The sequence below is a fragment of the Sceloporus occidentalis genome, unplaced genomic scaffold (assembly GCF_023333645.1).
Source record: "Sceloporus occidentalis isolate IW3139 unplaced genomic scaffold, rSceOcc1.0.p SCAF_2, whole genome shotgun sequence".
Lineage (NCBI taxonomy): Eukaryota > Metazoa > Chordata > Lepidosauria > Squamata > Phrynosomatidae > Sceloporus > Sceloporus occidentalis.
The window spans coordinates 88,042,996-88,331,353 of NW_028316982.1; the positions used below are offsets into that span (position 1 = coordinate 88,042,996).

The 288,358-nt window shown below is 40.2% G+C and overlaps 3 protein-coding genes across 4 annotated transcripts; 2 read left to right on the forward strand and 1 right to left on the reverse strand.

The window, feature by feature from the left end:
• Positions 1-217: 217 nt before the first annotated feature.
• On the reverse strand, positions 218-132,081 carry CFAP46 (cilia and flagella associated protein 46). Of its 2 annotated transcripts, none has more exons than XM_089510221.1 (61): positions 132,032-132,081; positions 129,965-130,056; positions 128,479-128,603; positions 128,261-128,392; positions 126,842-126,906; positions 125,075-125,239; positions 116,108-116,231; positions 110,196-110,290; positions 109,372-109,473; positions 103,103-103,202; positions 102,318-102,416; positions 101,412-101,602; positions 99,216-99,444; positions 96,225-96,345; positions 86,101-86,224; positions 85,715-85,845; positions 84,215-84,357; positions 83,029-83,162; positions 75,938-76,150; positions 72,662-72,881; positions 68,891-69,040; positions 66,174-66,281; positions 64,290-64,471; positions 60,151-60,282; positions 57,317-57,485; positions 55,345-55,429; positions 55,107-55,245; positions 52,532-52,715; positions 52,164-52,323; positions 51,394-51,554; positions 49,192-49,290; positions 47,457-47,528; positions 46,626-46,826; positions 45,835-45,983; positions 42,781-42,879; positions 40,731-40,860; positions 40,294-40,440; positions 39,213-39,413; positions 38,309-38,415; positions 36,325-36,507; positions 35,753-35,888; positions 34,367-34,555; positions 31,515-31,703; positions 29,873-30,013; positions 28,894-29,073; positions 27,093-27,263; positions 26,300-26,397; positions 25,245-25,420; positions 22,962-23,131; positions 22,311-22,423; positions 20,277-20,347; positions 18,411-18,575; positions 15,880-15,956; positions 12,589-12,649; positions 10,242-10,277; positions 8,975-9,074; positions 7,719-7,831; positions 4,997-5,078; positions 4,211-4,347; positions 3,493-3,576; positions 218-520 (listed from the first exon to the last, which is right to left on the reverse strand). In XM_089510221.1, the coding sequence occupies exons 2-61, from the start codon at positions 130,011-130,013 to the stop codon at positions 384-386; spliced, it is 8,046 nt and encodes a 2,681-aa protein (XP_089366347.1). In that variant the 5' UTR covers positions 130,014-130,056; positions 132,032-132,081; the 3' UTR covers positions 218-383. The 2 variants fall into 2 exon arrangements, with proteins under 2 accessions (XP_089366347.1, XP_089366346.1); XM_089510220.1 differs by having other exon boundaries at positions 20,151-20,347.
• Positions 132,082-150,343: 18,262 nt separating this feature from the next.
• LOC149318653 (uncharacterized protein F54H12.2-like) lies at positions 150,344-151,654 on the forward strand. Its single transcript, XM_089508344.1, has one exon. The coding sequence runs from the start codon at positions 150,344-150,346 to the stop codon at positions 151,652-151,654; it is 1,311 nt and encodes a 436-aa protein (XP_089364470.1).
• A 39,762-nt stretch (positions 151,655-191,416) lies between these two features.
• On the forward strand, positions 191,417-243,389 carry LOC149318654 (gamma-aminobutyric acid receptor subunit pi-like). Its single transcript, XM_089507844.1, has 9 exons — positions 191,417-191,499; positions 196,678-196,781; positions 206,359-206,426; positions 208,402-208,619; positions 210,821-210,903; positions 219,129-219,266; positions 229,377-229,529; positions 236,403-236,596; positions 242,542-243,389. Exons 1-9 carry the CDS (start codon positions 191,444-191,446, stop codon positions 242,848-242,850), a joined length of 1,323 nt encoding a protein of 440 aa, XP_089363970.1. The 5' UTR covers positions 191,417-191,443; the 3' UTR covers positions 242,851-243,389.
• Positions 243,390-288,358: the final 44,969 nt, after the last annotated feature.

A 288,358-nucleotide genomic window follows, 5' to 3' on the forward strand; every position in this document is an offset into this window, starting at 1 on the left:
TTCCTGGATGTTATTTCTTACAAGGGAATAGACAGGAGTGAGACTATAGGGTTTACTGCTGAGGGAACCAGCAATAACCTTAACAAATGGATCTACGCTACATGGAGGTCTGACAAATACATTTAGGCCACAGTGGAACGTGTAATACAAATAAACATAGGAGAACAAAAAACTCTTAAATTTATGAAGAAAAAACTCAGGAAGAAATTAGAGCAAGAGAAACATTTAATAACAAAACTCCTGATATTTATCTGAATGCCAGTGTTCAAACTAAAAAGAAAAACATTTGTGAAAAGTTATTTTTAACAAATTCAAGCATAAACATTTTCACTTCACGCTCGATTAAATTTACTTGTTACATAAAGATTCCCCCCCTCCCCCAATCACATAAACATCATGTTGGGCAGTCCATATAAAACTGCATTGAGGGCTGATAGATGAATTGCAGGATGGCTTAACTCTCCAGGGCTTTCCTTCTGGTCTTTGGTGTCTTCAGCAGAATCCATAAGATCTGGGTCCACTAGAAATACAGTTCAGAACCAACAATTAAATCAGGCCTACATGATATGATATTTTAAAAGAACAGAGGGCATGATCCAACCAAAGATATGCGTTCTAAAGATATATCTTGCAGTGGATGTTAACATGTGAACAATGTTTCTATTGTAATCTCTAAATCTAAAGCTTTTAGCTTCTGTTTGCTTCGCTATCCATCTCTTCAAGCCTGTTCTGATGCTACATATCAGAGAGAACTGTTTCACATTGTATTACTCCTAAATTCCAGTGTGTCTATTTCTGTCACCATATAATAAATGATTGTTTGTCAGTGATTTAAATATATAGCTCTTTCATCACATTGTCTAACTGTAAATCACTGCCAAATCTGATGTTAATACCAACCACATGGGGCATATCCATACTGATTTAAAAGGCCACAACATCCTAGATTCTGTTCCAATTTTATTTTGGAGATCCATACACATTTTATTTATCTTAGAATATTTTCTGCCAGCTCCTGATATGGACAGAAGAAAAACTGGAAAACACATATTTACATCAGAAGAATGAAAGGGAGACAAAGTCCCACATGTTGTGTGATGCCCCCCAAAACATTTATTTCTTTGAAAGCCCAAAATGATTTGGACTTATCATCAATTGGCTTTCTTTGGCAGCAAATAAAAATTTCTGGAGCTGGGCTTTGTAAGAAATAGAAGGAAGGAAGGAAGCTCCTGATATGGATTAGATACTTTTTTTTAATACCACCTGCCCAATATTTTAAGCCATTATAAATTGGTAAGAACAGAAACAAAATCTGAAATTTTTCAGTCAGCCTGAGTGCACAGTAAGTGACAGCATCTCAAAGGCTGTTTGAGTCTTATGTGTGAAAATGGCCTCTAACAGGTTGAGGGTTTGAATCTCCTGCAGTTAAAACAACAAATTTACAAGCAGTCACACAGAGAAGGGCATGGGGACTCAATCAGATCAGGAGCACAGTACTGGGAGTGGAAGGGCTTCACACTTTCCCTTGATGCTCTGTAAAAATCAATGCTCAAAGATTCTGTTTCTCCTCAGGCATCATACAGGTGTGTGTGTTTGTGTCTTCAAACCACCTGTTGACTTATGATGAACCCATGAATTTTATAGTGTTTTCTTAGGCGGGTTATAGACTGCCGCTTTGAGGTGGTCTGCCGCCGCCGCCGTTTGCTCCGTAAGGGAGCCGTCGCAGCCAAACCGCGCGGCTCCGTTACGGAGCAAAAAAGAAGCTCCAAAATGGAGCTTCTTCTTGCGGCGCCCTAATGACGTCGTGAGGCGCCACGTTCGGACGCACAGCGTCCGATACGTAAAGATGGTGGCGCCCGTATGAACAGGGCGCCGCCATCTTGTACGTATTCTATACGTACTAGGGTTAGGGGTGTGTGGAAGCACCGCCCCTTCCTAACCCTAGTACATATAGAATACGTACTAAATGGCGGTCTGTAACCCGCCTCTGACAAAGAATGGTTTTTCCAGTTCTTTCTTCTGAAATATAACTCACAGCACTTTGTATTGACTGTCTCCCATCCAAGTTCTAATCAGGGCTGACCTGGCTTAGCTTCCAAAGTCAGACAGCATCTGGTGCCTTCATATAGGTACCAGCAAATTTTCTCCAACAAAATAACTTACAGATGCAGGAAGCCAATATTAATTGAGAAAACTGGGTGGACAGGGACAGACAAAGGATAACCTTCCCCTTCTCCAGCTCCACAGTCCTAACTTATTTGGGATCCTATCTGTCTGGTATTATTTTCTAAAACTGCAGAATAGCCTAATTCTAGATCAACAATGTTATTTGTAGTTTGGCTTACTGTGTCCTTTTCTCACAGAAAGGAAACAGCAAACTTTCTGATACTAGTGTTGGCAGAAATAATTTGGATTATTTTATAAGTTTACAGTCACCCTATTATTTAGCTGAACAATTTTCTTAGCGTGGTTTTTTGTGGGTTTTTCGGGCTATATGGCCATGTTCTTCGACTTCACAATTTTCTTAGCTCTGAAGCTATGTAGATATGTTCCTGGTTTCAAACAGGATCTCTCTCTTTCACATACACTTTTTAAAAAAGACATATGACATATTTTAGAAAGCCCAGTAGGTTATTCTTTTAATCATCTTGTTCTAAAGTGTGGTTATGGAGCTATCAAATTTGCACAGATTAAAGTAGCAATGTATCTACTAGCCTGATAAGCATTTCAAATATACATAGGCACACCTCAGTTAACAGAGCCTCTGGCGAAGAAGTTTCTTTTAAAAAAGTCATTTTCTGCTTGCCCAGACCACTTTTCCTTCTCATCCTTTGTCTAGCTGGAAGTGTTTTAGCCTCATTGGCATTGAGAAGATAGTAAAGCAAAGTGGAGAAACCCATAATGCCAGTGTCAGGTTGCAGCAGCACATTTGCAGCAAACAATACAATAAACCTTCAGTTGGGAAAGAACAGGATTCTATTCTAGCTGATTCTATTTTAGCTGTGTATACCTCCCTACAACAGCCATGATATAAGGAGCAGCCTCCAGAATTCCTTACTGAGGATGGGCAAACAGCAAAATACAGAGAAAAGGAGAGAGTAGATAAGCCTGCCTCTCTGGCTATATCCAGCATGTTAAAAAAGCACAAATCTAGCAGTTTGGCTACCAAAATGAAAATCATAAGGAAAATTAACTAAAATATGTTGAACTGCTTTTCTTTCCCTTTCCCTTTCCTATCCCTTTTTTTGTGGTGTAGGAACCTCTCTCTATTCTTTTCATATTATTACTGCTTCTGGTACCAAAGCTTCTGTTAAAGAAATAATGCTCAGAACACATCAACTTTGTTAACTGACGTCTACCTGTATAATATGATCATTTTAAAAAACAACAACAACAAGCAAATGGTAAAATTAAAATTACGTGTTTGTACAGTGAATTCTTGAACTATATTTTGTACTGTGTATTTTATTTTTAAAAACTTCATAATTTTACCCCTAGGAACTTCATCCACAGCAGCCTTACTCTTCTGAAGGATACGAACAGCATGTCCAGTTGTTTTGCCTACTTTTATCAAGTCTGCAAAGAAACACAATACTTTATTAGTTAACACATATCGAAACAGAAAACACACAAAACAAGGGAAGAGAATCCAGCTCTGCCCACCTCCATTTGTTAGTGATGGAACTGCTCTGTTTAGAGCTAGGTCCATGTAAGCTAATTGAAATCAGTGGATTTTGGTATACCTGTGGATCAAATCTACAATGATACTTTAACGTTGTACAGTAGAATGTTGCTTATGATCAAAAGCCAAGAAACAAATAGAGAATAACTGTAACATAACCTGTCATAAACTAAGGTTCAAAAATGGAATTGGCATTGTAATAAGGTACGTTCTTGGCAGTAATTCAGCCTTAGTTGATCTGGCTTTTTCTCTCCTTACAGAGTGAGGGCTGAGACAGACAGGCAGGAAGTGGTGTGCCGGCGCAAATTCTGATGCCTTTAGAGTATTTAGGAACAGGAAGAAAGTAATTACAGATACTCCATTGCATGGTACCAATGGACTGCCTGAAACTAGAAAGTTTGCTGCTTCCAGACTCTTCAATTTTGCAAATAATGGTTTCACTGCCACATATAAAAATACTAATTATAATTTGCAGTACAAAATATTAAGTTTTGGACTAACTGCTTCATGGAAGTTGTTTTTACATACTTTCACATAAGCTGTTCAGGTTTATTGCATTTTCTTCCAGGGTTGTATGCCATTGGTTGGCTATGATGGAATGTACTCCAGCAAGGCTAAGAATGATTGCTGTCTCTGTTGGCAGTTCCAGAGAAAGGCGTAGAGAACTAGAGAAGACAATAAGAAGCCTTAAATATGGTAAATGAAAATTGGAAGTACAAGCATTCCTGATTGATCTGTGTACATAGGACAAAACAAATATTTGTCCAGGTTTCTTCTTTTAGTTACACCAACAAAGGTGAATTGCATTTCTCTTAACTGGCTCTCATCAGCATGTCTGGCACCAAGTACAGTCTTGCAAACCATGAAGTCACATAATACACTATGGTTGATGTGTGGCTATTCCTAAGCGCCCATTCTTTGCCATATTCAATTACAGTCGCCCCTCTATTTTCGCAGGGAATCCGTTCCGGACCCCCTCCCCCCAGAAAAATGGAAATTCATGTATATTCAAGCCCATTGGCTTGAATAGGTGGCTATGGGTGCATAGCCCATTGTTTCCCCCTCCGTTTCCGACTCGCATGTATGCGAGTAATGTGGATCTCAAGTCCGCAAAAACGGAGGGGTGACTGTAATAGTAAATCCCATTAAAATTAAAGGAAATGACATTCAAAAAGGAGTACAATACAGATTCATTAAACTTACGTATTTTAATAGGGTTCTGTATCCTACCCTACTGCAGTTTAAAATCAGTCAGCATGCACAGTACAACAATAGCAACCGCTGCCTACTGTTGAGATGAAAAGCTTATTATACCTTCTATCCTCATCGAGATCTCTCACTCGTACAGCACTTGGCTTTGTATGTGCAAGTTCTAAAAGTACCATCAGTTTACATTCTAAGGAGAAAGTGAAAACATAATGTCATTTCAGAAGCATATAGATCCTAGAATGTATGAGTAAAACTATGCATGTTCCTACTAGCACTATTAGTCTTTTCCACACAAGGATATTATAGTGGAATGGGGACTGGCATCAGGAGGTGGGGTGGGGGTGGGCTTTTCATATGATATGGCCCTTGTTCCGCTTTCCTCTTCATGTAATCACACCCTTTTTGGCCACAAAATAATTATTGGCTTGTCAGCCCAGGTCATGGTATTGTTCTGTGCCTTTTTTCTGGTGTGAAAGATTCCTTTTGCAAATCCCAATTTAGGGTTCATGTGGATCCAGGTGGGTGGGCTCTTCATATGGGATGGCATTATTTAGTTGGGAGGCTGAAAAAAGTAATTGTGGGATCACCTGAGGGGGAAGGTTGAGAAGCAGGGAAGGTAAGTTCATCCATATGTGGTGGATGGGAGGGGAGCTGCGTAAGGACGTCTGCTCTGAGACAGAAAAAAGTCTACCAGAGGAATTTACCTTTCTAGGCACAATCCAATATTTGTTTACTCAGAGGTAATCTCCACTGATGTCAACCAAGTTTACTCCCTGGTATATGTTTGGGCTTGCAGCCTCTAAATGCTCTCTACTGGGGAAGGAAGGCAGATTGTGGATGGAGGAACACATTTTCACTCTTATTGTGTATTATTCACAAATAGCTCTCAGTGTGAGAAAGTTAAAGTACACATGACCCATCACTAGGATCATGGAACTGAAGCTGAAGTGTAAAAGCTAACATTACAATCATGGTAGCATAATGCAAGTATAAACCCCACTTCTCTAGTGAAACAATGGGCCAGGGTGGAAGACACTTGGAAGGGTGGGAGACTACGGTTAGTAGAAGGGAACAGAATATTGGAGGGGGGGGGACCCAGGAGAGACCACCTTGCATGTATGAAAATACTTCCCAGTCATACAAATACAAAATATCAAATCCTGCCTTGAATGAGCAAAATACTGTCCTATCTGCACATCACCCTTGTTCACTTTGTTCTTCCCCTTTTTCACTCTCGATCTGTGGTCCCTCTGTCTCCTGACCTCCAGATGATCCTCTTACTCTCTCTGTTCCCCCCATTCTCCTCCTGTCTTCCAAGTTGCCACTTAGATTCCATGTCTTCTTAATTTTGTCACTCGTTTCTGGTGGCGCAGTGATTAAATGCCTGTACTGCAGCCACTCACTCACAAACTATAAGGATGAGAGTTCAATACCAGTCCAGGGGCTCAAGCTTGACTCAGACTTGCATCCTTCCGAGGAGGTCGCTAATATGAGTACCCAGTTTAGCTTACACTTTGTAAACCACTTAGAGAGTGCTTAAGTGCACTGATAAGCAGCATAGAAATGTACTTGCTGTTACTTTCTCACCCCATTTGACAGCTGATCTAACATATTCATTCATTCATTCATTCATTCATTCATTCTCTAGCCATTCTACCAATACTGGGATTCAGGCTCCCCTGATAAACCCTCACCCAGGCAGAAGTGACAATTTAGTCTCCCTCTCCGAGTCATGTTTTGCTAATGAATTCATAAAATTGCACCTAAAAGGTGGACATTAAATTCTGTCACCTTGAAGTACTGTAAATAATACTTGGCATACCGTTAATGATTTATGGCAGCTTAAGTCCAATTTATGCCATTGCAATTCACTGTATGGCTATTGTGTGGGTAAGAATTCTCTTCCAACTAAGCAACATCTGAAATCCTCCCTAAACCACCTTGGAATCATGCAGGCCCCCCTACCCCTACTGGCCATTTCCAGGTTTTCTGGAGTGGGGGGAATCAGTAGTGATGTGTTCTGCTATTTTCATTTACCTGGACATGCTGCAAGGACATCATCGTCAGGGATGTGCCAAGAACTTGGGAGTCCCCTGAAGGTGCCTGTTACATAAGATTCAGCTAATGGAAAATAGGTGGACCAGAGATGCTGCTTTGGGGAAGGCAGCAACCAAACCACAGTGGTGTTATTGCTGGTTTGTGCCTTCAAGTCGACTGTGACTTATAGTGACCCTCTCAGAGGGTTTTGTTTCGTAAAGTTTAGTATAAGGAGGTTTGCCAATGCATCCCTCTTAAACTGAGGAAGTGTGACTCGCCTACTGGATTTCTCTAGCTAAGCAGGAATTCTGACACTGGTCTCCCAAAGTCCTATTCCAACACTGAAACTACTATACCACAGTGGTTTTCACTTTGGCCCTCCAGATATTTTGGACTACAGCTTCTGCAATCCCTTACTGTTGGCCATATTGGGTCTAGCTGACAGGCGCTGTAGACCTCATCTTACTCCCAGTGCTCGTCTTTGGATAACTGAAATAGCAAGTGAAAATTTCTTGTCTACACATGGCCCATTTGAAGGAATTTTGTTGGTAAGAACCACCCACTTGTTTGTGTATGTGTACACAAGTTCAAGTTTGCCTAGGTCTGCTTCTTTCACAACAAAGCATGGTTTGTTGTGATGTTTCAATATAGCCAGTGTGCTTTTTCTGCTTTCACCAACAACTGTAAAAATACACTCCAAAAATTATAATAATTTAATCATAAATTTCAAATTAAAAATAACACACTGTTTGATATCTAGGGGCTTTTTGTTTTTGTTTCAATAAGTCACCTGGAAAGTTCATTGCAGCTAGCCTTTCAAGCAGTATATGACAGAGGAATCTTTCCATTCCAGAGAAGAAAAAAGCACTGCAGTTGCTCAGTAAATGTTCCCACTCTGCCTGACTGGAAAAAAAATCAATTCTTTTTTATTTTAACAATACATTCATTTGTTATACTCAGAACAAAACATAATAATAGCACAGTATAGGGCAGTGATACCAGAATATGTAGTGTCTCTGAGGGTATGTGATATCAAGTCCGTAACAGCCCTATTCAAACATTATGTAAAGTGAGTAACATGAGAAGAGGACATGTACTAACCCTGCTCTCCCCACTGTCAGCTGCTGTGCTGAAGAGGAGAGCCTTTACTATCTGTGGATACTATCTCAATTGATCTGGAATCTTGGAAAACTAAGGTTCGAATTGCATAGAGCCTCCATACACAGAGATGCTTCTCTTCAGAAAATGACTTCAGGTAAGCCAAGCAATTAAAGTGGCAACAGAAAGGTTAGGAGACTAGCACTGTCTCTTTCCTTGGTATTTATTACAATCACTTTTCATAAAGCCTGAATATGGCTGCAATATGGCATCAAACTATATTCCATGGAAATGGCTGATTTAGCTAAAAGCCAGAGAGGCAAGAGATTTTACTTTTGCAGAATCGTATTTTGTTGCAGAATGTACAAAGAACTAGACATACAAAGTAGACACTTTATGACTGTCACCTGAAAATTTGTAAACAGTGTTCCTGTATACAGGTTTGCTTGTTTGTTTATAGACAAAAGTGTCTGAGACAAACACTGACCTCAAAAATGATTGCTTTTATCTATTTGGCACTTTTTAGACCCAGCCAGTATTGGGACAAAAAATAAATAAATACCCCATGCTGTTTAACAGTGAGCCATGATAGTAAGAAACAGTGACAGATTCTGGTTTTCTACAGATGGTCTCCATCTGGAGTAGGAAATTGGAATTCTCGGTGTATCTTGGACATACAAGATGTGTAAAGGTAACACTAATCCTAGCTCTACTGCTACCCATCAATACATTGGAATTTCCATGGAGTCAGAAAATATTCCAAAATTCAGATATATATATATATTTAAAGTTGTCATTATGAGGTTTAAGAACCTCGTGCTCACATTAGCTTTTGATTTATGGCAGGACAGTGCATTGGTTTGACTCTTTAAAGCAGTTCAAAGATAAATACATTAGACATTTCTTTAGATTCTAAAATCTTCTTTCTTGCGAAACAAACTTACATACCTTGGAAAATGTGAGCTACCAATAAAACCATCCCAACGATGTGTAAATGGCTCATATTTCTCTAGGATTGTCTGAAATTGTTGGCCAGGACTTTCTGATTCTAAGTAAAACAAATTTATCATAATGAAAAACAGGTTGCCTACTTGTAAATGTGGTTCTTCTTATAAAGCTGGTGTAAAAAAATCAGCAATTGGCTATATAAGTCTAAATCTCTATATATTTTAAAATGTAGTATACAAGCCTTGAAAATAAGGGGCTCAACAGACACCCCCCCCCCCTTTGGAGCAGCCTGCAGCTGCCCTTTTCCTCACTGGGTCAGGGCTGTGGCAACCACATGCCGCTGTCCTGATCTGACCTTTACGTGGAGCAAAATGAAGCCTCAAAAAAGTGGCTCATTTTTGCGCTGTGGAAGGGGCGCTAAGCCACCGTAGTGGCTGTTCTCCTCTTCTTTAGGGCAACACATGTAAATGCTGTGCTGAAGATGCGGCATGATGCCACCTGCCACCTGGTAAGGCAGGCAACATGGAGGCAGAGTCAGGGCATTAAGTCAGGGCATGCGGTCACCATGCCCCCACGCCAGCTCTTTATGCCAGTCTGTGGAGGGCCTAAGTCTACCAAATTTGGTAGCATACCAATCAACCAATGTTGCCAGCCAAGATTTGTGGCTTTTTGTTTCCACATTCCACATGGAGAGAGAGAGGCATAGAAATACAAGTCAGAAAAAAACCAACCCTTCAGTTTTCTGTGTTAAATATCTGTCAAATAATCTGGCAAAGCACAGCAAAATTGCTCAATGTCTCCACTGCTAAACCCTGCATTTCTGTTAGTTTCAGAGATTTTTCCTTCTTCCTCAGCCCATATGGAAACCAAGTAGTTAGGTGGCGAAAGGGCAGAGTATATTCTCTTTCACTTCTTACCCCATTCACATCCCAGCTCCCTGTGACTCTAAGGCAAGTTGTTAAATACAAACTGTAATACATTATTTTTTCTTGATTTTTTAAAAAATATCATATCACTAGTTGGAATGACGTTTTACTTCGTAAGGATATACTTGGGAAAATGATGCACTTTCAAAACTTGCTAATTTTCTTTAATATATCAAATGTAAATATATTATTTTTTGTAGTAGACATTTTCTAATCTACAAATGAGCTGCACTGTCTTTGAAATTGGTTTCAATCAATTTGTAAAAGAAAAAGCTGGTTTCTTATGGTCAGTTATGGCAGAGACATAATGTCTTATGAGCTTAAGATTTTACAGACAGTACCTCTTTTTCTTGCTTCATCATATGGATCGACAACATCTGAGATATTTGTTAAGAACACAAAATCAGATTTTGAGAACAATCAGTTTAAATGGTCTAGAGAATCTATTCCACCCCCATAATCTTCCATGAATATAACCACTAGTTTTAAGCAGGGAAAAGGGGAAATAGTAGGTCTTGTAGGAGGACCAGTTATGAACTTTAAAAATATCTCCCATTTTTTTTAGTCTGAATTGCTGATTACAGTTATCAGCTCCAACCTTCTGAAATTGAGCATCTAGGGTTGTCAGAGTTAAAACTGGTGATGACACTTGTATCTTTAAGTGCTGTGTAGAAGAATGGTTATCTACAGAGCGAGTGTGATGTAGTGATTTGGGTGCTGGATTAGGACTCTGGAGATCAGGGTTCAAATCCCCATTCAGCCATGGAAACCCACTCTTTCATCCTCAGAGGAAAACAATGGCAAACTCTTGTGAACAAATATTGCCAATAAACCCATGTGATAGGTTTGCCTTATGTTGGAAATGACATGAAGACACACATCAACATCAACAACAAACAGAAGCTTCAGTAGGTGCTACTTGTCATGTAAACAGGTAACAAACAAGGCCTGGTGTAATTTCCTCTTCTATACAGCCATTAAACACACCGGAGTCTTCTCTAGTTTTTCATTCTGGCAACCCTAGGAACATTTGTCTTTACTTCCTTTCCATACTGTCTACATATTTTTTTCCACTAATCAACAACCACTCATATTGTGTTCACATTTTTTCCCCTTGGTTGTAAATCAAGGTTGGGGACCTTGTTTTTTTAGCCCAAAAGCCAAATTCAGTTTCAGAGAAGTTCTTGGGGCTGCATTCCAGTGGTGGTTGAGGCAAAACTAGCAGTGTGTTTTAGTTGAAAGCTCCAATTGCTAGTAACTAAACCTTAAGAAATTTTAGGATTTTTTTTTACCCTTTTGAATGGACAAACCCTGTACAAAAGTGAAGTAATCACTAAACAGGGAAGGACAACTTCCAGAGGGGGCTAGGGATTACTCCAAGACCTCAGAGAACTGCATATGCCCCCTGTTGACAACCTTCAATTATTTAAAAAATGTTTTTAAAGTGAAGAGGGGCCTTTTTTCAAAATAAAAAGAAGGCAGAAGACACTTCTAGGTTTGTCAGAAAAGGTACCCAAGCTAAAACATGGGAGGAGGGCACAAAACTATTGAGAAATTTCATCTTACAATCCCTATAAAGTGCAAGTGGATTTGTAGCTTAAAAATGAGAGAGAGGGATGGTACAGTACTGGTGGGTGCAGGCTATCCATCTTTCCACTAAACAATGATAAAGGAGAATGGAGCCAGAGGCTCAGATTTGTGAGGGCTGCTTTGAGCCTGAGATCTCCTACTCCATTTGAAATACTAGCGTAATGTAGGTCATATAGGGGCTCGACAGATGAGAGGCTCTGTGCCACCCGTTTCCCCCCCATCATTGCCACAGCAACCAAAAGGCATGGGAGCAAAAATGAGCAGCTTCCTGGAAGGGGGCGCGATTGGCAAACCAGCGCCCTGATCGCATCACTTCCGGCCAGCGTAGTTTGGGTGCTGCAGCACACTCACACCATCATGGCGGCCCCCATGTGGACAGGGCCCCACCATGATAGCGCCAGCGGTGCACCGTACGGCTCAGGAACGTGTGGATGCTCTGCACTCCTGAGCTCTAAAATCGGCCCCAGACCACCGCTTTCTGGCAGTCGGTACTGGGCCATACTTGCTAAGTTGTTCGACACTTGCAAGTCTATGAGATTTAGCACTAACTATTTGTAGTTTGCCCTTTTATCTTAAGGTAAAGGTAATGGTAAAGGTAGTCCCTTGACATGAATGTCTAGTTGTAACTGCCTGTAGGGAGCAGTGCTCATCTCCGTTACTAAGCTGAAGTGCCAGCGTTGTCCAAAGACTGCTCTGGTGGTTATGGCCACCATGACTGCACTGAACGCTGTTATCTTCCCAATGAAGGGGTACCTATTTATTTACTTGCATTTACATGCTTTCGAACTGCTAGATTGGGAGAAGCTGGGATTAGCAACAGGAGCTCACCTCATCATGCAGCACTAGAGCCTTGAACTGTCAACCTTCCAATCTTCCGATTGTCAAAACTGGCATCTTAACCACTAAGCCACCACATCCTTTTTGCTTTAAGGATAACTAACTAAATTCTGAAGATGATTCAATCATTTCAAGTAGTGTGTAGTGGCAATGCTGTGGATAACACTAGGGATAGACTCCAAGGGAGCTGGTAAGACTCCATGGGACTTTAAAACTCATGGCTTTAAACACTCTGGTGAACAGTAATTTTTGAAAGGATACATTTAACATTGTGTATATCTATTGGAATGCAGTTGGGTGGTAGAACACGGTTAAGGGCAGGCTGTTGTTAAATAGGAGAGAGTTTTAGATTGGGTACAGAAAAAATAGCATAATTCTAAAACAGTTTACTCAGAATTAAAACCTAATGAGTTCAGCTAGGACTTACTTCATGCCTGACACTGATAAATAGAAAAAAGCTAATTTATATATCTGTTGAAGAGGATTCCAATTGCCACTAAGACTGAATCAGCGTAAGAATGCTGCAACTACAGCTATAAGAAATTAGTTCAAATATACACAAATTTCCAGATCCTGGTCTGTTCTAGAAGACTGATGTTATGTTACACTTGTCATCTTATCATATATGAATAAGGGCACTCTCTCTCTCTTTCTCTTTGTTCTTCATGGGGCTTTGCTGACTGCAGCAAATTTTCTCAGATTCATTTAGATTATAAAGAAAGGGTTGAAGTTAGGAGACCCTCATGTGTGCGTGCATGTGTGAGTATATGTACTTTATTTATTTATTTATTATTTTTAGAATTTTATTGAATATTAAAAACAAACATACACCTTAAAACAATCTTGCCATCTTACATTCAAACTCCTCAAGTACATCAAAACTGAGTTAAGTATCATCAAACTAATACAGGAACAAAGATAATAACAAAAAAGGTTTTCATAGAAGGTACACTTGAATTGTTAATACATCGCAATAATACATATTACATTACATTTTGCTTCCATTTCATCTTATGTACATTCTATATAGATCTAGCTCATTTTCTTAACCAGTAAGTAAATTTCTGCTTCTTGTATTACTATTAACCTCATAATAATATGGAAACCAAAAAGTCAGTTTCAAGTAACTTCTTCTTGTTGTGTATTCTTTGTACTTCATTCCTAGATTCTCTCTAATCATATTACTGTACTCAATCTCTTTCCTTTACCTTTCTCATCTCTATCTTCTCTCCTTAACCTTCTCTTCTCCTCATCTTCTCTTTTTGCAATTGTTTTACTTCTCCCTCATTCTCTCACCTTTTCTCTTTCCCATCCATTCTACCCTTTCTTTCTTTCTTTCTTTCTTTCTTTCTTTCTTTCTTTCTACCACTTCCTTGCCCTTCTACTTTCATTCAACTTACTCTCACCTTCTTCTACGTACTTTGCTCTTCTCATAATTGCTTTACCGACTTTCATTTTGCCTTCCATACTCTCCTCATTCTTCTTTTCCATTCTTCCCCTTACCATTCATTCTTGACTTCTTCCCTGTTTTGCTGGGTTAATTTGTATTTTTACAGTCCTTTTTAATATCCTCATATGTACTTTAACCTCTATTTATAACATCCAGGACTTTAAGTATATTTTTTGCACTATTACATGGGTTATCTATAAAGACCACTAAATCATCTGCAAAGGCTCGTAAAGTTTTTTTTTTACTTTAGTACTTTGAATTGAATCATTATTCTTAATCTCTTTTATCAAGCTTTCTATAATAATTTTAAAAAAGTAAAGGAGAGAGGGGACACCCTTGCCTAGTTCTTCTATTGATTGTAATGTACTTTGTTTTTTCTCCATTTATGATGATTTTTGCTTTCTGTTCCTTATAAATTTCCTTTATCCAACCAATAAATTTGGGGCCTAAATTCATTTTCTTTAGAATTTCAAAAAGTGTCTTCCAATTAACTGTATCAAAGGTTTTTTCTAGATCAAGAAATAGCAATCCCAATTCTCTTTCATTATGTTTTTCATAAAATTCGATTACATCTATTATTACTCTTATATTTTCACGCATTTGTCTCTGTGGTAGAAACCCTCTTTGGTCTGTGTCTATCCAATCTTTTAAATAATTTTTAAAGCAGGAAGCCAAAATAGTGGTAAATATTTTATAATCAATATTTAGAATAGAAATTGGTCTGTAATTTTTCTTCCTTGGGTATTACCACAATATCTGCTTCTTTCCTTCTTCCAAAATAGAATTCACTGTTGCCTGTAGGTGACCACATAGTTCTTTTGCAAAGATTTTATAAAATAATGCAGTGAATCCATTGGATCCTGGTGATTTTCCTATTTTACAGTTTTGAATCACCTTCATAACGTATGTGTATGTAATAGGTTTATTTAACTCATCAACTTGATCTTTGCTTGGTGCTTTAAATTCTTGATCTTCTAGGTATAACTGAATCTTGTTTAAGTCTATTGGTTGTGTTTGATACAAGTTTGTGAAAAAAGCGAAGAATGGCCTGTTTACAGACTGCCAAAATAAAGCTGCTTCGGGTCTCTTTGGAGATATGCTGTTTAAATGATGCATGCATCCTAAGAATCCGGAAGCTGCACCAAAGCTGCACTCCAGTGCTTAGGAATGGAGTGTGGCTTTTGCGCGACCTCTGGACTCTTAGGACCCATGCATCATTTAAACAGCATACCTCCAAAGAGACCTGAAGCAGCTTTATTTTGGCAGTCTGTAACAGGCCAATGCTTCCTTTATTTTTGTTGATTTATTATTTTTCCTTTTTCCCTTATTTCCGATATAATTTTCTTTGCATTTTTCTTTCTCAGTATCTCAGCTAGGTTCTTTCCCATTTTATTTGCATGTTCTAAGTTTTTTTGTTTTAATAATTTGAGCTTTTTACTAATTTCTAATGTATTTTTCCTGGCCTCTTGTTTTTTTTAATATATTTATTTCATCTATTATTTTAGGATCTCCTGGTTTAGCTATCAATTCTTATGTACTTTAGGAACTCTGACTGGATTGGAATGAACTATATGCTTCCTGAACTGAACCTTCCTTGATCTGCTCCATATTTCTTCATTCATTTATTTTATCTATATATCCTGCTTTTCCATTAGCATGGCAACATGGGAAGAATTCTTACTGTGAAGCTCGATACTTCTTGCTTTGCTTCATAGGTATAACAAGATGTATAATGGACCAATCATGCACAGGACAGGATAAAATGTTCTCAATAATAAGTATATTAAATTAAAAACCATTAGAAAGATATAGGTATTTTGAATTTTGAATAAGGCAATGATGTACAAATTAGAATCGCAATAGTACAATGACAGACATATACAGTTGCCTCTCCGTTTGCACAGACTTCATATCCACGACTCTTGCTTACTCGCAAGGAGCAAATGGAGGAGATTAAAATGAGGTGTGCGCCCGCAGCTGCTCACAGACAAACCCCCCCGTTCAAATCTATGGGGCTTGAATATGTGTGAAATTCCGTTTTCACGGAGGGAGAGGGATCGGGGACAGATTCCCCGTGAAAAAGGACGGCTGACTGTACTTACTATTTTTAAACCTCTCTTCTGGTCACCTTTGGGTTTTGATTCCTTTGCACCCTTTCCATCCTTTTTTATTTCAGTTTCTGTAAAAGTTATAAACATTAAAAAGAGATGCACTAAACCAGGGGATCAATTCCTTGCACAACATTAGAGTTTGAGTTTCAAGAAGTGAAAATTACATTATTTGTCTCCATTCTATTTCCTGCACTTAGGAATTTTAACAATTTGAGGTTCAAATTAGGATCACCTTATGTTTTAAATTTCTGTGCTGAGGCTGTTTGAGATGCTAATTTTAAACCACCATAGTAACTAGTTCAGTGCTCCATAGCATCAGTTTTTAACCAGTTAAGATGCCTTTCACGTAGACTGGAGCAAGCCTGGACAATCCGTAGCTTGTCAAACTGAAAGTAGGACTGGGCTGGGCGGGGGGGGGGGGGGGGAAGAGGAAGGCAGGACATCAGTGATAGTTAAGACAATGAGGTTCCTATATCAGTGAGGCAGTGTATCTGATCTACATTTTAATATGAACTTTAAATGGGTAATCCAAGTTGCTGAAACACCAACATAGGTGCGGTACAGACCACCCCTTTAGGGGCAGCCTGCACCCGCCACTTTTCTTGCCGGGTTGGGGGCTGGGCAACCTCACTGGCAGCCCAGAGGCCCCAACCTGGCACTTTTCGGGACCACGGAGAAGTGGCAAAATGACGCTTCTCTGTGGTCCCAAAAAGGGGTGTCCTTGGGGCTTCATGCCTCAGGACACCCCGATGGGTGCAGCCATGGGAGAAAGAGGCCGGGTGGCTTTGTTCCTGCGGCTATCTGGTTGCCGCAGGAACGAAGCTTGAGGCGCCGCAACGAAAAGGAGCTTACTAGAGCAGCTCCTTTGTTGCGGCGCTGCAACCAGGAAGTGATGCCATCATGATGCCACTTCCTATGCACCACGTTTGGGCGCTCAGCAGCAGTGCCGGCATCATGGTGGTCCCCATGTAGATGAGAGGCAGCCATGATGACGCTGCCGCCATGTAGTAGGGTTGGGAGGGCATACAGACCGGACCATAGTTTCAGAAAATAGGACCACTCCTTTAAAGTTCAAACTAAATCCCAGAGCAGATTCATCATCCCACTGACACAAGAACAACTGGTCATCTTTGCAGGATAGGCTTACCAGGTGCTCAAATCACCCCTTCTTTAGTCAGCAGGTCAAGTAGCAAAATTAAGAAGCTTATCATCAGATATATTTAGTTGTACTGACACAGGTTGTACAATTTTAATTAAGGCTATAAACTCCCACAAATGTAATAATACATGTCTAAATCAAACAGTGATAAATCTGTAAACAGAAAAGTTTGGCTCCCAATCTTCTTATGTTCTAACTCTTCAGACAACAAAGAACAGGTAGCATAATTTCATTACATAAATATGTAGCACAGCTACATAGGGGATCATGTATATTATTTTTGTCATATATCTGATGAGAATCAGAAACTAAAAAGTCACAGAAAGGCAGCTAAGGCCCTGTCTGCACAGACCAAATAAAGCCTCCTCTCTCTGTCCTCTCGGCAGGGAGACTAAAGAACTCAAGACCCAAATTCTGGTGCTGGTGTGAACAGACCGGACAATGGCCAGCCTGTTCAGCACCAGATCTGGGCATAACACCCTTGACACAGATTTAAATAACTCTCTGGTTACTCTGGATCTCTTCCAATGCTGGGTGGCTATTTAAAATGTGTCCCACTGAAGTGCCTGGAGTGGCTGCAGAGATCAGAACGAAGGACCCAACCGCGTGAGCAAGGCTGGGCACCTTGTTCTGACCTCAGAATGAAATGACAGGCCATCGCTTAGCATGTGTCAGGTGGCTTAGCATGATGTGCTTGCCATAAGCCAACTGCCATCAGAATGGAGGGCCTTTATAATGGGGCAGGACACTTCCAGATCAGGATGCTTCGGGCTGCCCTGCACCAGTGTAGACAGGACCTAATAGGCCAAGTCCTGGTACATCTGGCTGAGGGTGCTGCCACACTGCAGAAATAAAGCATTTTGACACCACTTAAACTTCCATGACTCAATGCTATGGAATTCTGGGAGTTGTAGTTTGTTGGGAAGGTCAAATATCTCACAAAATTACAAACCCCAGAATTCCATAGGCTTGAATCATGACAGTTAAAGTGTTGTCAAACTGCTTTATTTCTGCAGTATGGAAGCAGCCTTCGAAGAAAGGGAAAGAGATGCAGGTTTCTCAGTTTGCAGGGAAAATCCAGTACGTATACAGACATGATCTTTAGAAAGAGGACTACTCTGAAAAAAATTACAGATAAATAGAATTACATAATTAAAATTAGCATTTTATTTGGATTAGTCATGATGGATATTCATTTTATAGAGATAATTATAATGATATAATGTATGGTTAATGCACTTCCTTCCTTTCATGTTTATTTAAACTAGGTAACAGACCACTTGATTTGGTGCCTGGTTTGTATTATTATTATTATTACAAATATTTCTGTTCTGTTTTCAAAAGTATGTCAAAATAGCTATACCTGATTCATCTTTATGCAGGCGGTTGTAGAAAATTTGGAGAGAAAAGTCTCTGGACACAGAACTTATTGATTCTTCTTGAAAGATGTTTAGACCTTCCAAAGGTAACTCCATAAGAAATTTGTCCACTAGAAGTATAATGCATTCTCCCATATCTTCTAGACCACCTGAATATAAGAAAAATGAAGCAGGTCAATAATTCACAGTAAGAATAAAATCTGTTCTTACATGGAAGCATTTGTTTTTGTTCTCATAAACTGTTCTACTGTCTAATTTAAAATAAAGAAATTTTTTGGGAACATCTTTGGGAAGTCAAGCCCCACAAGGTGTAATGAATTACTTCTTGGCTTCAAGCAAGGTTGGGAAGGTGTGTGAGGTAGGTCTCTCAAAGCTCCACTTGTTTGCGGCAGCAATTTCCCCCCACAAAATTGCTCCATGCCCATGATGTTGTGTGTTTTGTGGAGGAGATTTTGCCATGGTTTTGTCACCCACGTTAGGTTCAGGATAAGCCTTTTTAAAACCAGGAAGTACAAGTAAGTTTGGTTTAGAGAATGCTGAAGTATGAAGGTGAAATAGACAAGGCAATTAGGGCCCACTCTGGAAACTATGGTTTGTACAAATCAGGTTTCTGGTTTTCAGTGAAGTGACAAACTGTAGTCTTGTTCAGGCTTTACAAAACCAAAAGGAGCAAGATTATGGGCATCATTCTTGCCACCTCCACTGTTGTCAGAAAAGAGAGTGTAATAACATTTGGTTAAATGTAGTTACAATCGTCTGTATGATGGGGAATCCTGCACAATCAGGGTTCCTTAACTGTGTAGAGGACTGTAGATGCTCAGGCAAACACAGCTGCTGTTTCTCTTCAGACAAGTTTAATCAACAAAGGGCAGGAAAGAGTGACCTGAGTCTGCTCCAGCCAGAAGTGAGTCCAAATCCTGCCAGTGGTACAATCCGCTCCCAAATGTGGAACCATCTTCCCACCCCGGCCACCTCCATCCTCCCTTTGGGGCGAAACATATGGTCCTAATGAAGTACCTTCTGAGCACTTTGGAATCATGCCAATTAGATGATGCATGCCTCCCAAGTGGCCAGAAGACATGCTGAGGCTGAGTACCAGTCCTTTGGATGGGAGCAAAAAGAAGCCAGGATAATACTCGACGCAGCTTCCAGACGCTTCGGAGGTGTGCATCACCTAATCAGCATGCCTCCAAAGTGTCCAGAAGGCACTTCATTAGGACAATGTTTTGCCCCAAAGAGAGGTTGGAGGTGGCTGGGGTGGAGGGAATTGTGCATGGTTCCATATGTCCACCCCATGGTTGTACTTTAACAATGCCTGTGTAAGCTGAAATGCTAGAATCTTCTTTTCCCTTCTCACAGAAAGGAGGGGAAAAGGGAGGATACTATGCCCTTGTCTTACACGGGGATCAGTTCTGGACCCCTTCGCATAAGGCAAATAGCACGTATGCTTGAGCCTCGTTGAAAATAATGGGGCTCGTGTATGATGTGCATGTGTACCATTGCAACCCCATCACACAGCTTTCAGCATAAGCCGAAAACAGCGCAAAAGATGCCCACGTATGATGCTGGCGCACTATAATAAACCTGAGGTTGCTCATGTTCAAGTGGTAAACAATGTATATATAACCTATGAAACGTAAAATTTTGCAACAAACTGTATAGCAAGTAGATAATTTTGTCAGCTAATTTAACACTGCAAATATATTTTAAATCTTTAGATATACCTTGAGCTGCAGTATTTTTCTCCTTATTTTTAGTTTTTGTTTTCCCTGCCTCATTTACTTTGGCTTTTCCTGAATCATCAGCTTTAGTTTTTCCTGGACTACCTTTTCTGGTTTTTCCTGAGTCACCTGTTTTAGATTTTCCTGAGTCACGTTTTCCTTTTCCTGAGTCAGCTGGTGAGACTGCTGGACTTGGGCTCCTGAGGAGACAAAACTTAGATCATAAAAGATAGTATAAAGGACCAAATTCTTAAAGAATACTAATTGAAATGGATATTTACATCTTGATTTATCCAGCAAAATTTGATTAATTTTGAGTCATTCATTTGATTCATAGAGCAGCTGCTGCACCCATAGGGGTTTATTGTGCACAGAAAAATCCATTTTGTCTTAGCACAGATCTGCTATGATTGCCATTGATCTAATGAGTCTAATGTATTTGATGTAAGGGAGTTGTTTGTAGCCCTGTTCATGGGCTGCTACAGAGAAGAGAATGCAAGCAAGCACATCCACTGAGAAGATTCTTGCTTCCCTCTATTTTGTTACCACTTTGAATGAACACAGTACTGCTGAGTGGACCCAACTAGGGCTATTGTTAAGGTTTCATTACTGTACTGTGATACGTCCACTGCTGGAAAACTGAGCTGCTCACAATTGCTTGTATATCTCTGAAGTAGTTGAAATATCCTGGTGAAGGTGCTTCAGTATCTGTGCAGGTTTATTTCTCCATATCTGTGAGAAATCCCTTCATGAGATTACACAATTCTCTTGTAGCATCCTATAAAATATAGCATTGGTGAACTGTTCCCAACTTCCTGTTTGTAGCCGCCTATTCGTCTATCTGCTTTGTCAGTTACTTTGGTTAATATCAGAATTTTTTCTGAGGCTGTGAATGACAGTGAATTCTGTACAGATGGGGGCATTCAAGCTAAGCAATTATAGTGCTTTATTCCATTTTAATTGCCATGGCAACTTTGTATAGCATCCTGGGTTTTGTATTTGGTAAAGCAATAGAACTCTCTTGCTTAAACTACATGGGAGAGCCAGTGTGGTGTAGTGGTTTGAGTACTGGACTACCGGTTTGGAAGAGCAGGGTTCGAATCACCAGACAACAAAACTGCATATCCAAGAATTCCATGGGATGTTGCCATGGCAGGTAAAGTACAATTTAGTGATACAGGGCTGTGTAGCATGAATCCACCCTTATATGTGGAAAGTAATACTCTTTGTTGATAATTTAGAAAAACATGTAGTGCAAAAAAATCTGAAGGAAATCAGTTTGAGATATTGATGTGATCTAAAGGAGTGTTCATATATGCTATGCTGTTCATTCTTTCTGGCAATTCTTTTACCAGTTTCATCAAGCCTCATTTCTCAGCATCAAAGATAGTTTTTTGAAGTTGTGATAAATGTAGAAATGTGAAATGAAATGGGTTAAAGAGGTAGTTTGTTGTTCTGGATCTGTGGCATGTCAAAAGTGGATAGTAGAACATTCAAAGGACAATGAGCATTAATCAAGCAGACACTAATCCTCTTTGCATACCTTCCCACCCTGAGGCCTGCCATTAGCAACAGAACAATACACATGCAAATCACTCCTGCCTTTCCAAGTCACACAGTATACACACACACACACACACACACACACACACACAACTCCTTTCCAGGCAAGCATTCTCTGAAGATGCCAGCCACAGATGCTGGCGAAACGTCAGGAAGAAACTTTTCTAGAACATGACCACATAGCCCGAAAAACCCACAAAAAACTATTCAAAGGACCATTGCTTCACAGGAAAAACTATATTGACCTAGCAATCATAATTTAGGGCCTGAACAGATAGACCAAAATAAAGCTGCTTCGGGTCACTTTGGAGGTATGCTGTTTAAACGCTGCATGTGTCCTAAGAGGTCGGAAGCTATGCCAAAGCCACGCTCCAGTCCTAAGGACTGGAGCGCGGCTTTGGCGCAGCTTCCGGCCTCTTAAGATGCGTGTGTCATTTAAACAGCATACCTCCAAAGTGACCTGAAGCAGCTTTATTTTGGCCTGTCTGTTTGGACTCTTAGTCTTCAGCACTAATATTCTGAAGTCAAGAACATAATAGTTTATACATACAAAAGCTTATTTGAATATAATCTGGAGAATATGACATTTTAAAAAATCACCTTAGTTCAGTAAAATTAAACTGTGACAATATAGGTTTGAGATATTCTTCCATATCTTTCAAGATAGCTTGGAATTCTGATGTAAAACGTTGTTCATCTTCCTCTTCTATACTCTAAAATGAAATTAAACAACTTTTTTTTTACTAAAAAATAATTACAGAGGCTTAAAAGTAACAATGAAAGGGCAACACAGCAGTCAAATTAAAACAGATTAATGATGGTAAATTAGTAACATATCTGATATATCCAATTTTAAAATTACATGACCACTGGAGACAGACAGTGGTGGCTCTTAGTCTTAGTAATGGAGATGAGCACCGCTGTCTACAGTCGGCTACGACTAGACATTCATGTCCAAGGGAAACCTTTATTTTTACAGAAGTAGTGCTGTTCTCAAAACCCACTTACATAAGGCTTTAACCAGTACCCACGTCCCGTTAGTTAAAATGGGTTTACTCTAGTTGAGACTAGCAAATGGATTTGGCCCAATGTATGCAGCACACATACAGGCCATCTCATAAAAGAAAGAGTAATTATTGAATGTTAATCTATAGTTGTTTTTATTTAAAAATAGAATGAATATGAAGAATCTCATTAATAAATTATCTCAGTAATTAGTTATCTACAATTTTTTTTTAAAAAAATTCTTACTGCATCTGCTTCTTGCCATTTTCGAAATCCTTCATCTTGCAAAGTTTTATCTGGAGACAAAACTTCATCCAGAAGGCTTTCCATCCTCTCCTCTTTGAAAAATCTTACCCTCTCCAACAAATTCAAGAAGGTATCAGAATCCACAGTGGAGCGCACAATTTTAGCCTGCACTGGTGTTGAGTAAAATATAGACATATTAAATGCACTGACATTTCAAAAAGAAAAACATGCTGCATCTTTATTTTTCATAGCCATATCTGTGTTACACACACACCCAGAAAGATTCTAGTTACAAAGAGGAATGAATGATTATAGTAGTCACTGCAACTTATATGGCAGGTGATATTGTGGTATGCTAGTTAGTGTACTCATGAGTGATGCCTGAAGCATGGGAATGGGTTGGCATGCCTTTAATTCTCCACTGTGTAGATTAAACATCAATACAAGGAATTCAAATGGATTAATTTCCAAAGTGTGAGAACTATTTATCCGAAAGACTAAAGCACAGCTAAAGGATCTGTATTTTTGGGATGAAGATTTGGCCTGCTGCAGAATCATGGCTGGCATCTGCCATATACTCACTTAGCACATCCTTTCTAGTGCTTTATTTAACAATGTTACACTGAAATCATTTGCGTTTCTTATCTCTTGAATCCACAGTACTGCTACCTGTGCAAACATTGATGCAGCTATGGAAGTCTGTATTGCCTTGGCTGATGCCTCATGAGCATTCCCAAGTGCTGAAACAGCCCTTCTTTCATCTACTTCCTTCATCTTCTTCCATCTACTTCCTTCAATGTTGTGTTGGCCTCATGTGGAACTATGGCGGGATACAGACCACCCAAAAAGGGCGCCCTGTGCGAGGGAGCTGCAGCAGACAAACCATGCGGCTCCCTTGAGCAGCAAAAAGAACCCGCTCATGTCTCATGCTATCCCAGTGCTATATCACCCTGTATTGATTCAATTATCTTAAATTTGCTCATTGAACTTGTCTGAGAAGCTATTTTATATTGCTTTCCTGCTCTCTCTTGCAGCCACAGCTAGTGACAGTAGAGATATGCCTGTTTCTGCCATTCTCTGCCCAGTCTTAACTCTGCCCCTCTTGGCAGACTCTGCCTCGTCAAAATGGCGGATGGGGCTTCTACTCACTGCATTCCGAATCTGGAGAAACCACCACTACTGCTGCGTTTTTCTCAGGTACACTTAAGATATTTGGACCCATACTGTGTGGCAGTCTCAACTACCTGCTTTTTCTTTGCTGACTTTGAGTGGTTTTGTACTTTTTTCCCTCAGGCTTTGAGCTGTGAGTCCACCCAGTCTCTTTCCTGGCATTGTTTTGCATTTTTCCATGCTCATTTCACTTTCATTAGAGGTTTTTGTACATTTTCCTCAGGTTTTGAGTGGTGCGTCCACCTGGTCTCTTTCCCGGCATTGTTTTGAATTTTTCTGTCCTCATATTTTCTTTAGTTGTTCATTTCTTCCCTCTACAAAGACTTGTTGGGCAGTGGTCATCTGGATGGATTTGGTTATTAAAAACCTTTTCTTGGAGTCCCTCTTTCTCCAGTTCTGATGATGCTCTGTTTTGGTTATGATTTTCTCCGGTCTTATTATTGTCCTTCTCACCGTCTTCCATTTTGTCTATTTTACTATCTATTTATTTCAGAATCTATCAGAGAAGGATTGCCCATGTCCTGTTGGTAGGGCAGGTTAAAAAAAACCAACGGAGAAAGGGAGAGTAGTCTAACAGAATAAATGGAAAACAATGTTGACTCCTGCCTTGTGGTTGCTGCGTGGGGTAAAACCCAAAGGTAGTGCACTGCTCCACCTGCCATCCCAAGAATCAGATGGATTAATTTCTACAGTGTGAGAACTGTTTATCCTAAAAACTAAAACACAGATAAAAGATCTATATTTTTGGGATGAAGCTTTGGGCTACAATGAAAAGTAACTTCCTTGTCTAGAAAATAATTAGAGTCAGGAAGGGGAGAAAAAAGTAAGGATCATTCTCCTCACTCTAATTTGGTTTTGCATATCTGATGGGACATGTATCATCATAACTTCATTATACTCATGAAATGATCTCTAACTGGCTGGGAACTCTGTTTCAGTTAAGAATGTACATTTAAAAATGCTGCCGAATCCATGGCCAATTAGTGAGTAAAAATCCTGGAGGAAAAGGCATATTTTGAGCAATTTGCCATGTAGTAGGACTCATAAACAAAATATTTATGTAAGAATATCCAACACAGCTGAAGAGAGCAACACAGTTATATTTTCACTTACAGATTGGTTGAATGGCTTTCCCTTTTTGTTGTCCACTCTTTTCCTTGTGATGTCCACCCTTTTCCTTTTGCTGACCACCCTTTTCTTTTTGTTGACCACCCTTTTCCTTCTGTTCCCTTTGCTCCTTTGGGTTTGCTGGTTTTACTTTCTCAAGTATGGCACCATACAGGAGTGATCTATTGACAGAAACAATAAAAGCTAATTGTTTATTTTCTACAGATAATTCTTTATGGCATCCTAGTCTGACATGCTTAGAAATATAACTGAAAAATTATGCAAATACATACAAAGTGAGTAATTAAAATGACTGCAGTATTCAAACACATAAAAAAACATTTGGGTACAACAGATTCTTACTTCTCCTTTCCTAGTTTTTCTTGGGTTAAAAGGAGCATTTCTGGGAGAAAGGCAAAGAATCTAGACTTAGTAAACACAGGAAGGGACTGGAATCGAGATATAGTAGTAAAGCAGAGTTAATGTGGTACCTACAGCTTATTTCAACCTGTTAGAAATATTGGAAACACCTTCAAGCTTCGGAAAGAAAATTGAAATGAAGGCAGTTTTTCAAAATTACATTCAGGGGATGGGAGAAATCTGGAAGACAAGTTGAGGACTTCCTTAAATATTACCACAATCACTATAATCATCCAATAAGTATCATTATACCTTCAAAATACTCAACTGCCAATGCACCTTGCTACAACCCATTTTCTAAACATGGCAAAGAACCAGAATGGCAAAAGATAGCCATAAAACTGTTAGTATAGGGGTTGTAGAATTTCCTGCAGATGAGTGTAAAGAACATAAAAATATACATACACAATCATGGAACTCATAATCTACAGGGACAAAAATAGTTTGGAACAGAACAAACAGGTGGGTTTTGTTTTACTTAGACCACAGCAGGGATAGAGATTGTTCTAATTCATCTGCTGAATTACTAAAATAATTACAGTGATAAGACAACCAAGTATAACTAGAGCTAATCATGGCTAAATTCTACTTCTCAACCACAGCAGTAATATACAACTTTAAAAGAAAATTATTATATTAACCTGTCTTCTGAATGCTGGAGAATCACTATATGAAAGTTTGGTGGTAATTCATTCATGATATTAAAGTGTTGTACAGAAATGCAGAGATTTCCCCATGCCTACGCAAAAAAACACACACAAAAACAAAAACAAAAACAAAAAAACACATATTATCTTAAATAACAAAGCTTCAATATTTTCATCAAAAAGTTCAATGATTAAAAAGTTATTTATAAATGTTTAGTAAAATGCAGTCAACCCTCCATGTCCATGGATTCCTTATCGATGGATTCAACCATTCATGGATTGGAAATATTTTGAAAAATATAAATTCCAAAAAGCAAACCTTGATTCTGCCATGTCATATTAGGAACACCATTTTACTGTGCCACTGTATATAATGGGACTTGAGCATCCACGGATTTTGGAATCCACTGGGAGGTGAGGTCCTGGAACTAATTCCCAGTGGATAAGAAGGGCCCACTGTAATTTGAGTGATTCATAATTTATAAGAATATTGTGCAATATGAATGACACAATTGCTGGTGTGCTATTTCCTATGCTAAGCAGATTCTCAAATGGCTGGAATTTGCAATAGTTTTAACTTGTTTGTGAGTTGATCAAATAGGCATTGGAGCGTTTGTACAAAAACAAAAAATGTATAGAAACAATCCTCCTTTTTATATGGAGCTATTTAAACATAACTTGTGCAAAGAGAAAATATACCTTCATATACGCCTCCAAATCAGTTCCAGTTTGGCTAAGGACCACAAATATGTGAAAACAGGTTTCAATTTTCAACAGTTTTAGTTACCTTTGAGATAGCTGCTAGTCTCTGCTCTACATTTCTCAGAAGACTGCTTGTTTTATCTCCTTTTTGTTCTATATCATGTTGCAGATGCAGCATCGCTGCCAGTTGTGAACTGCGGGTATTCAGTGTTGCTGACAGCAGGATTTTTTTCATCATCATTGATGCTGAACAACTCTGTAATATTTTAATATTCTTCTAGTTTAGCAAAATTTTTAAAACAGATGGCTACTGAAAAGTCACATCAAGCAAATACCAAACAAGCTATACTGCTATTATTTATAATGACAGAAAAGTAGAGTGCTCTGACAATAAAATATGACAAGTGTATTTTCTCAGCTATCATTTTCCAGTTTCCCTCTTCTCTTCTTTTTTAAAATGAGATTGTAGTATTATAAATCACACCCTGTATTTTATCCATAAAACAACTTCAGGTAATAAACTAGGGAGAGAGTGATTGCCTCAAAGCGAACATGTGAATTTTATGGCTGAACTGGGACCTAAAACTAGCTCTCTCCAACATCTAACCCTAATCCAGATTAGTGTTAGCCATATGTAGTGCAGATGAAAATGCAATGTACCAGTTACCATGAATCATGGGTGCATTACAGACTGCCTGAAAGTGGCGGTCTGCCGGTGCCGTCATTAGCGCCGCCGAGGAGCCCCAGCGACCAAACCGCGAGGCTCCCCGGCACCGCAAAAAAGAAGCGCCAAAATGGCGCTTCTTGTTGCGGTACTAATGGCACACTCGCAGCGTCATTAGCACTGCATGACGTGCAGACGCCAAGTGTCCGCGATGTCAAAATGGCGACGCCCATCTGTACAGGGCACTGCCATTTTGTACGCGCTCTGTGCATACTAGAGTTAGGGGCGTCCGGAAGGGATGCCCCTTTCTAACCCTAGTACGCGCGGAGTGCGTACTTTATGCCTGTTTGTAACGGGCCTTGGTTATCTTTTAGTCAGTGTAAGGTGTAAAGATATAAATCTGAACACCAAAGTGAGGCTTGTCCAAGCCATCATGTTCCTCATCACTATGTATGGATATGAGAGCTAAATAGAGAAGAAAGCTGACAGAAAGAAAATAAACTCATTTGAAATATGGTGCTGGAGAAGAGTGCTGAGGATACCACTGGCAGTCCAGAAGACAAACAAATGGGTTCTAGAACAGATCAAGCTCGAGCTAATACTGGAAGCCATGATGACTAAACTGAGACTGTTGTACTTTGGTACTACATGAGAAGGTGTGATTCACTGAAAAAGACAATGATGGTAGGAAAGGTTGAGGGCAGAAGAAAGACTACAATTAAAGAGGTCATAGGCCCGAGCCTGTAGGAACTGAGCAGAGCAGTAGAGGACAGGGTGACTTGGAGTTGTCTCATCCTTAGGGTCACCATGAGTCGACTTTGACTCGAGAGTAGTTAACAACATCAAAAGGCATCTACAAATCCTGATTAAAGCTTATCATAGTTACCATTATCCATGCTTAGGGCACTGTAGAAAAAAGGCAGGCTAATGTTAAAAGAAGAGGATATGCAAGGATAAAGGCAGGAGTAGCATATGAGTTCATGGTATGCCCTCAATCACCCTATCATTGTTAAATAATTGTTAACATTAGTTTTGTGCCAGATTTAATGGTGTTTGTTACATACTCAAATATAATGATTGCATAGCAATTGCCAGCATTAAGTAAAAGTAATGAACTTCATTCAAGAACATAATAATCTCTATTTATAGTTTCTTAATACCATTTACATAAATTTAACTGATTATTGTTCTAACAAGGAGTATGACATATCAGTTGCTTTACCTGATATAGGGCTAAAAACTGGCTTGCTGAAACTGGGTCAAGTCGTCCAAAGCATTCAACCATTTCCAAACTAGCAGCAGCCACAGTATCAAGCATGTTGTTATTAATTGCAACGTTAATGCATTGCAACAAAACCTCTGTTGACTGAAACAGGTATTTCTGGGTCCGCATCTGTCTCCTCTATGTAGCAAAAATAAAAAGCTGTTCAATTCAATATTACTTGAACTGCATATATACATTTCAAACTTATATCAGTTTATGACTTTCTGGAAAGTAAAGGATTCTGATAAGGAGACAAAGGTGTTCTTCTGATGGATTCTGTGGCTGCTTCCAGAACTGACAATCACTTGCTGGGAAGCTCTGGGAACAAATTTTGGGGACTACAAAGGGTTGCATCATGAAGTTATACAGAAGCAAGTCAGACATGGCCTTTAATCTGGTAAAAGTTTTTAATGAAAAAAATGTTTATAGTGAGGAATAAGCAGCTTGCTGCTCACCTCAAAAAATCTATAAGGCACTCCGAATGCTAGGAATATCTAGAGATTTCAGACTTTGAACTGTGCCTCTCTGCTCTGATGCCTGATATAATAGACTCATCTCCAAAAGGAAAATGTGTGCCTTGTAGGAGGCTTAAAGATGTGGCCTGCTTCCCAGCAACCAAGGGAAAACTGCACTGACAGTACAGTGATATTAGGAGCTGCTGGTGCTGGTCTGCCTCCCCCCGCCACTGTTTTTCCACAAAAGGAGTGCCTTCTCAAAATGTCTGGGAAATAGCAAATCCTGCTCTGATTTTCAACTCATTTTGAAATACAAATTCAGCAAGTGACATGATAAACAAATGAAAAATGGGGAAGGATTGTCTTTTTAATAGGAAAAAAAAAAGGGGGGGGGGAAGTACATGAAAAAAATGTTTTCATGTTTCAGCTTTTTAAAATTACTATTTAGCAGGTTAAATGGAAAATTCTATCACATCATATACCTTTAATTCAGCTGCTTTCTTCTGGTATTGCTCAAGCTGTTTTTTAGTAAGTTGTAACCGAGGAGTTGGAGTTTCCTCTTCATCACATTTTGCTTCTGCTTCTGGAGAGGGAGATTTTTCACATATAGTTTTAACTTCCTCCTGTCCAGTAGAAATAGATAGATAGATAGATAGATAGATAGATAGATAAGGCACTGTCAATAGCTGATGAACATCTTGAAAAGGCATGCAGCCCAGTGCTAAGAAGATAGGTCAAGATGTCAAAACAAACAAATGCTTCCTTTATCTAAGTATGTCAAACTAGTACTTTATATAGATATCTGAACATCCAGTGGGGAGGACGGGCCTGCCACCTTCAGACAACAGTGGAGGATAGCATTCTAAAGGCCGTTTGGGTATGTCAAGAGCCAAGGTGTTGGTAAAAGATAGAGGATTATACTGAGAGCAAAAGTTTCTCTGCTTACTTTAAAAGCTCACATTTACATGCTTCAGAACATTATTGTACCTTGCTCGAGTTTTCTGTACTTTCATAGAGAGGCCTCAAGAATAATTGTAAACAGAAATGCAGCTGTTCTGAGGCTGTGCTGGCTTTGGTGCTGATAAGGAAACTCCCTCTCACAATGTTAATTCCACCCCCCCACCCTGTTTTGGGGTGAATGGGGTCACTACAGAAGACCCGTCCTATTAGAGGATAGAACCCACAACTGTAAGAGATTTCTTTTGCCTAGGGACAAATTACTGCTATACAATTATACTGTTATCATTCCACTTTAACTCTCATGGTTCCATCCTATGGAATCCTGGGATTTGTAGTCTGGTGAGGCACTAGAGTGCTCTGAGAATTTTAAATACACCTTCTTACACGGCCAATTCCAGGATTCCAAAGAATGGAACTATGGCAGATAAAGTGGAATAACAGTGCTATAATTGTGTAGTGTGACTGGGCCCCTGGTCTCAAAAAGGAAAATGTTTATATATCCTACTCTTTCTTACATGCCTCACATTAACACAAATCCTTTCTAGAACTTGGAAACGTACCTTTTTGGACTACAGTTCTCAGAATCCTCCATTCAGAATGGCTGCTGGCTATGTTGGCTGGTGGGTGCTGGGAGATGTAGTCCAAAAAAGGAAATTTACAAGTTCTGCTAATGCCAGTCTTCAGAAGCAGATTACTGTTGTTATACTGAAAAAATGGTACCACCACCCATGCATAAGAGGGAGGAATTTGAAAACTAATGGAAACTCTGAGTTTTACAGAAGTAAAAATAATAATTAAAAAAAACAAGCAAAGAAACACGAACAATTAATTTTTGAAAAGCTATCATAAGCAGGCAATTTGACCTCTCTGAAAATACACCTCCATAAGGGCCGAGTTCAATGCCTGCCACCTGTTGAATGCTTACTGGAGAAAAAAAACCTCATAAATGTTAGGGTAGGGAGGGAAAATGGACTTGCAAGAATCCTGAACAGCATCTTTCCACAGGCCAGCACTTTCTTATTTTGTATACCTATACCACACTTTTCCCTAGGAGAGGAGCTCAAGGGAGCTAACAAGATTAATCTGAAGCAGTACAATCATATGCATTCACAGTTTACTAAAACATTTACAGTTCTATTTACATTTTGTAAGTGTATGCCTTACCACTGCACTTTCACACCACAGAATATCTGAAGGTAAAGGGTTTGACTGATCAGCAAGTAAATGCATACTCCTCCCTGTGAGATAGAGGTATTTAGCTTTGATATCAGGACAGCCTATGTAAAGACTCTGTAGGCTTGTGAGCTGAGCCTGGGCATTATGACCAATTGTATGACCAAGTGTTATCCATGCCTGTTAGAATCCAGAAAACATAAAATCAGTGGTTTAAAATTTCCTGGAAAACAGAAAAATTATGAAGGACATAAATAACAATAACAATAACAATTATTATTATTATTATTATTATTATTATTATTATTATTATTTGTATCCCACCTCTCCCAGTATTGGATTGAGGCGGGTAACAACAAACATAAACAATAAAATCCAACATGAGATAAAATAGATAAAAGCATAACAGGGCATATTAGATCCTAGTTCCACAATCTCCCTCCCACCTTAAAATACCATTAAAAACAATTCCCAATAAAATGGTTAACAAAATAAAATGACATCAAAGTCCGGTGGGTACAGCTAAACCAACGGAGAGTGAAAATTCTGAGGAGATCAGATTGGGAAGGCCTGCCTGAAGAGATCTGTTTTTATTGCCTTCTTAAAGGCCTCCAAAGATGTTAGATGGCGGAACTCATACGGCAGGTCATTCCAGATTTTTGGAATGGCAACAGAGAACGTCCTCTGGGAAGTCATCTTCAGTCTAGTTCTCTCTAACTGCAGTAGGTTCTTCCTAGAGGATCTGAGAGTGCAGTAAGGATTGTATGGGAGGAGGCATTCCCTCAGGTAAGCTGGGCCTAAGCCATGCAGGGCCTTATAGGTAATAACCAACACCTTATACTGTGCCCGGAGGCTAATGGGATGCCAGTGTAGGGATTTTACGATAGGTGTAATAGAATCAAATTTGGAACTCCCTGTCACCAATCTGGCTGCCATATTTTGAACCAATTGCAGCTTCCAAATGTGGCACGAGGGTTGCCCCATGTAGAGCGCATTGCAGAAATCGAGACAAGAGATTACCAGTGAATGTAGGTTTTCGCGTTCCAGGAAGGGTCGTAGCTGGCGAATCAGCCAAAGCTGATAATGGGTGTTCCTGGCTGTTGCATCCCCTGGGATGACAGCTGAAGCCTTACCACTGCAGGAGCACCCCCAAGCTACAGACACAGTCCTTTAGGGGAAGTGTGACCCCATCCAGAACTGGAGAGCTTATCACCATACTTGGATTGGGATTGCCTAAAGCGAGTACCTCCATTTTATTTGGATTCAATTTAAGTCTATTTTCCCTCATCCAATCCATTACTGACTTCAGGCAGTCATTCAGAGGGGAGATGCCTTCCTTGGTCATCGAAGCAGTCAGAGACATGGAGAAACAAATTTGGGTGTCATCAGCGTACTGATAACACCCCGCCCCATGTCTCCGGATGATCTCACCCAGCAACTTCATGTAAATGTTGAATAGCATTGGCAACAGTATCGCGCCTTGAAGGATGCCCGATTTGAGCTCCCTCTTGGCTGAACAACTGTTGCCAAGCGACACCATCTGGAACCTGCCCAAGAGATAGGACTGGAACCACTGCAGAGCAGTGCCTCCGATTCCCAATTCCCTCAGGCACTCCAGAAGTATACCATGGTCTATCGTATCGAAGGCCGCTGAGAGGTCCAAGAGCACCAACAGGGCCACGCTTCCCCTGTCAATGCACAGACGGAGATCATCAACCAAGGAGACCATGGCAGTCTCCACTCCATATCCTGACCTGAAGACATTGCTTTTTAAAAAGGTTGTCACCAAATGAATTTCTGGCAGTTTATTAGTAACTAGAATAACTGTTAGGATCCAGGGGATTTTCATGAGTAGCTGCAAAACCATCGCCTTCACTAAATTTTTGAAATTGAAACTTGGTATCCTATTAAAAATAGTTCTTGAAATGTTAGCAAATGGATATAATATTAAAACAATTCATCAAAACAATCCTTACAGCTTATATAGAAACTAGGAATGGGCTACTGCAATGTTGAGCACCCTCTCCAAGGAAACTATGGAGGGACACTTGTCAAAAAAATATTTCAAAAGTGTATGGTCTTAAACACCCCAATGCCTTCTAGGTGTTGTGGGGGGCATTTTTGTCACATTTTTAGTTCCCTTCCGGATTTGTTTTAGGTCCAGGGGAGGCCTTTTTTACAGTAGCAAGTGACGTGGAAGTCATTTTTGGTTCACTTCTTGTTTTAGAAATGGTGTCTCCCCAAGCTAAAATAGGGCAAAGAATGTGGTTTTAGATATCATGACGTTAAGTTGTTTAGGCTTTTGTAGGTCACAACTAGTACTTTGAAGTGAGCTCAGAAGTAAATGGAAGCCAGTGCAAAAGATCTAAGACTGGTGATATGTGGTTCCTAAATCACACAACAGACAATAGTCTAGTTGCTATACTTTGCACTGGCTATAGCTTCAAAATGCCTTATGAAGGGCAGCCCCACAAACAGCACATTGCAGTAGTTTAATTACTGCAATACCTTGTAAGCAATGTGAAATATAGCACCTAGATTAGCAATCAGAGTTACATAAAGCACTGGGTTTGATATATTGTGGCATAGTGGACACACTCCTCCTTCAACTTAACCTATTATGGAGGGCTCTCCAATTTCTGTGAAGCATGGAGAAACAGCCATGGGGCAGGCGATAAGAAAGAGAAATACATTTCTGCTAGTCTGATTGCAAATACCTACAGATGGATTCAGGCCATTAGTTTTTGCATAATATATACTTACCAGTATCTTGCTTCCAGTTTCAAAATCAAAAGTATATAAAATGTTTTTGTAAAACAAATCAAGTACACTTGAACACAAACCTGTTCAACAGAAGCAGCATCAGGAGTAAACCTGACAAAGTCCTCAATGATTTGCTCAATTTGTTCTGCTCTGGCCTCTTTCTTTTTTTTCTCAATATTGGTAAGGACAAAAACATCCACAATTATTTCTACGAAGATCAACTTCATGTTAGCAAGTTTTCTCATCAGTGGTGTGTTAATATTTCTTGTCTGAAAGTTTTTTAAAAATGTAAATAGAAGCCAAACAGTTAAGATCAAATCAGACTGAGGTTCATAGGACTACAGTAGATGTCTAGGAAAATGTATCATGGATAATTAATTAATTAATTTGTTTTATTTATATACCACTATTCCAAAGATCATAGTGGTGGACAGCAAGTAAGCTAATTAGCAAGTAAGCTAATTTGCCCCCAACAGTCTGGGTACTCATTTTAGCGACCTCGGAAGGATGCAAGCCTGAGTTGAGCTTGGGCCCTTTTGCTGGTCTTGAACTCGCAACCTTGTGGTTTTGAGTGAATGGCTGCAGTACAGGCATTTAACCACTGCGCCACCAGGGCTCTCAGCCACTGATGTGCTATTTTTGCCTCTGTATGCCCTTATATAGTAGAAAATACTGCTCTAAAATGGAATGAGAAGAAGGAAATAGACAGTTTTTCAGGTACACATTTATTAATTTTTAAAATAAATATTTGCAATAATTAGAAAATATGAAGTCTGTTGACATTTAGAAGGGACTCTCCACACTTTATCATCTAACCAGCAGATATTTATATTGAAAGAGATGCAGAAGTGGTTGCTGATAGTGTCTCCTAATGAGTCTCCAGATTCTTTGTATTTTCAAATATCCACCAGAATTTTGAGACCCAGCCAACAGGGGCAGTTTCCACATTTTGGATGTTGTGAACAAACATACCATTTAATAACTGTCATCTTTCAGCTTATGAGGGAGAGAATAGGCTGGCCCAGCTCCACCAGGGCTAGCCTGAAGAAAGAGTCTCCTCCCTCCTTAACTGTCATCTTTCGGCCTATGAGGGAGAGAATAGGCTGGCCCAGCTCCATCAGGGCTAGCCTGAAGAAAGAGGCTCCTCCCTCCTTAACTCATCTTTCGGCCCATGAGGGGGTTGACCAGGCTGGCCCAGCTCCATCAGGGCTAGCCTGAAGAAGAAGAGCCCTCCCTCCAGTCCATCTGCCTTGGTCCAGGCCTTAGAAGGAAAGAAGGACTGCTGGACCTGATCCCCTCCCCTCCATTCCCTTCTCCTTTTGTGTCGTGTCTTTTAGATTGTAAGCCTGAGGGCAAGGAACAGTCTATTATCTCCTCTGTTGTAAACCACTCGGATTCCCAGGGATTGGGCGGTATATAAATAAATCATATTATTATTATTATTATTATTATTATTATTATCTTACCTCATTAGTTGGAAGCATATTATTAACATGTCGAAAAAGCTCTTCCATTTGTGCTACTGCTTGTTGAGCTAGTCTGTATGCATCTAGGTAATGACGCTGTTTGTCTGCAGTGTATGTTGTATGTTTACCTAGCATCCTGTTAAAAAAATACAGAACTTCATGCAAAAAAGGCACTTAGTACATAATGATATCATGAATGCCCCTTCAGTGGAGGATGGGATACTTTTGGGAACATTTTCATCTTGTTTGACACAATTATAAAAAAGAAAAAAGTAACAAGACATTTTGAAAATGTACCATGTATTAAGTTATTTTGATAATCAAGACTAAAATAATTCAAGATATTACTAAAAATTATGTCACTATTTCCTGTCTCATGTTATACAACCTCTGATCATGTACTCTTTATTTATTCTCATTTAAAATAAATAAATCTTTCCAAATGTGGAACCAGGTACATCTGTTTGTCCTGAAAGCAGGGGGAAACTGCTACAAACTAGCGAAGAAATCAGTAATTGGCATCTTGGACTATTTACATTAAAATAACTATTCAGGAACTGTTGTCACCTTACCTGTGAATATTTGCACAAGCCATCAAAGCTTCAGCACTATAATCTTTATATCCATAAGAAAGGAAGTCCTTCTCTATGCGAATTAATTTATCATAAGGTTCCAGACACATTGTTTCTAACTCAGTTGCATGCCGGCTACCACTGATGAAATCTTTAGCAAACTCTATCTGAATATAGGCTCTCCTGTGTAGAAGAGGGTAATAACAGAACTTGGGGAATATGTCCCAATATTTGATCAAGTATGTTGTACTATTATACTTTAAAAAAAAAAAACATTTTTATGACTGATAGGAAAGCTCCCATATTATATTTATCTATAAAAGGTGGTATTAGCATTTAAAAGGTTATGTTTTGCATTCATCTATAAAAGACAACTTTTGCTTTTTAAAAAAAAAACCTGAAGAAACTTCTGTGGATTTACAAAATGACAGTATTATCTGTTAAGGAAAATGCAACATGGGACATACAGTAATAGAAATAAAATATGTATGTGAAAGTCACAATGACTAAGCAAGAGCAATTAAGAAGCTACACAGGTGAAAAAGCTAATATAATTTAGAAGTCTTGAATGTCAAGGACAGAATTATAGAATGTACAATTGGAAACACCTGAGATTCATTAAGTGTACAAGGTAAAATGATGAAATACTTGGGTTGGTCTTAAGTGTGGGTTGAACTATGTGAACCAATCAAAATGAATGTACACACCCACTGGGTGGAAACTGACTAGTGGGTGGTGATTAGCAATGGCTATAATAATTGCAATGTTTGCCAATGTTTTTTGTTGGGTAGTTGGAGTGTTTTGGAGATATTGTGGAGTATTGGAGATGGTGATTTTGTAGGGCATATAGTATTTGTATATAGTAGAATAAAGTAGATCTTTTATATAAGACTCCTGAGTTGTCTGGTGTCTTGAGTGAAGATACAAAAGCCAGCAGAATCCTGGAGAAGTTTGGAGACATCTGAGGAAGAAGAGTGAGAAGGCTTGGAGAGTTTGTCAGGGTCTTCAGCCTATTCTCTGAAACTCTGCTGCTTGGAAGAAAAGCATTAACCACTGACCAAAGCTGGTCAGCTCTGCTGCATAACAAGGTGGTGAGTTAGAGCCAGAGGTGAAGAGCTACAACTCCCATCATCCCTGACATTATCCTATGTACACATGTGCCAAATTAAAGTCTCAATGAATTCAATGAGAGTTATGCTTAAATAAGTTGCCCCAAATTGCAATCCTATATACTGTACTACTCACTCAACATTCAAAAGGTATGTGCTCTGAACTGGCCTTCTGCTTACTGTACTGTCTTAAGAGAAGGGAAACAATCCCCTCTAGGGATTTGGAATTTGGAAATGACTTGAAGGCACACAACAGCACAATCATCCCCTAATATTGGCTGATCTTCATAGACATAGGGACACAGTCGCTGTGTCATCACAAAGTTACATCAAGACCAGGTAATCCAAAATAACTTCCAATATTCCTTCACTGGTATGGGTTTGGATTCAACACAGCTTCAGGTTGCCTCGTCTCAATCCAGATGACCCTCAGCCAACCTGGTGAGTTAGGGCATCTTTCTTAACTGAGGGGTGAAACAGACTGCCTCAAAGGAGCGGTGTCACACCGCTCCTTTGATCGCTGAGTCGGGGCCACAGCAACCGCACACCACATCTCCAACCCAGCAAAAAGCTGGCTCTTCTGCTGTGGTGGTAGCTTTTTGGTGCACCTGGGGCAAGTGGCATCTAAATGCTGCACTGCCGAAGCTCCAAAAACTGCCACCATGTAAACAGTTAGGAGGCTTCACAGCAGCCTCATGGCTGCTTGGGAGTGTCTAAACAACACGCCCCCAAGCTGCGGGGAAACCACCTCAAAGGGCTGTTTCACCCTTAGGTTCTACTGAATCCATCTACTGAATCTGAGTAGACACATATAAGAAGATAGTGCTAATTAGTTAACAAAAACAAATATTAACATAACTTTAAAATGTATTTACCTGGCCTCAAGGTGTGCAATTATAATACCCAGCTCAGATTCTCTGTTAGGTCTCTGTACCAATAATGGTCTTAAAATGTTTACATTTTTTTGCAAAAAATGGCAGGCCTGAAATTATGAGAAAACAGAATTAATAACAAATTAATTCAATTTCTCAGCAATATATATATATATATATATATATATATATATATATATATAATACACAATCTGTGAGGCAAAAATACTGTTTTGCTAAATGTTATGTGACTCCTCAGGGTAGACATGAGTAACACCTGATTAAATGTTAACTACAAAAGGATATTATTACTCTCTACACTGAAAACATTGTGTCCTCTGAAATATTGTCTCTCTGATAATAAGAACTTTAAACCAGCAAAATGGTGAAGAATAGTCTTTAATGTTGATTGACCAGTTGCTAGAAAAAGGAAATTTCTAGCTCAGAATCTCAACAATTTCATTATAGTTTACATTTTGATAGTATTACAAATGCTATTTAAAGCTGGATTTTGAAACATAAAGTTTATAATTAAAAGCAGAAATCTACTATAGATGGGAAAACTATATACAAATAGGCTGGATAAAAAGGTCAGTTAGTACAGTTCTCTAAACTGAACTATGCATATTTGTCTCCAAGTCACCTGTTGACCTATGGTGATCCCATGATTTTCATAAGGTTTTCTTAGACAAGGAATACTCAGAAGTGGTTTGCCCATTTCTTCCTTTAAAATATAGCCTACTGCACTAGGTATTGGCAGTCTCCTATTCAAGTACTAACCAGGCTAGACCCTGCTTAGTTTCTAAGATCAGACAGGATCTGGTGCCTTGTGAGTATTTAGGCCAAATAAACTGACCCATATTTAATATTCTGTTTTTAGAGAGAAATTGCCAGGTTACTTTCTTACCATTTTTTCCTTTCCTTCCCTGACTTCCCCTACAATTGCATCTGTGAGGCACAAAGTGCTATTGTGCCAAAACCTCTCATTTCCTCCAATCAATTGTGCCTTTTCAAGCAGAGCTTTTGCTTGTCCATGGTTTTTTTCCAAGTTAGCTAGCACAGCCAGAAGATAGAGGCACTGTGATACAGTACACAGATCATTCATTTCCTAGAAAAAGACATTTCAAATGTTAAAATATATAACTTGAACGCTTGTGCTAATATTTACAATCTAAATGCAGTATGTCTCATTGTATAACCAACACCTTGGTAATATTGAAGGTTTAGACATCTGTAAAAACATTGGACTTGGTCAAAAATGGTAAAAAAAAGAGGACTGGATTCAGACTTAAGTCTTATTTAAAGCAGATTCATCAAAATTAATGGGGCTTACGTTAGTTATATCTAACACTGGGATCATTCAAACTATCTTTTACCCCAATTCCCAAACCAGATTAAAAGTAGGTAGTTCCCATCTGTATCGGGGTTTTGCACACCCAATCTGGGGCAAAACCTCTTCAGAGCGGGTTTTCCAAAAGTGGGGTTTTCCCCGTTTCATTTCAGAAAACCCGCTTCTTCCAGGGTGCTGGCAAATGTGAACATGTCACCGATCGTGACTGGGTCAAGTTCAGAGGGAGGGATAAAGGTCAGAGAGTGGACAGTGGGTGGAACATGCCTCCCCCTGGCACCAGTCGCTTTGCAAGCAGCTTTTTAAAAAACATATTGTTCAAAACATATAAATGTAAAATCTGGGCAAGTCTTTCAGAAAAAAATGAAAGGCCTCTCCTAACTATGTGACTGCTAGATCAGAGTGATGCACAGAAGCTGTTTTCTCTTGAGGGCTAGATGTGGAATAGCACTTGGCATCTTTGGGCCCAGTGCATGCTCATACATTCATGGTATTTATTTATCAACTCTCAACCCACTAGGACCCTGAAGTGATACATAATCAACAAAAAGGCTTTAAACACGAGCAGAGGCTCGCTCTTCTCCATACTGTACTGAGAAGTAACCTATGACCTTTTGGAGACAAAGTTTGAATGAGTTACCTGAGCTGCTTGGTGTGCTTCTGAAAGCAGTAGTCTTGCTGGTTGATATAAACTCAGTCGAAGTAAGACTTCAGCTTTGTCTATCCACAAGTAGGGGAAAGAGAGCCCACTTAATTCTTTTTCAGTAATGGGATTTAGTTCCAAAATCTGTAAAATATTTTAGCCTAGAAATTACTCTTCTTTTAAAAAACATTCAGTATTTTGTAAGCATTGCACAGACTGTCAATTCGAATGCAGACTGTGCATAAAATAACAAATTGTTTCAGGTTCTAAATACAGGAGACAAAACCAATGTGTGTTTGTAAGCCACAGCTCACTTATTACACAGCAGGCTTCTAACAAAAGTTGTTTCTAAAAGCAACAAAGAGTTGAAAGGTAGTAAAAGGTTTTGAAATGGGTTATCACCACTCAGTAAATGTAAAACAGCTGGAAATTACCTTGTCTTTTGCAGTTAGTCTTTTTTTAATCTGATCCCCATCGCATTGCTTTGTAGAACCAAATAATTTGGATTCCTTTTGATGCTCTTTTAGGGCATTCTCTTTTTTAAATGCAATTTCTTGCCTGAACCTGAAGCGGGGAAAAGGAAAGATTAAACTGTTTTCTAGTAAATATTAACAACTTTACTAAGAACTTGTGTTCTAAGTTTTGTATAAGATCATTGTACAGTATGTCTTTGGTATCCGCTGGTGTTTGGTTCCAGGACCCCCCGTGGATACCAAAATCCGTGAATGCTCAAGTCTTATTACATACAATGGCATAGTGAAATGGTGTCCCTTATATAAGATGGTAAAAACAAGATTTGCTTGTGGAATTTACATATATGTTTTCAAACTGTGGATAAAAAAAAATAGTGGATACTGAGGGCTGACTGTACTCTATGTGAGCCATATTGGCAGTGAAAATTAACATCTGTAGAACTGCAAAGTCATCATGTGTGTTTGTGTTGTGCATGACAAGGCCAGGACATGTAGATAAATGTTCTTGAGCCCAGATACCAAAAGGTGGATTTAGTACTGCACTTGTGTATGTGTGTGACTCAGCACAGTGAGGAATTGGCTTATGGCATGTGCATCAGTCAAGGATATTTAAGGCTGTGTCTTAATGTAAACAATTGTGGGCTGCAGTGTGTGGATTTCAGTAGTTGGTGAGAGCTATTGTGAGTTTGAAAGGAACTTTATCTGTTTGTACAGTTCCTGTCTCTGTATCTAGCATCTCCTGAGCACTTGTAAATAAATCTCTTCACCTGGAGCTGTCTAGTCCAGCTTCATTTCATACTGGTATCTAAGTATCTGGGTGTAGATACTGAAGTCTCATTCAAGCATGACACTCTAATGGTTACTCTTACTTCAAAGAGCAACAAACCATTATAAAGTTTACAACTGCAATCTATCTTGGCAGATTATGCAAATGGAAAGGAAGCTGGCTACACACCCTGGTGGCTGGACTTTCAGCTTCTCTTTCTGATGGGATACTTTGGGCTGCATCCATCAATCACTTTTTTTCAAAAAAGTCACAATTTGCTCATTCTTTCAGGATTCAGTTTGTTCCTTTCTCTGCTAAAGAGGTAATTGGTTGGATTTCAAAAATTTTGTTGTTGGTGGTGTTAAAAGGGCTGCATGTAAATGGTTTCTGTGGTTTGTGAAGTCGAAGGCTTTCATGGCTGGCATCCATTGGCCTGTTACAGACTGCCCAAATAAAGCTGCTTCGGGTTTCTTTGGAGGTATACTATTTAAATGATGCATGCATCCTAAGAATCCGGAGGCTGCACCAAAGCTGCACTCCAGTGCTTAGGAATGGAATGTGGCTTTGGCGTGACCTCCGGACTCTTAGGACCCATGCGTCATTTAAATAGCATACCTCCAAAGAGACCTGAAGCAGCTTTATTTGGGCAGTCTGTAACAGGCCATTGTTTTTGTGGGTTTTTTGGGCTATGTGACCATGTTCTAGAAGAGTTTCTTCCTGACGTTTCGCCAGCATCTCTGGCTGGCATCTCTACTGAATTACTGCTTTATACTGTGGCACATAATTACTGTATATATTCATGTATAGGTCTAGAAATTTAGGTCAAAAATTGAACCGAAAAACCTGAGTCGACTTATCCATGGGTGAATGTAAGAACTGTAGCTTAATTCTTATTTAAAAGAAGAAACCATCTCTTGGTAAAAAACAAGAGTATAATCTGTCCTGGAAGCACTGACCCCCTCTATTCTCTCATCCATCCAGCCTTAAGAATGTACACAAATAATTATGTCTGCTGGAATTTTGCAGGTTCTTTGACATTGTTTTGCTTTGCTTCATCCTTTAGATCCTTTGCTAAATGCCCCTAGGTTTTACCCTCAACTTATCCACGGGTCGTAGCAAAAACCATAATTTTGGCCCCAAAACTTGCCCTCAACTTATACATGAGGTCAAGTTATAGTCAAGTATATACGGTAATCATGCAAGTACCCAAAGCACAACCATGTATTTTGATACAGAATATCATACCTTCCTTGTTCCATTTCATTAATGTATACTCCACCCACAGCTTTCTCATGATATGATGATGCTTGACACAATTTTAAATTTAAACATATAGCGGAGAGTCTGGAAAAACAAATGACACAGTCTGTTGCTATTGTAAAACAGAATACAAGTGCTAAACTGGCTGAAGCCCATTCAAAAACGTGTGATTTCACCCAGGAAATGTTCTAGAAATAGGTGGCAAGGGAGGTGCCTGCAAGAAACGCCAGTAACCAGTTCATGGTGAAGCTTCTTCTCTGGCAACATTTTAGAGCTCAGTAGGAAGAAAAATTATCTGAACAGGCTGCAACTGACACTTTACCAAGACAAACAATGGTAGCATTGGGTGATACTGTAAGGGGAGAAGTTAAGAGTGAAAGGGAGGATGTTTAACCCTTTCTTTATTTGCCAGTTTTTCCTAACTGTGACACGCTCCCCACTGGTTGCTCTACTAAGTGGTGAAAAGCAAGGGGAAAGGTTAAGCAGCTTCCAACTACTTACTGTTCTAGACAGTGACAACTGTTCCAGTCAAATAGGTCTTATATACACTCATCCCTCTACATTTGCAGATTTAGCTTTTGCGGATTGGAGTGTTTGAAGATTTGATTAATATACTCTCTCCCAAGGAATCTCTAGGTCCTCCAGAGAAATTCTGCTGGAAGTTTACCATAGAGTTGCACTGGGAGACCTAACGATTCCTAGAGGAAACATTTCTCTAGGCATTTGTAGGTCCTGCAATGTGATTCTATGATCAAGGTCTGGCAGATGTTGACCACAGAGTTCTGTTGTAGGACCTAGAAATTCCTAGAAAGGTATTCTCTCAGGTTAAAAATATACTGTTTATTTGTGAGGGGTTCACTTTCATAGGGGTCCTATGCTCCTAAACCCAGAGAATGTGGAGGGAGAGGTGTATTATGTACACATGCACAAACATTTCAGATTTTAAAGAAAGAAAGGGAACAACTGTCCTATGCTGAAGAAGGGCAAAACCTAGGCCCTGCCTACACAGGCCAAATAAACCACCCCACCCCCACCCCATTTGCCAACAGGGAGTCTAGATGATGCAGGGCCCAATTCCTGAGTCTGGCATGAACAGACCAGATGACATCCAGCCTGTTCAGCATCAAACCCAGGGTACCCTGGTCAGTGCAGACAGTACCCAATCTTCCCCTTAAAAAGGGGAATCACAAATAGTTCTTCCAATCCTCTTTAATCTTGTAGGAATGCTTCACTGGCCCAAAACAATAATCTGTGGAAAATGCTTTAACACTAGTACTGCTCAAAGTGGTGGCCTGTGTATGGTGCTAGTCTATCAGTTACTGACTGCTGGTCTGGAGTGAGTTTCAAGGAAAGAAAAAAAGTACTTGTAGTGAATTATCACAAACATAGTACTGGCCCCTGATACTTTGGGGAAAACACCCAGTCAATCTCACACATCAGACAGCTAAAGAAGCACTGCTTTAACATATTATAAAGGATAAAAGGGAATGAGCTAGCACATCACAGCTAAGAGCAAAAATACGTTTACGAAGACCAGGGAAGGAAAAGTGATGTTGATAATTACAATAAAGATATTTTCTGGAGAGGTGTATGGGAGGTATCTTGAAGTGTTGATTGGCTTCTTTCCACCTCCCAGGAGAGCAAGGTCATGTGATATTGTTCTAACATATCCTGAGATCCTTAGGACCCATGGCAGAGCTGACAGAAATAGAAGGAATATGTGCTGCAGACTTTCTGTAGTAAGTCAGTCAGCATCTTCTTGAAAGTGAAAACAGTTTAGCTGAATTAACTTTGCTCTAAAATGGTTGCATCCCTGAATGATCAGCTTGGGAGGGACAGAGAAGGAATGTGGAACTAGTCTAGGGCCCCAGATAGTTGAAACACCAAAGTGTAACAGCACTGAGGTGCTGTAAAGTTGTCATCTGAAGTTGGAGGACTGCTGAACTGTAGAGGTCTAGAAGAAATGACTCCTATGGCACTACCAGGATTGGCAATAAGTATACTTGGTAATTTGTCTGGGAGCTTGATGGATGATTGGTATGGACTATTTGTCATTAGGCAAATGTACCTTGAGAATGCTTGGTGAGACAAACTGGTTTAAGGCACTTGTGATCTCTTCCACCTCTGTTTTCCTATGTGGTAGGCTTATCTCTGCAGCTGAAGTTTTTTTTTTACCCCTCTGCCCAGTGCTATGAAGGCACGGGGAAGTGAGGACAGATAAAAAGTAAGATTACACACACACACACACACACACACTGTAGTTTCTGGCGTATAAGACTACTTTTTAACCCAGGAAAATCTTCTCAAAAGTCGGGGGTCGTCTTATACGCCAGGTGTCATCTTATAGGGCAGGTGCTGAAACTTCCGAGCCAGACTGGAGAATCTGCAGTTGCCGCATATGTAACTGAAGGGCGGCATATATAACTGAAGTTGGGGTATGGAAAAAAAGAGCCGCGTTTGCAATACCGCTCTGATAAGTCTTGGAGACAGGGAGGGCTGGGCAGGCAGGGAGAGCTGACCAATCCAGGCAGGTTCCTGCTAAATATCTGCATGTCATAAGCCTCTGAATTAAAATTACCATATTGAAATCAAATCTGATGTTTTTTTAAATTTTTATTTGGTGTGCGTTGGATGAGGGGTAGTCTTATACGGCAAGTATATCCCAAACTCTATATTTTAACTGGAAAAGTTGGGGGTCATCTTATACAGCCAGTCGTCTTATATGCCACAAAATACGGTGTGTGTGTGTGTGTGTGTATGGTGAAATAGAAGTCGTGAATGACAGTAGATAGATATTGAGAACAGAGACTCAAAAGAGATCTTCTCTTATACAAGACAAAGCAAGGCAAAGAGAGAACTGAGGGTGGAGCTAGAAGACAGCATGATAAATTAAATCTACACCACATTGCCTTACTTGTCCTGAATCATACAAACTGACCAACCTTTTCTGCAACGCATACTTTGGATGTTTCTTGAGTCCTGACCAACTCTCAGAGAATGTAAATATTTTACAATAGCTTCAGTATAATGAATACAAACCGAAGATGGTAGAGATCTGACAGACTTCTGCTTTCTGCAACATCACGAGCAATGATCTCAGCCAGATGAAGAACCGGAAGAGTCAAGTGAGTACACAAAATTGTCTGTAGCTCCTTAACTAAAAGGTCTAGGTAATATAAAGTGCGTGTCTGAAAATTAAGGGAAAAGTAAACATTGGACAAATGGAAATAATTCTATTACAGTTCTTTTTTCACAGTTCCCCAGGAAAGATCCATTGAAGTAATTTTCTCCAGTGGTACAAAAAACTGAGACAAAGCATGGCGCAGTGGTTTATTTATTATTTATTTATTTACTTACGGTATTTATACCTCGCTCTTCAGCCCTAAGGGCTCTCAGAGTGGCTTACAGATAGTTAATCAGATGGTGTTTGAGAACTGAACTATGAATCTGGAGACCAAGGTTTGAATCCTTGGTCAACCATGGAACCCATTGGGTGACCTTGGGTGAGTCACATTCTCATCCCCAGAAAACCATGATAGGTTCACCTTAGGGTTGACCTAAAATGGAAAGGTATTTGGGGGCATTAGGATTGTCACCAAAGAGGAAAGGGGATGGTATTCAGTTTGGGGACTACTATTCCAAGAACTTCTTCTATGAACTTTGGTACAAGTAAGCTGAAAAATACTGTAGCCAAATTGAGGATAGTATTGCTTATAGAGTTTGCTCATCTCCTACATAACATTTTACCATAATAAGTCTGTCCTTCTATATAAAGGAAATCATGCACTGCCCAAAATAAAACCTCCTGAAGCCATTTTAATGTTACTTACAGGTGCTAAAATGGTTTCCCTGTTCACAGCACAGCCATCTGAGCCCTGTCTGAAGGCCTCTCTAACTTCTTCAGGACATTCGTAACTAGCCCATTCTTCCACACTTGCTGGTAAGGCTTCAGTTGGGCCTTTCCGTCTAGATTTCTCTGGATTTGAGGATTTCGAGGTCTTATCTTTTTTAGGAGGGCTCGTTGGTGAAGTCTTTAGAAAAAAGGAAGGGTAAAAAAAGAATTGGTATGTATGTACTATAGAGTAGAACAGTGGTAGATACAGGGGCTGAACAGCCAGCTAGTTTGAGTTCGCTATGTGCTGTGGCATTGAGATGCATCATGCCTCCATGTGGGATGGAAGCTGGGCCGGTGACTATACCCCAGCTGGCTTCTCTTCTGTTTGGGGCATGGTGCTTAGACACCACTTTCACCAGTCAACTTTTGCAGAGGAAAAGCTGGTTCTATGGGGGAAGAGGGTGGCTTTTTTTCACCCCCAAAAAGAGCAGATCTTATCAGCTCCTTTTTGGGGTGGAACCTGGCTGGATTGGGGCTTCACATCTGTTTGCTCTGGCCCTGATCCAGCCTAAAAGAAGCAGCTTTAAGCCGCCCCTTTTGGGCTATCTGTATCCCCCCAAAATGTTCTATATTATTCTCTCTCTCTCTCTCTCTCCCCCCCCCCCATTCAAAACTACATTATTTTCCCATTGAGCGTAACAAAACTCTAGATCATTGGGATACATCTCTCTTTATTAACTGGGTGTACCTATAAATCAGACTTTTGTTTGAAGGAATGTTTTATTTCATTTGTATTGAATAAATAAAAATTTTGGATTAAAAATACCTGTTTGGTCTCTTTTGAAGATTTATCTTTTTTAGGAGGGGATGTTGGTGAACCCTTACCAGCACCAGGCTTCTGAAGAAAGGAAAAAAGGGTAAATGACATATTGGTAAGTGTTTAAGTGTACAGTAAATTGCTACATATTGTTTAATACAAAATTCTATATTATACATTTACACATATTTATTCCTCTATGTCTGAAATGTAAAAATTTCCCCAGAAGATCTGATAGAACTCCAGATCATTGGGGGATTGAGTATATAGTGTTTTGATGGTCTACCAGGCAATCAGCAAAGAGAAAGGTAGGGGACAAAAGCAAATCCTGTTATCGTTAGTTTTTTGTGGGTTTTCCGGGCTATGTGGCCATGTTCTAGCAGAGTTTCTTCCTGACACTTCGCCAGCATCTGTGGCTGGCATCTTTGCTGTTTGTTATGTGCCGTCAAGTCTTTAAGTAAGCTTCACTGGTCTACATCCAACTTCTTGTTTCACCTACAGCAGACCTATTGAATCGGTGGGATGTATATACATGCTAACGTGCTATTCAGCAATTGATTCAATGGGTCTACTCTGGCAGGGACTAGCAACTTAAATTAAGCCATGGTTTTCACTACATCTTATTTGTAGGAAAGGCTGCTTAGGCTCATAATTTTGCAGTGTTCCCAGGCAGAAAGTAAGGTATACTCCTTTATCCATATGATCAGGATCTTCCTTGCTGTTGTATTTCTTCACTAGATATTGTGACCTGGGGGGAGCAAGGAAAAGGCGAAGAAGAATGGTAGCACTGGAAGAGCCAAGCTGAGTGACAATCTTTTATTCCTCAAAGGGGTGATGATGATCAAAGATGATAATTAATCATATTTTTAACATGGCACATTGCTTTATGGGAGCACAGAGGAACAATTTTTGTTGCCTCTAATCTATTTCCATGTAGAAAGTATTGCACCAGGATGCATAAATGTAATCCAGGTTCAAAGAGAAAGATAGCAGACATGGGAAATGTGTGATTCTCCAAATGTTAGATTATAAACTCCATTAGCCCTGGCCACTGGCATTGCTGAGTGGAACTAATTTGAACTAGAGGGCAAGCATTTTCTACCAGTTCTGGGCACCACAATTTAAAAAGGATCTTGAGAAACTGGAGCGTGTCCAAAGGAGGGTGACTAAATTGATGAAGGGTCTGGAAACCATGCCCTATGAGGAATGACTTAGGGAGCTGGGATGTTTAGCCTGGAGAAGAGAAGGGTAAGAGGTGATATGATAGCCCTGTTTAAATATTTGAAGGGATGTCATATTGAGGAGGGAGTGAGCTTGTTTTCTGCTGCTCCAGAGACTAAGACCCGGAGCAATGGATGCAAGCTACAGGAAAAGAGATTCCACCTCAACATTAGGAGGAACTTCCTGACAGTAAGGGCTGACAGTGGAACAAACTCCCTTAGAGTGTAGTGGAGTCTCCTTCTTTAGAGGTCTTTAAATAGAGGCTGGATGGCCATCTGTTGGGGATGATTTGATTGAGATTTCCTGCATGGCAGGGGGTTGAACTGGATGGCCCTTGTGGTCTCTTCCAACGCTATTAATCTATGATTCTATGATTCTACCTCTAGATCAGAAAGATTCAAGAAATGTTTACTTGATAACATAAATAACTTGGATAATTTATTACAAGAAGAACCATTCAAATGAATACCACTTGTGATGGTTGTGGAGAAGGTATATTTTTATATATGAAGGACTGTCTTACTTTTGCCTCTTTCTTTCCTTTTGATTTTGGACTACCAGTTGGAGTTGGTGAAACTTTGGCCGATGCTTTTAAAATAGATCCTGCTGTTGTCAGTGATATCTGAAAATAAAATAATCATAATTGTGTCATGTTTTGTTTTGATTTTGAGAGGGGCAGAATGTAAAATTCATCAATATTATTCTTTTTCTGGACAAATTGTCAACAAATAAGACAAGGAGGGTAGTAATTTCCTTTACATTTACAAAAACAAAACCAAAAAACAAAACCAAAAAACCTTAGGCAGAAACATTAATAGCTTAGATCATTAGATAAGTTAACTAATGAATGTTCACAAAAGGAAAATTTTCTTGTCCTTGTCACCCCTGGAACAGCCTCCTGAACAATGTAGTTTGATAGTTCTGGAAAGATAAAGTTTATTTATGTGAACATCTCTATGTTATATTAACTGACATTGAGAAATGAGCCAGATTTGATATGATCCATCCTTCCCATTTGTTTCCCCAATTCGGTACTACATTGTTTGGAATCCTTACCTGCACCATCTAGAAAGGATTCCAGACAGTACAGCTGGTTCCTGGAAAAACGGAATGGGAATCTTTCCTTCTTTGACGATTCTTATTTAAAATTAATTTTGGATGCAACCCAATCTAACCATCAAATTCTTTCAAACAACTGAAGTTGTACAACAGTATTCTGCATTAGTTGGCCCTCTGTATCCACAGATTATGTATTCACAGATTCAACCATCCAGGCTTGAAAATGTTTTTGTTAAAAATCCAAAAAGTAAACCTTGATTTCACCATTTTATATAAGGGACACCATTTTACTGTGCCTGTGTATATAATTAGTCTTGAGCATCCATGGTTTTGGGTATCCATGGGGAGTCCTGGAATCAAACCTAGCAGATACAAAGGGCCCACTGTATATGGTACTATATGATGAAAAAAGAATCAAGTGAATAATCACTTGTGTAATTAAAAATATTTCCTAGTAGAAACGTTTTCCTTTGAATTGTGTATGTTTTCTACTCTTTTAAACTTTGAAAAGCTTGTTAATTGACAAATTTACTATAAACTTTTCTATACCCCTAAAAATTATTAGCCAATAAAGCAAAAATTTCTGACCAACTTATAAAACAACTGCTGCTGCTGTTGTTGAGGAGTACAAATGTTAGGACATTTGAGAGGTTCTGGAAAAGGGGGAATTGGTACTGCATCATTTTGGGAGATGTATCTGTCTCATAGCATGTTGGACTTCAGGAGAGAGTAGTAACCACCTTTGAATTCGTTTAACTCAAATCTCCTTTGGTGTCGTTCAGGTAATGCTCTCTGAAATACTGAACTCAGGCAGTGGCAGATAAAATTCTAATCTAGCCTATGCCTTATTAGCACAGTGGGATAACCGATGGGGATGAAATATGATCAAAATGGTACAATGTTTAATTGAAAATTTTCTACGATATGTTTGAAAACATTGTTGACAATGGTACAAAAATACTGCAGAAATAATCCAGGTTGGGACCACTTTAATTGCCCTAGTTCAATGCTAGGGAATCCTGGGAATTATAGTTTATTATGGCAACAGAGCTCTCTGACAGAGAAGGCTAAATGTCTCACAAAACTACAGTTCCCAGAATACCCTATCATTGAGCCAAGGCAGTTAAAGTGGTCTCTGACTAGATTATTTCTGCAGTGTGTTTCAGACCAAGGTAAACCATTAAAATGATCACAGCTATAGCTATATTTATCAAAATTAACAAAGCAACTCAGTATGGTTAATTTTTTAATTAAATACTAGTATTGTTATACATTACTAGTTTGAGGAAATATATATTACAAATATGACCCAATTTGAGGGACTATGTAAATTTCAACATTTATATAATTCCTGCTCAGACTAATACTATTATGAATCCTACAAACCTCTAAATATGGAGTCTGTTTATTTTTGAAAAATAACATTCTGATTTCTGTATGAATGTAAAGAACATTTATGTTCAGGTCCACCAAATAATTATACACATTTAACATACATGTTTCTCAAAAACTATACAGTAATTATAATCCTTTTCAAATTATCTATGTGATTACTGAATGCTATCAGTTCAAGTAACAGTTTACAGAACATTTCACACACAGTACCTCTAACAGAACATTTCGCAGTGCATTGAACAATCTGCCACACATTTGTTAAGCTTCTCACCTGCCACATGCGCATCACGAAAGCATATGCCATCAAACAGTGCTGCTCATGAGAAGGGGAATTGTGTCCAGAAATTACTGCCATTATAGTATGAGCTCTAACCAAAGCTTCTAATTGCTTTATGTTTCTTAAATCTCTGATCATAATTTGGCCTCTTGTATCTATAGTCAGAAGTAACAATCAATAATCGGTGTTGCAGAAAAATTGCAGTGATATACAAAATATTACAGTAAGTACTGTGGACATATTAGTTATATTAATAATTTATTATAACATGAATTAATCCCTTTCTTTCTGTTCTTTTTCAGCATAGTTTTCCTCTGGAAATACAAAATTTAAAAATAATGATAATAACAAGTAAAAATGATAGCATTTTTGTTTGCTGTTTTTCTTCATTTAAAAAGTAACAATCCTGCTGCAACAGACCAAAAGGATGACAGAGCAAATACTAAAACTGAATATGAAGAACGATTGCTGAACTACAGAATTGGGAATCATGTAGCCATCCTAATGTTCACACACTGCAACTCCATAATTGCTCAATATTGGTTATGCTGGCTCAGACTGCTGGGAGTTGCAGTCCCACAACATCTGGTGGCACAGATGATTCCCTCCCCTATTCAAATGGAAATAAAGAAAAATATAGGTAACAGGTGAAATATAGGAAGAAACAAAAGTTATAATATATTCTTGTCACAAAAATAACAGAATATGCAATGAAAAAGAAATATGGCAGTAACTGATTTAAGACCTTTTTTAGAATTATGTACCTTCATCCTCAGGGCTTTTTCGGATAGGTTTGAGATACAACAATATAGTTATTGCCCAGTCCAGGTGTTTAATAGCTTCACTAAGAGGAAATTGGTTGCAATATAGCCATTCGGCAAACCCTAGCATGTTATCAACTTTCTTTAATTCAAATTCTTTTTTCTGTACAAAGACAATAATAGGTTATTAGGTGAGTTGGAGGGAAAGGTAAAATGCCACATATGTAATCAATGGCTGTCCACTTCAGCTGGCAAAGGTTAGGAAGTGGTGATTCCTTGGGCATAGATTATCATCCCTCTCTCCGGACAAAGAAAGAAATTTAGAAAGTTACACTAGTAACATTATGTTCAAAAAGTGGGAAGATGCATACCTGTAAAACCTCAATTGCATTTTGGTAACAGGTTAACTGTCCCATAACATCTGGGGACACCGATGCCAAACGATGCCACATATCTGACAAGTAGTCTTCACTTTCATCTCTGAATTTCTGTATTTCCATTATATAGTTACGCCCAAGTCTTGCCTTTACCATTACCATTTGTTTAAAAATTGGACTATGGAAAAGAATTTTACACGGTCAAGATCAGATTTAATATACAGGTATCAAGCTGAAGTTATATTTTAATGCTGCTGTTACTGACACACACAAACTGTTTATTCATCTATCAGTTAACTTTGGCACTGGTGAGGAAACATATCTGCTTCTCTATTTTTGGCCAAATTTTATTTTGTAGCCTTGAGCCACAAGACCCTGAAAAGCAGAAGTCTTCACCGAGTGTCAAAATATTGAGACCTACCCCTTTTCTGGGTATATTCACTTTCTCTATTTTGATGTTGTTTTGCATATGACCGTTGTCTATCAAGATGATCCCTTGATCTGTGTCACTGTTGTCTCTGCCACCTGAAAACAGTTGATCTACCAACTCCTCTTCCTCCTCAAAAGAAAGAGTAACCTCCCAGAAAGGGCTTCTTATCAAACTTCCTTTTTTGAATAGTTGGAATGACTTGCTTCTTATGAACAATTTCCATCAGAACTTTCTGTAGGACTTCTCCTCTCCCCCAACAGTAATTCACTCTTAAATGGTGCATAAGCTAAATTGTTCCTTGAATTCTGTTATGCCTCCCAGTGATGTAACCGTAAAGAGCATCTAGCTACTGCCATTGCATTAGTCCCTTGAACTGAAAATGCTACTGCATCATGGCCAGCATCAGCAATATATTCCAATATCTTCCTAACTCTTGCATCTACAAAATCACTGACCTACAGAACAAGGATGCTGCCACTAGTGGTCTTCTGGCCAATGCAAAAGCCTCATGAGCTTTATGCAGTGCATTATCCACTTGTTGTTCATCCACGTGTCCCCTTCCCACAGGACTATTGCCCTGGAAACAAGGGCTGCTGTAGACCCATCCACTGGGGGAACTTTTAAGAACTCTATATATTCTCTTCTGAAGGAATATAACCTGAGTATCCTAGCAAACATTTAGTATTTAAAGGAGCACTTCACTCTGTTTGAACCAACTCCTTCAATAGTTCAGGCAATGTTGTCTTTACTCCTTGAGCCACCTGCCTCCTAATTACAGATGCCACCTTTATTTGTTTAACATTCTCCTTCTTAGTATGTATGTGACTCCTATCTTCTCTAAACCTAACGTTCTTAACACCCTCTCAATAAATTATTGAAATTTTCAGGGTTAAACAGTCTGAGTCCATTTCCTTATCATCTTCCTGTTCTAAAAAGTCATAAACAGTCTCATGGGCTATTTCATCCATCATCTCTTCTTGCCAAAACACTTAATCTACCTCCATTTCAGAATCCTCTGTATGCTTAGATTTCTTAAATGCTTTTTTGGTTTTTTCTCCTCTCCTGTACCTATCTCTCCCTGCCCCCATTATCCAAAATCACTCTTTCACCTTGTTATACCATTACTCTACCTCCTATTTCAATGCCCCTGACATCATGTTTGTTAGTCACATATTTTATTATGCCTTGCTACACGTTATTATTTAAATCTATTGTATTTGTTTTTAACATATAGATTCAAATTCATATGCCTTGTACTTTCCAATTCATTAAATTGTTTTATTGTTTGCACTTTTAAATTCATTTGTTTGTCATTACCAGATTCATTGCATCCCCTACATTTAGTAGGAGTCATTAAACTCAATATAATTTCTCTTATTATTTCAGACAAATGTGTTAAATCTTTGTTGTTCAAATCCAATGTATTCTCTGTTCCTTCATACTACATTGCTGAATTTCCTGGTCTTACGTTAAGTTCTATCCTTTGTGTGGTCTTCATTATTCCCCCCCCCCCCCCCTTTATCTGCCTGGCTCTGCCTTTGCTGCCCTGCAGAAGTAGCTGGAGTAGGTACATCCAAAAACAGCTGTATTAAGTAGTGCATAAACTCCTCAGGCACACTTTGCAGCATGCTGTGCATCTTCAGCTTGTCACACACCACACCCATTGCTGCTACAGGAGACACTGAACATTACACATCAGACCAGATACCTTTAATGAACAAAGAATGGGAATGCTATGTATATAGCATTCTGGAATCTGGAAAAGTTACTTGTTGAACTACAGAATTTTCCAGGGTCATGATAGCTGGGAGATTCTGGGAGTTATATTTCAAATATGTAACTTTTCCATACATACATATACAAATATATATAGTTGTTCCCAGTTATTATGTTGTTTTGAAACGTTTATTCATTATAACCTTATTAGAAGAAATTACCTAAATAGGTAGTACAGAAGCAGAAAGGCTGGTGTACACAGATCTAAGACAAACATATGAGAAACACTCCAAAGACTAGCTAGTTCCCCATTGTCTTTTCCTGCCAATCATGTGATACTACCATTGATGCTCATTTACTTCCAGTAGCAATGATATTCTATATATATTTTTAAAAATCATAAGAATATGCCAAAGAACTTACAGTCTGTGCTTTGTTCTAGGAAGACTCTGAACGGCTTCATCTAACACTTTGAGGCCTCCTTCCCAATCATTTTTGTCAGCATAGATTTGGAACAATAATACATATAAGAAAGTCCTTACAGTCAAGTCTTCATCACTACCTTTGAAAGATATTAAAATAAAATTTAAATATTGCAAACCAGTCCATTCACCTGATTAAAAATAAAAGAACTTATTATAAACAAATGATACAAAGTTACCTGGGGAAAAATGCCCATCAGACAAACTGCTGCTTTGAAAATCTATTGTAGACCATTGATGTAAATGTAGCATGTGTTCTGTTTCCTAAATGATGAGATATTGGGTAGTGGAGAAGGGAGGAGTACAGAAACATTTTGACTATCATTAATACAGCTTTGACAAAAAAAACTTTTCTGAAATGAAGGATCTGTAAAGAATGAATTGGAACAGGAGCAGCTACACTCACATGGCAGAAAGTAGTGAATAGATAAGCAAGTTTGGTGCCTTGTTGAAGGCTGATACAAATCAGTGATTTTAGAAACAAATACAAAATTTTAGATGTTTAAAAACTGAAATAAGTTTTTGAAATATAAATCAGATTTTTAAAATGTCTTAAAATAATTATTAAGAACAGAGCTAAAGCAAAATATATCATAATGAATACTAGTTGCACAACTTTTCATTGTATTCTATGAATATGTTAACAGCAGTTGATGAAGTTGGGAGATAACCCATCAATCCTACTCTGCAGGTGATGTACATGAAGCACATACTCACTCTTGCTCTCTTAACCTCTCTCTAAGTGCAAATATAGAAAAAGATGGATAAATAGAGAATTTGGTAAGATGGAGTAGATCTGAACAAGGAGGAAGAATCTGAATGTAATACATTAGATAATTTTAGATTAGATCATACAAATAGATTAGATCATTTCAGCCAAATCAGGGGAAATAATTTAAAAAGCCTGAGTCAACTAGTGAATGCACCCTCCTACTGTAATTCTACTCACAGATCAAATGGGATTTGCAGTCCTTGCTACCTGGAAAGCTGGGAGTTTGGACTTCCTTGTTCAGCCTCTGCCAGCCTTCCTAAACCAGAGCTCTTGGCTCCAGGTGTTCCTTTGTTAGAAGCCCCTGGGAAAATGTATTAGCTAGCCGTGTCAAGGTTTAAAAAAAATTCTCTGATTTAGCTGAAATTATCTAATCGGTCTGTAAATTGTAATTAGTAATCTGTGCCTGAAGGAAAGATGTCCTTTAAGTAAGAGATATCATTTTGCTATGGAAATTCCTTACTTAAAATAAAGTCTTTTATTTAAAAGTACTCTCTCACACTCCTTTTAATATGCCTTGGCTCGGACTGGCTCTTTCCCAGGGTTAGGAAAGAGAGGGAAGTGTCTCTGCAGCATCAGAGGCAGAAAGTGCCAGTGGAATCCCAGCAAGGTCTTGTTGTTGCATTGGTAAAGAGGAAGAATTCAAATCAACAGGGTGAGTTTATTAGGCAGAAAAGGTAGTCTCAAGGGGTCCCATTAAAACCAGGCAAAAACAGGGGAGGGATCCAGAACACCTTCACATGGGTCTCCTTAAGGAATTTTGGGGACAACCAGAGCCAAGACTAGCTTGGGAGCTTGTGGTCAATCCCGCACGCACTTGTAGCAAGAACACTGCACATGTCTAAATGGATACTGCAGCTGTCACTCTATAGTTGCCCACTGGCAAATTGGCTGGATGAAGATTATCCGATTTTTGGTCTTTACATCATGCCAAGTCAACATTAAGCAACTACATACAATAAAGTTGAGGACTTTTGCCTCCAGACCTATAACATATCTGCCTTGGCTTCCTCTGCTTACATGAGCTTTATAATTCTGGGTCTGCAATATATGTCTCCAAAACCTAAAGTTATTCGAATAGAATCTTTCACATTAGTGATTTAAACGGATTTACATCAATAAAATCGAGTTCTTCAGAAAAGCTATTTAAATCCTGGTTTACATCCATATGATTTTAATCAAATCAGCCCTGCTACTGAGCCAAGAGGACAGAGAGATGGAAAGCCACAGTATTATTATTTTTTTTAAAAACTATCCATCACATTACTGTTTTCTTTGCAAATTTCACAGGCATATATGAATTAAGCAGACAATATTAGGTCTCCTGGCTACTAATTTTGAAGATAAAAGTTGCCCGGATGCCACAGAATAAAAGGTATTACCTGCTTATTTTTGGCTTCTGATGCTTTAATTATACTTTTAAGAATTACTTCAGTGGGCATTTTGAGCTGTTGCCTGTCTGCTGAGGAACCAATGAAAGGCAAGCAAGCATTCCAGAAGTGTCTGGCTGCTATCAGAGCAAGATCAACATCACCGGCTTCTCCTGCATACCTAGGAAGGTAAAAAACAACCTTAAATACAACTCAAAAAAACCATGTGCCTAATGGAGCAGTGAAACAATTCCAGTATTCTTGGAGCATCCATTCCATTACAGAAGAGTTTTTTTTAAAAAATGTAAATTATTTAATCCTATGCCAAAATTGTCCCTATTCTAGTAAGCATTAAAAAAATACCCTTTTTTATAATCCTAAAGGGGGAAAAGGTGCAAATATGAATGAAGGGAAGTTAGAATTACTAAATAGATTTAAAAATAATTTCCTATCATCACATTTTAAAAATAGTATGATTACAGTTCCACATGGTAACAATTATACATTAATTTTCTCTTTCCAATATTGACAATATTATTCAAAAGGTTAAATATGATATTTGTAGATATGCTGTTGTTCCAATCAATAAACAACCGCAAGTTTTTTAAAATGACAATATACTCAGTCATCATGATGATGATGATTCATTTTTCAGTGTGTGATTTGTGTCTTTCATTTCACTATTTGCCAGCAGCAGTTCTCAATTTCTACATATTCTCATTTCACTAATCACTTTGAAAATACAACCCATTCTGTTACAAGAAGGACAAATTCATCGTAACTGGTAATCAGTTCATACTTCTCCTTTAGATTTCCCATACAAAATATCCTATATACCCATAATTATATTTCTAGGCACCACAAGCTATCTGGTCACTACTTCATAGCAGTTTTCCATCCAGTTAATACAATGTGAAAAAATAATGCTACAGTATGTATCCAGATGTTTCCCTAAAGGTTGGAAGTTGTGAAATGACCTACATTTTGTGTCAAACATATCATGATTTTTCTCTTGTAGTAGGTTACAACAGCAATTCAAAGATTTTTTGACACAAAGTCTTTCGTATCAATTTTCAGTCAACTTTCTAAAATAAAAAAGTTATCCTAGTACTATCTTACACCAATTTTACATACAGTTATTCAAACCATGTACCCATAGTATTTTGGAATCTCACATATTTAGGGGCTGTTCACACTATGTTATATACCAGTTTGCAAACTGGTTTAAAAGGGGATCATTCACACGTGTGCCGGTTTTTCCCAACCCGAATTCTGGGAGGGTGGGTGGCACAAATCCCGCTTAACCCAGTTCTTTTGGAGACTGGGTTTTTAGTGTGTCTTTTCAAAAGAACTGGTCATTTTTTACCAGCTGCAAATGGAAGCTTGCTGTTGATTCAATTCAAAGGACAAGAAAGGAGGAGTTAATATGCAGGGAGCACATCATGCCCACCCCTTTGCTCTCTCCTTGTCAACCAAAGCCATAGCCATGGAGGGGGTTCCCCTGGAAACATCCCATTAGACAGTGTACTTTTTTCAAAAAATAAATTTTGACAGCTTATGAACATCTGTTCTATTGCATGGTTGCAGTAGACAGTAACTTTAAATACTGGCGTCACTGGTGTGACAAAGGTTTGTATGAAAAAATCAGTGGGGGTGGGGGTTAGGGGTCTGAAGAACCAAGGCCTCAAGGTAACACTATCATAGGGGTTTCTTGGCAAGGGGTTCTCAGAGGGGCTTGCCATTGTCATCCTCTGAGGCTGATGGGGGAGGGTGGAATCTCCAAAGGAGAAGTTACTACAGGTGTTTCTTGGCAAGGGGTTTTTCAGGCCAGGAAATGTAACCCAAACAGCGTGATGTAGATGTGCATCAGTTGATTGATATTTAACCCCCCCCCCCCGAGAATGATCAAAATGGCGGCTCCATTTTAAACCAATTCATATAGTAAAGTCAACATCAACAGGGTTAAATTGCCACAGAAAGATTCTATCGGGGTAAACGCAGTGGGAACTTTGATTCGGTGTTGCATCATCGAATCTCTCTGGATCTACTTGGCACAAAAATGTGAGTGTGAATGCAGCCTTAGTTGATTATTACATGCTAGTTCTATGTATCCATACATCTATTGTAAGTAAAAAGCAATTTCATTTCCTCCAGAAACTAGATTTTCCCAAAGTTTGTTTAAGAGTGAAATATAAATAGATTATTTCAGTTACTGGCTGTTTAAACTGTTAAATGTCAGTTATTGTCTTTTTGGGTGTTTTTTGCATTAAATAGCAAGACCAGAATTCCTTATGCACTATGTTGCTATGTAATCACGGTGAATCCACCCTGAACACCCCCTTCAATCCCCACTGCAGTCATTGTGATTCACAGGATCACTCAGGAAGCTAAGTAACATCCCCACCTCCTTGTACAAGTGACTTCTGTTGTGACAGACAAAAACAGGGTCTCTGTGGCAATTCCCTCATAGCAGAAACCACATCCATGGGGGCTTGTGAGAATGTCAGTGAGTCACTTTCTGAGTGGCTGTGGAACAGATCCCTGTTGATCACTGATAAGTGGAGACTGGGGGACTTTCATGGTCCCTATATATTCTGATAAAGAGGAGATACATAGGGATCATAAATATAAAAGCAGCCACTAACACGTAACTCTTGGTAATGTTCCATAACTGGTCAATAAGATTCTAGCCCGTGTGCAAACAAATTTATTGAAAAAAGTCATGAATTGCCAAGAATTTTGCAGCTGTTCTGCATTTTGTCAAAGAGATGCTTCAGTTTTTGACATGCTTTCTTTTTATTGACCATGAGAACATTTGTGGGTATTCTTACATCCTTACTACATACCTTGCACTTTCCACAAAGGATTTTGATGCTATAGTACGCAAATGTTTTTTGCCAGCCAGATTTTCCATCATACTCTTCCCTTGTACACAAGCAGCAATACTTAGCATTTCTTGTCTTGCTGCGTAGTCACTCCTGTATAAAAAGCCCAAGGCACTGACAGTGAATATCCAATATCAGAGATCAAAAACTGAACGTCCAGTACATTTACCAGCAAAGAGTACTTCTATTTCCATTTAGCAATAGTGAGATCATAAATGAGAATGTCTGAACTTGCTTTACAATGCCAAATCTTTCTCTAACTCAGAAAATAACAAATAATTTTAAAATACCTTTCTATAGAGATAACAAGAAGACCTTATTCTATCAGCTAATTAGGCATCATATCTACTATTTTGTTTGTCAGTTCCGTGTGTGTGTGTGTGTGTGTATGTGTGTAAAAGACAAAGAAGTTGAATAGGACTAATTAGGAGCCTTAGTACTCAACCCTCTTACACACACACACACACACACACACAGAGACATAGTAACAGGGTGCAGAAGCTTGAAAGATCAGCAGTGCAATTAAATGAGATTTCCATCATATCTTTAATTGGTGAATATAGGGATCATTATACTGTATTCAACTCTTGCAACTGTATTCAACTTCATATAGGAATAATGGAATCCACATTTGTAGTGCTTAAAAATAACCCATTCAACATGGCTAAACCAGGACCATACCATTAGCTATCAGCTCCTTCCTTCTCTGTGTCCCTTTCAGTGGATGAATGCCCCCTTCTGTTTCATGGTTTGCTTTAACCATGATACTGCACTAGGTACATATGGATGTTAACCATTGTTAATACTAACCAAAGCTGCTCTTATAGCTTATGTTTGAAGCACATATGCATATTCTATTTCTGATATATCATGATTAATACTAACTTTGGTTTATTTATTTATTTATTTATTTTATAAATCTGTACCATGCCATAACAAAGACATGCAATTTCTTGTGGTTGGAGCCAATGTGCATGTAAAACATTGTACGCAATTAAAACAATGTATAAATGATGGAGGAAATTAACATAAATGAAAGGTGCTGGTGTTGTACAGTTCACAGAGGTTGGGTGTCTCATTTTACAGTGGTGGGGTGAAGCATGGCTCATGGCTTATATTTTGTTGGTAGTGAAAGGCAGGAATGATATGCAGTATTATTTCAGTCTCCTACCTAAGCTATGATTGGGAAAATGAGAAACACTACAACTCATCCTATTTAAAAGGAAGTCTGGGAATAATAGACTTCTTCAGATAGCCTATTTTTTTTTTCTGTTGTGTTAGAGCAAACAGTTTGCACATTGTACAAAAATATGTGTGGTTTAGCATGAATACCATAACAAATATTGATATTTTCAAGGTTATATCATTCATGAACTGCTCTGACACCAATTTAGTGTACTAATTTTATACTGAATGACCACTGATACACATAATTCTGTTCTGCTTGTCTTAAGTCCAGTTTAAAATTTATGGGAAATACAGTTTGCTTCTTCAATAAAAATCCTTCATAATCTTTGGATTCACATACTCCTCCTTCTCTTCCTCTAGTGTAGTCACAAAGAAGTTGGATGGTTTTTGCTTGATTTTTGCTTGTAAACAAGTCATAGTTCAAAATAGGCAACTGTAGCTGAATTAACTCTGGCATCAGAGTAAATTAGGATGAGAAACTGCCGCTCATGCAAGCTTGTTATGTTGGAATTTGTCATTATATCAAAACCAGCCCTTACTCTGAATAGTACAAACTGATTTGACATTAAAAGAAAAATGAAAACATGCCATCTGTAAGCAATCTCAATTAGCTTAAGAAATGTCATTAAATAGAAATATCAATATATTTTATTTATTTAATGCAAATTATTGTATACAGTTACACAGTTCATAAAAATATTTGTCTCAGATCCTTTTTAATGCTGTTGGGGTGGAAAGCCTTGCCAATTTTGGCCAGCAAGACTACAGGACAGATGTAGGGCAAAATTGGCAAGGCTTTCCACCCCAACAGCATTAAAAAGGATCTGAGACAAATATTTTTATGCAGAAGGAAGAAAGAGGTGGTCAGCCAAGTTCAGGTGCAGCAAGTAATTACAGCATCTAGCCAGGAGGTCACCCTGCAGCTCCAAACATTGCCATCTCAATGGGGGTGTGGAATTGGTTCTGAATAAGAACATCACTTGTACAAGGCAATATCAGATTCCTGCCTGTACTCACTTTGGCCCAAAACACACTGCAGAAATAATCCAGTTTGCGACTGCTTTAACTGCCCTGGCTCAGTGCTAGGGAATCCTGGAAATTGTAGTTTATTGTGGCACCAGAGCTATCTGATACAGAAAACTAAATGCCTCACAAAACTACCATTCCCAAAATTCCCTAGCACTGAGCCAGGACAGTTAAAGTGGGCTCAGACTGGATTATTTCTGCAGGTTTTGGACCTTTGAAAAGACACAACTACTCGTGCAAGTGTAGTGACATTACTTGGCCTAGTCCTTTGAGTTCTAAAACTGTTGTTGTTCTTGTGCACAAGTCACAAATCTGTTATGCAGTTTTCTAGGGCTGAGGGTGCATGACTTGCCCAAGGTCACCCAGTGAGTTTCCAAGGCCAAGTGGGGAACTGAACTCTGGTCTCGAGTTTTAGTCCATTGCTTGAATTACAGTGGCAAAAATATAGATTTAGAAAATGAATTTCACCTTATAATAATGGTCTAGAGGATTCAGCATAAAGATAATAAGTAGTTTGGATGAATGCAAGTGCAATATGCAAAGGGCACAATCCACTGGGTAAGCTACAGTATGAAAAATGCATTAAAAATGAATAGAAGCTTTCAAAAACATCCCATAAGTTGCTTTGCCATAATATCATTTGCAGGAAACAAACAAGAAATTCAGACAAATGAGAAATAGGAAATAAGGAAAAGGCACATTCAGTAATTTTTGACACAGGAGTAAAACCCTGTATGTTTGGATGTGGGCAAAAGAAACACACATGAAGTAAAGACAGCAATCAATCTGTTCCTAATAAGATGTCAAAATAGTAAATATGAACAAGAGCAAAATGTATTTGACATGTAGGTCTTTGTAGCCTTTCTATGTGGAGAAAAGCAGATGGATGAAACAAGGGCCAAGAATACATTTCTCCTCTCTACCTGACAGTCTTTTACTTAAGCCTGCATCCTCTGTGTGACTGTTTTTCAGTTAAAAATTTACCACAAGAAAGTTACATTGCCATATGTATTTTGGCTAAGAATCTACCTTTTCCCTCTGACAATCAGTATAATGCAACAATAACCATTTCCACAAGAGGACAGTAAAGTTCTATTTTATGCATTGGAAGAAAATTCTGAAGATACTGATTCCATCCATCCCTCTCCCCCTAATATTGACCTTTCAGTACAGATGAATAATTAATTATTTTTATAAATAGCATTCTTATTCACCCATTAGCATTAGCATTAACCATTAAATATGAATTTTAAAAGGTAAGATTTTATTCTCTTTCATTAGATCTGGAAATGGGATTGAAATATTTTCACAGATGAAAAAAAACAACACCAAAAACAAAATGTTGAATATACACAAATACATAGCTTCTGTGAAAGATGTGAATAAAAAATTCATTTAAAAAACTATTATTCAACAATGAATATTGCAAAAAATGAAAGACAAAACAACAGCCACCAAGAACTGGAACAAATAGTTTTTAAAAAAGTAAAGTCTTAAAACTGGCTATCAGGTCTTAAGACAGAACATTCCCATTATGCATTTGAACCCATAGTCAGAATAAATTCAGTCTTTATGCTTTAAATTCTATTTAATGACTACATAAACACAAACAATGTTGTTAAGTCTAATAAAAGTCTTTACTCAGCTGGCATCCTATACCAGCTTTAAATCGTGGTTATGGGTTGTGAAATGTAAAGTAATATGTCAGTGTTGACATATTACTTCATTGCAGTGCAGATGAAACAGGGAAATTAGTTATGGGAAGGGATCATGAAGTCCTATGACTGTTCCAAATGCATAATACTTGCACCAGTTTCTCAGCAACTTCTAATTATCCTTATAACATTTCTTACACATGAACATTTAGAAGTTACACATCTACTTACATTCCTTTTTTCTTTGCCTCAATGTTTTCTGGCACTTTATCACCTAATTCCAAAGCCTTCTGAGAGCAAGTCATTGCCAGTTCATGGTCGTGAATGGTTTGGGCAAAATGTGCAAGCCTGGTTATTGTTTGAAGTTGAACTAGTGAGTCTGTCCAGTTGCACTCTAAAGCCATTTTCACTAACTGCAAACAAAAGTTGGATAAAGATGTTTTCCTGAATCCGCAACATAAGCATTTAGCACTGTTAGTCTGAGATAATTTTGGAATAATACAGTAATTGCACTGGCACTGGGGTTGTGCACCTTTGGAAACATTTGAAACTTTAAATAGGAAATAAGTGGGACCACATGAAGAAGTGATTTTTTTAAAAAAAAGTTGATAAAATATGTAATATTATAGTATTATATAATAATAATAATAATAATAATAATAATAATAATATATTATTATTATTATTATTAGGTGAATAAGGCGATTCAAGGGAAACTATCTGAAACATTTGCTTGGTATTTTGTTTAAAATTCTCAGAATAAACAACCTCCTTTAAAAAAACCCATAACAGAATCATGGAATTGTAAGAGATCACAAGGGCCACCCAGTCCAACCCACCTGCCATGCAGAAGTACACCAAATAGGCTTTATTACTTTAAAAAAAAAAGAGGTCCAGTATATGCACAGAATGGAAATCTATACTACCCGTGGACGGCCATCTGTTGGGGGTGCTCTGATTAGGATTCCTGTATGGCAGGGAGTTGAACTCAATGACCCCTGTGATCTCTTTCAATTCTATGAGATCACCTGGTGAAGAAAATCACTATTAATCTGTTTCTAATGAAAAGATCATAAACCTGTATTAGAAGTCTACCCAAAGCTAGCCCACACCTCTTAATAAAAGTGGAATATTTGGGCCCTATGTAGGATTGAACTCCCTCTTGGGCAAGCTTTGGAGTCCTTCTCCATCTACCATTGCTTCTTGAAAGCCAGGAAATGACCATGGTTATGAGATTTCTACACAGGTTAGGCTGTGTCCCTTCCTAGAAACAAATACCAATAAATGTCTTGATGATATCAGGATGAGAGTATGGTTTAGAGAGTATTCAAAAGGATGCAAAGTGCAGTAGAGTGTCTGTACAAAACTGCTTTTTTGGCTTACAGTATAATAGCATTAATGCACCAATGTCACTGGTTTTTTATTTACTTTGGTTCAAACCAAAATGTAGGTTTCTTGGTTTTATCAAAGGTCTAAGACAGCTTTTACATGAACCCATTTGCTTCACTCACAAGGAAAGGCTCTATCTTCTCCCATCGTCTTTTAAAATCTGGCAGCCAAGGAATCATAACAGGATACAAGGGCACTCACCATGCCTGAATGCCAACCCCTTCTCCTCTGCCTTTAGGTACCAAATGAACATAGAATTTTCAAAAAAAGATCACTTATTCAGGTTGCTGAGAATGCAGTTGCTTAGTGTGACGGTGTCAGCTGGCTGGCATACTAACTTGTTATATTCACACTGTTGCTTAGATGCTTGTTTTTTAAATTTAGGTTTTATAAACCTTGCTTGTCTCTATTATTCAGAAAGGTAGGATAGACATAAATTCATTTCATATCATTAATAATTTTCAATTAAATTATATAAAAATTACTTGATAAATCAGTTAACGGACAGGTGATAAATCAGCTGAAATGCTTTAATCAGATGGCAGCTGAAGCAGTAAATTAACTTTCCAAAGTTTCAGCATAAAAAGGCAGAGCAACCTCCAGCAAAATTCAGTTATTTAGATGACATACACATGCATATAGAACTACATTATCTAAATAAATTTCATGTAATGTGTATTCTGTTAAAAGTGCCTATTCGTGGAATTAAAAGGGAGATAAACATACATTTGACAAGCTGGGAAGTGAAAAGTCCATCAGACCCAAACCGTTACAAGAGTACATTTCCAAACCAATAAATACTTTGGCCATGGGACTGGATCCTTCGTCACTACCCTGAATAGGAAGAAAGACTGACATTCAGGCTTTAAAAAATAACAAATAATTCTGTTAAATATATAAAGACACCTACTTCACATTATACACCAACCCTCCGCTTTTGCAGGGTTTGACATTTGCGGATTTGATTATTCATGGATTATTTACTGCCACCTCCGCTGCTACCCTGTGAGATTTTTTAATAAGGACTGGAAGCTTTGCGAGACTGAGAGACTGCAATTGAGCCTAGTAAGTCCCTATTAAAATTGGCATAGGGCAGCAGAGAAGGTGGTGACAAATCCCACCACCCTCTCAAAGGCATCCATGCTGGGATGAAGCTGTAAAGATACATTTTGTGTATGTGAACTATGGTTTGGGGGGGCCTAGAGTTATTCAGTTTTCCCACTTTTGCAGGGGTTCTGTGCCCCTAACCCCAATGAATGTGGAGGGCTGACTGTATAGTATTCTGTATGTGTAACTCTAATTTGGATGAGTTACTGCTGCACACTTTACTTAAACCAGATCTCTAGCCTAGTTCCTTCTCCAAATATTTTCTCTGTGTAAAAATACCTTAAAAAATGAATACTCCATCACATGATTCATCTACAGTTAGAGTTATAATGCCATCATCTGTGTTCTTTTTTTAGAGATAAAACTCAGACTCAGAAGTACACATAAACTACCTCTTTTTTTCCACAGCAGTGCTTCTTAAGATATGATATTGTGGCTACTGCCTGTGTCATCTACTTGGTCACATGGGACATCCCCAAACTGTGGATGTTGGGGTATGCAGACACACAAAGTCTAGCATCCACACAATTAGAGTTGATGCAGGTAGGCAGAAATGTCCAGCAGATGGTCTCTGTGAAATGTCTGCTTCCAAGCCGCACAGGAAAAATCCTCCCATGCAGGCTGATGCTTTAGATTGGACGAATGAATTGCAAGAGAGCGAGATTCACTCAATGAGGGTTTAATCTTTGTTGCAAAATATTTAGAAAGATATACAGAGTATCAGACAGCCATCTTGAATACTCACAGCTATACAGTCTAACAAAGTGCTTTGCCAACTATCAACCATAACAAACCAAATACGGAGATTCTGTCCCTCTCTGTTATACAGCTGGTTCTCTTGGGATTATGTGGCAGCCATGCCTTGCACTAATGAAACCCAGTGCTTGTTGCATCAGAACACCCATGATGCACTGTTGGCTGGCTTCATCCACTGTGCATGTTCATCAGACTTCCCATCATGCACAGCTCAGCAAATGCTGACTCATGCACCTGCCACTTAAACTGTAGTAACCTCTGCTCCAGTTCCACCTAGTGGCCACATCCATGTCATTTTCCAGACCAGGGTGCAACATGGTCTTGACAGTGGAGCCCCCAATTTTAACCCTGAAATCTAGCCCTAGCTGCACTACAGTTAACAGCAACTTTAAAAAGACAATATAGAGGGAGAGAACATTTGAAAGGGAAAAGATGATAATGCCATCTGTTCTCCTCTATCCCATGCCAGTTTGATGGTTTAAGTCCATCAGTCAAAACGTACCATTAGTATAATGCGTTAAAACTTTATCTGTATGCTTTTTATTGTACCTGTTAAGGAGAGAATTTATTTCCACGGAAATACAGAAAGCTAATTCAATATTCTTTTAACAGGTCTTTTTCAAGAACAACAGTGATTTGTGATAATGACTCGGTGTATAATTCAAGGCTTTGTGCTTGAAGGGGCAGAAATCTTAGCAAACAGTGTGCCCTTGGTATCCATAGAATTTGGTTTCAGGGCATCCCATAGATACCAAAATCTGTGGATCCTCAAGTCCCATTATTTACTATGTTATAGCAAAATGATGTTTGTCAGATAGGATGGCAAATTCAAGGTTTGCTTTTTGGAACTTTTTTTTTCGGGGGGGGGGGGGGAAGCAGAATATTTTCAAGCCATGGATGGTTGAATCTGTGGATGCAGAATCCATGGATATGGGAGGCTGACTGTACTGGCCATTCCACAAGAGGCTCCCAGACTTGCCTCCAAACCACTCCCCAATCTATGTCTGTCTTGGAAGTTGGTATTGTTCAATCATCTCCACTAATTTTAATGGAGGGACAGCTATAAGAACAACTTTAATATTATCAGAGGTAAGGAAAGCAATTAAAACACTATTCCTTCCTCTTACTTCTGTCCTGCTGAGATGACCCTGGCAGAGTTTTGGCAATCTCACTGGTTCCCGTGTTGAAGCTATCTGAGATATAACGAGGAACTCACCTGCTTTTATAGCTATGTATAGTGTGTGTGTGTGTGTGTGTGTGTGTGTGTGTAGCATCTAGCACCTTTTTCAGATCTACTTGTTCAGACCCCTCTTATCAGAATAAGAGGAAGCAGCACTACAGATATATGTGAATACAACTAAATCCTCTAATGGGAGGCAAAACAGGGACAACAGAATTGACATGGCATGAGCAGCAGAGTAATCTTTCCAGATGAACAGAAGACAATACTAGAATCTTACAGAGCTTTGGTTACCTAAGATGCACGGCTGCAACCATATTCTTTACTGAAGTCAGAACTATGGAAGCCTGACTTTTATTTTCCAGATACTCAGGTTCTTTATATCATAGTCAGAACATACCTCATCCTCAGATCCATACAATCTTCCAATCTGATGCTGCACTAATTGTTTGGCTTTCACCCATGTAGCAATAACCTGTTGACGCATAGCAACAGGCACCGGCTCATCAGGTACGTTTCCATTAGGCAAATGCATGGCAAATTCACACACCTAAAGAAGAACATTTTACAACTGTCAATGCAGAAAAGGCACTATGAAAAAGTATGGTCTTTTATCCAGAGGCTATATTTTGCACGACTCCCCTGAAATCTATTTTGTTTGCTTGTTTAGTAATTGTTGAATCCTATACTTCCTCTTGAGTGGTTTAGAAACATGGTTTCTTAATTTAATAAATAATATCAAAAATTTTAAAATTGCTACATATAAATAAAATGGTGATGTTTTTGAGATGAGCCAAGTAAAAACAAAATACAGTTTCCTTTGACTTTTGACTGATTGGTGGCATAGAAGCAACAACAGAACAAGCAAAGAAGCAAAAACATGGGTTTTGTTTCATTGCTTAACCCCCTCTGCTTCATCAGTATCATGGCTCAGGATGGACTATGCAGGAAGACCCTGAAAGTACTTCAGCTAGCATTGTCCATCTACATTCCATGATGTAGATGGGATAAAGGGAAAGGAAGGAAAGGCTGGGGGTGGGGGTGGGGACTCGGTTTTCACCATTCACATGTTGATGCTGGGCCCTTGCTTAAGAGTCTAAGCTGTGCTAGCACTCCCAATTCCTAACTATAAAATTTCTAGTTATATGGACCTCAAAGGAAGATTAAAAAACAAACAAACAAATAATTGCTTTTGCCAACCACATTTCTGAAATTATGATCAAATGGAAGACTGAAAATAATATCAGCTTTGTGGATAGCCTCTTAAAAGATTTTCTCCAGCCAAATGCTTAGTGGCAGTGAGCAGTATTTTGTCTCCTTTAATAGTATGAAGGAAGTGCAATATTCTGATACTTGTTTGTTTGGTCCATATATGAACAATGATGTTGCTGCTGAAAAGAAGATGAATATGTATGCTAATTTATCACATATAATCAATAGTCAGTAAACAGCCCTCCCCACGCTACCCGGGCGTCATCTTGGTGTGTGCCCATTCAGATGGTACCTGTCATGATGATGTCCCTTTGCCGCAGCACCCAAACGGCACTGTGCCAAATGGGTGTGAGCAAGCCGCCCGGCAGCAGCTATGGTGCCTCTTCACAAGCACAAAAAGAAGCTGGAAAAACCAGCTCCTTTTTGTGCTCTGCGGTGGCCAGATCGGGCCATGGCATGTATTTGCCATGTGTTTACCATGGCACCGATCTGGGGCAGAAAGAGGTGGTGTCTCGCCACCCCTACCTGCCCGTTTGTACAGGGCCTCAGTCCCCAAATGACTCCCCCCAAACATGGTGAAAATGCCTCCCCCCTAAAATCCCCCCCCCCCCGAAACATAGTGAAAATGCCCCCTTAGAGGTTCTTTGGGGGACATTTTTTTTTTGGCAGAAGCATGTGTACCAAGGGAATGTAGCTCCCCAAGGTCTCCTGGAGGGTCAATATAATCCCCTCTCCTTCCACAGTTGCCCAACTCTGACCTAGGTGGATGGTGAACTACTCAGGCACAGTACAGAGCGCTTGCGTCATATGCAGGTACTTATGCTGAAAGCCATGTACCAGTAGTGGCAATGGCGTACGTGCCTGCAGTACACATGCTGTGGCATGTTGTGTGCATGAGTCCCATTGTTTTCAATGGGGCTTGAGCATTCACAGTATTTCTCTTATGTGGGGGTGGGTGGGTCTGGAATGGATCCCCATGTAAGGGAAGGGGTCACTGTATCCCTTGGTTCCACTGGACAACTGTTGGGTTTTGATTCTATCATTCATGTCACCTTCCTGGCAATCTGGAGGCATTATTTTACAGTGGTTCCAGTCTTTTTATGGACAGAAGAGTTCAGAACCTGGCACTGGAGAATTCCATTCCTATGCCTGTGGAAACTCACAGGATTCTCTCTGTGTTCTTTAACATGTACATGAAACCAGTGGAAGTGGGTGCTATTTGGGATGCAGAGCTCATGTTACTGAACTCTATTCTTCTTTTCTATAATAATCTGTTGTTTTAGTTCTAAACCAATATCTGGTGTCTGGAACAGAGTGGGTGAATGCTAAACTCAAGCACAATTCAGACAAGACAGTTGTGCTCCTGGTAAACTGAAAAGCAGATCAGGAATAGGAATTCAGTCTCTACTGGATGGGGATAGACTATAGTTTGCAGTTTGGGCACACTTCTTGATAGGAGCTGTGGTGGAAAAGAGGAAGACCTCCTTCCAGATGGATAGATTCAATCAACGAAAACCACCCCCCTGAGCCTGCAAGACCTGACAAGGGCTGTTGATGATAGGGTGACTTGAAGGTCTCTTATTCAGGTAGGGGATGTCCACATGGGCCAAAAGACCCACGTTCTCTATATCTTGCATTGTCCTGTTTGGACAATGCCAGCCAATACCCTCAGGTCAGGATTAGGCTGACTGGATGCCAATGTGGTGGTCCCAGTCTGACATAAAGAGAAACTCAACAGCTACCCCTGGCAGAGGAGGAAAATAAGGGACACACAGCAGTAGTGGGCCCATAGTATGGCAGCAGGCATGTAAACACCTGCCTGTCCCTGCATTGGTCCAGGGACCAACCCAGGGATGACCCAGGCTATCCTGATCTGCCTATTCAGGTCATCATAAATCAAAGACAACGTGACAGCAGTTAACAACAGCAACAACATTTTCTTCCTTTGCACTTTTAGTAGAATGCAACAGTTACCAAGATGAATTAGAAGAAAAAGCAGCTATCAACTATTGTATTTTTTTTTTACTTTGGTTTCCCCAAATCTGTTACTTTTGCCTCAAACAAATTGTTTTTGTCTCCTGATGCACTTCTTTATTCCTCAATCTCACATTTAGGGATCCACCTATTCTTTACAGGCTGAGGACATTTTTTAAAACCTTGCATTTTAAAATCACAGTATTAAAAAGTATCAACAATGGATTAAATCCAACACTGCACAAGCAGATCTCCATTTGTACCACAGAACTTCCCTTTCCCATACCATCCCCTATTCTCATCTGCTCCAGTGGCCTCTCATTCTGGTTTCTATTGTTAATTCTTACTTGGTGTGTATTGCAGTGAGCCCCTTGTGCTCTTTTAGTGCACATAGGCCCCATACAGACTGCCAAAATAAAGCTGCTTCAGGTCACTTTAGAGGTATGCTGTTAAAATGATGCATGCATCCTAAGAGTCCGGAAGCTGCGTCAAAGTTGCACTCCAGTCCTTAAGACTGGATCATGGCTTTGGCGTGGCTTCCAGACTCTTAGGACGCATGCAACATTTAAACAGCATACCTCCAAAGTGACCCGAAGCAGCTTTATTTTGGCCTATCTGTATGGGGCCCTCGATACCGTAATTAAGTTTTCTTTAGTCCTTCCCTCATTTCTCTTGGCTTCTCCTCCCTTCTTTCTCCTCCACACCCCTTCTGCTTTTCATCCTCTGATTTCTTCAGTGTGCCAGATATCCAACATCTTATTCTGAAAAACTAGAAACAACTAAAAAATCAATTAATCTGATTCTATGAATGTAACTCATTCAATTGTCAAGAATAATGCCAATAAATTAATATGCCCATTTATAACCATGAATATAAAGGAATTAATTTTCAAACCTAAAGTACCACATTCTGAAAATAATCTGTAACCTTTTGTTATATGTTTTACACATAAGGATGTAATCATCTGCAATGAGAAATACATGCCTCTATTGCTGATTTAATGTCATGGATTCCAGATGGATCCACAGATGAAGTTGGTGCAGAAACTGATTTTTCATATGCTTTTGAAGAAGCCTTTTTACGTTTGGTGGGTCCTTCTTCTGTAACTTTCTTTTCATCAGATTTTGGAATTGGTTTTGGAATCCAAGGAAGAATTAGGGCTCGAGCCAAAGCATTACATAATGTTACAAAAATAGTAGTATTCCTGAAGGGCAAAAAAATAGAAGAAAAAGGGTAAGAACTAAGGGCCATAACAGATGGCCCTTTTGAGCTTCTGTATGGGTGGTAATGGAGTGTAGAATTTATACAGTGCACGTCCTGAAGCCGCCCTGGCCATTTACATGTGGGCGGCTTCAAGGCACTCCGGCAGAGTGGAGTCTACACTGCCAGAACATCTTAAAGCCAGCTTCTGGCTACAGCATAGCGGCAAAAGCTGGCTTTTTGCCATAAGTATGATTTCAATCAAACTGAATAATTTAAATCAATGACACTTACATGAGTGGTGATTAACAAACCCCATTCTTTTCAATGGATCCACCTTACATGAAGCTAAAATTGGATTTAGGATATTATCACGCCAGCCTTGTGTCTTGTGGCAATCACACCATGAAAAGAAACAGGAACATTCTGCTTTGAAAATGTTTCTTATTATACCTCTCTTCTCTCGCACAACTGCACTGCTTGGAATCCATCCGCACCAGGAGTGATAAGCCTTCACTTCAATTCCTGCTTTACAGCAGTCAGCGCAATGAGGGGGCCTAATTCTCATCCTTCCCCAAACTCTCCCTTTCTCACTAGTTTTCCAAAGCAGGCCAACTCTGAAATGTTGGTTTATTTATTTTTAACTTTGCTGTGTTTGCATAACTACAGCAAAAATGATTAAAACTATTTTTTTAATTTTATTTTATCACTTTACCACAAACATAGCAAGGATTTTTTTAAAAATCACCAGGCACGGAGTTCACCTACTTTGGAATAGCACTGGGGAGGGATAGGGAGAAACAGGCTGCAATGCTGGAACTGAAGTGAAGAGGCTTTTCATACTATAATACCAGTGATATAATAGTGAGATTGGGAGCTCATTGACGGGTTTTGTGACCTACAGTAACCGGGTGGCAGCAGGAAGGTCACAGCCTAGTTTACTGCACTACACTCTTATAGAGCTGCTATTCCACTTGAACTGCTCTGGCTGCTTCCTGTTGCATTCTGGGATTTGCAGTTTAGAATTCTCAGCCAGAGAACTCTTAGGCATCATTGAACTACAAATCTCAGAATGCAACAGGAGGCAGACAGAGCAGTAAAAATGGAATAGCAACACTGTAAGAGTGCAGTGCGGTAATGTGGCTAGTCTTCTAATACGAGTTTTTATCCTGGTAAAATTCTGCTTTTTAGTCTCATGTAGTAAAAGTCCATTTGTATGCACAGTCACCTGGGAGTAAGTCTCACTAAACTAAATAGGACCTATTTCCAATGAAATCTGGATAAACGCATATTATTATTATTATTATTATTATCATTATCATTATTGACAGTGTTACAATATAAATGTTATAATGACAATGCTCCAAAACACACTGCAGAAATAATCCAATTTGAGACCAGTTTAACTGCCCTAGCTCAATGCTAGGGAATTCTGGGAACTGTAGTTTTGTGAGCCATTTAGCTGTCAGAGAGCTCTGGTGCCACAGTAGACCATTATTAGAAAAAGAATATGAAAATGCATGTTATCCATCTAACAAGCACACAGAAATCACTTTTCTATAGAGCTTTCTAGATTACAGTCCTGCACATAATGGAAGTAAATATAAACAAACTCAATGGGACTTATTTCTGAATGGCAAAAGATGAAAAAAAAAACAAAAACCCAGTAGGCAGTTGAATGAGGACCAGCATTATGTAATGGTTTGAACATTGGACTCGAACCCTGGGAGACCAGGGTTCAAATTCCTGCTTGGCCATGGAAAACTGCTGGGTGACCTTGGGCAAGTCATACTCTCTCAGACTCGAGGATGGCAATGGCAAACCCCTTCTGAAGAAACTTTCCAAGAAAACCTTGATAGGTCCACCTTAGGGGCACCAGAAGTTGGAAATGACTTGAAGGTACACAACAACAAGTTAAAATAATAAACTATGGTTAAGGTTAAAATACAACACACATGATTGTTTTTTGCGTGGACAATTATAGATAAAAATGTGAGTGTGAATTTGGTTATAATTTATAATATAAAACTTTTCTTTGAAAATAAACCATTCAGGAGCAAACTAAAATTTCTCCAGCATCAAATGTTCTTCTGACCAGAATTTAAATTTACCTTCCAGATACAGTGTTTTGGCTGTGAGTTTTAGCTATGAGTTGTTTAACTAAGGGACTGTCTCAACTGATCTCATGTAAGTCTTGAAAAGTGTAGGGCCATAGGATCCTATATCCCAATCCTGTCATATGTGTGAACCCTGTCATTGTATGTACCAGTGTCTGTATGTAGGGTCCATACATGTGGTTGCCACAATCTATATATGTGGGGAACTTCAAAAATGGATGTTGAAATTTTACAAACCATAGTAACTTCTCTAAGACCCAATAAACAGAACCCCAATGGATCTACATATCCCCACTGACTGTCAGGCATGAGAGCTGCAGGATTCTGAAGTGGGAAAAATGATCAACGAGCATTTAATTGAGAGGAAAATTAGATACTGTATAGATGTAAATCAGTCAATCTTGCATAATAGCTTATGTGCTAAATGAACATATATAAAGTGCAACTAGCCTGCAACCCACATTGGAGAGTTTCTTTTTTGTTTATAAAAAGAAGCTTTTATATACTTACTATTAATATAACAGATTCCAATTCAATTAGTAACAATTTCTGATAAAGAGCATGTGTTAAACCTGGATGCATGGAACAAAATCTGGCTGAATGTCAAATCATGTTACTAGAAATGGATGCATGTGAAATACATTATTCTATTCATTAGGCACAGCACAATTTCCTGAGCAATGGCCACTCTGTTGTTACATACAAAAGCTTTGCTCAGTCATTTCTATCTAAATGATGAGACCCTATGGGTAAAACTGACAGTAGGGTGAAGGTTTGCAATAGCAGCTGAAACACTGTACTGTCTACTATAATATAAAAAAGTAATCTATGTCCTTTCATGAGGTACAACATGCTAAAAATGAACCCAGATAAATAACAAGAAGTTTAGTTAACATTTTGTTACTATGAACTCTAAAAAAGTACAGGGAATATCAGAACTTACCCACAATGCCCAGTATTCCTAACAGCACTGAAAAGAGTTTCCAGAGGTTCAACGATTTCTCTTTGCCTTTTTGAAGCAATCAGATGTTTATTGTGGTTTAGCACATACACTACAGTATTATGTACAATCCAGGCTTCATTTAAGTCCTCTCCAATTTTGGCAGCTCGTAGAAAGTTTTCCATAGCATATTTAGATAAGTTGTTTATCCAGGTGCTAAAAAAATTAACAACAAGGATGTTTATTTTAAAAAATTCAAAACAAGAATAAAATAAGAAAGCAAAATATATGGAGACATGTCCTGTAAGAAAAAGCATTCCCCAGATCTGTGAAATTGTGCATGCAACACAGTTATTTGTAACTGCCACCATAAATATATTTTATAGTCTATAGTCTGGCCACAGTCAATGAAGATGTTTGCTGAATAAATTATGCCTGCAATTCTAATAAAATATGAACATATTAAAAATCATGGCTAACAAATACCAGTTCATTTGTATAATAAAAGAATATTATCTGATTTAGTTAACTCAGAAATTACTGGTTTAGTTCATAAATCTTAGGGGTGAAACAGATGGGCCAAATAAAGAGGTTTTCAGCTGCTTTGAAGGCAGGGCTTGTAGATGATGCATGACTCCAAATTGGGTGGGAACCAGACTGAAGCCACGCTTCGGGGCTAAAAACCTGAGAAAAAAGAAACTGCTACAGTCCGAATCAAGGTAGAAAATGTGTACCTTCAACATTGCATGTAAACACCCTGATGCGAAAGTGGTTCTGAAGGAGTGATCCATCCTAACACTAACTCTAACCTTAAAGCTGCATATAAACACACCTGTGCAGGTATGCATTAAAAAAAGGATGGAGTCAGCCTATCCAAGCGGTTGTTGCGGCAATGCAAAAATGTGAAAGTATGATACCTCCAATAGATATAAGATCAACATACAGTAACCAGACAGTCCAATGGGAAGCACGGGGTGAAGGAGTCATGTGTGGGGGGTATGATTGTGTTTTGCCAGTATTTTACTAGGCATGCCAATGCTCTGATGCCCTGTACTGGTGGAAGATCTTGGTATGACTGTGTGGCCGATCAAAGGGGTGGCCATCCAATGGGATGGCATTTAGGCAGACAGTTGATGGCAGTGTGTTTGTGCAATGGTGCACATGCATGGTGGGGAAGCGACAAAAAACCCCAACCTAGCAGTGCAGCTTCACACTGCGCTGTGTGGCTGGGATGGGCACATTCAGACTGCCTTGGGAGTGGCCTGTGCAGGCAGCTGGAGTTCAACATGTTTCTGCAAAATGCATGCTCAAGCAGCTTTTTCCTGCCTGTCTGTTCCAGGCCTAAGAAGATAATGGGAATGCCTAATTCACAATTTCATTAAAACACACTTGGTTTTCCTAAATAATATCTAACAAAAATTTGTTTTGTTTTAAGTGTAATATTGTTTAGACCTGAAAAGAATTGTCATGTTCCTTTAAAGTAACAATTTTACTCTATTAAATGGCTAGGAACAATTATGCTAGAAACCTGGGATTAACCAGAGATAAGGAATCTATGGCTCTCCAGATGGTGTTGGCTACAATTCCATTTTCCATTACCTCTGGCTATTCTTGCTAGAGCTGATGGGAGTTGCTGTCTGCCACGACCTAGCAGGCCGCAGGTTACCCATACCAAGGTTTACCTTTTTTTTCCATGACATTTTCCAAACAAAAATCTCCTTGCCCTATAATAAATGCTGTCATTTGCCCCATTTGGACATTTTGAAGATTTTAACAGATACCAACTCAGAGGGAAAGCAATAACCTTCCTCCTCTCCTCCCAGTGTTAGAGGCTGGTTCACTTCATGTCTTTAAAAACAAACACCAGCAACCCCACTACTACCACCACCACCACCACCAAGACAAAAATGAGAGACAGAAGATTCAATAATGAACTCTGTTTTATTTATTGTGACCATTAGGGGTTTGTCAGACCAGTACTTCTCAGCCTATCTGATGTAGGGGACTAGCAATTTCTCCTCACTTCCAGTTTGCCAGGGACCAGTACCCTATTTCTGCCCATTGGCTACAATTGTTTCTCTCTCTTTCTGAAAACTTGCACTGGACTGACTGGCAATGGAGGTGGATTTTCTAAACTGACCCAATTCTTGAGAAAATCTGTAACATACAGGTAATAAATACTGGGATCAGAGTTTCCTTGCATTTCTTTCAAACAAGTGTTCCACACCTGAGGGATTGTCCATCTGACATAAAACTGTAGGAGTCATTAGCGTATTGTATCACAAGGTTATACAGTTTAGTAGTGCAAGCCTGTTTAAGCAAGATACATATGCTGGCAGCAGAAAAATAGTGTCTTTTTAGACAACTGTATCAATATGAAAGGAATATAGATGTAAAAATAATATATTTCCAACTACACTCTTCTTAAATAGAATATTTCATTAAACCATGTACACATTTCTAATTATTTTAATGTAGGCTTGCTGCTTTTCAGCTTCTGCAGGATTGTGACTAATTTATCTACAACGACAGGGGCCCTGCGGACATGAAAGATCAGTTAACCATTATGTCCTGCTTTGCTGAAATGCTGAAATGTGCAGCCACATAGCTCCAAGCAGCATTTTTAGTGGCAGCAGTTCATACTGTCATGGCCTATGCATCAAATGCCATTTTTATTTAACAAGCACATGTATTCTTGGCTTGAAGGTGGTCTGAAATCTTTGCCCTTTTTAATGAAAGAAATAAAATATAATTCCAGGTTTTTCATTTAAAGTTTCTGTTGGCTTGTGCATAAAAATGAGAAGTTGCACTTATCAAGAAGGGATGGCAGGAGGAACAGTCCATCACATTTGTGTTTATCCCCGCATGCCAACCCAACCAACCAGGAGACAAAGTTCTTTGCTGTTATAGCCATTAAGACTCCTCCCTTTCCCCTCAGTTTCATTACCTAGCCCTGCCTAACACTCATAGATTCCTCTCATTGTCTTGGCTTAAACTAACAAATTTTACTTGTATTAACTACTAAACTATTTATCACTTTCTATTTATTGATGCCATTCCTATGGAGAGAGAGTGTGAATTCCTCCTCCTGCCATCCTAGAATGAGCCTTCTCAGGAAGTAAAACTTCTCATTCCCAGAAAGGCAGGTAAAGCAATCCACCATGTTTGGGATTTACCAAAGCCTCCAATATAGGTGGGATACTAATTTATTCCTAAACCATTGCCTGAAGCATTGTTCTTACAAAAGCAGATCATGCTGATTTGTATTTATCTAATTTGTAATGTTTGATTAATGTAATTGGCTCATTCCAACCTGCTGCCTCACATACATCTTGCAAAGAAGTTGAAGCAGCATAAGCTGTACTTGTATCCATTGACCTTGTTGAACGAGGCCACACATTTCTAGATCTAGGATTACCTTCATAATCATAACACTGAAAGATGCTTACTTGTAACTGTAGTTCTTTGAGTGGTCCACTGTGAATTCAAAGAAACCCGCTCATCCTCTCCTCATGTCGTGTCCTACACAATATCTCTGGATGCTGCTATGTGGCATCCAACTGAAATTGAGGTAAATGAGAGGGAACGCTAGGGGTTCACTAAAAGGTGTGGGCAGAGCTACTACCAAAAATCTTCCTAGCTATTCCAGAAGGTTCTGCAGGGCTCCATGCAGGCACAGAAAGAACCCACTGCTCCACTTTCCTCACAATGCATTTAGGCAAAAATGTAGATTCCAAATTCAGCACCAATCTATCTTCTTCAAATTTACAAAAGTTTGAATGTAAAATGCTAGTAGCTCAGATACTTGCCTGGTAGACATAACTGCCACCAAGAAAGCCATTTTAAAAGAAAGCATATGCAAAGAAGCTTCTGTCAAAGGTTCAAATGGGGCCTTCGTCAACCTGTTCAAAATGAAGTTTAAATCTCACATGGGAAATCTATGAACTGTTGAAAATGATTTTAATATGGCTCCCTTCAAAAATCTTTTCATATGTGGATAAACTTACTCCCTCACATTTTAACACTAATGTGAAGCCAGACATTTGGTGTTCCAATGTATTCAGCCTTAAAACCTTAAGCAATCTATCTTGGGTGGGGGGGAGTGCAAAACATGATTCACTTCAACCTTATTCACTATTATCCTTTTTGTGCTACACTTAAGACTCAAATGTTCTCCACGTCCCGTTGTACATCTCTTGGGTAGACTTCCTCCTAGATGCCATAATTATCCCCACTTCTCTAATACATTCCTTTCAATACACATGCAGTCAGATACAACTATTCCAGATTCAGATGACAAACTGAACCCTGACTCAACAGATGTTGTCTTTTTGCCAACTTCACGGGTACTACTGACAGATTTCCAATGGGATCCAAACATGCCTTGGGCAATGTGGAGCTGTTAATACCACATGTGCTGCTGCACCTTCATGAACATGTGCTTCTCTGAAGATGCCAGCCGCAGATGCTGTCGAAACGTCAGGAATAAACTCTTCTAGAACATGGCCACATAGCCCAAAAAACCCACAAAAAACAATGTGCTGCTACACCTTGAGAAGCACCTTTTATATTATCTGTACCAATAGAAAAGCAAATAGACAAACTTTTGGCCACCTCATTGTTAGTGAATTGTAACTTCTGCACTAATGCTTCCATCTATGGAATAATTTTTTAAAAATCTGCAATTACCGTATTTTCTGGCGTATAAAGCGAGGGGGTTATAAGACGACTCCCCAAGTCACACGCTGGCAGCATCCCTGGCCTACCCTGAGGTGGTCTCGCGCCGGCTGGAGGGGGCCTCTCTGGAGGCCTGAGAGAGGATCCGTGGCGGCTGGGCTCTTGCTGACATTTTCTCCCCAAAGGTGGTGGGGAAGCGGCTCCAGAGCTGGCCGGGCCGAGGAAAAGAGACGGCCCTTTACTCCTTGCCGCCACCACCGCCACCGCTGGGGATCCTCCGATCCTCCAGCGGCTTCAGAAGTCCTCCACGGAAGCCACTGGAGGAGTGGAGCATCCTGAGTGGCGGCGGCTTCCGTGGAGGACTTCTGAAACCGCTGGAGGATCGGAGGATCCCTGGCGGCGGCGGCGCTGAGGAGTAAGGGGCCGTCTCTTTTCCTCGGCCCGGCCAGCTCTGGAGCCGCTTCCCCGCCACCTTTGGGGAGAAAGATTAAGGTGTTTCTACAATATAAAGAGATACAATTTGCAATATGTATATCCAAGATCATCCATGAAATAGTGCATTCTTTTAACATTTTCCTCATGGCTCTGAATGTGTATTCTTTTATTATTATTATTATTATTATTATTATTATTTTAATTTTATTAAACAAATCCTTAAGTACAAACATCCACAACAACACATAATAAACATTACATAACATTACATACCAAGTACTACAAGAAACAGAAAACAGCAAAAAACTTGCAGTTATACTAAAATTCAAAAATATACTATTCATTCACTTCTGAGATAACCTTAGATTACCTGATTGCCTAATTTACCTATGTTCCTTCAACATATTAATACTTAAATCTCTGACGTTCAAATGATAGCTTAACAAGATTCCATAGAAATATAAAAAATTAGTATTACAAAAACGCTCTAAACAGAGCCAGTCCTCTTTAACTTTCCCAATAGCTTTATCCTTCATCATTACAATTAAGATATCCAATCTCCTTGCTTCCCTAAGTTTAATTATCCAATCCTCTTTGTTTGGTATTTGTGTATTTTTCCAATACTGGGCATACAATATCCTTGCCAGAGTAACCATATACAAAATTAGTCTGGAGATTTTTTTAGCAATTTCCTTTTCAAGTTTACAAGTCATGTTAAGCACCAAAAAAAAAAAAAAATATAAAAAAATAAAAAAATAAAAAATCAAAGGATCTAAAGGTATGTCAACCTGCAAAATTTCGGACATGGTTAATTTTATTTGTCTCCAATATTCTTTAGCCTTTTCACAACTCCACCAAAGGTAAAAAAAAGTCCCTTCCTGTTTCCAACACTTCCAACATTTCCTGTTTCCGGTATTATAAATCTTATTAAGTTTTGTAGGAGTCATATACCACCAATGTAGCAGCTTCACATAGTTCTGTTTATAGCTTTGACAGACTGTAAATGTCTTTGTTTCTCTCCAACAATGTTCCCAGTTCTCCAAATCTATCGCTTTTCCAGTAGCCTTAGCCCATGCAACCACTGAGTGCTTTATTACCTCATTCTCCAAATCTCTTCCTTTCAAAACTTTATAATATTTTGCAAGATGTTTCTTCCCGTTATCTTCTATAATGATATCTAATTCGTTCTTTACATTAGTAAAACCCTTAAGTTTAGAGTCTATTTTAAATCTTTCCGCCAATTGCCCTGGATCAATGCTAGGGAATTCTGGGAACTGTAATTTTGTAATACGTTTAGCCTTCTCTGTCAGAGAGCTCTGGTGCCACAGTGAACTACAATTTCCAGGATTCCCTAGCACTGAGCCAGGGCAATTAAAGCAGTCTCAAATTGAATTATTTCTGCAGTGTGTTTTGGACCTAAGAGAGGATTTGCAGAATGTAAACTGTATTAATGACTGTAATAAATCTCTGCAAAATTAGTATTTAGTGAACAATCATTCTGATTCTAAATTCTTCTACACCAACAGGCGCAGAAATGTGTTGGCTTCAAAAGAATCTCATCTTTATCTCTTAGAACAAGTATCTCGAAAACTGAAAAGGAAAAAAAAGCATAACTATTCTGACATTTCATTACAGACCCCAAACATTGTTGTCTCCTAATCTGTCTCTTTTTGTATGGTTCTGTTTCAAGGTGTTCCATTTGGAGTGTATTTATAAACTACTGTCATGTAAGCTATTTCAGTGCTACGACTTATAGCAAAAATGTAATACTAATAATCAAGCAAATTCTTATACTATTATACAAATTTGGAAATTAGATATCAGTCTTTGCCACTAAAACACTTACAGAAAAATTGTAAAACACAAAAGCTCATACATAAAATTCAAAATTTAGTCACATCTAATTGGACTAAATTTTAAGGGCCAGTTGCTTCAAAAATAGGATAAAACAAAGTAGGTATAAATTCTTCAAACCAGCCTACCTATAACTATTCCACTCTGCTTTATGTCCAGTTTCTGGTGAAGCGTGTCCTGAAGAGTGCGGGCTTGTATCCACAGGGAGGACAGGCTGATCATTGAGCTCAACACCTTCTGTTCTTAGTAAATGAATTGTAGCCTAGAAACAGATGCACAGAAGAGCCAAAAGTGGTATACCGCCGCCGATACTAGAGTTACAGACTGCAGAGCATCCGCACGCTCCGGAAACCTAGCACGTGGCAACGGCAGTGTCCCGTCCACACGGGCGCCACCATGATGATGTAAACAATGCGCACTATACAGATGTTGCTGTGCATCGCTTATGTCATGAGTGCGCCAATGGCGCACTCATGACATCCGCATGGCATCAGAAAAAGAACCTGGTTTTTCCAAGTTCTTTTTGGGGCGGAGGGATGCCGCACAGTTTGGATGCTGCGGCAGCCCTCCAGGGGAAAACTAGACGCCTGCAGCCTGCCCTGACAGGGAGGTATGTACCAGGCCTCTGTCTCTTAATCTGTCCTGTTTTGTATGGTTCTGTTTCAAGATGTTTCATTTGGAGTACTGTCCTGTAAGCTATTTCAGTGTTACAATTTATAGCATAAATGTAATACCAATAGTCAAGCAAATATCCTCAGAATGCCTTAACTCTAAAAAGAATATAGTTAATATTTAGAAAAACATTTTAATCATAGAATTGTAAAAGAACGCTAACATTAACATTAACATCAATGATAAACTATTGGTATTGTTCCAAGGTAGTTCATAAAGCTGAAAATGGGTTTCAATCCAGGTTCACTCATCAGAAGAGAAAGATCCATAAATACTGTATGAGGAGAGCCTAGAAAAGACAATATTCTTGCTAAAATACCTCAAGTATGTGAAAATGATATCTCAAAGTCATGCCAGTATGTGAATTGTGACTTTCCATGTTTCCACCAATGGGAAGGGTAATAGAACAAAATCCTGTGATGATTTAATTAACAAAAATTCCATTTACATTGCAAACTGGATTTGTACAAGTGATGAAATAACATGAGCAGGTTCCCCCCCCCTGCTGTTTTTATGACCTCTTTTCTCATAAGAAAGCAACCATCTGTAGTAAGTTAGTATAAATGAAGATCATTCATTTATGAGCAACCAAGGGCAGAATGTGATTAAAAAATTATTTTGACAGCTGTATAATTTACTAACCTCTGCGTTAATGAATCTCACTTCTGCTAAAGTTCTCAGTAAATCTCTTTCCAAAGAGAAAAATCTAGTGGGAGAAGGTGATTCTCTTTGTACATTTCCTTCTTGATCCTCGTCTAATGTTCCCATACTTTTCTTCTTGAATACTAAAAGATAACTAAAGTTTGTTATTTTAACAACCTCTGGATATCTATCTGCTTATGTAAAGATTGAGAATAATAAAACCTTGGTTTTCAGATGAACAGCCTCTGTGTTTTTTTTAATTAACAATTTAATCCAAGAATACCTCCAGGTGAGATTTTTATCAGGTAATAGTTGTTTCCCATTCACCAGTTTTTAAGGGAGGTCAAGACAATGTTATTTATTTGTAATCCTCTTGTGTCTTCCCACAGTCTTTTTCATCTTTTTCTTTTCATAAAAACTGGTTAAGGAGGAAAAGATTGTACTAAATATGCAATACCTTTTGTCTGACAGCAGTAGGAGATGTCCATCTTATAGCACCTTAAATAGCTTTTCAATTATTTTTAAAAAATATCTGTGTTTTAAATAGTGTTTTAATGGTTTTTAAAAAGAGAAAGAATGGATAAACTACCATCATGTTACAGATTACCAGTATTAACATACAGCAATCCATAAATTCAATCTACAGCTCAGAAAGTAACATTTAAGTACAGCATAGAACTGGGTTGTCAAGCCTTGAAATCATAATAACAAAATAACACTATCTAATCAGGGCTTAGGAGCATAACCCTTTGATTCAGGAGGTAAGATCCAAAACAGGTGTGTCAGAACAAAGAGAAACTGGGCCATAGGAAATCATGATGAGGAGACAAAGGTCAAAAACACACTGCAGAAATAATTCAGTTTGAGACTACTTTAACTGCCCTGGCTCAATGCTAGGGAATTCTGGGAACTGTAATTTTGTGAAACATTTAGCTTTTCTGTCAGAGAGCTCTGGTGTCACAATAAACTACAGTTCAAGAATTCCTTAGCACTGGCCAGGGCACTTAAAGCAGTATCAAACTGGATTATTTCTACAATGTGTTTTGGACCAGAATCAAACAAGAATTTAGTGGGTGTGGGAACAGCACCCAATGGGTTTTGGAAGGCTCAGAGATAAAGACCAGAACAATTTAATTTTTTCAGGCAAGCTTTTGACAATTTAATGGTGTGGAAGTAGGGCTTTTTACCATGTAGGGCAGGGAAAGGCAACAAGAGAGACTAAGGAGTCACATTAGCTCCCCAGGAGATGTTACAGAGCCACATTTCTCTCACTGACAAAGAGTAAAATATGTTTTTTGTCTTCTATTCATGTGAGGAATAACACTATCAATACCTAGCTAAATAAACAGCTGAAAGGGGAAAGGAAAGCTTTGTCTCATACTTTTTCAGCAACATGTTTTATCCTCTGCTCTTCAAAGAAAGAATTTTTCTCTAAGAATTTGCTTAGGAGACACCTGATGAAGTAATATTACACATAAATAAATGAATATTATGACTTACATTTTCTGCGCTTTGATGCCTTTGTGGTTTGACAGTCATCATACAAGAGGCAGAATCTACATGCAGCTCGACACACATCCCATACACCTTGTTTTCGTGCTGTTTTTGCTATTTCTGACCAAAGTTTAACTCTATACAAATGAAAAAAATTACAAAAAAGTTCAATTACATTAGAAGATATTATTATTATTATTATTATTATTATTATTATTATTGTTAACCTTTATTTATAAAGCGCGGTAAGTTTACACATCAGAGCAAAAATAATGTGGCAATGCACTCTTATTAAAAGGATATGCCACCTTTCTCCCAGTAGAGCTGTAGAATTTTTTAGTAATATATTCTTTTAAAAAAACAAAGCAATGCTTCTCTATGATGATAATTACCTCTCTTTTTCATTTTCATGTCCTATTCTCTTCAAATGCCCATCCGCTTTCTCTACACTTCTGATGTGGTGCTCTGCTTTTGCACAGAGATAACTAATTTGACCCTTACTTTTACTTGAAGCAACTAAACAGGAAGGGAGAAAAATTTAGAGACTTTTGCACAACATGCACATTACTGGCACAGTAATTTCACTAGACTATCTTAGCCACTGAATGAGCCATTTTAGAATTAAATTACTATTATCTAAGAAATAAATCATTTGAGACAAGCAACGAAGGGATGAAAGACAAATTCCTATGAAAAATATACAGCATCTTCACATCTTCTAACATTATACAAACTATTGATGCTATTAAATATAAACCCAGTGAAGAAACAATTTGTAACACATCTCAGTCTGTATGCAAATCAATCTATCTATCTATCTATCTATCTATCTATCTATCTATCTATCTATCTATCTATCTCCTGCCTTTCTCCCAAAATGGGACCCAAGGTGGCAAACATATATAAAACATAACAGTTAAAATTGTACAATTAAAATCATAAAAATATAAAAATAACAAATAGAAAGTTTAAAAACATACAGAGTTAAAATTAAACAGTCCAAGTCCAACCCTCTCATCTCCCAATAAAACTAAGCCTTCCAGATCTCAAAAGGCCTGTTTAAACTGCCTACGAAAGGCCAGCAGTGAGGGGGCCAGCCTAGTCTCCCATGGAAGGGAGTTCCACAGGGAAGGAGCAGCCACTGAGAAGGCTCTCTCTTGGGTCCTCGCCAGGCGAGCCTGGGATGGTGGTGGGACCGAGAGAAAGCCTTCTCCTGAAGATCTTAGGGTTCTAGGTGGTTCATATGGTGAGATACGGTCTTTCAAATAGTCTGGACCTAAGCCGTGTAGGGCTTTATAGGTCATAACCAGCACTTTGTATTGTGCTCAGAAACGAACCGGTAGCCAGTGAAGCTGTTTCAATACAGGAGTTATACGCTCCATGTAACTGGCTCCGGTCAACATTCTGGCCACAGCATTTTGGACTCGCCGAAGTTTCCGAACAGTTTCCAAAGGCAGTCCCACGTAGAGTGTGTTACAGTAGTCCAAACGGGATGTAACCAAAGCATGTGTCACTGTAGCCAGATCTGACGTCTCAAGGAACGGGCGCATCTGGTGCACAAGTTTTAATTGTGCAATTGCACTCCTGGCCACTGCTGAGACCTGGGCATCCAGATTCAGACTGGAGTCCAGGAGCACACCCAAGCTGCGAGCCTGAGATTTCAAGGGGAGTGTAACCCCATCCAGCTCAGGCATAGCCCCAATACCCTGATTTGCCTTACGACTGACCGGGAGCACCTCTGTCTTGTCTGGATTAAGCTTCAATTTGTTTGCCCTCATCCAGTCCACTACTGACATCAGACACTGGTTCAGCACACGGCCAGCTTCCTTGGAATCAGATGGAAAGGAGAAAGAGAGTTGGGTGTCATCTGCATACTGATGACACCACGCCGCAAAATTCTGGATGACCTCTCCAAGCAGTTTTATGTAAATGTTAAACAACATGGGGGACAAAACAGAACCCTGAGGGACTCCACAGGCCAGCGGCCAAGGAATCGAACAGGTATCCCCCAACACCACCTTCTGGGTCCGCCCCTCCAAGAAAGACCGGAGCCACTGCATAACAGTGCCCCCAAGCCCCATCCCAGAGAGGCAGCTCAGAAAGATACCATGGTTGATGGTATCGAAAGCCGCTGAGAGAGCTAACAGGACTAACAGGGACACACTCCCCCTGTCCAGTTCCCTGCGAAGGTCATCCACCAAGGCGACCAAAGCCGTCTCTGTGCCATAGCCAGGCCTGAAGCCAGATTGAAATGGATCTAGATAATCTGTTTCATCCAGAAATCCCTGGAGCTGGGAGGCCACCACTCGCTCCAGAACCTTGGCCAAGAATGATATATTAGAGACTGGCCGATAGTTGTCAAGAATGGTGGGATCCAGGGAGGCCTTCTTCAGTAATGGCTTCACACACAGCTTCCTTTAGGCAGGATGGAAATTTGCCTTGCTGCAGTGAAGCATTCACCACTCCCTTTACCCACTCAGCCAGTCCCCCTCTAACTGATTTCAAGAGCCAGGAAGGGCTAGGGTCAAGTATGCATGTGGTGGCTCTCACTTCTCCAAGGATCCTATCCATATCCTCAGGCTGCACAAATTGAAACTTATCCAATCATATGGGACAAGCAGGCACTATGGTTACATCCACTGGACCTGCCTCAACTACAGCACCCAAGTCAGAGGGAATCCAAGTGACTTTGTCTGCAAAGTGTCTCGCAAATTCCTCACAGCGAGCTGTCGAGTGGTCTTTGTTTTCTTCTTGGGGGCCAGAATGTAAAAGGCCCCTGACAATTCGGAATAGCTCTGCTGGATGACACTGTGCAGACGTAATGGTGGCAGAAAAGTATAGTTTCTTAGCTGCCACCACTGCCATGGCATAGGTTTTCCAGTGGGTTTTAGCCCATGTTCGATCGGATTCACTCTGAGTCTTCCGCCATAGTCTCTCTAGTCTCCGCCCCACTCATTTCATCACCATCAGTTCCCTTGTAAACCAAGAAGCATGTCTGGCTCCGCTTCATGTGAGGGGACACTTAGGGGCGTCCTGTCGAAGCCCTGGCCATTTCCCTATTCCAGAGATCAGCCAGGGCTTCGACAGGATCACCTGCCAAGGTAGCAGAAAACTCCCCAAGAACCGTCAGGAATCCCTCCGGATCCATAAGTCTCCGGGGCAGACCATCTTAATCGGCCCTCCACCCCTGCAGAGGTTCTGAGTCCCAGTGAGTCTAAACCCTACCAGGTAGTGATCAGTCCATGACAATGGAACTACTGACAGTTCTTCCACTCCCAGATCACTATCATCCTGCCCTGAACAGAAAACGAGGTCCAGAGTATGTCCTGCTATATGGGTGGCTCCAGATATTATTTGGGACAACACCATGGTTGTAATGGCAGACATGAAGTCCTGAGATGCTCCTGACAGAGCAGTCTCTGCATGGATGTTGAAGTCCCCTGGGACAACAAGCCAAGGGGACCACCGCAGAGACTAACTCAGCCAGCTCAGGCAGGGGTAAATATAATATTAACACTGGATATTTTAGTGTGTTAATCAGACAAACCCTAGTTTTTAAGGTGAAGAAAGGGAGGCAGAAAGAAAGAGGGATGGGAATGAAATCCAAAAATATCTGACACAGAAAGTAACTTATACTGTCAGAGACACGATACAACAGGGAAATGAGCTGAGCCCTCAGGTGGGAAATGACTTAAGCAACATAGACATGTCAAATGTAGATTATGTCAGCAGTCTAATGACACAGCAGTCATATTTTCTATAACCAAGCTAGATAAGGCTTTCCTACAAAATATGATGAGGCAAGACACTGAATAGTATCAGTTATGGTCCTTGTCATAGCTATGACTGAATAAGCTTTAATTTGACCCTCAAGCAATGTACCAGGATATACAAATAAAAATACATGGACATATAATGATTTTTTAAAATAAAAAAAATGATGCATCAGATATTTCTAGAAGAGTAGGCATCACAGAAATGAAAAGATCCACTAAATCTTTCAGTATAACATTTAGTATATGCCTACTCAGAAGAACTTTGGTTTGTTTCAATGAGCTTATTCCCCAATAAATGACCATAGGATTACATCCTTTACCAATAATCTTCCCAATTGAAAAATGATTCACATAACTGCCAAAAATAGTTACAGATAATACATTATAATTATACACTGTGTCCGATACACAGAAATATTCATTATAAACAGACAAACAAAAAGAATCTTTCTGTGCATTCACTTGGGTAGTTATTAATACTATTCATGTTATTACAACATGTTCCAAAACAAAAGTAGTTCATTCTAACAAGCAGGAAATACAAGTCCACTCCACACAGGGTTGCACCTTTAGGGTTTCTTGAAAAGATAATTTGTACACTGGGAAATCCTGAGTTTCCCTCAAACATGTTTGTGAATTAGTGTTGTTTTGGGCACATAAGGACCATCAATTAAACTAGTACTATACAGTTGTCCCTCCCTTTTTGTGGACTTGGGAGTCCGTGGTCTTGCTCTTCGTAGGAGGGACAAGCGGGGAGGGCCGAAATGGCGGTGTGCGCCATTATTTTCAATGGGACTCAAATATTTGCAAGGTTCCATTTTCACAGGGGAAGGGGTTGAACAGATCCCCTGTGAATTGGGACAGGTTATTGTATCTTTTTTTGTTTCTTAGGGTAGTGTATCTTAGGGTAGTGCTATACATTACACAATTGCTACTGGGATGTGGTGGCTTAGTTGTTAAGATGCCAATTCTGATGATCACAAGATCGGAAGGTCGGCGGTTTGAGGCTCAAGTGCCGCATGATGGAGTGAGCTCCCATCACTAGTCCCAGCTTCTGCCAACCAACAGTTTGAAAGCATGCAAACGCAAGTAGATAAATAGGTACCATTTCTGTGGGAAGGTAACAGTGGTGGGGTACAGACCGCCAAAAAGAGGCACCTCCTTGGCGCCTCTCTCTGCTGCGCAGGAGTGCCACAGCATACAAATTGTGCGGCGCTGCTGCGCAGCAAAGGAGGAGCTTCCAAAAGCGGCTTCTTTTTGCGGTGCCGCAAAGCGCCAAAGACAGCATGGTTACGTTGCAGCTGCACAGCGCCATTTGGAGGTGGTACAGCTGCAACGTAATAATTGTGTGCACCGTATGTATGGCGCTGCGCAACTGCGGCACGTGCATGACGTGCTAGGGTTGCGGGGCATGTGCACGCGCTGCCCCAAGGCAACCCTAGCATGTCGTGGATGTGCCACAAAGGGCCCATCTGGACAGGGCCGCGTTCTCTGCTGTTATGCTGGCCACATGACCACAGAGTTGTCTTCAGACAATGCTGGCTCTTTGGCTTAGTAATGGAGATGAACACCACCCCCTACAGCCAGTTACGATTAGACATTCATGTCAAGAGGAAACCTTTACCTTTACCTTTAAACTAGGAACAATAGTGTTAAACCAGTTTTCACAGCAAACTATATGTCATATGTGTTATCTATATGACATGTGTATTATCTTTAAAGAAGCATGTTCCTGCATCTGTCAACATGTATACCCATATATTATTTCTTTAATTTACATATTTGTTGTAAAAAGCTTCCTTGTGTCATATGGAGCAGCCATGCACAGTGGTCCCTTTTTTCGGGTTGGATATATTACAACATACTCCTTTTATATTTTTAAAAAAACATTGATAATGTGGGTTGGCATCCTCACAGGCAATTACAAAGTTGTAAGCTAAATCTATAACCTCAAAGCTGTTTGGTATTCACATTTATGACTGTGGCATCATTATCACAACCACAAATACTCAGCAAACCTGGCTTACCGAGCCATACTGAGCAACAGAATTCTCTGGCACTGGAAAGTTAAGTGATGAAGGATGATGTGCCCATCCCCCTTGCACCAGCAAGCAGCATTGTGACAAGAAAGTATGACAGGACCCCACAAGTGTCCCAGCTTTTGTTCACTGCACTGCCACTTACTGGTGGAAAGGGACTGGTCATGAGCATCCTTCAGCACTCAGTTTGCCAGGGCAGCAGAACTCTGTCCTTCAGTAGGGCTGTCTGGATTTTAAGGTAGATTCTGGGGTTGGATCAGCAGATAGAGCATAACCACAACATTATACGTATGTGTCTAATGTAAGATCTCACTGTGATTTCAGATGCAAAATTAGTAAACTGAAATTTAATATGCTGGAATTTGGAACTTAACTGATAGACAACATGGGTAGATCCGACTGCTCTAAGTGTAGCTAAAAGAGTCATATTTTTAAGTTTGGAAAAAAAATAGGCACCATGCTTTGTTCAATGGTCACAAAATCCTATTGCTTTTTATCTGCACAAATGTAGTCTACAGACATCAAATACCGTATATACTCGACAATAAGTCAACCTCATGTATAAGTCGAGGGCAGGTTTGGGGGCAAAATTATGGATTTTGATATGCCCCATGGATAAGTCGAGGGTAAAACTTGGGGCCACATAAGAAAGGATCTAAAGGATGAAGCAAAAGAAAGCAATGCCAAACAACTTACAAAATTCCAGAAGGCATAACTGTTTGTACTCATCCTAAAAGCTGGATAGATGAGAGGAAGGTCAGTGCTTCCAGGACAGATTATACCTTGCCTTTCACCAGTGCATGGTTCCTTTTTTAAAATTAAAAAAGTTAAAGTACAGTACTAACATTGACCCATGAATTAGTCGACCTCTGTTTTTGGGGTCAATTTTTTGACAAAAATTTCTATACTTATGCATGAGTATATACAGTACAAGTAAATATTTTTGGATATATGGTCAAACTTATATTAATGTATATGCCTTTGATATCCTATGTAATTCTTCCCCCTCCCTTTCCACACTCTCCCTTTCCTTTTTCTTTCTTTTTTGTGCATTTATGTTTTAAAAGGCCTTTAAAAACATCCATCTAACATAAACACATTTCAAGTTAAAAGTGTTAATTCCCAAGGCATTCTTACCTACAGCTGGACGTAAAGCTTGTAAAAATTACTTTTTGTACTCCAGCTCTCAGAATCCCCTGTCTGGGGACTTTTGGAGGTTGTAGTCCAAAAAAGTAACTTTTTCAAGCTCTGGCCAGATACTCAAAAAATACTGTACCAGCATATCTGTGTGTGTGGTGATTCAAAAAGAATGGTGCAAAACTGAATAAGCTTTACTTCTGCACCATTCTTTTTTAATCACTTACTGTATATCTCTCTCTGTGTGTGTGTGTATGTGTGTGTGTGTGTGTGTGTGTGTGAGAGAGAGAGAGAGAGAGAGAGAGAGAGAGAGAGAGAGAGAGAGGTGGTGTTTTGAGCTTCAGCTCAGGGTTCCATTCCCTGCTTGGTCATGTAAACCCAATGGTGACTTTGGGCAAGTCATACACTCTCAGCCCCCAAAAACTCAGTGATAGCTTCACCTTAGGACCACCATTAGTCAGAAATGATTTGAAGGCACACAACAACTCTTTCTCTCTCTAAATGTAACTGTAGTAAGAGGATAAATAATTGCCATACAGGTTTAGATTCATATTTCATCTAGTGCAGCATTTTGTTCTGTTCCTAGCAATGGTCAGCCACATGCTAAGAAAACTAGGCATTGCTTTGCACATGTACTCCCCAGTGCACAGCACCCTAGGACATTTTGATTTGTGCAGGCACCATATGACAGATTGCAAGTGTTGCCTTCTCCAATACTGTTAATGCTAAAAGAGGGTGGCACACCATTTAAAAGGACAGTGGTACAGAGAAGAAATTACCCTAGCAAAAATCTCCAGGTATTATTCTTGAAACAATATCACAAAGCCCTTAAACAAGCCATCCACTCTTCCGGCTTCCTGGGATCAATTCAAACATAAAAAGCCAAAGGACTGGATTGTTTGAGGGGCAAAATAATAAGAACAACAAATGCAATATCATATGGTATAGACACATTGGTTTCAAATTCATTTTGATAAAAGTGTTTCTCACAGATGTGATATTAATTTGGACTACTCAGCTGTGCACTGCTCCACCTGCAACAGCACACAGAATGAATATAGATAAAAGGCAAAATAATTCCAGCAGGTCACCATTGACTTTTTGAAAAACAGCACATCAGTTTTATACAATTTATCCATTAATTATGCATCAGTGGCCCTCTGTAAGATCAAGAGAATTCAGGCAAGTCACTGCAGGTTAAATGTGATACAGATAACTGATTCAATACATTAGCTAAGTAATTCTGTTGCAAAGGAAGATGACTATTTTATAGGAAACAAGTGTTCTGCTATGTGATGTGGAAGTTTAAAGAAACACTATTTTTAGTCTTGAAAACATACATTTTCTGGCAAAGAATATTTACTCCAATTAAAGTTCTAGTGTTTACTTCAATTAAAGCTCATCTCTAATTTATGCAAAAAGTCTATTAAATGTTCACTAAAAAGCTTTTTATCTCTGAAGACTTGAGGGATTAAAGTTTTCCCTTTAGCAGTAAATTACCAAAAAAAAAAAAAAAACACCCTTATACGGGAAAAATTTTAAAACACTGAAAACTTTACTCAAACATTAAAGGCAACTAGCTCTTAAGTTATTCTTAGACATGAATAGAAAATCCCAAATATCATCTCCCCTCCTTTTGACTGGAACTGCTTTGTTCAATGATACACAGAGATGGAGGTTAGAGGCTGGGAAATAGTACCTTCGCTGTAATGTCTTACCCATAAAGACTGTTTCATATTTTCCTTAATCCAAAATTCTACATGTAAATGAAGAGGATATTCACATTACCTTTTATTTTCTATTGCTTTTTCACCTTTTGCTTTTCTCTGAAATTTCAGCAAAAAATGTTTAGGGGATTTTTTTTCAGCTGCATCACATTTATATATTAGCAACAGGACTCAAAGAAATAGATTCAAAGAATACTAAACTATCAATGTGCACAAGAAAAGTCTTTGCATCTTCTTAGGTCCTTCTGAATACTAAGAACCTCTCTAAATTAATATGTAATAGACTTCCACAAACTGCAGTACGACCCCCATATTCACAGGAAAATGTTCCTGGACTTAAATAATAAAATAAAAATAATAAAATCTTTATTTATATCCCGCCCTTCCAAAAAGATCAGGGCGGCTTACAAGTGCGAACAGGGCACAAATACAAGTTAAAAACATACATAACACAGTATCAATACAAGAATAACAATAAAAGCAATAAAAAAGCCCCATTAGCCCATCCTCATGGCCACGGAAGAGGAGGGAGGCCCGCAGGATGTTTAGTCGGGGAATGCCTGCTTAAATAGGAAGGTCTTAAGATCCTTCCTAAATTGGGCCAGGGTAGTAGATGAGCGGAGCTCGGTGGGCAGCGTGTTCCAAAGGGCAGGGGCAGCTGTGGAAAAGGCTCTTCTAGAGGTAGAAGCTAGCCTAGCCCCTGGCACCTTCAGCAATTGCTGCCCAGATGTTCTGAGGGTGCGAGGCGGATTGTACGGGGAGAGGCGGTCCTTCAGGAATCCTGGGCCCAAGCCATTTAGGGCTTTATAGGTAATAACCAACGCCTTATATTGAGCTCGGAAGCGTATAGGCAGCCAGTGAAGATCTTTAAGTATAGGTGTTATATGGCTGGTCCTGGTCGCACTAGTGACCAGCCGGGCTGCCATATTCTGTACCAATTGGAGCTTCCGAGTTTGGTATAAGGGTTGCCCCATGTAGAGTACATTGCAGAAGTCTAATCTCGAAGTTACCAGGGCATGTACAACAGTTTCTAGGTCCCTCCGGTCCAGGTATGGGCGCAGTTGGCGGATCAGCCGAAGCTGATGACAGGTGCTCTTGACCGTCGCATTCAGTGGAAATGCAAAACTTACAGTGGAAATGCAAAACTGCAGATCATAGCAAACCCTATCAAAATGAATAGGTCATCCAGTGCGACTCTATGATTAAACTTCACCTGAAGCATACCATAGAACAGTGCTTAGAGGACCTAGAAAAAGCCTAGAGAGAACATATATTTTGGATGTGGGTAAGTGAAACTGTGGATACTGGTCCTGCAGATGGGAGGCACATACTTAATGTCCTATCTCTTGTTTTGAAATGAAATAAACCATTCTAAATGCAGCTGTTCATCCTGTGACATGTGGACAGCAAGAGGGAAAGTGATCTTTCTACTCTGAGGTACCATAATGCATGGTGAGCAGCATGGCAGGAACTGCTCTGAAAAAAATATAGATCATTCCCTCCTCTTCTTTTAAATGGATTTCTGATAGGACAAAGAGGATTTCCAATTTATTTGGCATAAAGAACTCAATGGACACCATCTCAGAGTGAACTTGTATTCATGGTAATCAAACTGCTTGCCAGAAGCAAGGTGCTGCCACATATGGGTTTAGAAACCAGCCATTACTAGTGGAACACTCATGATTATCCTGTCGCTGGCACATAAATACAGTTTTATTAAACTCATTCTATTCCTCCACATTCAGGGAAGTTGATCACTGAAACCAAACAGTTCTTCATACTAGGAAAAAATTAGCAACACAAGATTGTCTGTTTTGCCAGCACTGAAAAATAGTACCTTTAGTTTCATTTTCACTATCAAGGACGATCTGAAATGCCTCAGGGGCTAGTGCACGACCAGCATTCATCAAGAGAGACCGTTTTTTTCTCACGCTGTCTTTTGTTGTTCCTTTTTTAGCCTGAATTTTTTTTAAAAAAAGGATTTGTTACTACACAAATGGGACTTGCAACTATATATAATCAATCCTGAATATGATTGCTCCTGCTTAAGGTTTCAAATGTCTCTATTCTGTCTCTTAGACAGTTTTCCCATTTTTTACTCTAGTGGACACTGCACATTCTATGGCTGTGGAACATGTTCAGTTTTCATTAGGCTTTTGGAGAAAGAACCCAACTCCCTGAAGGATTTAAATCTTTGGTACTTCTGCAGATTTTACGTTCATCAGGTTTCCCTCAAAATATGGATACTTCCTCCTTAGCATTACCCACCTGAATTCACCATCACACAGAGTGGTGGTTTCATGCAAAACAGCAACCTGAGGAAGTGTTAAAACCATAATACTTTAGGGGAGAGTAGTCAATTTCACAGTTCTTAGGCTATAATACTCATATAGCTTCTTACATAGGGTGCATCTACACTGATGCCACTTTAAGTGCTGTGGTTCCATCCTGGTATTTATAGTTTTATTATTATTATCATTAACCTTTATTTATAAAGCGCTGTAAATTTACACAAAGCTTTTAGCCCTCTCTGTCAAATAGAGGTGCCGCACAAAACTACAAATCCAAGGAACCTGTAGGATGAGGCCATGGCAGTTAAACTGGCACCAAACTGCATCATGTCTACAGTATGGATGTACCCATAGTCAGTTTCATACAAATCTTTAGCAAAGAAAAACAATGATGATGATGATATTTATAATCCTCCTTTTCCCTAGTCTGAGACTCAAGGCATCTTACAAAGGTTACAAAATTCAGGGCTATGGTTTCCTTCATTGAGTCAATCCATCAGTGATGCAGTCTTCATCTTTATCTCTTGCCTTCAAACGTACCAATCATTATTTTTGCCAGTAAATCATGTCCTTTCACAGTATGTTCAAAGTATGACAGCCTCAGTTTAATCATTTTGGCTTCTTGGGAGAGTTCAGGCCTGCTCCTTATTTATTTGTCTTTTTGAAAGTTCATGCTATCTGTAAAACTTTCACCTAGAAGTGCATTTCAAATGAGTTGACTTTCTTCCTGTCAGATTTCTGCTGTCAGATTTCATATCCATCCATATCTTTGGAAATATCAAGGTATAGATGACCCTGTGATTCAGTGATATTTCTTTACACATTACATTTGAAGATCTCATATAGTTCATTCATAGGAGCTCTTCGAAGTCTAAGGGGCTATACAGACTGCCACAATACTGGCCAGATTGGGGTCATGGCAATATCATGCTGCAGCCCTGATCCAGCCTCTGGAAAGCGCAAAAACGAGCCACAAAAAGCAGCTCCTTTTTCTGTCCTCCAAGGGGCGCCATAGCCATGGCAGAGTGACTTTATGATGCTCCTTCGGAGCTGCATCATGTAGATGCAGCACCAGAGGTGTGTCATGATGGTGTGCACCATGTGGACCGGCGTGCACCAAAATAGCGCCCTGGATGTGGGGTTAGGGCATCCAGCATGAGGATGCTGAGCCCTGACTCCGCCCACAGGCTGGCATTTGTGCTGGTCTGTATAGGGCCTTAGTCTTCAGATTTCTTGACTATAGTCTCAATTTTGACTTCATTACACAGGCAAGGTATAGAAAATCTTTAACAATTCTGATGTCTTCATCATTAGCTTTAATATTACAGTAGAGTCTTGATTATCTGACATAAATGGGCTGGCTGATAGTCGGATAAGCAAATATGTCGGATAATCCAGACTGTCCCCAATGATGGCGTGCGCACACCCACACTGCCATTGGGGACAAAAGTCCCTCACCTCCCTTGCCCTCCTCCCTTCCTCCTTCCCTTCTCCGCAGCTTAGATTTCCTCAGCCCACAGGGAGTGCACGCACTCCTTGAAGGCTGAGGAAAACCAAGCCGGGAAGGGGAGGACTGGGCGCTCGGCCCAGTCCTCTCCTCTGCAGCTTAGATTTCCTGATCCCGTGGGCACTCCTAAGCTGAGCGCCCAGTCCTCCCCTTCCCGGCTTGGTTTTCCTCAGCCTGCGGGGAGTGCACACACTCCCTTCTGGCTGAGGAAAACAAAGCCACCGTGCCATTATCTGACGTTCCATGCTTCTTTGTGAGCATGTGTATGCACTCACAAAGAAGCACTTGGACATCGGATAATCCAGAACATCGGATAACCAAAGGTCAGATAATCAAGACTCTACTGTATATAAATCTTCCATGATCATTGTTAAATATATAGCATACAGCAAGTTCTTAATGTTTTTCTTTTGTACAAAATGAATGCATTCAGGCCCAATTTGGATCAGATCCACCACAAATAACTAGGGAAGAGTTTGAGCTTTTCATCCTTAGATGTTGTTCCCATCTTATATTCTTCACACTTGTCCCCCAGCAGAGGCTTAAAAAGACAACAATGATCTGAATCCTACTGGTAGTCCCAACTAGAGTAAACCCATTGAATGAGTAGTTGAACAGTGAGTCAGTACTTAAGTAAATCTGATCAGTTCGATGATCTACCATAAGAAAATATTAAAAGCCTGATTAAACAAAAAGGTCTTTGCCTGTTTGTGAAAGGAGAAGGGGGAGGGGATCGGCCTAGCCTTCCATGGAAGAGAATTCCAGAGAGTTGGAATAGCCATTGAGAAGGTTCTCTCTCATGTCCTCACCAAGCTAGCCTGTGATGGTGGTATACGTGAGCTTGGCCCTTTATCTCAACATATATTTTCAAAAATGCTCTTTCGAGTAAGTCATATTTGGATATATTCCAATTCATAACATTGCCAATGACAATCATATCTAGTTGTATGCTAATTCAAAAACATCATCATCATCATCAACAACAACAACAACAACAGCGCTACCCTCTAATAACTTTTCCAGTAGTTACCTGCTCAACCATCAAACTTGCTTGGTCTTCCAGACGCTCCAGTGACTTGTATAATATGGTGTTTAGGTTAAGCCTATGGAAAGCCATCTTAAGGTACTCATTATATTGACCATTGTTATCAAGGTCAATGGCCTTCTGCAAATGTTCCATGGCGGCCTCTATTCTGTCTCCCTTTTCTTCAATGCGAGCAATTTCCATATGAACTTGGCAACGTAATAAAATCAACATGCTATAAAACAGAACCATAACTAATTTTAATCAAATCTGTAAAGATGTTGTCTAAGCTTTCTCGTTAGGTAATGTATATTTATTGCGAATAGATTTCCTGATTCCATGTGTATTAAGTCTGGCAAAACAGAGAGAAAGAGATTTGTATAGATAACTGCCTTTTGAATGGCATCATCATTTTTCAAAGAAGTTGTGTACTTAATACAAATTATCTCAAAACATCAAAATTTGGCAGTTGGCTGGACCATGTGTTGGGAATTGCTCTTTCACATAAACTGACCTGTAGAAGAATGACTAAAGGAGGAATTTAAAAAGATGCATTTATCACTGTCTGGGCTCCTTTCATTGGTTCAATAACTGAGCAAGCTTCAAGTGGGAGTCCACCATCACACCACCAATTATTTCCTGCTTTGTAATTTTAAGGTGATTATGCTATTGAAGGCACATTATATAAGTTTTATGCATATAGCTGATTTTGGAATTAATGTTCATATGACAGTGGGCCCTTGATATTTGTTGGGTTTTGGTTTCCCCCAGGGATACCAAAAATCTGTGGATGCTCAAGTACTATTATATACAATATCATAGTAAAATGGTGTCCCTTATATAAAATGGCAAAATCAAGTTTGGTTTTAGATATTTTTAAAAAATATCTTCAATCTGTGGATGGTTGAATTTGCAGATGCAGAATCTGTGGTTACAGAGGGCCAACTTTACTTGGTTGTGTTGTGATCTGTCATCTTGATTTTTTTTTTGGTCTTGTTTTGTTTTGGGATTTTTAAAAATAAAATACTTTTTTTAAAAAAAATTGGAAAACACTTCAGGTAATCTCATAGGCAGCCTAGCACAAGACAGGTCACTGCTCAACAGTAAAGCCATAGTTCCCTTGTATGAGGGCCAGATATCTGGTTAAAATGATCTGATGCAAAAACATTGCTAAAAGCAGCTATGACTTTGAAGAACTGCTGCCTATTAGAACAATGTATTGAGTTTGATGGACCAATGATCTGACTCAGTATATGGGCTTATCCAGAAAGAAAAAGAAGTCTTTGGAAGTATCAAGACTTTTTCATCTGTTTTTATTTCACCTGCATATTCACACTTTGTATTCAAACTCTTTTTTGGAACATCCCAGGTTTCCCTGTCTCCCCACTAAAGTTCATCCTCATTCCCTTTTCACTGATCACATTTCACATCTAGATTCAGGCAACATCTGAGCAATTCATTTTCAGCTATTTCTTTATTATTACTCAGGAGTAATAGCCAAAGTGCCAAAGTACCTGGTCAATATTAAACTGGTTAAGCCTTAGGATCATTTTTAGTCCTGACATGCCCCCTTCCGTCACTTTATCTCTATTGAATCTGTATCTTGGAAATAGTAACTATGGGCCCAAACAGACAGGCCCAAAGAAAGCTGCTTCGGGTCACTTTGGAGGTATGCTGTTTAAATGATGCATGCATCCTAAGAGGCCGGAAGCAACGCCAAAGCCACGCTCCAGTCCTAAGGAGCAGGACTTTGGCGCAGCTTCTGGCTTCTTAAGAAACTTGTGTCATTTAAACAGCATAACTCCCAAGTGACCTGAAGCAGCTTTATTTTGGTCTGTCTGTTCAGGGCCTATGTTTAACTGGTGCTTACCATTGTAGCTACCTACAGATTAATACAGACTGCCAAGGTGAGATAAATTTCATTTCAGAAAATACTGGGTTAATTTAAACCTACCTGGGAAGTAGGAATGAAAAGTACTTGATAATTCCAGGAGTTCCCAAGAAATATTTAGGAAAGAAGTAAATGTAGTGCCAACATCCAAAATAAAATCAGTTTGTGCCGGAACAAAACTTGAGGCTTTCAGATACTTTTTTCCCATCTGAAGGGGCTCTAAAGTAGCTTCTTAATTCACCCCATACTCATATGAAGTATATCAGATCTTAGAAAACAACAAATTAGAACGTATAACAAAACCAACTCACCTGTCAATCTTCTCTAGAATTTCAGCAATAGCTAATAGTGGTTTCCGTACATAATGTTGCAAGTTGGGCTGCAGCAGTGGTAAGCAGATATTCCACTGAGTAGCACACACTGCCTGAATAACATTAGGATCCCGCAGCCGAATTGCACGGTTTAAAATGAGCTCAAGTTTCTGTATTATTTTCAGTTGTTCCTAGAAGAGCAAATATATACTTTGCTTTTGCTTTCATTATTGAAATAAACAATGCTTTCTTACTGAGGCTAGTCCATACACCACTTAATAACCTGGACAGTATGTTGACAGGAATCCTTTCTCCTTTCTGAGTTTGTGTCTTTCTACTACTTTATGATGAGTCACAGCTCCTTAACAATAGAAATTTCTTCTATAATTCCTCTTCCTGCTAAAAAAACTGCTAAGGGGGAGTACAAAGTCAACAAGAAATTTCTAAAGACTATGTGATTGGGCAATACAGGGTATCTCTGGATCAATCTTTAGCACCAGAAAATGACCCCTGAAAGGTTCTCCAATGAGAACATTATTTCTGCATCATGCCTCTATGACTGTTTGAAGTTTCAGAAAAAAAGAAATAAAGTGAAACTACTGTGCACCCGCGTCAGACACGGGCGCACTGTATGTGGCTTTCAACATACGCTGAAAGCTGCGTGGGAGCACGTGGAGTGCAAGGGGTGGCGAGTCCCATTAGGCTCAATGGGGCATGCACCTGTGGCACGCGTGCACTGCCGCACCATGCACGAGCCCCATTACTTTCAATGGGGCTTTTTTTAACACCGGGGGGAGGGGTCCGGAACAGATCCCCCGCGTAAAAAAAAGAGCGCTCTGTATATATGAAAGAAGGGGGAGGGCGGACCTCTTTGTAGAGAGGTGCTAAAAAAGAGAATGAACATACCTCAACAACATTTTTCGCATATGTTTCAATTTTATTACCAAGTTTCTTGACGTCACAGTCACATTCCAAGCAGTCTAATTCAATCTGTTTTCCCTGATCCTATTAAAACAAACATATTTTCACGATGTGACAGAAACATTTGAGAAGCTTGGATGTTTTCAGGCATTTTGTTATAACATTCTGCATTTGTATTCTCAGAGCCATGGTACCCCAAACACACAGAAATATTGTCACCCAAGTTCCTAAGGGATAGTTGTATTTTTATTCATGAAAAACAATATAGAGGTTTCTGGATCCTTCATAAGCTGTGTGAAGCACTATTTTCAGCTGACCCATTAAATGCACATATGTGCATACACAGCCATTTTTCCCACATAGGTCCTAATAGTCACAAAATACCAGACAATACTTTCTGCGTACCATTGTCATTTGTCTTTGAAATTTTTTTTGTAAATTAAGCATATTGCTTATAGCCTATAACCCAGCTGAGGGAAACAGTACATTAGCCAAATAGTCCTTGCACAACATTCCCATTATTAAAATTTGTGGGTATAACATTAAAAGGAACTTTTCATATTTCACTGATTCCTTACTCTACTTACTATTTGTCCCCCCTCCCATTTCTGATAATAGCAAACATTATATAAGTATGATTGAATGCATTTTCTTTTTATTCAGTGCATCCCTTCACACTCACACATGAGTTTTAAAAAAGGAATAAATCTTCCCACATTAAGGCTGACAACATAATAAAATAATTCAAACAATAGTTTCCTAACACTCACACTAATCTTGCATTTCTTCAGGTCATTTATACATGAACATGCAATAGGAATACAATTTAGTCTTAAAGAAAGTTGACCTAGTTCCATCAACAAAGAAATTCTGCAAATGTAGAAAACAGAATCAATTAGAATAAAACTGATTGTGGCAATGGAATTTACAAGCAAAATACTTAAGTGCTATCTAATAACTGTTTAATCAGAAGTAATTTCAAGAATTATACTTGAACAAACATACATAAGAATGTGGTTGTAAGCGTACACTTTCATATTTCTTACTTGCAGTTATAAGCATGAGATGTAAATGCAGCAAATATTAATAGAATCTGACAGACATTTAGAATAAAATTGATTGTGGCAATGAATTTTACATGCAACAAACCTAAGTGCTATCCAATATCTGTTTAATCAGAAGTAATTTCAAAAATTATACTTGTACACACATACATAAGAATGAAAGGTTCTACTTAACGGTAAATGGTCATTCTGGGATGGCTGGGAAGACCAGTCCACTTAACCTCCATGCGCCTTTCATGAGGCAGGAGTCCAAAATTCCTTTCAGTTAATCTTTTCTGTTGATTTTTCTTTCTGTTTGACTCCTTTCCCCTTCTCCTCAACTAATTTCCCAGCCCTTTGCACATTTCCTCTCTCTCTCTCTCAATCTCTTTAAAATAATAATAATAATAATAATAATAATAATAGGAAGGTGTGGATTGGTCTTCCCTGCCATCCCAGAATGACCATTCATGGTAAGCACAAGCACAATCTTTCATTCTTGGGATGGCAATGGAGACCAATCCACTTAAGCTGGGACATATAAGTCTAATATTTTTGCATTTTGTTCTAATGCAAAACATCCAACGAAGAAGTTTTGACACATCTAAAGTGTGTCAAAACTTCTTCTTTGGATGTTTTGCATAAGAACAAAATGCTGATAAGTATAATTTGCTGTTATATCCTTTTTAAAAAAAGAAATGCATTAATAAAATATGTATCTACAATTTTATCTTCATTTTTCTCTCTGGTGAAAATGACATCTTTTCCTTCTTTATATCTATTTTAGCTCCTAAATTAGTAATTTTTGTGATTGGAAATAATTGAATCTTTTTGTAATTTATTAGGAATCCATGTTTCCCTAGAGGTTCTAATGTTAACTGGATATCTTTTTGTATCTTTGACATTGTTTCTGCTCCTAGCAGCAAATCATCCAAATATGGGAAGAGACGTATTCCTTGATGTCTCAGAAATGCTATTAGAGGCATGAGTACTTTTGTAAATACTTGTGGTGCTGATGCTAGCCTGAATGTTAGTGTCTTGAATTGGTAGTAATTTTGGTTGTATTCGAAACGAAAATACTTTCTACCCTATTCTGCCCTGGAAATGTGCAAATATGCATCCTGAAAGTCTATAGATGTTAGTAAGTCTCCAGACTTTAACCTTTCCTTAATAGTCTGAAACGTTTCCATTTTGAATTTTGAGTATTTACATAGTTGTTCAAGTACTTCAGATTTAATATCGGTCTATAGGTCCCATTGCTTTTTGGCACTGTATGGCCCTGTACAGATGGGCCCTTTGCTGCATGTCCACGACGTGCTAGGGTTGCCTCGGGGCAGCGCGTGCACACGCCCCGCAACCCTAGTACGTCATGCACGTGCCACCATTACGCAGCGTCATACAGATGGCGTGCATAGCGATGACATCGCAGCTGCACCGCCGCCAAACAGCGCTGCACAGTTGCGACATAACCACACCGTCTCTGGCGCTTTGCGGCACCACAAAAAGGAGTCACTTTTTGCAGCTCCTTTTTCGCTGTGCAGCAGCACAGCACAATTTATATGCTGCGGCGCTCCTGCACAGCAAAGAGAGGCGCCTCCCTGGCGCCTCTTTCTGGCGGTCTGTACCCCACCTAAATAACTTTAAATACATCATCTTGTATCTTTGGTGTAATGGAACTTCCTCTATTGCTTGTATTAATAGTAGATGGTTTATTTCCTGTTGTACTATGTTTCGTTTGATCTTGCATTTCAGATTTTGTGAAGGAAGGAATCTTGATATTGGTTTGCTGTTGAAATGTACTGTTTAAGATTTGCAGCACCTATTGGTCTGATGTTATTTGAGTCCACAAACTTGCAAACCTGATTAACCTTCCTCCTACTTCCATCTGTTGTTTGTCAGTATGGATTGCTGCCACTTTTTGAGGCCGTGTTTGTTTAAATGGTAAATTTTGTCTTCCAAATCTATTTCCTGGCCTGCTCCATTGGCTTCTTTGCCCTCTGTACTGTGTTGATCTTCCCACTGACTTATGTCCACAAAAGGAGGTGTTTGTTACGTATGTATTTCTGAAAAGCTTCCTGTCCATTCTCCTCTTCTGCATAGTTGCCATTAGCTGTTTTTTATCCTTGCCTTCCACCAGTATTTACTTGAGTTCTTTATCAGCAAATAACAGTTCTCCAGAGTATGGTACATATGCTAGGTTATTCTGTGACTTCTGGTCAGCCTCTCAATGCCTCAGCCACAGAGACCTTCTAGCTATGGTCATCACTGTGATCGTGTGGGCGCCAAACACCATGGAATCATGGCTTCTATCCACAATATATTGAAGTACTACTATTACTATCTAGTGCTTGATGTAGCACGCATTTACTGATAATCCACTTGTATTTTGAATCTCTTCTACCCACATCAGTGCTGCTCTTGCAAACAGTGAAGAAGCTGTGGAAGCTCTAATAGTGGATGCTGTAGTTTCATGGGCTTTTCTCAATGCTGAGTCTGCCTTTCTTTCATCTATATCCTTCAGAGTTGTGTCTCCCTCCTTGGGTGCTATTGCTCCCGAAATTAAAGCGGCCAATGGTGCATTAATGGCACTTTTAACATTTTCATGTTTTCTTTGGTGAATGTATAAAGTTTATGACTGAAACCTACGTATTTTTTTTTTGTTTGTTTGTACTGATGAACTCCATTCGTTTTCTATTAAATCCTTAAAAATCTCTGGCATAGGAATTTCTTCCTCCTGTGTCTTTTGCTTTTGAATTATTTTTGCTATTTTCATATGTGCATTAGCATTGTCATGTTCAGACTGCATGTGGTGTGCTAAACCTAATGTTGGTAAAACTCTATGCAACAGACATTTGAACTTCTGACTTTGAAATAATCTCACAGCAACTAAATATTGCTCTTCTTCCATGTCTGAATTGTGTTTGGCCATTGAAGATGTTTGTCAGTTCTGTTACTACTGTTTCCTGTAATATCCAGAGACATTAATCGTGCTCTTATGGCATTCAAGATGTTATGCTCTGGGTTCTCTCTGGTTTTCTCATTTATCTTGTCTGGTATATAATCTCCTTGATTTACAATGCTTGCCTGTGTCATTGATGACATCATACTTATCAAATCTAATTGTGTTTTGTTTTGAGTATTTTCCATTACTCTGGTACTTGTTGGCTATACATCCACTGATGTATGTTTTTTCTATTTTTCTAAAGATTTATCTGTTTCGTCTTATATCTATCTATCTATCATCTATCTATCTATCTATCTATCTATCTATCTATCTATCCATCCTTTTTTTTTTTTTTTTTTTACAGATTGGGCCTTCTGTGACTCACCAGCTGCTGACAGTTCCTATGAGCTATCTCAGCACTCTACTGGGGGGAGTTTGCTCTCCACATGGCAGCTTGAGGTGTGAGGAGCCTCTGAGCCACTATGGCAACCATTTCCTGGTCTGGGCTCTTTATTTTCCAGCTGGTTTTATAAGCTTTCTGATTATTATTTTTTTAGCCTTTGTCTTTTTGATTTTGCAGCTTGTCTGGGAATGAACCAAGCAACCGCTCGGACGCAATCCTTTTGGTTATTTTATTTGTTTTTGCCAGTGAGATAGGCATCCAACCAGACTATTTTCCCTGGCTTGTTACTGCCATGTCAGCCAGGTGTCTGCCTGGATTCTGAAGCTGAAATGTCTGTGCTTTTATTTTTTCTGTTGTTGACCAGGCACCTTGACTCTGCCTCCTCCTCTTCATTTTCACTTGAAGTAATAAATAATTTTCTTAGTTTCTTGGTGGGTTTCTTCTGATACCATTTTTAATATTATTAGTTTATCCTTTTCCATTTTTAAGTTTAATTTTATGTCTAATTTTCAAATCTTAAGGAGAAGGTTTGCCCTATGTCTGTACTGTAGGGCAGGAATATTAAAACTGAGAAGAAGGGGAAAGGAGTCCAACAGAAAGAAAGATCAACAGAAAAGATTAACTGAAAAAGAAGTTTGGACATTGGGCGCGAGGGGGTAAAACCCAACTTGAGTGGATTGGTCCCCCTTCCATCTCGAGAATGCTGTTGTAAGCTTACACTTTCATATTTCTTACTTGCAGTTATAACATTAAGATGTAAATGAAATGAATATTAATAGAATCTGGCAGATATTTTAAGAAACAATCAGAAAGATGGAACAATGCTAGCAATCCCTGATTACTGGACCACAGGTTTCCAGTCCTAGATACATTCCTCCATATTTTCCTAGCAGTCCCTGATTACTGACTGGACCACAGGTTTTCTAGTCCTAGATACATTCCTCCATATTTTCCAATTCAATGATGGAGGAGACAGCCAAATGCTGATCTCTCTTATATACCAGTTTACTACGCCTGCAAAGTAGCACACCTGCTTGTACAGCATGCAATGTGGAGTGCATACTAGTTTGTTGTTGTGATCCTTCAAGTCATTTCTGACTTACAGAGACCCTAAGGTGAACATATTATAGGGTTTTCTTAGTAGAATTTGCTGAGAAGTGGTTTGCCCTTGCCTTCCTCTAGGGCTGAGAGAATGTGACTTGCCCAGTGGGCTTCCATGGACAAGTGGGAATTTGAACCCTGGCCTCCCAGTGTCCTAGTCCAACACTCAAACCACTAGTTTTCTCCTCCTCCTCCTCCTCCTCCTTTTTCATATGAAGCAAGGTCATGAAAAAACCCAACCATTCTACCACCACCTATTGGCTTCGAGAACATTACCACTCCTAAGTTTGTTTGTTGCATTTATATTCCACCTTTCTCTTTGCACAGGTCTAAGGCAACAGTCATGATCTATCACAAGACTCTGGTAAACTTTGTTTTTCTCTCCACAGCATCACATTAAAAGATATGTTTCTAGGCTCTCTGGGTCATGAGGCAGCAATTCTAACCTTTTAAAAAAATAAACAGCTAGACTAGGTCAAGCCCAATGTACTGGCTTTGAATAGCACTAGCATGCCCAGTGAGGAAAATCAAAGTAAATGGAACATGGAATTCTATTTATTCTACGGAAGAGTCAGATTTCTAACTATGACCCCATACAGATAGGCCAAAATAAAGCTGATTCTGGTTACTTTGGAGTTATGCTATTTAAATGATGCATGCGTCCTAAGAGGCCAGAAGCCATGCCAAAGCCACACTGCAGTCCTAAGGACCAGAGCGCAGCTTTGGTGCAGCTTCCAGACTCTTAAATACATCATTTAAACAGCATACCTCCAAAGTGACCCGGAGCAGCTTTATTTTGGCCTGTCTGTATGTGGCCAATGTGTCTTTATTTCAGAGAAATCAATAAAACATTATATCACATCTTAAAATTTACTATGGCAAAAGATTTTGTTAACTACAGGTCACACATGAAGGAAAATCCACAATTTTAGGTATTTACCTATTTCTTAAAATATTTCTAACACACTCTCTGTTGTGAGATTTCAGGGTGACATATAATTAAAACAATATAATGAATGTAAAACAATTCCTGACAAAAGCAATGCAAACCTTCAAATAGGATTAAAGCATATTAAAGAAGAAAATTAAAACAAAAAAGGCTTAAACCATGCATATGTATATTTGGGGGGGGGGGGGAGATTAGGCCCCAGAGGCTTAACAAAAATATGTTTTAACCTGGCACATTAAAACAAACAAACAAAACAAAACAAATAGGCACCAAATGAGCCCTCAATGGAAATATGGTGCATAAACAGGGCACCACAGCAGAGAAGGTCTTCTCCTACGTCCCCATGCAATATACCACAAGGATACAGAAGAGGGCCCAGGAGATTTCACATCTCAAGCAGGTATACAGACACAGTATGGGGGGGGGGGGGGAATGTTGATAGTGAATTTACAGACAGATTAAATACCTGAAATTCTGGAAAATACTTTGTGCATCTGATAAAGAAGACTACAGTTCAAAAACTTCAGCATGGAAGTAATATAAACATCAAATATGAACATTTTTTTAAAAATGCAGTTTTGCTAATACATGAAACTTACCTTTCATTATGATTTACTTTCCTTCTGGATCCTTTCAAAAATTCGTATATGTTTCTCAAATCTGTAGTTGCTTCTTGTGGAATCTCATTTTTACTTAACTGCCTGCAATTATTTTACAAAAATATCCAACAATTCATCCTTTTCCCAGAAGTTGAATTTGTGAGTATGCTAATATTCAGACTAAAATCAATTAAAATAAATCAAGGTTAATTTTCTCTTCCTCTAGGACATTGATTTTCATGCTATCTCAAGTGGGGCACTGGAATCCCCCCCCCCCCCCCCAATCTGCCAGGGACTGGCAACATATTTGTCCCCATTGGCTACAACTATTTCTTTCTTTCCCGGACTCTTCATGGATCAAAGGCCATGAGTTCATGACCAGCACCAACCAGTCCATGGACTACCCACTTTGAGTTGCATATGGCCTAAGACATCCCTCAAAGGCATCTGTCAAGAAGAAAAAGGTTACATTATAAGCCACAATTAAGTTTTTAGCAAGAGTGAGATGCCAAATTTCATTCGGAAGTGATAAGGAATGTCTCTGAGAAAACAGCTCTACTCTAGGTGGCCACAGCAGTGCACCACCCATCTGTGCACCTATTATCAAGTAGGAAGCACTCTGGAGCATCACCTGTGTAACAAATGAACTGCAACAGATGCTGACAAGTATATGTGATTCCAGAGACAGTGGAGGAGTAATCTTGCAAGACCTTATTTTGTACTTCTGTATGCATTAAACTGTGCTAAGAACCCTTAGTCTTCTACTCATGTCTCCCTAAATCTGAGCTCACTTTTAAACCTTGTCTACAGTAACTAATACTTACAGCTTGATCGTTTGGATTTTATAAATAATGTTCAGGATGGGAGAGCTTTCAAGTTCATCTTCTATCTGTGAAATGTCCACCAGTTTGTGACTTACCTATAAACAAGTAGAACAGCTGTCTCAGTAGTTAAACTTGTTACCACTGGCTAACAGAAATCTGAGAAAGAGTCAGATTTTTGTGAAGTCGAAGGCTTTCATGTCCGGCATCCATATTTTTTGTGGCTTTTTCGGGCTATGCGGCCATGTTCCAGAAGAGTTTCTTCCTGACGTTTCACCAGCATCTGTGACTGGCATCTCTGAAGATGCCAGCCACAGATGCTGGCAAAATGTCAGGAAGAAACTCTTCTGGAACATGGCCGCATAGCCTGAAAAAGCCACAAAAAACTATTCAGATCTTTCCTAATATTTTACTAGTTTTAAATTCATATAGGATATCAGTGCCTCACATCTTCACAGCTGTATCTGTATGTCATGTACAAATGAAGCAGATCAGTATTTAAAAAGTTCCAATTCTCAATCCTAAATAGAATCACTCCAGCACTAATACAAAAGTTTAAATATATGTACAAAACTCTAGACAAGCTTCCTAAGGCCCTATACAGACCAGACTGAAACGCTGGCCTGTGGGTGGAGTCAGGGTGCAGCGTCCTGATGATGCATGCCCTGACTCCACCCCCAGGGCATCATGATGCAGAGCCGAAAGGGCACCATATAGCTGTGCCACCATGGCTATGGCGCCCTCCAAAGGCTGCTGCCCTGATCCGGCCAGGAAAAGGGCGGCATCCCACCACTCCTTAGGAGTGGTCTGTATAGCCTCTTAGTATTGTATTCCCTTTCTTATCAAATATGCAATTACTGGAATTAAAAGTTTTGTAAACACTTGAGGTGCCGAAGCTAGTCCAAAAGCAAGAGCTGTGAACTGGCAATGCTTTTCTTTTTATTGGAATCTTAGATATTTCTTGTTGCTTGTTGTCATGGGCACATGCCGATGTGCCTCCTTCAGATCTACTGAGGCCATCCAGTCCCCTACTTCTAGGTTTTCCTTTATTATTTGCAATGTTTCAGTTTTGAATTTGTAATACCTCATGTAACCCTTGAGATATTTCAGATTCAAAATAGGATGGTAGGTTTCATTTGGTTTTGGAACTATGAAAAATGTTGAGTATATTCCTGAATAATGTTGATTCTGAGGTATATTTTCTATCCCTCTTAATAAACATAAGAATCTCTAACTAGACTGCTATTTGTTTCTCTTTCACTTTTGGTACCAGTGACTTTATGTAATGGCTCTTTGATGTCTCGTTGAAAATTATCTTTTATTCTTGATGTAGGTTTTGTAACACCCACTGAACTGTTGTTATTTCCTTCCATAAGGCCCCAAAGAGTAGCAGACAACCTCCCGCCGGTACTGTTGCTGTGTCAATACTGAGTTCTGCCTATTCTCTGATTTGATCCACCTCCTTGGAGTTGTTGTTTTCCATACATTTCTGTTTTTACATTTTGAGGTTGTGATCTTGGCCATTGTTGATATTGGCAGCTGTACCCACTGAATCTCTGTGATCCTCTTTCATCTCAATAGGAAGTGTAACCTTGAAAAAAATCTTATTTGATTTTTTTTTCTTTTGGAGTGTTGGCATAACCTGTTTCTTGTTAGTGTTTTTTACTAACACCTTCTCCAATGCTATGTCTCTAAATAACCGTTCCCCTTTAAATGGTACAAATGCTAAATTATTTCAGGACTTTTGGTCAGTATCCCAATGTCTTAACCATAAAGACCTTCTGGCTATTGTTGTTGCATTAATTCATCTATCCATAAAAGCAACTGTATCATTTCCTGCATCAGCTATGTATTCTAATACTTTCCTTACTCTGTCTAGTGGTTTTTGTAATGTACCTATATCCACTTCCTTAAGTGTTTGTAATTCTTGCATCCAGAGAATTGCTGCTTTGGCAAACAGTGAAGTAACTATGGATGCTCCAATGCCTAATGAATTCAATTCATGCCCTTTTCTTAAGGCATATTCTGCCCTATGCTCATCCACCTCTTTCAATGGGGTGTCTCCCTTGCAAACGACCATTGTTCCCAACACTAGAGCTGCAATTAGTGGTACCTTTGAGAATTCTAAATGTTTCTGAAAAGAGTATAATTTATTTAAGTGTCTTTGTAGACATCTTGTATTTAGTAGTGTATTCCGATCTGTATTTATTAGTTCCTTGAATAACTCTGGAAAAGGTATGTTTGCACCTTAAACTGATTTCTTCCTTATAACTGATGCTAATCTGTTTTGAGTGTCTGCTTCTTAATTTTCTAGTAGTTGATCTAATCCTAGTGTTTTTATTACGCTTTTTATGTAGTAAATGTTTGAAAGGTTATGCACTGAATAATTTGATTCTACATCTGTGTCACCTTCTTGTACTGAGGATTCCTGCATGTAATCCTCAACAGCATCCTAATTTTGTCACATTTCCTGACCTCCTGCACAATCAGTTTGGCACACAGAGGAACCCATTAGTAGTGGATTTTTCTTCCATGCCAAACCATGAATGGCACATTCTGCTAAGAAGGTGTGGGCAACTGTGAAAAGCTGGGGTGAGGGGCTACATTAGCCCTTAGAGGATGGAAGGTTGATGGCCCCCTTAACTGCACTTGATACCGCAGAATAATGCAATCGTTTCCCCCCATCCCTTCAAACACTCTCTAATAGACATGGGAGGATTATCACCATATTTTTAGCCACCTCCGTGCCATTTTAAAAGATTTCTGCAACTTTAACCTCCCCCAGGGGGCCTAGGTAGCCTCCAAGTGTGGTGGAAATGCCCTCCACACTCCCTAGAAGGCATTAAAGGGCATTTTAGAACCAAAAAAAAGTATTTGGACCCCTGATGTCAAGCAGCCCTGGGGGCCATAGGTAACTCACAGGCTGCACTTTGCCCACCTGTGCTCTAAAATGGGGAGTGTTATGTTAGTCTGGATTGTGATGATGGGAAATAAACATTAAAGAAGCTGTATAAATACAGAAAGCCCTCACTTATCTGATGGGTTAGGAACAGTGGAATCTGTTGGAACGTAGAACCTAGGTATTTTAAAGCTTGCAAATGCATTTTGGTTCGTAAAAAACATAAATAATGCATTATATATCACATCTGAATGCATGCAAAAGCCAAATAATACACTACAAACAAGTTATATTAATTTGATGAGGAGTTTGCTCTTTTTGTAGTCAAGAATTGATGAAACAGTGGATCCCTGGTCAAATTAATGGAACTTGTCTGTAATTTGAAAGCGTCAAAACAGTGAGTTGTCAAAAAGTGAGTTGTTGAAAGGCAGATAACACCTGTCTGCTGTGCTACACTGTCTATAAGGTTTTCTTTTCCACAATATAATTAATTCCATCTCTTTTCTACTTACTTTGCCCATCTCAAAATATAGTTTTATACCTACAATGTAATCAGTCCTTTTTCTTAGCCCTATTATTGTCAGCTTTCCTTTCCTGCAGACTGCAGGTATAGAGGAATACTCTTCTAGCATATGATTATTAAAGAATGAATGGTGGCACATTTGAGAGATACAGCTCAATAACAATTTTTAAATTAGTGCTATACTTTAAGACCACTGCTGTGCTGTTTTTCTCAAAGGTACCTTTGAAAAGCATATAATACATGATCTAGTTTGCTTTCTTCTTTCAGCTTTATTAATGTTACAGCTGTGGGAAGTCAGGTACATATTTCATCTTGAATTTCATGAAAAGTTATGCAAGGCACATTCCTCATTATTGTATGACTGATCATGCAGAAGGAACTAAGAATAAGAAACAGAACAGAATGGGAGAAATAGGAGGCAAAATTCACCAATATTACTAGGATCATGCACATATGTATATGCAATACTTCCACATATCGATGTAATACATCAACTTTAGTTATCAGACTTAGCATGCTTCCCCCCACTCCTGCTATGTCTTTACCAGCATTTAATGAGTTATACTAGCTGTGTATCTCATGTATGTAATACACAAAAGGACAAAGGACAGCACCAAACAATAAGAGAACTTTAAATAATTTTTGACTTTAAGCTCTATGATTCTACAAACCTTTGAAGAATGCTGGGTTAATCTAAATTTACTATATCCACAACTAAACTTTAAAAAACAAGAGGGCAAGTTACAGAGTCACTTTTGATGTCAGGGATAGGGCTAATTCTGCCTTAGGACAGGGTTCATGGGGCCTTGGAATTACCACTGGAAAACTGCAAAAGACCCAGGTACAACATTTAAAAACAACAAAAAACCAAAAACTGTTTCTTTCTTTCTTTGTTTAAAAAACATACCCTGGTTTTAAAATATTCAAAAATGCTGCTAGGGGGGCAACTTGAAACAGCATCATTATGCCCTGAAAAAATGATAATGAGTAATGTAACATTGCTTCTGTTTGCCTAAAATGATAGCCACAATAGTACTGTGAAGCCTTTCAGATGAGCCCAAAATGGGACAGCATTGCCCTTCAATCTCTGAAGTGTGCCCACTTTATTTTAAACTGAACCAGTTTTCCACTGAAGAACAACCTGCTGTAAAACAAATAATCCTATGGCTTTTACTTTGATTAAAAGTACAAGCATATGGCTACCTATTCAGAAATATGACTAACATCTTCCATTTTTCCCCTCCTGTATGGTTTTTACACCTTGCCAGATGAATAAGCCAGTGGAGCTGGCCCAGGAAAGCTATCACTGTTTGGTGGATTTTTGATGTTACTGGATTATTCAGAATGATGTCTCACTGAATTCTGTGACACTTTCAAGGTACTTTCAGATGAGTGGATATAGCACTGCCACCCTGGCCTCTTCATACCCTTCCCTATTTGCCAAGAATATTACCAAATTTGTCAAGTTCCCCATATACAAAATGTTCCATACCCTCTTCAAACAGTCTATTATGTCTGATTTAGCCAATATCAGTTTCCTACTTATTTTCATTTTAGCAAGTATAATAAATACAGTTTAATAGCATCATGTTGTCATACTTTGTTCAAATCCACAAGTAAAAATAACTGGGGTTTTGAGACTGCAATGATCTTTCTGCTATAATTATTACTATAATTGTATGATCTGAAAGGGAGGTACTTTCATGCTGCTAAGGGGGACAGAAATGTTATTACATTGCTTTCATTCCCTTTGTCTTCAGCCCCTGCAAGGCTAAGAAGGGGTAGGGCTTCTACCTGTATCCACCCTCCCTCATGACCTTAAATACCATCTTAAACAAAGATCTCAAATGAGATGCAGGCCAATGACTCTAACCCCTATACTTTTCTTCTTCTGTATAATTTTAAATAACTTTGCATGATGAAGAAAACAATAAGCATTGAAAACTTGCACAACATATCTTGAGCCTTTTGGTTGGCCTAAAAAAGAGATTACCATGAAATGTCATTTTGGATTTTGTTGAATTTTACTACATGGCCAAAATGGTTACCCCTAAATCTATAATGTTGAAACTTTTTTTAACATGTTAGATGATTGCATTGACAAGGATGCTTTCTATTGAGTAGTCCTGTCTTGTAAGCTGCCACCCTGTGTGTGTTTTACTCATATCTTTATAAATACCCACAAACACCCCTTAGGATAAATGGTTACCATATTTTGTCAAGAGGTGGCCTGACACTAGTGTTAGATTGTAAAGTTTTTTTGCATCTTCTACCTTGGCACAATACACTATTGAATTCCCATTGGTGAACCTCTGAGTTTACTGTTTAGCTTATAAGTCTATTGCAATTTATTTTCTACTTTACTGCCAGCACACAGCAATTTTATTATGAGAAATAAATTATATTTGCTAGGGTGGCCTCAGGTGAGATGAATGTAGAAATCTGTCAGCATCAAAATGGAAACAAGTTGTAAATTAATTATTTGAGAGTTACCATTAGAGAAAATAGTTGTTTATATTTCCCTGGAACATTTTCTTTAATGAATGCTGCTGCAGTAGATGAAAAATCTACAGCTTCTTCAAGCCTGGAAGCATCCATGAAGCATTCAAGCAATTCTCTGTAAGGCAAACAAAATAATATGCATAACACAATTTTGCAAGGTGTTCATAAATGACAAATATTACTGTATCATTACATCTAATTGGAAAGCTACAGAAAGGCATTATTTTATAAAAGACTAGTATTAATCATATGTACAAAAATATTGGGTTGTTTTTTGTTTTTGTTTTTTGCTTTATCTATTGCATCCCAGGCCCATTTTGAACTATCACCATATTAAAGGAATCTTAAGTGTATGATAAGAATAAGAATAAGAAATTTAACTGCATATATTTACATGTTTGTTTGTTTTTTAAAAAAACAATGGCTGGAATCTAGTTATTGGCATACATATACACAAAGTGTTAAGAATATGCTAACATGTTAACAACCATAAAAAACAGCTTTTGGGGGTATGTCCGTAGCAAAAGAAAGAAGAAGGAAATGGTAGGGCCACTGCATGAAGACAGCAAAATGCTAACAGGGGACAGAGAAAAGGTAAAACTACTCAACACCTACTTTGCCTCAGTCTTCTCACAAAAGGAAAAGGTGCTAAACCTGAGGAACATACAGCAGATCACAGAGCCACTGGCAATAATCTTTGAAAATTCCTGGAGAACAGAAGTCCCAGTGGACTGGAGAAGAACAAATGTTATCCCCATCTTCAAAAGGGGCAAAAAAAGAGAACCCAAACAATTACTGCCCAGTTAGCCTGATATCAATACCAGGAAAGATTCTAGATTAGATCATTAAACAGAGTCTGTGAACATTTGAAAGTGAATACCATAATCACAAAAAGTCAACATGGGTTTCTCCAAAATAAGTCATGCCAGACTAATCTGATCTCTTTTCTTTATTAAATTACCAGATTGATAGGTGAAGGTAATGCTGTGGATATAGTATATCTTGATTTCAGTAAGGGCTTTGACAAGGTCCCCCTTGGAAACAAGCTAGTAAAATGTGGGCTAGACAATGCAACTGTTAGGTGGATTTGTAACTGGTTACGATCTGGCTATGGTGACCCATGCCTTGCTCACATCGCATTTGGACTCCTCTACATGAGGCTGCTTTTGGAAATTGTTTGGAAACTCCAGTGGGTGTTGCCACAGCTAGAGTGCTGACTGGGGCCAGTTACAGGGAGCATATAACTTCCTTGTTGAAACAACTTCACTGGTTACTGATTCATTTCTGGGCGCAATTCAAAGTGCTGGCCATGTCCTATAAAGCCCTATACAGCTGAGGTCCAGACTATTTGAGAGACTGTGGGGCTGTAGAGACCGGCACTTTGTTCCGACCTGTTGCTCCTTCTGGAGGCCGCGGTGTCTGGTTGCCACAGCCTCTATCCAGGGCAGAAAAGGATGGCATTGAGCAGCTCATATGTACAGCCCCTGTATCTCCCCATATGAACCAGCCAGAGCCCTAAGATCTTCAGGAGAAGGCTTTCTCCTGAAGATCCCACCACCATCTGAGGCTCGCTTGGTGAGTACACATGTGAGAGCCTACTCGGTGGCTGCTCCCACCCTTTGGAACGCCCTTCCATGACAGACTAGGCTGGACCCCTCCCTGCCAGCCTTTCACTGGCAAGTAAAAACATTTTTATGTAGGCAAGCATTTGGTATATAATTCATAGCAGGGTGGTTTTTACAGAGCAGGTGGGTTTTAGTTATGTTTTTAACTTTTGTATATTTTATGTGGTTTTATATTGTTTATAGATTTTAAATATTTTGTCTGTGAGCCACCTTGGGTCCCTCCGGGGAGAAAGACAGCATAGAAATGAAATAAATAAAAATAAATAAACTAGTTGATCAACCAAACTCAAGGGGTGCTCAGCAATAGCTCCTCTTCATCCTGGAGAAAAGTGACCAGTGGCGTGCCATAGGGTTCTGTTCTGGGCCCAGTGCTATTCAACATCGATCTCAAAGACTTGTATGAAAGAATAGAGGGCTTGCTTATTAAATTTGCAGATGATACAAAATTAGGAGGAGTAGCTAATACTCCAGAAGAGAGGATCAAAATTCAAAATGACCTCAATAGATGAGAAAGCCCTGGTGGTGCAGCGGTTAAATAACTGTACTTGAGTTCAGTACTAGCCAGGGGCTCAGAGTTGACTCAGTCTGGCATCATTCTGAGGCTGCTAAAATGAGTACTCAGCTTGTTGGGGGCAATTAGCTTACACACTGTAAACCGCTTAGGGAGTGCTTAAGTGCGCTGATAAGTGATATAGAAATGTACTTGCTATTGCTATTAGTAAGGTGGGCAAAAACTAACAGAATGAATTTCCACAGGGAGAAACGTAAGGTACTATACTTAGATCATAAAACTAGCTATGATGCTTTTCCACATAAATCCACTGTCTTTAAAAAAAACAAATACAGATAAATCAGTGTTTGAAATATCTGATGTTATTTGTCATCAAGTTAACTTCAGCTTCTGGCAATCCTATGAACGAGACAACTCCAAGAACCAGTCTTTAACTGCCCTTCTCAATAAAGGACTTCACTATATCACTTTGGGGGAAATTGTGTGCATATGAACAATTTATCAGACCATTCTTCAAGCCATCCCCTGGTCTGTAAATTTTAAGTCAATTGTATGACAACTATATAACTGGAGTCCTCCCAACTGAATACCTTTCTCAACAAGACCCCCCTTCCTTGATTGCTCATTTTTATTTTTCAAAAATAAAATGTGCAAATGTTGACTTTGGATGGTCTTGAGGGAAAAACGCTGTCCTACCCTCTTCCTTTCCTTTTCCCATAATGCTTCTGGGCCCAACAAATGGAGAAGCAAGAGGCTGGGGGTTTACTTTTTAGTATGCCTCAGGCATCCATATGAAATTACATTTGAAAGAAGGCAAAAGGAACCCCACTGATGCCTGGTAAGCTTGGAGGGCTGGGGCAGATGGGAAGGTGGGTGGGGAAAGTAGTGATGAATGACTGAAGGAAGTTTTGCTTGTTGTCATGGTATGTTTTTCCTCCATGGAGGAACATGATGTTGTATATGTGTTTCTTTCCTAATTCATGTGCATGTATATTTTCCATGTTTTTCTTAGCATCATCAATATTGCTGAAATGTGTGGTTCTGCATTTGAGGCCCAAATTCACCCTCTGCAGTGTACAAAGTTTCTTGGACAACTTACTTGTCCATTATAAAAATACAACCCTTTTGTGATGGTGGCCAAAGCTTGTAGATCTCCAAATGTGCCCACTAGATGCAGAAAGCTGACGACACTTAACCATTACTGCATGATTTTTGTCCCCAAAGCCTTGCTAGATTTGCACCTAGTTATGTAATTGTTCTGAAGACAAGAACAAAATCATGAAAGCTTCAAACACTTTTCTTCAACAAGTTTGCAGGCAAACCATAGTGTCTACAGATAATATCAATTGGAGCAGGGTGATTCAGCAAGGAAGCAAACAAATAATTCTGGTGCACTTGTTTTTTAATCTCAGGTTCCCTCAATACTTCACCTTGCTTCTTGAATCTAAGACTTGATGGTGTTTCAGAATAATACTATATAAATAATCAATTGTAAAATCTAACCACTGTTCAATCAATGTTGAAATGAAAGCTGAATGAAGACTGCATTAAGTCTAGAAAATATGAACCAGCATTTGATTGGCTGGAACTTTTTGGCCATTTTCATTTCTATTATTCTTTAGTTCCCCAGAGGAATTGTTTTTAGTCTGTGAAGAGCCATCACTAACATCACAGAAGAAAAGATCATCATCTTGATTTCCCCAACAATACCATGCCCTGCAGTAGATTCATTTGAAAGATTTAGTAATCAGATTGGCAGTAAAAGACCAACATGTTCGATTTGTTTAGCTAAATGAAAACTGACATGGACCAAGTATCCAGTAGAGCAGGTGCGTTTAGAGAAAAAGCAAGCAAGACTACTATAGCACATGGGAGAAAAGAAAAACAGATTTTCAAAAATCAATTTTCCATTTGAATATATATAATGTGTTACAGTCACCTGCAATAAAACCAAAATCAGTAAGATCTGCTGACATAGGTCCAAAACTGCAGAAATAATCCAGTTTGAAACCATTTTAACTGTCCTGGCTCAGAATTATTGGGCCCGTAAAGACAGGCCAAAATAAAGCTGCTTTGGGTCACTTTGGAGGTATGCTGTTTAAATGATGCATGTGTCCTAAGAGGCCAGAAGCCACACCAAAGCCACGCTCCAGTACTAAGGACTAGACCACAGCTTTGACACAGCTTCTGGCCTCTTAGTACGCATGCATCATTTAAACAGCATACCTCCAAAGCAACTCGAAGCAGCTTTATTTTGGCCTGTCTGTGTGGGCCCATAGTTTGTGGCACCAGAGATCGCTTGCAGAGAAGGCTAATGTTCCACAAAACTACAGATCCCAGAATCCCCTAGCACTGATCCAGGGCAGTTAAAGCAGTCAAACTGGATTATTTCTCCAGTATGTTTTGGATCATTGAGACAAAGTGGCGAAACAGACAGGCAGGAAAAAGTGGCTTGAATCTACTTTTTCCAAAGCCACATTGAAACCCCACCAACCATACTGCCTGCTTCCAAGTCTGCTGGAATGCGCATGTCTTAACCGCATGGCATGGCTTTAAGCTGCGCTACTGGCTACCTTTTTTTGTATTGTTCCCCCCACCATCCCTCTAATTGATGTTATCTTTGCAGGAGCGAATCGCCAGTAACCACGATGCCATTTGATGGATGTCCCTGTGAACCTGCACACATTTGCATGTGCAGCGCTTCACTAGGACAGTAGAGGTGTGCCCATGCAGATGCCAGTAAGGTACAATCATGCCCCCCCTTCCCCCCTTTGACTTTCTCTTTTGTGTATGTTGTATTCATCTCTGTGAGAAATGTCATGGTTTCTCTTTTGGACATTGCCACCCCCACTGCTTGAGTATGGCAACTCTGTCCCTTTTAAATGCACTCCTGTAACTGGGTGTTTACATGCACAATTAGGGTTAGGGTTTGGAAAGAACGCCCTTTTAGAGCCGCCCTGGCGTCGGTGCATTTATACATATATGTGAAGGTTTGCACTTTCCAGAAGCGGCTTTTCTCCCTGTAGTATGGCTTTGGTATGCTTTCCAGCTGGCTTCAAGGCGTGGGCCGTCTAAATGTCCAGCCTCGAAGCCAGCTGGCAACTTGCTTATTTTGACTGTCTGTTTTGCCTCAAAGACAGAGAGGAAGCAATGCTGTCACTTAGTCTAAGGCTGACTAATTATCATCAATAATCAAAAAGAGCTTCAGCCAATTTTATTGCTAGTTCTTAGGCAGATAAAATGGAATTGCATAAATATAGCCTAATATAATAAATATTCTTAACATTCATAATTATGAATTTTACATTTAGATCTGCATGAATAGCTAAGCTATTAAAAACAAAATAATTTCCCCTACACACCACCTGTATCTCCTGCTCACATTATGGCCATAATCCAGAAAACTACTCAACAATCAATGTGCCCATTGGAACTTTCTTGGGTTTTTTTTCTCCTTATAAGCTCCTGCATAGAATCATGGAGAGGAAGAGAACTACAAGTGATTTTGGATGTAAATGAAGTCCAGGAAGCTGCTGTTCATATAAAGAAAATATCTTGATTCCCACAAGGAATCTGTAAAATATGCCTAAAGAAATTCTCTGGATCATGGTTTAAATCAGATAGAAATTTGCTTGCTGTGTTTGGATTGATCATGCATCAGTCACCACATTCAGTTTTGATGGAATGCAAGGATAAACCCATTTGTAGTGGATTGCTCCACCTGCCATCGCAAGAAAGAAAAGTGCTCTGCTTTTCTCTATGTTTCTTTTCACCTGAAATGGCCTGTCATAGAAGATATTAAATGTGAATCTATTTGTTATCACACCTGGGGCTAAGTCTAGATGAATAGCCAGCTTGTCTGAGACATCAAGACAGGCAGTCTTAAAACTAAAAAGTCCTGCCATTACTGACACATGCACATTACTGACAAAGGTATTTTCTCTGTAATGGATGCAATGACAAAAAAAATCACAGTTGTGATGTGTAACCATTGTGTCTAACCTTCTTGTGCAATTGTGAAATGTGGTGTTGTACAGTGCGCCTGGATCATATGCAGGTGCACCATATGCAGGTTCCAGCTTACACTGAAGCCGCACAACAATTAAAGAAATAGTGTGTGCACTGGGGTGCGAGCATACGTGGATTTCCCCTTATGCAGTAGGATCTGGAACAGATCCCCCACGTAAGGGAAGTGCCCACTGTACACAGGAAATGGGGGGAAAAATAAATCACTGGAAACAGATAATATCCCAGTTGAACTGCTACAGTGCCTACAGAGAGATGCAACTTTAGTGCTAACTGAAACATGCCAACAAATATGGAAAACAAAGTGGTGGCCAATAGACTGGAAATGTTAGATATACGTACCAATCCACAAGAAAGGAGATACAAAAGACTGCATCAACTATAGGACAATGGCACTAATCTCACATACAAGCAAATAATGCTCGGAATTCTGCAGCATAGACTCTAACCATACATGGAGAGAGAAATTCCTGAGGTGCAAGCAGGATTCAGAAAAGGAAGGGGCACTAGGGACCACATTGCAAACATGCAATGGCTAATGGAGGGCAACCAAAGAATTTCAAAAAAGAATCAGCATGTTTCATAGACTACAGAAAATATTTGATTGTATTGATCTAAAAAAAAACTATGGAATGCACTCAAAGACATGGGTGTGCCATTACATCTGATAGTCCTGATGAGGAATCTGTACCAAGGACAGGAGGCCACCGTCAGAACAGACAGAGTGGTTCCCCATAAGAAAAGGGATCAGGCAAGACTGCATCCTATCACCTTACTTGTTTAACTTACATGCTGAAAACATAATAAGAAAAGCAGAATTAGAATCAGAAAAAGGAGGAGTGAAGATAGGAGAAAGCAACATTAACAACCTAAGAAATGTGGAAAACATCATAATATTAGCAGAAGACATTCAGGAATTGGAACAGTTAATAAGAAAGGCCAGAGATGAAAGTGCAAAGGCAGGTCTGATGCTGAACATAAAGAAAACAAAAATAATGATCACAGAATATATGAATTCAATCTAGACAACAAGGAAATTGAAATAGAGCGCACCCACACCATATGTGGATTGGATGTCATGTGGATGGTGAGCCCCTGTTAAATGAATGGCGTATGCGCAGGAATGTACTGTCAGGGATGATGGGAGTTGTTGCTCTTCACCTCTGGCTCGAACTCACCACCTTGTTACACACCGGCGCTGACCAGTTTTGGCTAGTGGTTAAAGCTTTGCTCTAAAGCAGCAGAGTTACAGAGAATAGGCTGAAGACCCTGACAAACTCTCCAAGCCTTCTCACTCTTGGTTCCACAGAAGTCTTCCCACTTCTTCAGGATCCAGCTGGCTCTTGTATCTTCACTCAAGACACCAGACAACTCAGTAGTCTTATATAAAAGATCTCCTTTATTCTACTATATATAGCTCCAAAACTATCCAATACAACTCCTCACTACTATCCACTACTACCCACAAAATACATTAGGAATCATAGCCATTATTATAGTCCTTGGATCATACCACCCACTCTTGTCAGTTTCCACCCAGTGGGCGTGTACATCCACTTTCATTGGTTCTCTTGTTTCTACCCAGAATTAATGATTTCATCATCTCAGCCTTGACCACTTAACAATTTTCAGGTGTGTTCAATTATTCACTTTGCATTTCTGTCCTTGGCATTCAGGACTTGCTAATTCCATTACCTTCTACACCTGTGTGACTCTTAATTTGCTTCTGCTGAGTCATCCTGACTCTCACATACAAGTTTTATTTCATTCACTGTATGTCCCATGTTGCTTTTTCCTTAACATGTACTGCCATTGAAAACAACAGGACATGAGGCCCCACAGTATTTCTTTTCCACGGAGGGGTCCAGAATGGATCCCTTGCGTAAATCGAGGATCCACTGTAGTTAAAGAATTCCTATATCTAGGATCAAACAGAAAGAAAATCAACTCATTTGAAATGTGGTGCTGGAGAAGTTTACTTAGGATACCATGGACAGGATACCAAGAAAACAAACAAATGGGTTCTTGAATAGATCAGGCCAGGGCTCTCCTTGGAAGCTAAGATGATCAACTTAGACTATCATACTTTGACCAGATAATGAGAAGGCACAGATCACTAGAAAAAACAATAATGCTAGGAAAGATAGAGGGTAGACAAAAGAGAGGAAGACCACAAACGAAATGGATAGACTCAATCAGGGGGTTATGGGCAGGAGCCTGCAGGATCTGGACAAGGCAGTGGAGGATAGAGATTCTTGGAGACGTCTCATCCACAAAGTCGCCATGAGTTGGAACCGACTCGACGGCAGCTAACAACAACATAGGCTGCTCAGGTACCATGTACTATGATCTGTAATTCTTACCAGTGATTCACAACTCATGATTATTGCACTGCTGTAGTCCTATGACTGCCGTAAATACGTTATATGTACAGTAATGGTGTATAATGTTTTTTGTATAAAATGCTAAAGTAGGTTGGAATCCAAATACCTTTTGTACATTGTTGATCCCACTGACTTATCTATAACTATTTATTGTTACTGGAATGGGGAAACTCTCAAAGACATGAGAGTTTTTAAACTTGCAGACATTGCCATGCTTAAGAATTTCCATCAGATAATGTTAGTTGTGTAACATTCTTAGGGCATATTTGCATCATACATCAGATAGGTAATGTCAACTTTTCTATTGACTAAGGAAAAAGAACACATAAAATGCATAATCAATAGAAGAAAACATGACAAGCGGATGCCTCAGACTGACCCTTCCCTTTCCCACAACATCTACTTAACGCACATCATGAGTTCTGCTGTCCAGTCTTTATCTTCCTCAGCTGGATGCTTCAGTGCAAGCACAATTTGTCTGAGGCTTGGGATAAGAAAGTGGCGGAACCCAGGTTTTAAAAATGGCCTTATATTTCTCCAATAGATAACAGAAGCATTATATATCAAAAAATAGTATCTGAAAGAAAAAGAGAACACTGATATATCAGTATCTATAAATAGAAGCATACAAAACACCAGTCCAGAATGTTATCCTATCAAGACTTTCCCCATTAACTTGGTATACAGATTTGTGAGTTACCAGCTTGACGTAAAGGAACCAAAAGTATATAGGGAAGATAGTCTGTGGCCCAGGAGAACCTGAAAGGAACAACAGAACCTATGTCCATCAGGCCCATATTACAGCTTGTGTTTTCTATACTGTACATATATTTGTTTCCTGGATTATAAAAATAGAGACAAAGATCCAAAATACACTGCAGAAATAATCCAGTTTGAAACCGCTTTAAATGCCCTGGCTCAGTGCTAGGAAATTCTGGGAACTGTATTTTTGTGAGATATTCGGCCTCCTCTGTCAGAGACCTCTGGTGCCACAATAAACTTCCTAGCACTGCAACAGTGCACGTAAAGGAGTCCCAAAATGGATTATTTTTGCAATGTGTTTTGGACCAAAATCATTCCAAGGCTTGTGGAGCTGTACAGATACAAGTTTAGCATTAGTATCAATGTACTGTAATATAAAACTCCCTCACATTTTTGATGATTTACTATTGACTGAATTGGTTTGTCCATAATCCTGTTTTGCCAGCTCCATACACCACTTATGTGTGATCTAAAAATCAAATAATGGCTTATTTATTTATTTATTTATTTAAAGTAGTGTATTTACATCTTATTTTTCTACTGACAGAGCTCTAAGGCAGCTAGGAATAAGCATTATAACAAAATAAATGAAGGATAAAGATATTTTAAGAGTAGTGGTAACTCATGAAGGCTCTGGGTTGGGATCAGTTATGGAAAATATTAACTCTCCAGGCATTACATGTTGTTGGTTTACTACTGGTGGTTTGCTGTATTTTCTGTATTTTTTAAACATTTTCACATGACAGAAGTCCTGCCTCTTACCACACATTTGTATCCAAAAGCATGGGCCACCATTGAAACAAAGAGTAACAAACATATTGTGGTATGATGTTCTGATAGAATGATCATATTTTTAATGCATTAAGTGCTCTTGGTTGCTTTGCTATGTACAGTCATCCCTCCATATTTGCGGCTTTGATATTTGCAGATTTGATTATTCACGGATTTCATTAATATGTTCTCTCTAGGACTATCTAGGTCCTCCAGTGCAACTCTGTGGTCAACTTTAACTAAAAGTTGCACTGAAAGACCATTTGTAGCTACTCCAGTGCCATTCTATGGTCAGTGTATGTTGGACATTGATCACAGAGTTGCACTGGAGGACCTAGAGATTCCTAGAGAAGTGTCCTCTCAGGTAAAAACAATGTTTTTGTTATTTGCGGTTTTTCCATATTCACAGGAATCTTGTTCCCCTAGCCCTAGCGAATATGGAGGGACAACTGTACAAGAATAGAAGATATCTTGATATCCAACTCTGCTCAATGTATTAAAAATCTAATAAAATTATTATTCATTTCTCTGCTATGATTTTTTTATTTATCTAGCTAAGCACAATTTCAGAATTATATCAGAATCCAATGATGAAGATGATTCTTAAGAGAATGGTGAGAAGACAAATGAGTTATAAAAGCCTTACCTTGTATCACCCTCTGCAAAGTTTATTGCTTTCAGCAAGTGTATGATGAATTTTTCAAATTCTTCCTAAAATGTAATGAAAATATTTGACTTTGGAAGGAGGCAAAGACCTAATTTTATTCAAAGAGGCAGGGAAGGAAAAATCTGATCTATGCCCATATATAGCATCCAATGCCATTCTGAGACTCCCCCACAGAGCTCCACAGCACATACCCCCATGTGAATTTTTTTCTAGATACATTTTCCCTCAAAATGCCCCTTGAGAGACATGGGAGGCAATTTTGCCATTCTTTTGTTCCCCACAATTCTTTAGTCTCAAGAGAGGTCTTTATTTAAAACAGGTGGTGAACAAGAAATCACTTGTTCAGTTTCTCTTTAAAAGGTCCTAAAAGATCCAAGGACCCTTCAAAACTGTGGAGTTGAAGAATTAGGGGGATTTGGAGACAAAAAATGGCAGGGGGCTTATGGCCCTCCATGTTCCCCTCTGGAGACAAATGAAGCCCCCTCACAACTCTTGACAAATGCCCATATATCAGGATCTATAAACTCCACCCTTCTAGTTGTTTTTTTTTTACACTATCTATCTTTAACTTAACACATCTATCTTTAACTTAACATGTCTCTTAGATTTCTAATATCACTACCAAAAGAGATTTGCATATTCAGCCATAACCCCATGCTCCATAGATTTTTACTGCAGATGTAGGAAGAGCAATGGGCACATACAGCATGTGTGTATCCCAAATAATTTTCCTTCTCATTTGAATGGGAGGGAGATGATTTGTATACATCTTCTTTGATACAGCAAGAAGAGATCCACATATGTACTCTGACTGTGCTCTGACTGACATAGATACTGAGTAGAAAAGCAATCCTATTCAATAATATGCTAACTTTCAAATATGGAGCTCCTATGGTAGAAAATCCCCCCCCCCCCCCCCGCAGAGCAGGGAAGTATTGCAGAAAACCAAATCCTTTCTCTTCATACTAATTTTAATGACTTATGAAACTTGTTCTTATCGCAAGATAATTGAAACTTCAATCATACACAAATGAATTTGGGATTAAGGTGCACTGAAATAAATGGAGTCTACATGTTCTGAGTGCACATCTATAAGACTGCATTGTTGAGGCAGTATAGAGTAGGTTATTCTCATACCATTCAACTCCCAGCACAGTTTTTGTACCCAATGCAAAACTGTTAGGAGGGCTTCCAGAGAAGATTCTGGAGGGCACAGGTGCCTCCAGTAGGGGAGGAGGAGACAAGAAACACTCTTTTTATGTACTTCCTTAAGTTAACTTAACTTACTGTCCAGAGAACAGTGTGTGCTATATCACACAATTTTACATTTTATTTACCATCGGCCCAAAAGATATGGCTTTTAAATCAACAATGTTAAAACCCAGAGGACATGCTCACCAAATTATCAGTAGACACAGGTGTATGTAATTGGCTCTGGCACAAGTACGCTCTGCCCAAAAACTGGTTCACAGGAAGTTTTTCTTTAAAATACATTTGTAGACAGTCCTTGCTCATTTCTGGAAAACCCATCTAAAATTAAACATATTTCAGGTTTTTATTAAGATGATAAAAGCCTAGCTAAAAAATTGCTATCACCAATAAAACATAATTGTTACCTTATGAGCCTGCTCTGCACACAACACGTACAAGTCGGAAGAGAAATGTTCTGAGGAATCAAGGGCTGATTTTCCTTCATTGGCTGATTTGATCAACTTGTAGGCACCCTTCAAAGAGTCGATATCTTTAAAAGAACATTTAAATTAAGTGGAAAATAACATTTTGTATTCAACTATATGAACACATGAAAATAATCATTTATATTGCTTTTTAATATGTAAATTGGGGTGGACAGCCTCTATGAGTCTGGGGCCAATTTCTTGCTGAGACCTGTTGTGGGCTGAATACACACACACACATGAAACACCACACCAATACCAAAAAGGTGGAAATTGAAACCAGCAGTCACTTTCAGATTTAAAAAAGGTTTTAATTACACTTTTAGAAAAACAAAGAGGAGGGATGTACCTTGTTTTATGAGAAAGTCACACTTTCTGGAATTCAGTTATTGTTTAGAACTTTTAAGAGAGGAGTTCATGAGGCCATGAAAATGGATGGTGGTCCACATGCAGTTTACAGGAGGCATGTTGCCTACCCCTGAAGTAAATGATCAGACATATGCCAGGTTGAGAAGTAAATTGCAAGTAATCAGTATTAGCCATTTTGGCTGTAATCTGTACTGTAATTTAAAGAGACTGTTATGCTGTACAAATCTATGCACTGGATCAGAGTCAGCTGTCTGTTTTTATCTAATGAGACCAAATGGAGACCAGGGGAAGCTTTGGGACCCAACTCATCAACTTCTTTTGTTACTGAAGGAAAACTGTCTTCCCTAGTAACTGCAGGAGAAGTTAGAAGGCCATGCTGGTGAATCAAGGATCCAACTTTACTGAAAGAGATGCATTTCTGTCCCACATTGTGATAGATCATAACCTGAACAGAATGGGACCCAGTGCTCAGCACTCATACATTCCAATATAGCAGGCGCCAGGTTACTTTACATTACATATGTGTTGGGGTTACTTTCACCCGAATAGCATTCCTAATTATATGTTTACATTATCTTCCTAGTCTAGGCATCAAAACTGGCCATCTCCAGAGTCCTTCCATACTACAGTACATGCTGAGGGAAAGAAAGCCTTTCACCTTTACATGCAAGGGAGGAAGAGACATGTTGTGTCACTTCAGTTTCTTTTTCTGGAAAAAAGTCCCTGAAACCAAGGCACACAATTCCAAAGTGATGCATGCATAGTTTTTGGTGGGTTTTTCAGGCTATGTATATGATACATGCATTTTTCTAAGTTAGCCCAGGCACAGTAATATTCCTGCATATTTCCATAAGTTCAAAACCAAGCAACAAACTTCACTCCCATCCCCCAGACAATCACAGTTTGGTCTATTTTGTATGGAATTTGGTACAAAACACATTTTAAAGGTTTTAGGGCTATCATATATTTAATATATCATTCAAATATTAAATGAAATAATGAACATCAACCTGGGCAAATCCAGGTAAGTTTCCTAGTAGTTTATATTGTCATTTACCTTGGTATCTCTCAGCATCTGACAACTGCTGTCTGATGAGTATCTCCATGTCTTCTCACTTACAAAATTATACTGCAGAACTTTGGCATCTCCTAGCAAGAAAATAACGAATGGCAAATGTAAAAGCTGACTGTTACTATTCTAAACTATATTAGAACTAATTAACCCTGACTCTTAAAAACTTTCCATTTTGGTTTCGTGTTCCATAATACTTCAGCATTCAGTCATGACAAGGATTTTGCAGACTTTCAGCCCAAACCTGAGCTCACTGCTGAGACTGTGTGTACAGCAACTGTTTTGTTGATACAGCATGGCAGCATCCATAAAAGCTATTTACATTTTTAGAACGTTAAAATAATATAAAGTGTAAGTGGGTTTTTTCCCTCCTGCAAAGTCACTGGAATAGGATAGCGGTTTCTTTGATGGATTTTTTCTGTGTGGATTCTGTTTATTCCATGACTTTTTGATAAGAAGAGTTGTTGTTGTTATTGTGTGGTTTCAAGTTGTTTCTGACTTATAGCAACCCTATGGTAAACGTTTTCGGAGGCTGAGAGTATGTGATTTGCCCAATGTCACTCAGTGGGTGGGTTTCCATGGACAAGGGGGGAATTGAACCCTGATCTCCAGAGTTGTAGAGTCCATCTTGTTGTTAGCTGCCACTGAGTCTTGCCTTGGCGGACTCCTTTTCCTATTGGGAACCATTTTGTTTCTCCATACTCAGTTCTGACAGCAGCCTTTTGTCCTGCACACAGGTTACGTATCAGGACAGCCAAATGTAGTGGTAATCCCATTTTCTTTGAAAGCATTCCATAGCTTTCTGTGACCTATGCAGTCCAAAGCTTTGCTACAGTCAATGAAGCACATGCATATATATCTATATCTATATATCTATTGGAGTTCCCTGGTGCACTCTATTATCCGTTGTGTTTCTAATATGAGCCCCAGTACATCTTCCTTACCTGAATCCAGCATGCATCTTTGGATTTTTTGCTCCATATATGCATCTATGCTACAGAATTAATGGAGTTTGATACTGCTTTAACTGGGACTGCTTTAATCTGGGATTTGTAGATCCGTGAGATATTTAGCTTTCTCTGTCAGAGACCTCTGGTGCCTCACAAAACCACAAATCCCAGGCTTCCTTAGGACGGAGTCATGACAGTTAAAGTGGTCTCAAACTGCATTAATTCTGCGGTGTGGCAGCAGCCTTATTAGTCCACCACACAAACCACTATGCCACGCTGCCTCTCTTGATGTAATACTAACACTAATAACAGCCTCATTTGTTTACTTCTTACCCAACTGTCCCCATGGATCGAAGAGGGGAACAACAACACACCAACAGGGACAAAATGTTGGTTAAAGACACAACACCAGTTTAAAAGAACAAACAAGATATTACAGTACATGTCCTTAATGTAAATCATGTCTCTGCACAACAACTGGTTCCCATACATTGGTCCTCCAGGTGTTTTGGACTTCAACTCCCATAAGCCCCACCAAGCTTAGCCAACAGTCAGGAATTCTGGAAGCTGAAGTCCATGGAATCATAGAAGGGTTGGAAGAGACCCCAAGAAGGGCCCTGATCCAGTCCAACCCCATTCTGCCATGCAGGAACTCTCAATCAAAGCATCCCCATTGACAGATGGCCATCCAGCCTCTGGAGCTCCAAAGCTTGGCAACCATTGCAAAGAGCGTAGTGGTTTGAATGTTGGACGACAACTCTGGAGACCAGGGTATGGAGCACAAAAACCCACTGCGGTGACCTTTGGGCCAGTCACACTCTCTCAGCCTCAGAAGAACAAATCTTGCCAAGAAAACCCTATCATAGATTGGCCTTTGGGTCTCCATGAGTCAAAAATGACTTGGAGGCACACAAGAAGAAGAAGAAGAACAAAACAAAGCATCACAAAACATATCCTTGGGCTGCATCCACACTGAGAGCCCCACAACAAACTCCAACTCCCAGAATTCCATAGCCTTGAGCCAGGAAGACTTAAAGCGGGACCAAACCGGGTTATTTCCCCAGTGTGGATGCAGCCTCCCCTCTCCCTGCCAGGCGCCCACCCTTTCGCCGCCTTTGCAGCCCTCCTTTCCACCTAAAATGTCGGCAGGAGCTGCTCCCTCCTCACCTCCCCCCCCACGGTTCTTGCGCGTCACTCGGTATCCTAGCAACGCCTCCTCAACGAACAGCCACTGCCCCTCTCCATATTTCCCTCCTTCCCGCCCATTGCCCTACGGGTCCCTGTTGAAGGCATAATTCCCTTCGAAGCGAAAGGGACGCGCGAACGCGGGCTGAGAGAATAGAGTGAGTTCAGAGAGAGAGTTTATTGGCCCTCAGAAAAGAAGAAGTATATAATAGTATATAATAATAATAATAATAATAATAATAATACTTAATGACATATATATATATATATATGATATATAATAATATAATAAATATATATAATAGTTAATAATAATAGTTAATAATAGTATATAATAATGATATATATTAATATAATAATAAATACATATAATAATACTATAGAATAATATAATAATAATAATATGTATAACAAGAAATATACATAATACTATATAATAATATAGTATATATTAATAATATTTAACAATAATAAATATATAAGAGTATATAATATATATAATAGCATATAATAATAATACTATAGAATTATAAATATATATATTATACTTAATAATGATTATAATAATACTATAGAATAATAATAAATATATGTAATACTTAATAATATAATAATATAGTATATAATAATAATAAATACATATATAACAGCATATCATATATATAATAGTATATAATAATAATAAATATATATATATATAAAATGCTTAATAATAATAACTATATATATATAATACTATAGAATAATATTATATAATACTATAGAATAATAATAATAATAGTTGTTGTTGTTACTGATGTAGAGAGATTCGTGTAGCACTTTTGAGACTCAGGTCCAGAACACACTGTAGAAATAATCCACGTTGAGACCATTTTAACTGCCCTGGCTCAGTACTTGGGAATCCTGGGAATTGTAGTTTATTGTGGCTCCAGAGCTCTTTCTGACAGAGAAGGCTAAATGTCTCACAAAACTACAGTTCCCAGGATTCCCTAGCATTGAGTTAAAGCAGTCTCAAGCTGGATTATTTCTGCAGTGTGTTTCAGACCTTACTTCTTTCACTCAAAGGTGCTACAAAAGGTGCTTCTTTCACTCAAAGATGCTTTTTAGTCTCAAAGGTGCTACAAGATATCTCTACACACTGATTGTACAGACTTACATGGCTATATCTTTCATTATTATTATTATTATTATTATTATTTCCTACAACAATTAACGAACAAATAAACATCAGTTAAAACAAGCATCCACTTAAAAGGACAAGTAAAATGTGCACATATTAAAACAATGCACGTCTAGAATTCATCATTTAAAATTCACAATTTAAAAATCGTCTGGAATGGTCTCCATGCTGAGAGAGATGGCAGTGGTATAAAAGGAGGAGCCCTTGCTCCTTCTAATTCAGGCCTCATTTTACTGTGAAGCCATTTTTAAAACTTCCTACATGTTTTTTTCAAATGCTGACATCTGTCCCTCAGGGTTCTGTTTTGTCCACCATGCTGTTTAACATATACATGAAACCACTGGGAGAGGTTGTTCAGAGTTTCCAAGTGAGGCGCTATCAATATGCAGATGACACTCAGCTCAACTACTCCTTCCCACCCCAATCCAAGGAGGCTGTCATTAGTAATGTACTAATGACAAAACAAAACGAAAATGAAATTCTCACCCATTCTGAGGCTGCTTTTATAAATTCTCTCACAGAAGAATAGTTTCCCCCTAAGAGAATGATGATGTCAACTGAGAGGCTCATGGGTTATTAAATCATTATAGTAGCCAAGTTCCATATCACAGATGATCCACTTGGATAAACCTTCAGGACTGAAAGAATAAGAGAGATAGAGAGATTCTGATTTTATTTTGTTTTTAAGCACACTGTAATTCAGAAGGGGAGATGAAACAAACTAAAATGGCTATCTCTTTGAAAACTGTGTAATTCAAATAATTCAGTCGCTGCCCAAAGCATTCTTATCCTGCAGCATAAGATGGTGACATCTTATATTTCCTAAAATAAACATCTCAGTGAGCCATGTCTTACTAACAGTCACACACTAAATACATAACCATCAGCCTGAAAGAGTAATTTGTTTGCAAAAGCAGTGATCAAGAACTCGGTATGAATGAGAGAGCCACAATAGGGCAGTGCCAGCATTGACATGCACCTGTGCTTTGGGTGCTTTCTTTGTGATAAAGTTATTTGAGATGAAAGCAATGCCACCAGTGACTATGGCTTTGGGCTGAGTTCACTTGTAATTGCAAAAGACATCTGGATCATCATAGCTACCAACAGAGACAACAGCCACTGGGTAGGAATGGTCATCTTTTGAAACGTAAAGCTTTGGTCTGTCTAGTTTCCTTTCACAGCATATCAGCCAAGCATGCTTCAGAGATGGAGAATATTTCACAGAAGAGTTGTACTGAACAGAGACACTGTCAGAGATAAATTGGATGTTGTAGAGCTCATCTGACCTCGGTGACATCAATTCCAAAGGGATGCAAAATGAAATGTATGCCATTCTAGCCACACCACAGGCAACTGCTAGCTGGGGTTTATAGTGCTAAGATAACAATGTAAACAAGTTCAGAATAAATGCCTAAACAGAGGAGACCTGAAGACATTAATAGTATTATAGAAACTTAGAGCTGAAAGGGTCACAGGGACCATCTGGTCACGAACTCCCTGCCATTCAGGAACACAGAACTACAGCACTCCTGAGAAAGGCCCATCCAACTTCTGTTTAAAGATCTCCAAAGAAAGAGACTTCACCATTTCCACTCCAAATCAGTCAAGACTGTTGAGTAGTTCTTACATTAATAAGGTCCTTCCTAATGTTTAGATGGAATCTAATTTCTTGTAATTTGAATCCATTGGTTTGTGTTCCAGTCTCTGAAACAGAAAACAAGCTCATTCCAGCTTCTAAGTGATACCCCTTCAGATATTTAAAGATAGCCATCATGTCACTTCTTAGTTTTCTTTTCTCCCAAGGTAAATCTATCCAACTCCTAAGTTGTTCCTCATAATATTTGGTTTCCAGACTGTTGAACATTTCAGCCACCCTTCTCCAGGTATATTCCACCAGGTTACCTCCGTAACAACATTTATCTCTCACATTCAGAAAATATAGGAATTGATCAAAGACAGTACATTACGTACACAGATTGTTGGTTTGAGCACCACCAAACACTTTCCCTCCACTTCTGCTTCAGTGGCACTGTTTTGATTACAGCCTGGGTGGCACTCACCAATGAGTTTACTATTAGGAGTGCTGGTGAATCAGGTTCTAGTAGAATAATCAGCCCATGGGCTCAAATTGTGTTTAAATGCAGCAATGCCTTTGAAGGAAGGCTTGTAGGAAAATATAACATTGGAATGACAACACTATTACTTTCCAGTATATCAGCTTTGGACAATTAAGTTTAAGTTGACTCTTCAGAAAGAAAACATGCAGGGTTAGCTGTGTTGGTCGTTTAGTATATTCAAACAAAAATCCACCAAACAGTGATACCTTTATTAGCTAACCAAAATGCACAATATACTTGTTGCAAGCTTTTGAAGTTCACTGGCTTCTTCATCAGGCAAGATGTTATATACCAAACAGGAGAAAAACTAAAGATGTTAGTAAGATACTTGCATTTTGTTGTTTCCATCCTTAGTAAAGGGTATGGGGAGGGTATCTTTAGCAGGCTGGCCCCTCATCCTCTGGCCCTGTGGCAATTGGGAGATTTTCAAGTCCAGGAAATTTAAAGTCCATTTGCATGGACTTTTTTTTCAAAAAGAAAGACTACAGAGATAATTTAAAATCAATCAACTTAGTGAAAAATGCAGCCCTCGTATACCATTACCCCTCCCTCCTGGGATTGACAGTGTGTTCCTATTGGCAGCCCCCTAAAAAACCCTGGCTTTTGAAAAGATATGGAAAATGCCTTGGTTTCCAAAGCACCGGGTTAAGGGGGATTTGTGCTCCCCCCCAAAAAAAACAGGTTGGGAAAAATTGGCACAAGTATGAACCCCCTTTTAAACCAGTTTCCAAACTGGTTTATAATATAGTGTGAATGCACCTTAGGAGTCTTAGTCGCCCACAAGTTGAACATGAGTCAACAGTGTGATATGGCAGCTAAAAAGGTCAGTGTGATTCTAGGCTGCATCAATAGAGATATAGTATCTGGGTCAAGGGAAGTAATAATACCACTCTATTCTGCTTTGGTCAGACCTTACCTGGAATACTGTGTCCAGTTCTGGTCACAATTCAAGAAGGATGTTGACAAAATGGAGCAAGTCCAGAGGCGGGCGACCAATATGGTGAAAAGTCTGGAAACCATGCCTTATGAGGAACAGATTAGGGAGCTAGGTATGTTTAGCCTGCAGAAGAGAATGTTATGGGGTGAAATGATAGCCATGTTTAAATATTTGAAAGGGTGTCATATGGAGGATGGAACAAGTTAATTTTCTGCTTCTCCAGAGACTAGGGCCCGACACAGACGAGCAAAAAGAGCTGTCCTGGGACTGATTCTAGGGCTTGGGAGAGCAGAGCATCCCCACTCTCCCAAGCCCTCCCGAGCATCGGCTGTGCCATCATGGCTTGCCCCGTCTACACGGGGGCTGCCATGATGACATACATGCGGTACCACATCCAAACAGGGTGGTGCCGTGCAGACGCCATCAGAGCATGCCCTAAAAAGAACCCGCCGGGAGCGGGTTCTTTTTAGGGCTCCCAGAGGCTGCGCTATTTGATTGCTGTGGCCTCCGTCAGGAGCAGAAAGGGGCAGCTGCAGACCTCCCTTTGAGGGCTGTCTGTACAGCCCCTAGGACATGGAGCAATGGATTCAAGCAACAAGAAGAGATTCCACCTAAACATTAAGAAGAAAGAGCTGTTTGAGATTGGGACATGCTGCCTCAGAGTGTAGTGGGGTCTTCTTTAGAAGTCTTTCAACAGAGGTTGGATGACCATCTGTTGGACCTGGGAGTGCTTTGATTGTGTCTTCCTGCATGGCATAGCTTTGGACTGGATGGCTCTTGTGGACTCTTCCAACTCTATGATTCTATGATAAAAGGAGACATTCTTTTCCTAGCTTTACCACAAGTAAGTAACAAGAAAAAAGTTACTTTGTAACTCAACATTAATTAGGTCAGGAGAGCAGAAGGTAATTTGTTACAAGTGACTAAAAAATTCCAGGCTTTATGCAATAAAATATATTGGGCTGATACTACAGTCCCTTACCTTGGAATAAATCCCACTGAACACAATAGAATTCAGAAGATTTCTACTGGGCTGTGCACACATGACAGCTTAAACCCAAGTTATCCACACTTGGTGGGTTAGACCTTGGTGCCTGCATGACATGTTTCTTGGTTATGTTTTCAAAGTAATTTCCTTTACATTTATTTAGAAAAATACTAATTGTTTAAGACTTCAGTCCTTTTCAGATGTGCATGGAAGTAAGTGCCATTTAATTCAGTCTATAGACTACTTTTGTAAAAAAAACACAAAAAAAAAACCAACCTTTGATCTTGTATTACTATTCTTTAAAAAAAATTACATCCATCAAAAACAAAATATAATTTGCATTCAACATTTGTTTTGCTATGCTCTGTTAGTACTAGCTGAAATCCTGAAAGATCTCCTTTACATTTTTCTTCTATTACCCATGGCTGATTGTACATTACAAAGAGAATTACAGATTACAGGTTGTTTCATGGGTCCTGAGCAATGAATATTCATCAATCAATCAATCAATCAATCAATCACATCATGTGTGATTTGACTGATGCCCCATACAAAATAGCCTGATATAGCATGTACAGAGAATATAATCTAGACAAGAAATGTCAGACTGCGCATTTACCTTTTTGTTTGTTTGTTTTATTGGATTTTTAGATCTCCTGATAATCACAGTTGAATAAAATACAGACTGTGTCACAATGGGGTTGTTCCCACTTAAGATTTGAAACGATTTAAAATACAACGTTTTTAATAAAATCGATTCAAAATAACACTGTTCTTATCCCGCTATCCAAATCGCTTTGTTCATCGTTCCCATCTGGTTATTTAAATCGAAGTTTTTACCTGCAAGCGTTCCTACTTGGCATGAAATCGGTGTTTAAATAAAGCGATTCTTCTCCTCCATACCTTATTTGGAGCTGTCAATCAATAGTACGTCAGAATGACGTAACGTTAATCCGGAATATTTGGAAGCGATTTATCTTTTGGCATCGTTTCCATTTCATTGACTGTTTGTGAATTTAGCGAATTTAGGAAACCCAAGCTCTTTCCAGAGGTACTATGGGATAGGTTTTCCATGACAGCATCCCCTCTTCATGTCTCCCAAAAGACAGCCAGGGAGAATCCCTTCAGAGAGCACAGAGATCAATGGGGGAGGCTTCTGGCAAAGCGAATTTAAGAAACCCAAGCTCTTTCCAGAGGAACTATGGGATAGGTTTTGCATGACAGCATCCCCTCTTCATGTCTCCCAAGACAGCCAGGGAGAATCCCTTCAGAGAGCCCAGAGATCAATGAAGGAGGCTGCTGGAAAAGCAGGGAGGGAGCACTCTTCCCAAAGATTCTCTTTCCAGGGTTGGAGGAGAAGGCAGATTCCATTTGAGAAATGGAGGGAGAAAGGCTCTATCCCCCCCCCCCCCATTGATCAGAGCCCTTCCTTGCCTGGGCGAGATCAGATGCCTCCTCGCGAGGAGCCTTCCCTTCCCTGTCTGGGCGAGATCAGAGCCCAAGCGGGCAGGGAATGCCTCTTCGAGAGGAGCCTTCCCTTCCTGCCTCTCCTCCATTAGAAATGGGCTCTCCCCACACAGAGGGGAGGTTGCAATCCACCGGCAGATGCAGGCGCTTGAGCAGCTGGGACTTCAGGCGCTTAAAGCGCTGAAGAGATTAAGCGCCTGTAAACCATTAAAATAAAAAATAAAAATAATCCTTATCTCTTATTGAAAGACCACAGCGGACAAAGGGGTGAGGGAAGCAAAAATGGCCACAGCCACGACGGATGGGGACAGAAAGGGCAACTCCCCCAAGGCCAGCCCCATCGCAGTCCGCTCCTCCCATCCATCTAACACGATTCAAAGGCTGTCGTTCCTATTTAAATACTCCGGTTCCTAACTCGAATCAAGGGGAAAACGTAGGTCGGACCCTAGTGTTTTTTTAACACGCGTTAAATGAGGAAAATTCGATTTAAATTTTTATCCCGCTCTACGATTCGATTTGTAGTGGGGACGATTGCGGGTTGCTCTAGAACCGTTCTAGGTTTAAATCGGATCCTAACAGGAATGCCACTCCTTGGATTCGATTCAGAACACGGGGTTTCACCTAGTGGGAACAACCCCAATGACTGGACATTACAAGAGCAAAGTAAAACCAGTAGCAAAGAGATAAAACACTTCAGCAGATAAAACCCAAGTATACCAATAAAAAAGCAGAATGTTACAAGTAGCAGAGTTATTTTGCATCTGGTGCCCTGTGAGAAAGCTGAGTTGTAAGGATTGTTAAGGGACAGGATTGTAAGTGAAAGTAAACTGTAAGTCTAGAGATCAAGCTTTGCAATACAGCTGGAAGGACAGAAAATGCTATTTTGTCAAGAGTAGAACCCAAGAAAAGTTTTTTTTTTAAAAAGCTGGAGGACTGGGGAGGGGACATAATATGCCTTTTCACTAAGTAATATTTTCCAAAGTGAGGTTCCTAACCTTTAGGGCAGGAGTAGACAATATGTCACTTTCCAGGAATTGCTGATCTGTAACTTCTAGCAGCCCTAGCTACTTGGGCGGGTTATAGACCGCCGAAAAGCAGCGGTCTGGCTCCGCCACCGCTTGCAGCGTCTGGGAGCCACAGCTTCTAAACCGCGGGACTCCCGGACGCTGTGAGGAAGGAGCGTGGAAATTGCACTCCTTCCTGGGCCCCGGAAGTGGCGCCGCAAAGCGCAAGGCATGCTTTCACGGTGTCACATCTGGATGCTAGGCGTCCAAGACTTCAAAATGGCGGCGGCCATGTGGAACGGCTGCCACCATTTGTTACAGACAGAGTCCGTAACAGGAGTAGGGGCGTCTAGAAGAGACGCCCCTTTTTTAAACTGGAACGTCCTAAGGACGTCCCAAATGGCGGTCTGTAACCCGCCATAGTTAATGGAGAAGGATACACTTCAAATTATGTTCCAACAACATCTTAAGGGCCACACATTGCCCATGCTTGCCTTAATGGTTGCATAGAAGGAAGAATTTTATCAGATGAAGCTGCTGTTATCAGTATCGTAATTCAGCAATACAGCCAAAAAGCTGGAAGGTCTAATCAAATTTACCTTTAAAAAAAAACTGAAATAAAACACCCAGCGGAGTTTAAAGTAGTTATGTGACAATAAGAACTGAAATAGGGAAACAGCGTATTGACTGGATTCCATCAACATCTCCTTTCTAATGAAGAATCTTGAAGTTCAATTGCTGATTTGGTGTCTTTACTTATACTATTTATATTAATATTCCCTGGACATCTTGCCATTCGTCAAGTTTATGGATCTCAGCATTATAAAATAGTCAGATCACATTACTGTTGTTTAAAAAAGCATTAGAAAATGTGTGCTTGCAGGAATCTCTCAGTATAACATAAAAGATATGCTGTTGCTTATGTTCCATCTGCTATAGGTTCTTCTAATCCCATGCTTGGCATTACAGGTCTTTCAAAGGCGGGGGGGGAAACCCCATTTAAAGCAAATGTAATTAGCATTAATTACTTACGTTTAGGCTAACTTTCCTTGTGCACTACAGAAATCTATATCTAACCAAGTAAGAATCTTATTTAATTCTTGCATTGATACAGACCATTGAGCAGGCTTTTGCTAGTAATTGCTTTTCTATTATTAGATGCCTACACATTTGTTTTTGTCTAATGACCATTTTAACAGCTTTGCTTCTGCAATTGGAGACTGCTCTGAGAATGTCAGCTGACAGTCTGGCAGATGGAATAGGTAGCTGAAAGAAGCTTGTCCTCAACCTTTGGACATATTGGTGTTGCCTACACAGGTGAAATATCATCATCATCATCATCATCATCATCATCATCATCATCATCATCATCATCATCATCATCATCATCATCATCATCCCCCTTTCCTTCCCAAATTGGTACACAAAGCAGCTTACAAATTAAAGGAATTATACAATTAGACACATACAAAAGTGAGCATTTAAAACTGTGCATATCAAAAACAACAAGAACTAAGAATACTTAAATAAATTAAAACTATAAAAATAAAACTATAAACACCTTCAAATCCATCACTGCACAGTGTTAAGAGCCCAACCTTAACCATATGTAAAGGCCTGGCAGCACAAAATGTTTTGATGTGTCACCAGAAGGACAGCAAGAACAGGACCATCCTGGCCTCTCAAAGGAGGAAATTACAACATCTGGGAGCAAACACTGAGAAGGCCCTCTCCCTTATTCACACAAAACAAGCCTGAGAAGGTGCTGGGACATAGAGGAGGGCCTCTACAGTTTGTTTTTGAAGCCTAATGGGCTCATATATGGAGATATGGTCCTTCAAATAGCCTGGACCCAATCCGTATAAGGCTTTATAGGACAAAAACCACACTTTGAATTGTGCCTGGAAGTGGACTGGCAGCCAGTGGAGCTGCTACAACAAGGGAGTTGTATGCTCCCTGTAGCCAGCCCCAGATAACAACTCGGGTGCAGCTCTTTGGGCCAGTTGAAGTTTTTGGCTATATCTGACTTCTCCAGGAACAGGGGTAGTTGGTGCACTAGCTTTAACTGAAAAGCTTTCCTGGTCACCACCAAGATCTGGGCCTCCAAGCTCAACACTGAATCCAGGAGTATTCCCAATCTGTGAACCTGTGTTTTCTGGGGGTGTTTAAAAGCTCAGTGTTGTCAGGTTAGTTATGATCTTTGTTTATATCACAGTAAGTGTTCTAGAATGCCCCCCTCCCCCCAAAAAAAGGCCAACCAACCAAACAAGCACACCTTAATTATATTTTTATAGCTCTTTTGGCTGGTGTATGAATGGTACCATGTAACATTTTAGCCATTTCATCTTGGCACCTGCCACGCTTTTAATTGCCATGCATTGTTGTCATAAAATATGAATTGTTCTTGTTAAAAATAAATAAAATGCATTCATGAATGTGTTAAAGAAGGGGAATGAGAGGACAAAAATGAAAATATCTATGTAACAGCTTGCCCTAACCATTTCTTTTTGCAAAAGTGTTTCAAGGGCAAAATGGCTTCCTATGAACTATCTGTGATGGTTTCCTTTAGTGTTTCATCTTCATCTTTATGTATGGATTCCTTGGAGATCATTGCTACATCCTCTTCCCTTTGCCATTTTCCTTCTAGTATGGAGAATAATGTGGGCCTGCTGGTTTTAAACCCTGTCCATTCTTCCTTTTTTTTATTTGTTTTATTTATATACCGCTATTCCAAAGATCATAGCGGTGAACAGCAAGTAAGCTAATTAGCAAGTAAGCTAATTTGCCCCCAACAGTCTGGGTACTCATTTTAGCGACCTCGGAAGGATGCAAGCCTGAGTCGAGCTTGAGCCCTTTTGCTGGTCTTGAACTCGCAACCTTGTGGTTTTGAGTGAATGACTGCAGTACAGGCATTTAACCACTGCGCCACCAGGGCTCCTTGAGGGTCCAGTGTTAGGATCCTTAGACATACCTCATTGGAACTAGAATAAATGGGCCAATGTGCCACCTGTGAGGGAAATGGAGTTGTCCCACTTTGCCTCTCATTATAATTACTACTGTCACTGGCTACTGTCCCTTCAGTGGCACCATCAACTTTTTCCTCTTTCAACACTGCCAATGCTGCTTCCCTTCCTCTCTTGTGATGCTGTGTGAATAACACAGTCAAAACCAGAAAAAACAACAACATTTGTCCTCAATCAATAATCCCAGCCACCAGAAATGAGAAATACAGTACTATGCAATCTTTTACAAATCTGAAGAGCAAGGAAGATGTATCATCCAATAAATTCTGTATACAGATAAGGACATGTTGTGAATGAATCCACAAAACATTATGACAGAAATTACTGTCTGTTAGGTGGGCTCAAAAGTGCTACAGGATTCCTGTATATCTTTTTCCACTGAGTGGTTGTTAATGAAAAGAGCCAGTGTCGTTTTTATAATTGTGGTTTCATTTCCTCCAGATATGGTCATGGTGATGATTCCATCTTTTTCTATGCAGTGTTATTTCCCTGTATGTATATGTGCACAATAAAATAAAATAAAATAAAATGCCTGCCCAACAGTGTCAAATGTCCCACAGTCCAAGGGATTCCTTTATCACGTGGCTTAGAATAACTGAATCATAGAATCCTAGAGCTGGCAGAGACCCCAAGTGCCATCCAGTGCAAGCCTATTCTGCCATGCAGGAACACAGAATCAAAGCACCCCTGACAGATGTCCATCCAACTTCTCTTTAAAAAATCTCTGAAGAAGGAGACTCCACCTTGGAAACCCTAGCCACAAAAGCAAAGCCATTAATATTAAGCATACCTATGAACTTGCATTTAAGTTTCTCTGAACCGGCTGTTCATAGCCAGGTGCCACCCAAGTGTTTTGGTCTACAGTTTCCACCATACCCACCCACTGATCCGGAAAGCTGAGGCACAGAGGAAGAGCTGTCCAAACTATCTGGAGGGCATCACCCTAGGACAGGCTGCTCTACAGAAGTACAGAAAAACATGCAGGGAAAGCTTATGACTCCAGTGTCATTGGGGCATTGTTAGGGATCTTCGGGGAAGAAGATCTGGAGTCCTCCATTCCCATGTCAAAGTGGTTGTCTGTATGGGGATTCCACTGGGCTGCCCAGCACATCCACCTCTCTTACCTGAGTAACTCGCTCTGAGGTAGGAATCAAGCACCCATCCTTGTGATCATTGCTGGACACTTTGTTCAGACCTCAGATGCAAGTGAACTGTGGTGGCAGCAGGCAGACCAGACAGTTCAGCGGGATGCCCATGCAGACAGCCACTGCAACGTGGAAATGGAATGCCAGGTAATGGGGGAGGGGGGAGGTCAACTCTGAGGCCTCAATACTCTGGGCTTCCCCTGGAGTATCTTGGCCTATGTAGACAAGACCTAAGACTGAGACAGTGTGACTTGCCCAAGTTCACGCAGTGGCTTTCCATGCTGAGTGAAGATTCAAACCCTGATCTCACAGAGTCCCAATTCAACACTCAAACTGCTATATCACACCAGCATACATACTAATGCATAGCACACTGTCCTGCAGGTGCGTAAACCACCATATACTGTTGGGGCCTAAAAGAAGAGGAAGAGTGTAGTCAAAGTCTCTAAAGGTTCCTTGTAGGTTGGGTTCACAATGCTCTGTATGGCCACTGGAGAAACACTTTTAAGTCTTACTATAGTGTGTTCCAGAATCCATCCCTGTGAACTATTTTTAAGTTAGTGAGTGTTTGCCTGATGTATTATTAGAAGCTACAGGCACCAGAAGAAAGTTGCAATTAGTTTCCTTCCCCTTCACAGCCATATTAGTGCTTGTACACATACTTCAGCCTCAGTAAGATGAATATTTTCTGCTTAGGCTAGCTGCATTTAGCTCTTTTCAGTGATTTCTCTTTGAAATCTATTGCCTTCAGCAAGAGAGCACGTTGCTTCTGCAGCACTCCCTGTCTCAACAGTAAATGATCCATTCCTAAAGTGTAATGTAACTTAAGGCTATCATTTCACCTAAAGCTAAAGAACTGAGAGTTTTCTGAAAATGAATCATTGAGGCTGCAGTCGTGTACATTTGGGCATGGAACTCTAAAAAGCTTGTTTTTGAACAGATATGTATTGGGCTGTATTGTAGAAAATCCCAACAACGTGATATATGAATAGCCAAGATGTATTATTTCCTCTCCTTACAACCATAAGTATAACAACAATATGTTAACATTATACCAAAGACAAATTAACATAGTAAAAATAAAAGGCTGTTTATTTTGAGTTTGCTAGTGCAATACAGAAAAATGGAAATCTTTAGATATCTTCCTCATCCAATTTCAGTGTTATTCTAATCTTATCTAGGTGAAATCCTGTACCTAGTTGTTAGCCTGATTTGTAGAAATAACAAGTGCATAAACCAGTAGAACTGCTACTACAGTTAATAACTTTCACACCTCACCACACTGCAGGCATTAGTTATCCAATGAGCTTGCATTTATTATGGAATTCATTAATAAAAAAATAGAAGATAAAAAACAGAAGGCAATTTTTTTCACATATAAATTGTTATTTGACCATTCTCAAATCATTTTGGCATTCAGGACCACTCAGGCTCCTGATTCACATTAATTTTTGCCAAGCACTTTGGGAAATCAGCTGTATCTATATCCAACTCTCTAGGATGCCTGTGGGCAGCTTCCATTTGGAAGATTATTTTTTCTCAGAGGTTAATAAAGCTGACATATCTTTTCTCTTGACCCTTAATGCTTCCCTTGAAGAAAATTTAATATGATTTCAGCATAATTACATATTTTAAACACAGCTAACAATAATTTGAACATATTCCCCCTTAATAACAATGTATGTGATCTGATGGCCTAATTGTGCTTAAGGAAGAGATCATCTGAGGTTGCTCATTCAGTGGGAACATAGAGGAGAAAGCCATTGGTCCATCTAGATCAGTTTTAACCACACTGACTGGTAGGTGCCTTCCAAGATTTAGACAAGAGTTTTTCTCAGTCTTCTCTGAAAATGCTAAGGATTGAGCCAGGCAAATCACATGCTTTATGCTTGAGCAATGGATATCTCCTTTAAATGTATTAACCAAAGGGTGTGCATATCTATACACTTGTGCAGAACAATGACTGATTTACTAAGTCATGAATTCAGAAGCAGTATATTTAGTCTGACAAAGAAAGGTGATTGTATCCTCTGCAGTTGCCATTTTTCACAGAACTGTTTGAATGTGTTTCATATATTGTCACCAACCAATAGAAAAAACGGTTTCTGCAACAGGCTGGGCTCCTTTTTCAGTTTCTATTTGTCTCATGTAAGCTTTTGGAGCTGTAGAGATGTATTGTAGAGTAGTGTCTTATGAAAATAAATGCATATTAGCTCCAGGAAGGGAACCACGCTAAGTATAAACAAAGGTATGATGAAAGTAATAACTGGATTATAATAATAACAGTCCTAACAGTACAAGGTTACTGCCCTGATGCTAACAAAATACCTTTGCAGCTGTGCAAAATAAAAGGAAACACCAGTAGTTTGGAGAGAAAATAAACCTATATATATACATTGGCTGGAATAGGCAGAATAGTAATGACACCTACTTTATCTTAGTTTGACTTGATGAAAGACCAGAGAAGGAGTGTAGATTTTCCAGCCGATCTCCTTAATAAAGGTTGAAGAGGGCATAAAAGAGCAGCAAAACATCAGATTTTGCTCTTGGCAAACTGGCCTATTTCTACTGTCACTGTAGGCAAGCAATTCCCGATAACCTGAACTCTTACATGTGGTAAGATCATCCCTTTTTGATGAAATTTGTTAATATCCAACCTAATGTTGGTGTAGAGATAAGGTTAGACAGCCACACTTTGCTATATAATTTTAATAGAGGCGTAAGCTTGTTCGAAGAATGTTTCTATACTGATTCAAAGCCTATGTCAGCTGTGCTGCCAAGGATAGCATAAGTAGTAAAGGGTGGCACCTCTCGTCAAACTCATAAGCCCCGCCCACTGACAGGTGCCCCGCCCCGGAAGTCCCGCCTTAACAGGAAGTCCCGCCTTAACCGGATATCCGGCCTCCTGCCGGAAGTCCCGCCCTCCCCGGATATCCGGCCTTCTGCCGGAAGTCCTGCCCTCCCCGGATATCCGGCCACGCCCCCCGCTTGTGGCCCCACCCCAGCATGAAACCCCGCCTGTAGGTGGAGCGTCTGAAGGGACTCATGTGACCATGATGATTCAAAAGGGCCAATCAGAAGACGGTTTTAGCAACGCTACAGGAAGCCTTTGGGCAAGCCCAGACATGTTCAGGGAAGACAGCGTGGAGTCAACCACCGCTATTCCAAGCTCTGGCGGTTTTTCCAGGCCATCTGCAGCAAGAAAAAAGCAACCTGCAAGGAAGGCCGCCCCTAGATTCACCTCTTTCCCCCCGCTACTGCCAGGACCTATGGGTTTTTCCAAACCCCCGGTACCCTTGCTTAAGGAAGGCTGGGCAGAATTTACGAAGCCTCTCTCGCTAACTCCTGCAGACCTGAAAACCCGTGCTGGTAAGAAAAAGACCACCGTGAAGGATTCCCCCGTGTTTGTTTTTTCAGCAGGCCAAGAGGCTGGGGCTAAAACCATGAGCTCGCCGGACGGGAGTATAGATGGCCTTGATAATGGATCTGACCTAGAGTGTGATTGCGGTTGTGATCTGAAAGCACTTTTCCCGAAGAGGGAAAGACCTCTGATTTCTGATCCAGAAGAGCTAGATGGCAGTGTGTTTAGTAAAGCAGCCCCACAGAAGATTGAGAGCTCGGGGGGAGAGCCTGACACAGCTGGATCGGCTAACCAATCACTCCTTGATGACCTGATGGAGGCTGCCTTGGGGGACAACTCTGAAAAGACAGATGCAGGTTATGACAGCTTACCGGTAAGAGTTTTTTGTATTGAGTGGCTGTGTTTGTTTTTTTTAAAGAAAGAGAGAGGTGGGGGGTGCATTGCATGCAGAGGTTTTTTACTAAAAGATGTTTTAAATGTTTTTGCCAACAGGAGGCTGGTGTGCATGAAAGTGACGTGAAGAATCTTCAGTTCGGAAACTCTCAGAATGTAAACATATCCTGTGTTTCATGTGTTTCCTTCAAGCCTGAAGATTAGATATGCTCTGTGTAATTTGCAATAAAAATGGTTTGATCTATACCTGCGTGTTCATATTTACAGCAGCTGACAAAATGTCAGAACATGAAAAAATCCTAAAGAAAATATACTACGACCCTGAAGAAGTTGGAAGCTTTGGCGGTGTTCATCCCCTCTTTCTAGAGGCCAAAAAGCAGAACAAAACCATCCGGAAGGGGGAGGTTGTTGGATGGCTTTCCAAACAGGACAGTTATACACTACATAGGCCAGCCAGGGTCCGTTTTAAAAGAAACAAGACTGTTGTATCTAAAGTGGATTCTCAATGGCAGGCTGATTTAGTTGACATGCAACAATTTTCTAAGTATAATCGGGGTTACAAGTACATTTTAACCGTGATAGATATCCTTTCAAAATATGCCTGGGCTGTGGCTCTGAAGGATAAGTCAGGTAGAGAAGTGTCAGGAGCCTTTAATACTATTTTCTCAGAAAATAACAGAAAACCTGTTAAGTTACAGACAGATCGTGGCTCCGAGTTCTTAAACAAGCCTGTAAGTAGCCTTTTAAAACAACATGGGGTATATCACTTTGTCACCAATAATGAAGTTAAAGCTGCAGTTGTGGAGCGGTTTAACAGAACTTTAAAAACAAAAATGTGGAGGTACTTCACAGCCAATAACACCTTCACCTATACTGATGCCCTCCCATTGTTTATAAAAAGTTATAATCATAGTTTTCACCGTACTATCAAAGCAAGGCCTGTTGATGTCAATGATTCCAATGACCTAGCAGTGTGGAAAACAGTTTATGGGACCCCTGTCAAAAGAAAACAGGAAGTGCCAGTGCTCAGAAAAGGAGACCACGTTAGGATTTCTAAAAGCAAGGGAATATTTGCTAAGGGCTATGAACAGAATTTTACTACAGAGGTATTCATTGTGGACCATGTCATCAGAAAAGCAGAAAGGCCTGTGTTTCTTCTGAAAGATTATGATGGTGAAACTGTGGTTGGCAGCTTTTATCCTGAAGAATTACAAAAGATTAACACTGCAGAGGACCAGGTATACAGGATTGAGAAAATTCTAGCTACAAAAGGGAAGGGTAGAAAGAAGCATTACCTAGTGAAATGGCTAGGATGGCCAAGCAAATTCAACAGTTGGGTTCTTGCTTCTGAAGTTGGCAAACCTGTGTAATAGCTGCTGGTGAAGAGGTGGAACAATGGGGGATGGTAGCTTTTATGTTGTACTTCCAAGTAATGCCTGTGCAGATGTTTTTCCAGAGAACACGATCTCAAGTTTTACTATCTCTGTCGCAAGACCTCTGGAGCTTCCTGGGGAGTGGGAGGTAGGCCTGGCCGAGATACAGTACCCTCATAGTTGGAACACTGTAACTTCTGATGTGTGGTTTGAAATTGCAAACGGGAAAAGGCGGTGGCGTTACCTTCTACAACGGGGCTATTATTCAAGTATCCCTGAACTACTTGCACACATGAACAGCCTTATAAAAACACACAATGATCCCCCAGAAGTGGTTCTGCGGTATGACCAAGTGTCCAGAAAGGTTTGGCTTGAAACAGATGGCACATACACACTGATGGTTGGTGCAGAATTATCCTACATATTAGGGCTGTTTCCCAACCATCATGTCAAAATCCTGCCTTTCGCAGCAGACATCACTGGGGGTTTCACCAGTTTATATGTTTACACAGATATTGTGGAGCACCAGATAGTTGGGGACGTCTATGTGCCTTTGCTACGCTGCGTACCTGTGCAAGGACAGAATAATGAGCGTGTCAATATTTGTTATGACAAGCCTCACTACATTCCTGTAAGCAAGCACCATGTTGACACCATCACTGTTGAGATAAAGACAGATCAGAACAAAAAAGTCCCATTTCGCTTTGGAAAGGTGATTGTGAAGCTTCACTTCCGGCCCAGGAGAACTCTGCATCTTTTAAAAAAAAAAAATGGTGATCGTAAAATCATATGGGGACCCAGCCCTTTACAGAAATTATTACAGAGCCCAGGCTGGAAATGGCCTTCCTGGATATCAGGGTGTCCCCCAAATGTACGGGGCAGGGCTTGGTGGGATTTTCAGAGGCCTTTTTCGAAAAGCTGTTCCGCTTTTAAGAAGAGGCCTGGACATTATTAAACCTCACGCAAAAACAGCTTTTCGTAATATTGCCAAAGATGTTGCTGGCAAGGTGACTGAGGCAGTTCTAAATAGAGTGACACCTCCAAATCTGCAAGAAGGATCGGGCCTGATGTACATTAAAAGAAGGAAGGGGTTAAAAAGAAAAGCATCACAGGCAAGGCTGACAGGACCTCCCCACCCCCTTAAAAGAAAAGTCCCACAAGAAAAGAAAACTCAGAAGCGGAGAGCTGTGCGAAAGCGACAGAGGGCTCTGGCTAAGAGGGACATCTTTTAAACCAGCATCATGGCCTTTATCCATTGTGGCTCTGAAGAGTGCACTAAATCTGAATTAGATTTATTCCACATTGGGCCTACTCAGACCAGTATTGAGAGAAGTGTGTTTATTGAGGTTCCCCCACTGACTGCTCTTACAGAATCTGCCCCACTTGACTTTTTCATTGCCGGGAATGGTGAGGACTATATGGATCTGAACAACACGCTCCTCTATTTGACCTGTAAAATAGTGAATGAAGATGGGTCAAACCTTGCAGAAGATGCCAAGGTAGGGCTGGTGAATTATCCAATAGCCTCCATTTTCAGTCAGGTTGATATTACTATAGCAGATCGTCTCGTCAGCCAGAGTAATAACTGTTATCCTTACCGATCATTCATTGAATCTGTGTTAAACTACAGCGATGACACTCTAGCAACTCAATTTTCTGCAGGCCTGTTTTATAAAGATACAGCTGGAGAGCATGAATCAGCTGAGCTGGATGGGGATAATGAAGGTTTTGTTAAAAGAGCAGCCCTGACGGCTGCAAGTAGAAAGATAGACTTGCTGGGCCATCTCCATGCTGACCTGTTTTTTCAAGAAAAGCTTTTGCCAAATGGCGTTGATGTGAAAATTAAACTCACCCGCAACAAAGATGCTTTCTGCTTAATGAGCGATGCTGCAGACAGGCAGTACAAACTGCAAATTCTATCAGCCTCCCTTTTTGTCAAAAAGGTGAGGGTGTCCCCTGGTGTCCGCCTGGGACACGCCGAAGGACTGTTGACTTCCAATGCCAAATATCCTGTGGATCGTGTGAGTATGAAAGTGTTCAGCATCCCGAGAGGCAGCCGCGTCTCTAATCAGGAGAACCTGTTTCTGGGACAATTACCTAAACAGGTGGTTATAGGCCTGGTGGACAATGATGCCTTTAGCGGTATTTACAACAAAAATCCGTTTAACTTTAAACATTATGATATTAATTTTGCGGCCCTTTACCTGGATGGAGAACAGAATCCAATGAAACCGTTTCAGCCCGATTTTCAAGAGGGAAACTGTGTGCGAGAGTATATGAGTTTGGTACAAACGGCGGGCAAGCATATGAAAGACAGGTCTCTTTTAATTAACCGTGAAGAATATGCAAGAGGTTACACACTTTTTGCATTTGACCTGACTCCAGATCAAGAAGGAGGTGACCACTACTCTTTGATTAAAACTGGAAACCTGAGGGCAGAGCTGCGTTTTGCCAGGCCCCTGCCAACCACGGTCAATATGGTTGTTTATGGAGTTTTTGACAATGTGATAGAAATAAATCAACGAAGAAATGTCTTGTTTGATTATATGTAACATGGATAGCCTGCAGTTAACCCGCATGCTGACTTCTGACCCCTATACTCGGAAGAGCTTCTATGGAGTCTTCCCCTGTGACATGCTCCCCAGAAAGAAACTGCTGCAAAGGCCCCTGAGCTTGGTCATAAACACCCATCCTCACAACCTTCCAGGAGAACATTGGCTTGCTATATACTTGACAGAAGAAAAAAATGGCGAATTTTTTGACTCCTACGGACACCCTCCAGACCACCCTCTGTTTCCTAAAACAATCATGAATTTTTTAAGAAAAAATGGCTACAAAACTGTGTTTCAGGGTCATCCAGTACAAGCCCCAGACTCTGTGGTTTGTGGATATCATTGTGTGTTTTTTCTGCAACAGCGCGGCAAGGGCCTGACATTTAAAAATATTCAAGACCTATATTCTCACAATTTGGAAAAAAACGATGAGATGGTTGTACAGTTTGTGAAAAAGAAGAAGAACTTGCCCGGGCTTGTCTCAGACATGTTCCAGACTACTCAGGGATGTGTATCCTGTAATGAATTTCACCACCGCATTTCCTAATAAACACACCCCCTCAGAGGGTTTTATTAAAACATAATCTGTGTCCTGGCTTTTATTTTCATTTTAAAAAAACACTCACAGACTATCAAATAGTTTAAAAAGAAGACTTTTATTTCTATTTCTTTTTCTAAAAAATAGCGGCGTTATAAAGTGAGCCAGGTACAAGCAGCATGCCGTTGTTTTTTAAAAGATCTGTGTGACAGTACAGGTGTAAGTGACAAAGAATCTTCAGGGTTCTTTAAACGGTTCAAAAGTTCTCTATTGGCAGTGTTACCCACCACAGAAGTTGGAGCGTTTATTTCAGCCATGGCCCTCAAAAAAACATCCCAGCCTTTGGGGAGGCGTTTGGTTGGTAAAGCATGAGGCTGTATTATACTTTTGACTAAGTCCAATATATTAGATCCAGTTACAGATTCTCCTTTATACACAAAGACGCCCTTGTCATCCCACGAAGAAACATTTTTGTTTTGACTCATTTTGTTTAGTAACAATCTTGCATTATTTTTGTACCTGACAGGCAGATTGTCCAACACTTCTTGAATCATGCCATCAGGGGAGTTCATCACAACTTCTTCAGAAGGGGATTCGGGTAGAAACAGATTTAAACTTTGTTTCTCTGCCTCCTTCTGTTTTACATGAGTTAGATATTTTTGGAGTAAAGCATCATAACGTCTGGCTTTCTCATATTCAGTTAAGTCGGTCCTACGTAGAATTGCCTGCATTTCAGTATCTAAGGAAGAGATTGCTGTAGTTCTGATGTTTTCATCTTTAGAAGCTGGGCCCTTTAATTGTTCTAGCTGATGGCTGGGGACCAAATACATTTTTTCAGCATATTCCATCACTGTTTAGTTAAAAGGCCTGTTATTAGAGGAACTGCGAAACTTAGCAGTGGCCCCAAAAAGCCCCCAGACTGCTTCACAAGGTACTTCTTTTTTCTCAGGGACAATTTACTGTTACCCAGAGTTTTAATAAGGGTGCGTCTTTTTTTTAATACACGCACCTGCTGTGGGGATAAAGGAATGTTGCCTTTTAAAGTATTGAGGGCTATTTCTGAAATGGCTGCAACAAGGTCATCCGAAGCTGAACACAAAATGGCCTTTCTTTGACGAGGAGGCACTGTAATAAGCAGTTTTAAAAGTGCCAGGTTTCTCTTTACGCGACTGGACATGTTTCCCCATGGAGGAGCAGACAACAACAGAGCCCTGGATTGTTAAAACCGGGCCCTTTTGTGATGGGAATGGTTTTTCTTCATTATATATACCACAGGTAAATCTGGAGGGAAAAGGCAAGTTCTTAGCCTGTAAGAATCAGGGGTGTTAGCATTCAGATCCAGCACTAAATACCCATGAGGTTTGTTTGTAGCATCAGCAAACACCTCCATGAAGAAATTGACATTTCCCGGATACATCTGTCGAGCCAAAGTAGCAATTTGTAATTTGTCCCGAGGATTTTTAAAGAGCACCATATATTTAGCGTTAAGGCTGATGGTCCGGCTACTTTTTCCTTTGCAAAAAATATTTTGGGTAATGAAAAATACACTCAGATTCCTATGATGTACAAATTGGGTGAAAACCCGCTCAAGATCTCTATTTTCAGAACCATGAATCATCAAATCATCTATAACCAAAAGATTTACTTTATTGGGGGGTAACAGCTCATCATCATCAAATTTATCAGGCATCCCCTGTACAAACTGAATAATAGGGTATTTACATTGGAGTTCTTTGTACAAATGTTGCCAACAACTGTAACACCAGACAATATTTTCAGGCATTTCTGAGAACACACTACCAGCATGATCCAGCATATTTTTTATAAAAAACGTCTTCCCACAGCCACTAGGTCCAGCGAGAATAGCTGAGAATGGGTGTTGCCAGCGTGTTTCCATTTTAGTAGCCATAAGGAAGTGTCCTAAATCCTTCAGTAATGACCCTTTTATCAAAAACAACTTTTTGTGTTTTTTTGAGATTTCTAGTGTGAAGTGTCCAATGCTGCTTATTTCTTACAATACCTGGCTGCTGTACCACAATTTCATGAGGTGTGGAACCTTTCTTGTCTGAGACGTAGGAGAATACCAGGTCTTTGAGACTGTCAAAATTAATTTTTTCACAGTTAGCGCTGTTCAATGTAATCCCCTTGACCTTCATGCAGGCTGTGCCGTTAGACAACTTATAACCGTAGGTCTTAGGCCCTGCTGACACAAACTCTGTAATGGTCTGATCTGCAGGAACCTCACTTGTGAGATCCCCGAGAAAATCTCCGAGAGGAGGATCCCACTCTCCTTCCCGACTCACAAATATGACACTGTCTGTGTCATGGTACAAAACACGTCTCCCAAGCTTGTCTAAGAGTGCATAAAGTTCCAAACGTGCATAGGCCGTTGTAAAACAGGCAAGGAATTCGTTTTTTCTACCCGAGGTTGTCACCCGGTCGTCGGAATATTTCCAGGAGACACAAACAGCCTCATCGTCAACAAATTCAAACATTGAAACCTTGTAAGCATCAGAAAAAAGCAGCTGAAAGAATTCATCGGGGTCTCTCAACACCTGAGTGTGAGGGAGGTTTGTTCTCTGCCCAAACTTCCCCCACAAAGAATTTAAAAACAGCTTTGCAATCTGGCGCTTTGCAGGGTTCACAGCGATCTGATCTTTGCGCAAAAGCACCCCCTCCCTCATATGATATTCCTTTATATACTTGTTTTTGTCCTCATCGGTAACACACCAGTGAGGATAGCCTGAAGCTTCCTGCTTCTGTCGTAGGTGCATCTCGATGTATTTTGAAAACAACACAGAAGACCTGCGTGCAAAGTGCCATACCTCATAGATTTCCACAACCCTGTACCCCTTCTCTAGAGCCACATTTAACTCAACGGAGCACCACGTCCCCTTTAAGGCTCTTTGTTCATCTGTATGTTTGCACGGGTCCAACTGCCGCTGTTCTGCACAGGTTGAACACAGCACAAACATAAGTTTTCCAGAGATCCTGGAAGGCAAAACTGGAAAACAGAGTTTTCTGGGAGGAATGACTTTTGCCTTCACTATGCCAAAATAGTTTGTGACCGGTTCAAAGTCCTTATAAATGACTTTGGGATGCCCCAGAGGGTATTGTTTGGTTTTGTTAACATAAGGGTACAGGCTGGTGAAATCGTAGTATTTCACTGTCTCCCCACTTTTAGGTTTATAGTAGAGACAGATGGCATTTGTACGACCCCCAAAGAGAGCATCTCTGGGGTGTAGGGGTTCTGGAAGGCGGGATGAAGCAAGAAACGTTTGGAGTTTCACATCTGTTTTTACCATATTATCCCATTCGTGTTGCCAAATTGTTCTCAAATCAAAACCCCGGCTTTTGAGTTCAGCTGCTTTTTTCTGTGTGGAATTGTAGAGAAATTCATAAGATTTCCCCACCACAGGGTTTTTCTCCTGGGGAGGATAACACAGGACACATCCATGATAAAAGCAACCATTAAATTCAAAGGCTATTTTCCTATTACCTACAGCGGCATACCCGTCAAGAAAATAATCTCCAACTTTAACCTCTCCACCATTTAAGGCATGCTGAATCTCAAGCTTTTCCTCATGTTCAATATACAAAAGCCATTGAATAGACGGTGTGGAGTATCGCTTAAACTGATTGTGGTAATTTACAAAACTTGGAATTGCAATGGTGTTTTCTTGCAGAAACTTAAATCTATACATCGCAAGAGAGACACTTGCAAGGGTGGGGAATTGGAGGGGGTCTATAGCAAACCACTCCTCATATTCTTTTTTCCCTTTCTTCCCTTTCTTCCCTTTCTCCACTAACTTCTTTTCTTTTGTCAGTTCTACAATTTCATGCCTGTACTTGGTACAGGCCTCTACTAAAATTTCAACATCCTTTTTGCAGTAAAACACAAGCTCTTTCTGCATGTCAAAGATTTTATCCTGATTCTCTGAATACCATGCTAAAAAGGCTTCCTTTTCACCAGGCATCATATATTTTACACCAAAATCTTCAGCTGAGGGCATTGGGCCTACATAATCCCAATGCTCAGGTGTGTTAAAGTAATGGGGAAAATATCCCTTATAGCTCTCAAAGCCTAGAGCTTTGGGTAGTTTAGAGAGGGCCATAGGGAGGTGACTCAGGGAGTCAATAAATTTTATATTCAATTTTTCCACTGTAACAGAAATCAGTTTCCCACCCTGAGCGATAATTTTTACATCAAGTTTTTCTTTCACCAGCTGATTCAGCACCAGGTAACCATCATAACCCTTAGAGTTATGTGCTAAGAATGTGCAGTCAGAAAACTGGCGATCTATAAATGTTGTAATAAAGTCAGATAAACATGTCTCCCCTTTAAATTCCCAACTTTTGCCAGCAAGGGGCCACTCATAATCTTCATCCTCATCATCGCTGTCATACTGCTTTTTAGCCCCTCTCTTATACCTCCGCTTTCTTTTGTTACCATTTTTAAAGCACTCTACAGTTTCCCCTGGAAATGCTTTTACAAAGCAGTAATTAGGGACATGTACACCAGTTGCTTGGTGACACTCGAAATCGTAAAATAAATACTGTACAGAAACCTCAGGGGTTTTTAGGGGCTGCATGAAGCATTTATGTTCATCGTCTTTTGTGATGAACCCCCAACAGACTGTGCACTGCCTGCCTTTACACTCTTCCTCATCATGGTAACTTTTCTGGTAATGCGAGCATTTAGGACAATAGCTCCTGCTTTCACAGCGTACCTTTCCCTCTGAGACCAGCTGCCTGTGTATTTTTAAGCACTCTTTAGACCTACAATTCAGCTTACAGTCAAAACACCTAGCCTGTTGATCTACCACAACCACACAATCTTTTCTCAAGCAGAGGCGACAGAAATATAAGCAGGTGTGATTGTTATGGTTATATAGGCTCTGGCAAAATATGCAAAAATTTCGTACCCCGAATAAGGCTTTTACATTGATTACCCCATAGAAGTGTTCGTCATGCAGAAGCAGCGTGTATGTTTTTTGATATTGAGGGCCTTGGGTTTTAAACAGACTCCACCCCTTCTTAGAATAATGTGCCACATGAATATTAATTTTTAAGTGGTTTTCAGCATGTGAAATATCACTTAAGGTCACTTTTTTCTGATCAGACCAGCCAAGCTCCTTATACAGTTGCCTGGCTGCTGTCAGCAGTTTTGCATCTGTGGGAATCTTTTCACTCATGACAGCAATCAGGCCACCGCCAAAACAGAGGTTAGTGCCTGTATAATTTAAATCAACCAAATGTTTTCTTTTTCTGGCAACTATTTCACTAGAGGGGATGGAGCCTATTGATCTATGCCCTCCGCCCCCTGGGGGTTTCACAATCGTAATTATGAGACGAAAACTGGAATGGGCGCAGATTTCCATGTTGCTTTGCAACAGGTTACTCAACTGTGATAGAAAATCCTCAGCATTTAAAAGGTCCTTACTTTTTTTAACAGAATACAGAGGATTTCTTAGGCCATCAGCCTCCAGTCTAATTTGAACACAATCTCCCAGACTAATTCGCTGGTTAAGATCGTCTAGAATATTTTGTATTGAGTTGTGTAATGCGTGTATAGCTTGCGTGTACGTGAGGGAAAAGGCCCACAACAGCCCATTTTGAATAAAGTTTAAAAATGGGGAAAAGGCAATAGTTATAAAGGCCTTCTTTTAAAAAACAATGCTATGGAATATACAGGAAAAAACTTACCAAGAACCAGAGAGTCTCACACAGGTATGGCAGCCAGAAAAGGACAGACCCCCTTCTCTGCAGAACTTTTATACGTCAGGTAACCAGTCTGTGATTGGCTCTTGAGACCTGCCCCCACCCACCCCTAAGAAAAAGGGTAGGTTGGATCTATCCCCCCTCCCCCAAAAGGTGGTCCTTGGAGGTGGATCTATGACCCAAAGGTGGTCCTTGGGGGTGGATCTATGTCCCTCCACCCCCCCTAAGGTGGTCCTTGGGGGTGGATCTATGACCCAAAGGTGGTCCTTGGGGGTGGATCTATGTCCCTCCATCCCCCTAAGGTGGCCCCCCACCCCTAAGGTGTACATGTTGCAGGGCACATAGCCATGTGGTAAGCCACCCCCCTCCCCTTTTCTCTTTTTAAAAAACTTTTTGCAGAGGGCCCCACCAGGGAAATATAGTGTCTGTTTAAAACTTCAACCATGCTTTTTGTTTCTGTGTTTAGGAGACATTGGGAGGGGGCCTTGGGGGGTTGCAAAAAATGATTTTCAACCCTCTACATTATTTAAGAGCCATCCTGATTTCTGCTTTTTGTTTGAAGTGGGGGGGTTGGAGAGGTAGCTGTACAGCTTAATTGTAAGAATCTCTCCTTTGCTTTATTTCTGTTTTTAGGCTAAGGAGGGTCAGGAAGTTTGGAGGGTTTCTGTAAGAAGGCTTCCCCCCACCCCCTCTTCATTGTTTAATTTAAAGAGCCATCTCCACCCTCCACCCCTCCATTTTGTATCCCCCACACCACCAAAGCCTCATGTTTTCTAGGGAGATTGAGTGGTGCATGAATACTGATACCCCCCCCCCCATTGTAAATACTCATTATGAGCCAGCTCTAGAGTAGTCACTTTTTTGAAAAGAAAATCACAAACACCTTTTTAAAATAAACTCTTTTTTATTTTATAACCTTTTAACAAACATTTTTAAAAAAATATCAAAGCAGCCAACAGTTTTCAAACAAACTTCTAGTCAGTCTTTATGGATCAGATGGTCTGTTAATAGTTGTTAGAAATGTTTTATAAGATCTATTTTTAATCACTTTTAACACATGCTCCAAAATAGGCTTATCCCTGGGTTTCAAAATGTTATTTAATTCCTTCAGTGAATTTTCAGATCTCTCTACTTTAGTTACAAGTTGCAAGATTTGGTCTACAGTCTCATTTGTTATCAATAGGCCATTGAAACTGTAAGCTACAAGAATATATACGTGTAACACGTTTTTAAAATCTATTTGCCCACATAACCAGCTCAGTTTTCTACACAGATAACGTTTTGACCACAACAGACAGTCATGGGAATTTTGAGCAGGGGCAGAGATTACACAGCCAACACAGGATTCATAGCGATATTGCTGCAAACAATGGGTGATGATTCCATAACACACGGCTCTGATTGTTGACCGCATGAGAACTTTCAATTCTCTGGGAGAAAAATTTAATGGTTCTTTTGGAACATCTAGTCCAAGAATTTCAGCCATGACCACAGGGCTAGGTTGAGCTGTAGACATCTCGACGAAATCCTAAAAAAGAAAAAAGATAGATTACCTTTAAAATGCATTTTTAAAACACACACACTTAATACCAAAATCCCCTTCTAAAAGATGACTTACTGGAATATCATTCCAGCCAATGCTTGCAAACCTCCACAGAGCTATAGGTAATGTGTTGCCTCCACATGCTTCAGCACACTTCTCTGCAGAACTGCTACTGGCCTGAGGTTGCTAAAATATAAAGAAAATAGTCTTTTTTTTTTTTAGAGGAGAGGTGGGGAGCCGACTTTGTAAGGCTAGTCAAAACCCTTTAAAAATAAAAAAAACCCCACTTTTTTACCTGCATTACAGCTGGTTCTGCTGAAAAGGTATCCACCAGGCGGTTCCATGCTTTGCAAATCTCATCAGCTTCTTCGCTAGCCAGGTCAGCATAGGTAGAAAGCCCATCATCTGAACTATTGCTAGGATAACGCTTTCTGCTTTTTTGGTTTCACATCCCCTGTTTCTTGCTCTGTAGAGTTTGCAGAAGTAGTGGGGGCCTCCATGTTGTCTTCTCTGAACATGTCTGGGCTTGCCCAAAGGCTTCCTGTAGCGTTGCTAAAACCGTCTTCTGATTGGCCCTTTTGAATCATCATGGTCACATGAGTCCCTTCAGACGCTCCACCTACAGGCGGGGTTTCATGCTGGGGTGGGGCCACAAGCGGGGGGCGTGGCCGGCTATCCGGGGAGGGCAGGACTTCCGGCAGAAGGCCGGATATCCGGGGAGGGCGGGACTTCCGGCAGGAGGCCGGATATCCGGTTAAGGCGGGACTTCCTGTTAAGGCGGGACTTCCGGGGCGGGGCACCTGTCAGTGGGCGGGGCTTATGAGTTTGACGAGAGGTGCCACCCTTTACTACTAGCATATTTACCTGTGCTAGAATAAATCTTAGTATAAACGCTGCAACTTGCTCTCTTGTTAATTTCCTGATAGACCAAAGTTTAAGAATACTTAAGGGGACTTCATATGTTGATCTTCTATTGGAAAAGACTGGGCTTTGTAACCTTGGGAGCCTAGGTTACCAACGCATTAACTCCCAGAAAATCCAAACTGATTCAGACCAACATGTATAAGGCAAAGAATCTTCAATCTTCTACAAGGTACAGAGGTGGAGAAACCATGCCCATGCCAGTAAATATGAGCTTTAAAAAAACCACTAAGGTAAGCTATTTCCATAAACATGTATGGTGAGAGCTGGATGAGCTTCCTAATATTATCTGCTCAGGCCGCCAAACTAAAACTGTGCAGAGTTGTCAAGCTAGCATCTGGCAGCCCATATCATAAGGCAGATGGCTTGGCCGGTTTCAAACTGTGCAGGCCTGTAAAATAAATTTGCTAAATTAGTCTCCCCTAATCTGGTGTCCTTCAAATGTTTTAGACTTCGACTTTAGGACACATGTGGGTGCACATGTGTGCACACACACTGTCACTACTTTCTGACCTTACTATCTCTAATCTCACCTTTCAAATCATGTATACTGTGTGTATACTATTTAAATTCTGGATAATGTTCCCTCTGTCTTATGATGAAGGTTATACAGTCGGCCTTCCTTATCCATGGATTTTTTTTATCCACAGATTCAAGCTTGAAAATATTCAAAAAAAGTATAAATTCCAAATAACAAGCCTTGGTTTTCCATTTTATATAAGAGACACCATTTTGCTTTGCCATTGTATTAAATGGGACCTGAGCATCCGTGGATTTTGTTATCCACAGGGGATCCTGGAACCAAACCCCAGAGGATACCAAGGGCCCACTGTATTCCATTAAGGTTTATGGTATTAAAAATGTGTTAATCTTCAAGATGCCACAGGATCTTTGTTGGTTTCCTGCAACAGACTAACATGGAAACTGTTTAGAAAAATATGTAGTAATCCAAGGGTTCTGAACAGAAACTACTATAGATGGCTTAAAATAGTGCTTCTTAATATATGGTCCTCCAGACATTTTGGATTTCAACTTTCAGATGTCCGAACCATCATGGTCATTGGCCAGGAATTCTGGGAGATAAAGTCCCAAGCAGCTGGGGGACCAAAGTTTGAAAACACTGCCCTGTTTAAACTTTGTGAGCTTTACCAGGACTTGGCTGGCAGGTTGGAGCTGCACTGTTGATACGTCTTTCTTTTGTCTGACAGATGGAGAGGAGAGGTAGCAGAAGAAACAATGTTTGTATGTGTGTGCGTGGAGGTTGATTCAAAGCTTTGTGGGGAAGGCATATGTCTGAGGAAGGAGAGGGATGAGTATCCAGGGTTGATTTTTTGAAAAAGTCTTTCATCTTTCTTGCCTTTCTTGGATTGAGATTCCACCCTCACTAGGGGGGAAAGATTCCACCCTCACTGGTGAAGAAGGATTGAGAGGTCTTCCTCAGCAGGGAGATGCTTCCCCCGTTGCACCTGGTCACCTTGGGAGAAGCAACCAAGCAGCAGTCGAGCAGAGATAGGCAGCCATTGAGCAGTGACTGAGAAGTCTCTTGCCTGTACCAGGCTTTCCTGTAAGGCTGTCTCAGGCAGGAGGTTTTCTGATTGCTGCCACAAGGCTGGCAGAGGTGAGAGGCATCTAGTCACTATTCAATTGGCTGCATGGTCACTGTTCAACAGCTGCTCAGTTGCTGCTTCCTTTTCACTTGGTCACTCTGAGAGCAGCAAATGAGCCAGCAACTGCCCAGCCAGCCAGCCAGCCAGCCAGCCTATTTATTTATTTATTTATTTATTTATTGCTATAAGGCCAGTAGAGGGAGGGGTTGCCCTCACTGCTGCAAAGTAGGTTCTAAAATGGGCTTTATCCCATGCTCAGTTCGATTCATTATGAATCTAGTCCTGAGTCCACCATGGCTCTAGTCATTTAGCCATACGCTTAATTGTTCTGAACTCCTCAGAAACTAAAGAGCCCATGTTCTGGACCCAAGTAAAGGACACTTGGGAGCAACTGTCCGGTCATCTCCCAGTCATACAGATCAACTAAGGGCGTCAACAGAATCACCAGCTCTAGCAACTGGAAAATCTTCTAAAGCATTCAGAAATCCTTTTGACTCACAGTCTGTCCTCCATATTGGTGGACTTGCCATCCACGGATTTAACCATCTGCAGATGGCAAGCCCCTGTTTTTCTTAATAGTGGTACGTGCATGAGACCATGCCAGCATACGTGCATGTGACACACTTCCATTAAGAAAAATGGGACTTGAGCATGCACAGATTTGGATATTGGGGTGGGGGTGGGTGGGTGGGGCTGGAACAGATCTCCTGTGGATATGGAGATCCGACTGTAATTAGTCCCTGGGGGTGGATCATTTTAATGGGCCTATTGCCCTTGAAGAAGTCAGGGGTCCCTGCAAATCTAAACCATATCAGACAGTGATCTGTCCATGACAATGGGGTTCTTTCAAATCCTCCTACCTCCAGATAACCATCATCCTGACCAGCAAAAAGCAGGTCAGGAATGTGGCCTTCTACATGCATGGGGGCAGATATTGAGACAGGCCCATGGTTATCATGGAAGCCATGAAATCCTGAGCTCACCCTGATGAGGATGCCTCAGCATGGATGTTAAAACCCCCAAAATAGTAGGTTTGGGGAAGATTAACACCACTTCCAAGATCACCTCCAGCAGATCTGGCAGAGAGGTAGTTTGGAAGTGGGGTGGATGGTACACCAACAGGATCCCCATCCTGTCTCAGTGCCCTATTGTCAGGTGTATAAATTTCTTGGAAATTGTTGGTCAGGGTACCTCAGTAGAGAAATACACTCATGACAGTTCACTGGGACACCATCCTGTTGATGTACCATCCACCACACTGCCCAACTATCTCTCTGCATTGCTCTCTGCTGGTCCAGAGACTAGGACACAAACCTATTGTGTTGGGGGACTTTAACATCCATGCTGAGGTACCCTCATCAGGGTGAACTCAGGATTTCATCAATCAAATCATGTCTGCTGCTTCATCCAGAAATCTGGTGGGCATCATTGGGTCAAGTTGACACCCCTCTGTTCAGTTAACCAGGTTTCAGTTATACATTGTTATTAATGCAAGGTCTAACTGAGCATGGAGTAAGGCATCTAACTGACAATGTGATAAGGCCCACTTTAGTACCTACTTTGCAGCAATGAGGGCAGCAAAGAATCATCTACCTGAACAGTTCACCACCACCACCTCCTTCTCCACAGCCTCTCCTTTGTGAATACTGCAGTGACAGTGGTCCAGGCATGCTTCTCTCTCTGCTGGCCTTATAGCAAAAGGAAGGCTGGCTGGCTAGCCAGCTATCAGTTGCTGCTGCCAGAGTGACCAAGTGCAAAATGAGGAGCATGTCATATGGATTCACAGCACTTCCAACATGGATTCAAACTACAGGAAAATAAATTCTACCTAAACATTAGGAAGAACTTCCTGACAGTAAGAGTTGTTCAACAATTGAATATGCTTCCTTGGAGTGTGGTGGAGTCTTCCTCTTTGGAGGTTTTAAATCAGAGGCTGGATGGCCATCTGTTGGGAATGCTTTGATTGTGTCTTTGGAGATTGCCACACACAGCTTTTAAATCAGAATTGCCCTGGGAATTAAGCAGCATTAGTGATGTTGATCGCATGACACCACTTCCTTCCCCTAGCAACCCTGTCCCTGACCCATTCCTTTTCATTCATAGGGGAAGCCCATGAATAAACTGCCAATTGCACAATACCCTGAGTGTGGGGCGGGGGGGGGAGAGGGGGAGTTATTCCTGGGGCACTTGCATGAGTGGCAATGTCATTGTCCTTTCCTCCTCTCTCTCCTCCCTCCCCCTCATTATTTTAAAAATACCCCCCCCCCCCCAATTCTTGCACAAATCTGGAGTTCTAAAAAATATTTTTTAAAGGTTAAATCGGAGCTGCAGGGCTCCAAAATTGCGGTGGTGGTGGTGGTGGTGGTGGGGAGTTGAATAAAGTACAATTTAAAAAAACCTACAGGCATGTCAGATAATGCATATGGGAAGGAGGGCAGAATTATGGAAGAGGAGAGGAAGGTTATGCAATGGGGACAGCCCTTGTCACATGGATGAAAATAAATGCAATGATGGCTGCTGTAAAATGGGCATGTTGCCATTTCTTTTTATGGCATAACTCCAGTGAGAAAGGGGCTTATGTGATAATGTATGGTTTTAATCTGTATTCTGAAATGTTTTTATTGAAGTTTTATTTATGTATTGCAATTTTTATCTTGTTTTTTGTATTTGATATTGCAATTTTTACCTGTATACCGCTATGATCAACACGGAATAGTGGTTTATAAATAAAAATCATCATCATCATCATCATCATCATCATCATGCCCTTTCTGCATGGCAGGGGATTGGATTTGATGTTCTTTGAGGTCTCTTCCAACTCTATGATTCTATCTCACCAGGCTCAGACAGAACAAGACAGTCTATTGGTGTGGCAATAGCACTTGCCCTCTGTTCATGAGATGATACAGCTGTGACATTTAAAACTGTGACACTGCCACTGGCAGAAAGATCAGTAGGCAAAGGTCTGGGACTGTCCTACTAACTGGGACCTGTCCTACTATTAGGCACACTGAAGGGGTTGCAGTTGATTTTGTGTTCTGTTTAAAGGCTTGTGCTTATATATGATTACTGTAGATATAAGCTGCATCTGCTCTGCAGAAATAATGTAGTTTGACACCACTTTCAGTGCTATGGAATCCTGGGATATGTAGTTTCTTGTAGCACCAAAGCTCTCTGACAGAGAAAACTAAATATTTCACAAAACTACACATTCCAGAGTTTCACAGCACAGAGCCACAGCAGTTAAAGCAGCATTAAATTTCATTATTTCTGTAGTACAGATGCAGCAAAAGGATTTGTTTATTATGGTTGTATTTTGACTCCCAGAAAGAGGTGTTTGCTGGTGTTTCCTGCCTGAAGAACTTTCCTACTTGAAGTCCTAGAGCAGGGGTCGGCAACCTCCGGCCCGTGGGCCGGATGCGGCCCGCAAAGGCCTGGCTACCGGCCCCCGGCTGCTCTTGCCGCCGCCACCGCTGCCCATCACGGCTTTTCGCCGCTCTGGGCGCCGCCATTTTGGGCGGCAAAATGGCGGCGAAGTCTCGCGTGACGTCGGGGAAGGTCGCGTGAGACTTCACCGCCATTTTGGGCAAAAAAATGGCGGCGCCCATACCGGCCTCTGGGGCTATGGGCGCCGCCATTTTTCACCCAAAATGGCGGCGCCCAGAGCGGCTGCTGCTGCAGCGGCGGCAGCGGCGGCGAGCCTCTAGGAGGCCCACTGCCGTCTCTGGGACCCTCCAGGAGGGCTCCCAGGGCGGCAGGGGGCCTCTGGGAGGCCCGCTGCCGTCCCTGGGGCCCTCCAGGTGGGCTCCCAGGGCGGCAGGGGGCCTCTGCGGGGCCCGCTGCCGTCTCTGGGGCCCTGCAGGAGGGCTCCCAGGGCGGCAGGGGGCCTCTGGGAGGCCTGCTGCCGTCTCTGGGGCCCTCCAGGCGGGCTCCCAGGGCGGCAGGGGGCCTCTGTGGGGCCCGCTGCTGTACCTGGGGCCCTGCAGGAGGGCTCCCAGGGCGGCAGGGGGCCTCTGGGAGGCCCGTTGCTATCTCTCGGGCCCTCCAGGCAGGCTCCCAGGGCGGCAAGGGGCCTCTGCGGAGCCCGCTGCCATCTCTGGGGCCCTGCAGGAGGGCTCCCAGGGCGGCAGGGGGCCTCTGGGAGGCCCGCTGCCATCCCTGGGGCCCTCCAGGTGGGCTCCCAGGGCAGCAGGGGGCCTCTGCGGGGCCCGCTGCCGTCTCTGGGGCCCTGCAGGAGGGCTGCCAGGGCAGCAGGGGGCCTCTGGGAGGCCCGCTGCCATCCCTGGGGCCCTCCAGGTGGGCTCCCAGGGCGGCAGGGGGCCTCTGCAGGGCCCGCTGCCATCTCTGGGGCCCTCCAGGGGGTCCTCCAGCGCTGGCAGCCCCCCCCCCCAGCTTTTTTGCCGGTCTCTGACGGGGCCTGGGGCCCTGTCAGGGGCCAGCAAAAATGGGGAGGCCTGGCCCCCGGAGGGTGGAAGCTCTGCCCCTGGCATGCGGCCCCGCCCCTGGAGGGTGGAAGCTCCACCCCCAGCACACAGCCCCACCCCGGAGGGTGGAAGCTCCACCCCCGGCACGTGGCCCCGCCCCGGAGGGTGGAAGCTCCACCCCTGGCACGTGGCCCCGCCCCAGAGGGTCGAAGCTCCACCCCTCGGCTTCGGCCCCCCAGTCACCTGAGGGACAGCAACCCGGCCCCCGGCTCAAAAAGGTTGCCTACCCCTGTCCTAGAGTAAATGGGGTAGCGTACCTCTCAACTGGCAGGGAGGACTTTGATTTCAGCCACAAGAGTTGGGCAGACACAGTAGCATCGTTAGAAGGATGCAGAGGGAATGAACCACACTAGGTGACACCGTAAGAGAGGGTGACACCACTCCTCCTCGAACACCTGCTTTTTAGCAGAAATGGGCTGTGGCATTTGCCTGTGTACCATTAAAATGTTGAATAGATGGTGTGAGTGGGGTGAGGCTCAGTGGGAGGAGAAAAGAAAGGCCAAAGGGGTTTTCTTTTAAATTAAATTTTTATTATTTTTTAAAATTAATTTTTTTTATTTTTTTTCTTTAAAAAAATCATATTTTACCAAATTTCCCCTTCAGTCACATGAAACTGTGTGTGTATATATATATATATATATATATGTAAATACACCAAAGCTGTGCATACAATATTGCAATTTAAAGGTATAATTTTCAATTTGCTAGTTGCTTTATGTCACAATTCTCACCACGACTTTCAGCGATATGTAGGAAATGTTAGTACAAAAACACGACTAAAGATTCTGTATGGTGTAGGATGGGAGGAGGTCAATGGGGAGAAGGTGACACCATGAGTTACCACACCAGGTGACACCAACCCTAGTGATGCCACTGGACTGATGTGGCCTTGCCACAGCCAAGCATCCCTAAAGGATGAGAGGAAAGACAATTCACAATATTGTAGCTAAAATACAGACTTATACTACTGGACTGCTGGTCTTCTGCCTCTTTTAATGCGTCTCTTACCCTTCAATCAACCTTTTCTGAGCTTCCCATAGAAATAGCAGGCAAACAAGTTAATCCGGCAGGGCTGCAAGTGGGTCAGTGGGGGAATTCTAGTTTGAGGACAGTTATATTGCTTAGCTCTGTTTGCTGGTTGCTGCAATGAATGTGGTACAACTGGAGGATTCCCCTTTCCCCAACCCATGGTGGGTACTGGGGCTACCTTTTGTTTAAATTTTAAAATTTGATTTAAATATGTAATACAGAAAAGGAGGAAAGGAAGGAAAAGAAAGATAACACGGGGAGAGGACATAGGAATTGGCCATAGTTTAGGCATATATAAGCTAGCAATATGTCTTAAAAAATTTTTTTAAAGCTAATATCTGTAAAATGCATGTTCACGGGTAGCCCAAAAAGTAAGAACTTTCTGAATTATGGGAAAGTGAATTTTTATCTTTCCAACCAGGGAATCCAAGTTTTTTTGCAACATGTTTTGTGGTGGGTTATTTTGTGTTTGTTTGTTTTTTCCCTTGACAAATGACACAGTATTTACAGAAAAAGACCAGACTGCAAGAAAGGAATCTATTGCTTTATGTATAATCAAATCAAGAAGTGATAGGATGCAGTGTTTTAGCTTTAATTATTTTTCTGCTCACAGGATGCAGTAACAAAGACTTCAGGGCATTCAACCAAATGCCATCTACAGTCAGCTCTTGGTATCCACACAGATTCTTTATCCATGGATTCAACCACCCATGGTTTGAAAATATTCCAAACAGATATTAATTCAAAACAGCAAACCTTGATTTTGCCATTTTATACAAGGGACATCATTTCACTGTGCCGTTGTATTTAATGGGACTTGAGCATCCATGGATTTTGATATCCATGAAGGGTCCTAGAATCAAACCCCAGCCAAGGGCTCATTCTACAAGGGATGACACATGGGAGCAGCCAATACAATCTTCTCCATTCTCTTTTAAAGGAAATTATCAGAAGGGAAGGATGTAAGCCACTGCCTTTAGATGGACACAGGAGAACAACTGATGTGTTGTTGGGGCTTTGTCAGGCTTGGCATTAGCAGCTGGCATCCTTGGGCAAATGCCCCAGTCTTTGAAACTTGTCTGGGTCCTTTGACACCTGTCCTGGGCACCACACTTGAACACATACTGTTCCTTGGCTGAGTGCTTCAAGAAGAACCAGGTGACAGGATTCCAGCCACTCTTTTGATATCTCCTAATCCCATAAGCCACCATGGTGTGGTGGTTTGAGCACTGGAGACCAGGGTTCAAATCTTCACTCAGCAGTGGAAACCCTCTGAATGACCCTGTGCAAGTCACCCTCTCTCAGCCTCAAAGGAAGACAAGGGCAAACCCTCTCTGAACTAATATTGCCAAGAAACCACCATGATAGCTTCACATTAGGGTCACCATAAATCAGAAATGACTTGAAGGTATACAACAACAATGTCTCTAAGATAGGACTATCACACGGGTGAAATAGGGCAAAATCGGGGTTTGAACAGCTGATTATCTTGTGCAAAACGTGACATTGCATTTAAGATTTTCACACAACGTCGCTGTTAAAGAGGCAATAAAGCAGATACAAAGAGGCAATAAATAGCAACAAATCATTCACAGGGAAATCCTGAAAATGATTTGTTGCAGTTTATTGCCTCTTTATAGCCTCTTTATAGCCTCTTTAATAGTGATGTGTCTGAAAATCTTAAATGCGATATTGCGTTTTGCATGGGATCATCGGCTGTTTAAACCCCCAATTTTCCCTGTGTGATAAAAGTGTCAATCTGGAGCACTGGGGAAAATTAAGATGTGTGCGTTTCATCAGAGCACTGCTGACCAGAATGTTACTTTTAAGGACTACAGTTCCCAAAACCCCAGCAAACACAGTCAGTGCCCATGTTCCCTGAGGGATTCTGGGAGTCATAGTTCAACACATCAACCACATTTTCAGCCTGTGTTTCTACCCACAACATTAGTATGCCAAAGGGGAAAAGCAACCCACTTACACAAGAAAGGACTCATTATAAGCCAACTTTGCCCAGGCCTCTCTCTCAAATGCTGAGCTGTGCTTCCAGAAGAATGGTCATCCCATAAATGACCAAAAAAACAGAGAACTGCATAGTTTGCCACCTTGAATCTGAGGGGGGAAAGGGAGAGTAGAAATAAAACACATTATTATTATTATTATTATTACTACTACTACTACTACTATTACCCAGTTTAGATGTTTAATTCACACTTCTTCTTCTTTCTTAGAATCACCTTTATTATTAGACTGTGGAACAATGAGGATGCTGATTCATCTATTGCCATCTTCTGAGGCTGAGAGACTGCAACTTGTCCAAGGTCACCCAGTGGCGTTTTATGCTTGAGCAAGGAATTGAATCCTGATCTCCAAAGCTGTTGTTTTTGCCATGCTCAGAATGGAGGATCTTTTGGAATGTCCTCCTGGACAGAAGGCTGAAACATAGGACATGTCCTGGAAAAAGAGAACGTCTGGTCACCCAGGGTGTTTTTAGCTTCGGTGATGTCCCATTTTCCTTGGATGTCTTCCACTTTGAGCATGCCTAAGAAGTCCGAATATAATATTTCTACCAGTGTTTTAAGCTTTTTTTAAATATAAAAAAGTCATGTCTCCCATTTTTTAAATGCCCTCCATTTTGAGAATGCCTAAAGTGCATATATTAACATTTCTGTATGAGTGTTTGTAGCTTTTCTTTGGTCATGTCTTTCATTTGTGTTCAAGGTCTTCCATTTTGAGCATGCCTAAGAAACATACATTTACATGAGTGTTTTTTACCTTTTCTTTGGTCATCTCTTCCATTTGTCTTTTAAAGCCCTCCACTTTGAGCATGCCTGAGGTACATGCATTTACATTCCTATGAGTGTTTTTACCTTTTCTTGGGTCATGTCCTCCATTTTTCTTTAAGGTCCTCATTTTGAGCATGCCTAAGAAACATGCATTTCTATAGGAGTATTTTTAGCTTTTCTTTAGGTATGTCCTCCATTTTTCTTTAAGGCTCTCCATTTTGAGCATGCCTAAGAAACATGCATTTATTTACATTTCTATAGGAATGTGTGTAGCTTTTCTTTGGACATGTCCTCCCTTTTACTTTTAATGTCCTCCACTTTGGGCATGCCTGAGATGCATGCATTTACATTTCTGAGTGTTTCTAGCTTTTCTTTGGTCATGTCCTCCATTTGTCTTTGAGGTCCTCCATCTGTCTAAGCAGCATGGATTTATTATTTATTTTTAATAGGAGTGTTTCCAGCTGTCCTTTGCCCATGTCCTCCATTTGTCTTGGAAGATCCTCCACTTGCAGCATGGCTGGGAAGCCTGGATAGTTCATCCTGATGGGAGTGCTTTCCCTCCTTGCCTGGAAGGTCCTGCATGGTTCTCCTGCTGGCTCCTCCTTCTCCTTCTCCTGCTGCTGCTGCTGCTGCCTCTCGCTCCTCTTCGCTGCCCAAAGCGGCCGGAGCTGGTTCTTGTCTCGCCTTTCCCCTTTTGGGTTCGCAAGCGAAGGGATCTCCTTGCAGCCTTTTCCCCTCCGAGGCCAAGAGCGAGGCAACCATGACCCAGGCGCCCCTTCCGCTCTTCTAGGTGAGTGCTCTTGCCGGATCTCTTGCTCTCTTTGACTTGGGGTTTCCCCCTTTGGTTTGCAGACTGGCAGAGGGATCTTGTGCCTTTGCACGTTTGGTCTGCAAGCAAAGCTACACCTTGTAACTTTGGTTTGCTGGCAAAGGGATCTTGTCTCTCCTTTCCCCCTTTGGTTTGCTTGCAAGCGAAGGGATCTTGTACCTTTGCACCTTTGATTTGCAAGCGAAAGGATATTGTCTCACCTTTCTACCGTTGGTTTGCTGGCAAAGGGATCTTATACCTTTGCACTTTTGATTTCCAAGCAAAGGGATCTTGTACTTCTGCATCTTTGATTTGCTGGCGAAGAGATCTTGTCATACCTTTTCCATCTTTGGTGTGCAAGCGAAGGGATCTTGTCTCACTTTTCCGGTTTTGATTTGCAAGCGAAGGGATCTTGCAGCACCTTTGAGACTAACTGAAAGAAAGAAGAGAGCCAGCATGGGACAGGACTTTGGGTGTTGGACTGTGACTCTGGAGACCAAGGTTCGGATGCCAGTTCAGCCATAGAAACCCCTTGGATGACTGTGGTCAAGTCACACCTTCTCAGCATCAGGGGAAGGCAAGGGCAAACCTCCTCTGAGCAAATCTTGCGTAGAAAACCTCATGATAAGTTGCTTTCCCCAGAGGCTGAAAGTATGTGACCTGTCCAAGGCAACCCAGGTGGTTTGATGGCCAAATCTTGGCCTCCAGAGTTGTAGTCCAATGCTCAAACCACTACTCCACTCTGGCTCTTAAATTCAGTGGGATTTACTTCCACACAGTCTGCAACTTTTTAGTCAAATGTATTGAGGTACTTTGAAAAGAAGCAGCCAGACAGCCAAATGATGCTCTTAGAAACAGCAACTTGAAACAGTCTTGAGACTAGAATCCGGATTAGTAATCCTGCTTGAAAATGTTCTTGGGCGATGGACTTTTTGGGAACATAAACGCAAGCAGAAATCATCAGTGAGGTAATAAATGGCTCAATAGAGAAGATGTCAAAAGTTATAGGATCCATCTGACTGTGATGCTACATGCATTTCCTTAAAGAAATTCTGGGTGTGGCGATGTGAAAGAGGTGACAAGCAGTGTTAACAGTTCTACATATTGGATTTTGAAATTGTTACCTTCCACCTTATTGTTGTTGTGTACCTTTATGTTGTTTCTCACTTATGGAAACCCTAAAGCAGGTTTGGATGGCAAGTTTCTTCAGAGATAGTTTGTCATTGCCTTCCACTGAGGCTGAGAGAGTGTGACTTGGCCAAGTGGGTTTCATGGTTAAGTGGGGATTCAAACTCTGTTCACCAGAGTCATAGTACAACACTCAAGCCACTACACTACTCTGGCTCTCCTTGCCAAGCATCATGATCTTTTCCAGTGAGTCAGTGATGTCTGAAGTACGACAGTGTCAGTGTAGTTATCTTGGTTTCCAGGAAAAGCTCTGGCCTGATCTGCTCAAGGACCTAGACATTTTTCCTTTAATAGTATTTGTAACATTGCTATATCTGCCTTAAATATGGTAAACATTATAGAAAAGCCTCCCCCATCCTGGTGCCTTCTGTACAGTTCCAGGCCAATGGTGAGGTGTCATGGAAGTTGAATGTCAAAATATCAAGAGGTCGCCAAGTTGAGGAAGACGGATGCAGAAGCATAGTTTGAACAGAATGTTGCTAAACATAAGTTATCTGTAGTTTTTGTGGGTTTTTGGGGCTGTGTGGCCATGTTCTAGAAAAGTTCTAGAACATGGCCACATAGCCCCAAAAAACCCACAAAAAATTATGGATGCTGACCATGAAAGCCTTCAACATCAGAGAGTCATCTGTGCTGGTTCATAAGATTCCTGTGGTCAAGCAATAATTTTTCAAGGATTAGTTAACTAATGCTAACACCTTTGAGTGCAAGCCTTGGAGAGCTCCAGATCTTAAAGTGGTGGAAGTAATGCCACGATGTGTGTGTGTGTGTGTGTGTAAAAGAAGCACACTTGTTGATGCTATAATGTCAGCATGGCCAGGGTCTTAAACTGGAATAGAGGAGGTGAAACAGATTTAAATGGATTTTACTCAAATGGCAGGGAGAGAATACAGGTTTTACAGGAGCATTAGGATGAAAAGCAAGGACCAGTGGTTTGAGCATTAGACTATGACTCTGGAGATCAGGGTTTAAATACCCACTTGGCCATAAAAATCTACTGAGTGACCCTAGGCAAGTCACACTTTCTCAGCCTCAATGGCAATGGCAAACCCACTCTGAAGAAGCTTGCCAAGAAAACCCTGTGATAGGTTCATCTTAGGATCACTATAGTCAGAAACAACTTGAGGGCACACAACAACAACAACAACAACAACAAACATGCAAGCATCCGACTAACATCTGCAATTGTTTTTTCTCCCCTATTTTGTTAGCAACATCTTGCCTGATGAAGAAGCCCATGGAGCTTCGAAAGCTTGCAACAAGTATATTGTACATTTCAGCTGGCCAATAAAGGCATTACTGATGGATTTTTGTTTGTATTTGTTAAATGGCCAACACAGCTACCCCTGAATGTTAACAACAAAATGTGTACAGCTTTTGACATTTTTTTTTAAAGTGCATGGTAGGATTTTCATGCACAAAAGCAATGGACTTGAAAGGAAAACACTTCAGTTCTTGCACTGGTGACATTTTTCATTTATACTATTGTATCTGTAATTTTCCTTATCTTGCTCTCTACAAGAGTAGTTCAGCTGCAGTAAAAATGACTGTCAGTCAGGCATGTAGAGCATAGAGAAGGTGTTTTCTAGTTCTTACTTCTTATTCCAAGATGCATAAAGTGTATTAGCTGACGACGAGAATTAGCCGGCTACTATATATTTTTAAAAGGCAACAAAGCCACCCTTTCCCCGCTTTCCTCTGACTATATTAGCCTTTCTTACCCCATAAGGGGATGGAGGCATGTCCTAGTGTGATGCTGTTGTTTCAGCCAGGTCCCCTTCCTATCTATGGTATATGGGATTGTACATAAAAACATCCCAAAGATGGAGTAAAGTAGATTCTTATGGAAATAAATTTCTGTGCAAAAATAATGCCCAAACCCTTGAATTTGCATAAATGATGTAATAACCAAGTGTCCTTTTTTGTTTTCTTTGTGTAATCAGTTCTGTTTCTGTGAGTCAGGAGAACAGGACAACAAAAGTATGGTAATTCAGAGGAGGAAAATAAAACCTACTCATAAACTACAGTGGGTTCCAAATATGGACCCTTGAGTATTACCCAACATACCTTAATCAGGTTTACATTGACTCCACTAGCTTTCTGCTTGCTTCTAGACATAATTCCAAGGGCTGCTTTCCAGTATAGATGTCCTATATGATTTGGATCCTGGGTAGGTACATCACTACCTGCTGCCACATGAACTTGTTCCCGTGTTAATCTGTTTGTCCACTGACCTCAGCCATGCAAGCTGTTCTCTGAATGCCCCCTTCATAAAAATTAGAGAAGTGGGGCAATCAGATGAGGAAAACCAGTGTCTTTTGTATGGAGACACTCTGACTTTGAACTCTCCTGGCTATCTTCCTTGCTGCCAACTTTAATGAAGCCTTATTTGCCCAAGCTCTTGACAAATATGTGTTTTTGTCATCTACTACTGTCAGAAATCTTATTTATTACTATTGTTTGAATGGTTGCTAGTCACTGTTCTTTTGCTTTTCCAGAGATTGTTGTTGTTGTTAAATCTTGAGTTCATTTAATCATCTTGTAATCCTGCTCAGGGCCCTAGTCCATTGTCCCTTTGCAGCTTTTACAGCTTATCTCTGTGGCATTAAGAGAAAGACTTGCGCTTCTTTTCACAAAATCCACATTTCTCATGATGTTGAATTTCAATTTCTGTAGTGTAACTTCAGATTTCTGGAATATGCACTACCCAGCCTATTGCTTGTTGTTGTTTATCATTTATCTAACATGCCCAAGGGGTTCTTGCATATTTGCCTTGCGTCTTGGCATCCAAAATCCTGTCTCTGTGCTGTTTACTAATTCCATATAGAGAGTGGGGAAGCCAGAGTTGCCATAGAAGTGCAGACAGAGGCTTTCTTTTCTCCTCCAGCAACTGTGTTGCTGTTGCTGTTGTTGTTGTTGTTGCTCATGTATTCTTCTACCCATCCTTCAAGAAGCTTATGGTTGGTTATGTGAGGAGGCTGGCCTTTGTGACTAACCTAAGATGACCCAAATGAATGAGTGTGGATTTGAATCTCTGTCTGCCTCAGTCAGAATCCAATCCTCTGTCTGCTCCTCTCCACAAAGTTGCTGATCAACAACAAAGTTGTTTAGTTCTCCCTCCACCACTGGCCACAAGCATCCCTAGATGAAAGGCACAATGTTTGGAAGTAGCCACAACTTGTAGGTTGCTTTGATTGTGATTTCCTGCATGGCAGGGGGTTGGATTGGATGACCCTTGTGGTATCTTCCAACTCTACAGTTCCATGATTCTAGGATTCAACATGCCGATGGACACACAATGTTGGAATACTGGCAGCCCCCCGGAGGGGGGGGGTAGATAGATATTATGCATGGGATATAAATAATTAGAATGGAAATCTATAAGAACATGAACATACAGAAATCCTTGCAGAAGCTTTGAGAGCATTCAAGGATTATTATGAACATTGGTGGGGCAGACAGGGTTTGAGAAGCACTGATTTTGGCAGTGCACGTTGACAAGGATACAGTAACAAATAGTTAACTTTATGACTGGACTATGGTAAATTCAAGCATCAAGGATGGTGAACATGAGACCCTCCAGATGTTGGACTGCAGCTCACATGATTCGTCACCACTAATGGAACAGGCAGTCCGGCAGCAACTGAAGAGTCACACATTCCCCTCCTCTGTCATGAATGAATCATGAGCATAAACTAGATTTCAAACAAACCAACAACCCCAGACAACTGTGAAAAAACTCACCATGAGCAAGGAGCAAAGTAAATTTAATATACAGATTTAATTTAATTTATTGGAAAGGACATTTTTGTAACTGGAAATCTGTTTGTTTGTTTTTAAAACCTCTGCTTAATTCAGTGTGCCCTAAAATGTATAACATAAAATTGTCATGGGAATGTAGGAACAACCTACCATATACTGAGTCAGACTCTAGGTTCATCTAGCCAGTGCTGTTTATGTTTATCACCAACGGTAGCATTTCAGAGAGTCAGCATGTTGTAATGGTTTGAATGTTGGACTAGGGCTGCATCTGCACTGCAGAATTAATGCAGTTTGACATGACTTAAACTGCCATGGCCCAGAACTGTTGAATTCTGGGATTAGTAGCTTTGTGAGACATTTACCCTTTTCTGACAGAGACCTCTGGTGCCACAACAAACTACAAACACCAGGATTTCACAGCATTAAGTGGTGTCAAATTGTGTTACTTCTGCAGTGCAGATGCAGCCTAAGACATTGAGAGACTAGGGTTTGAATCGCTGCTCAGCCATGGAAACCCATTAGGTGACCTTGGAAGTCGCACTGTCTCAGCCTCATAGGAAGACAAAGGCTGCCTCCTTCTGAACAAATTCTGCTGAAAAAACCCCATGATAGGTATGGGGTGCAATTTTAGTTTCCCAGGGTATTAACCCTTTTAAAGGGAAACAAAAATATGCAAGTTTGAAAGTTAAACTTGTTAGAGTTCAGCTTTCATCAGCAGAACAATGAAAGTGTGAGTCAGACTGTTATTTTAAATCTGCCTTCCTAAAAAATAAAGCTTAACTCAAAGAACAACAAACAGGTAGTTTGTGGTTTAAAAACAAACAATAATAGCTTTAATAAATATTTACATAAAATAACTAAAACCTAATCTATCTGTAGATGCTTTGGGTAAAGAGAGATAAATCTCACCATCATTAGATAGCAGGAAGAAACTACAACAACTGACTGCTTGAAGCAGTTTAGAATCTTAGGAGAGAGCTGTTAAACCGTCTCCAAGAGTCAGTGACCAAAGTCACATGTTAGAATGAGAAAGGGAGAGGGCATCCCTGTTTAACTAAGGAGGGACAGGTGAATGCAAACATAAATTTTCCAACAATAGGTTCACCTTAGAGTCAGAAATGAGTTGAAAGCAGATGAGGCAGCTACCTTTCCTAACCATATCTGAATGTGCCTGAACCTTTGGGTATCTGGAAGCTTTGGCATTCAAAGCATGTGCTCTGCCATTCTTTGGCCCTTCTCCCTGGGGTCTAGGTCCCTGGATATAATCCCTTTCCAATTTACTCTCTTCTATTTAAAATTCTTTTCTCCTAGAGCTTAGCCAGCCTGTAACAAGCTGCCTTTGTTGTTAAATGCTGTCAAGTTATTTTTGATTTATGACAACCCTAAGGAGAACTTATCATAGGGTATTCTAGGAAAGCATTATTGAGAAGGGTTTTGCCATTGCTTTCCTCTGAGGTTGAGAAACAGTGACTTGTCAAGGTCACCCAGTGTGTTTGGAAATAGGGATTTGAACCCTAGTCTCCTGGAGCTGCACTGGATCTTTATATACTGTCTTGTCATCTCCCCAAAGATCAACACTTTGGACTGGTGGCTGTGTTCAAAAGCCATTCTCAACAAACTGGGCAATCAGATTATTCATCAGTCCTGACTCAGAACCTGTGCCAGAGCTAGGCTACTTTCAGAATGCCCCAGCCAGCAGGCCAGTGGGATTCTGGATGTCATAGTAATAAATAAATAAATAAATTGCCAAGTGCTGGTCCTGTAGTAGCATGGTAGTGGTGGTTGTATTCCACTGAATTTAGGTGGGACTTCTTTTGAGTGGGCATGTATTGAATTGTGCTATAAAGTTCATGCAGTACACTAGCTATAATCGATCTATAGCATGCTGAGTACAATGTAACCCATAGGCCTTCAATGCAGCCTTCCAGGATTCTTCCAACCTCCCACCCCAGTTGAGCTATCCAGTACTTGCTACTGAGAATAACTGATGAGTATGGCAGAAGAGGGACTGTGGTGCCAGGAGTACATAGTGACAGTACTGTATGGCCCTGATAGACAGTCACTCGCATGGATTCAAGTGTTTTACATTATCAAAAATTAATCCAGCACAGAGCAGATAGACAGTGGTGTAGCCTGCAACAAAATGTTGCAATGCAGAGTGCTCCTGTTTAGTCTTTTAGTCAGTCAGCCAAAATCTTCTTCCATACTCTATCTTCCAGTCCTCTTCTGCCCACCTCCAAACATTTGGACCAGGATCCTGTTCATGCAGTACACTAGCAATTGAATTTTTTTCCAGAGTTGTGTAGCAGTGGCAAGGGAAGGCAGACAAAATTGATTGGCTCCTAAAACGGCTGTAATTTTTCTCCAGTGTCTCACTTCTTTCATGACTCCAATGCCTTTTGCCCTCCTTTCACCATCATCTAAACCAATATAGTCCTCCAGCATCCCTGCACGTGGAGCATGTTCAGTCCTCACTGTGCTGTTTTTGGATTCCTACTTGATTTGAGCATTGGATTACAGTGCTGGAGACCAGGGTTTGATTACCCCTTGGTATGGAAACCCACTGTGCCCTTGGGCAAGCCACACACTCTCAGCCCCAGAAAACCCACTTTAGAGTCACCATAGGTTGGAATTGACTTGAAGGCACACAGCAACAAGAACGGCCTCCTTAAGAGTTCATTTAATCAGGTTTCCCCTTAGGATTTCCCCAAAGGGTGATATTTTAGTGTAGTACTTTATAGTTTGTTTAGTATTTGTTAGGTGTGTTGTGTTTTGTTTTTGTTTTGTTTTTCTTCTCAAATGTATGCAAGATGTCGACTGTAACTTTTTATCGGGAACTAAAAAGATATCAATAATAATAAAAAAGGATTTCCCCAAAGAATTAGCACTCAACAAATGACCTTCCAATGTAAAATTGCTTTTACAAACCTATGTAGATAAAGAACCAAAAAAGTACAGTGGTTAATGATTGAGATGAAGCTTGCTTATAATATCAGTACTGCAAAGCCTATGTTCTCAGCACCATGAATCAGCAGCCAGTGTATTAGTATTATTCACACTAGAGCAGTGATTCCCAACCTTCCTAATGCCGCGACCCTGTAATACAGTTCTTCATGTTGTGGTGATCCAAACCCATGAAATTATTTTCATTGCTAGTTCATAACTGTAATTAAATACGTGTTTTCCAATGGTCTCAGGCAACCCCCATGAAAGGGTCATTCAACCCCCAAAGGGGTCCTGACCCACAGGTTGGGAACCACTGCACTAGACTAGAGGTTTAAATCACTACTGGAACCACTTTCCACTACTGCAAGAAGGATGCATCAAGATCTCAATGTAGACTACAGGAAACTTAAGGCTTGCAGTGCTAATGGTATACACAGCCCTTGTTCTCCGTCACCATTCTGCTATTTGGCTTTTCTTTTATCTTTATAGATTTTTGTACGTCTACCTACTTTACATTTTCAAAAATGCTTAAACAGTTGTAATGTCATTATAGCATTACAATTACCACTGCAGTCGTTGGTTTTTGCAGTTGTTGGATTGATGTTGGCCTTTAACCTGGGAGGTTTTGGCTCAAATTGCCCCTCACCCTTGAAAATACACTTGCTAGCCTTGAGCAAGTGTTGTATCTCAACAACAGTTCCCCCTCTTCTGCTTTAGGCTGTCAAACATCTGTTATAGAAATACATTGATAACACACATTAACTAGGCATTCATCTGACTCCCAGCTTACATTTCTATGACTCATTGTTTAACCACATCTATACACCATTTTCTCAAAATTACACATTGGTTGAAACAAGAAGAGTTCATTAATAAATCCTAGCCATTTTAAGATTTTTAAAAAATTCTTGCTAGCTCTTCAAATGTGATTTGAATTACATCCAACACAGATCTTGTCAAAAAATTCATTTCAGGCAACAGAGGCTGCATCTGCATTGCAGAAATAATACAGCTTGACACTGCTTTAACTGCCATGGCTCTATGCAATGGAATTCTAGGATCTGCAGTTTTATGAGATATTTGGCTTTCTTTGTCAGAAAGCTCTGGTGGAAAAATAAATGGCTGACCCCAGGATTCCATGGGATGGAGCCATGACAGTTAAAGCAGTGGCAAACTGCATTATTTCTGCACTGCAGACACACCAAAGTTACCTCTAAAATGTACATTTTTTGTGTAAAGAGGGCACAACAATGTTATTTTAAAAATCAACATAAGGCCTGGCAACATTGATTTTTTTTCTGTGATAATTACTACATCACCCCTAAAACACAGTTGTTTTGGACAATGTTTTTACCATCTCCCCCAGCTTTTTTTTTTAAAGTAACTAAGAGGTAATGTTCAAAGACACAGTTACATCAGTCTGGATAAGTGTGCAAAAGGATCTTGCAACACCTTTGAGACTAACTGAGAGAAAGCAGTTGGTAGCATGACTCTCCTTCATTAAAATAATGTGTTACTAACACATGTGCTCTCTTTAAATGAGGCACAGTTAGTTTCAAACAACAAACAACAAATTACTTTGAAAAATAACATTTCAAATCTCGTCTTATCTAAAAAACACACAAAATACTATCTGCAGATTCTTAGTTGTTGTGTGCTTTTCAACTTACGGCAAACCTGTCACTGGGCTTGGTAAGATTTGTTAAGAGGGGTTTGCCTTTGCCTTCCTCTGAGGCCGAGAGAGTGACTTGCCCAAGGACATCCAGTGGGGTGGGGGAATTTGAACCCTGTTCTCCAGAATTGTAGCACAATGCTCAAACCACTACACCACACTGGCTCTCACTACACTACAAAGGCTCTCTGAAAAGCTGCTGGTGATAACTATGAACAGCACTGGTTAGATGAACCTAGAGTCTACACCAGGGGTCGGCAACCTCCGGCCCGCGGGCCGGATGCGGCCCTCAAAGGCCTGGCTACCGGCCCCCGGCTGCTCTTGCCGCCACCGCCCATCACGGCTTTTCGCCGCTCTGGGCGCCGCCATTTTGGGCGGCAAAATGGCGGCGAAGTCTCGCGTGACCTCGGGGAAGGTCGCGTGAGACTTCGCTGCCATTTTGGGCAAAAAAATGGCGGCGCCCATAGCGGCCTCTGGGGCTATGGGCGCCGCCATTTTTCACCCAAAATGGCGGCGAAGTCTCGCGTGACCTCGGGGGAGGTCGCGCGAGACTTCGCCGCCATTTTGCCACCTAAAATGGCGGCGCCCAGAGCGGCTGCTGTGGCAGCAGCGGCAGCGGCGGCGAGCCTCTAGGAGGCCCGCTGCCGTCTCTGGGACCCTCCAGGAGGGCTCCCAGGGCGGCAGGGGGCCTCTGGGAGGCCCGCTGCCATCCCTGGGGCGCTCCAGGTGGGCTCCCAGGGCGGCAGGGGGCCTCTGCGGGGCCCGCTGCCGTCCCTGGGGCCCTCCAGGTGGGCTCCCAGGGTGGCAGGGGGCCTCTGCGGGGCCCGCTGCCGTCTCTGGGGCCCTGCAGGAGGGCTCCCAGGGTGGCAGGGGGCCTCTGGGAGGCCTGCTGCCGTCTCTGGGGCCCTCCAGGCGGGCTCCCAGGGCGGCAGGGGGCCTCTGTGGGGCCCGCTGCTGTACCTGGGGCCCTGCAGGAGGGCTCCCAGGGTGGCAGGGGGCCTCTGGGAGGCCCGCTGCCGTCCCTGGGGCCCTCCAGGTGGGCTCCCAGGGCGGCAGGGGGCTTCTGCGGGGCCCCCTGCCATCCCTGGGGCCCTGCAGGAGGGCTCCCAGGGCGGCAGGGGGCCTCTGCGGGGCCCGCTGCCGTCTCTGGGGCCCTGCAGGAGGGCTCCCAGGGTGGCAGGGGGCCTCTGGGAGGCCCGTTGCTATCTCTGGGGCCCTCCAGGCAGGCTCCCAGGGCGGCAAGGGGCCTCTGCGGGGCCCGCTGCCATCTCTGGGGCCCTGCAGGAGGGCTCCCAGGGCAGCAGGGGGCCTCTGGGAGGCCCACTGCCATCCCTGGGGCCCTCCAGGTGGGTTCCCAGGGCGGCAGGGGGCCTCTGCGGGGCCCGCTGCCTTCTCTGGGGCCCTGCAGGAGGGCTGCCAGGGCAGCAGGGGGCCTCTGGGAGGCCCGCTGCCATCCCTGGGGCCCTCCAGGTGGGCTCCCAGGGCGGCAGGGGGCCTCTGCAGGGCCCGCTGCCATCTCTGGGGCCCTCCAGGGGGTCCTCCAGCGCTGGCAGGCCCCCCCCCCCAGCTTTTTTGCCGGTCTCTGACAGGGCCTGGGGCCCTGTCAGGGGCCAGCAAAAATGGGGAGGCCTGGCCCCCGGAGGGTGGAAGCTCCGCCCCTGGCATGCGGCCCCGCCCTGGAGGGTGGAAGCTCCACCCCCAGCACACAGCCCCACCCCGGAGGGTGGAAGCTCCACCCCCGGCACGTGGCCCCGCCCCGGAGGGTGGAAGCTCCACCCCTGGCACGTGGCCCCGCCCCGGAGGGTCGAAGCTCCACCCCTCGGCTTCGGCCCCCCAGTCGCCTGAGGGACAGCAACCCGGCCCCCGGCTCAAAAAGGTTGCCTACCCCTGGTCTACACCATGCTTGATATTGTATATTAATCTTTATGCAGATGGGATTTTGTGCACTGTTTCATACAAGTTGCAAAACCTCTCCAGCAGGCTGCTTCTCACAGTGATAACAGTGTCTTGACAAATTTTAGGTGTGTTGAATCACAGCAGCTGTGACCTGCAAGGCAGACCTGGATTTTTCCAGTTTCCATGCACTAGCTTAGTTGGTTTTGAATGGGTATTACTACAAGTCTGGAGAAATGAAGCGGCCATGAATCTGGGGAAATGATGAGTCTTCCTTTCCAGCATCCTGGAACCACTTTCTCTACCTTCACTTACTGTCTGGTGACCCTAAGGCAAACTTATCACAGGGTTTTCTGGGACTGAGAGTATGTGACTTGCCTCAGGTCATCCAGTGGGTTTCCGTGGCCACACAAGGAATTGAACCCTGGTCCAATGCTCAACCCACTACACCACACATGCTTACTTTCTTTCTATGACTATTAGTAAAATAGTAGTAACTAGTAGTAAAATAAAACAATTACTACCAATTCAGCAATGAACAATTGCTTCCTTAACCCAACACCCCAAATCTGTTGCCTGAAGTAGTTATCTCATTCTCCCTAATGGTTGGGCCCACCCTGTCTCTGCCACTCTGTTGATCTTCATTGCATTTCAGGGCTTCCATAGAATTTCTCTAGAATTTAAGAATGACTACAACTTCCAAGGGACACTGCTCTTGAACCCTGACATATGCAGCAGTTTTTCAGAGTTCCAGAGTGGTATGCCTTTGACATCTGTAGTCCTTCTCAGCAGTGGCATCACTAGGTGGGTGCAGGGGTGTGGACTGCACTGGGCGACACCCCAGAAGAGGGGTGACATTCGGCTAAGCAGCCCCCCACACCCACCCGACACACTCCATGGTGTGTGGCAGGGACGGAGAGTCCCTGGGCACCCCTTCCTCCCTGCCCTGTGTGGCTTTGCTCACATGTAAAGCCACTTTGATCAGGGAGGTGAGGATGTGCCCTTTTAGCCCTGTCCCCTGAAGCCCTGCCTTCTGCAGTGGGTGACACCCCGGTGTGGGATGCCACTGCTTCTGAGGGACATTCTGGGGAAGGTTTCCAAAATTGATTTAGGAAATTATCTAGACATGGCTGTTGAGCCCCCAAATTTTTGTTGAACTCCTCAAATTTTTGTTGGTGCATGAACAAAATGCTCTTAAAACTCTAATGAGCTTGTGAACCAAACACAATTTGAATACGATATGACAACAACAACAATTAACATTTTTTTTACTTCCTATGCATCTGAATTCTTGAGATTTTAATCTGTTGTAATTGAGGTATGGCACTACTGCATGATATCTAGGGACTCTTGGATTATCCACAATCCAGTTTCTGAGACTTCATTTTGAGATGGAAGACCAGGGTGTCATGGGCCAGAATACTCCAGGAGTAGCCAGGAGTATTGTGGCCCTGAAGCTGCCCTTGTTATCTGTGAACCCCAGTGCAATGGCAAATGGCTGTTCACACAAGCATCCTACTGTGCTGCCCACAGCCATGGTTTCACTCTCTAAGGCCATTAGTGAGGTGCCCGGTGTTGATCACAAGGCTGGGCACGTTGTTCTGACCTCAGAGAGAGCAATCCATGGTAGCAGTCATGGCAGCAGAGAGCACAGCAGGACACATTGGGGGGGGGGGCACCGAATTTTCTGGAAAGATCTGGAGGAAAAGGTGACTTATTTAAATCTGGTTTAAGGAGGCTATACTGTGGGTTTGGTGCTGAACTCACCATATGCCATCCAGTTAGTCTGCACCAGAACTGGGAATTAGGCCCTATGGTCCAAAACACACTGCAGAAATAATCCAGTTTGAGGCTGCTTTAGCTGCCCTGGCTGAGGAATTCTAGGAACTGTAGTTTTGTGAGACATTTAGCCTTATCTCTGAGAGATCTCTGGTGCCACAATAAACTGCAATTCCCAGGATTCCCTAGAACTGAACCAGGGCAGTTAAAGCAATCTCAGACTGGATTATTTCTGCAGTGTGTTTTGTACCTATGTTGTCTGAACTAGTTGCCATCGGGATAGGGGGAAGAAGTGGTATTTCTTTTTAATCCCTTCCACTTTTGCTGTCCTTGTGGTAAAAATTTCACCTATGCTTAGCTGTTTTTACCTAAAATAGTGGAGAAATATAAGCACCTGAGTTTAAAAGCCTCTGTTTCCCCATGCTGCCTTCTCTTTAAAATTATAGCCCTAACAGCTGAATTGTATAAGGGGCGGAAATGAAAAACGATTCACGTAACTACATGTTACATCTCCTGTCCTTAAATGGAGATGTCAAAATTAATACGGTGGAGACTTGAGATGTAGCATGGATACAGCTACCATAAAAGCCCTTGGGAGTGCACTTAGACTGGGACAAATCATCAGCCAGCAATGAAAATTTCATACTGAAAGATGGAACTTCATGGTAGAAAGAGGAACAAGGCTTTTGGGGTCATCTTTAAAGAACCTTAAATAAACCTCTAGTGTAGTAGGTAATAGTGTGTTTTGCAGTAATATATGGGATTGAGTATAAACACTTTCTCTTTAGATGTGCCAGAATATTATTTCAGTATAACCAGGGTTTGATTTTCTCCTCAACTATGTAACGCCACTGGGAAAGTCACAATCTTTTAGCCTTAGAGGATGGCAATGACAAACCCCCTCTGAAGAAACTTGCCAAGAAAACCCCTTATGGCCTTAGGGTTGCCATAAGTTCGAAATGACTTGAAGGCACATAACAACAACAACAATGCATCTCTTAGGACCGGGCTAGACAACTGATAGGGGCTAAGCAAATGAGACAATTGCTTAATGAGACTGACTAGTTTTGGGAGAAGTGTGGAAGCTTCGAGATGCTCCCAAGTGAGAAGTTATAAAAAGACAGTGCCATGAGGCACAGGAGAGAAACTGACTAGCAGAGATTGATAGAGACTGACTGAAAGACTTTGGAATTGATGGACAGGAGAACAGGGGTACTGCCTGCCTTTCTGTTCCTATGGAAGTATGGTTATAGACTGGACAAAGGAGTCTAGATTCCTAGCTTCCCTTGAGCATCCAAGACCTAGAATACCATCTATCTTGTAAACAGAACAGAAATGTTGGCTTGTCTCGTTAGGGCTTATGTTGATTTTAACTTCAGCTGAATATGACTTAGGTTTATTTTGTAACTTGATAACTTCTAAGTACAGTAACTCCTGAAGGAAGAAGCCTTCATGTACATGATGCCCCTTTGCTAAAGTAAGATTGCTCTCTTAGAATAAAAAGCTTTCTGTTAAAGATCTGCTGTTTTCCACACACTTTTCATGCCCCTTTGCTCAATGTCCAATAGGATTCTCATCTCCCACGGAGGGGGAGGCAAAGTCTATGTGGAATCATGTCACATAAAGTGGGCTCCTAGTATCCTCTGAGGTTTGATTCCAGGACCCCTCGTGGATACTAAAATTTGTGGATGCTCACGTTGCATTGCATACAACAGTGTAGTAAAACGGTGTCCCTTATATAAAATGGCAAAATCAAGGTTTGCTTTTGGGTTCTTTTGGGGGAGGGATACTTTTCAAGCCATGGATGGTTGAATTCATGGATGCAGAATCTGTGGATACAGAGGGCCAACTGTATTTGTAAAGTTTTGAGCTGTTTTTTTTTAAAATAAAAAACTAATATATTTTTTAAACCCGGGATGGTTTGGAAGATTTCAGGGGCCTCAAAATGGGTGTCAAGGCTGCATGTGACTCACAAATTATATGTTCTCCACCCTGATGTAGATTATGGCTGTAGCACTATATGACTCTGAACATATCTTGACTGATTTTAAAAGCTAAGCAGGGCCAGGTTCATACTTGGATAGAAGACCACTAGAGAATACAAATGGTCTGGTCTGGATCATTGTAAGATATGTTCTTGTGAATTCCATATGTGTGTATGTGGGGGGGGGGGGACTTTGAGGCGAACAAGTGTAAATGGAATAATTGAAAATGTATGAAGACTTGCTGAAACTAGAAGTGTCACAAAATGGGCAGGAAACTGCTGTTAGTGTTGAGCAATTAATGCCTACTGCTGCCTCTTTGGCAGGATGGAATCTGTATGCTAATAGTGGCATAAGCAGTCTCATCATATCTGTTCCCATGAGCTGTTGGGTGAGGTCACAAAATATGTGATCTACATCTATCTTATTTTGTTTGGATGGTTTCCTGAAAGAGCGGTAGGGTATGTTTGGGAGAGAGGAGCATAACCCATTGCCAAAGGTCTGCAAGAAGTCAACAAAGGTGTTGTTTAAAGTCCCTAATGACCACATTGAGTGGCCATCTAATTTGCTGTTGCAACAGCATTTAGACAGCCTGCTTCTAGAACAGGAATAGGGAAATGTATGGTAATCTAAATGTTGTTATACTGTGTCTCCAATCACACCTAGTCAGTATAGCCAATGGTGAGGAATGATGGGAGTTACAGTCTAGCAACATCTGATCACATGTTGCATACCTAGACTGTAGGAAGTAACTGTATAAAATTGAATGTTTGAGTACGGTTACAGCCCTTTATATTATGTAACACCATAATAAATAATACATAATCTTTGATTGCATCTGCATCTGATGGTGGTCCAGAAATGTATGCATAGATATGGAGGTTTACTAGATTACTGCATTACACTCTTATAGCACTGCTATTCCGCTTTAACTGCTCTGGCATCCTGCTGTTGCATTCTGGGATTTGCAGTTTAAGGGGGGGCATTTAGAATTCTCAGCCACAGAGCTCTTAGGACTCACTGAACTACAAACCTCAGAATGCAACAGGAGGCAGTCAGAGCAATAAAAGTGGAATAGCAGCACTATAAGAGTGTAGTGCAGTAGTGTGGTTAATGACACATTACTTGCAAATGGGTATAGGAAAAGCTAAAAGTTACATGGCTCCTGTTTGTAGGTAAAGTAGCTTTAAGCAGAGATCTTGGAGACAAGACAGGAGAGGCTAAGAATAGCTGCACACAGTCCTTTTCTAGCCTGCTTCTTCTCTTCTGCCTCCTTCAGCTGCTTTTAGCCCATGTCAGGTTTCAGAGGCATATTTGCTTCTCAAGAAGCACTGGGTGCAATAGTCATATCTGGAATGATATGGTAGATAAGGAAAGAGATGAGGGTATTCTTCTGCTGTGTAACATACAAGAAAAATGCAAAGCACCTGTTTGTAAGACCTGGTTCTATTATTAGGCATACTGTGGGCATTATCTAAGGAGTCAATGATAGAGGGAAGGGGCCAGCAGGTCTTGGATGATGGAGCTGTGTATGTACCATACAGATAGTACTATACTCGGCTCCACACATACACACCACAAGAAAGGATGTTTCCCTTATATGAATGGGGAATACTATCAATATTGAAGGAAAGATCCAGCTGCTACACTAGTCAACTTTCTCTATATGGAACTGGGGACAAGAGGAGGTCACCTTGGACTTGGCTTCAAAATACCATTGCTTGGCCCTGTTTATCATTTGTTAGGTCTGTATGCCTCTATCTCATGGAAACATAGGCAGATGTATCTGTATTTCCATCCTGCAGTCCCATAGAATGACAAGGTAGATGCCCCCCATGTAGCATCTGCGTATTTCTTCACCCAAGGGAAACATTTGCTTTTTTGCTCTCTGGAAACAACACAGCAGCTACTGCCTAGACCAAACATAATTTTGTAAAACACCATCTGATATTTCACATTAAGAAAACACTCAGTGGCACTAGCCTAGATCCTTATGGTCAAGCATGCAGGTCACAAGGAATACCATTCTCTCCCAGAGGATATGCTGAAGGATGGTCCTGTTCTTTGGACATGAACACAAATTATGCAAGCTGAATCCCCATCTAAAGAGAGCTGCTTCCTCCCGCCCTCCACATATGTCTCAGCTGTCTTCCTTGCACTGTGCTTTTGGTAGGCAAAGATTTCAAATGCTGTTAGAAATTAGAAGTTGGCTGACTGGCATGCCAGGAGCTAACTTGTCAGCCAAATGAAGGCAGTAAAATTGTAGCTTATAAGAGAAAGCAGACATGACTTCTGGCTTCTTCTCATCAATTAGTTAGATTCAGAGAGTGGATCCGGCAGCTGGACCTGGAAGTCCTGTGGCATTGCTGTTTCCTGGGCTACTCTTCTTTATTTCCTAATATATATTTGTAATAATTCTACAATTTCTCGATTTTACTTGCTTCCCAGTTCTACCTGCTAGCTACCAAAGATTTCCTTAGAGTCTTCTGTTTCTTCTTCCCGTGGTAATGTTATCTTCCCCTTTAATTTAACATCACCTAACCAGGTAAATAAGAAAGTAAATAAAGGCAATTATTGAAGTAGACAAGGAAGCTAATTAGGCATATAATTATAATATGTGCTTTTGTGGATATGTTTTCCTTGTGGAAATATAATGTACATTCTAGCTGTAAGCGGTTTTGAGGGTGATGTTTTTTCCTGGGAGGAAGCGAAAGAAATGCATTTGCCTGTTCAGGCTTTGCCCCTTGGCTTATTCTCCAGGCTCTTCAAGCCAGAGGCTGTCAAAAAGCTGCAGCAGAACATGGAGACTAAGATTTGTTTTAAAGAAAGTGGATGTGCTTGGGAATAGGACCTCTGAGGAAGAAAAAAAAATTATCAGGAAGGACAAGGGCTTGGAAGCTCTGAACCATTTTGTGCACTGGAAGAATATTAATGCCCACAAAGATAGGCATTTAGATGATGCTAATTGTCCAGGATCCATCTGAAGTCTATAGGGATTGTCAAGAAAGCCAGCATCATGTAGTAATTTGAATGTTGGACTAGGACTCAGGGAAAACAGGGTTTGAATCCCTGCTTTGCTATGGAAACCCATTGGTTGACCATGGACAAGTCACACTCTCTCAGTTTAAAAGAAAGGCAGTGGTAAACTTCCTCTGAATAAATTGTGCAGAAAAAACTCTAGGAGGTATTCATCAAACGTCACAGTGAGCTTGAAAGCAATAACAACAGGAACTATCTTGCCCAGTGATCAAGATAGCTTTCTTTCCACTTACATACTGCAGAGGTGGTGTATATAATCTGTATACATATGTTTCACATTGATTTTCCTCTTAAGCTGATCACTAGGATCAAGGACGTTCCAGGTCTACTGTCAAGCAAAGAGAGGCAGGGAGCGGTGGGAGTCATTAAAGAACAAAGCTCTATGTGCCACATTGCCTCCCTGTCATCCCCTATATTTATTTGCAGCTCTCAGGTACAGTGGAGGATTTTTTCCCCATTGCCACTTTAAGTAAGCAAGTTTCAACTGGCAGTTTGCTCATTTTCTGTACATGGAATGGGTTGCAGCATCTTGTCCTTCACTTACATTTTGATGTACCTTGGAATCTCTAGGCTGGGCCCTTTTTCTCTCAGTCTAATTATCCATTTGGATCCAAAAGGAATCATACTGTAGGCAAGTAACCATTTCAAGCTAGTGATCATCTGACTGAGGAAACCAGTCATGAAAAAGATATGTACAGATTACATATAGGGTTCTTGCTGTTGGGCAGATGGGCTGGTGGTCAACTAAACTGATTGTACTAGTCTGTAACAGGGAAAGTTATCAAAACACTGGTAGGAACTTAGCGGTTGTCTGAGTTCTTGTAACCAGAGCTTGGGACTGTTATTCTTTCGGACTACAACTCCCCAAATTCGCCTAGCCAGCATGGCAAACATTGACAGAGGGATTCCACTGGTAATATAATGTTCCAGGTTCTCGAAGTAATCAGTGCCAAATCATTTTTTAAGAAGTTGTTTGGGGAAGGGACAGTGAGGTGTGGTGATTGATGGCTAATGGCTTGGAAAACTATTGAAGGATTGGACAAATTAATGGAGGACAGATGTATGAAAGGATATTAGTTATGACAGTTGATGCAGTCTTCTTGTACAGAGACATCATTTCATTGCACTGCAAATGTCAGTGGCAAGGGTGTTGCCTTAGTGATATTTCATATGGCTTGCTGGAATTACCTGGCTGGCATACAGTAGAAGCAAGACATTGGCTTAGCTGGATCATGCAGCTCTTCCAGGCTGCAGAAATGAAGTAGTTTGACACCACTTTTAAGTGTGATGGCTCCTTCCTGTGGAATCCTGGGATTTGTAGTTTGGTGAGAGATTCAGCTTGGTCTGCCAGAATGTTCTGGTACCTCATCTTCTTCATCTTCATCTTCAAGAAAGCTTCTTATGAAGAAACCCATAAGGACATGTTCTGACGTTTAAATTTCATCCATTCTCTGAATAAAGCATGTCACATGTAATGATCACTAAAATCAACATTCACCCTAATCTTATCATACCCATTCTTGGGTTTGACCCAACTATGGCCAGCCATTGCCAGAATTCCCATAAAGGAAGCAAGCCCAGCAGAGTGGGAAAGCTGTAGGATTAACAAGAAGTTTTGAATAGCCTTTTTCTTCCAGAGTCAGAACCAGTCAGGTCTCCCAATTTGCTTGAGACAGGATTGTTGAGCAGCCATAATAACAGTATTAGCTTGTACTTTTGTTGATAATATGATCACAATAGAGATTGTATTGTATTTCTGAAGATGTTTAAATGGGAAGAAATCATTTTTATTTAGGGCTTGGGTATAAAACCACACCACTTCAAAATTAGAAAACCCTGTTCCTCCTCCAAACTCCATCATTAGAATCATAGAATCGTAGAGTTGGAAGAGACCACAAGGGTCGTCCAGTCCAACCCCCTGCCAGTAAACAGTTAGTACCTACCATTCCCACAAGTTGCTTTTGCAGGTATTGCCTTAAGTATCCTCATGTCAGCTGTTAAAAGTCTTTTTTCATTTTCCATAGTGCTGTATGAGTCAAGCTTTTCTTTGTTTGCTTTTAGGGAATAATAGGAATTTTGGAGCCAACTCCAATGATGTGCACCTTGAGCTGGGGTTTTATAGCCCTTTTTCTAATGATATTATGCAGGTAAGCAACAGTATTTATTCTATTGTTATTCTATGCATGCAGGATTATTTTTAAATGGAACAAAAGAGGATTATTGGGGCTTTCCAGATGATGAAAACAACAACTGAGATTGTTAGACAGCTACACAAGTGCCAATCCAGTGTTAGTACTGTAGAGTGATATCCTGGCTGTTGCCATACTACAGAATTAATGCAGCCTGACACCACTTAAACTGCCATATCTGCATCCTAAGGAATTTTGAGATTTGTAGTTGCCTGTGGCACAAGAGCTCTCTCACAGACAAGGCTAAATATCTCACAAAACTACAAATCCCAGAATTCCACAGCATTGAGCCATGGCAGTTAAAGAGGTGCCAGAAAGTATTATTTCTACAGTGAAGATGCAGCCCTGTTTCCCTGCAACTGAGCATAAGAGGAGTGTAGCTTTGAGGCAGGGAAGAACCCCTTCCTATGTCTGGAATCTTTTAAACATGCTGTTGCCTCAGTTTGCTTCCTTTAGCCTCATTCTGGCATTTAAAGAAAGTTGCAAAGCTGGCTACTAAAGTTGCAAACTTGCAGGTCTGTTATTTAATGGTGAAGTGTGTTTAGAACTTGAAAAACATTTAAAAATTACTGAAAATGGCTACTTTAAAAAGGCAAACACTTTTTCAAATACAAAAACTATCCACACAAAAATTCCCTTACAAAACAACATGCGCATGCACACACGTATGCACACACCCTAATCTAAATTGATCAAAGAGTAGAATGGAGTTGGGATTAGAAGAAATACAGTGAAGTTGAGATGGAGATTTTAATATCCCTCATCAATAGTCAATACCATGACTACTGATGGATGATGTGGCTACTCTTCCTCCCATAATCAGTTCAGCTTTATGATCTTCTCATATTCACTTTCAACAAATAATTGCAATGCTTTTAGTTGTATTTGTTTGTTACAGTTTTATTCTGCTGTTTTGCCAAAATGTTGTGGGCTATATTTAGCTGTGAGGGTCTAATTGATGCAGGAACATCAGTGAGCTTTATACTAGAGTAGCTTGCATTTCAATCCTCACAGCTGAAGGCTGAACTAGTTGCAAAGAAAATCATGTAATTGTCTCTCGCACAACGGGTTTTTCTTTGTTAAACAACAGTCATAGGGGATCAACCATTTGGATCAGTTTTCCTTTTCAATCACAGCTTTCTCCTTAGGACAGATAGCAGCCATGAGAAGAATCTGGATCACCACCCCAGTAGTGGCAAAATGTTAAACCATCCCTTCTTCTACATGCCAGTCCCAAACTAGATTTATGCTCTCCCCACATCATCTGTTATTTGATAAAGAAAAACAAGCAAGAGCTAATGATGATGGCACTGAAAACACCACAGCCAAGTGAATAATGAGCTAGACTTTAGATCTTAACATGCCCATTTGTAGCTCTCTCTTTTGTAACTTAACTCTACTGGGGAATGTGTGGCCCCTCAGATCTTGTTGCACTCCATTTCCTATCAGCCTTAGACAGCAAAGGAATGGTGAGAGTTGATGGCAAATGCACTCCAATAACATCTGGAGAGTTGCACTTTCTCTAGTCCTTGATTTATACTATGAACAAAAATGAGTAGATTAGCCACAGAGTCATTTGGAAATAAAACCTGGAGAGTAAAGCTTGTACTGTCCAGTTACTGGACTGCAATTTTCATCTGCCCTAGCCAGTGTTGATGGATAATGGGTACTGCAGTGCGACATTTGGATTGAAAAAAAATCCATTGCCATATTTTCCTTATCCCTGCTCCAGAATGTTGATTACTATGCATTTTCCTTTCATGCTTCCTTTGACTTTTGGTGAACTATGCTATGTTTGACTATACTGTGCTAGTCACTATAGAAACATTCAAAGAAAAGTGGGGCCTGCCTAAAGAATTTGACTACCTAATTTGGAAACAATCAAATTGGCTCAGTCATGCATTTTATGGCAGAGCATAGTGGGAGCACTGGAAGGTCTCTTTCCCAGAGATGGAAAAAGTTGTAGTGAAGAAAGGTGTTTAAAAGCATTGTTTGCCAGTAATTTGCGTTTATAAACTCTGTGGGATATGATTTTTTTTAAAATCACACTTCAGTTTTCTCCCCTAGGTACCAGCAAACAAGGCTTGCGTCTTATTTGTGTTTTGTGACTGGGAACATTATACTCTGAACACACAGCTTAGCCAATAGAGAAGTAAGCAAATCATATGATTGCTTGATCGTGTGCAGGCCTTTATTTAATATTATGGCACTGAAAAGAAGAAGTGAGGCTTCTGGAAATAAATTGAAATTATGTATTCTGAATATGTACTTTTATGGGAGTGTGATCTTGTGTTGTTTGCTTAGAACAAGTCATGATGACCTGGACATTATGTGGCACTGTGGTTTGTTCTAAAATGAAGGTGTAATCGTCACTCCCTTTCTCTTGCACCAAAGGAAAGTGACGTGTGTGTAGGTCCTGTGGAAGTGCATTGCTCACCATAATTCATGCCCATAGATTCCTCACCTTTACAGCGGCAAACCTATGTCTTTTAAGATGCTGTTGAATTCACACTCCCATCAGCCCCAGACAGCATGGCCAATTGGTTACATCCCATTTAGACTACTGTAAAGTGTTTTACTTGAGGCTGTCTTTGAAGAGTGTTCAGAAACTGGAAATAATTTAGGATTAGCCTTGCACTGGCCTAATTTTGTGCCAGTGAAACATCTGTTTCCCTAGGCTGGAGGAGGTTTGGATGTGGTACAATTCAACTCCTCCTTCCTTTCTCTTCTCTTTTCACACCTACCCACCATTTTCTTTGAATTTATGCATGTGTAAAACACCAACAGAATTATAGCCTGTAGCAGACAGAACATTTCTGTTGACAGGCGTCTGAGATTAAACGCAAAAGAGGAGACAAAGTTCCTTGTGCTGACAGACGGGCACTTGTTTTATTTCTTATTAATTTTAAACAGTCCAACAGAAATTTCTGTTTAAATGCACTTTGATGTGTATAACAATGTAATCCATATGTTTTAAAAGAATATAACTAATTTTGTGTTGTCCTTGATAATATATTTCATGGAATTTATTTGTATATTTTTAAGTGGAACCTGGAAGAAAGCCAACTTTGATAGCGCCCAAAACGTGTAGGACTTTTTAAATTAGTTAGAAATAAAACAAGTGACCATCTATCAGCATCTTTTATTATTATTATTATCATTATACTTTATTTATATAGCGCTGTAGATTTACACAGCGCTGTACATATAGACAATAAAATCGATAAAAATGAAACCTGCCAATGGTGTACATTCTATGAAATACATATAAAACAATAGACAATAATACAAGATGAAATTAGATAAAATAAGGAAGCAGAAGATTAAGTACATCAAGTATAAAATCAAATCAAATATCAGTTAACAATCGGATAAACAGTCACACAATGCCTGGGAACGCTTCCCTGAACAATATAGTTTTCAACTCAGTTTTGAAACTGGTTAAAGAAGCGATGACCCTTGCTTGTGGGGGAAGGAGGTTTTACTTCTGCTTCATAGTGTGCTTAGTTATCAGTTCTCTCCTTTAGGTTTTGAGATAATCCAACAGAAGAGAGGTCTGCCAGCAAAAGGGCATTTCTCCCACCAGAAGATTATTTTGCCTAATCCTATTATATTTTATTAGAATTGTGCTTCCGATTTCTGTTTTTAATTCAGTTTAATGTGATTATATTAGGTTTGGTTGCATTGCAATTCACCTTAGGTATAAAAGGTGGTCTAGAAGTAATTTTATAAATAAAGTAAAATATGTAAGAAAAGAAAATACCTAAGAAAGAATGAGAAATAAGGAAGAAGAAGAAAAATACAGGGTTTCAGGCGGCATGCAGATGATCATATCTCATTTTAATAAACTGAGATACGAATAAGTCTTGCGTGCGTGTGCAGTTCTCTTCCACAGCACCTTTCAGCAAGCCTGAAGGTGTCTAAAACATTGTATTTTTTTTTTGAAATTTTAACCTGTCTTAAAATCCTAGCTTATTCTGAAACTGGTAATCAAGATTTCCTGGTTAAGTTGGGTAATAGAGATGTCCTGCTTTATCATGCTGAGAAGTGAAATGGCTAAAGTTATTCCTAGGCAGAGTTCCCTTGTGTATATCACTAATTGTCAGAACTGGGCCACATATCAGTGTATTGAGGTTAACACTGGCTCTCAAAAGGAACACTAAGCTTTAAGACTAATATGTTACCATTTATGCACACACACCATTACCAAAAAACCACAGAAAGACATCTTCAAGAAACATATTTATTATAACATAAGCTGTTGAAGACAAAAATCTTTACTTTTATTTCATGTGTCTAAATGATACTGGCTTTGTTTAGAAAGTGCCTCATGTATGCTCTCCAGTGTTTCTACTTCATCTTTGTTAACTGTGGAGTCAAAAAAGACTTTGGGAGATTAATACACAGATATTTCTTCTAGAAAACAACCTCCTCCTCTGCATGTTCTCCCTTGGGCTAGTTGGATTAAGCACATCTCTAGTTATATAAAAAGAAGTGACCGGTGAGGAAAGGTCTACAGTTATGCAGGCATGAATGAATTTGCTTGTTTGGCTTTCTATAACATTCACACTTTGTTCAAGTTTGTTCTGTCCCATTTCTGCATCAGCTTGCTTTTTGTTAATTAAAAAAAGTTAAAACATTTCCCCCTCTAATTCCATGCCTGCCTTTTTATACACAGGATTCCCCAGAGTCTACCTTTTTAAATACAATTTTTTAAGTAGAAAAGGGTATCACATTATCCAGGGAAGCTCAAAAACTGAAGGATGATTCTGTTCTTGTTTGTTTAAGGTCAGGACTGAAGAACCAGGGCAGCCTGTATTAAAATGCAAAGCAAACAAATTTAGCCCAGCTTTTGTTGTCAGATATCTCACAAGACCAGTGACAGAAAAATGAACCACTTTATAAATTCATTCAGCTGCTTTAGGGCATTTGTAAACAATTTCTGTAAACCAAAAGACAAGGCATTAATGGGTTTACCAAGTCAGAAATCCTGGGGTGATGGTTTTGCTTTATGTAGCTATTATGAAACATAAAAATAACCACTCTCAAGTTAGAAATCTATCAACAGGCACAATTTTACATCTCTGACCATGACCCTCAACTAACCCTTCTGTTCTCTTTTCTCCTTATGGTTAGATTAACAAAAGTTTCCCCAGCTGAAGGAAAAGGTGAAATTCTTCCTCCAACGATACAGAAGATAATGAAAGGATATAACAAGTATCTACGGCCATTTTTTGACAGTAAGTAGGGAAAAAAATAAATAAATTCTGACAGGAATAAGGTCTAGAAAAAGCAAGAAAGAGGCCCACGATGACAGTTTTCATTGGCCGCTATTTCTGATATTTATTTTGAAAGGATGTGATGATTTATACCATAAATTCCAGAGGTTAGAATGAGTCTGAAGATTGAGTTTTATTCTTACGGTGATGGCTCATGAACGTTTATATCTGTCCGAAGTAACAAAGTAAGCAAGCAAAGCAAGGGCAGAGTAAGCCTATGGCCTGCAGTGCAAATAATGCATTATATTGAGCAATGAGTGGTCAACTTCCTGAAGACAAGAGCACACATTGGTGGTAATGCATTGTAGTTGCATTTTGTAACCACCAACTGTCATCTTAGACAGAGGCTTCTAGGAGTGTGATTCTGCTCTAAACCACTCCATGCACTTTATATTTTAGACATTGTGCAGGGAAAGGGGAGTTGCTGCTGCTGTGCAAAAAATTAAAATTAAAATTAAAATTAATGGTGTGGTGGCAAAAACAGTAGAGGGGGAATGCCAAGTTGGAGGCCCATGGACTATATGTTACCCACACCTATATTAAAAGAACTCACATATCCTAAATAATCCAATCATGTGGAAGAAACAAATTAAGTTATCAGTCTATACTATTTGTTATCCATCTGTTTACTATTCATCACTTGGAGGTGCTAAACTGATCTCTGTTCCGCCATGAGAGCCTAAGGTACATGTCAGGAATACAAATATTTAAATAAGTAAGTAAATACTAGCTCCTCAAACTAATTTTACATGCTTTATGTATTAGACCAACTCTTATCTGGGGAACAGTAGTGATTCCTAGTGCACTTTTACAGAAATCATGGTTGACCTGCCAGAAATACTGAAGAAGATTAATATTTTCTTTGTGTTTTGTTTTTATTGAGACTAGGGAAATATTAATCCAACTGAATCTCTTGCTATAAGCATAGCTCTTTCATATGCATAATTATATATAAGGAGATTGAATACATGCACATTGGATGTTAGGAAAAGCATATTTTTGTGTCATCTGTCAATGTAATAATTTGAGTGACATGTTTATATTAAAGTAGGTTACTAAGAGGCATTTATAGCTACTACAAATCAAAGAAATGCATTGAGTTTCCCACTGAACCTCTCCTTTTAATAATTCTGAAATGAGTTATACAAAAGTAGAGACAGATGTTTTGCTGCTGATTGCTCTACCTCCTGTTGCCCAGGGAGATAGATGCTTTAAACACAAGAGAATGATATATGGAGCATCAAAAGGTACCATGGGCTGAATAAGGAATATCTCAGAAAATTCTAGAGTTCAAGAATGTGTAAGGTGCTGCAAGATCCCTTTGCATACAGTATTCTATGTTACCTTTGCAGCCAGCAATTGGTGAATCAGGCAAAGCCATTCTTGAATAATCAAAGTGCTAATCTAATGAGCCTGGCCTGAAGTTGAGATCTTCAAAGGAAATCCTATTGCATTCTTTGCATGGTTGTGGTGTCATGTAAACCAATTTGGCTCCATCACTCTTGAGTTTTGGGGCTTTGTATTAATTAAAATGAACAATTTTTAAAAATTGTTAAAGTTGCTTTTTAAAAAATAAAATAGTTAAATCTATTTATGCAGAATAATTTGTATTCTTATCTATTGTGCATTGCCTCAGGTACTCTAGCAACTCAGAGATGATAAACAAATACTTTTAATTACTAGAAATGCTGTTTAATTTCTGAGGCTTAAATTTCCTGTTAACTGAAACTACAGTTCGTCCTGTTTGCAAAGATCTTCAGACTGAGTTCCACAGGGAGCTATCCAGGGTGCTACTAGTCACTTGAACATTGCTGTGAGGAAAACTAGTACATTATGCTTTTGGAAACTGAATTTTGTCCTGTCTTATTGAATGGAACTTTGCATTGCCTAGACAAAATCTGGATTCTCCCCTAGTAATTCCTGTTTCAGCTAAAGGAGTTATCTAGAAGAGATAGGGTTTTAGACAGAAGAGATGGAGGCACTGAAGGACTGGGCTTTTGATATGAGATCATATCAGCCCATCACAAAATATTCTGTGAAACAACTTATTAGAGATTCATGGAACTGAATAGCTTCACAAAACAGCTTCATGAGACCAAGGAAGCTTCTTGGGTGTAGCTAGAATTTATGCATATATTAACAACCAGCATATCAAAGCAAACAAATTGACCAAGGATTGTTCACGCCAGTGATGTTAAGCCCCCATATATATATATATATATATATATTGCTTGAGCTGTTTCACTTGATGAATATCTGATGAACACCTTACCATCACCCACTGAAAGATACTATGTTTGAGATGATAGAAAGATTCTGCCTGTAGGCCTGGATCAGTGGCAGTGCAGTCACACATGTTGAACACTTCAGATGGTGAGCTCATATGTGAGATCAAGCCCAAAATGTAAGTTGCAAAAAGAGATGATTGCATGCAAATTCTCAGTTAGGAATACTTTATTGTCACCACATTGTTCCATCAGATTTCTTCAGCTATTTTTGACTTATAGTTTGTGATAATGAGTCATAGCATGTTTTGTAGAGCCAACCAGTGGAGGAAGAATTCTGGTCATACATTTCACTTTTCCATTTTGCTGCTGCAGCTTGAATACATTGTTATCTTACCTTTGAGAAGTGTCCAATATAGTGAAACACCTTAATCTGTTTATTTCTGTCTAGTGAAATATATTCATTTATAGGTGAGCTGTAGTATATATAACTCTGCATGTAGCTGTATTTCTCCCTTGCCTCTAGCCAAAAAGCTTCTCTACTTAAAGAAATGACTGAATAAAAAGAATTTATTGTATAGGTATTCATCTCATATTGACTGCAGAATCAAACATTCATATCTGTTGGTAGATGTTGTCTTTTCTTGGGAGTTTATCAGACTCAAGTTTTGGACCCTGCAATTGCGCAAAGGAAGTGTAAAGAACGTTGTGAAATGACTGTTTCGCACGATGTCTTACCACATTGCTTGCTTTTCCGTCATTCCCCCGTAACGTTATGTTAGCGCTACAATTGCGCGAAAGTTGCGATTTGCGTGATGCGAAACCATGCATAGCAGAACTGTCTACTACACCAGCGCCTTCCGTTTCTGTCGAGCATTTTGCATCAAAATCCTTGCGCATGCCCTTTGGAGGCTTTGGTGGCATCGTGACCTTTGTGCTTCTGGGGGAGCGAGGGGTCCCCCCATCTTTAGGGTCCTATTTAGCGGAGGGGAGGGGGAGAAGGAAAGAGCCGAAGGAAAAGGGGGAATCTGGATGCAAAGGGTGACAGAAGGCAAAAGGGGAAATCAGGGTGGCTTTTGGTGGGGGGGAGTGGAGAAAGTGATGGAGGAGGAGGAGGAGGAGGAGGAAGGAGCCGTGGGAAGAAGGGAGCCACGGAGGGCATCCTATAATGGAGCAGGAGGAGGAGGATGAAGGACCCAGGGCAGCTCAGAGGGAGGTAAGAGTCGGAAGGAAGGAAGAGGAGGAGAAGGATTGCCCAGGGAAATAGGGCTGTGGAGAGAAGCTGGGGATGTAGGGAAATGGATGCAGCAGGAGCAGCCTCTTTTGACAATTTATGCACATGATTTTTGGGGTGCTTGCTTTCTTCTTGCTCCTGGAACTTAAGCGCCATTATTATTGTTGTTGTTATTATTATTATTGTTTGTGTTATATGCAGGTGCTACTGTCAGAATGCCTGCGCTGCATTTCCATTTTATTCCCAACTTGATTCCATGGGTCAGTTGGAACTGACAGGTCACTCTGTCTCAGCCTCAGTGGAAGGCAATGGCAAAGTGTAAGCAGGAGGAAAGGGGGCAGTTCAGATCAGGTCAAAGGCAGGGCATGAACAGAGTTCCCATCAGGCACTTTCCTCCATTTTTAAATAAACTATTTTTGGCAAAATGAGCGCATGTTTTGTTGCGTTTTTTCCTGCGGAATATATGTGTGTGTGTGTGTGTGTGTGTGCTTTGCAACAGTATCCCTTTGCTGGAAGTCAGCTAATGAAAGGGAACAATGAAAGGGCACTTTTTTCCTTGGAGAATCCATGCTAAAATGCGAATGTAACATTCGAATGTTACGTTTCTTGCTGTTGTCAAATAGGCAATTGGCAAAACGATACATGCTTTTGCAAGGAATGCAGGGATAGCTCTGAAGTGCTTTTAAAGTCATAAAAGAATGCATGACAATCGCATCCTTTTCTGGCATTTACGAGGTGATGAATTTATTATTATTATTATTATTATTATTATTATTACATGTGCAAGAGGCATTCTGGGGTGGCAAGGAGTGGGGGATACAGGATGCATTAACTTGCATTTTGGGGTTGAAAATGGGGCCAAGGGCAGATCATAAGAGGTGTGTTTGACAAAATGAGCACGCTTTGGGGCATTTTGTGCCTGGCTCTTTAACAAAAAGGAGGGGGGAAGGGTTAGGGTTAGAAGGGGCTGGACTGGATGGCGCTTTGGGGTCCCGTCCATTTCTAGGGTCCTATTTATTCCTTCAGAGAAGAAGAAGGGGCTGGACTGGATGACCCTTTGGGGTCTCTCCCATCTCTGCGATCCTATGTATTCCCTCAGGACAGAAGAAGGGGCTGGACTGGATGACCCTTTGGGGTCCCTTGCATAGATTAGATATACCTATAGGTACAGACCCCATTCTCCTCACATATACATATACATAAACATATAGAACACACACACACACATCCATATATATATATATATATATATATATATATATTCACACACACACACCTCTTTATAAATACAGGCAGACAAGACTGATATACACATATATGCCAGAGACACATACCAATAAATATCTCGGCATATTCACAGTATCCACAACAGCTGATAACACACATGCGTCTTTATATTCACATTTATTCCTCCGGGACAGAAGAAGGGGGTGGACTGGATGCCCCTTTAGGGTCCCCTTGATTTCTTGTATCCTATTTCACACATCAAGGCAAAATACACACACAAACACATACATATCTCTGCACATATTCACGCAGAACACACATTTATATATATATATATATACACACACACACACAAAAGGAGTGCAGAGGAATGGGGCTGGAATGGATGACCTTTAGGGAACCCTTAAATTTCTAGCCTCCTAGGTGTTCTTGCAGGGCAGAAGAATGGGGTTGGAATGGATGACCCTTAGGGGACCCTTAAATTTCTAGCCTCCTAGGTGTTCTTGCAGGGCAGAGGAATGGGGTTGGAATGGATGACACTTAGGGGCCCCTTAAATTTCTAGCCTCCTATGTGTTCTTGCAGGGCAGAGGAATGGGGTTGGAATGGATGACCCTTAGGGGACCCTTAAATTTCTAGCCTCCTAGGTGTTCTTGCAGGGCAGAAGAATGGGGTTGGAATGGATGACCCTTAGGGGACCCTTAAATTTCTAGCCTCCTAGGTGTTCTTGCAGGGCAGAGGAATGGGGTTGGAATGGATGACCCTTAGGGGACCCTTAAATTTCTAGCCTCCTAGGTGTTCTTGCAGGGCAGAGGAATGGGGTTGGAATGGATGACACTTAGGGGCCCCTTAAATTTCTAGCTTCCTAAGTGTTCTTGCAGGGCAGAGGAATGGGGTTGGAATGGATGACACTTAGGGGTCCCTTAAATTTCTAGCCTCCTAGGTGTTCACGCAGGGCAGAGCAACCCCCCTCCCCACCTCCCCCGGGGTTGTCCTGAAAAAGGAAGCCCATTGGATGGGAATGGGGTGAAAAAGCAGCCCTGCATCATGGGAACTTTGCAATCAGTAACTTTTGTGTTGCATTGCGCTGCTGCCTACCACACCAAACCATTTCACAACACATTCGCAAGGATAACGGGAGACAAAGGCCTGACTTCCCTTTTTTCCCGTAGTGCCCAAAAAGGGGAGGAATGACGCTAAAACTACGGGAGCGTTGCACAACGGGCTCCCATAGAAATGAATGGCGTCTGGAAGAACGTTATTGTGCAATGTTGGTGACGCTAACATTGCGCGATAGGTAGGAAAAATCGCCAAAAGCTCGTGTCTGATAAACTCCTTGGTATTCTCCTTTGGACTTCTCAAGCAGAAAAAAAGGCAAGAGATCTCTATCCCCATCTATTGGAGAGGAAAAGGAAGAACTTTTAAAAGTTCCTCGAAGTGTTGGAAAAGATCAGGAATATTGAGATCTTTTTTTCTTTTTTTGTTGCATCATGGATGGCCAAATCTGGCCATAGAGACACCTTCTTTGATTACATTCCATTTGGACTATTGTAAGGACCTGAACAGACAGGCTAAAATAAAGCTGCTTGGGTCACTTTGGAAGTATGCTGTTTAAATGACACTTGCATCTTAAGAGGCCAGAAGCTGTGCCAAAGCTGAGCTCCAGTCCTTGGGACTGGAGCATGGCTTTGGCATGGCTTTCAGATTCTTAGGACGCATGCATAATTTAAACAGAATACCTCCAAAGTGACCCGAAGCAGCTTTATTTTGGCCTGTCTGTTTGGGCCCGAAATTACAGCAGATCCAGAATGCCGACTGGGGACAGTTATAGGGAACAAATAATTCTTGCTGAAACAGCTTCGTTGGCATAATTCAAAACGCTGGTCATGACCTAGAAAGCCCTACACAGCTCAGGTCCAGACTATTTGCAAGGCCACCTCTCCCCATATGAACCTGCCAGAACCCTGAGATTTTCAAGGGGAGGCTTTCTCTCAGTCCCACCACCATCACCAGCTTGCTTGGTGAGGACATGAGAGAGAGCTTTCTCAGGGCTGCTCTCACATGGAACTCCCTTCCACAGGAGGCTGGGCTGGCCTTTGCTTATTCCCTTTAATCCGCATCCACCCTTACCTCAGAGTTATTTTTGTCCTGTCACAACTGAGATATGAAGATTCAAATAGTATGTTCTCCTATTCTTGCCTTAAGGTAGGTAGCTGTGACTACATTTAAAGAAGTTCTCTTCTCGAACGTTAGTAAAGTCACAAAAATGCAACAAATTAGGTAGCAGTTCAAACACTCTTTCAGATCCACATGGCATCCCCAGAAGCACCTCACCACTGACTGACATCTGGAGGAAGCAGAAGGATGGAAGGCTCAGAGGGAAGGGAACCCTCATTGCATCTATCTCAATTTTTATTGCTCCCGTAATCACAGAAAACATATATGTGTGTTTGTATGAGAGAGAAAGAGTATAAATCTGCAGTGTTTTTGAACTAATTGAATTAAAACAGGTTTGCTTAAGGACATGACTGGGAAAAATGGTAATTGTGATACTGATTATTTTTTTTTAAGAATAGCTCAAATTTAGTAATTTTGGTTCCACATATTTGGTCCCATGTTACCAGTCATTCTCATCCACATCCTTTGGGAATTTTAGAATTTTTAGAATGAAACTTGTAAAGACTTCTAAAAGAATTGAAGTTTTCACATTGAAAAAGTGCTTTCAGTGCTGTACTGTTTTAAAATCTATTGTTTTTAAAATCTTTTAGAGAGTATGTTTTTAATATGGCCCTTAGTTTAATTCAGTTTTAGTGTGGCTTTTGTATGTTTTTAATTACGTCCTTTTTAATGGGTAAGTCATGTTGAGACTCAGACTTAGGGAAAAGGTGGTATATAAATAAAGTTCATCATTATAATTATGCGGTGTGAATTCTGTGAATACTGACTGTGGATACTGGAATCTAGATTCCTTGTTTTTGTGAGCTTTAATGAGCAGATTACTTTTGCCAGATTGGTTTAGTTAGAGCCTCCCCAGGGACGTAGCTAGGATTTTAGGAAGGGGGGGGGGGGTCCAGACTAAGTGCCACCATTATAATGGGGCTTAGGTGCGGCGGCACAGCAGCACACACCATTCATTTTTCTAATGGAAGGGGGGGTCCGGACCCCAAGAACCCCCCCCCCCTTGGCTACGTCCCTGGCCTCCCCATCTCCTTTAAAAAATCAGAAACTGTAAAAGATATTAGTAAAGAAAGGAAGACAAGCATGAGGTATAAAAATACTGGAAATACATGGGAGGATGTAGAAGAAAATATGTAACGCATGTAATGTGTGTTAGTGTGTTAATAAGTGTAGAACTTGTGTATGTGATTGTAATGTTTGCATTGTTAGTGGTGTCATGTGTTTTATGTTTTTAACAACTTTTATTTAACAAATAAAAACATATTAAAAAATAAAATGTATATGCTTTTAATATTGAAATCCACCTATATCAAATTAACATTATTTTAAACAAATAATTTGGCTTTACTGTCCTCATATTTAATCAGTATTCTTATCCTTGAGTGGAAAAATATCAAGCATTCATCCCCTGTGTCACAGGGATTACTATTTTCTGTCCCAGAAGGTTTATAACCTAATAATAGTTTTATTATTGGCAAATGAATCCAAATTGTGCAGTCTTCATTTCTGTTGCTCTGAGACCACCTGGTCCTGTTAAACTTACATGATGTAGATGTTATGGAAGAGCATATAAGGATGGGAAGGAATTTTCTTCTGGAGGTGATATATCTGTTAATTCTGTGCTTCTTATCATTTTGGTATGGATATAATATTGTGTGTGTATGTACCTTCAAGTGACCTGTCCACTCATGCCGATCCCATTAATTCTTTAAAGAGTTTTCTTGGGCAAAGAATATTCAGAGGTGATTTTACCAGTTCTTTCTAGTGAAATAAAGGCCAGAAAACCTGGTATTCTTCCATCCAAGTACTGGTGGTCTCCCATCCAAGTACTGACTCTCCTTAACTTCCACAGCAGGATCAGGTGCCTTTAGCTTATGGAGGCCCGGATAACACATTACTTCTCTTTAATTTATGTAAACAAAATTAGATTCTATGACACAAATATGAATCCAGGCTAAATCCACATTTTAAACTCAATTATAGTAATTCCATTTAATCAATTAGAATTATCTATGTGTTGAATAGTAAACCATCTTGGTATAGTGGTCTGGAAATTGGAACACAACTCTAAAGATGAGGGTTCAAATTCCCCTCAGCCATGCAAACCCACTGGATAGAGTTGGAAGAGACCACAGGGATCATCCAGTCTAACCCCCCCCCCCCACAGAAAGCACTCCTGACGAATGGATCCAAAATACACTGCCGAAATATTCCAGTTTGAGACTGCATTAACTGTCCTGGCATAGTGCTACAACATTCTGGGAATTGTGGCATCAGAGCTCTCTGACAGAGAAGACTATAGTTCGCAGAATTCCCTAGCATTGAGCCGGGGCACTTAAAGTGATCTCAAAAGGGATCATTTCTGCAGTATATTTTGGACCTAGGATGTTAGTTAGCTCCTTTACATTGCAGTCTCTTCTGTTGATTTCACCCCACCCCCAGTGGAACTCACCTCCAACCTATGACTGGATTTCAAGCAGAATTCAATTGAAAACCAATACAGTATATTTAACAAACCAGCTATCAAATTAGACACTCTCTATTAGTTTAGGGCTGAAGGGTGGGGTGTAAATACCTTAAATAAATAATAAATAAAATAAATCGTTCAATGTTCCTCTGATTTCCTATTGCTTATATACTCATTTTTGTGTGTTCATGTTTGTGCATCTATTTCAGATGGCCCTGTCTCAATAGGAATGAGCATGGATATAGCAAGCATCGACACAATATCAGAAATAAACATGGTATGGCAATATTTTTATAGAGTCTCCCTATATCAGATGAGTCTTGCAATAATTCCGGCAGGAAAAGTTTCCATTTGTCTTTCCAAGTATATGTCTTGACTTTCATGACTTAGAACCAAGATCATATTTAAAACAACATGAAGCTCACCCAAATGCACATGTTTTATCTATTTGGGGGCAGGTTGCAGGGGCTAATTATCTAGGTTTTTTGCATCCTGTTCAAAACCCTGCACTGGCAGCTGTCAAGATTCAGGAGGGCCTGCTGGTGTTTACTGGTGGGGAATGGAGAGGGGCATTCAGACTGTGATGATGTGGTTGTTCTTGGCCCCTTGGGGAGAGGAGGGAGGCACTCTAGTCCAGAGAAGATTTTCTGGGGTAGACATGTTGGCCACATAGCAAAGTAGAATAACATCCAAAATTCACAAAACAATGGTACTTTTTATTTGGATAACCAAAATGCAGAAAATACATGATGCAAGCTTTCAAAGCTCCACTGGCTTCTTCATTGGGCAAAGGTGATAAGAAACATACAGGAAATAAAATAAAATAAAATGACAATGTTAGATGCTGGTCTGCATTTTCTCAAGATGTTGGTGTGTTGTTCTTTGGAGGGATAGCTGTGCAAGCAGGTCCCTCCTCCTTCTGGCTACGTGACACTGGGAACAAAGGCTTCTAAAGTTCAGGAGATAAAATTTGGATTCCATTAGCCATGCGAAACAACACATCAACAACATCTTTGGGATTTTGGATGTTATTGTACTTTCCAACCCAGAGCTGAAACTAGTACATTGTTCTTCATCTGAATTCCTTTATTGTCTCCTCTCCTCAATGGTAAGCACCAGTGGCGGTGGTGGCAGTCCCTTGCCAGGGGGAAGAACATGGAACTGTGAGGGTAGAGTGTTTAATTTTGCCTGCTTGATATAGGTGGGCAAAATTCAACTTGTAGGCTCTATGCAGCACCTGGACTATTTTTGTGGCCCCCAAGTACCCCAGGTGTAAAAAAAGTGCCCCCAAATTCCCTCTACTGGTATGGAGAGCATTTTTGCCATGTTTTTGCTGGCAAATTCAGGCCCAAGAGAATTCTTTTTTAAAACAGAAAATGAACAACAAGTGAATTCCACTCACTTTCTTTTGTTAAAAAAAGGACTCTCCTAGACCTAAAATGGTCTAGGGCAGAACTGAATACATGGTACATAGGCTCCCCTTGCCCCCCAGAGAGCATTTGGGGGTAAAAGCATATTTGTTTTTCAGGGAGTGCACAGGGATGTAGTCCTCTAGCCTTCTACAGTTGTCCATTCCAGTTGTAGAATCTCAGACACTAAGTGTTTGTTTTCACTGTGAGTTTTCTGAAAAGAACAGCATATATAGCAGGTGTGAACAACTTCTACAGGGCTGTGGAAGTCTTTTCAGGTGGGGTAACTGCCCAAGAGCCGCAAATTCATTCTAAATTTTAAAAATTTATTTCAAATTTTAATTTCATTATATACAGTATTAACAAAGACCTCCCCCCCAATATTAATATTTGCTAGTATTAAATATTAGCAAAATTGTTGACCTGCACATACCTTGCAGATTTGGTCCAGCTGTTTTCAAGGAAATTAGTGACCCAACAGCCCCCAGAGTGGATTTTGCATAGAGCACATAACCTAGATTTTAAATCAGACCATCCTAAACATATTTCCAAAATTTGGAAGACATTTATCCAAGAGTTTTCACATGATCTGGTAACAAACACACAGATGAAAACTTAATCCTATTATGGACCATTCATTGACACTTAATTCCAATTCATTTTAAATTGAATTGAATTCATTATGGATCAAATTAATTTCAATCCATAATTTTAAATTAGCAATAGTTGACTAGGGCTGCTGCCACACTGCAGAATTAATGCAGTTTAGCACTGCTTTATCTGCCATGGCTCCATCTTAGATGCCTACTTCAAATTGTTTTTTAAATTGCTCTTTTTTCCTAGGATTATACAGCTACTATATTCCTAAGACAGCGATGGACTGATGAACGCCTTTGTTTTGAGGGCAATAAGAGCTTAAGTTTAGATGGTCGCCTCGTAGAAATGCTTTGGGTACCAGACACCTTTATAGTGGACTCAAAAAAGTCTTTTCTTCATGATATCACTGTTGAAAACCGTCTAATCAGAATATATCCCAATGGAACTGTCCTTTATGCTATACGGTATGTTTATTACTCAGACTGTGCTTTCTCAGAGAGCTTCTGTACACACTTCTGAGACTGATTTCAATGACTATTGGCCTTTTTCATTTAGTCAGCTTCCCTTTCACCAGATACATTGGCAGTAATTGTTACACTAGGCCTTTAATCCAGTTATTCGTTCTGTATACAGAACACGTGAAAATCCCTACATTTCATTTCCCAATACAGAATACACAGGATAACAGTTTCCCACGGAAATTAATGAAAAGGCTTTTCAGGAGGACTCTCTCTGCATGTAGAATATATAGAATGTTAAGTGTGAAAATAGTAGCTTTGAGCGGATCAAAATGTATCCCACCATCAGGTTGTGGATCCTCTCTTGATTTTATAGCCACTGAGTTCTTGGAAACTCTTCCAATGCTGGATTGTGTGCTTTCTTGGGTCTGTCATTGGGAGCCCTCAGATACAACTCAGAGCAACTGTAGGAGGAAAGGCAGTATGATCAAGAGCAGATTTGCCACTCCCCACTGTGCCAGATCTGCCTTTTTTCAAGTTTGAGTGTTCACTATCTAATTTCTAGGTGCATTAGAACCATTTTTAAACATTACAGTTTGGGGCTCCATTATCTAAAATGCTTGGGACCAGAAGTGTTTTGGATATTGGAGTTTTTCATATTTTGGAATATTTGCATATATATAAGAAGATACCTTGGAGATGGGATCAAAGTTTAAACATGGCATTCATTTATGTTTTGAATAAACCTTATACACATAGGCTGAATGTAATTTTCTACACAATATTTTAAATAATTTTGTGTATGAAACAAAGTTTGTGTATATTGAACCATCAGAAAGCAAGGGTGTCACTTTCTCAGCCACCCATGTGGACAGTTTTGGATTTTGGAATATTTCAGGTTTTGGAATTCCAGATAAAGGAGAATCAGTTTGTATGAACACAGGCTAAAAAGCAGTATTGACAGTATGGAATTACAGCATCAATGTGATGATGCCATTGTCCCATAGTCAATGAGATTTTACTGCACAATATCACAAAGCCAACGCAGAGGGAAGAGAGTTTTCCTTTTGGTAGATTGTGGAAGTTACCATGAAAAACAGGTCACTTCTAAGCCAGAAAGTCAGCAAGCATTAGTGATCTAAGTGACTAAGTTCATGGCAAAAGAACTGAAAAGTTGGTGACACATGTAGAAATATTATCCATATCACAACTGTTTCTTTTAAAATGTAGTCGGTACTTCCAGGATCTGGAAAAGGAAGTAGATAAATTTCTAGTAAGCAAATAAAAAGTATCTCAGCTCATCCTGGTTGATAAATGTAAACATTTATTAAATTGTTTAAATGAAATCCAGTGTAATTAAAAACCATATTTACGGGGGGGGGGGGGGGGTGGACAGAAAGAAAACAAGATGAATAGAGAAATCAAGACAGAGTACAACGAAGGAAAATGATACAGTTTTAGTTACACATACAGGTTGAGTATGAAATACATGTATTCCAAAATCCAAAACACTCCTGATCCAAAGCATTTCAGATAAGTCTGCAGTTTGCATAGCCTTCATTACAGTAGGCCCTAGTGAGTAGGTAGGGTATTGGAACTAAGGGTATTGTAAAGGAGAGGGAACAAAGCTGTCACCTCCAATATAAATTTTTCTGAGATTTAAGTTTGCTGTCCAGCGTCTATCCAAATGGAATCAGAAGAGACAAATTCGTAGTGTTGCGGCTGTAATTTTTTAGTGAAGATTCCCAGTGCTTCTTGCTTATTCTTTGATATCTCCTGAAGACATTTTATTTTTGCCTTTTATCATTTAATAGACTCCTGTTTTTAATGACTTTTGGAACTGCTGGTTGTTGCTTTTACATTTTATTGCTGCTGTTGTTATTTTACTTTTATAATGTAATATCCATTTAAAGGCCTGTGACCAAAATAAGCATATGATTCATTCTAACATTCACTTTTATGTGATAGTTTAGACCCTTTGTTTATTTTTAATTATACATTTTATTTGATTTTGCTATCAAAAAATCCTTCAGAAAAGCAGAATATAAATTAATAGCTTTGCTTTCATAAAACATCAGCTGATATTTCCCCCATGCCATATGTTTTCCCTTTTTTAAAAAAAGCTGTAATAAGTAGGATAATTTGTTTCTATTTTTGATGCTGACTATTACGCATAGAGGGTAACCATCTGTACTTTGCTTTTAAAGGATAACGACAACAGTTGCCTGTAGTATGGATTTGACTAAATACCCTATGGACAAACAGACATGCACCTTGCAACTGGAAAGCTGTGAGTGATTTTACTGCTTCTTTAACAGGAGTGGGGTGAGCTGATGCTGTTCACAGGGATAGATCTATCCTTAGGCAGAAAGTACCATAGGAAATGATCCCAGATACACTTCCTGATTGCACCCACTCCACCGCTAGCCAGTAATGGTTGGTGGGTCCCAAGTTAGTCAGGTGCAGAATCAACTCCAGGTCTTAGTTTGAAGTTGAAGGAGCTTTCCAAAGCCTATTAATGGTTTTAGCACTTTAAATAACTAGTTTACAGCTCAGGCTAAGTCATGTAGTATTTTTACCTCCTGCCAAAACTAGGGGAAAATATACACTTTAGAAATAAGGCAGCTTGACACCACTTTAAGGGCTATAGCACCATTGTATAGAATCCTGGGATTTATAGTTTTACAAGATCTTTAGCCTTCTCTGTCAAAGAGCACTGGTGCCTCACAAAACTACAAATCCCAGGATTCTGTAGGATGGAGCCATGCCAGTTTGGGGGTTAAAACAGATGCCTTGAAGCTGCCCCCACTGAAGATGCATTAGGGCTGCGGCAAACAGACGCCGCAGCCCCAGTCCACCCTGAACCCAGCCCAAATAGGAGCGGAAAAAATCCAATCCTATTTGGGCCAGGAAAGAGGTGCTTTTCCCAGCCCCACCACAGCTCCAGGACAACTTCACTGCTGGAGTATCTTGCCATCCAAATCTGAGCAGCTGGCCAGCTTCTGGGGGGTTCCAGGTACTTTCAGAGTGTGTGGCATGTAAACACCATTCTCCCAAGATTCTCAGAAGTGGGGTTTAATGGGCTGTCAGATTCAAGCCATAGTGATGTCAAACTGCATTATTTCTAGTGTAGATAAACCCCAAATGTGGTTAAACTGACCTCAACACACTAGAAAGACAGGGTCTCCTGTTAAATTCAGTACAAAAGTAGGCAAGAGACCTTCATTACAAAATGGAATGAGGCTGAAAAATTCATACTTACCTGCCCAAATGAGATATCAGTAATACCTGCTATTGAAGACAGGATGGGTGGCTGGTAAAATGTTAAGAGATCAACAGGAAACATTTGCTTTCAAGAAGGGATAGTAGGGGTCTAAGATGCGATGGAGGGCCAATGCGGGCCTTCAACCCTGGGCAATGGCCAATTCTGCTTTAACCCTATGTGAACATGATGACTGTGGCTTTCGGTTTGTGTACATTTCTCTGCCCTCTACTCTCTGGGATGTCATCGAAGGACTTCAAAAGCATCCTTTCCTGTTTGAAACTAACCAAATTTCATGTTGACTGAACTTGCCAACTGTGCTTAGTGGGATATTTTTTTTAAAAAATGCATCTATATTCTATCATTTTCTCATATACTTTTGGGAAAACTGAGCAGTGTCTATAGTTCTGGTTTGCAAACCAGGATTAAAATATAATCTGCAATCCTTAGGCAGTCTTTAAACTGTAGCATCCCATTTCATACCTCATGGGGACAGGTCAAGCTAGTGCAAAAAAGGAAGGGAAAGAGACAAGGAGATGTTGAATACTCAAGGTGATCAGGTTTTCCTACTGCTACAAACCATGGTTTGGTAAAGTGGATACATTATTTCTGATTTGGGCATCACAGTGTCTGAAGAAAAGTAGTAAATAAATAACAGAATTAAATATTTAAAGCAGAGGAGCATTTCCTTGCTTGGTTGCATACACCATCCCTGAAGCATTTTTCCATACAGGGAGAAAAGACACATTAGTGTGTATCTTCTTGGCAAGGCATTATGCTCAAAATGCAGCTTTAATCTTTACAGTCAAGCAAAATGTCCTTCTTGGCTGCAGTCCTGTGCACAATCAGATTGCTTAAATCCCATTAATGCATGGGAAGTAAGTGGCACAGCTCTGTACAGGATTAGAGCCTTTTTAGTTATCACATTCTTTGGTTTCCTGCTTCAGTAATCTTGATTAAAGGCTCCTGATTTCTATATTAGCCTAAAGTTGCAGTAGTTCAGGACAGGCCCCTCCTTTTGTTGTGCTATGTCCCAGTCTTACACTGTGGTTGACATTTTTCAAGGATGTGTGTCGATGCTTTACTGGCTGACAGTGTCCAAGTGTAGCCAGTTTAGTTTTAACTTCTACCACCATTCATGCAAGTAAAACTCAATTACACAATTATTCACAAAGGGAGCCACACATTGGTTGTTGTAGAATCCTTTCATAGAATTTACCCTACCTCTGACACAACATTTGTACCCCCATGCCCTATTTAGATACCTCTAGGGAAGACTAAGCTTCTTGGGAAAAGAAAGTGATCCTGTTTCACCTCCTCCCCATAGAGAATAAAAAATTGCAAATTGACCCAGTTTTATAAACAAAGCCATCTATTAGGGAATAAAAGAATGTTTAGAAAAGCGAATAATTTACATGAAAGAGAAATGGGGGAAAATGAAGATTTCAAGGATATGCACCAATTGGATATTGATTCACAATGCAATTGATCAAAACTGTGTAGTCCTGCCACATATAGTGTTTTGAATTAGTGATTCCTCTCTGCACCAATGTCACTATTTCAATTTTTAACTTAGCAGTATATCTAAGTACATCAACTGCTTAGATCATGAAAAGCTATGTATTGCTCTTAGAGGAATGGAAGTTCCACTACATCTGATTGTCTTGATGCATGATTTGTAATCAGAACAAGAGGCGGCAGTCAGAAGTGAATATGGGGAAACAGAATGGTTCTGAACTGGCAAAGGAATCAGGCAAGCCTGCACACTATCACCCTATGTATTCAGTCTGTGTGAAGAAAATACCATAGGCAGAGCAGGCTTAGATTCTTAGGCAGGAGGACTGAAGATAGGAGGAAGGAACATTAACAACCTAAGATATGTGGGCAACACCATACTACTAGCAGAAAACAAGTAAGACTTGAAACAGTTACTAAAGAAAGTTAAAGAAGAAAATGCTAAGGTAGGCTTAATGCTGAATAATAAGAAAATAAAAATTATGACCACGGATGAACTACATGAATTCATCCTAGATAACAACAAAATAGAAATAGTCAAAGAGTTCCCATACCTTGGATCAAACATTGATCAGAGTGGAGATTGCAGTCAGGAAATCAGACGAAGACTAGAACTGGGAAGGGCAGCAATGAAAGAACTAGATAATATCTTAAAATTCAAAGATATGATGCTGAATACTAAAGTTAGGATCGTCCTAACGACTGTATTTTCCATCAGCATGTATAGAAGCGAGGGCTGGACAGTTTTTTTTTTAAAAAAAAAAGCAGATAGAAAGAAAATCAACTCATTTCAGAGGTGATGCTGGAGAAGACTGCTGAGGATACTGTGGATGGCCAAAAAACAAACAAATGGGTCATAGAGCAGATCGGAACTCTCCCTGGAAGCCAGGATGACTAAACTGAGATTGTCATACTTTGGCCACATCATGAGAAGGAAACACTTATTAGAAAAGGCAAAGATGCTAGGAAACATGGGAGACAGCAGAAAGAGAGGCAAGAAAGCATGCCTATAAGACCTGAGCACAGATGTAGTGGATATGGGGTCTTGGAGATGTCTCAATCACAGGGTTGCCATGAGTCGAGGTTGACTCGAGGGCAGCCAGAAAAAACAACAGCAAGTACACCTAATTAAATGAAATATACTTTTTGATCGCAGTAGCTTCCAAAAGCATAACATTGTTGGTTTACTATTACAAGAAAGAGTCTGATGGTATCTTAAAGACTAATTTATTCTAAATCACTAAATTGCTCTAAATCACAAAGTGAACTTGTGATCTTTATTATGGCTTATGTATTAATAAAGGTTTAAACAATAATAAATTTATTCAGCAAGCAAATCTGCTTCGACACCCCCCCACCCCCATGAGAAAGAGCAAAATGGGACAAATCTTTAGTGCCAGAAAGGAGCAGTTCTTCATATTCTAGTGGAAAACTCTATAGGTGTAGATGCCTCCCAGAGTGTGTAGTGTGGTCATTGGTGGTAGGTGTGCAAACAAGTTATTTTACAGACTAGCAGAGACAAAAAGGCAATTCCACTCCTCCCTCCTTGCCAGGCCAGTGCAAGCCAGCAGGGGCCTTAGACCTGGTGGATGACCTGCCATTTTATCTCACCTGCATCTAAGGTACCACAGTATTGTTTTTGGTTTACCCTTTTTCAATGATATTTTTTAAAGGATGCACAGATGTTCCCATGTATAGACAGAGCAATCCTGCCTTTTAAAACCTTTTGAATTAATCAAAATTAAGTGGGAAGACCTATATGCACATAATTCTTTACTGAAGGATCTTTTCACATACTTTTCTTTTACTGAAATGAATGAGGCCCCACTTGGTGTTCTGTTTATGAACATGAGTTCAAGAATGTCTGTATTGTAATCTGCCATGTTTCAAAGTTTTATTCAATGGGACTGCAGAGGAGACATGCATAGGAGGAACAAACCCCCAGGGAATCCACAATAATTAATGAATGTACAATGAATATAATTAATCTGTAATTGCACCCATTTTCAAAAATTAACAGAGCTTACTCTTGAATTAAGTGATGTATAATGTATTCTTCAGCCTGTCTGCAAATCAGCAGAGGCGTCTCCTTGTGAATTTCCTGCAGTATGTCATTGGAGAAATAAAATAAATAGTTTGCTATGCACCTGAAAATGCCATCAGTAATTAAAAGGCACACTAGTGTCTCCTGACTGAATGGAAAGCATAGTGATACCATCAAATCTTTTCACATGATAAGTAGGAGAAATAGCATCAAAACCAACTAGATTAATAGGAGTATAATTCTGCATTACCCTTTTGGGGCCGAGAAGGCTCTATTGCAGTCTTTCCCTCCCTTTTATTCAATTTACTAGTTATTGTTTGATAAATAGTGCTATCCTATAAACATGTCCTGTGCAAATCACTCTGGAATTCCACCAACAATTTTTGCTTTAAACAGTCCACTTTATTTACAGACTTCAGGAAATGTGCTAAGGAGGCAGGAAACAGAGAGTGAGAATGTGGGCTAGACAAAGTAACTGTTACATTGATTTGTAATTGACTGACTGGTCAAACCCAAAGGGTGCTTGACAATGGCTCCTTTTCATCCTGGAGAGAAGTGACCAGTGGGGTCCCACAGGGCTCTGTCCTGGGCCCAGTGTTATTCAACATCTTTATCAATGACTTGGATGACAGAATTGGGGGCATACTTAATAAATTTGCAGATGACACAAAACTAGGAGGAGTAGCTAATACCCCAGAGGACAGGATCAAAATTCAAAATGACCTGAATAGACTAGAAAGCTGGGCCAAAGCTAGTAAAATGAATTTCAATATGGCAAAATGTAAGGAACTGCACTTAGGGCAGAAAAATGAAATGCACAGATATAGGATGGGTGACACCTGGCTGAATGAGACTATGTGTGAAACAGATCTGGCAGTCCAGGTAGACCACAAGTTGAACATAAGTCAACACTGCGATGCGGCAGCTAAAAAGGCCAATACGATTTTAGGCTGCATCAGTAAAAATATAGTGTCTAGCTCAAGGGAAGTAATAGTGCCACTCTATTCTGCTTTGGTCAGGCCCCACCTGGAATACTGTGTCCAGTTCTGGGTACCATCATTCAAAAAGGATGTTGAGAAACTGGAGCGTGTCCAAAGGAGGGTGACTAAAATGGTGAAGGGTCTGGAAACCATGTCCTATGAGGAATGACTTAGGGATCTGGGGATGTTTAGCCTGGAAAAGAGAAGGTTAAGAGGTGCTATGATAGCCCTGTTTAAATACTTAAAGGGATGCCATATTGAGGAGGGAGCAAGCTTGTTTTCTGCTGCTCCAGAGACTAGGACCTGGAACAATGGATGCAAGCTACAGGAAAAGAGATTCCACCTCAACATTAGGAAGAACTTCCTGACAGTAAGGGCTGTTTGACAGTGGAACACACTTCTTCGGAGTGTGGTGGAGTCTCCCTCCTTGGAGGTCTTTAAACAGAGGCTGGATGGCCATCTGTCATGGATGCTTTGATTGAGAGTTCCTGCATGGCAGGGGGTTGGACTGGATGGCCCTTGTTGTCTCTTCCCACTCTTTGATTCTATGATTCTAAGAGCTAATTAATGAGAGAAGGTGTCAGGATAACATGTTCTTAGTAAATTATTTTTAGATATACAGTGGCTCCTTAGTAACTGCAGCAATTTGTTTCCAAGACCCCACCTCCTGTCAGGGACGTAGCCAAGGGGGGGTTCTTGGGGTCCGGACCCCCCCTTCCATTAGAAAAATGAATGGTGTGTGCTGCTGCGCCGCCGCACCCAAGCCCCATTATAATGGTGGCACTTAGTCTGGACCCCCCCCCCTTCCTAAAATCCTAGCTATGTCCCTGCTCCTGTGGATACCAAAATCTCAAGTACTATTATAGAGAATGGCATAGTAAAATGGTCTCCCTTATAGAAAGATGACAAAATCAAGGCTTACCATTTGGAATTTTTTTAAAAAAAACATACTGTCAAGCCATGCATTCTTGAATCTGTGGATGCTGAATCTGTTAATACAGAGGGCCAACTGTGCACAGAAGGGGACTGCTGCCTATTGTGATTACTATAGTCACTGCAGCATTCTGATTTGGTAGCCCCCTAAAAAACAACAGCGACATTGACAGAGAGGGTTGAGGAGGAAAGTTGTGAATGAAGGCAGAATTTCACATTTTGCAGTAACCAGTTCTTTGGTTGCCACCTTCTAAAAGCATGACATATACTATTAATCTTTCCCAATAAGAGCAGGGCCATCACATTCTGAGAGTGTGCAAAATTCTTTTTTTGTCACAAAGGGGACTAGCAGAAATACAAACCTGTAATTGTTTTCAAAGCAGGTTATCCTTTCAATCCTCCCATTATTCATTCCCCTTCTCTTGTCTGTGCTCTTTGAAAAGAAGTAGTAGTTTATTTTAAAGGAGAAGTATGACTAGTACATGCTTTTTAGTTTCCAAAGCTTCCAAAGCTTTTTCCCCTTTAGCAATTTGCAAACAAACATGAAAATTATTATAATCTGCTTAATATGGCATTCAAAGCTATTTCAAACAATAGTGTAAATGTTATTGTTTTGCAGACAGCAGTACTCACCACAGGGTGCTAAGGAGCAGTACTGATATTCATGTTCACGAATAAGACCTGTAACAGTAGATATTTGTATACATTACAGGGAAATGTGCAAAGATTGGACCATATTGTAATCTGGCATTATAACAATATGCATATCAATGGATATGACATGATATGAATATCAAATAGAAACATCTTAGTATTATGTACATCACTGTAAAGTGGAAATGAGGAATATGTGATGTTCCAGCAAGTGCTGATGAAGTGCACTTCCCATTATCCCTGACACATTACTGTGCTGTATAGGGCTGATGGGCGCTGCAGTCAAATAAATAAAGTAAAGTAAAAAATAATTTATATTTTCCCACCTCTCCTGGGTAGATCGAGGCGGGATTACAATCTACGATTACAAATCTGGTCAATGTAATATAAAAACATAAAATGAGACCTGGTGAACCATATGTTCTCTACCCCTGCTGTAAAGTTTTACAGTGTCAGCTCTCACTGAACATTACTTGCAACTCCAGCATCGGAACATCCTTGATCTTTAATTAAGTAAGAGAACAGTCCTTGACTACGGAGCTGAAGAATGCCTTGTGGGGTTTTTTATTTGGAGGGGTGAAGTAAATGCAGTTCTGCAAATGTGGTTTAACAAAGAAAAGAAAAGAAAAATATTGTAACACCCCTCCTCCAAAGAATGTTCTGTCATAGTGAAGAGAAGGAAGATGGGGAGAGGAGTTGACATTGACACCATATGACTGCACATTCCTGGAACTGCTACAGGAGTGACTTACTGCACCTGAAGATTAAGCACTATACCAGTGCTATTGGGAGCGTATTGATGGGGTTTTCGATCAGTGGCAAGGTGCAGGCTAACCACACTTTGAAGACAAGGCAATGGTGAGAGGGATACAGCATCATGATACAACCAAACTTTTATGGTGGTTTAAAAGCAAAATGTAATAAAGTCCTTAGTGTCAGATCTGCCATTTAATCTCTCCCTCCCTGCAGTTGTTAAACATCTAATCTAGTCCAAATGTTGAACAATAAACCGAGGGATGTAAAGCAGAAGTTTGTCAGTGTGTATCTAATAAAGGCCTATGATGTGGACACATCAAACTATATTTCCACATTTAGTAACATTTCTCTTTCTTTCTGCTCAAATACAGGGGGTTATAACATTAATGATGTCATGTTTTACTGGACAAGAGGAAATGACTCTGTGAGAGGTTTGGATACTCTTCGACTGGCACAATATACAGTGGAGGACTACTACACCTCGGTATCTGAAGCTGTTTATGAAACAGGTAAATAATTCTTGGGGAAAATGTAAATTATTTTAAACCTGTTTTAAATTGTCTTGTCCTCATTGTTGAATCCTTCAGCTTGCTTTAATCTGCTTAAATGATTCCTTACTGTTTTGTATCATAATTAAACAACCTTACTCTGTGACGTCTTCATAAGGAAATGCAAAACATCCTACTTCAGTCTTCTAATCAGACCTACTGTAATAAACTTGCCCACACATTAACAGAAACTCATGAGTTATGGGTTCAAGGAGTCACACAAAGATAAGTTTAAGTGATGCAGAATAGCCAGCATAGAGTAGTGGTTTGAGTTACTGCACCAAACCCTAGTGATGCCACTTAATGGAGGGCAAGGGATTCAAAACAAGAGGTGTGCTTAGAAGTGGCCAAAGTATCCCCCAGCCTCTGACTGTTGCCCAAACTTGATCTAATTGCCCATACTAGATTTTTTAAAGAAGTATTCCTTGTTTCCCTACTGATGAAGGAAAGGTGACATTTTTTATTGTTATTACATGCTGTTGAGTTGACTTTGAGTTATGGCAGCCCTATGAATCAGAGTCCTCCAAGTCCTACTGTCACCTACTGCCCTGCTTAGGTCTTGCAGATTCAGGCCTGAAACAGACAATCCAAATAAAGTGGCTAACAGTTGCTTTGGGGGCATGGCATTTAAACAATGCACACCCCTGAAGCAGCCGGCAAAAGGATTTAATCAGCTCTTGCCAGTGGCCTGTTTGGGACCATGGTGGTAGCCTGTTTCAGGAGTGGGCCATCCCGTCACTGTGGTCCTGGAGCGATTGCGACGGGGCCCTCTGCCTTGGCCCACAATACCATGGCTCGACATCCATGGGTCATATCAAAATCCATAATTTTGGTCCCCAAACCTGCCCTCTACTTATACATGAGGTCGACTTATAGTTGTGTACATATGGTAAATACTGAAAGAAAATGTGAAAGGTACCTGTATAGTTGCAGTAAAATGCAGGTCACATAGGTACATACCACTATATACAGATAGGTAGATCAAGCAATATAGTAGTGATATTATGACTGTGGTAATTGCAAGTTATCCTAGTACTATATGGCATCTCAGGTTGAAAGCTGACAACCTGATAATCTTCTGAAGCTCTTTTCTCTAGTCAGTCAATAAGGTAGTTCAGTTTGATAGGCACTGTGGAACAGACAGGGCCTCTGTAATAATGACTCTTCCCCAAGAAAAATGTTTCCTTGGAGTTTGGTAATGTTACTTTAGTGGACTACTCCTTCCAGAATCTCCATTTTGGCTGGATGTTTTGGGTTGTTGTAGCTTAGAACATAACATTTGATGATGTTTGATTTCAAGTTAATTTATAACTTTGATCAATCCACATTTGGTTAGTCTCTTTGTGCTTGATTTTTTCTTTTCGTATTTAAGCAGAAGCACAGTAGTCCTACGTTGGTGGCTTTACAGCAAACCATTACACTTTATTATGGAACCTGCTGTACATGACTTTGTGAGAGTAATATTCACAGAAAGGCAGTTTGAAAATCTTTGGATAAATAAAGTAGCTATCTCTAAGTCTCCTGAAGGTGAGACATGACCAGAAAGTGACCAAGGGCTACCTTAAGAAGAAAGCGGGGACAGAAAGGGAGAGATGGCAACCACCCAGAGACAAATGTCACAAAAATATATCTTTGCAAAGCCTGACCAGCACTGTGTAAGGCTGTCAGGGTTTGTTCCTGGCTGCATACCTTAGTATGCTAGAGGAAAGAGAAGAGGGAAATAACTCTTTAGGCATATGACTTCTTGTATCACTATTCCTAAGATGCCCTGGGCTGCCTCAAGGGTAGAAGAAATGTCAGATACACTTAACACTCCTACAACTCCCTTTCTTTGTTTTTCCCCCTGTGGACATTCTACACACACTTTCTCTTCTGCACATTGCATCAGGAGGAACTTTTCCATATTAATTTTCATTTTAATTTCTATTTTGTTACTCAAGAATTTTGCAATCTTGACATCAAAGAATGTCTGGTGCACTCTCTTTGTTGGAGTGTGTTGCTAGGGAAGGAAATGTAATGTTGGGTGATTTGAAGTACTAACTCTCATTAAAAAAAAAAAAACCACCAAATGCCCATGGATAAGGATAGAATGCAGATTGACATTAGCAGTCTTCTTGATCAGAAAGTGGCTTACTTCTTACATAACTACCATCTGCTTGCTGTCCTATTCACTTTGCTCCCAGCTAGCCATCAAGCCAATAATTCCATATTGCTGCTCTGTCCAAAGAGAAGTCAGATCCGGTTCACCCATCAGAAAATAAAAAGATATGTTTGCTTCTTCATGTTCCAGGGAGAAAGCATACAAATATTACTAGAAAAACACAGTAGGAGGCCACTGTTCTCATTTAAACAGAATAATATTTTCTAATAATGAATAAAGGATAGCCTGGAGCGTAAAAATATAATGTTCAGGGGGGGGACCCACACTTTTGTTTTCATTCCATTGCATCATGTAGTTGCTTGTTCTGTTAACTCATTTTAACCATTTGCTTCACAGAGTTCCCACTTCAAGAGTGGGGTATGGGGTTTCTTTATATGTTTTTTCTTCCAGTCTCGATGCTTGCTTTTTTTTTTTTTTAACAAAAAAAAATTCTCATTCTTTTTTTGTGCAGGCAAACTTAAATTAACTATACGCTCATCCCTCCACATTTGCTGTGGTTAGAGGCACAGGACCCCCGTGAATGTGGAAAAACCACAAATAACAAAAACACTATGTTTTTACCTGAGAGAACACCTCTCTTGGAATCTCTAGGTCCTCCAGTGCAACATTGTGCCAGACATTGACCATAGAATTGTCCTGGAGGAGCTACAAATGCCTAGTGGAGTGTTCTCTCTAGGAATCTCTAAGTTCTTCAGTGCTACTTTTTGTTAAATTTGACCATAGAGTTGTGCTGGAGAACCTAGATATTCCTCGAAACAACATATTAATCAAATACATGAATAATCAAAACCATACATGTGGAGGGATGTGTGTCCTTTTTTTTAAAGTTGCAGTTATTTACAGGGATTGAAGCTCTCCATAATGAGGCTGAATTTTATCAAAACAGATGCAGTTCTTTCAGCCTAGTGGGAATTTGGAGATTTGATTATTTTAAAAGGTTTCTTCTTGGTCCTGTAATATCAGACAAAAATCGTCAGAAATGTAGAGGGCTCAAAATAGGTGCAAAGGCTGGGGAGTTAGTCATGAAAGCAATGGTAGAAGGTTGAGCTTACAATTCTTTTCTTTGTTTGCTGTTGTACCAAAATCACAGAAAATGCAGAGTATACTAACATTGCTCCCTACAACATTCAGAAATTAATGAATGGCAACATAATTAGGGCTGCCAGGTCATCAGCATCCAATTCCCATGAGAGCACTGGGAAACCACATGGAGGAGCAGGCAGGAGCCAGTTTTCCTGAGTAGCGAACCAGGAAAATATTTCCAGGGAGGCACAAAATTTGGGGCTTTGATTTTTCCCACCCTGACATAAGATTTCAGGGCTAAGACCTGAAACTATCTAATGAGTCCTTGTAATGTCATTGAATTGGGTCAGTCAATGGTGCAAAGTGGGCTAGAATTGCTTCTAGGGCTGCATTTACACTGTAAAATAAGTGCAGTTTGACACCACTTTAACTGCTGTGGCTCAGTGCTGTAGAAGTCTGGGATTTGTAGCTTTGTGAGATATTTAGCTTTCTCTCTCAGAGGGCTCTGAGGCCACAACAAGTTAGAAATCCCAGGATTCCATAGGATCAAGCCATGATAGTTAAAGCAGTGTCAAACTGCATTAATTCTGCAGCATGGCAGCAGCTGAAACAGTCAGGCCAAATGACACATGTTTATTTGTAGTGTTTAGATGATGCATGCCCCAAATGCAGAAGGAAACGGTGCCCAACCCAGATAATCAGAAAAGGATTGGGCCCAAAAGTGGTAAAAACCACTCCTTTTCGGCAGCCCAGTTCATGACCATGGGGGCGGCCTGGATCAGGGCCAGGCGCATGCAGTCACTACAGCCCCAGTATGAATCGCGCTAGTGCAGCCCAGCCATAGTCCTTTTGGCCCATCTGTTTTGGGCCTAAGGCAACTGATTATGGAAACAAGCATGAGACCAGTATGGGTAAATGGGCCCAGAATTTGGATATATCACTGCTAACCAACCAGAGCCAGCAAAAGGTGTCAAAATAGACTCGCTCAGGTAGGTTTTAAGAGTGTTCACTCTTATATTGTAAGCATGCACATGCAGGTGACACTCACATAGTTCTGCCTGCTCCCCTAGCAAAAAACAAACAAACAAACAAACAAACCTCTATTTATAGTGGATAACAAAAAAATGACCAGACAACAAAGGCAGATACTGTTGATGATGACACATTCCTAGGAAATTTTCATGTAAGAACAAAAAGCATCCAGTTTTCTTTCTCCAACCTGCTCACCAGGTCTTCTCCCTGTCTGTTATGTAAGAATCACACCTGCTGCTAATGGTGTTTTGTCACACAGTTTTCCCACAGGAGAAATGAAGCATTTTTCATTAGCTGCCAAAATGCACCCAGTAGTTGCAGAGGTTGCTGCCATTTCTGCTGGAGATCACATCTTACATGGCCTTACCTCCATGTGACACATGAGGTTTTTTTTCCAGACCTGTGGGACTTGTGGAAGGCTCAGCAAGAGGCCACAGAGTGTTTTTCCTCCATGCCCTGCAACACTGCTGCCATGGGGATTTACAACCAGAAAGTTTATGAGTTGCCAAGCTGACACCTTGACCCCATGCTCCAAATGGCATGGTGGGTCCAAGTACATGCATTAAATGTCTCTCATCTGTTTTGTTTCATTCCCAGTTTTCTGGGACATCACATTGCACAATGCAATATGCATGCAGACATATACACTGAGATGTGTAGAGTTAGCTGCCCAGGCATTAAAGCCACCTCACAAACAAAAAAAACAACAGCAACCTTTTTCTTCTAGTTCTGCTTACTCTGAAATTTCTCTCCTCTGCTGGAGAGAAACAGAGCACTTCCCTGTGACTTCAGTAGCTGACCTGAGATCTTGCAACCCTAAATATACTGTTTTGTACATTTAAGTGCCACATAAAATTAAAACTATGCCTAGCTAGCTGATAAGTTGCTTATCCGCCTTTTTAATTCTCTTTCAAGGCATCTTGGGCTCCAGTGTGCCATTGCCCCAATGAATCATTACCTCAAAATTGCAGAAGCAGCTCAAGGAAATTAACTAGCATGTTCTACCCTTTGCCACCCAGGCTCTATTACTGAGCAAAGGGGGGGAAACACAGTAGCCACCCAGTATTGATAAGACTGTTTGGTGCTGGTGGTTGTAGACAGTATTTTTTTTATTGATGGGACCTTGAACTTTCCACAGCTGCTTGATAGTACCCATGCTTAAAACTGGGCCTACATAGGGACAAACTACACACTACAACTTTAAAAAACAACTCTAGAGCACATGTCCCAATCCATATTTAGGCCAACTGTGCAGGTAAAGGATAGTTTAATAAACATTCCTCCTCATCTGTTATTTTTTAAATCTTAATAGCAGATAACAGTATAGTCTCTGCATGAAGGTTAATTAAATAATGGCAACCATGCCAATTAAATTTTTTCTTGTTTAAAAAATCTTCCTGCAGAGGAGACAGAATTTTAAAATTAAAAATGAGGTAAGTTTTATCCCTCAACCATACCATATGGTGGGATCGATGCTGACCAGGACCATCTATACTTACTCTAGAATGATAAATGGCATTTAAATTGTGTGATACATGGTTAACATATTATGTAATATGAGCTCCAGCCTGCCTCTAGAACCTGAGGTTGCAGAGATGTGCTTTTCAAAATGGATCCCACAACTAGGGTTGCCATAATTGTCCACTATTACCAGGGACAAAATGTCGAACAAATTGAAGACCAAACTGTAGGACAACTGCAGCACAAAACCTAGCCCAAAATGTAGGACATTTAAGAAAAATGGAGGACCTTAAATGTCCTACATTTTGGGCTGAGTTTTATCCTGCAGTTGTTCTACAGTTTGGTCTCAAATTTGTCCTACATTTTGTCTCTGGTGATAGTGGACAATTATGGCAACCCTAAAAGAACTTGAGTATAGACTTAAAGCCTGCAGAAAACCAGTGCCCCTATATACCAGGTGCTGTAGGCTGTATTTCAGAGGAGGAAACAGGCAAAACCACCTCTGTACTCCTTGTCTAAGAAAACCCTGTGAAATTCATGGAGTTGTTATAAGCAGGCAGGCGACTTCAAGGCACATATATACACATGTCTCTTACAACAATGACCAACTTTAAATAGAAGTCACCATGAACTGCAATAAAAGTAACATTAAATGTTTACTGCAGATAATAAAATGAGTTTAGGCATGCATTTTTGCTCTACTGTAATCTCTTACTATCCACGGGGGATCTGTTTCGCACATACAGACACACACATACACACACACACACACACACACATGGATAGGAAAAAATGCAGGAGTTTAAGTCCCATTCTATTCATTGGGTGTGCTTACACACACCCATTGAAAAAGCCAGGGCTTGCCATCTGTGGAAGCTCAGATCCATGAATGTGTGCAGTTGACGAGGGCATACTGTACATGTCAAAAAGAAGGGAAATCTTCAGAATGAGGCCACCCATTTGCTTAAGGCAATGCCTTTTCAGGTATCAGATTGTAACAAGTGTGACAAAAAATGGTGCACTTTATGAAGGATGTACAACCATAATGGCAGCCAATGAGTTTTTTTGTATACATATTTCAAGATAGGACATGGACTGTGCTCTTTGTGGCTGGCCACACACCTCTCTTGGGAATGTCATGACATAACAAACATCTTCTATAAATGCTGACATGTAGCATTTTATTTAGTTTACAGGAATATGTAGGAAGCAGAAATGGAGCATTAAATCCTAGGAGGGTCGAATATTTCATCAGTACACCATTCCCATTAATCATTATGGCCAGAATCCTCTATCATGGTGTATGTTACATAATGTTACATATACTTAGCTATGTAGCAGAGGCACTAAGAAACCCTGTTTGTGAATTGTGAAGATGTGTAATGGGACACTGGCAAGTGTCCCAGTGTGCATCAGCACTCCCTAGCTGGTGGCCTGATGCACAACAGGACCAACGAGCATCTGTCCCCATATGCATCAGTCACTTTGCTGGTTTCCCTGTGTAGTAACATAATAGCAGCCCTTTAGTCAATATAGACATTATGGATCTATCCAATTCTATTTCCCACATACTTAAGTTCACATATGAAGATGTAAGTCCCTAACAGGATTTGGCCAACATAAGCAATTAGTATATAGTTGCATATCTAGGTACAGTCGGCCCTTCTTATACACGGATTTTTTATACACGGATTCAAGCATACACGATTTGAAAATGTTCCATAAAAGTATAAATTTCAAATATCAAACCTGGATTTTCCATTATTTATAAGGGACACCATTTTGCTGTGTCATTATATTTAATGGGACTTGAGCATACATGGATTTTGTTATACATGGGGGATCTTGGAACCAAATCCCAGCGTATAACAAGGGTCCACTGTATATGCCATAAATAACAAGAAGCTAATATTCCTAAGGCTAAGGTTTCCCATACCTTGGGTCCCATACCTTAATCAGAAAGAAGATTGCAGTCAATAAATTAGAAAAAGACTAGGAACTGGAAGGGCAGCCATAAAAGAACTGGAGAAGATCCTAAAGTGTAAATATAGAAAACTGAACACTAAAGTTAGGATTGTCCAAGCCACTGTATTCCCTATCCCCATGTACATAAGTGAGAGCTGGACAGTGAAGAAAGTGGAGTAAAAGATCACCTAATTTGAGATGTGGTGCTGGAGAAGAGTGCTGAGGGTATCATGGAAGACCAAAAAGACAAATAATTGGGTCCTAGAACAGATCAAACCTGAACTCTCCTTGGAAGACAGAATGACTGAATTGAGGCTGTCATACTTTGGCCACATCATGAATAGGCATGACTCCTTAGAAAATATAGTAATGCGGAGAAAGGTGGAAAGCAGTAGAAAGAGAGAATGACCATATGTCAGATGTCTAGACTCAATCAGGGTCCTGAACCTGCAGGACATGAGCAGAGTGGTTGAGGACAAGGGGTCTTGGAGATGTCTCATTTATGGAATCACCATGAGTCAAGGCTCACTCAAAGGCATTTAACATCTCTAGATAGAGCAGATAGACAATAAAAATATTAACAAATTAGTTTTGTGTGGTTCTCCAAATCACATACTGTACAATTATGAAAAAGGCAATTTGAAAGAGATAAGCACATGAAATCCAGCCAGCATGGTAATGTAGAAGTATTAACAATCAATATACTATGTTGGGAAAATTAGCCTGATTATTGTAGCATTTCAATAAATTGGGATAAAATCACTCCTGTACTAATAGTAAAGTTGCCTTGGAAATGTGAAGTCGAAGGCTTTCATGGCCGGCATCCATGGTTTTTTGTGGTTTTTTTGGGCTATGTGGCCATGTTCTAGAAAATTTTCTTTCTGATGTTTCACCAGCATCTGTGGCTGGCATCTTCAGAGAATGCTTTGCCTAGAAAAAGTTGGGTGTATATATACTGTGTGAGCCTGGGAATGCAGGAGTGATTTGCTTGTGTATTGTTCTTTACTGATGGCCAGGCTGGGAGGCTAATGCAAAAGAGGATTAATGCCTGCTAATTGGTGATCGCTATCTGCTGGGAAAGCCCCTGTCTCCAAATGGTTTCCCATTTGTATTTGCATAAGGACTCAGCTGGCAAAACGTGAGGAAGAAAATTTTCTAGAACATGGCCACATAGCCCGAAAACCCATAAAAATCTTGCCTTGGAAAACAATCTTTAATAGTTTACTCATCACATTTCTCTTACTTTCTCTTATTGGTCTTTAATGGACAGGCAACACTACCTATATATGTTTACTGTTTCCCTTCCTGGTAATTCAGAGTGATAAACTGTGGAGCTGGACTCTAACATTAACCAGCAAATGTGCTTGTTCAAGAGCCCCATGCCCTCTAGCCATCAGAATGCCCAGGAGCAGACAAATTTGAGTTCTCATGTTTACTAGAGTATGCCAAAGCAAGTAGGACCTGGAATTGAAAGTGTGGAGTGTTTCAGTTCACATGATCTATGACTTCATTACATCTCCCTTTTCCTCCCAACAGCCAGACAGCGTTCCATGGCCACAAAGTACACTCTGTTTTCACTGAGCTGTTTTGAGAGTGGCCTTCCCAGTTCTGTTGGTTAAAAATTGTATTTCCATAGACCTTTGGGTTCCTCTTGGTGAGCCACTGGCACCTTTGTTCTGTGCATGGATGGTGCTATTCCTGCTGCCTAAGGATGAACAGTCAGAAAGCTGAGATACCTTATTATGATGTCAGAAGTGTCTCTTTGAAGCAATGGAACAAGTCCCTGTTTCTTATCATCTTCATTCCCCAGGCAGAAAAAGAAATTAGCCCTAACCTCTCCTCCTTTATCTTCCGCTGCAAATGCCAAAGGTTTCAGGGAGCTGAGAGATTTGACAGCAACTAGAAATAAAGCTCACTAGTAAAGCTAAATGAAATTTGAAAACCATTGATCGTAAGTGATACCTGGATATGCAGCAGAGTTTTCTGGCCATATTCCAAACTTAGTTTTTTGTGGGTTTTTCAGGCTATGTGGCCATGTTCTGGAAGAGTTTATTCCTGACGTTTAGCTAACATCTGTGGCTGGCATCTTCAGAGAAGCAAACCTTTAGAAGCATTTTTGTATTATACAGGCTGCATAATGGATACATAAATACTCACCTTAGCACAAATGTTGTTGTCTAGTCCTCTTCTTAATATGTACTTATATTTAATATTTGTGACTTACAGATTGTTTTAGAAGCAGTAAATGATCACTCCAAAGACAGCCTTAAACTTATAGTCAAAGCTGGTGAACTGATAAGCTGACAATTTTTGAAGCTTTTCATATTTGACAGTTTCAAAATACATATAAAGAAAAAAGTTATCATGTCAAAATATTTTCAACTCAACAGTTTGTTTTTATGTTCTTTTGATTTTATTGTTTTACACAGGACACTATCCAAAGCTAGTCTTCCATTTTGAACTCAAGAGAAACATTCTGTATTTTATCCTTGAGACATATGTACCATCCAGCTTACTGGTTGTTCTGTCCTGGGTGTCTTTCTGGATAAGCCAATCATCAGTGCCAGCCAGGATCTGCATAGGTGAGTAAGAAAAATCACACATGTGCATGCAAAGGTCATCTTATTGTGTGCCTTCAAGTTGTTTCCAACCTATGGTGTTCCTAAAGTAAATTATCACAGAGTTTTCTTGATAAGATTTGTTCAAAGGGTTTTTTTTTTTTTTTGCCTTTGCTTTCCTTTGAGGCTGAGAGAATGTGACTTGCTCAAGGTTATCCAACTACAGCATAGTACAGAAACACTGTAAATAAATAAACTTTAACTACAGGCTGGGGGAGTGGGGGGGGTGGGACGATTCTACCTAAACATTAGGAAGTACTTCCTGACAGTAAGAGTTGTTCAAAAGTGGAAAATGCTGCCTTAGAGAGTAGTGGAGTTTCCTCCTTTGAAGGGTTTTAAACAGAGGTTGGATGGCCATCTGTCGGGAGTGCTTTGGATAGTGGGGAATTGGACTGGATACCCCTTGTAATGATAATTATTATTATAATAATAAATTTTATTTATACACCGCTTTTCCAAATGATCAAGGCGGTTTATAAAATACCTAAATATACAATGTATACAAACTAAAATTCCATCCTTCATCCCTTAACGAAAATACAACCATAATTAAACATTAAACAAAATTACATAAACAAATGCATAATACATAAACAATTTACATAAGAAAATAAATAAAATACCCAAACAAGATATAACGTATACAAATTAAAATTCTATCCCCCATCCCTTAACTAAAACACAATAATCATTAAACATAAAAAACAGAATAAAAATACCAAGAGGATATTGGGTGGGATATATCCTGTGTGAAACCCTGGTGAGTCATTGCCAATCAGAGTGGATACTAACTGGAACAGATGGATGAAATATCTTACTCAGCATAAATCAGCTCCTGTGTTCCAGATGAAACTCTCTGGGGATGCCATTTCACCACCACTGAAAAGTCACCCAGGTGGCTGTCTGCCTCACTTCATTTGTCAGGGAAACCCAGGGTGCATCAACACTGTAGAAATAATGCAGTTTGACACCACTTTAACTGCTATGGCTACATCTTATAGAATCCTGCAATTTGTAGTTTTGTGAGGCTCTAGCACTCTTTGGCAGAGAAGGCTAAAGACCTTTTAAAACTACAAATCCCAGGATTTTCATAAGATGGAGCAACGGCACTGCATTATTTCTACAGTGTAGATGCACCCCCACCAGACATTCTCTAATGTCCTATGAAGATGATTTTCAGAACTAGGCCAAAAGCCATTCACAGCGTTAAAAGTTGATAGTAGCACTTTGAACGGGATTTGGAAATAAACTGGAAACCAGTGCATATCACAAAGCAATGGCTTAACATGTTTGTATCGACCAATCCCCATTAATAATCTTACAGATCCTATTTTGTAGCAGCTGAAGTTTAGAGACTGTTTTCAAAACAGCCCCACAACTAATGTGTTGCAGTAATCCAAATGAGAGATGGCATAATGTAGTTGGGATAACACTGTCCAGGTATGATGGTTGTTTACCAGCTTAAACTGATAAAAGGCATTCTGCATTCCTGAGGCTACCTGTACCCTCTGTGGCAATGCTGAACATATTTTCTGAGGGACAGTCATGTTACTCTTCAGTATAAAAAGTAGAGGAGGAAGAAGAAAAAAGAAGCAGCACCTTTGTAACACTTTTAAGACCGACCAATGTATTTTATCAGGATCTGTAGTAGATTTTAAAAAATTACTTCCTCAGATACATGGATGGAAAAGCAAATGTGTAAGCAGTGATGGAGTATATTATTCAAGCCTCAAGTATACATTTATGGTTACACAGTTGTGGGATTCAGATCTCAACCCTTCAACTATGTAACTACGTATGTACCTGGAACTCAAAAGTTCTACTCCATCAGTGCCTGATCTATAAGTATCCCCAAACTATGTATCTGATTCTCAGTAAACACTGTCCACTGGACAGATGAACAGTCTTGTTGAGATTCAGTTTCAGAATGTTGGCCCTAATCCAGTCTTTGTCCACACCTAGCCATTTATAATACCCACTGCCACATCTGGATTTAATTAAAAGGAAAGATGGAACTGGGTGTTACCTGTATATCACTGATCCTTCCGTGGGATAAAATAGAGTTCTGTGGAAACTCGAGTATAACAGCTGATGAGAAATTATCTTCCAGCTTCCCCTCCTGGAAGGGGACACCCAAAGAGAAAAGGGCCAATGCAGCATAGTGAGTCGATTACCAGACTATGCAGCCCAACCCCAAAAATACCATGATTAGTGGTAATGAAAGCTGCTAACAGGTCCAAGAGAATCAGCAGTCGAAAACATCCACTGTCCCTCTTTCAGTAAAGAGCCATTCCACAGAGCAACTAAAGCTGCATCTGCACTACAGAAATAATGCAGTTTGACACCGCTTTAACTACCATGGCTCAGTGCTATGGAATCTTGGATTTGTAGTTTGGGGAAATAGTCAGCTTTCTTTGTCAGAGAGCTCTGGTGCCAAAACAACCTATGAATCCCAGGATTCCATAGCATTGAGCCATGGCAGTAACAGTGTCAAACTGCTTTATTTCTGTAGTACAGAGCCAGCCTAAGGCTGTTTTGATTCCAAATACAGGTCCAAAACCCATTTGAAGTGAAGTTAGAAAATCAGTTTGTGAGCAGACATCCACTGATACACCAAAAAGTCCTACCTATGAATCATAAATGTAAAAATCTGCCAGCTGTTTCAAGGGAAAATGGGAAGGTGAGCAACCTGAAAATATGAAGGGAAAAAGAAATAAGGAAATATACAATTTCAGACCAAAGAGTTTTTAAAAAACCAATATATACTTTATTAGAAACGAACCCCAACATCTTGGCAACCCTTTAAGGCACCTACTGTAACTGACATGAAGAGAAACTGCCCCGACTGTTTTGAATCCAGAACATTTCCCTGTGCCCCAGAACTATCCTTACATGTAGGGAGTGCTGGAGTGACTTACAGCCTGACCTGTGTCTCATCTTTGCCTGCCCTCCGAGGTGTAAGAGAGACGCTTATTAGTTTGAGAAACTAATAACTACGAGGAGGAGCTGTCATCTTGCTGTTGGCCTTTTAATATCTATTTACTTTTAACAGGAAGAGTTTTGAATACCGGAAGCCCTCATTTATCTGTTGGGTTAGGGACTGGAAACTGTCAAAAATTGGAATCTCTTGAAAACCAATCTTTTTTTTTGGCTTGCACATTCAAGACTGAACACCAGATGGTGCCATGTTGACTGAGAGGGAAAAAACAGCACGCTGAATAGACGCAGAGAGAAAAAACATGGCATACTGAGAGACAGAGGGAGGAAAAAACAGCAGCAGTGGTCAAAAGAGCAGACCAAGGGTTAAAATGTAGTTTGTTGTTGTTGTTAACTGCCCTGAAGTTGATCCTGACTCATGGTGACCCTGTGGACGAGACATCTCCAAGATCCTCTGTCCTCCATTCCTCTGCTTAGATCCTGCAAGTTCAGGCACGTGACCTCATTGATTGAGTCTATCCATCTGGCATGTGGTCTTCTGCTCTTTCTGTTGCATTCTACCTTCTGTAGCATTATCATCTTTTCTAGTGAGCTATGCTTTCTCATGATATGGCCAAAAAACAGCAACTTCAGTTTTGTCATCTTTGCTTCCAGGGAGAGTTCATGTAGTACAAAATATAGTGCATGACTACAATTTAGATGTCAAAGCAGCAGAATGTCCAAAAACAAGCTGTCAAAAAGATGGGGATGCCTTTGCAATTTTAGAATGCATTGGTCCTTAATGAAAAATGCTCTAGACAAACAAAGAAGCCAGCAGTGAGGAGACAGGTGTGACTCCTTCCTTCAGAGATGGAGCCTTTTTCTCTTTGTTTTCATTGATCTTTCATTGATCTTTCACTCATCTTCAGGTCTTTTTGGTTCCTCAAAAACACGAGAGGGATGAAGCAACATTTCAGGCTGCTCACCCCTTTCTTGTCTTTTGGGAAGGCCATGAAAAGCTGAAGCTTTGGCCTCTAAAAAAAAGCCAGAACTGACTACTTTCATTGTAAGCAACAATAACAATAATTAAGAATCTGTATCATGAGCCTCTTGTACTGCCCCCACCAATGGCAACTGGTGGCTTCCATGCCAGTAGAGAGGCAAATTTGCACCATTTTTTCTCTCTGAACTTTAAAGGAGCTATCTATGGTTCAGTGTCTTATCTACCTTAGGAATGGGTTTCAACACTTTCTGGAGTTCAGACAAAATCTTCAGGTACATGAAATCTACCACCTACTAATGAGCTTCACACAATTAAAAACTCAAGATTACAAACAAGAGTAATTGTTTAAAACAGACAAATTTGGCAAGAGAAATAGCTGAATGCTGTAATGTAGCTGCTGTCAAGAATCCCCAACATAATCAGAACTATGCAACAGACCCACAGGATCTGGGCAGTTCTAACAGTGCCAAGGAAAAAACATATTAAAATGATGCTTCATCCTTTGTAGGTTTTTGCCCCTGATGAAACAGCTAAATTGTAACAATATGAGCCTCACTGGCTGCCTAACAGGAGGCCAATTACGAAATGTACCATGTTGCAGAAATCTAAGTGCACATAATGTGCCTGGATATAAGTCCTTTAAATTTTCCTGAGAAGCACTAGCTGTGGGATCAATAGCAGACATTATCACTTACCTCAGGAAAAAGAAAATCTGTAATACTGTGTCATGTTTTTCTTATCTGTCCTTTCTGTACCTCTAGTGAGATGAAATGTATAGAACTGATTTGGTTGACCTGAATCAAAACATGTAGTAGCTTGCTAGATCAAGAACTTTCAATTTCCTGGGAGTCGGGGGCAAAAAAGCCCCCGGAACCAAAGGGGCATGTGGTTAGGAAGTAACATGGATGCTTTGTGATGTTTGGCAGTTGAGGCAAACAAGAGTTGGGGTAAATAATGGACCTATATGTGGGACAGCTGAAGACTTGTCTCCAGGCTTGGATGCCTGGAGAATTATAGCAGGTTTTTGATACTTCAGCCAGAGCCATGAGACTTGGCAACTCTGATGTGGAGACATCAGTAGGTTGGAGGTAGGTGTGTGTGTGTGCCTTCAAGACATTTCCAACTTATAGCGACCCTAAGGCAAACCTGTGACAGGGTTTTCTTGGCAAGTTCTTTCACAGGGGGTTTGCCACTGCCATCTTCTGAGGCTGAGAGAGTGTGACTTGTCCAAGGTCACCCAGTGGGTTGTTGTGGCTAAGCAGGTATTTGTTTTTTGTTTTTCTAAATAATTTTTATTAAATTTTGCCATACAGAAAAAGCAAGTTTGTTCCTGAATACATAGTTACGATGACGTATATTGTCTATACAATTCAGGTTTCAAAATAACAAAGCTTTAATTCCAGCAAATGTTCTACTTCCTAGCTTTAAATTCCCCTCTTATGAAGTTTCCTTAATTATATATGGCCTGTTACAGACAGCCAAAATAAAGCTGCTTCGAGTCACAGTGGAGGTACAGTGTTTCAATGATGCATGCGTCCTAAGAGTCCAGAAGCCACACCAAAGCCACACTCCAGTCTGGAGCATGGCTTTGGTGCGACTTCTGGATTCTTAGGACGCATGCATCATTGAAACACCGTACCTCCACTGTGACTCGAAGCAGCTTTATTTTGGCTGTCTGTAACAGGCCAATGTATTCTTGCTTAGAGTTATATACACTCAGTTAATTGAAGATTCCCCATTGTTATCAACATTTCCCATGGTGTATTTATAAGTTTTTCTCCAACATTATTTAATACCGAAAATATTGCAACCCTAGCTAATATAAACATTCAAAGAAAAGTGGCTAAGCAGGTATTTGAACCCTGGTCTCCAGAGTCCTAGTCCAGTGCTCAAACCACTACATCACAAGGTAAATCACCACAAATTAAAGGCTTGGAATCTTTTAAGCACTGGGACTACTTCAAATGTCCAACATACAATTCATACTTGATTGGTGTGTGTTTGTATGTGGTTGGAAATTTTCCAGAATTTGAATAAGAGAAGGCTACCCATCACTGGATGACACAATTATCAAACCTCTACTTCACAATGATGGGAAGAGCCAAAAGTAAAAAAGTGTGACCATTGTCTAAACAGACCTGTAGTCTCTGGTTGCTATTGTCCTGCTGAAAATATACTGCAAAAGTTACATATTTTCTAAATGTGTACATGTTTTAATAACTGAAGTAATTAACAAGATAGCTATGAATAAAGAACTGTAGTATTTATTCTTTGCATTTCCTAATATGTTTTATGCTTTATTTGATTTCATGTGTTGTAATTCCTTCCTATATCACTTGGTCGTGTGATATGCCACTCCTGAAAGAGTAATTTACAGCTCAGTTTAGACATTATGTACTCTCAGCAAATTTTGCCTTTCTTCTGTTACTTTTCCACCATAGAAAAGAAATATTTCCTCTTACTCTACCAAAAAAAGCAAAACAAAACCTTTCATCAAAAAGATTTACCACTTCTTTCAACTAAGCTCTTTAATTCCAAACTCTATGCATATTGTTCAAAATGTAGAAGGGGTGACATCTCATGAATTAGGATCCAAAGGCTGCAGGAAATGCCAAGACTGGCCCTTTCATTAGGTAGGGTGAGGCAGCCACCTTAGGGAGCAGATTGTGGAGGATGGAAGTGGTGGAAAGGTGTGGAGGACAGATCTTCATGTATATCATACTGTGAACCCTTTGCCACTTTAGCTACCTTGTTGCCATCAAGTACAAAAGATGAAGCCAGTGTTGAGTAAGATTCGACTACCAAATTGGTGGGTTGCTTCATACAGCAAAACTTCTTGGTGCATCCCAGAAGTAATACCACTGGCAATCTTTCAAGATTATTTCTGGTTTCTCTCCCACCCACCCGCTTTTTTTTAGGTGTTACAACAGTGCTCACCATGACAACACTTATGATGGGAGCCAGGACATCACTTCCTAATGCTAATTGCTTCATTAAGGCAATTGATGTCTACCTGGGAATTTGCTTTAGTTTCATCTTTGGTGCATTACTGGAATATGCTGTGGCTCATTTCTGCACCCTTAATAGAGCTGGTATGAAAAAACTCACAAAGGTAACTGATTTGTTTTCATTCTTTCATGTACCAACTCCTCCAAGCCTCTCCTTGAACCCCTCTGCCCTTTGTTTTGGGTGCTGCAAGAGCACATCTTGCTTCCATTTGTGGGCCTCACCATCACCAGTCTACAGGAGTACCAGTTCTGAAAGGCTGCCGAAATACAACAATTTGACATCACTTTAACTGTCATGACTACAGAATCTTGGGATTTGTAGTTTGATAAAACAGCACAGCTCTCTGACACACCAGACTACAAACCCCAATAGTCCATGGCATGGCACCATAGCAGTTAAAATTGTGCCATACTGCTTTATTTCTGCAGTGTGGAAGACCAGTAAGTGTGCAGTCTGGGACTGTTTCTGGGACACATTTTGCTTTTGGATAACCATGGCAGCAGTCACAAGGGATCAGAATTTAGGGGGGGGGGGATACTTTTTGGACTACAGTTCACAGAGCCTTCAGTCAGCATGGCCAAATGGATTGGGGATTTGGGGGGAAATGAACACTAGTTCTGCTAGAGATGCTGCTGCATAGCTGTGTCTGATGGGTAGCTGCAGACTGGACATCCTTTGGAAGAATCATATTACAATTGTTTAGCCTATTACAACATGTGCTGTGTAGCTGAGAGTGTGTGATTTGCCAAAGGTCACCCAGTGGGTTTACATGGCTGATCTGGGGTATGAACCCTGGTCTCCACAGTCGTATTTCAGTGATCAAACCACTACATCATGCTAGGTCCTTTAAATTGTAAGTACTGGTCATAAATCATCTACTTTCAAAGATTATGATAAGTAGCTGCCCACAGGTTTCATGTCCTGTCATTTTTAACAGCTAATAGCAGGGATGTAACTGTGAGGGGGCAAAATAAAGGAATTGCCTTCCCCAAATAAAATTTATCTCCCCCCCCCCCCCCGACATTCCCCAAATTTGTAGCATTGCAGCAACTTAGAACTTTATCGCACCGGCCCTGGAATGGACCTGTTGCATTCTAAAAGGGAATGTGATGGGGACGGGAGGTGGCAAAGAACGCATCTTACTGCACAGGGAGAACGCTGCTGCTGCCGGACATTCCCATCACATTCCGGATGCATCCCAGAGGGAGCAATTTTCGGGAATGTTTGAGAAGCGTTCCTGAAAATCACCCCCTGGAGAACACATCCAGAACGGGATGGGAACGTAGTGCGGTGGCAGCAGCATTCTCCCTGTGCGGTAAGATGCATTCTTTGCCGCCTTCTATCCCCCTCACATTCCCTTTTAGAACGCGACAGGCCCGTTCCAGGGCCTGTGCAATAAAGAACACCAGTTGAGCATTTAGAAATTTAGTTTACGTACCCAAAGAAAAAGGTCAGGCAAAGTTACCAAGAGAATGTGAATACAGCAAATAAACAGCTGTAGATGTCAACTTTTTTCAGTGTCTCCTCTGAAATTCTAGAAATTTGACGACTGAAGGAAAATTTCATGGGGAAGATTCTTATTTAGGGAGCAATGCTCTTATTTGGCCAACCCATGGCTACACCCTGGCTACTAGTCATGATGTCTACATAATACTGCCCCATATCAAGGCAGTATGCTTCTCATTTCTGAAGAACCAGAGTGGCAAACCACTTGATGGAGAACATGAAGAGAGGATGCTTTATTATTCATGTCCTAGCATAAGCTTCCAAATGCCATTTATTTGACCACTGCAGAAACAAAGCACAGGACCTCTGGTCAAATCTGGGCAGACAGGACAGGGCCTTGTTGTAAGGTTTCTCTGTTCTGAACCCAAATAAGCATTTAAATGTTGCCATAAATTAATCTTTAATTAAGGTCTCATGCAAGAAAACCATATCGTTTGCTCCAAGAGCAACATGGTCCTTGGGTCTCATACACAGATAATAACAGAACTGGTTCATTTTAAACTGAGTTGGGGCATTATAATTAAATATTTCTTCTTTAAATATCCCGTAAATATTTTTAAAAGGCCTTGCCATCAGGCTGGTGCAGCAAGGAGTAAACCAAGATGGAACATGCCTCCTTAGTGTGTGAGGTTGCATTTTGTTTTGTTTTGCAGGAAACTTGGTGTGTGGAAAGCAATCAAAAATGACATCTCTCACCTGCAATCTGAAGTGCTGTATTTGGTGCAGTCCATTCTGCTCCTCTGTTCTGCTGCTTGTGTAGAGCAGGCATTAATCATATCATAATTTCTTTTTGTCCCTTGCCAACTATGTCTTTCTTGTAGAGCATAGCTGGGGAAACCTGTGGCTGTCCCCACAGCAGCCCAGGTCATCACAGCAGCCCAGATCATCTCTGCCCATGGTCTTGGGTGACAGGAGTCCAACACCATCTGGTGGGACCACTTCCATTGTAGAGGTTATATATTTCTGGAAATAAACAGAGAGGGTAGACAAGTGCTATGCGGCCATGACTAGCCCCAGCCCCCCATGGTGTGTTTACAGACATGTTTCTGCCCTGCAGGCATTACAGACAATCACTGGTAGATATGTAGTTGACAAGTTGCAGTTGAATGGGCCCTGAGAAGTCTTGAATATACACTGTTCTGCTACGGATTATGGATTTAATGGCATTCATATGGAATGATATAATAAGCACAGTGGTGTGAGACATTAAACAGTGTGAAATGCTCACCTGCCTTTAAATTGTGCCTCATAGTAACCCCGTATGAAAGATGAAAGGTAAAAAAGAAAGAATAAAATAGAAACCATTATTCAATCCAAAAGGTATTGAATCCTCTCATATTTCAGGGTCTTGATCTGAGAAACATATTTGACATACTCACAAAACATTATTCTTGAGGGCCTCAATGTGCTGCCACTAGTGGGCACCATTGTATCCTCAGATCTCTTCCTCAATATCCTCCAGGCTCTCTTCACATCGCACGCGCGTGTGTGTGTAACTGTGAGATTGGCATGTTGCAAAAATGAATCACCAGCCTTCATTGTCATCTTTATTTCCAGGAATGCTTCTGGACCTCATGTAGGTCCCAGGTATCATCTTAGAAAAGAAAATTAGTCAGTGACCTCAGTCACTGTTTTGTTTTGTTTTGAAACACATGTGGTGTCCTTTTAAGGTTTACTTTGTGTGTGGGTGTATGTGTGCATGTGCTTGAGAGAGAGAGAAGAAGGGGAGAGAGGGAGGTAGAGGGGCGCAATGGGTGTTCTGCCTGTGCATAGCTTGGAAAAATCACTTTTCAAAAGTAATTAGCTCAAGTTATACTTTCAAAGTCTATAGAAACAGTTTGGTTCCACTGTAACTTAAAATTTCGAAAAATAACTCTTTAGTTCCCTATTTCTGCAAAGTAATTAACGTAGAATAATTGTATCTTTTTTTTAAAAAAAAATCTGAAAGCTACAAGCCCTTTGCCTGTGGCAGTCTCTCCCGGTGTCGTTATATCAACATCCACAACAGAAAACAGGGACGCAGCGTGAGGGACAGTGTGATCTAGAACTGGAACCATATAGTATTTGTGAAGTCGAAGGGTGGAAAAACCCACAAAAAACTATACACATGGTATTTGGTCAGTGCCATTTTGTGAGCCAGCATCCCCATAACTGTAAAGGTAACTGAATAGTCACAGTTATATCACAAACAGAGCGAAGGGGTCCCTCACTATATTGGATAAGAAAATATTGCAGGAGTGGGCAACTGTGGGAATCTAGGAGGCCACATTAGCCCCCCTAGAATACCTTGGAGAATTTCATCCCTTATTGCTGCAAAAGACACATACCTTTTGCCCCCAGTGCCCCCTGAGTTTTCAAAGCCAGCTTACTTGCCTTAGGGCCTCAGCCGTCTGTCTTTTGTGAAATGGCTGTAACCTGTATCTTCTAAATGTATTATAAAGTGTCAGAAAAAGAGAAATGGGAAAGGAAGGAAATACAACAGATGATATATACTCAGAGTACAGACACATAACATTAGTTCCTACTGCTTCTATATAGCATATCAGGAAGTCTTGACAAATATAGTTAGAAATGGATTTACACAAGAATTCCTAAGCTGCAAAGGTACTGTGGCACTCTTTAAGAGGAATCATTGACCATGTTGAAAACTTACAGCTTTCCACAAGCTTTCCCCATCCTGTGGGCTGCTGGATTTGAACAAATGCTTCCATTAATAGACTCAGGAAGCAGTAGCAGATGCCATTTTCCAGTAGGTTTCAGCTGTCATGCAGTTGCTTTCCATAGATTGTGAAACTCATTTGTATAGCCCCTTTAATATTGCCATCTGCTTTCTATTCTGCTTTTTAAGAGCAGGGACTAGGAGTAAAACTAATACCATTTTGCTGTTTATTAAAGAAATGCACTAAAAAAATGAGCTTCTTCTTGATAGGCAAGATTCATTTCCAGAATCTGAAACAGTTTAATTTTCTCTTTTCAAAGCTCTCAGTAGTTCTTTCAATAACCCTAGACATTTCCAGATTTTACAAAGCAGAGAAGGTGCTTGTTACTCTGTTATAGATTTTTCCCCGTTTCTCTTTATTGAGTCAATGGAGTAAGTAACTCATTCTGAAAACAACTCTTGGAGATACCCCTGGAGAAGAAAATATTGTAACCTACAAATGATAGGCTGGTATATGCCATTCCAGATGCTTTATTTTCCCATATACCGTTTAGCTCCCTCTCAGGGAACATAAAAGAACTAAAAGCAATCTGATAAAACATCAGCCACCTGCAAATAACTTTCAGAACCTTGCAGAGGAGAAGAAAATATATGTGCACAACATTCTTTCCTGCTGGGCAATAAACTTGCAGTTTGGTACAGATTTTCCCATTTTTCCTATTAAGAAACAGATATGTAACTAAAAAAAATGCATCCAGGCTCATATCTCTCTTTGTTTTTAGATTATAAGCTGTATCATTTCCCTTTGATAATGAATAAGGCATTTGGAATGGTGAGGGTTTTCTCAGCTTTCCATGTTTTCTGAGCCAACAGCTGTATTTTTAAAGTGTAATCATTGTGCTATAATGGAAGATCATAAGTGAATATAATTTGGCCTCCCCTCTCTGTAGAGCAGGTATAGGTGTACATATGGTCCACAAGATGTTAGGAGTACAATTCCCCTCAATACCTCATCACTGGCTATGAAGGCAAGGGCTGCTGGGAGTTGCAGTACAACAACATCTGGAGGGCTACACTTACCCATCATTGCTATATTGGAATGCACACATAAACCAACTTTCTCCAGGGCCATGAATAAAGAGACTTACAGTGAAATACAAATTATGTATAAATTAGGTATAAATTAAAGCTCTAGCATCAGGTGCATGAAAATATATCTCCAGGTTAATTTCATTTACCGTACTATCAATTTAATTTATTAGTAGGCATTGGAATGCATACTAACAGCCTGGATTGCATATTAATGCTTGATCTTAAATAGACCTTCAAGGACAAAATAAACAGATTTGAGATCAATATAGATGGACTGAAGGGAAATTTCATGGGATGTTCTCATGATTGTGCTTGACTGTACTAGAATAATTTATTTTTTATAAAATGATGGAAGCTATGAAATGTGAAAAGCACAGAAGTTAAGTAGAAATTTCTGGGAAGGTTCAGGTTACAGAATACATAGAAATTTGAGATAAGCAGTGTGATATATTGATCTGTGGTTTTTGAGCTACTCTGACCTCATAGATTGCAGCAGGCAAAAATATGAGCCTTTCAGACAGTGGTTTATAAAATGGGTCTCTTCTGGCAATCCCAGTTGTGCTGTGAGCAACTGAAAAGGCTGCGTGTTCTACTTGTGTTTTTTATTTGACGGCTGCTAGGAGTTTGAACAAAATCAGATTGTTATGTGTGGCCCTCCTCCTTTAGTTGTGCAGCTTTCCCCATTGTGTAAAGGAAACTGAATGAATAAATATAAGTATATATATATATATATATATATATATATATATATATTGGAATTTATGATGATGTCTAACTGCTTTTCTTACTAGGAGGAAGATGAAGAAGCTGAAGAAGAGATCAATGGAGTTCTGTCAGCAATTGCTAACAGTTGCAAGGCTGAAAAGATGAACAGCGCTGACTCAGACACGCTCGCCAAAACTTCCAGCAGTAGAAAAGAAGAGAAAAGTAGACACAGCAGGTGTCACTCACCAATGACTGTGATGAAAAGACTCTTCTGTATATTTGACTGCTTCCATGTTAAAAACCCATATCACATAGACAATTACGCCCGACTTTCTTTCCCCTTATCATTTATCATAGTAAATGTTTTTTACTGGGTGTATTATTTGTATTTTTAAACATTTAAAACTTCTCATCATGTATATAACATGGGGACAGGGGGTACCACTTGTGTCACAGAAAAGCACTGCACTGCATTTGGATATCAAAAGAAGATTGCCATTTTATTAAATAGTATTTCTGTTATTTATGAGTAAATTACATCTGTTAGACTACTGTTGTGCAAAATCTATTCAATGGCTTTTTTAAATGACTTCATTTTTAGCATGCCTATTACTATTGTTTGTAATATTGACTGAATGGCAGAACACTTTTTCTTGTAAAACTTTGGTAAATGAGGCTTACATAATATTAGTTTGGCCTGTGTTTAATATGTTTAAAAATGAAACTAGGAAAGTTTTATTCTCCATTGCCCCCTTCCACTCCCCAGTAAAATACCGTATTCCCTTTGGCATTGTCAATAATGCATAGGCCTTCAAGAATATTATGTAAGAAAATTCTGTCAGTGCCAATTAAACATTTTTACTAAAAAGAAAAAAAGTCTGCTACTTCAAAGACTGAGCTTTTGTATGCAACTGACGTGACACAAAATTACTTTCAATCCTGTTAATTATTAGGAACTTCCAGTGCTAAATTGTGACAAAAAATGATGTATGCCAATTTTCCTGTGACTATTTCCTATTTTACGTAGTATTACCTTTTTGTCCTTACTCTTCTTCTAATTGTTCATTTGCAATAAGTTCCTCAAGAAAAACTCAACATGAATTCTTTCTTTACACTCCTTTGCAGGGATCTAATAGCACCTTTGAAACAAACTGAAAGAAAGAAACTGGTAGACAAGAAGCTCTCGTAGACTTGAGCCTACTTCCTCAGATGCATAGGGTGGAGAGTCCAGAGACAGACCCATATAAGCCAGTGGTATGAGTAAATGTCAGTTGAAATTCAAAAATTTTTGGGTATGGAGATGAAGTGGCAAGTTCAGTTTTAGCTGTGATCATGGGGGGAGGGGGGGGAGACAGGAGGAAGAGTGTTGCCTAAAGTCAAGAGGAGGAGATAACCATATGAATGTGTATTGGAATATGGTGTGGGAACCACAGTGGAGATGTGATGAACTGGTTAAGGGTGCCCTCATGAGGTTGTGGAGATAGATAGTGTTGAAATGTGTGTAGTGTGCCTGGAAACAATGATCTCTGTTCAATCCACTGCCGATGGACTGGGGTCTGTGGATACATTCCAATTCTGCGATTTCTTTTTCCAGCCTGCAGCCCCACCACTGTCATTCTAATCAAACATTCAAAGGGAGTGCTTACTGAACACATGCTAGTTTTGTCTCTCTTTGCTGGTAGTTCCACTGCCCTATAGGTGTGGAGGGAGACATTGTGCCGTTTCACACCATATGGTGGTGGTCCTTTGAGTCTACTTTGGCTGCCATGAATTCAAAGATGTAGCCGTGTTAATCTGTAGAATCAGTATGTAGAGAGATCTTATAGCACCTTTGAGGTGCTACAAGATCTCTCTACATACTTTGGCTGCCATGGTTCTACAGAATTTATAGCACTATTCTTTCATTTTACTACCATGATTCCATTCTGTTGAAACCTGGGATTGGCAGTTTAGAGAGAAGCATTTAGAATTCTCAGCTGAAAGACTCCAGTACCTAAGCAAACTACAATGTCCAGAATTCCATAGGATAGAACCATGGTAGTTAATGTGGAATAATATTACTCTACTATAATTCTGTAGTCTGACTGATTGCCTGGTGTACTGTATTACAACCGGGATATGGGTAACATTACAGATTTAACTGCATTGCAGTCCCTAATAAATGGACACTAGTAGAATCAGTTTAAAACTCCCAGATATTTAATTGGTTCAAGTTATCTTGTGGAGTTTTCCTTGAAGAACTTGATGCTGTGAACCTCAAAGAATCCATTGGGATGTTTTAACTGGTTGTTATAACAACTAATTGCAATATTGTTGCTTGAGTACAGCTATACATCAAGTTTTGTCTACAAAATAATCCGGGTGCAGTCTGGAATATTTTGCTCCAAAGTCATCCCAAATTCACTATGTGAGTGCCACATGTAACTGTGCAATGGTGATGGAAAGCCACCTTGCTGTGTAGACATTTGGCCAGGCCAACTGCATCAGCACGATCCCTGTCCTTGCTGATGACATTGCTTCTGGTGAGGTCAATTTGGGGATACCTAGCCATATGATTAACAAGGAAGAGGTCTGACCTCACCAGAACTTATATTGTTAGAGGCCCGTTGCAGACCGCCCAAAAGGGGAGGTCTCGGGCCGCTGCCAGTTGCAGCGCGGAGGAGTCGCAGCAGCCAAACCGCACGACTCCTCCGTGCTGCAAAGAAGGAGCGTGAAAATCGCACTTCTTCCAGCAACCCGGAAGAGACGCTGCAAGTGCCAAAGCGCGCACTCGCAGCGTCACTTCTCGGCCGCGACATGCGGACGCAGAGCGTCCGCTACGTCAAAATGGCGGCAGCCGTGTGGAACGGCCGCCGCCATTTGTTACGGACTCTGTCCGTAAGAGGGTAAGGGGCATCTGGAAGAGACGCCCCTTTTTCAAAATGGGACGTCCTAAGGACATCCCTTATGGCCGTGTGTAACGTGCCAGAAAGTCTCTGCCAGGGAGCTGCTTGGCTGGTGAGGCAGTGGAAATAGCAGCTCAGGCAGACTTTCCACCACTGACCAGTGAGAGGGACAAAAAATGGCATTGTCCTGATGAATGTTTGTGACATGTGGACAACCAAATCACCTTGAATCCAATGTGATGCAGCTGTCCACACTTCAAAACTACTAAGGCCACACCAGAGTTACCTGAATGCTCTGGAGTAACCTGTGAGCTTTCTCAAGTTGAATTAAAAAGAAGTGGCTTTGCTGCGATACTGAGTGTACATTGTCTGAACTGATTGCACCAGGTTTAAGGTGAGTATGTTTTCCCCCCTTGCATAGACATGCCCTCAATTAATGAAGCAGATATATTCCTGGGCATTACTTCTTTAACAGAAAATTTGGTATCAGAGATTGAAACAACATGAAAAGAACGGGGATAGCTTTCTACCCCACTACCACCAAAAAAGAAAAGGAAAGGGGGAGGGAGCAGTTCAAAATCTTTCTATACTAACAGCCAAATGTCAAATGAAATAACCGGTCAAGTAGACCCTGTATTTTGAACCTTCTAGAGAACATTTGAAAGCCTATTTCAAAATGGCTTCAAGGAGAAGGAGGAAACACAATCTCCAAATGATCTACAGACCAACCAGGAAAATTCAGCAAATGCTGCGCAAAGGACAGGAGAGACCTCTCATGGCTGCAGGGGTTTACCACATACCGTGCAGCTGTGGACAAGTCTACATAGGGACCACCAAACGCAGTGTAGAAACATATGCAATCAATTTGTGAGTGGGCAACAAAAGAACCTATGGGCAGCAATGGCATTGGTTGCTCGCCAGTTCCTTCCCCCATGTCTACATTGGCATGCAGACTGCACACCAGTGCAATCATTCACACTTTCCATCTTGCTCAATAGCAAACCAAGGGTTATTTTCCTACAGTTCTTAGCCTCGGAATGCCACTTCATTTCAGTTTCTTCTATTTTTGACCATGTCTGTTGTTTGAACAGGTAGGGTTTATACGGGGGCAAAAGCACTACATTTTGCTTTTGTAGACAACCCCAGAGAAGAGATGGAGCCAGACCTCTCTTGGGAGCAGTGGCATAATTAGAGGGCTGCAGGGGATATGGACTACACCAGGTGATACCCCAGAAGAGAGATGACATTCAGCCAAGCACATCCCCACCTCCCTGCTGCATGCTATTCTACCCACGACTAGAGTGGCATGCAGTAGAGAGGGAGGGTGCCCAGGGCATGCAGTAGAGTGGCATGCAGCAGCAAGGTAAGAGGATATGCCCTTTTGGCCCTGCCCCCTGGAAGCCCCACCACATCACACCAGATTACATCCAAGGCAGTGACACCACTGCTTGGGAGGGAGCTCCACAGTCACAATGGTGATACAGAGACAGCCCTGTCATGGGTTTCCAACAGCCTAGTCTCATGGGGATCTGTAACCAGTCCTCTTCTAATATCTTACTTTTGAGCAGGCTGATATGGGAGGCAGTTTGTTATGGCAAAATACAGAATGTTGTCCCCCCCCCCCCCCCCGCTTTAAGAGTAAAAAGAAGAACTATTCGTCACTATGGGTTTATCTGCACTGCAGAAATAATTCAGTCTGACACTATTTTAACTGCCACAGCTGAATGCTATGGAATTCTAGGATATGTAGTTTGCTGTGGCACTAGAGCTCTCTGACAGAAAAGGCTAAATATCTCACAAATGTACAAATCCCACACTTCTGTTGCATTGAGTCAAAGTGATGTCAAACTCCATTAACTCTGCAGTGCAGATGCAACTTATATGCACCAGTAGGGTCTGATGGATAAAATACTGGACTAATATTATAGAAAATAATACTAATAAGACCTCCATCTCCTAGCCTCAACACTCTCATCGAGAGGTATGGGGGAAATGCACAAAACCTCAAACCCAAGCTAAAACAAACAGACCCCTTCACAACTGCATACTACATAATCTTTCATCACAATAGTGCTCAATGAAAAATCACATTTTTTGTATGTGACCAGAGGAGGGTGCTCTCAGATCAGTGGTTGCTATCTAGATGTAGTTTGTTTTCATTTTGCATCACATCTTTGAAGATTTTTTCTTGTAATACATTAGATGTAACAAAATGCTTTCTTTTGATAAACTAAATGTTGTAGCCTCTCATCTCAGTCCATCCTATGAGTGAAAGATTAGATCTGACTGAATTAGTTCTACAGCTCTGCATTGCTGCCAGAGTCCTTAGCAAAACTCGCTTCTTTTATATTGCAGTGAATCTGATTCTATCATGATTGCAACCCAATTGTGATGTGTTTTTTAACACTGGGGTTTTTGGTTTTTGTACTATCATTTTAAATATGTGACGGGATCATCAGCATGGTTGGAAGCAAGGAAGATTTAGGGTGGGAAATTCCCCCTCAAAAAAAAAAAATGTTTTCTGTTTATACAAGCAATAATTAATAATAGTTTGTAAACATGAAATTTAATGATGAAACAGAGCATATCATTTGTTTTAATAATCCCAGAATGGAATTAACATCTAGTATTTGAACAAAATGCATATTGCCTCATTAATATTTATAAAATTGTTCTGTGACAGCAAGAGAGATTCATAAAGTGGCTGACAAACATGGAAGTTCCTCAGTCCTTTGAGATTACGAAAGTACCAAATACCTAAATCCCTAGCTATGACTACTGCATATTGCTTCTGGAAAGAATGAGAACATGCTTCTATTTTGTACTGTTGATTTATTACATTGTTTTCACCAAGGGCTCTTTAACACTACAGAATTATAGCACTATGATTCCACCATATCTGCCTGGGCCCAGGTTGCTTTGGACAGTATATTTCACCATATATATCTTTGGAGAGTATCTTTCACCAGTGGATATTATTCTGACAAAGATACATAAACCAATTCCTGTGGCCACTCTATCTTGTATTCTGGAAGTCTTAGGTGTAAGAGAAGGAAAAAATGAAGGGTAAAAGAAAACTGAATTCCAAGGCTGGTTTTGCATTCTGGAGCACATATACCATATTTGCTCTGAATTTAAGTTCTTGGGCAAATGAGTGTTTTGATACCTCCTTCTGCAACAGTTGAAGAAAATTCTATGCTAGTTTGAGGACTAAATACCCTAAAGGTGCCAGATCCTGTCTGATCTTAGAAGCTAAGCAGGATCTGCTCTGGTTAGTACATGGATGGGATGCTGCTAACAAATACCAGGTGATGTAGGCTATATTTCAGGGAAGGAATTGGCAAAACCATCTATGCGTATTATTAGCTATAGTGCATTTTTCTGAATTTTGGTGTGTGTGGTATTCTGTCATAATCCCAGAGCAGTCTGCCATAATCCCAGAGCGGCGGCACATGTACACACTTTACCTAGGTGAGGTCAGCCTCATGAGATCTTTTGGGAAGAATACCCCTCAGACTAGCCCAACAATAATCAGAAGAATGGGTGATGATTGTCTCACTTGATGAGCTGGCTATCAACTTAACTCCTTTCCCATTTCCTTTGATTACTGTCAGACCAGATTGCCTCACCCCAGACAATCCAACACCTTCTCCCTGTGGCTAGTTTTCATGTTTAAAAACCCTTGGCAAACTCCCCTCAGTGGGCTAGTTTGGATTTCAGAGAATCATAGAATAATAGAGTTGGAAGAGACTGCAAGAGCCATCCAGTCCAACCCCCTGCCATGCAGGAAATCCAAATCAAAGCATCCCCAACAGATGGCCATCCAGCCTCTGTTTAAAGACCTCTAAGGAAGGAGACTCCACTACACTCCGAGGGAGTGTCTTCCACTGTCAAACAGCCCTTACTGTCAAGGAAGTTCCTCCTAATGTTGAGGTGGAATCTTTTCCAGGAGCTTGCATCCATTGCTCCAGGTGCTAATCTCTGGAGCAGCAGAAAACAAGCTTGCTCCCTCCTCTATATGACATCCCTTCAAGTATTTAAACTGGGCTATCATATCACCTCTTAACCTTCTCTTCTCCAGGCTAAACATCCCCAGCTCCCTAAGTCGTTCCTCATAGGACATGGTTTCCAGACCCTTCACCATTTCAGTTGTTCTCCTTTGGACACACTCTAGTTTTTCAACATCCTTTTTAAATTGTGGTGCCTAGAACTGGACACAATATTCCAGGTAGGGTCTGACCAGATCAGAATAGAGTGGAACTATTACTTCCCTTGATCTAGACATTCTATGTCACTGTGATCTCTAGTCTAGCTCCATCACTTCCATTCAACGAATGCTTTCTGAACAGCTGTGTCTCACCCTATTTCACTCAGTTCGATTCCAGAAGCAAGCCTCATCTCCAGTAAGTATCACCTGTAGTTCTGCCTGATTTCCTGAGCCTTGAATGAATGAGTGTGTGATAGTGAATTGTTGTGTGATTTTCCCTTTTAAATAAAATGCATGGGGGATCCATGTGTAAGGCAAATTCCGTGCATTCTCGAGCCCCATTTAAATGAATGGGGCTCGTGCACGCAGTGGTGGGGCGGCGCAGCGGTTAACACACACCACAGGTGCGTGTCCCATTACTCCCAATAGGATACGCCACTCCTTCTTCCCCATGCAACTTGTAGAGTTGGAAGAGTCCACAAGGGCCATCCAGTCCAACCCCCTGCCATGCAGGTGGGAGATGATTCTGTAGGGTCTTTGTAACCGACCCCTTCTCAATTTGAGCTAAATAAAATTCCTCTACATAGGTTTTGGCTACAGTATTACTTGCCTAAGAAAACCTACAGGCAACTTGAAGACACATATTCATACATATGCTGGTGTAACAAGAGGTCATACCAGTGAAGGTCATTCCACAGGATGTTGGCCATAATCCATGGTAGGAAGATATGAATGCAATTTCGATTATTATCTGGATTAAGGTCTACATCATATTTTTCTCACTGATATTCCTTTACTTAGGTTTGCTTGGGGGAAAAATATGTCCATGACAGAAATCATATGCTAGGGATGAGAAGAAATTTCATTGTATCTTCTTGCTGAGGAAGCCATCTTGACATACTAAGACAGCCCATTGAGAGATTGCTAAAAACCCACAAGATCTCCCACATCTGCTGTGAAAACCAGTTTTCTACATTACACTTTTCTACATTTCGTACAAAATATTTCATTGCAAAAGTCAGAGGATTTTTTCTTTGTGAAGCATTCACACAGCAAGCACAGAAAGACTAAAAAGATGCAAACAACCCATTCAGTGCTTCTGTTTTCTTAAATGAATGAAGGGGGGGGGGGGTAACCATACTAGGCAATTATGGTACTTTGACTCTAAAGACACACCTAAGTTAACAAATATCCTTTTTGTTAACGCTTTTTAGACCTGCACAGGCCACCATTTTTTTTTCTCACTTTTTTCTGTCTAGCTGGGCATTTTTCAGCAGTAGCAGAATGAGGAGGATGGTGTTGGAGGACTGGGGAAACACAGACTTTTGCTGCTCGGCTGCAGCAGCACATCTTCAGTAAATGGTGCAATAAACAAAGCTTGAGCTCAGAAAGAGGAGGATCTATTCTAACCAATTCTCATGTAGCTCTGTGTGCCTGTTTATGACAGTCAAGGTAAACACCAGCTGACTCCAAAAGCTCTTACCGAACATATGGGAACTGTAAAAGCGAGAAAAGTGGAGATAAAGACTGCCTCACCAGCTCCCCCCAGCATGTTTTTTTTAAGTGTAGATTTGGCTACCAAAAGGAAATAATTTTGTTTACTTATGTAAGGCTAGCCTGACCTAATTGTTTCCTTTCACATGTGTATATTGTTTGGAATAAAAGTTTGCTAGAACATAGTTTTTTGTGCATTTTTGGGGCTATGTGGCTGTGTTCTGGAAGAATTTATTCCTGACATTTCTCCTGCATCTGTGGCTGGCATCTTCAGAGAATGGTGGCATGGAGGTGTGTTGGGTATATATACTATGTGACCCTTGGTTGAGAGGAAGTGATTTACATGTTAATCTCTGTGTTGGTCTGTTGTAGAATGGCAAGGCCTCAGAGTGGGAGGATATGCGAGGAGGATTTGTGTTTAATTAGTGATTCATTGTCTGCTGGGAAGCAGTGGTTTTCATTTGCATGTGCTGAGTTTTGATTTTGGTGTTTTTCAAGACTGGTAGCAAAATTTTGTTTACTTTCAGAGTTTCTTCTTTCTTGTTGAGGTTGTCCAGGTGTTTGTGGGTTTCAATGGCTTCCCTGTGCATTCTGACATTGTTGGCCGCAAACCCCACTAAAAACTATGGATGCCATCCATGAAAGCCTTCAACTTCACTCTTTGCTGGAACATGTAGAGCAGCTCTCCTCTTTTGTGGTATAGGATCTTCTTCTTTCCCTGTTATTTCTATATCTAAACTACCATGATTTCATCCTATGGAATCTTGGGATTTGTTTTGGGAGAGTAGGGTACTCGAGCTCTCTATTAAAGAATTCTTAGTACCTCACAAAACTATAAATGCCAGGATTGCATGGGATGGAGCTGTGCCACTTAAAAATGTTTTTAAGATGCTATAATCATGTAATGTGAATGCACTCCACTATTACAGTTTTGCACAATGGTGTCCAGTTTTGCACCATTGTGCTATCTGTGTAAGGATCAATCTTGCAAATTGTTATTGAGACCCACACAAAATTTTACTTTCTTCCAGGCAAAAAAAAAAGTTTCTCATTCTCATGTGTGAGAATGATACAATACTGGTTAAGACAAATTAGCCACATCTGTTGCCCAAATTTATAAGTTTTACTTGTCTCATTCTCACATGTCAGAATAATACAAGTGAAGCGTTACATCCAACTATAAATTTGGACAACAGATGTGGCTAATTTGTCTTCACCAATGTTTTACAGCAGCAAAAATACAGACACTGGGCATTCCATTGCTTTCACATTCTGATGTTTCATTTTGCACTGTCTACCCAGAAGCCTTTTCAACTTTGTCAAGCCATCCATGAATTGGCTCTTCGTTTGACTTTCTGCTTTTAAAATTGACATACTTTGGAATCGCTCTGGAACAGCCAGCATTTCTCCTTCCTCTTTACCAGCTGTTACTTCACAGCTGCTGTGCACCATAATCACCCCAATCATCTTTATTTAGTGGAGTCAGGCTCCTCTCTAGAGATTTTATGTTTGCTGTAATAGTCCACAGGAAGGAGTCAAGGATGCTGGGAAAAGACAAAAACACTATTCAAGTGGCTAATGCAGATATTGCTAGGAAAGGCATATGTAGCCAAATCCAATTTGTATATGCAATTTAGCTGTTGAATTATAACATTCCACTTTTTTCCACAGAGGATATAAACATTCTGTTTTCAAGACTATATTCCATTGTTGCTGGTGGCTGCAGGATAAGAATTCCTAAAGTGCGGAGAGAAGTGTACACCATGAGAAATAAATTAATTAAAGGTGCCTACGAAATCAGAGACCTACAGGGGAGAGGGTCTGGAGTATCTCTGCATGGCATTTTGCTGCAGAGTTAGGAAGGTAATTCTGCCCCGTTTCTGCCTTGGGTATGATTTTGTCAATATTGCTCCTTGGTCTCCCTTTGGCCAGACCCTGGGCATGGCCATAGTATAAATTCAGAATTACTTACATTCAGGGAAGCTCTGTTTGTATTTCTACAGGAGTAACTGTTCTGTTCTCCGTGTTGTAATGCTCTATAAAGCAGTAGGCAAACTGGGGCTCTTTAGGTATTTTCAACTGTAGCTCCCACCATCCCAGAGCATACCAGCTGGGTCTTTTAGCCATATAAGATGAGGCTGAGGGATGCTTTAGCCCAAAGCAGCTGGAAGCATCCAGTTCAGTGAAAACTGCTCTGTAGCACTGTGAGAAATTCAATTGCTGGATCCATGGGATTGACACTGGACATTAACAAGAAGCAGATTTTATTATAACATCATACATTTTTAAATGTTTTCAAAAAGTGGTTCAGTACTTGTTGTTGTGTACCTTCTAGTCATTTCCAACTCATGATGACCCTCAGATGGTCATGGAGTTTTATAGGGCTGAGAGTGTGTGACTTGCTTAACGTCACCTAGTGGGTTTCCATGGCTGAGTGGGAATTAAACTCTGGTCTCCAGAGTTATAGGTCAACATTCAAAACAACAAATTACAATGCCTCTACTCACTGGGTTTTTTTTAAAAAAGTAACTTATTATATTACTCACCATTAAATTGCAAAGGGATCATGTAGCACCTTGGAGACTAACTGAAAGAGAAAAGATGGTAGCATCATCTTTTGTAGACTTAAGCCTACTTCTTCAGATGCTCAAAGGTGCTACAGTATCCCTTTGCATACTGATTTTCCAGACGAACATGGCTATGTTTTTGAATTTCACAATTAGATGCTGCTGCTGCTGCTGATGACTATGTCTACCATTAAAAAGATAATTAAAATAATTACACACAAAAACACAAAAATGGCAAAAACCCCATCATGTTATTGCCATCAGCAATATTTTAATAATATTAAAATACATAACAATACAAAAAGAGCCATGCTGGATGAGATCAAGAGCCCATCTAGATCAACATCCTGTTCACATAGTAGCCAACTAGTTGCCAATGGTAGAGCTGCCAGTAGGACACAAGTGCAGTTGGACCCTCTGTCATACATCAAAAGTACTACAACTCCCTTTGCATACTCATATTCCAGACTAACTCAGCTATGTCTCTGAATTCTATTTGCTTAGTGCTTGAAATTCATCAGACTGGGATCCAGACAAGCAGCACTGAAGAGTAATCTAAAGTTTGGTTCCCATCACAAGGAAGGTCTCTTTCTCTGGTGACCATACTTTCTAGGGACATTGGTACGAAGAGATGGACCTCTAATATAAAAATTCATGTGGGAATCATAGTTCTTCAGTTATCCAGACACCCAAACCATATAAGCACACTGTAGGACTATGGCAGGCCTGTGGAATGTGTGGTCATCCAGATATTGTTGGATGACAGTTCCCATTACCATTAAGCATGCTGGCTAGAGCTAGTGGTAGAATTATCCATTTTTACGCAGCAATTGGAAAAATTACCATTTTGGGCATCAAAAATGCTACCTAGGGGATTAAAAGAGTTGTTACATATATTTTTAAAAGGTCATGATTTCCCCTAGGCTCTACTAGGTAGTATATAATCTTTCAGATCTGCTTGAAGAATAAATGTTCAGATAAACATGTCTGAAACAGGGCTGATTTTTTTGGTTTTTGTTTGTTTAACAGAATGCTACAGAATGGTTGAATTATGAGTCAAAACATAGGTAAATCCAACTGATTAAATGGGTCTAGTCATGATTCATAGAAGGATTTAGGCCCTGTGTGACATAAAAATACACAACTGGCATCCTCACATAGCAGGTATTTAACTGAGCTGTGGCATCTAAGAGTATAATGGGGAATGGTTCAAAAGCATGTTCTCTCTAGTGAGAAATGCTCTGTATATCCAACTGTGAAGGTAAAGTCAAAATGTTAGATTAGATTAGAACCAACTGTAAGGCACATTTGTAGGTATAGAGAGATTTCTGTATATGAGAGACCCTTCAGACACTGTGAAATATCCAGCAACCACCGTAGATTTCAAATTGGCTTTCTGGAGTTGTACTTTGGTGGCAATGCATCCTATTTTACAAAGGTTAGTCCTCTGTTTGACAGGTTGACACAGGTCAGTCCTCTGGTTGAAGGGCAATTCTGGTTAAGTCTGATTTAAAGATAAAGGAGTATTGCTTCTAATATAATTCTGATTGTAGCTTTCAGTCCATCTCTTAAAGGAGCTCTTTCCCCTCTATAACAAACTTCATGCTCATGTGATTAGTTTCTTTCCAATTTTACCAGACTGTTGTTCCAGAAAGCAAGAGATAAGAAGTGATATGTGTGTGGAGAGCCATGGCATAAACTGTCAGAATGAGGATAGATTCCATGGCACCCAGCTAAGGCTAGAGCCACTGCTGATAAAGCTGAGATGAAGAAATGCCCCATGACAAGATTACTTGTTGGTGACTGCATTACAGTTATCAAAATTCTCAGTGTGAACTGTCAAGGAGAATTTTTGTTGTGCAAAAAATAAAAAATAAAGAAGAAGAAGAAGAAGTCGCAGACCCAACTACACCCGCGATATTGACCACCAGACAATTTAATGCAGTGCTTTCTATTCTGATTTATGGTAGGTGACTCTCCAGGTTATCTGGTATGTTGAGGGGGAACAGGGTCCACCACCTGAGTTTCTTTTAATGGGCAATATAATATCAGAAATTATATTATATTATATTATATATCACTGTTACAATCCAGTGGTGCCACTGGAAGGTTTTCCCTCCTTCATTTACTGCTGTACAACTCAGGGGACAGGATTTCAAGAGAAAAGCGGCTTCTTAGGAAACAATCATTTCCTTCTCAACATGCAGTGGTCCTAATCCAGGTAGAGACCCTGCATGCACAATTTGGAGCAAAGAAAAAGAAAAGGGCCTTTTTTGCTGCCCAATATATAATTAACATAGCGTGTCAGCTTTTAAAATGTAACATGTTGTTATAAATAAGGAAAGTAGCTAGCAAGGTAAGGAAAGTAGCTAGCATGAGACAAAACAGTCCAGAGGTCAAAATCTGACTTGGGTTCATCCAGAAGGTTTAAAAGTCTTTGGATATAGTGAAAGTTTCCAGTTCTTTTTGTTTTGAATTTACCTGCATACTCCCAAGTTTGCATCCAAACTCTTTCTTGAAAGAAACTGGTTTCCCCCCACTCACCTCTCATTTGTGTGTTTTCCTTTTCCTCCTCCCCCAATCACATGTCACATGTACATTAATAAAATATTTCAGAAACTGAGCATAACCCATTTGCACTTAGTTTCCTGAACTGTTATTTGGGAATTATATAGTCAATGCGTAAGTGTTTCTCTTTCCCTTGCCTGTTGAATCTATCCTGGAAACAATAGCTGCATTTACATAGTAGCTAGTTCTGGGATAATACAGATGGAAAGCCAAGTGGAAATACATTTTGTTTCAGAAAATATTGGCTTAATTTAAAATGAGCTGGAAAGTAGGAATTAAAAGTCTTTGCTAATGCTGAGAGTGCCTAATTAATACTGTATTTTCTGGCATATAAGACTACTTTTTAACCCAAGAAAATCTTCTAAAAAGTCAGGGGTCATCTCATACGCCAGGTATCATCTTATAGGGCAGGTGCTGAAACCTCCAAGCTGGACTGGAGAATCTGCGGCCACCGCATATGGTGGGGGGAGCTCAAAAATGACTATGGGGTATGGAAAAAAGCCGTGTTTGCACTACTGCTCTGATAGTCTTGGAGACAGGGAGGGCTGGACAGGCAGGGAGAGCTGACCAATCCAAGCAGGCTTTATATACAAGTTTTCCTGCTAAGTAAGTGTATGTCATAAGCATTTGAATTAAAATTACCATATTGAAATCAAATAATATGTTTTTAAAAATTTTATTTGGTGTGCGTTGAAAGAGGGGTAGTCTTATACGGCAAGTATATCCCAAACTCTATATTTTAACTGGAAAGGTTGGGGGTCATCTTATATGCCCAGTCGTCTTATATGCCGGAAAATATGGTACTTTAGAATGAAGAAAATGTCATGAGGATCTCCAAAGTAAAATTGGTTTGTACGGGAACAAAACCTGGGACTTTCAGCGACTTTATTTTCTTGTCTGGAGGGTGTCAAAGTCAGTCTGAGTGAAACAAACCAAGTGGAAGGATGTGTTTAAGCCCAGAAGAGGCATTGAGAGAAATCACAAAATTCAAGGCCAGAGTCTCGGAGCTGGGGGAAGATGTGTTCCGTGACTGGTGTCTCTAGTTGCTTTTAGCAATTACTCTGTGCTCTAGCCCTGCCCTTTCTGCAAGAGCTTTTGACAGAGCACAACTAGAGCACACTCACACATATCTGTCCCTAATCTGTCATCATGTCTGAGTGTGCTCTAGTTGTGCTATAGAGGTTTGCCTCTGTGCTGGCCACTCCCTAAATACTCATCCATGAGGCTTAGCTGTGTCCACTTTTCCACCAGAAGGAGGTACAACACTTAGAAAATCAAAGGTTTTTGAGATTTTTTTAAAAAAAAAAACAATAAATGAATCCCTCTCAATTATATAATTTTTAAAAATCATAAAACCAGAATTTTGTTGGTGCATTGTGCTAGGGGCTGGACTTTTGCCAGGACTGCTCAGCAGTGGCATGGGAAAGCAGACAAAATCCACTGGCCCTGTACAGTTCCATATCACCCATGGGCTTTTCCTTTTTTACCATCATCACCTAAACCAGTACTAATACAGTGAACCAACAAAATCCAGGCCTTGGCCTCCAGTTCCCCTTGGTGAGTGAGACACATTATATTGTGTGACTTATATACAGTACTTTTTTTAAATGAATTTTAATGTTTTAATTGCTTATAAAATAACTTTTATCTTTATTAAATGTAAAGAACTTAAAGATTAAATAATTTTTATGGAAGTTTGTGTACAGTTTTTAATCTTTACTCTTTTAAAATATGTTGTAAGCCACCTTGCATCCTATTATGGGAGAAAGGCCTGGTAGAAATGAAATGAAATAAACAAAGGAAAGGAAATCATGCTCAGTTCATCAGGGCATCTAGAGCTCCAAATGTTTCTGCCAAAAAGTCTGGAATTTTTCTTCACTCCCTAATTTTTTTGTAAACCATTTATCCAAGAGCTTCAAACTCTCAGATGTTATTCACCAAAGGATTTGTGTCTGGTGGTTTCCCACCTCTGCAGTATGATACCTCTGATATATCCAACAGATGTACTTCAAATATTATAAAATTTCAAGGCACTTGGCAACTGAATACATTCTCTCATGCCACTTGCAGCCAGACTTGGAGTACGTTTGGTTTGAATGCAACACAGACCTTAAATCAAAATTAAAATAACCACAAAGGGCACAAACATGGTACTCTAGAATACTAGGGGAAAACAATTGATACTACCTCACATCAGACAGTCTGAGAAGCACTGCCTTAGAATACATTTGGTCCTCTGTATCCAGAGATTTCTTTATCCATGGATTGAACTAGCTATGGCTTGAAAATATTAAATATATATTCCAAAACACAAACCTTGATTTTATCATTTTATGTAAGGGACACCATTTACTATGCAATTGTATTTAACAGGACTTGAGCATTCACAGATTTTGGTATCCACAGGGGGTCCTGGAACCAAATCCCAGTCGATACTGAGGTCCTATTGTACATTGGACACTCCCTGTCATGATTAGGTATCAAAAAAAGAGCTGACTGTTGGAAATGTAAAAGACCATGGGATAATCTGTCACAGCCAGACTGTTATTTTGGGGGAGAAAAATATTGAATTAATGTGATTATTAAACAAATCTTACTCTGTATCATTTATCCAGAATTTTATAGGACACACGGCATTATAATGGAGCAAGGCTGTAAAACAGACCTTCAAGCTCTTCACTGAGGTTGGCCATTCAATCCTCTAGGGCAGCAAGATATATAAAAGGCTTCCTAGTAGGTCTAGTTCCCTGCCAAAACAGCAGGGTCTTCCTGGTGTACTGCCTGCTCTTCAGCTATGACTTCTGGCCTTAATTCAGCCTTTATCAAAACCAGAGACTGAGCTGGAAGGTATGCTTGGCATGATCTCCTAGTAAAACCATTGACTGTTCCCCAAAGTTGCCTTGGAAATCCAGCCAGACTAGTTTCTTAAAGGGATTATAATAATTTTAGTTACAAGTTCTATTTTGTTATGCCTGGAAGAAATCTGGCAGAAGTATAATGAGAAGCCCACAAAATGGCATTCATGTACTGCCATTTTCTAATTAATAGAAAAGCTGCAAGGTTGCCTGAGGAAGAAATACAGCATAGGATGCGAGGAAAGAAAATCTTCTTATAACATTTCCTAACAGATTAGTGAGTTAAAAACAGCCAAATGAAGGGAACTAGCTGATTTATTGTTTCTTATGCTTCCTTTACTAGGGTTGTTAAAGTCCTCAGATGCCTCTTATTTTATCATAAAGGTTTTAAATTTTGACTTCTATCCTAAAGTGTGTGTGTGTTTTAATTAGGTTTTTGTAATACTAGATTATATAATAGTGTTTTCTATACAGTATGTATAGCAGTGGTTGGAAATCTGTCAAACCATATGGCTTATATTGTTACTTCCATATCCCAAAGAACTAAAGCAGTTGAAGCTTTTTACTGTTTAGGGGATTAATGGTGGGCAAGGTGTTTCCTGTTGAATTGGTAAAAGTTCTGATGCTCTTGACTGCTTCAAGCCTACATACACCTCCGGCCAGGTCTGGTAGTCCATCTGCCAAGTCTTCAGTATTTTTGAGCTGGTCATTATTACTCAGGGGAGATGAAAATGTACCCAGAGATTCCCTCAGATGAAGCCTGAGCCACATCATTTAGAAAAGGTTTTTGCAGTTCCACTTATGTCTTGTGGCTAAATGGCAGTTCAAATTAGCTTTGTCACCACTCAGAACTAAATTTTATTTTTTTAGACCCAAGCAAGTAAAGGCTGCAACAAAATGTAGCCACAACCATGCAAATACATTTAGTCTTGCAGCCAGGCAACTAATGTCCCTTTTCAGGATTGTTGCTGTTATGTGCCTTGCAGATAAGTCTGGGTTATGCTGACCCTATCATAGAATGGAGTCATAAAATATCAGGAATACATTTTGACAAGAATTATTTAGAGGAGGTTTGTCATTGCCTTCCTCTTAGGCTGAGAGTGTGATTTGCCCATGGCCATCCAGTGGATTTCCATGGCTGAGCTAGGATTTGAATCTTGGTCTCCTGAACGCTTAGTCCAACATTCAAATCACCATTGCATGCTAGCTCTTCCTTTTCCAGCATACTCAATTCCATTTCACTCATGATTTTAAAAAAAGTCCTCCTCTCTCCATACGTCAGCCAGCATACTATGGTTACTCGTATGCTCCATCCTTTTAAGGCTATTTTGCTTCTATCCATATCCATTAGAATTTTTATTCCATTTGGTATGGGGGGTATTTGGGATTTGTAGGTACCTAGGATTTCTCCAAGCCTGCTGTGACCTCCCTTCTTGTACATATGTAATGCATTATTGGCTACATGAGAACCAGTATTTGGAGAATTGAGATCACTATTAATATTGGTAAATAGAATCTACAGCAGAATGTTGCAGTGTGAAGTGCTCCAATTCAGTGTTCCAGCCAGCAGCAATGACCACTCCCAAGAGACTCAGTTCCATTCTCTTGTACATTTGCACCACCTATGGGCAGTGTCACTGTCGAGTGATATTTATGTTGCATGTGGTTGACTATTTTGTCATTGGTTCATCCTTGAGAGGCCTCAGGATGGTATGCATATAGCATATGTGTGTTGCTGTTGTTGCTGTTTACAGAATGTCTTCTTTGGCCCGAAACAGATGATACATGCTCCCAACGGTGGCCCAAAGCCACCGGAAAAAGGAGCAGATTCAATCCACTGCTTGCTGTCATCTGCTTTGGGCGGTAAATGCTAGATTCTGTTACTGAATGCTGCATGGGTGTGGGACTTCACTTCCATTATTTCCTCACTTTGCTAAGTTATCTGTTCCACATAAACTTGCATATACTTGCATTAGTTTCTTTTGTTGATGGACCTGTAATGTTGTGTTCTAATTTTAAACAAATTTTTTATTTTATGTTTTACTTACATGTCAATTTAATTATAAGCCATCTTGAGTCCCATTCTTGGGAGACAGTTGAGATATTTTGCTGTTGTTGATTCTTCGTAATATAATCAGCACTTATCAGTTGTACATATAAAGTTACAAAGTCAGACTAGTCAAGTTTAGTTATAAATAACAACATCAATGTGTCAGTCCAAACTGATTGATATTTGGATAAAGCTCCACAGGCAAAGTTCATTTCTGGAGCAAATGTAATAAAGGTATACCATGTCATTCCAAAATTATCTCCTATAATCTCTTCTGTTGCCATCTGAGTTTTGTAAGTAAGTTTTTCCATCAGGTGAGATATAAGCTGAATGAATGAAAGAAGTATTGGGGGCAGAGATTAAATGGTATCGGGGCAGGGGTATTGATTTTTAAAATGAAATAACCACTTAAATACATCTTCTTACCAATGATATAGTGCAGCTCAGAATATGGTGACCATTACATCACAGCCTGACGGAATATGTTTTTTAAAAAAGGGATAAGGGGAAATCACAAAGATAAGGGAAGTTGATGATGCAAAAGAAAAGATTAAAACTTAAGGAATGAAGGAAAACACACCAAAACGTCTTGGGTCAAGCGCTGTATTTTATTTATTTATGTTCAAACTGTTTTATGTTTCCCTGGCAGGCATCCTATAGCTTTGAAAATTTTGGGGGAGAGGGTTGACAGAATTATGGTGCAGTGGGGACTTCAGTCTTATTGATTGATACGATTACAGTTGGGTATGCTCCTTGGTTAATGGATCATGCATTTTTAAAATGACATCTTGCAGAAGCAGGTACAGTACTGTAATATTTTCCCTCTGAATTTCAGTGGTTGGTTTGGGAACAAGTTTTGTTTTGTCTTTAAAAGGAAAAAAAGTGTAAGAAATGTTAAAGAGAGCACACAGGCAAGTAATAAAAAGTGCCCATATTCCCAGTCTAGGTAGAATAATCATATGATATTACAGCCACTACGGAAGTGTAATATTCGCTAAGTTCTTTAAGTTAAGAATGGATCATCCTAGGAAAAGGAAAGGAGTAGCAGAGTTTGCTATGCTGATCGCACACCAATATTTACCTCTGTTAAAAATTAGTGCTTGTTATTGCAGGCCTAGCATCAATATGCCCTCTCAGTCACTACAAGGATACATGCAACACGTGTATCACCAGATCTAGAGAAAAGCTGACCACAATCCTTTATTGGATACAGTTGGGAAGTACTGGCACAGGATGAGACACAGACTCAGTTATCCAATAACCTACTGGTTATCCGATAAACCCATCTCCCACTCACCAGGGCAAGAAACTACGGGGTGACATATGGGATGACATAAAGGGATACAGCTTCTCTGTGGTCCCTGTCACCTGGGAGTCAGGTTAGTCCTTGGTCCCTGAGCTAGATCTGAGCCCCGTCTGCCTGCATTCCCAGGATCTCTTAAATTTTGTGACAAAATTGGTTTGGAGATCCAAGGGAGAACAAAAGTCAAATAAATACACACACACACACACACACACACATATATACCCTGTTATACATTAATGTACAGTTACATCAAAAACAGGGTGGGTGAACAGGAAGCCATGTCAAGTCCAAGAGCAGAAGGAGCCAGCAAAGGCCTGAATTTATACCCCTTTACCTGACCCGCGTGAAAACATATATGTTCAGGGTAAGTGAAGAGCAGCTACACTGACATACTCCCCAATTGGCTGCCCCTCCCAAAAGCCCACAAAAGATGTGCAGGCCTCTCTGAAGGAGACAGAGCCTCACAGGGATAAAACATTGTGCATCTTCATTCCCAAGCTATACCACAGCCTGCAAATACGCTTTCTGGCGAATCATAACCCTTGTTTCTTATCTAGATCACTGAGGTCAGTTTTAAAATCAGTAAGTTTTTAATGTACCTTTTTACATTTTTAACCACTGGCCATCCTGACTGGGGGATTCTGGGAGCTATAGTTCAGAAAGTAGCTGGCAGACTGTACATTTAAATCATCAACACTGATTTTCTAGCAGGAACCAGTCAGAAGCTTAAAAAAGTGTATAAGGAGGGCAAGAGGTCCATCAGCAGCACCCAAAATTTAGCAGAAATTTGGAATATTTTTCATATTCCAACTGCCAGAATCCCCCAACCAGCCTGACCATTAGCTATTAGTGTCTGGAGGTTTCTGGAAGCTTTAGTTCAAAAAGTGGCTTTTCCAGTTTCTGCCAGACTGTACACAGAGACATAGCCAAGGGGGGGGGGGTTCTTGGGGTCCGGACCCCCCCCCCCCGTTCCATTAGAAAAACGAATGGTGTGTGCTGCTGCGCCGTCACACCCAAGCCCCATTATAATGGTAGCACTTAGTCTGGACACCCCCCCTTCCTAAAATCCTAGCTACATCCCTGCTGTACATACACATCATGAAGATTGACTTTCAAGCAGGAATGACCCAGAAGCTTTAAAAAGCTTATAAGGACACCATAAAATCCATCATCAGTACTCAAAATTTAGCAAAAATTGGGAATATTTTTATATTCCAGCTCCTCAAAACCCCCAACTGATGGCCTGGCCATTAACTATTACTGTCTGGAGGATTCTGGGAGTTGTAATATAAAAAGTAGTGTTTCTAAGACTTGTCCATCTATAATGTAAAGATGCAGATATCTTTATACCACTCCATTTCCATGGCAGCATTCAGGCTAACATACAGGTTAAAAGTAAGTAATAATTTGGGTTTGAGAAAGCATAGTAATTTTATCCTGATCCAGGTAGGGGGCATATTTGTAGAAAAAGATATTATTCATTCCCAGATGGATTCATTCCCAGACATGCAACATTTGTCAGCTGACTTAGCTACCAAGCTTCTGCGGGAATTGTTCTTATTAGAAAATTGGTGAGGATGGTAATCATATTTTCAATGGATGATGAGAGAGGGGACTGCATGTGATTTATTGCTAATCTCTAAGCAGCTAATTTCATTACTAATAACTTATTTGCATAGTTTAATGTTGAACAAGCAAGGAGTGGTGGTAGGTGGCTTCCACATTAGACATTCCATTAATCTGCTCTGGATGTTATTCCAAACTATAAAAGAATTATTCAAGTTGCTGAACCTGTTTGGAGGTGGAGATAGAGTTCAGAAACTTGGGTAACCCCAGCACAGATTCACCACACCCATCATGGAAGCCAAGAGGGAATCAACTGCAGCAAACCTTGCACACCCACATTTTCTTCCTTTCCTTGCTTATCCTCTTTCTTTTTGATGGCAGGCAAAGACATTTCTGCCAAGCAAGCTTTTAATGGGTAAATAGGGAAGGGTTTTATTGAGATCTGTGTTTTATTTTTAAAAATCTTTTGTATGGCTTTTAACTGATTTTAATGGAATATCTTTAATTGCAATTACAACTGTATTAAGGTATTTTAACTTATTGTATTTGCAAGCTACCTTGAGGTCCCATTCTGAAAGGAAGGCAGCATATAAATGAAATAAATAAGTAAATCCTACTTGGTCATGCCATCTAAGCAATGGTTTAGGTAAAATATGGTTTATCATGATGTGGATGAGGCCATTATCTCTCCTATGTATAGCTAGAGTAGTTTCTTTTTTCTGTCTGTGTGACATAGTCATATATAAATTCTGACCTTGGACTGGAATCCAGGTATGTATAATCTAAGTCTAGCACACACCAACCACCCCACCGTCAAATCTGGGGCTTCTATTTAGGAGTTCAAGAAACACTGCTATGGAAGAAGAGTGATATTAATTGACCAAAATGTAGCCCTGTATAGTCCTCAAACATTTACATGACTGGTCCATTTTGAATTTACTTCCCCAATGCAACATTAAACACAAAGTGTTCCCAGGGCAACCTCTTCAACCTTATTTTTTATTGCTTTTTATTTCCTTCTGTGCACAAATACATAGATCTTGATACTGAATGAACCGTCATATGCATCTAATTGGTTCTCAAACGCTTTCCCTGTGTTTCTCTTTAACTGGCTTTATTACTAACAGAAGAGAGATTATTCAGTTTACATGGAGTGAAAGGATTTTTCTCTTTCTTCCCATTTATAGTATTTTTTTTCCATCTCAGAAAGCCCCATAGCATGTTGTTCTCCTAACGTAATAATGTGCTTGCCTGTAAATGGGAACTTGTTTGGTAGGGAAATTAAGACCGGAGGGTATTAATTTTAACAGTCTGGTTAGCTACCGGTATATAACAGTGGTAGGAACTTCAGTTTGTAGCATGTTGGAGAAACCAATGCCTGCTGGTTCAACTGTACTATATCTTTTCTGCTCTTAAACTGCACTCAGACTTTCAGATTTATCATTAATGTAACACTTAAATTAACTCCTTGGGAACTAGCTTATGGGATTTCCAAATGCTGAGCAATAATGCAGTGACATTTGCAGTTGTTCTGGGAGAAACCAAACAGCTGACTCCAAGTGGTTACGGGGGCATGTTTCAAAAACATTACTCCCAAGGCACTGTGTTGTACAGAACATGTGCAGGCTTAATAAATTCTCCACTGTTTCTAGGCTTAGGAGCTTAGGAGCTGATATTTAATTGCAGGCTGTTTTAAGAATTCTGCCATTATATCTGGAGCGATAGGAAGCACAGGCAATTCAGATTTGAAAATACTGGGTTATCTGTTTTTCTGACTGTCAGATACCTTGAGGGAGGATATCAATATTATACATGCCATTGTACCATTAGAGGGCAATGATCCATAGGTAAGGATATCAGAAGTATCATTTTGTTTCAATGTCTATATGAATAAGTGTGTGTGTGTTTGTGTGTGTCTTTCCCTCCAGCATAATTCCAGGAATGTGAAGCCAAACACCTCATACTGGGCATGAATACTACAGAGATCTTGGGGATGTGTAAATAGAGGATATTTTGCTTTTATTTAATAGATTAATGAATTTTGATTAAAATATGGAGTCTGCAATATCTTTTTTAGAAATATGGGCCGAACTTCTACATCACGATGAAAGAATGTAACATTTTGCTGGTGTATTCCTGCTCCCTTCCTCTTTTACCATCTGGCAACTGAACTTTTAAATGCAGGAGTGCACTCACAGAGCTCCCCAAATACCCTTGCCCCTACCCCAGCCACTAAGTGGTCACAGAGCATTCTTCAGTATTGAAAAGATTGCTTGCACTGGTGAGGTTCTTGACACAAGAAGGTACTGAATATCTCCTTACACAACCAATGCAGAAGCACATACACTGGTATAATGGGAGGTTACTCTAAGGTATGTCATCAACAAGATTCTGATTATTGTGTCCCAGATCATCAGTAGAAGCAAAGCTGGAGGTACATTTGGGAGAGCTATTTCTATACAGGGCCTGTAAATAACTTTATGTCCTATTTCCCTGGACAGGGCCTATAATTATTCAAATGTTGTAGACAGAGGGATTCAGCATGTATCTCTAATTACTGGAGCATTTATCTTTGGAAAAAATTCAATAGGTTTATTCCAAATAGGTGTGCTGCAGGTGTCACTTTTACACCACACTGCAATTCACTCAAAAGTTCATCACACCTGTTTAGTGATGTAGTTCTTTGCTAATTATTCACATATTGTGGTTTTGTGCAGAAAGCAGTATTTTCTACAGAAGAAATAGCCTTTTCTGCATGAAAAATAATTTGTACAGAAAATGCTATGAAGAGAATATGTACAGAAAAAAGTCTGGAATCAAAACATCAAAGCTGGTTAAGCTCATTTCTGGCATAAGGAAGGACCATTGTGTGTGAACTGGTCTGCCCAAAGACTTCACAGTATTTAGCCCAATGCTTGGAAGTGATGCACTACAAAGAACGCCACTAATTAGAATGCTTTCCTTTTCTTGGTAATAAGGGTGTATTCCAGAAATAAGATTATCCCAAAATAACGTTAAAGACCAACACCTCATTGGCTGTAGTGAGTAAGTTCCTACTTAGTTTTAAAGATTACTTTTAAAGGTCCTTTTAGAGACATCAGGAGTATTTGAAGTTTTCAGTGGGAAAGTGATATGTATTGGTGCAATCATGGCCTTGGAGGGAGAGAAGTGGCAGTACAGCTCCATAATGCCTAGTCCAGAAACAGAAGAAGGGCACTCCCTCAATTCCATCTGCCATCTGCCAGCCTCAGAGGGAGAGAAGAAGCAGCACAGCTCCACCATGCCTAGGCCCCAAGGCAGATGGAACACCCTCCCTCCATTCCAACTGCCAATGTCCTGGCCTTTGAGGGAGAGAAGTACCAGCAGTACTGCTGGGCTTGATCCCCTTTCCCTGTGCCATTCCCTTCTCCTTTTGTGTCGTGTCTTTTTTAGATTGTAAGCTGGAGGGCAGAGTAGGGTATAAACTGAATGAATGCATGAATAACAAACTATGTATAAAATATTGCAATGAGCAGCAACATGCAATATTTGGTAAAACCGTAACAGTTAATGGGAATGAATTGTTGTTGTTGCTGCTGCTGTTTTTAAAGAGAACTTTCTAAGCTCTGGCTTAATTACTGTTCATGCACAAGCAGCTGATGCAGCGACATGGATATTTTCGGTCTAAAGTTTAAAGGGCCATCTGTGGTGCTGAACTCCATCTCCCAGATAGATTCCGTAATTTGGACAATTCATTTATAGTTCAAACTTAACCTGGAATGGATGCATGTGCCTCACAAACACTGGTGAGTTCAGCCACCATTCTGCAGATAATGTACACACTAAGACTCCCAACTTAAGAAACTGATATAGCTGCTTTGTCACTTTAAATAATTTGTAGAATTTTAGTCACAGCTTCCAGTTGTATGATTATCCATATAAATCTCTTTAATTTTGCCTTTTTTAAAAAAACAAATCATATTAGAAGTTTTGGCTAAACTGACATGTTAAGTGGTGTGTGTGTGTGTTTGATATTATCTGCTTTACAGTTTTGATCCTTTGGGATATTATATGTTACAATGCTGCTATTTTATTCTGATTTTATTACATTTCAATTTGAATGTCTCAAAAGTCATGTCTTATAAATGTATCACTCTGGACTTATTTTTTACAAAGTGAATTACATACAGTATACTGAAAAAAGCACCCTTTAAAATTAAACAATGCATGGTCCAGATACTGTTCAGTGGCACACCAAGCCAAGTACAGGCTGGTTTATTTAAGCTTATTTAAATGCACGTATTCAAAACAAGGGAGAAATAATTGCCAAGGAGTAGACAATTTACTGAGGGAAAAAAGAAACAACCAAATCCTACCAATAATGGAAGTGTAGTCCTTTTGTTTAGCTAACTTTCCAACACTCTACTTCCTGAAGCAAAACCAGATATGTAGATCAGACCACTGGAATTAGCAAATGTTAAGCTTGCTTGCAGTGTGTCTGATCACTAGATGGAGATGTAAGATATGAAATTGTGGGGGGTTTGTAAACAATTATTTGCACTAGATTTCCATGACATAACATGACATGTATTTACAATAAACCCATTGCCCTGAAGACCTGCTATTTTAAAACCAAAAGAAAAAAATCAGTTAGATTGGACTGTTCTAAATGAATGAATTCACCTTTGTTTGAGACTCATTTTGCACCCAGCAGTAATCATTGTAATTACAGGTATGGTGCCAGAAAAGAATCAAATTCAAAATGAACTACAGTCTTTTTGCATTATGAGACATTATGGAATCCTTTTTGCTCTATTTGTTTTCTGATTAGAACAATTCTATTCAGTTTCATTCATGTAAGGTGTGTGGAAACTGAATGATGCATGATTTTATGAGGGCACATTACAAAGATGAGGATTTTTCTAACAAGTCATGCCTGTCCATTATATGGCACACTAAAGATAAAGAAAGATTCCAGACATCATAGCTGAGTGGTAGAGCACACATTTTCTTTGCAAACTATACCAGTTCAGTTCCTGGTACCTAAATAATAATAATAAAAGAGGTGGGGGTAAAAATGCTGAGAAGACCTTTGCTTATGACTGTATGGAGCCACTGCCAATTAAAATAGAAAATACTGGATTAGTTTGACTAATGTTCTTGTCTGTCCAAGTGTAAACTATTACACCCATGTGCCTGTCCAAAACAACCTGTAAATGGGGAGAGAGTGTTTTTATGTCATCTTGCTCAGATGCAGAGTTTTAAGCCTGATGCCATGTTATGGACAAGCCATGGTTTTTATGCATGACAAAGAAAAGGTTGTGTTCAGCATGGGCCTATAAAATCTAGTACGGTTTGACCTTTTCTCAGATTAGAAAAAAATGGTTCCAAAAGTGATTGAGTGAATCATTCTCACCTTTCACAGTACTTCTAGTTTGACTGAGCCCACTATATGTCTTCCTGGAAGTAGCTATATTGAATTCAGTGCACTTTACTCCCAGGAAAGCATGTACAGTCAGCCCTCTGCATTTACAGGTCCTTTATCTATGGATTCAACCATCTACAGATTCAACCATCCACTGCTTTTAAAATATAAACTCAAAAAGGGAAACCAATTTTATAGAAGTGACACATTTTACTATACAAATTGTATTTAACTGGATATGAGCATCCACTGATTTTGGTATCCATGACGGGTGGTCTTGGAACCAAAGCCCCAGTGGATTCCAAGGGACCCACTGTATTATCTTTATAGACTTACAGATGTTTCATAAATGTATGAACTTGTTGGATGTCAAAAATGCATGAACACAAATCAGTGGCTTGCATATATAATAAAAGGAATATTAGGTACGATATCAAATAAATGCATTTTGTACCTTTAAAAAAACAGTGGGGGAAAAATTCCCTGCAGGTGGGGTAAATCAGAATTGTGACAGTGTTGCATAAGAGGAAGGTTACAGTTCTCATGTACTCTATTAAAGTATACTAGGGATCTTGTAGCACTTTTGAAATGCAATGAAAGATGCGGTAGCATAAGCTTTCATAGACTTAGGGCCAAAACAGATGGCTGTAAAGGGGCACCATGATGCTGCCCCTTTGATTACTGGGTTGGGGCTGCAACAACCACATGCCACACCCCCAACCTGGCGTGTTCCCAGCTCAAAAAGAAGCTGCAGAAAGGGCTCCATTTTAAGCTGGAAAAAAAATAGCTTTGCCACTGTGGCGGCAGCTTTTTGGTGTTTCTGCAGTGCGGCATGTGTAAATGTCATGCCGCTGAAATGTTGCGAAGCCATCACATGTGCAGTCAGCCATGTGGCTCCTCAGCAGCCTTGGGCCATGTGCTGTCTGAATGCCATGCTTTTACTGCTGGTCTGTTTTGCCCCTTAGTCTTCTTTCTCAGATGCATGAACTGGTGCCCAGGAAGGACCTTTATAATCAGACTGTATGAAAAAACAAAGAAATGAAAACCTTGTTGATTTGGTGATGAGACAAATTCAGTTTTAATAGTGATCATTGAGGGACAACGGCAGAAGGAAAGAATGGGAGGATGAGATATGAATGGTGGAGGACCTTTGGGAATGTGGTGTGTGCAGGCTGTGAACCAGAATGAAGATATGCTAAATTGACCAAGTGTCCTCATAAGGCTGATGTATTAACTTGTGTTATATAATATGTGGAGTGTGCCAGAAAGACATTGTCTCTGTTCAACCCACTGCTGATGGATGGGAGTACATATATGGATATATTCTAATTCGTCTGCTTCTTTTTCCCAATTTTCCTTTGTAGGTTTGTTGTTGTTGTTGTCCAAGTGCCACTGTCCTGAGGTCAGAGATGCAGTGCCCAGGAAGACTGACATGTTCTGCCATTCCAAATACCTAATTTGTATCCATTTATCAAATCTCTGACAATGGCTCCATCGTACCTCATAACCATATCCGCTAGTCTTGCATTTCTATGGCTCCTCAAACAGTCTGTCTATAAAGGTTCTTGTTGGATGCCAGTTCACTCCATGGATCTGAACAGGCAGACCTTATTTATGAAAGTTTATGGTACAATCACTCGGTTAATCTCAAAGGTGCTACAAGATTCCTGTGTGTACTGATATTCTAGACTAATTTGGCAATGTCTCTGAATTGTACTTTACTACAATGTAAGTGGAAGGATCTGAACTCAACCCAGTATTAGCGTTAGGAGGGAACCTGTTAGTGCTGACAGGATAAAACAGTTGGAGGGGATTTCACTGGAATCAAGAGTAGGAGGAATGTTAACTACAGTACCAGTCTTGTTTGATGGCCCCTTTTAAAGAGTTTTTGAAATATATATTAAGTGCTACTACTCATTTAACATTACATCTTCTTTGGCCCTGACCTATAGCAAATGAATGGTTTTAGAAAGCATTTCTCATTACTTTAAAAAAACAGACACAGTTCCTGCATGTGGACTCAACAAGGCAGTACTAAGTTGTTTTATCCCCTCTTGCTTTATGGGGGTTTATTTTATAGGAAGTACATTTAAGGCTGCTGCTCAAGAGATGGGCACATCTGAATGGCTAACATATTTCCAAAAGACTGATAGAATAGTGAATAAAGCAGTAAAAGGCAAAATAGATTTACATAAATGTTAGAATAGCTACCAGTGGTGTTACAGAGTCCAGAACTGCATAGTCAAAGCATTGGGAGTATTTGATTATGAGGGATGATAATAAAATACTCAGGGATGATCATCTGTTCCCCTCCGGCTGTTGATAGGACAAGTAAGATAATACAGTCACCCCTCCATTTTCACGGACTTTGAGTCCATGGTCTTGGTCCTTAAGCAAGCAGGGTTAAAATGGCGAGCGCAGGGGCATGTGGATATTCAAGGAAATGGAGCTTGAATATCGGCGAATTTCCATTTTTGAATGGGGTGTGTGTGTCTGGAACGGATCCCCCGTGAAAATAGAGGGACAACCATATATGTAAAATATTTGAAGTAACTTAACATGTTTTATAAATGCTTAGTATTCTTTTTTAACACAAGAGATGGTTCAGAAGAAATGTTTAGTCTCAAACAGAAGTCTAACTTAACTTGAAAAAGTTACTTTCCAAACCGTGCTCCAGATTGTGCATTCATATGAACAAATGTAGACTGGGAGCTCAAGGTTATTTTGACTTTCACAACTGAAGTACTGTGGAACAAGATGTTTCCAAGTCCAGTCACAGAAGTTGCTGCTGATGGTATGTATCATCTCCTTGTTCACACCTTCTGTTCGTTAGCACCTGAAGATGGCTTGGCTGATTGTTCTATTAAAAGTTTTTAAATCAGTGACAAGTAGATTTATTTTAAAAGAAAAAAAGATGATGTTAAAATACAGCTATTCTTTACAGCTGTGTGCTGAGATAAATTATTTAATGGGAGATTTTAAAAGTGTTAAATTAAAGTGAGATGATTGCACACATTTTAATACATGATGGAACTTTTTAAAGATGATTACCATGCATTCAAGTCTCACAATTGGCACAACACTCAGTGAGGGTCATGTTCTGTGTGAGCAAAATGGAAAGGAATAGAAGTTGTACTGTACAATGAATGGCTCCCAGTGGCTCCTATACTATGTCTCTTCTCTAAACAACTAATTATAAACAGACGGTAGGTAGAGATTGAAGGATAAAAAGCAACTGTTGCACAGCTAGAAATACCAAAATTTAACAACAGAATAATTTGATGCAACATTCCATAGCCAGATTTAATTCTATACCTTCTTAATACAGTTGGCCCTCTGTATCCATGGATCTATAGATTCAACCATCCATGGCTTGAAAATATTTTTAAAAATATAAATTTTACAAGAGAAACCTTGATCTTGCCGTTTTAAATAACAGACATCATTTTACTATGGCATCGTATTCAACAGGACTTGAGTATCCATAGATTTTTGTATCCATGGGGGAGTCCTGGAACCAAACCTCAATGGATACCAAGGGCCCACTATACAGTGGGCCCTTCCCTTATGTGGGGGATCCGTTCCGGACCCCACTGCATAAGAGAAAAAGCAGGTAAACTTAAGCCCCATTAGGAATAATGGGCCTCGTTCCCGCAGTGTGCACTTGGCACGCCCCATTGCTTCTTCTGGGGTGCGGGAGAAGTCTTTTTGGCACGGCTTCCAGCATATGCTGGAAGCTGCATATGGCACCCCCGCGTATGACGCGGGCGCACTGTACTTCTGTTCTCACTTTTTAAAAATGAACTAATGGACAAAATTCTGAAATGCACTTCTGTAAGATGTCCTGTAATATCCCACACATGATGAAAGCCATCATACTAGTGAGGTCGATTGCTTAGATGTAAAACTGTGAAGAAGCTTGTTGCTTGATAGGGCGATGCAAGCAAATAGTTTAGAAAATGGTTATACCAGTAAGTGTTACTTACCCAAACCCAAACCCAGTTACTTTGTGTTCTGAATTTTTTACTTTCTGATATGTACAAAAAATATACACATGGGATTACTTTCTAGCACGAATGAAAAGAGCCGTCACCCTTATTCAGTAATGATGAGACCATATTTGGTATCTTCCAGATATTACTTAACTATGTATTTCTGACAAGCATCTACAATTTATGGTTATGTTTGCTTTGCTAGTCTCTGGAATTGTTCAAGCAAAAAGACAACTGTCTCTATCAGGTAACAGGCAAGTCAAATGAAAGGTAGTTTATTAATATACATTCCTATGTCTGACACTTTTATTAAGCACTGGACCAAGTCTCTTGGATGCTCTGTTAATGAAATATCACATCCTGCTCTGTGACTTTCAAATCTCAGTTGCAGATGTGCCAACCCATTTCTGACAAAAATTATTTGTTAAGGGGGAAAAACCCAAGCTTTATTAGGAAAGATAAGGTTGTGCTTGTCAACAGTCAAAGGGTACACAATGAATCATAAAAATGTTCAAAGAAAGTTTGATATCTCTTATTATATTGCTTCTATCATGGGGTTTTCTTGGCAAGAGTTGTTCAAAAGAGGTTTGTTATTGCCATTGCCTTTCCCTGTGACTGAGAACATGTGACTTGCCCAAAGTTACCAAGCGGGTTTCATGGCTGAGCTGAGAATTGAACCCTGATCTCCAAATTCATAGTCCAACACTCAAACCAGTAAGCCATGCTGGCTCTCCATTTTAATTTTGCTTAATCCCAAATTTATTTTTAAATATTTCATTCTATCTCACCTTTGATAACAAATGGCACTCAAGTCCACAGTAAAAATTAACAAAAGCAAATATAATTAAAACATAAGGAGCAGACTGTAAACACAATTAAAGATGTATCAGTAAGAAGGAAACAGCACAACTGAACCAGTCAAGTCCCCCTTAGCAACAACACATCTTAGACAACAAAGACCTTTCAGAAAAATAACACAGGCCCATGATGAAAAAAACTTTTTTAAAATATTGTAGCTGGATTTCTCTCAGGAAGACAATTAAAAGATAATGTGAGAACAGTTTTAGACGTAAGTGAATTTTACCAAAAAAATCTAACGAAAGAAAAATTGCAATGATATTCTTAGATGCTGAGAAGGCTTTCAATTATGTTAACTGGATATATATGATAAAGACCTTGAGAATAATGGAGGTAGGAGAAAATTTCATTAGATGAGTAAAATCCATATTCTGAGAACAATCAGCCCAAATGTTCATTAATGGGGAAAAAACAAATCCTTGTAAAATAGAGAACGGAACATGGCATGGCTGTCGATTGTCACCATTGTTATTCATCGCTAGTGATGTTTATAGAAGGCCTGATGGAATGTATAGAAAAGCTTTTGAATACATTAAATGAATTTGGAGAATTGGCTTTTGTTAAGATTAATCAAGATAAAACCTTGATATTTACAAAAAACTATGACAAGAACAGAAGAAACCAAACTGAGTGAGAAAACAGGATTTAAAATGGCACAGAAGATAAAACATCTCAGCATATGACTAACCTAAAGAAATACAGATCTATTTGATAATAATTACAAAAACATTTGGGGAAAAAAATCAAAACAGATTTGGAGAGATGGTCAAAGTTACAAATCTCAATGATGGGTCGTATTGCAACAATTAAGATGAAAGTCTTCCTAAATATGATATTCTTATCTCAGAACCTCCCAGTAATCATTAACAAAAAGTGTTTCTCAGAATGGAAAAAAGAGACAACAAAATTCATTTGGCCAGAATAAAGTGGCAATTATTAACAGATATAAAAGAAAGAGAAGGTTTAAGTTTACCAGATTTGACTATGCATTACTATGCTTCAGGATTAATTTGGATAAAAGATTGGATTAATTTGAGGGGGAAAGTTTTAAAATTGGAAGGCAACGGTCTATTATTTGGGTGGCATGCTTTCATATGGTAGGCAAAAGTAAGAGAAAATAAAGAATTCAAAAATCATTATGCTTATTGTACATATGGCAAGTAAAAACAAAATATTGCTTTTAGGAGGATAGAACATGAAACAGTCAAAGGATCCATGATAATGTGGAGTTAATACATAAAGAAATAAAGTTAGAAACATGGGGAAAAACACGGAAAATAACATATAAATTTTCTTTGTGCCAAACAATGAGAGAGAACTATACGGAGTAGAGACTGCCTTAGTTGCCTTGGTTGATGATCTCTGTCTGGGCATTCACAGGAGAAGTGTGGCCCTGTTGGTGCTCTTGGACCTCTCAGCAGCCTTCAATACTATAGACCATAGTATCCTTCTGGAATGCCTAAGAGAGTTAGGAATTGGAGGCTCTGCTTTGCAATGGCTCCGTTCCTACCTCTCAGGCAGGTTCCAGATGATGATGCTGGGAGACAGCTGTTTTCTAAAAAAGTGCCGACATCTGGTGTCTCACAGGGCGCCATTCTGTCTCCCATTCTGTTTAACATTTACATGAAGCTGCTGGACAAGATCATCCAGAGACATGGAGCTGGGTGTTATCAGAACGCTGATGACACCCAAATCTGTTTATGTCTCAGACTGCTTCAGTGATCAAGGAGGGCATCTCCCCTCTGAATGACTGCCTGAAGTCAGTAATGGACTGGATAAGGGAAAATAGACTTAAACTGAATCCAAACAAAATGGAGGTACTCATGATTGGTAACCGTAATCCGGTTATGGAGACATGTTCACCAGTCATGGATGGGGTTACACTTCCCCTATAGGACTGTGCTCACAGTCTGGGGGTGCTCCTGGACTTGTCGCTTCAACTGTCTTCACACATAAACGCCACAGCTAGGAGTACCTGTTATCAGCTTCGGCTGATACGCCATCTGCAACCCTATCTGGAGCTGGGCAACCTAGAAATGGTTGTACACGCATTGGTAACCTTTCGGCTCAATTTCTGCAACGCACTCTACATGGAGTTACTCTTGTGCCATATTCGGAAGCTTCAAGTGGTTCAAAATATGGCAGCCAGATTGGTCGCAAGTAATCTAGGTTTGACCATATTACACCTATCTTGAAATCTTTGCATTGGCTGCCTATCAGCTTCTGGGCACAGTACAAGGTGTTGGTTATTACCTATAAAACCCTACATGGTTTGGGTCCAGCTTACTTGACGGAATGCCTCCTTCCATATAATCCTTCCCACACGCTCGGGTCCTCTGGGAAGAACCTACTACAGTCAAGAAAATCCAGATTGGTGGCGGGTTCCCAGAGGACCTTTTCAATTGCAGCTCCAAAACTGTGGAATGACCTGCCAGAAGAGACCCACCAGATAACATTGCTTGACGCCTTCAAAAAAGTGATTAAAACAGTCCTCTTCCAGCAGGCCTTCCCAAACTGACCTCTGATCAGGACAGAATTATCTGCATCCTTAATCAGCCCCCTCTGATGGCTAGATTAATAAACTTGGTGAGATGAAAGAGATGGATAGACTGTCCAGAAGCATTCAGGGAAACAGAATAGAAGACTTAGAAAAAGACTGGACTTTATTTGAGCAGTATAAAGATAATGGACAAATAAAATGAATAAATAACTGTTATAAGGGAAAGGGGTAAGGAGAGAGAAGGAGATTCAGAAAGACTAATTAGAATTCAAATAAACAAAAACATGAGACATAGAAACATGGGCATTGAGAGCTGAGAATACATTAAGAAAGGGGAAAAAAGGAAAAAATGGAGAAAGATATAACTTGGAAAAGGAATATATATGAATATTCAAATCATGTGTGCTGAATAAGCTGCAGTGAAGGGGCAAAAACAATTAGGTAAGGATTTTAGCAACTTTGATTATTGTAAGGGGATATATACCGTATGTTGGTAAAATATTGCGAATATTGGGTCCCCTTCTGTTTTCTCTCTACACACTGTCCTTAGGAAAACCCATTAGCTCTTTTGGCTTTTCCTACCATCTGTATGCCGATGACACCCAGCTGTATCTTTCTGCCCCTGACCTTTCTCCAAGGCTTGAACAGCAAGTTTCGTCTTGCCTCACAGCTGTCTCGCAGTGGATGCGCCATCGGCGTTTGAAGCTCAACATGTCCAAGACGGAGCTTCTTGTCTTTCCTCCTAAGCCCACCCTTCAACACTCCTTTTCTGTCTCTGTGAACAACATTTCTATTCAACCAGTCCAGCAAGCCCACAGTCTTGGTTTTATCTTTGACTCTTCTCTGTCGTGTATCCCTAAGATCCAGACCACAGCCAAGGCTTGTAGATTCTTTATGTACAATATTGCCAAAATCCGACCATATCTCTCCGCCTCTACTGCCAAGATCCTGGTCCATGCCCTAGTGATCTCACGACTTGATTACTGTAACGTCCTCCTGGCTGGGCTTCCTCTTTCTCACCTCCGTCCTTTAATCTCTGTTCAGCATTCAGCTGCATGCATTATCACTTCCACCCACCGCTCTGACCACATCTCTTCTGTGTTGGCATCCCTTCACTGGCTCCCCCTCCCTTTCCATATTCAGTACAAGCTCCTGCTGTCGACATTCAAAGCCCTCCATGGACTGGCCCCTCCATACTTATCAAACCTTCTTTCTCCTCACCTTCCCACTCGGGCCCTCCATTCTGGTAGTCAAGGTCTGCTGTCTCAGCCCAGGATTTCCTCTGCCCCATCCCGGATTCGCCCCTTTTCACTTGCTGCCCCCCACTCCTGGAACCTTCTTCCCCCACAAGCAAGAGCCATCACTTCTTTAACCAGCTTCAAAACGGAGTTGAAAACCATCCTGTTCAGAGTAGCCTTCCCAGGCATTGCATAATTGTCGCTTGCTATTTGGTGTTCTTTTGTTGTCTGTTTATCAAACCATTTCCTGTATTGCTATGTACTGTATATACATTATCCTACTTGAGAGTATGTATTTTCCCTGGGAAATGATTAACCATCCATTAAGAACCCAAGCCCTCCCTCCAGTCCATCTGCCTTGGTCCAGGCCTTGGAGGTAGAGAGGAAATGCTGGACCTCTTACCCTTTCCCTCCACCACTCCCTTCTCCTTCTGTATCATGTCTTTTTAGATTCTAAGCCCAAGGGCAGGGAACTGTCTAACTAAAAAGATTGTATGTACAGTGCTGTGTAAATTTACAGCGCTTCATAAATAAAGGTTAATAATATTAATAATATTGTATTGCACATACCCAAGTATTGAGTTATAGATGGGTTGAAGATATGGAAAGAATTGCTTTAGAGATGTAGGCTATATGTAATTAAGACAACAATGGATTTAAAGTTTTGTTTTAGGTGGAAAAATAAAATAAGTTTATATTAAAAAAGAAAAAAAAGTTTTTAAAAAGTGGTGGTCTATGGACTGGTGTCGATCTGTGAACTATTGGCTGATGAATCATGTCAAGTTTCTGGTGGTGGTGGTGGTGGTGGTGGTGGTGAGGGTTGGAAACTAGGAGCAGAAGTATGGTGCCAGTCTCTGATCTCTGAGGAGAGAAATTCCTGCCAGTCCTCACATCAGATAAGTTTAAGGGCAATCAAGTTTGTCAAGGAAAATAGCATTATTCCTTTTCGTACAGTATAATATCCATTATCACATGCTTTGCAATTGCATGACTGGGGCTGCTGCTGTCATCACACTTTCTTCCTGACTCCCCCTTAACCCTACCTTCCTGCCCTATGCTCTACCCAGCATACCTTTAAGAGTATTTTATTTTTAATTTTTTAAACTTTTTCATGTACTTCCATAGTTCCACTACTGTGACTGAAGTTTTAAAAAAGAAGAAAATAGAGAGGAAAGTGACCAGGTTGCTTGGGAATAGCAAGAGGGAGGAGAGATAATGGGAGAGGAGGAGACACTAACACCACATAACTGCCAATATCACAACTTCCACACCTAGGGACTAACCTGATTGGAAGGTCATTGACAGGTTTCCCCCATAAATGAAAAGGGACATTGTAACTGTACTTGTGGAACACAGAAGCTATGGATCGAAGGTGTTGTTATGCAATAAGTATCACCGAAGCAATTTTTTTTCCAGATCTAATTGCGGTTTAAAAGCCATGTGTAGTAATTTCTTAAGAGGTATTGCTCTACTGAAAAGAATTCAGGTATTGCTCTACTGACAAATTCAGGTACTGCTCTACTAAGAGGTATTGCTTTATTGAAAAGATACAAAATAATATATAGATTCTGTTAAAAATCTTGGTAGTGCTACCTACAGATCTTTCCACATATCACACAAAACCATCTTTCCCCAGGATGTCTTTCTTGAATATAACATGCTGAGATGGAGGTGAGAAGCATACAAATGCAAATCTCCATGGAACTTGCTGCTTCATCTCACCTCCTGGCAAGGCCTCTTTGACTCGGGATTCTCCAGGGATTCTCAGCACTTCATGCAATTATAATAATCTTATCAATTGTGCAGAGTGGGAAGGTCTGTGTCTGCAGGGAAACTAAATGAACAAACATGGAAGGGACTGGGGCACACCTTGGGTGTTGATCCTACTATCAACACATACCTACAGGAATGTGCAAAGAATACAATGTTGTGAGAAGAGGCATTATACTCAAATAGTCCACTGACACACCAGTGCTCCACAAATTACATTGGATGTATGCCCCAATGATTTTAATAGAACTAATTTTTAACTGGATATTGGGAAGTAGAAGTAAATAGTATTGAATCAGAACACAAGTATGTTGTCTACATTAGTAGTTCTTAATTTTAATTATTTGTGGTTCTTAATTTTAACCTTTTTGGGTTTCTGATAAAAGCTATGGAAGCTTCCCCCGAAAAATATCCATAAACCTAGATACACAAAATTTTGCATACTTTTTGTTATACTGTGCTAAAATTTGATTTATTTCACAGTCTAGAATGGAAAAAAACAGACTTGAAAAGATTAAAATTGTACCTTAAAATTCACCATAACAGGAAAAAATCCATGCAACAGGTTGGAAGTTAATGGACTGTCTTTCAACCTGCATTTAAGAAGCCCTGGTCTACATTGACTGGCACTTGCTCCTTTGGTTTTTACACTCAAGTCTTGTCTAGCCTGAACATGTTACCTAATGCTTGGAAGTAATGTGCTTTGTATCTCAGTGATGGCTGATCCTCCAGTACATATATTTAATGGTGTGTGTGTGCCTGTGTATGTATCTCCATGACTTGCAGACATGATAACTGGACTCATTTGGTACCAATCACAACCTTCACCACACCTATTTGTACTATATCCTAGTAAAGCTAGCCCTGTGACAAGACAAAATAACACTACATTTTTCCTTACTGGAAAACTTTTTTCATGGGTGGCTGAGATAGTAACACCTTTGCTTTTTGATAATTCAATGTACACAAATGTTGTTTCATATGCAAAATTATTAAAATATTGTATAAAATTACCTTCAGACTATGTATATTAAGGTGTACAGTATATGAAACATAAATGAATTTCGTTTTTAGATTCAGTCCCACCTCCAATGTATCTCATATATGCAAATATAGGTATTCCAAAATAAAATTAAAAATCCAAAATCCAAAATATATCTGGTCCCAGACATTTCAAATGAGGAAGATTCAACTCGTATGTCTGAACAGATGTCCTTGTACTAAAAGTAACATCATTAGGTTTAGAGAAAATGTAATTCAGTGATGTTAGTCTCAGGGGAAGGCATTGGCAAACCGTCTCTGAAATCTTTGCAAGAGAAACCTGTGATAGGTTCACTTTAGGGTTGTCATAAGTTGGAAACAACTTGAAGGCACAGAACAACAACAACATCTACCAAACGTTGTATAAAATGCAGCCTATTTTTCATGTCTTACCTTAAGGAGGCCTCCTTGGATGAAGAAGGAGAAGAGGAATGCCAGGAGGATGGGTCCAGCGGGAGCCAGAAGAGGTTGGCCATTCTGTTGTGACAGAAGCAAATCCTGGTCCATCCCAGACAGCACCTGCAGCTTTGGAGGAGGAAACAGGATCTCTGTACCCCATCATACATCAATAGTTCAAATGCAAAGACCAGCAACACCAGAAATGGTCTCCTCAGCCTTAAGTAAATTATGCTGAGTTAATGAGGCCAGCTGTGCTAATTTACTGCTGGCTATACATTAGCTCCGCTAAAGTCATTGTGGTGCTGTGGACAATAGAGCCAATTCTTCCTGCTGACCTTGTGTGATTTCTTTAGCTTCCTGTGTCTCTGATCCATGGCTTGAATTTGCACTAATCTTTCTGCCAGCTTGGACTGTGTGCTTCATTTTACTTTGGACTGTTTGGATTACGTTTCTGATCCAATGGATACTGGTATCACCTTTGGACAGGACTGGCTTTTCCCTGGTCAGCCTATGGCCTGCGGCTGTACACTTAAACAGAACAATATTGCTTTGTTGGGTGTTTTCTGTTACTAAATGATTATGCTGCATGATAACTTTGAAACACAGATATAGAAATCCTAAATTTTATATATAGCAACAGATCTATTGGTTTGAGGAATTCACCAATGTAAATAGAAAGCAGGAGAGGAGCCACCTATAGCAGCTGTTATTTATTTTCCCATTTAATAGGATAATTCAAAATGGCAGCAATTTATGTACTGTTTAGATATCTGAAATCAATAATGTAGAGACACAAAGCATACGTACCTGCTGCTTGATAATTTCATCTTTCCTGGTATTCAGAAGCACTAAAAGACCAAAACAAAAACAAACTAACAACTCCCCCCCCCAAAAAAAAACCAAACCAAAAAAAACCAAAAAACGCAAACCCTTTGCTGACTTCCTACAGAGTACCACTCCCTCAATTCCCTTACTAACACATGCTGGGGTACAACAATACCTTCTTTAGAACTTATTGATATACAAACACACGGAGAAGGGGAAAGCCCTCACTCTTATTGTATGCACTTCTGAAACCACCTTTTTGACATGTGTTCAGCACTATCCACAAAGAGGTGAACTCCTACTTACATACAGCCTATTATGATCATATGTCCTCTAGGAAAAACCATTAAGTCCTTGGTTTTTCTCCTGATTTTTTTTAAGAAACAAATTATTTTTGAGATCTACACATTTTCCCCATCCAGGGAACTCCCAGCACTTTGTTGTTGTTGAGTTGTCTTCAACTCATGGTTACCCTATGAACAAGAGCCCTCCAGGTCACCCTGTCCTCAACCTCCCTGCTCATCTCTTGCAGATTCATGGTTGTGGCTACTCTGAGTGAATCCATCCTTCTGGTGTATGGTTTTCCTTTCTTCCTGTTGCCACCAACTTTAAAAGACAGTGTTATTGTTTTTTCTAGTGAGTCCTTTCTTCTCTTGAGATGGCCAAAATATGACAACCTCAATTTAGTCATTTTGGCTTCTAGGGAGAGTTTGGGTATGATTTGCTCTAGGATTCATGTACTGGTCTTTTTAGTAGTCCATGGTATTTGCAGAACTCTTCTCCAGCAACACATCTCAAAACTAGTTGATTTTCTTCCTATCAGCACTTATGGTTAACCCAATATTTTCCAGCCTGAAATATACCTCTCCATGGCTGTCTATGTAATCCTGGAACTAGCTAAGATGGCTGCCTCCTAGAAACATAGTGACAGAAGATTCAACAGTGATCAAGTGAGAGGAAGAGGACTGATAGCAATAAAAGAAAATGGCCCTCATCTTCACTAGTGTAATATTGCTAAAATACTTTAACATTTTGAACATAACTCTTGAATAGTAATTAAAAAGAGCTCAGCGGAGATTGGCAAAAGTCAATTTCTGAAGTATTGCCTAAGTCTCGATATGACATGTAATCAGTGGGAGGGGGAGAAGGAAGAACACTAGGGAGGGGAGTGAGGCATACCCAGGATATTTCAAGAAAGAGTTTGGATGCAAAACCACGAATATGCAGGAACAATCAAACAAAAAGAACAGTATAGTCTTGATACTTTCAAGGACTTTTCCCCTTTCTGAATAAGCCCTATGTGATGAAGACCCTGGTGCAATCAGGAGATCCAGTAGGTGCCCATTTGCTGAAAACACATTTGTTATGGGGCTATGGGAAGCAGTATGAAAGACATGAGGCAGGTCCAGAAGTGCAGTCCCTCTAACCCTTTCTTCAGAGGATCAATCCACATACAATTGATCTCTCTGGGAGGGAAATCATTTAAGGCACCCTAAGCTCTCTAGAGGAATACCTTTTTTTTTTTTTTTTTTAAAGCCATACTTTTTTTTTTTAGAAAAAAGTGGAAGAGATGCAATACAAAGAAAATTTAGGACATCCAGGTCCTCCTGAAACCAGTGGAACCTTAAGTGGATAACCATCTTGTTCAGGTCACTAATCTTATTAGTCTTTAATAAAGACTAACTCGCACCATATATGGAGCTTGAAATGCCAGATGGCCAAGCTCATTTCAGCAAGGAAGAAGTAGGAGGGATAGTACTTCAAACATACATTCTATAATGGAACACAGCAAAGAATTTCACAAGAAAATCAGCCTGTGCTTTATGGATTATAACAAAGACTTTATTTATGTGTTTATTTATCTATAGTATTTCTGTATTGCCTCCCAACCCACAAGGGCTCCTGAGGCTCCGAATAAATAAAAACCCATTAAAACAGTAATAAATATTTTTAAAAATTAAAAAACACATCAAAATACTTCTTTAAAATATCTAAAAGCAGTCTAAAATGATTAAAATGCAGTTTCAAACCTTAAATGCCAGGTGGAACAGCACTGTTTTGGCTGAGCAAAGGTGCTCCTGGCCATTGCAGAAACCTGGCTTTCCAGGAGCAGCACTGGGTCCAAGAACGCTCCGAAGCTACAAGCCTTTTCTTTCAGAGGAAGTGCAATCCTATCCAGAATAGGCTGTAATCCCAATCTCTGTTTGGTTTTCTACTGACCAGGAGCACTTCTGTCTACTCCCTGACTCAAGGAAGTCAGCAAGACCTGAGCAGGGTGACTTGGAGGTTTCTTATTCATGGGCTCACCATGAGTCAAAGTTGACTCGACAGCAGTTGTTTGTTGTTAATTGTGCTTGAGTCAACCCCATCTCATGGCGATCCTGTGGATGCAATATCTCTAAGATCCCTGTCTTCCACTGCTCTGCTTAGGGCCTGAAAACTCAGGCTTGTGACCTCCTTGATTGAGTTTATCCATCTAGCATGTGGTCTTCCTCTCTTTCTTCTGCCCTCTACCTTTCCCAGCATTATTGTCTTTTCTAGTGAGTCACATGTTCTCATGATGTGGCCAAATAAATAAAAATAAAGCACAGCAGCCTTGATTTGGTCATCTTCTCTTCCAGGGACATTTCACATTTGATCCGTTCAAGAAATCATTTGTTTGTCTTTTTGGCTGTCCATGGTATCTTTAGTACTCTTTTCCAGAACCACATCTCAAAATAGTTGAGTACTCAACAACATTTTTTTCTGCATCATATGCAACAATGTTAACTACATTAACAGAGCCAAAGCTACTTTGCTCCACTGATATGTTTAAGGACAATAAATACCTTGTTTTCAAAACTGTACATTCTCTTACTGTGTTTTTTCCTATAAGGTAGGTCATATATCTTTGTAATACTCAAAGCAGCATGCCTTTGTGAGTAATAAAAAGAAATCAGTTTTTAAAAACGATCTTATTAATAAGCTAGGCAGTAAATTGTCACAATGTGAACGAGAATTAATAACATAGGACATACATTTATACTCCTGTGGGCATTCATGAACTGTCATCACATCTTTTAAGAAGAAAGGATGTACACTATGAATAGTAGAAAGGCAAGTAGAAGGATAATTATTTTTCTGTTTGTTTAAATACCTAGAAATTGGTGCAAATATTTGTGGCCTCGGTTAAAAAAATACTTGTTTTTAACAAATTGCAGCTATGTTGAGAAAAATTCATGCCAACTATTTATGTTGAGAAAAATTCATGCCAACTATTTACTATAATTATACGTTAGTAGCAAAAATAGGTCCCTCCTTTTCTCATAGGTCTATTTTTTTTCAAATCCTCCAATCATCTCATAATAATAACAATAATAATAATAATAAAATTTATTTTTATCCCACCCCTCTGTGGATTGCAATCGGGGTGGCTTAGAACAGTTAAAATATACAATCCATGTCCCTTATCTCACCCCCAATTAATCGTTTCTCCTCCCATTTTTTCTCATGCTTTCAAAAGACCCAGTTTCTTTCTCCTCCTTTGTGAATGGACTCAAAACTACTTTTGCACTTTCAACTCAGTTTGCAGCAGTTGAAGTAAATGACGGGAGACAGTGGGAGGTAGAATGAGAAATTGGGACATTTTAAGAGCTGGAAAAGTGAGATAAAAAAGGATTAACCAGGACTGGGGTGGGGACAGATGGGAAGGAAGGGGTGGCTTGAAGCCATTCCTTCTGAACATGGATTGAGGCCATGGCAACCACACACCATGGTCCCAATCTGCCTTGAACCCAGCCCAAAAAGGAGTGGCAAAGATCTGCTCCTTTTTGAGCTGTGGAAAAGCTGCCTTTAGTGGCTACACTGCAACCCCATGGCAGCTTCAAGACCCTCCAGTGGTGTGCAGCATTTAAACGCCATGCTGCCAGAGTGTCTTGAAGCCGCCCATGTCTCAGCAGCCACCCAGCTTCCAGGTGGTTTCAGGGTGTCATCAGAGCATGCTGCATGTAAATGCCACGTAATGATGCCCTGAAAGTGTTTTTTAAGGGCCATCTGTTCCAGCCCTTAAAAGACACTTTCAGTTGAAGGATGTGCTCAATTAACACAGTAGAAGAGAGAGGAAAGGAGGGTGGAATCTTTCCCTTCCCAATAGGCTCAGGCAAAAGCACACTGCTGGACCATCTCTTAGCTTATGTGTTCTTCCTCATTAGTAACATTTGCCACCTTGATGTTGCTTGGCCCATGTCTCCTGGTTTACTTTTTGAAATTTTGGAAGCTATGACTTTTGTAACAGCATACTATTATCTTGTGGCGAGAAGGGAAGGGGCTGTTGCAGGATGTGACTTCACAGGTTGTAGATTGCCCACTACTACTACTACTACTACTACCAATAATAATAATAATAATAATAATAATAATAATAATAATAATAATAATAAATTTATAGCCCGCCCAATCACAAGGAATCAGGACGGGTTACAACAATAAAGAAAGTACTTGTTCTAGTATGACAGTAAGAATTTGGGCCTTATGATTTACAATTTTCAGTGGTTTGTACTGGCTTGTTCCAATTAACACATAGGCCTTTATTTATTGCTTTAAAACTTAAATGCTCTTTTTCTTTCTTTTTTTTACAAAAGTAAAATTAAAAATTGAAAAACTGCCACCCTCTCCCTAGTTTTTCTGAAGCAATATTGTTGATATAATGATCAAATTGCTACATAAAAATGTTATCAATCTGGGGGGAGGGGACTTTGTTATGCCCTCATGCTCCCAAAGTAACACGCAACAGGTAATGCTGTTACCTGTAATGTGCTGTTTCCAAGCTTTGTGTTTTCCTTAGCAACTGATATACAGAGGCTCACAGCTTCTGGTACTGGATGTAATATATACCCTTCATGCCGTAGAGGCATATGAGAAGTGAACTATGAAGTCCTCAGAGCTGAGACTATCTGTGATAGCTCATTTGCCCTGTTATTCCATTGATCAAGAGTGGTAGATATGGGTTGACTTATTTGAGGAAGCCATGGCCCTCAGTCTCCAAGACCTGAGCAGGGCTGTTAATGAGAGGGTGGCTTGGAGGTCTCTCATTCATGTCGCCATAAATTGAAATCAACTTGACAGCAGTTAACAACAAAGTGTATAAATGTGAGACCTGGCTGCTGTTACGTCCCACATAAATGTATGCTACTTCTTGGAAGCTTTTCAATTTTGTTATTGGCTCTACTACTATATTTAAGTAAGACTTTATCATTCCTCCCTCTACATTTACTACTCTTAATATTGACAGTTGTTGAGAAATTGGGTCTCTCCATTAGGCACTCTAGAGGAGCTGGCTGTTGATTGTACTAATCAGATTGGAAAGATATATAATATCTGTTTTATGGTAACAACTGATATATAATGTCAATGGAATTTGCATGCTGATAACTGAAACAGATCATTTGGAATGAGTTATGCATTACAACTAAACTGTAATATTAGTGCTATTGAAGTGAGCCATTATCTATTTTTATTACTATATTAAGTTTTAAAATTAACTGAGCATAAGATTATTTAACATATTGAAGAGCTATGCTGCATTACACCAAAATCCCAGTTACCAATATTCTGTTCATATGATGCCAAAACAGTTGTCCACTGGCAGTAGATTATGGTAAAAAAGTAACTACCTGCCTTGAGAACTGTAATTATGGGAGGTGGGCTGTATACATTTGATAATAATTGGGTAATAACAATTTTCAGTATTAAATGACTTATAGTAATTTGTGTTTCTGAAAGGTGCCAATGATTTCTCAGGCAGTGCAGTATAATGTTTTATATACAAAGTGAGAATAATATTTTACACTAAATCAGTAGTTACATTTACACTGGATTATTATATTGACGTTGTTGTTGTTTTGGTTTTCCTCCCCTGTAAAAATGGGCATCATCTTAGCTGTTCTCTTGTGTAGTTGTTCCTATTAAACATAACAGCATCGTGCAAAAAGACACCAACCAATAGCCCTGAACTTAAAAGATTGCAATTTGCTCTTTCCATTTTCTCCCAGAGTTGCTCAGTCCTTTGAATGAGTATACCAAGTAGGGTCTATGATTAGTATGTGACTGTGAGAGATTCTACCACTGTGATCTATTATTACTCATCCACAAGTAGCAAAATGTTGTGCTGGAGGATGAGCATGTCAGATAATTAAGAGGGATGCAACTGACATGATAAAGGAATAAACACCATATATAAAATCAAAATCTGAGTTCTGAGATGTGGAAATGCATCACATCAAATGTAATGCTAGCCTTAAAATATGTTAATCTAAGGATGCAATCATGCCATACCAAACATATACAAGCTGAGGAGCTACATAATTAATCCTGCCTTTTCATCAAGACTGGGACTTAAGG

Excerpts from the sequence above, each read along its gene's own strand:
- LOC149318654 (XM_089507844.1), top strand. The coding sequence starts at position 191,444 with ATGATGTGCACCTTGAGCTGGGGTTTTATAGCCCTTTTTCTAATGATA. Across the intron at positions 219,267-229,376 it reads TGAAGCTGTTTATGAAACAG|GACACTATCCAAAGCTAGTC; the intron begins GTAAATAATTCT and ends TGTTTTACACAG. Across the intron at positions 236,597-242,541 it reads GTATGAAAAAACTCACAAAG|GAGGAAGATGAAGAAGCTGA; the intron begins GTAACTGATTTG and ends TTTTCTTACTAG.
- CFAP46 (XM_089510220.1), bottom strand. The coding sequence starts at position 130,013 with ATGGAGATACTCATCAGACAGCAGTTGTCAGATGCTGAGAGATACCAA. Across the intron at positions 76,151-83,028 it reads GCAGAGTGGAATAGTTATAG|CACCTGGATAAACAACTTAT; the intron begins GTAGGCTGGTTT and ends TAATTTTTTTAG. Across the intron at positions 20,348-22,310 it reads TTTAATTTTACTGAACTAAG|GAGCCCAAGTCCAGCAGTCT; the intron begins GTGATTTTTTAA and ends TTGTCTCCTCAG.
- LOC149318653 (XM_089508344.1), top strand. The coding sequence starts at position 150,344 with ATGGCCTTTATCCATTGTGGCTCTGAAGAGTGCACTAAATCTGAATTA.